This window comes from Myiozetetes cayanensis, unplaced genomic scaffold (assembly GCF_022539395.1).
Source record: "Myiozetetes cayanensis isolate MyiCay16 unplaced genomic scaffold, myiCay2020 scf3, whole genome shotgun sequence".
Classification (NCBI taxonomy): Eukaryota; Metazoa; Chordata; class Aves; order Passeriformes; family Tyrannidae; genus Myiozetetes; species Myiozetetes cayanensis.
This window is the reverse complement of record NW_026087521.1, coordinates 22,670,230-22,914,022: the sequence shown is the minus strand read 5'-3', so window position 1 is coordinate 22,914,022 and position 243,793 is coordinate 22,670,230. Positions and strand designations below refer to the sequence as shown.

Here is a 243,793-nt window from a genome sequence, read left to right as displayed (position 1 = left end):
TTATACCAGAATTTTTGGTCTATAAAGATAACAGAGTTTGTCAACTGTTCCCATCTGTCTTGTCCCTGTCCTGTGTCAGCAGGGGGAAGTAGTAACTAAGACCTTCTGTGGCTTAGATACTAAGTGCTTTCACTGGAGTATTTTTGTCCGCCCTCCTTTCTTTCCCTCTTTGACATCAGTAAGAAGTTTTATTTATACACTGCAATGAGATATTATATCTACTACGGAAAATTACTGACAACTGCTTTGTCAGTGACACTTATGTCCAAGTAAATCTGCTTAGTTTACAACAGTTTTTGTTAGTCTGGATTAAAATTTTGCAGGTGCTGCTTCCTGCAAGATATTACTATTGTTTCAATTAGGCTAATCACTGTAACAGCAGTTTTCTAAAAATTGCAGTGATGGTGGCTTCAAGGCATGCAGCATGAGCAAGGACACCTCTTATTCCTCATCCAGACTTCAGACTGCGTCTCCAAGCCCTGTGCCTGCTCTTAGCACAGCCAGTTTAGCCCCGCCCACTGAGCAGTCCAGCCTTTGTTTATATGAAGTCTGTGGTCCAACTGGCTTCAGATGGCGTGTGTATGTGCGTTTGCCTGCCTCCTGAGTGTGTGAGACGAGCTGGGATCATGAGCCAGGATTGTTACAAGTGGTTTTAATCAGCAGTCCATTAGAGGAGAACGGAAAACTTCAAACAGATTAAGAACCAAGTAAGTAAACCTAACTTTGAACTTGAAATCTGGACAAAACAAATGCAAATGAAACCTTCATAGTCTGCCAGTTTTCAGATAAATTATCACTTTTAGAGAGAAAGCAGTGCATGCTGACAGGAAGGAGGAAATTTAAAAGGAATGGAATGAGGGAAACTGTAAAAACAAAATGGGAATTGAGAATGCAAGAGAGTAAAAACAGCAAATGAGTGTTCGCAAAGTTGGTACACTCCCTTACTTTTTTGAGCTGTGGACAGGACATGTTAAGCTTTAACCTCTTGCTTTCTTGGATACTATTGTCTGGCTGTGTAGTTCCTTTTGCAAAAGGGGTGAAGATTTCTGCTCTTCACCTGTCTGCTGGCAAGTCTATTCTCCCAAGAGCACAGTGTGGAAAAGCTTACTATGGCTCCTTGCAGGATGCCCCATGACATGCTGCTGTTTGCTGCTGCTTAGTTGTTGTTTTTTCACAGGTTGTTCCAGTAGCCCCATGGGAAGGTGCTCCCCAAGCCTCTGCTCCTCTGGAACCCGTGACTTCTTGCCTGGCACCAGGAAAACACTCAGCAGCAGAAATGGGAAAACTCATGCTAGATTTGGATAAAGTGTGCCTTTAACTTTTTTTACTGTGGCAAGACGTGGCTACTTGGACTGCATCTGGAATGTGGCAAAGATTGAAGTGAGGACGGCAAGAGGCCATGGTTTGTGGGCAAGTCCCCAGGTGCCGCAGGCTTTGTCGCCCTCGTCCTTTCCTTCTAGCCTTAGTGGTGGCCATCTGTCTGTTCTGCCAGACCCTGACTCCTCTCATGACCAGCAGCATCCTTTCGGCAGTCGTTAATGGGATTACATCCAACAAACTGACCAAAACACAGCAAGGAAGGTACAAGGAGGTCTCCCCAAGCACCACTCACTGCTTCCTCCCTGGCAGTAATTCACAGACATTGAAAAAGGTAAGTCAGCTGGAGCAGAGTGCTGAGCAATAATTAGCAAAGCAAGGGATAGCAAGTCTGGCAGGATCATCTGAGTCCAGCTAAAATTAGCCTAAGCTTGAAAGTCTGGGATCTGTATACAAACAAATGGGTGATCTAATGACAGCAGCATATGTGAAAGCACATTCCTATTACCAGCTCCTCAGAGTGCTGTTATTAACATAGGAATCCTAAAATCTTCAACTGAAACATGGCATTGCTCTGTGACTCCAGTGAGATTTCAGTTTGCTGCACAGACCATACTTTATTTTGGCTTTGGGAATTGGTTTAGAGGCTTTACAGTACAGGCACATAAATCAGGAGCCAGGAGGGTTTCATGAAAGTGGCTGAGGTTGTTAATTGGCACCGAGACTGCAGCTGCCCTGTGTTAAAGTTATCTGCTCGTCAGCTTTGAACTTTACTGGGATTCTGCTGAGAAGCTGAATTTAAATGCATTTGAGAAATAAAAGAAACAGTTTTCATATTTTCAAATCGCACTATATACTTTGGAATCTTTGTCTCACAAATTTTACTTTGTCCTTAGGTTACCTCATGTTTATTTTGTATAGGTTTCCTACAGATAGGTGTTTAAATCTACCAAATTCAAACACTGTTATTTTTGTTGGAAAACGTAGTTTGTTAAATGGTCCAGATTGGGGTAGTTATTTATCCTCTGGAATCTGTGATCAGCACTAGCACAAATGTTTCAGGTTTTCTTTAGTTGTATAGGAGAGCTGCTAATAGTGCAGCAGATATCACACTGAAATTATCATTATGCTGTCATTTTATATACAACTGTATCAGGACTATAAACAAATTTTTTACCTCACAGATTATGGACAGCATCCACATAAAGCAGTTCAAATTTAAAAAAAAAAAAAAAAGTACAAGGCTGCTTCTTTGATTAGACAGAGGTAACAGTCTAAAAGGTTGGCAATATTGATTTTAGGAGACCGGTTGTAAAGTACATCTTCTGCAACAATCAGAAACGGATATGTGAAATAACTCTGGCATGAACTCTTAAATTTTTTAACTTAACTCCTAATTTTTTTTTCTTAAGAAGGACAGAGTTTTATCTTATGAGTTGCAGAAATCTACTCCATTGTCATAATTTTATGTTTTAATGACCCTTTAGTACACTAGGTACCCAGGTTCAGATTTGTTCAGCAATAAGACATGAATAATTACAATTTAAAGGGAAATAAGCACAGCTGACATATGTGGGTTGCATTGTGTGGATTACATCTTTTGACACAGTCCATTCCTTTTTACCCATTGCTATCGTAATGGCAAAGAACATTTCATACCTTGCCTTTGGCTACTTAAAATCTGTAAGAACTGGTGAAATAATGGCAAAAATTTACTAGTATGCTGTTTGGCTGAAAATATCTGTAATACCTTCTTTCATAATATGCCGGAGAAAAAAATGGAGATTGACATAGAATTTGGCTTTCTGGCTGTTTGAAATGAGAAAGAAGCTTTTGTTTTTACAACATGCTGTACTTACTGCTCTCCAGTATACGTGGTTGGATGTGACTATCACACACATGCTGAAACTATAGTACAGATGTAAGTGTGTATGTTAACTCTTATAGGTATGTTTTCCAGGGCTGTGCTACCCTAACACATTCCTCTTCAAGTTCTAAAGACCACCCATAGCTGGCTCCCTATTTGTCTTGAATGTTTCCTCTAGAGCATGATGAACTAAATGTCTTGCACATGTTGGGATGTTACTCTAAGTTGCTCTCTGTTTCCAGAGAATACTCTGCTGGTTGTGTGGGCTGAATAATAATCTGAGAGAAAAGAAAAGACAAACATCTCCAAAAATCTCTACCACTTTGCTTTGAAAGTGTGTTCTTGAACTGTGTGTTTTCGTCCACTGCTTATTTAGACAACTGAACTGTTATCTTGTTTGATTTTATTGGATACTCAGTAACATCTAAGACAGATGTCATGGTTGAAACTTTACACTGTTTTATTTTACAGTCACGTGCCCACCGATGGTAGCTAGTTTGGAAACAACTTTTCATTAAAGCTCTGGTTAAAATCTTCATGTATGAATCTTGAAAATTACTTTATAATATAGTTATTTATATTTGTAATTAACTAGTCCCACAAGTATTCTTATTCTATAATTAGTCCAGCCACCAAATTTAAATTCAATAAAAATAATCTATCGTGCAGTTAAACAGTGACTTAAAGCAAACATTGCAACATGTTATGAAATCAGAGTTCATGAGTAAATTTTAGGAAAATAAGACACTGCTGAAGATAATATTCTTTAAGTAATACACAGTGTTTGTGGGTTTTGAGCCATTGTATGTGTCACACTGCAGATTGTCCTCTGACTGGGTAGGGGCAGGTTTCATTCCTACTTCCTTCAGAGAAAAAAAATAAGTATTGTGTTGAACTTGCTGTGAGAATTTGGCTCTGCTTGTTATTGCATGAGCAAAATCCCCTTTCAAAACTCTGATAATTTCTTCTTTCAGAATATGCATAACATTAAGTGTCTCTAAAGAAACATTCAACACAAACAAACAAACAAAACCCAAAAAAACCCTGCACCTTTCATGAGCCGCTTGTTGGAAGTGAAGGGAGAGATCTGAGGAAAAGTGCAGCTTGGCCAGTGCAGCTCTGATATCAACATTAACCTCATTTTGGAAGGGAGAGTTCTAGACAAGTCTGGAAGAAGCATGGGGACAGACACCGCCAATTTGGTCTGTAAATGTGTCTTTAACTACATCCAAGATGCTCTGGGATGGAGCCCTTCCTGTCGGGCACATAGTGCAAGGTGCCTTTTTTTAAAATGTAAAAATGCTAATTTCATTCATAGGCTGAAAAACCAGGCAGAGCTCATAGTACTCCTCTCTCGGGTATCACACATTACAGGAGTTTTAAAAGCAGCTGCGGATCATGTCCTGTAGCTTTAAATTCACAGGAACAGAAGTCAACATTTTCTAGTACAGCATTAAATGTTAATATCTCCAGCATGAAAAACACAAGGTTTATTTCTGAATCTCCAGCAATAAAGGCATTAGAGAGTGATATCACATTTAGCAGCAGGCTGTCTACACATTTAGCAGGGCACTCTTACCTCTCCTGCATTATGAAATATTTGCGAATCTATATAGTTGAGGAGAAGAGCTGGTGTTGCAGCACTGAAGCTGGAATAAGTATCAACAAAAAAAAAAGCCCATACAAACCCTATGTGTAGGTTTGCCTGGCATGGTATTGTGCCAGAAATAATTTTGGTACCAGCCAGATGTGAAATTGTCACACTCATCATAAGTAATTTAGCTCTGTTTCTCAGCCAGTTCTGAGAAAAGTTAATTAGCAGGTTAAGCTGTGTTTCCACTCTCTGAATTAATTCAGCCAGAGCCAATTTAGATGTCATTACACAGCAGAGCATTTTGCTCAGGTAGTACCTCTGCTGAGAGGAAGGAATATGGACTGTATTGCCTCGTAGGAGGGCAGATACCTGAGGTTCAGTTGCTTTCCCAGTCAGGAAAGATCCAAAAGCACTTTTCCTGCTTTCTTAAAAGACACAGTTCCCAAGCCATTAAGCTTTATATCCATGTTAGAACTGGAAGCCTGGTACACCATATTGGCAGTGGGAATTTCTGTTGGTCCTGAAAAGCAAAAGTCTCTCTTTTCTTTCTTTCTTTTTCCTTATTTAGGAAGGATGAGAAAAGGCTTTTTATGGCTTCATTTTAAACAGGTAGGGTAGGGTAGGCTAGGCTAGGCTAGGCTAGGATATCATTTAATAGGAGTGAACAGTATGAAAGATCCAAGATAGTGACAGCTTGATGTGGCTATATCTCCAAGATATTATGTAGAAAAAGAAAAGAAAAACAAAAGGAAAAAAAAAGAGAAACATCATGGTTTAGTCTTAACCATGAGTTAGAGGAAGATCCAGTTGAATGTCCTGCATAGGTTACTGGCCCAGAAATCTATATTTGAAAATTAGGAGTGAAATTACCAAAAAGCTGAGAAATTGTTACTATAACTGTAGAAATCTGGACACCCAGAATGGAATTATTCCTTCTTTATTTGTGTACTCCACTCTATCTTCTCAGAGGCAAAAAGCTGGACTTCACAGTCAATGCAAATGACTGCCTCCAGTGAAAAATTCATTATGAATTAATACAGACATGTAAAACAAATCTGATGAACTTCACACTCTAAAGGTATATGTCTTTTTTCTATTGATTTCTTTTGATAGAATATACATGCTTCAGTCAGAATAAGCAGAGAACAAAGGAGGTAGGAGAGGAGTGTGTCATGGAAGAAGGCATGGGGAAAGGAAGCAGGTGTAGGAGGAGAATAAGGTACTACAGCTGCAAAGAAATAGTATCCTCAGAAGGCACAGAAGGGATTGTGCACAGAGAGGACTGGATTGTGTTAGGGAAGAGAAAGGAAGATGGCAATGGAAATGGAAAGAAAAGAAGACAGAGTCAATGGAAACTTTTGAAATGTAAATATGTGAGAAAGAAGAACTGAAGCTGGATGATAGAATGATAGAATGAAAAGGGATGATTTTTGCTATTATGCAGAAATGGAGCATGGTGAGAGCTCTGGACAGAAAAGATTACATTATGCATAACAAGGTTTGATACATTTTTAAAATAAATTTAATCTTAAAAATTATTATATAGAATAAGTAGGGGCATAAGAACTCTTTTCCCCTCACAAAAGAACAAAGAACTTTGCTAGTATGAAACCTCAGCTACTAGAAAGCAGTCAATATAGGGTATGGTATCAGCATCTGGTTTTCTTGGAATGATACCACATTCACATTGCACCCTATGAAAGCAGGACATTTGCTTTGCTCTTTTCTATGTAAAATGCAAAAGATCTTGAGGAAACAGCTATTTTTACTGAGCAGATAGCTAGAGATATTTTGTTGATAAAGGGCAAAGCTATTGTGGTAGCAGTCAGGAAAGAGGGGCAGGGTGGAGACTTTGCAGGAAGGGAACTTGGAGAAGGATGCATCAGCAGCAAATGAGAAATGGAGGCAGACTTCACTGGTTGAAGTTTTTCTTCAAAGGGAGCTATTTTGATAAGATACGAGGATTGGCTCATTGTTCTTAAGACAGGGCAGTTGGTACTGTGAACTACATGCAAGCATAAAGCAAAGGCATTTTGATAAAATAACTCTATACTTACAGCTTAGAGTGCTGGTGGTGACTGTGCAAGTAACTCCTGTTTTGCTCTTGGATTTATGAAGTCATCAGAAAACAACCATCAAAGTCGTGCCAGTAATCTAATTGCTTGTTCTGTATTTATCTAACAAAAAATTGGAATCAGAATTACATTCCAGACATTTCATTTGACAACCCAGTCCTTTCTGATTAGGAAATCCAACAGAACATAAAGCCAACATATTTAAATATCCTCCAGAAAGTGAAACAGGAAATTAACTTCTCTCTTACTTCTTGATACAGGAGCTATGTGCACTTAAAATATAATGGTAGTATGAACAACTTGCTATTTCTATGAACTTTTATGCAAACACAAAAGGGAATTTAAAAGTCACATTTGGAGTTAATGAAGATCTGCATAGTCCTGTAAATGAATGACTTGGGGCATTAGAACCACATGCTAAGTTTTTATTATCATTCTTTTTATTGCTGCTGTTTAATATTAGTGTGGTAGTTTCTAGGAGTTTCACTCATGGATTTTTTTAATGTTGTTCAGCTAGGTGGTATTTAACAGCAAAGATGAAAACTTCCTTTGCTGGTTAAATGGGAATTTAGGCTGTTCACTGCCTATGAATAGTGCTAATAGTGCCAGTGTTGTTTTTATAAGGCTGGTTCTCTTTTGTGGTATTTTTGTTGCACTCCACTTTCATGCAAAGGCCTTTTGGTTTGCATAGTGGCTCATATATCCCTTTTGCAGCAGCTCAGTACCTGCAGAAAGCAATGGGGTTGAAGTAAGCTGCAGTCAGTTATCTGAAACTATTGGACCGAGACTCTGACAGTCTTGGCTAGCTTAGTGTGAAGTGTGGGTGCGAGTAATAAACACAGGGACTAATGCTCCCAGAACTGGGTAGATGAAAAGATGATTCAGTTTTTGAGTTCTTTCCTGAGAGAAGCTGAGGCAGACATGAGTGGGCCATTATATTAAGAAGAAGAATTTTGTTTCTGCAGTTGAAGTGATGGTCAGTGAAATTCTATGGCAACAGTTCAAACTATATATTTGCTTCTTTGCCAGGCATAGACAATGCATCAATATTTATGGAATTATGTAATCTTCTTGGAATCTGAAAAAACTGCCAAGGAACTGTTTTTCTCTCCTCAACTTGAAAGATCTTTGCTGTTTTCTTCTTGGCCAAAACAAAAACAGCAATTATATATCATAAGATTCAGTTACTGACCAAATTCTAGAGTTTTGGAACAACCCAGAAATTCTGTAAAATAGAGTAAAGCTTCAGAGACTAATAGAATCAATTTTATCAAATTTATTATAATATCCTTATACATTCATAAACTAGAATTGGATATGTTGGTTTCAAGGGAAGTGTCAAAACATTTTCTCTTTAACAGAGTACTTCACAGCTCTGTGGAACTTGCATATAGACAGAACTAAGAATTACAACTCAGATAATAGATGCCTATTTTCAGCTGTGCGAGGATGGTTATGTAATTCTTGAGCTTTCATATTATATAAACTGGGCCATTTATCTTGTTTGTTAAGACATCAAAGGAATATACATTTGATGTGATAGGTTTTTTTTTAAAAAACATAATAAATTTTAATGGAGCTCGATTTGCTTTCTTTTGTGTTTTTCATGTAATTCTATAAACTGAAAAAAATTACAAAATTAACTTTTATACATTTTTATTCACTTTACAACCCATTGTGGCTTGTTTAAACCAGTTGTTAAGGCTGTGGATCATCTGTGTAACAGCCAATTGCACTAAAATGAGGTCAGTGACTCAGCTAAGTGCAGTGTTTTGTAGGCCATAAAAGCAGGTATATCATGTCAAAACTGACACGGGCCTCATCCTAAATCATATGGGAAATCTCAGCTTTGCTGTAAAGCCTCATTAATTTCTGTGGAGACAAACACACCATTCTCTAGGTAAGACATGGGCTGCAGATGTTCTTTAACAATCCCTTTCACATAAGGTATATTGAATCTGTGATAAATTGACTTGCTAACAAATAGCCTGAGTCTTCAAACTGAGGAAGAGCTAATAAACGGTTGGTACACTAAAACATTTGACCATTTACCAGTTATTGTCAAATTTTCAAAATGTTATGGATCAATTTTTTTTTTTCTGTCTAAACCGGCTGTACATTAAATTCATAGGAATGCCAAAAAACCAGGACCATAAAGTGTGGAAATACATGAACAGCTTATTTTCATCTATTGCACTCGACTTCTTTTATACCAACTCTCTCTTCAGGCTGAATTTTTATGATTGAGAAACATTTTATGAAAACCAGCAGATTCTTTAAATATATAAACATGACTGTTATTGCTATTATATTGGAAATCATGTCCAGTCATGGAAAGCATTTTATATAGAGCTTTGGAAAACGGTATGGAATCACTTGCTACAGGCATGCAGTTGGTCAGATGATTTTTTTTTTCCTAAATCCTATTTAGCTAACAACCCACCCTCCATTGTACTGGTTTGGCAAGAAAACAGAGGACACATTGCATCTTGTAACCTGGACTGCATATAGCTCTAAAACGAAAGGGCAGAGGTAATAAATTTAGCAACACTACACGTGCATCTCAAGAACAGTACCCTAAAAGGTGTGGAGATACTTCATATTATTTATTAGTACCAGATTAGATATTGGGTCAAGCTGTTAAATGTAGGATCGTGAATTGTCTCTTTGTCCCAGAGATCCCATCACAGCTCTTTGGGAAGCTGTTGGATAAAAGTGCCTCGTGCCCAGTGCCTGGGCGGTGGGAGGGGAAGCCGGGGACACAGATGAGTTTGTCCCCACTTGGTCCCTCCCAGCACTGTGTCAGGAGACTTTGGACACTGTCAATCTGAGGGACTTTTGTGTGTCTCTGGAGTGAATGCCCCAAGGAAAGCCCTCTGGAGCAGCAAGTGCTGTGCTCCATCTGCAAGGGCTGTCAGGAGCCCCCTGAGTACCCATGGGAGGTGCCTGGTGGGAACCAGCAGCTGTATGAGCTCCATGGAGCTGCTCAGGGCCATTTCCCTTTGTGTTTTGTGGAAATGACCCAGGCCACTGCTACTGCCTGAACTTACTAACTTACTTCTTTTTTTTTTTTTTATTTTAATGCTGCTAACAGTGTTCTGTTGCATATTTGTCACAGCCAAACTAAAGCATTGTAAACATTTCTGCTCTTCCCCAGGGAGCTGGGGAAGATGCCGTCTGCATCAATGGTGACGCAGAGGCGGGAGGGAGAGCCCCTTCCCTGGCAGATCCTGCCACAGGCAGGCTGGATGACCCCTGGGCTCCTCGGGACACCTCAGGGTGGGTTGATTCCTGTCCCTTGTGCCTCACCAGGCAGGACAGCTCGTGAGAGGTTGGCACCCAAGGCCTATTGGAGCAGGCGTGGGCTGTGAGGCGGTGGCCAAACCGAGGGAGCCCTGCAGGCACTGACCTTGGAGTTTTGACTGCAAGGGAAATAGAGTCACTGCTGGGTGCTTGAAGGACCTCTTAATATTTATGTGAAGCAAAATACTTCAGAGATGACACTGCAGGAGCCTTTGCTTTCATGAAGAAAGGTGTGTTTTCATAGCATAACAGAAGTGTGGTAACTGTTAGTGAGGAGGGGGCACACAAAGTGTTGCTACATCCAAGGCAGGCCACACTGGGAGGGATGGGAGAAGAAGAAGCCTTAATTGCCAGCAAAAATGGAATAGGGATGTGTCCTGGGCTGCAGGCCCTCTGTGTTCCTCTTGTGTCCTCAGTTCACCCCTGCAGCACATGTGGGATGGAAAATGGGATTTTCTTGCAAAATAAAGCAAGAGGTGTCTCTGTCTTCTGGGTTTCTTCCACTATGCAAGTGAAATGGAAAGTGGGAATTATCTGGCTGGAGTGCCTGGAAGAGGGAGAGGGAGCATAGGAGGGGGGTTAGGACAAGGGCTGGATTTAGGAACAGGGAGGGAGGGAGGGAAATGGAGAGAAAGGGCTGCCAGCAGCTGCTGGCAGTGCAGCAGAACAGGAAAGAAAGAAGATAAGAGGAGAGGAAGGAGGGGTGAAGGCAGAGGGGAACAAGAGTGACGGGTGCCGTGGTGGGGAAGGGTCATCTGAGACTCTCCAACGCTGTGCTTGGCACCTGATTAATGTGTTTTAAAAAAACTGGGATGCCAGGAACGCTATCTGACAGGTGACCTAATGCAATTCCTATGACTTCACCCTGTGCTATTTGTGCTTCTTCCGGCCAGCAAGTGATCAAACTTTTACTTGAATATCCCAGTGTCTAAACTAGTTTTGGGTTGAACATTTAGCAAATATATGTGGAAGACTCTGACAATGTTCTATGGAGACTTTTTCAGGGTCCTTTCATCGATGATGCTATGATGCTGCCTTTCCATGGAGCAAAAGCAGATGTGCTGTTAGAAGCTCAGGACTCTGAAATAGTTTGTGCTCCTCACTGCTGCAGAGAAACTTACAGTTCAGCCAAGCATAATGTAAAACTGCATCCCATACTCAGGAAATAGACTGCTAAGGAGAGTGACTTTATCACTACATTCCAGCCCTATAAGCAACTGAACACATCTTGAATGATATTTATTTATGTCAAAACATCTGTCTCTTTTCAATCTATTCTACTGTGCACAAAATGGTGGTGACTTGTTTGTGTAGCGCTTCTTATTTCCAGTGATAAACTTACTAAAATTAGAAGGTACAGAATAACTTAGTTTTTAAACTGCTAACTAATGCTAGGTTGAAATTCACAAGCTTGTGAAGAACTGATTTCATGTCCTGATTTTAATCCCTGATGGTATATTTCAATCCTAAAGACAAGTACTTTTCACCAAAAGAAAGTCTTGTTTGTGAATGGTGTTTTTACTACAAAAGAACAGCTAGACTGTTCTAGATAATAGTGTCCTAATTGCCACATGGAGCATCCTATTTTTATGCCTTATTGTATTTGGGTTTCAATGACAAGGTTTTAGTAGTGAGAGGGACTACCAAGGTGTCTTCGGTGAGAAGCTGCTAGGAACTTCCTCCATGTCTGACAAAACCAATTTTAGCTGGCTCCAACACAGACCTGCTGTTGGCCAAGGCCAAGCTTATCAGTGATGCTGGTAACGCCTCTAGGATAACAGATTTAAGAAGGGTAAAAAAACAACTGTGCAACTGCAGACAGAGAGAGAACTGAGAATATGTGAGAGGAACAACTCTGCAGACACCCAGGAGAGGCACATTGAAGAAGGAGGGGAAGGACCTGCTCTAGACACAAGAGCAGAGATTCCCCTGCAGAATGTGATGAAGATCATGGTGAGACAGGCAATCCCTCTGCAGTCCATGGAAGTCCACCTTCAGGTATCCACTTGCAGCCCATGGAGAACCCATGCTGGAATAGTCTGTTCCTGCGGGACTGCACCCTGCAGAAGGGACATACGCTGGAATAGTGTGTAAAGATCTGCAGTAGGAAGGAATCGCACTGGAGAAGTTCATGGAGGACTCACACTACTTCCGTGTGTTTGAGGTGTCTCTTTTCCATTTTTCCTTACAAGAAGCTCATACTCCAGGATATTACATAGAGGAAGGCTTTTCTCTAGATGCCATTGTCCCTAGACACTATATAGGAAGATAGTGATAGATAACCCAAGTGTTCCTTGGGATTCATTAGAGACATCAGACACCTTTCCAGTTGCTCCTACGTAAAAGTTTCTCTGCCAGTCCTCCTATGGGCTGGATCATGTTGGACTAATAAGGCAATAAGGTATGACAAGGTTATGTTTAATTTTCTAGAGCACAGTAATCTCTAGTACTGTTTAGGATTCTTAATTATACTAGAGCTATTTCCTGTCACATTAGGTTACTAGTTAATTTTTGTGAAAAATAACAATGGTACTTTATATTGCTGAGGAGTGTCCTATCTTACAACCATTGTATTTGCACTGTGTTTGCTGTAGATTGGTGATTCCATTCTCCAGTACTTTGGAAGCCGCACGAGAAGAGCAGTTCTATATGCACCTCCTGCTCACCGTGAAACCAATCGTCAGCTCTGTCAGCGCATCCTGGAAAAACATGGATATACAGTCACAGTCCTTGAAAACAGGAGACTGATGGAAAATCCCAGGCATGAGCGCCCTTATCACAGTAAGACTAACTGGACTTAGTTAATTCATTAATTACTAAATGTGTTCACTAAATACAGTATTTATTCAGCATTCTTCCACAAAAGTAAAGCTTATAAACTACAATACAAGTAAGAATAGAAGCCAAATTCTAACCCTTCTCAGTTGTGAAGCTAATTTTTCACAATTAGGTGATTCTTCCATTAGATATATCCTTCCTTAAAATAATGCAGCAAAGTAGTTTTTTATTCTTGACAACTAAATCACATCAACTTGGTTCCTGATGACTTCTCATACCAACTTCATCAATATAATGGAGTGATTTTCAATAGTGCATTTTATAACAAAACACATATCTGTTACATTTGGTTCTTTTTCATTTTCTCTCTTGAAGAAAAGTTGTATCCACGAAGGTACTTTTTTCCTCTGGTAATGTTTTGATTATCCTGTAAGCTTGTTAAAGAACATGATACAGAAGAAGCACATTTTACATTTGCTGAAGAATCTGGGGTGCATTACTGTTGGTTCTTAGTTCCTGTTAAAATTTGATCCACAGTTAAAACAGGCTACTGAAGAAGCCTAATCTCTTGCACAAGGGACTGTAGCTTTGTTGTGTACAGTTACACCGTGCTTGATAAAGGAACTTTGAGAGCAAGTTATATATATGCTCATCACGTTTAGGGGCTCTTGGACACCTTAGATAGATGAGCTGAAACTGCGTTCTCAGTTTGGTCTTCTGCTGCAAGTCAATGTGGGAGATGGAAGACTTTGAAAAAGTAAATAGATCACCACTCTGTCAGAGGGAAAATGGTGTGGCTGGATATTTCTCATGCTAAAGGGAGTGCTGTTTGCATCATTCAGGCTTGCAATACATTTCTGGGATTGCCAGAGAGCTCAGTTTTGCTTTGAGTTTGACCAAACCGAGTAGTTTCATAGATGAAAACTATAATTACTTAGCATGCTTGAGGCTGCCCAAAATTCCATCACTAATTTGAAGTTTCTCTAAGAAACTTTCTTGAAAATGAGGTTCATTCAGTTTTCTTTGGCAGGCTGTACCAAGAAATAGTAAATGGTCTTCACCTCATTCTTATTTTAGTCTGGTAACATAGGCACATTTTAGCCCCTCCTCTCCTTGAGTCATTTGCATTGCAGTGACAAGACACAGCATGTCTGCAGGCTTTGCTAATCTCAGATGGGCTGCAAAGAAAAGATGGCACCTCTGGGATCATGTGCACCATCTCTGTGAAATGCTTTTGTTTCAAATGGCCAAGGAAGTGGATATACCAAATTCAGCTGTGATCCATAAAAAAAGACGGTACTAGATTTTCCTACAATAATGAGTTCAGATTGAATTTCTCCAACACAGGTTTTTGCACTGCAAACATTTCCCCTGCAGAAATCAGCTTAACTGTGGGTATTTATTTATATTTTACAGGCTAGAACCAGTATTTCCCGTAGTATTTTTCCAGTAATAAAAAAAATAAAAACTGAAAAGATTTTAGGTATTTTCCAGGAACATCCTAAAGCTTCCAGCAGATGTTGGATTATGTAAAAAAAGTCAAATGCTTGCCAATTTAAGGCAAAGAGTAAGACTATTAATTCCATTTCATGGCGACACAACTCTGCCTTTAACTATTCCCTGTTATGTAAGTGCCTAGCTTTAAAGTTACGTTTTAAAAACAAGAAGTAAGTAAAAGAGCATGTCTGCATACCAAACCAATGATCTTTTCTTGCAGCTGAGCAAATTGCATTCAGAGGTAATTTTCCTTGCCAATAGATGATGGGGTTTACTGTTCTGGATGGGATACCACTTCTTAGTTTGGAGAAGGGTATTTTGAGCTGTGCTTTGGCATAATATTTTCCTAATAGGAGTGTTATAAGTTATTAAAAATATACTCCTTGAAGCCTCAGTTAAAAATATATAGGTAATGAACTGAGAAACATAGATTCTGAATGTTGTGAAAAATGTATAAAAGAATAATTCCTTCCTACTTGGTATTATTTAGCAGCTCTATCTGATGCTTTTAGTTTTGTTCAGTCTGTCTTACTCGTGTATCTTTCAAAGTACACTTTAAATTTGAAAGGATTTTTTGTTTTGAATGGCTGAGGGCCAAGACTCTAGCTGAAGTCATATATGGAAAAAAATTCACCACAAAACATTCCTAACTTTTTTTGTGCTGGCCCGCTAAGAATTTTGGGACCAGTTCTGCTCCTGTTTGAAACCCAAATGTGACAGCTCTGCACACTGATCTTCCAGAAATATCCTCCACACCTGGGCTGCAACACTGTGTTGAGTTCATTGCTGCCAGAGAGAAACGGAAGAATAGTTTTCTTCAGTGGAAATTTTTCACTTCTTACAGGCCAGCCAAAACATTTTGAGTTTTGGTAACTGGAAAACAGTTGGCTAAAAAGGAAAAGTATACTTTTTTCTTTTTTTTTTTTTTTTTTTTTTAGTCATAGCATAGTCTGTGATTTATGGGATTACTATGAAATATCCATACAGATGTGCTCTACAGTAAAACATAAATTACTGAATCTCCTAATTTTTCACTGAAAAATAGCTTTGTCAGTAAATTCTCAAACAGCTTTGCTTGAACAAAAAGAATTTGTGCTTTCACCATTCTTTAGCAAACAAACACACATGGAGGGAAAAGTCCATGGACTGATGGTATCTGTCCCTGCTCTGAGCTTTTTGAGACTTACTTTCGCAGCAGCCCTAAATGAGCTAGTTTTGCTGTAAGTTTAACATGTCTCTTTAGCAGTCTGCTGCTGGCATGGAAATAGAGAGGTGGTACTGTATTAGTATCAAATGGTGGGATAGTCAGATTTTGCAAAGAACTGTGATTGCCACCTTGGGCAATGCATTTTAGCATGGTCAGTATGTCCAGTAAGTATCTGTGGTAAGCCTGTTTTGAAGCAAGCAGTTCAAAAGAAGCTGCATAACAGCAGATGAGAAACATATAAGGTTGTATTGGCCAGCACATCTACAAGTGGTACAGTTGTTTTGTTTGCCAGCTAGGCAGAAGAAGGTGTGATTGGTGTGTAGCTACTTCCTTCCTTCCACCTCCTTTTTTAAAATGTGAACCTCTGCTCATAGAGGCGTAGCCTCTGAGACACATTCTGCCTTTGACGCAGCCTTAGAGGGTGTCGAAACCAGTGTCACAATCTCATGGAAAATGTTAAAAGGATCAGAAGGAGTGAGAAAGTCCCATGCCTTCAGACTTCCTCCTGGGAGCTTTGCCATGCAGAGCTGTACAAACTACAGAGTTTCCTTCCCTCAGCCCGGGACAGAGCTGCACTGCTCTGTCAGAATGAGATTAGCCACCTGGCTTCAGAGCACCCTTAGATTCTCCCAGAGGGGCAAATACTGGAGAAGAACTTGCCACATATTTTTCAGTGTCTTCTACCTCTTCTCTGTCCTTCCAGTCTGAGAAGCTCTCACCTATGTTACCACGGTAAAGATTAGCAGGATCTGTGGTTCCCTTCAGATCTATGATGCTCTGACCACATTTTCACAACATTTTTTAAAAGGAAGGTTTTATCTCAGAATTTTTTTTCACTAAAATGCATTTCTGCTCTCCAAAAATAATGTTCCCTAGTTACTGTCTTCTACCTGAACCTTTTCTGAATTCCGTACTTCCCCCAGATGATATCTTTAAAGATAAGTAAACTCCTTATATCTTTCATTCTGGAGCCATTAGTATTTCTGTCCTTTGCTCAATGTGCCTGCCTCATTAGTCATTGGCAACCCTCCCTTAATAGGCATTTCCTTAATTTCTCAATTCTTCACCTTTCCTAATAGTTAATCAAATCTCAGCACACTGTAGACTACAAAAAACGTGCAGTTGTATGTTACAAATCTAACCAACCAGTTTTAATTCATTCAGCAACAGTATGCAAAGTTCTGTTGTTACTGCTGCCTCTTGGAATGGAAAAGATTCTGCATAACCTCAATGATATCCAGTCAGTTTGGCCATGGAAAAAAACACATGTATTTAAGTTACTGGCAAACTGAGTGCAGTGTAACATTATATGCTCCCCGCTGCCTTAGAATGTTAGTAATTTGGTGGAAGTTTTTGCAATTGTATTGAGGGACTTTTAAAAAAGGAATCATAAAGCATTTTCATAGTATTGATTTTATACGATAATTTCCTATTTTTAGAATACCAAGTTAAGTATTTAAACTTAACTATAGCTTCTGTTTGAGTGACATCCATTGAAGATGAAATTTTAGCCATGCCATTAGAAAAATAGCTACAGCACATATATTGCTTTGGATTGGGGTTTTTTATGATTTATTGTTCCATAATATAAGTATTGAATCCAACTTAGCTTTGGCTGATATTTAGCTCTCCTGTTGATTTCCACTGTAGTCAATACCAGTTTCATCTCCTCTTCCTTCACTTGACATTGTTAAATGGAGATAGTATACTATATACATCCTTAAATTTACATGTATAGCAAAGAATATTAGATCTGAAGTTTTTTCCTATTTTTTTTTGCGTTATAAATATATGCATTTAATGCTGTTCTATTTTCTGTCATTTTAAGAGCTTGCTGTGTTTAAGTACTTGGCTGTATTAACTAAGCCCTCATTCCTAACTATGAGGACAAGCTGGCTTTTTGCAGATGTGGGAGTGGTGCTTGGGTGGAGCTGCACCAGGAACAGGAAGGGATGAGAGAGATGACACCCATGGGAGCAAATCTGACTAGATCTTGGCCCTTCTTTTTGCATGCTAGGGTCAAGAGATCTGTCTGGTATTTAAAGGAGCACTATTTAGGTATTACAGCAAGAAGTGAATAACTGTTCACTGATGAAGCAAACTACATATAGTCAGGCATAACTCATTTTGCTGTGAAATGGTGATTTGAGAATTGTATTGTTATGAAGATACCGCTTCTGCTGTCTCCCTCCTTGGCTCTGTTGCTTCTTTGTACCCAGTGGTCACTCCCTATAAAAGCTGCTGCTTGGGGAATGTCAGGGAGCGGGAGGCTGCAGGAGCAGGCACAGGTGTTCACAGATGTGGAGTGATGCTAGCTGCCAAGTTTTCTGCCTCTCTTTGTGGGCTACATGACTGAAGAAGCAGTTGGGGACAGATGAAAGAAAGCTCTCCTTTGATTCTCACAAAAAGCAATATTCCAAGTCAGCCTTTGTTAATTTTTCATTTTGGTTTGTTGGGTATCCTTTGGAAAAATTACTTTATAAAGAAAATCTACATTTTCCATGAGAAGAAAATGATTCTGTTCACTTTGATTCACAGTAGGAGTTAGGAGGCAGAGAAATGTTGTCACATCAGGGTTAGAGATGGAGGAACCTGGATAAAAACTGTACGAGTCACGGTCAGAACTAGGATGAAATGCGTGGTCTTTGCTGATTATCTTTATGTTATTCCTTTAGCATGTTGTATTACCTCTACTACTCTTCACTGTAGATACTTTTGACCAGAGGCTAAATAGCAAAGTATCAGCCTAATTGCTGACATCTGGGCCAGCAGCAAGGTAGGAACTTGCAGAAATGCTACTTCATAAGTGCAGCCAGTAACAGTTTCCTCAGGGCTGCTAATTAGTGTAGAGAATAAACTACAGCCGTGGGTTTCTGAGGCCCCCAGGGCCATGTCTGGTGACTGTCAGACATTCATTTTTCATTTTCCAATATACGCTATATCAGCAAAATAAGTGAAAATGAGAGAAGTTGGTAGATACAGGAGGACACAGTGATAACTCTTTCTTCAAGGAGTGTGAAGGCTAGTATGTTTGAGTGAACAGAGGTACCTTTTAACACAAAGTATTAACAAAGTCTGCTGCCAAGGGAAAAAAGAACAATCTGTTCATCATGCCTATAGTAAACAGTACTACAACAACAACAAAGTTGTTATTAGGAAAACTGTTTTGGGGATAAGGCTAGTGAAGTGATCAAATGGATCCCCTGGAGCTGTGGAGCATTCAATCTTAGACATCTTGAAATATTAGATAAAGAGGTTTTATTGGGTGTAGTGAGTCCCCTTGTGGGGTAACAAGATGGTCTCAAAGACTTCTTGAAGTCTATGACTAGCTTTGAGACAATGAGGCAGATGAGAAACTGATTTTTAGAAAAAAAGTGATTTCTGAGGCAAATGGAGCAATTTCAGGTATGAATCAGCTGTGGTGACTCGGGGCTTGGAGGACATGTGTCCTCCAAATACGTGTGTGTCTTCAATATGTAGTTTATAGCATCTTCTTAAAATGCTAAATAGTCTCAAAAAATCAAAATCTATGAGAGTGCATTCCTGACAGGAGGGGGGGGAAATGGAAGGGAGTGCAAAATCAGTGGGTTTTAGATAATAGCCAGCTGAAGTTTGAGAAGGTAGAAAGCAAATAATATATTTTGAAATAGAGATGGTTTTCATGGGATAAAATGTAAAAATCAGTACTAATACAACCAAATTTCCTTCCTTAGTGAGTGGTTTTCTATTGAGTTAGAAATACATTAACAGGAGTAGGTAACACTAGTTCTGACTTTCTTTGTTTTATTTTATTTTTAATTGCTCAGAATACAGTTAGGAAGAGCCCCTACTTGCTGATTGTTACAGCCTCAGACAAATTTCCATAAAATCCAACTAACTTTAGCAAACAATTATAAAGACTAAAGGCCTCAAGGAAAATTGCTTATGTGTTCTGTAAACATCTGGTTGCCATTTTAAATTACAAGGACCAACCCACTGAAGGAAGCAATTTAGTTTTTTTGGAACAGAAATGGGACACTGGGGTTTTTGTTCTTTTTCATAGTGGAGAGTAAAGGAAATGTCAGGAATAGAGAGGTCACTAGATGCCCAGCTTTTATAAATACAAAAGTCTCTGAGAAAATTAAAGTAAATTGAAATCAGGTTCTGAAAGTGTAAACAATCCTGTGGAGGTAAGGTTAAATAAGCAGGACTGGAGATCTTAGCATGCCAGCAAAAGCACAAGATCATTCTATCATAAGTAAGTAATTTAAAATATTGTGCAAAATAACAATGCTGAGGCTAGCCACAGAAGTATTTTGTGGGTTACCGTACAAATACACATGTATCTTCAAATCTAGCAGATGTAACTTCTCTTCCCAAAATCATTTTGATTAACTGTTGGTACAAATATATAACCAACAGTATACAAAACTAGTTGGCTTCGTAATGCAAACTGTGTGTCATGTGAGTCCTGAGCAAAGTCTTGACAAGTAAAATAGAAGCATTCTTTTTGTATGTTGTTAAGCAAGGACATTCCTAAATAAGCTAAATAGGTAGAAATGTGGTCCTCAGAACACAGCGTGTTACAAGCATGTGACAAACTCAATGTTTGCTAAATTCTGCTTCCATAAAATTCAAGTTCATTTAGTTTTAGGAAGAAAATGCATACCAGAAACATTCACTGTCTTGATCTCTTTTTAATTTTGCTTTTAGCAATTAATTTTATGCCACAGACATAATTTCAGTACAAGGCACTTCGGTTTCTGACATACAAAGATGAATGCTGGTCTCTAATGTGATGCTGTGGTTTCTTGTTAGAAAATCTAAATGCATCATATATTTTTCTGAACAATATGTATTCTTCTTCCTAATTATTAGCAGAACATAGTCATGCTTTCTAGAAGAAGAACACACAAACAATTTCTTTGTAGTACTAAAATAAACCCTCTGTGAGACTGTAGTAAATCCCCTCTTTCAAATGCACTCTTTTCCCTGAGAAAGACAAATTCTTTATTGTTCATAAAAAAGTGTAAGGACACAGAGCTCTGTAAGGTAAAACCAAAATATAGCATTTAGTCATAAATTTACCCAACATATCATTCTTTGAATGTTTGTTTTAGTCTTATGAACAGAACATACAGTCCAGTGGAGTTGTATTTATGGGGCTGACCTAGAAATTGCAACAATTAAAATACTACACACTGATTGCACAGTGAGCTAAAATTAAAACCTTACTGGAATAAATTATGTCATGTTAATAGAATCTGAAAAACACCAGTGTCCAGGCAGATCCACATGCTGGCCAAAGGAAAGCAGCAATGTGCAAGTCCACTGAAATTAAATAAATACAAGGGATTTGGGTGTCAGTATGCAAGCTTTATAACATGAAAATTATAACAAAAGTAACGTGGAAATCCCGTAGAAGAATTTGAGGCAACATTTCATAACTGTAGCCTGGGGGGTAAGAAGGTAACGGCACATAATTGCTTTTTCAAGTATTTTTAAATGCTTCTCTTTGAAAATGAATCCTGGCTCTGATAGGGTTCAAGCAGAGACTCTGGTTTATAAATACATGCGTCTGTTCCTAAATGTCAGATAATTTTCTGCTAATATAGGTGATGGGAGAATGACAGTAAGTTGAGCCAGAAGCCTGTCACAGTCCTGCCAGAGCACTCTCTCTAAGGGATTGTTGAGTAGGATTGCCCAGTGTTTTGGCTGCTGGAAGCTGTGCACCCTTTTTGATGCGCTCACTGGCTCTGAGCCCTGGTCAGCTGTGAGAAGTGTGCTGCTGCCTTTCATCACTGTGCTCCCATTTTAGGTAGAGGTATTATATACCACTGAAACAAAACCATTTTTTTTCTTTACTTTAGCTACCATCACTTTTATTGGTTCAGGCAGCAAAAAGCTTATATACTATGTGGGCCTTCATTGTAATTTGCAGCCAGCACACACCATTCCAAGGTTCAGATTCCAACTTTCTCCAGCTGCATCCACTTTCAGCTGACAGCTCTTTTGAATGCTGCATCCCAGAACCACCCCAGACATCAAAAGTGCAGTAGCCACCCACAGGTTAGAACATGCTTCTGAAAACTTCACACAACATATTGTTGTTATACAGGCTTATCTTACATCAAATAGGAATCTTTTTTTCATGAGGGGAGTGATTATTCTCCCCTTCTGATGTTCATTGTACTCCCTCAAAGTTGATTTTTCAATGTAATATTGAATATTCTTTTATTCAGCCCCTGAAGTTGTCCATTTGGAGGTAATCCTAGTTTGCACAGATGTCAAAAAGAATGGAAGCTTCTCTGACGTATTTAGAAATTGGAACTGTTTCTCAGTTTCAAGTTAGTAACAAGAGCTTTCAGATTTCTGGAAAAAATTACTTCATACAGAAAAATATTACTGAAAGTGACATCCACTCTTTGATTAGAAAGGAAAAAACCCACATATCATTAATTTCTATCTTTTTGACAGTCATGTTTCCTTACAAAACAATGTCCATTTTTCACAACAGAAGGTCAAAACATGGAGGGGATTTGGATTAAAAACTGACTAAGGAATAGGATTTGAGCAACCTTAATGGGTAGCAAGATTAAACAAGTATAGTATTGACATATTTCCTCAGTGATGTCTCATATAAATATATAAATATATATATATAAAATATAAATATATATATAAAAATATAAATCTATAATATATATAATATATAATATATATATATATAATATATAATAGATATATAAATATATATAAACATATAAATATAAATATATTCAGACTCTGATAAAGGGAAGGACAGAATAGCTTAGTGGTATGTGTTTTGGAAGGTTTGAACCAAATTGTTCAAGTCATAAAGTGTTTGCATAACAAGCTTATTGTTGTAATGACTTTGTTTCTGACATTTGTGGTAATGCTTTCCAAAATAAATATTTAGCTATAAAAAGGACTTTCAGTTTTAATTTATAGCAACCACTAAAAGTGTGTATGTATATAGAATACACTGAGTTTTCTACTGTGTTGTTTAAATGCAAGATGAATCTGGCACAACCACAGTTATTTTAGATCCGACAGCTCAGCTGATCAATTTATTGAAAAGGGACTTTTAGTATAAAATGGTAAAATTAGACAAGACCATTTTTTCTTTATTTGGAAGAAAACCACTGTTTGCTACAATTCATTATTTTTTTTACAAGAGCTAAAATAGAAAGCCTATCATCATACTAAAGCACGGTTAAACAGGCTGATAAACAAAATAAGAAAAAGATCAAGCTATTTTGGACCAAATCAAGACGTAATTTGCTGTGTTTGGAGATAGGCATTTAAATATTTCTTCCCCATCTGGCTTTAGTAAGTCTCTGAAAAAACCTCACTTGCTCCAGCTTTCACAGCCCCACTGAGGCCTGGTGTCACTGGAACCTGTCTAGAAGTCAGTCTTCAACAAAAAATAATTGTGGTCATTTTCTGTAAACAGTAGGCTTAAGACAAGGACTTTAAATACAGAATCAGGCACATGTTAACCCTATTTTTACTTGAAATGTAATGCTATGACTTTAGAAAAAGGGTTGGAGGGCTTTTGGAGAAAGCTCTAAGAATAGAGAGAATTAAGTATTCCAGGAAGTGCTAGCACAGAAGGTAATTGTAGGCTAGTTAGGTTGCCCTCTGTGTGAAGTAGGAGAAGGCATCAGGTTTTTTACTTCTCCACTCAGCTCCATGGCACATCTGATTTACAGCCCAGATGTTACAGTACACATTTTTGCAAACCTAATAATGTGAGGGTGTCTGTTGACAGTCAAAAGTGAGAGGTCTGATCCTAGGTTTCTTTGAAATGTTTGGAGACATAATTTTAAGGTTTACTTTAGAGGCCATGTTCCATGGATGCTCTACATGGTAGTCATAGTGATATCTGTGTCACTGACTTACGCTACTCCATGGCATGCCAGGTGAGTAGAGCTGAAAGGCAGCATAGGGTGCTGCATAGAAAACAGTATCTGTGGGGTACAGTAGGAAATCTCCCTTACATTAGCCACAACTTAATTATTGCATCACTATCTTCTGTGGTTTTATCTAACTCATAAATAAAATGGATCAATTCCCTAGAGCTGAGGACAAGCGATGCAGTATGGCTCATGTCCACATATCTGTGCTCTTTTCCTGTCATTGAGGGTGGCCTGGTTTTCCCTGAGTTTTAGGAACTGTCACTGGGCTAGGCTGTCTCCTGGGGCATTGCATGGCCACCCAGTAGAAGAAAACAAACACAGTGGATGATTACAGGCAAATAGTTGAGCCTTTGTCATGACACTGTTTTGTTTAGCTGTTGCCTTTATTCCCAAGCTTCTCTTTTTCAGTATTCTGATTGTTTCCTGTCTCTTGGGTATTATGGAATCTGATACAATAATGAGGAATGGCATAGGCTGTCTGCATACTGTAATTGCAGTGATTGAGGGTTGCCATTCAGACCTGAAAATAAGTGTCTTTTTTTTTGTGTATATGATCAATCATCATTCTTCTAACATTGTCATTTTTACCCTAATTCATTGTAATTAGAATGAAACAGGATATTAAGACAAACCCATCTACTTCTTATCCTGACCTCCTCTATAACCATAGAAGGGTAGAGGCTGTTTTCTCAGCTCTAGGACAGTTTAAAATCAATGATGAATTCTTGTTAGTGCTGTCATTCAGAGGGTGGCTCAACTCAGGTTCCTCATGTCCCATTGCAAAGAATGAGATGGTAGAAAGGTTGGGGTGTTGAGGTGAAATGCAGGATGGAAAGTATAACCAAGCTGGCAGTTTGGTTCCCTAGGGCAGAACTCCTCCTCCCCAAGCACTACTTTCCAATTGGATCTTCTTTCCAGCCTCCAGCTCTTTTGTTGCACACACCTTTCTAAAAGCCCAGATTCTTCCTTGTAAAAGTAGCAGAATCAGCAGGTTTGGCAATAGTTTAGTGGGGAAGGTGTTTCAGTACCTCTTGTTCTTGTTGTTAACTCCTGTGTACACACTCATCCAAGTTACGATGTGCTTCCAACCCATCCTCAGGTCCACAAGGTGCTTTGGGGCTCCCATTCACTCATCCTGATGGGCACTAGGATTTGATACTGATTGTCCCCTGGAACATCTTGGGGACACCAGGGCAGGAGCTTGTTATCTCTCTGACAGGGTTACTGGGGTTGCCCCACCCAGTATTGTGCCTCTGTGTTCCTTTGTGTGTGTGTGCATGTGCATAAGAGAGAAGAGTATTCTGTGGACAGATCCCCCTCCTGCGATGTCCCTGGGAGCAGTTGGAGCAGGGTGTTCTTTGGATTCCCCCACCTGCTTGGTTTCTCTGGGCTCACTTGGGCACGTCTGTAGATGAGTTTTTATCACAGAACTACTGATCACAGCACTCTTATTCAGCAACTAAGACATGGGTCTGAAAACTGTAACTCATGTTACTCTCACGGTAAAATAAGAAAGCTTCAGGCATAAATTTCCTGTTTTCTTCCCTTCCTTGAAAAAATAACTGGAGTTTTATTAAATGTTTCTGTAATAGAATTTTTGAATCTTGATGATTTTGCACTATTGACTCTCGTTGGTTTATATTTCTGTATCCAGCCTGTCCTCAGTGTGTTCTTCATTGCTGCATGTGTTTGTTTCCCTTCTTTTGTTACTCTACTCTGTGACAGGTGTCATGTTTTTGAACTGCTACTTTTTTCATGTTATCTGAAGTTCAAATAAAATAACTTTATAAAATCAGTGGGAGATCAGTGAATATTAGACCAGAGCAGGCATATATGCACACAACCAGCACACAGTTAGGTACTCAAATGCTGTGACATCCATTTTTTTCCAACTTTGATTTGACTCACTCCCTCATGATACATCCTTCCACTTCATGACTGTGTGCTGCTTTTTCATATGACTTTGCCTCAGGGTGCACAGGACAGGGATACAAAGTTCTTTGCTGGATATAGTCCCAAGAGTTGTTAGAATAACTTGGATCACTTAGCAGTGGGAGCTGCCCAAAGGCAATTGTGTCAAGCAGAGACTTCTTACTTGGCACTGAGCAGGGTGGAGATACTCTTCCTCTCTGCTGATGCTTGGAGATCTGAGTGCTGTCTCTCTCATCACGTGAAGCAGTGTGGTTTTCCTCCCTTAGTGGGATGCACATGTAAAAATTTGGTAATATTTGATTTATTTCTTTGATTCATGCATGGTGTACTATTACCCCTCATGCTTAGCCTCAAACCCTGCTACCAGGACAGGGAATCATTGCAAGTTTTTCAATGCCTATGGCAGATGAAGCATATGGACAATAACTTCCTTAATTATAGAGTTGCCCTCCCTATGATCTTCTCCCCAACCTTATCCCCATGTCTGAACAGCATGACTCTTCTCCTCCACACATCCACATTCTCTCTTTCCAGTTTTCACCTGGTTCTTCATACCAGTCCACTCTCAGTAGCCTCTCTTTTATGTCAGACAGTTTCCTTCTCCACATTCGTAGAAAGTAAGGAGACATCTTCACAGATGTATTAATTAGCTGAGCTTTGGCAGATCTGTGACATCTGTGCTTTAACGAGGTACCAAGTACTTCCATTCCAGAGAAAATTAGGTCTCAGTCCTACAATGTTTTTTGTGCAAGTGAGAGATATATCTAGCAACTTTGATTATGGTAACTTACCTGGTGTATTAAATACATATAAAGTAAGAATTCCAGCATCTGGGAGCACTTAGAGATGTAAATCATTTTAGCTTGCATACAAGAAGAGTAATATTGGATTACTAGGTGCTTTTGGTTTCACTGATGCTTGCTGTGCAAAAAACACCCATGTGTGGAGAACATACCAGAGTAATCTGAATGTTCATCCAAAGCATGGTGTGTAAGCACAGAAGTGGAATAACAGTCTTGAGTGTTTGAATTGCCCCAATGTGTTTGCCATTGAATCAGCACTGCATATTTTCCTTTTGTTTGCTTTGAACTCTACTGTAGTTCAGAAAGTATTTTGACAGCGTATTTTCATAGGTTGAGTTGACAGATTATGCCGTGATAAAACATATAGGTTGTTAGAGTTAGAATCTCTAATACAATTCCATGGAGAATTAGTTACTTTTATTTCCAGTATTCTGCTCATTCTTTGATTGCATAGAAAAATCTATGGATATAGTTTAATAATACTGCAATTTATTTTTCTACTACCTTTTGTTGTCTTATAGGTAGTTATCTGTAAATTGAAAAACACTTTAAAATATTTGCTACGGGTCTGAAAATTCTTTTGGTGTTTTCTCTTATAATATTGTAATTTGTTGATTGAAGAAAGGATTGTTAATATATTGCATGAGTCAATGTGATATAAATGGAGAAAGGATTGTCCTGTCAGTTATCCGTTCTTGTACTTATGCCTTTTGCTCCTTTTAGAGAAAGTCATTTGCCTTATATTATCAATTACTCCAATAGTGAAGACAATAACTTTTTGACTTGGTAGGCAGGTCTAAGGCAGTTTTAGAATTTGAGACCAGGTGAAAAAATGAAAACATCTGTCCATATTTGAGAACATTTCTGGGAGAAACAGGTAGCTCTTGGCTTGTTGCACTCATTTATTTTTTCACTTTTAAAATTCTCCTTTGGATTGACAAGAAAAGCATGCTTGCAACCTGGCCCTTCCTGATATCAAGAAACAGTAATAAAATAACTCTCTCTTTTTTTGAGACAAGAGTGGAAGCATTATGCATTCCCATTTGTAGTTAGACTGAACATGTGTTCACAGCATTTGCAGAAGAGATACAGAATAGTCAAGCATTATCCCATTTTTATGAGCAAGGCACTGTGATAGAACTTTAAATGGCTATTTCAGTCCCCAAATACTGAACTTAATTTGTGACTGTGCATTAATTCTTGAGCACAGGGCAGCCTGGTTCTACTTGGTTCATGCCAACCTCTCCTTCACAAAGAATGCTTCCCTTGGCACTTCACATCCCCTTAGCTAGGGGGCAGCTGAGCCAAAAGAAATAAAAAATCCTGATCATCCTCAAGGGGGGCGAATAGTGACTGTCCTCAAGATTCCATCAGCCTTTCCCTGCCAACCATACAGCAACTGTACAAAGTATTTTGTGAATGAATTGACTGCATCCAACAATCTCAGTTTCATACATACTGTGGGTTGGTTTTTTTTTTACACTTGTAATACTCCACTGCAATTAATGTGACAAAAGATTTCAGCCTAATTTGTCCAGCTAAGCAAGTGATTACTGGGCTGTGCGTTATGGCAGAGTACAGTCAGTCTCAACAAGTGGCATGGAGCACATTGTGTGAAACAGCAAAAGGTTTGCCTATGGACAGGTGTACAGCTGCTTTCCAGAATAGTTTAGAAAATATCAGAAACCTCACCATCTTGTCCTGTTCTGTCTTCACTCAACAGTGTGAATATTCCTTCATTGCTGCTGTAGTGAGTCCATATCAGTGATAGCTCATGACTATCAAGGGCCACGCCAAAAGAGAAATTAAAATGCTTCCATTAACTACTTCTTTAAAGGGAAAATTCCTGAACACGTAGATGTGAGACAGTCATTTAGGGAAAGCCTTACAAATGAAACAGTGATATCAAAAACTTGTAAAATGACATATCGTTAACAAAGAGAAAGTATTCAGTCCAACAAGCAGTATTCTGATCTTTGCACAAGTGAGACAGCCAAGCTGCTGTAACCAGAAATAGGCTTCAAAGGATGTTTTCCCCTAGGGCATTATCAGTGAAGCTCAGATCTTCAGAGGTGTAGAATTCTCACATCCCCAGACCCTGTCATACAACCTGCCTGATGTTGCTGCCCTCTGAGATGCTGAGGGGCATAAAATTCAGCCCAGGACCCAGACCCAGTCAGTGAGGCAGAAGTTCTGTCTTTCAGACATCCGTTAGTGCTTCCACTATCCTATTGACTCTTATTAATTGACTACATATCAGGGATGAATACTGCTTTGTAAAACATGTTTCTCTGTGTACTTTAAAGTTGGATTTGTTCACAAGCAGCTACTTCCATAAATATGTTCCTTCTCACCAAACTTCGTGCAATCTGTGCTCACTCTTGTTTTCTTCTTTTTTTTTAGTGCTCATAAAGGGATTAATTTTAGAGTATGGTTTGGGCAAGTGCAAAATTGCAAATTGATTAGAAGTTAAAATAAAAATAAAACCAAATGGCTTTTTAATTTCCCAGAATGAACAAAATACAGGAAGATAAGCATACAAGCTGAAAATTTTATTTGATTTTCAAATTTTTTTCCTTTCAAAATTCAGAATAGGAACCTTAGCACTACAAAATGAAATTTCAGTTTATGATATTGAGATGAAACTTATTTGATTAAATCATATAATATTTTTCTGTGTCTACACCTAGGAGAACTAAAAGGTCCATAGAGTTGCATGCTTTTGACAGTTTTCCTGCAAAATCCAGCCTCCAATGCCATAGCTCATGGGGAAAATGTGATAACTTCAGAGGTTGGAATAAGATCACTTTAGTTTAGAAATCACCTCCAGAAATTCTTGAAAATTATCTCTAAGTTTAATACCCCACAAAATCTTACAGTTCTCATTTGGTTTCTGTTAGCTTTGGTCTATGATATCAGAATACAAAAACCCTCCACAGAATATTTTTCTAGAAAAAATTAGTTGTTTTTATTGGTCCCTGCATTGCTATTTCCTCTGCTGCTAAAAAACATGTTTGTTTTGCTCCCTATTATCTGACTATTATATTTTGAATTATTTTTCCACATTAACTATGTTAATTATTTCAAATTATTCCAACTCGGGGAGCCCCTGGTGGTCTAGTGGTTAAGGGTGCGGCGCTGTCACTGCCGAGGCCCGGGTTCGATTCCCGGTCAGGGCCACTCCCGGGCAGGTGGAGCTCGTTAGCCCTTAAAGGCAACCCACCTACGTCCTAAGGACCTCACTGCCACCGTCCAAGCTCGCTTGGCCCCGGCAGATGAACCTTAGGATTAAAGGGTGGGCTCAGTTCCGCGCACACTGTGTCTCACCTAAAAAATCCAATGCGCAGGCTGGAAGGTGTAAAGACCTTCCCCGGATCTTCGCTCGCGAAGACTGGCCTTTATTATTTTTTTATTCCAACTCGGAGTCAAAGCCAATGAAAACGGTATTTTGTTGAAAATTATAATTTGTACATTATATCAATTTTAAGGTAAAACATTGATCTCTGAATTGAATAGCATGTACTTTGACTCAGAATAAAAGTAATTAAAGATGGTCACTTCAGGTTTGAATCAAAATGTTGTACTACTACTAGCTGAAATAGCAACTTGGTTTGATATTTTTATGTGAACATCAGGTATATGTCACAGGTACACAAACGCTTTTTAAGATGGGACTGGAAGACGGCTGCAATAACTGCAGGAGAGGAGGAAAGAGGTGGCAAAAGATGGGTGAATAAAAGCATCATGCTGCCAGCATGTATCCACATAAAGCTCACTTTGCCTGATTTCATTCTGCAGATGAGTATCCCTTGTGTAGGCAAGGCCTTAATTAACAGGCTGAACTAAACAATCTTAGTTTGAAAAGTTGCTCAGAGAGGGCATGAACATGCTCATCTTGTTACCACTCTTCTACTTGTCCAAATGCAAAGCAATACAAAGTAGTAGAGACTATCTCCATGACGTGATTTCATAATAACTGATCTATGCATGCTGAGCTCCACTGACTTGCTGAATAAAGCAAAAAGGATTTCCATAACTACAGACAAAGTCCGTCATATGGAAAAAGCTTCATGCAAGTTGCTAATAATTAAATTGTTCAGATATGAAGTATTCATTTTAACCTTCCCCTTCAAATGTCCTGTCAAAGACTGCTTCTGGTTTGAAGTCTGCAGGAAATCAGCAAAACACTGTGTATGTTGAAGATGGAATATTATGGATTTATTGATGCTTCTTTGTTAAAGTCTCTAAAAACATTTTGAAATTAGTCTTTCCATTCAGATGACCTTTATTAATACTGTGCATTTTGTTCTTCTTTTCTCTTTTATTTTAAAGTGTTTTAGCTCATGTGTCTTGCTTTTTATAAAAAAATAATTTCTGTGAAAGGGATCTTCTATGTTAAAACACGGTGCCTGATAGCTTGGGGTTCTTTGCATGGGCCACTGGTTTTATTACAATATTAATAATACTAGCAATTTTTTTATATGATATAGTTCTATAATTGTTGAATTTGCAGAAGGAAGACAGTCAGTTGGTGTCATGGTTATAAATGTTTGTTTTCCACAAAAAGTCAAGCTGTAGGAGGAGTGACATGGGCAATTTCTAGGTTATATCTATTCACAGAGGAGTCTGCTCTAGAATAAATAGCTGTTTTACCACATGCCTCTTTCATTTTTGTTTTCCAAGAATGTTTTTCCAGGCGTAGTTGATTAGGAATGTATCAGTATATTTAAATAGAAGTCATACTGCTCTGTCTGCCTGAATCTGAGAGACAGCACTAGGTGTACACTGTTTTTCTAATAGGAAGTCTCCTGATATCTATAAATAGATGTGTTTGAGTTCTGATTGTTCTGTACTGAAATAACTGGCTAGATGTTTAATTACTCTAAATAGAAAGCACAAATAATGGCACACATTCAAGCCCTCCTGAACTGCTCTACTTCCTGGGCACTGGCTCAGAAACACACCAGATCTGAGGCTCCTTTTTCCTCTTCTTCTCTTCAGTACATTCATATTGATCACTCTGATGTATCATAAAGGCAATTACACAGTGCAGCATATCCTTTGGTGTCAGGGATCAAATTCATCCCAGGACAGGATATGTCACAATAAACAAGGGAAGGAAATGAGCTGCTTCTGAGAAATGGAGTTCCTTCCAGCTCCCTTTCAATTTGCACACAACTAGGCATTGTGCTTTATATATAATTATAATGATTTATTCAAAGGTGTTTACTAGTCAGAGACATAACATCTTGCTTATCTGATAATTACATAGCTGGTGAGGTTATCGAGTAGGTTGTTAGCATTGCCAATCTTTTGCACTAAAATGAAGTATTTGCTTCTACATTTCTTTAATGCTTCATTTGTTTGCTATCTGTGACATTTTTATTTACCTGCAGAGGTTTTTTGTTGTTTCTTTCACAAAGAAGCATGTAAAGAATCTGTCTTGCCTAAATTTCATATACCTTAATTACTTTTATACCATAATACTGGTTCTCATAATGTGAAATTGAAGAACTCATTGCAATAATAAGTGTAGTGTAACTGAAAATTAATCTCTTCAGCTTTGTCACACTGCTTATAAACATAAAAAAGTGATAGTTACTTTCATAGTCCTGGATCCATTCTGTACAATCAGTTCATTACTGTACTTAACGTAAATTGAGTGTTAAATCTCCTTAAGTGAAATCTTTACCCTGCTTGACATTTGTAATCAAGATTGGGATAGGAAAAAAATACATTTCAAAGAAGGAAATAAAGGAAATAAATAAAATGAATGCCTCTGTGGGCCATTGGTAGAACCAAATTTAGGGGGTAATCAAATCAAAATAGGAAGGCATCACAGATGGATAGCACGAAATGGAATAAAATGCATACAATCTTCCCAACCTTGGGAAAAAGAACCAACCAGTCACTGAAATAGCTGTCCTGCAGGGAGCTTTGAGACCTGATGCTATACTCTGCCTTGGATGTTGTGCAGCTTGTCTGACTGGCCTTTTTGTTTGGAAGTTCGTTATTACTAATTGTCATCCTGTCAATTAAATGATTTACCCTTTATTGAACATATTCATTGTGACCTCAACAGATGTAATAATTCTGTTGTGAGATGTAATTACCTCTAACTCGTCCAGATAAACAAATAACCATGTGAGGGAGCTGACCAAGCTCATTTGAAGGAACACTGGCACTTCTACACTGCAGCACATGTTGAGGTCTGGGCAAACTTCAGAACTTATCTGTATCTTCTAATTCATAGTGATGTTTTAATTGGTGCAGTTTAGTTCTGTCTCTTCTTCAAGCAGCTATGTCTCATTCTGGTGTTGCTTGTTTTCTGGTAATAGAACCCTATGGTCTCACAGGTCAGTTTTGCCCCAGAAAGGAAACATCAGCACTAGCTCAGAAGCCAGGAACTTAATTCCCACTTGTACATCAGTTCTAGATCTGGCAGTTGGATGTCTAATATTTAGGAAGCCACTACACCAAAATTCAGGCTAGAAATTCCTGCTGTTTGCATGACCAGTATTAGTTCCTGTGAAATTTGCTTCCTAATAAAGACCTCAGAAGATCATACTGCATATACTGCATTATAAGTGTGTTATAAGTAAGCATGGTGAAGAGTTTAAAAAAAAAGGAAACAACTTAAAGCAGCATCATGTTAGTGAACTTTTTATGTTCCAAATACTAAACAGCAGGGTTTGGACATCAGCAGGCAGGGACAACAGGAAGTGCCAACTGTGAAACACCTAAATATAGTTCCAAATCTTGAACTTTGGTAGCAAATATGTCTTTTATCCTGCTGCCATCTGTAGCAATTCATGTACTTAGCATTCCAATAGTTTAGTGTTCTTTAGGATTTAGCTCTTAAGTATTTTTTGCGCAAATAGGAATTGCATGATATTTTCTTTCTCAATGTGCTTCTTTTTTTCTGGATAGGTGGTATAAACCCTTGGGATCTTTGGATCTGCTTATCTTCCAGAAAAAATGCTGGTACTGGCTGCATTCCAGCAGAAGACTTGCATAATCTAGAGTTGTTCCAGAAGGTATGAGATTATTGTGTTATGCTTTGTGGGAATGGATGGACAGGCTAGGTCAAATTTTCAGCCTGAATAAAAAGAAAATTATCTAATGCTTATTTTATACCACAACACCATGGTCCAGCAGCAATGAAAAAAGGTTTTTCATGTTTTCTATTTACTGGGAAATACTTTTCAGATACCAACATTTAATTCTTTATATCGCACCCAATGATCAAAAGCAATTCCTCATTTGGACATAGAAGGTTAGTTTGGATATAAGTGTTTCAGTGTAAATACTGAAAATTGTTACAATTGGGTGTCAGGTTTCCCTCTTCTCTTCTTGAGCTTGAACTTTTGTGTTCTTGGCCACCATTACCCAGCATGGCAGCAAAAGTGTCTACAGAAGTCAAGGGAAATTTAAGCAACTTATCCCATTGGAAAGCAGACTTTAGAAATGGGAAGAAACAACCAGAAAATGCACACAATATTTCAGAATAACAGCATAGGAAGAAGATAGATCTGGACAAATTTAGGCTTCACATCTTATGTCACTGCTGAATTTCAGCTATTGTAATTGCTCTTTTGTAAACATAATTTAGGCACCTCTCCAAACAGTGACGGTGCTCCAGCAATTGATAATGTGTTAGCTAGACCAGTGTTCTCCTCCAGGGCCTTCAATGAAGTGCCTTGGTCTGGCACTGCAAACTGTTTACTGAGGGTCCAAAGCATCAGTAGGGCCAATATTTCTTGGTATTTTCAGGATTGCTTTTTTTTTTTCCCCCCATTTGAGTGTGTTGTGGGCATTGTTTAAGTTAATTAGATATGTAATGTCTAAATAAACAACTACCCTGTTAATAAAAATATGTAAGTCTTTGAAAATATTTGACCAAGCTATAGTACAGTCGACTTGCATTTCAAGTAAAATGGCACAGATAATAATGTAAGGCCCTAATCATAGACTGCAACTTGAGATTTGGGGAGAAATGGAACTACTTTTAGAAGGTGCCTCAGGTATGAAGTTTGTGAAGATACAAGAAACAATTTGTGTCCACAGAAGTCAGAGCTAGGAGCATGTATGCTGAGATTCCCTGGGACAGGATGCCTTATCTAAGTGTATTCAAACTGAAATTTTTGTAGCAGTTCCAGTTTGCTAGAAATACACATACTTTGAATTATGGGCTCAGATCATAAAATATCCCAGGCTTCTGCAAACTGCGTTTTGCTCATTCTGCCTATATTATCATATTTGAGCCTCTAATTCTGTGCAATATAATAATCTTTACAGCATGCTTCAATGTCCAGAAGCTTCACACGTGAATAACTGAGACACAAGGTGATCAAAGGAATTGTCCAAGTTCTCTCAGGAAGTCTGCAGCAGAGCGGGGACTTAAACCAGATGGCGCAGACCTTCGGATAACTTTAAATATTGAGTAACATTACTCGCTGCTGGCGTGTCCCTACCACAGTGCAACACAGTTCTTTGTTGCCAACATAGTTCTTTGTTGCAGAGCCTGGATGTGGTTCAGCTACATTAGCTTTCTACTGATCCCAAGCACAGCTATTCAAGAGGTATAGGGTATTTCCATGCAGGGAGAGAAAGTGGTTGGTAATGGGCAGAGAATAAAGAACCTGCAGAAACTAAAAAGAGGACAGGAAACAGGTGAAAGGTCAGCAGCCAGGAGGAGAGATGTAGGTCTCTTTATTTTATGATGCCATGGAGGAAGAGTCCACACCTTAACTTCATTATCCCACACTGCAGGGATGGCAAAGTTGTAATTTCCTTTTGACACTGGCAGGAGTTTTGCTTGAAGTGTCTCTGATAAATTGAACACAGACCCATTGAAGGCTTTTTCCATTGAAGGAAAAAGAACACTTTTCTGAATAAAATCATTAAAACTTCTCTTCTTACGTACAGGTAAACCTACTTCCAGAAATCCAGCATTTCCTTTGCAGAAAAGAGGGATTATGCCAGATAACAAAAGCCTTTTCAGGTAATCTAATTTCTTCAAATTCAGTATGTGATGATGGTCTTTTAATAGTTGTCACAGGAAGTTTCTGACATAAGACTGTCAGGCTTAAAATTCTGTTTTATTTTTAGTAATGAATGCATAAGGGAAAAAAATGAAACAAGAATGGTAATCATTTCAGACGCCACTTAAATATAGAGTACAGTTATGCAGTGTCTTTTCAGGTAAAGATATTGCATTGTTTGGCTATTGCATATTGCAGAAATAATTTGGCTATAAGTTTCTTATTTTTGGACTGTTTTGTGTTAATGTAGTGTATTGGTGTTTACTCTTCAAAGCCCTGGGTTCAGTGTAGTATGTTTGTTCAGCTTTACAAAAATGTTGTGGCATGGAGATGGAGTAGGAGTCAGAGTTTGGTTCCCATCCAGACATAATTTACTGGTATAAAGCCTTTGTGTATTAAGATCATCAACCAGAAAAGTTTAAAGGTTATGGGCGAGTTTCCAGAGAATTCTAATTTACCATGGGTAAAATTCAGCTTTGAATAGAAAGTGGAAAAAACCCATTGTGCACTCTATTAGGGTTTTTTACACTACAGAGGGACACGTTATGATCTCAGTTACACTACTCAATATCCATCATCGATGCTATTTTCAATTTATGATCTACCTTCACAATATAAACTTTGCTAATACGAAATTTTGTCTTTTTCTTGGTTTGTTCTGTAATCAAATAACAACCAACTCCACATTGATTCCATTAGTATTTAGCCTTATTTGCAATTATATGTTTGATTCTTAATTTTTTCCCCTCCCTTCCTGTCCCCTTCTCTCCCCTCCCTCTCTCTCACCTTTTTTATATACATGTTAAAATCTAACACATAGGAAAGGATTCTTTACATCTCATTTAACCATTTAGAGTTAGGTATCTTCTGCAGCAGTATTCTAATCTTTCATTTAAGTCAGTGGAGAGAGAGACACACACCTACAAACACTGCTTCTTTTTATCCTAAAATATGTGTTTAAAATAGGTGTGTTGAATTACCCTCTGCAAGTACTTACTGCCCAATTACCTCTCATCACTGACTGTAAATGGGGCCTAGATAAGCAGCTTAGATTAAATAACTCACATTTGGATGCTTGACTAAATTTGAGGTTAGATGTTTCCTAACGAAAAAATACCATATTTTCCCTTCTAATTTTGGTGCTGTTTCATTTAAAGATGAATCAATATTTAAAAGCTGTGAAGTGTTTCCCTTAAAGAACTATACATTGAAGGTCAGTTTAAATTGGGCCTTTAGGTTTTCCTGGCACAGTACATTGTCAAAACTGATCATAAGGAACATACAGTGTAATAAACGTCTATCCAGGTCCCATGAGAGTCCTTTTTCGTGAAGTCATATTACACCAGGTAAATGACATTCTGTTTTGGCTGAATTTTAGCATTTCTTCAGTGATGCCTAGTGCCTTGGTTCCCTGGAAGTGAATTAGAAAGTATTCTGATACATACCTGTTTCAGAAAAAATTAAGCAGATTTCTAAAAAAGTCAAGGTCTTCAGAAATTGGTATGTCCTGCTCATATTGTAAGAGATTGCCTTTAAAAAACATTAGTTTGCCCTGCTACTTGGAGAAAGGCTAATTGCAGTGGTTTTATTCTTTTGCTACCAAAAACACCATAGGCACTAACCACACACAGGACTTTCCCCTTCAAATATGCACATTTCCACTGCTGTCCATAAACTGTGGTAAAACCACTTTGTGTATGCCACTTCTGATAAGCTGTTTGGTGTTTTCTCCTGTACTGGGTTTTTGTGGCAAGCTTTTGGTAGTGGGCGGTCACAGGGATGGCTTCTGTGAGAAGCTGCCAGAAGCTTCCCCCATGTCCAGCAGAGCCAATTCTAGCCAGCTCCAAGCTGGAGCTGCTGCTGGCTAAGGCTGAGCCCATCAAGAATGGTGGTAGCACCTGTGGGATGATGTATATAAGAAGGGGAAAAAAACAACTGCACAACAGCAGCTGGAGAGAGGAGTGAGAATATGTGAGAGGAACAACCCTGCAGACACCCAGGTCAGTGGAGAAAGAGGGGGAGGAGGTGCTCCAATTGCCAGAGCAGAGATTCCCCTGCAGCCTCTGGTGCAGACCATGGCGAGTCAGCTGTGCCACTGCAATCCATTAAGGTCCATGGTGGAACAAAGATCCATCTGCAGCCTGTTGGGTACCCCACACCAGGGGAGGTGAATGCCCGAAGAAATCTGTGACCCTGTGGGAAGCACATACTGGAACAGGCTCCTGGCAGGACCTGTGGAGAGAGGAACCTGTGCTCAAGCAGTCAGTTCCTGAGTTACTGCACCCCATGGGAGGAACCCATGTTAGAGCAGTTCATGAAGAACTGCAGTACAGGGGAAGAACTCACCTTGGAGAAGTTCATGGAGGACTGTCTGCTGTGGGAAGGGTCTCCATGTTGGAGCAGAGGAATATGAGTCCTCCCACTGAGGAGGAAGGATTGGCAGAGGCAATGTGTGATGAACTGACCACAGACTCCACTCCCCTCTCTCTGAAGGGAGGAGGTAGAGTATCAAGGGTGAAATTGAGTCTGGGAAGAAGGGAGGGATAGGGGAAAGGTGTTTTAAGAGATGGTTTTGTTTCTCATAATCCTATTCTGATTTGTCTGGTAATAAATTTTAGTTGAGTCTGTTTCACCCATGTCAGTAATTAATGAGTGATCTCTCCCTGTCTTTATCCTGATCCATGAGCATCTCATTGCAATTTCTCTCACCTCTCCAGCTGAGTGATAGAGAGGCTTTGGTAGGCATCTGGCATCTCACCAGGGTCAACCCACCACATTTTCTCTTTAGGGAAGGGCCATTTGTAAGCATCTTATATTTTTAGTACTTTCCTGGCAAAGAGAAAAGGCCATGTGACTGATATGGAGATCCCATTGAAATCAAGGTAACGTGAGTGCTTGAAAGAAGGGGTCTGAATTTTGCCCACCCAGCAACAGAGTATTATTCTAGCAGTATGCTGAGGGACTATCATATAGAAAAAGACCACCTATCACCTTTTTTTACGTTATTCTACCATTACCAATAAAAATGGTTTTGAACCTAAATTAGCTGAAGTGTTTTAAAGTAAAAATAAAAAAAAATCCATCTTTTAAATCTAGGTATCTCCACATCAGCATGTGGCCTAGGGGCCGAGGTAGTTTTTCAATACAAGATTCTTATGCCACTTGAGATGCCACAGAGAATACAACACACTCAGTTGGGTAGGCAGATTTGGCACAGGACGTTTTGGTCCTTTTGGTCCAGCAGCTGAAGGTTCAGAGGGATATCCTGTGGTGTCCTAGATGGCAATAGATTTTGTAGGTACCTGAATTTAACACTGGGTATTTAGAGTGAGCAAGCCGAAAAGAGCATTTACTTTCAGCATAATTTAGTGTTAGCTGAATTGCTCCACACTGACTGTATAGACTACACTGATGTCCACTGACAGGAATGGGAACTTAGACTGTGGTAAGTGGGGTAATTTTTGTGTAGACCAGACCTCAAAGTGTTTCAATGCAGAAATTAATCCCATTTAGTATCACTGGATATGTGAAATGTAATTTTATATGAGTGAAATTCATCCATAGAAGGTGAAATTAGAACCAGAAGGGTACATAACTTGATTTCAGGTTAAATGGACCAAAAGGCATTAGTAAAACAAATTTCTAGAGGCAAGACTTCAGATACTCCCCTTCCATTCAACTGATAAAGCCAGCTCTTTCCACTTTCTTTTGCTTGCATTCTCCAACAGATCTTTCTTCCCAACAACTGCTAAGTTGCCAATTAGTAGGATTTGTTTGATCCTCAATTTTTAAGTTTTTCACAGAAATAACAGTTTTCATCAGTATTTCCTCCACAGAACAGTTTGTTTCCTTTCAAATCAGTCATGTACTTTCACTCGTGTGTTTGAGTCAACAGGGTTTCTCTGCAATTCCTGTTGAAGAGGATCAGTGGGTTTGTTATTACTGTGTTTGTCATTTAGTTAGCCTCCAAGGAGCCAAGCAATTTCCTGTAAAAGTGAAAACAAAAAGAGTTATGTCATCTATTAAAGACATAGTAATCTATGTAACTAGTAGAAAGAAATATCAGGCAGCAAGGCTGAGAGGATGGGATTACTGGATTTACTGTGTGCTATGACAGTGTTGATATTGATAAGCAGTGGTAAAGACTTTTCTAAAAAAATGTTATTCTATTTCTTGTTGCACAACTCTTAAACTGCTAGGTTTTGTATTTAAGAGAGCATGCCCATTCTCATACCCCTGTTTTATAGGAAAGAAAATGGTTTGTAGACAGTCCTATGCCAGTGCTTGTTTCTTTGCTTTGTCTCTTTAATAGAAAATATTTTTGTCAGTCTGACACTTCATATTCCTTCTATCTCTGTGGGGGGAAAAATTATGCACATACCAGTGATGACTGCTTTTTAGGAGAGAAGCAAGGAGGTTAAGGAGGGATAAGAATAGTAACAGATCCTAACTTTTAACACTGACAAGTGCTTGCTGCTCAGTATGAGAAGATTGGTTTCTCTTCTGCTTTTGCAGGTCATTTGGCCCACTGTTTAATCAAGTGCCTGATGTCTGGTCACTATGTGGGACTTGGGCCATGAGGAGGTTCTGGTATGGCTAATGGATGAGAAGGAATTCTCCTGGCATTTATTGTGCAGATCAGCAAAAACTGCAGCAGTTGCAGTGATCTGGAAACTAAATCTTCCTGCAGACAACCCAAACCTAGAAGCTTTCTGAGGTTGGAAAATGACTGTCAGAGAGATTTTAGGTGTTCATACTTGGTATCACACCACAGGTGGGGTAAAAACTGTGCTTGGCTGCCTCCTGGAACTACACTCAGATGAGAGCTGTAGAGCACTAAGGTCCACAGTGTGAGCAGAGTTGCTCAGGTTCAGTTTAAGGCACAGGAAACAGGTACAGCAAAGAGTCTCTTTGACAGGTTTTGCCTGGGAAAATAGTAGAATTGCTTATAGCATTGCCTCCCTGATTTTTCTGTTCCCTAAGGATTCTAAACTAGTCTGTCTTCCCATATAAGAATTTGTCTTGCTGCATCACTTCCAGGGCCCACCCAGCCTGTGCCATGCATAGTTGTTTTATCTACTCACACAGATCACTGATCCTTTTTTTAAGAAATACTTTTGCTGCACGGCTTCTGTGTTTCTTTTTATTAGTGACACAAGTGCAGAGACTTTACAAGTGTTTAGCAGACTTATGTGCTCTTCTGATCACCTGCCAGACTGGCCAACAGCATTAATCACACGACAGGTCTTGGGATGGGCATAGTCCTAATGAAATTGTGTAGGAGGGAGAGCCAAGATGGTCCAGCTGTGTGACTGTGCTCTCACTGTGTGTTATGTTTATGGTCTGGTGCTAACCCCATGCCAGCTTTCCTCTCCTTCTGCCTGGCAAATCTCTCTTGCTTGTCCCCAGTGTCCCTGGGTTACTGTGGATTCAGTGGGAAGGGTTACAAGCTGAGAGTAGGAAGAAAGACTCAGTGGAGCCACCTATGGACAAGAGAAACCATAGATTAAATTTATTTTCTGTTGTAATAATTCAACAACTCTTTGACAGGAATATGAATTTTTTTTTTTTTTTAGTTATCATTTCTGCTGCCAGCTGGTCCCTGTAAATGTTTGTACACCAGCTCTGATTGGGTTTGTGCCTATTACCTTTCTGCTACTGAAGTTGCTAAGAGTCTCAAAAATGGCTAATGAAACCAATATCTGATTCTTTTCAGTTAATTTGATTATAAACTATGTGGGTTTCTTTGGTTTTACAACACTGGCAGACCTCTTCTGTAAGAACAACAAATATGAGTAGTCTAAAAGAAGTAAAAGCAGCCAAATTAATTTAATTACTTGGCCTACACTAATCTATATTCTACCCTGTTACTAGTACAGAATTGTGGCTCTAATCATGTAATCATGTAACAACCAGCATTTTCATTGACTTGCTTTTTCCAGAGTTTTGTAGCTTATTTGTATAATTAAGTTCTAGTATGAAAATGCATACAGAAGAAGTAGCCCTTGTGGAAAATATTGGAAAAAAAACCCAGACCTCTAATGCTTACCTGTGAGAATGCTTTAGGAATGAAAAAGCAAACACTGTATTCAATAAATACTGTAAATACTGTTTTTCATTCACCTGCCAAAACAGAGAGAAAATAAACATGGTAAATGATTAATCTAAACTGGAGCTGTATTTGGTGATGTTTTTAAAGAGGAAAATAAATAACGTCATACAAATGATCCTCATTTTATCTTTTTAACTCTGAAACTTCAAGGGTGCTTTTGGCATGAATTTCAGTGCATTTCAACCCACAGTTTAAATTAATTTCCCTCTGTATCTTCTTTACTATAAAATTATTTGGCTTTTAATACTAAACATATTAAGGATTGTTTAAATTTTCGGAAATCATAAGCAGTTTGACATTTCTTCATTCTAAATATTCAGAGTGGGTTGCTTTCAGATTAACTATGTTACAGAAGGCAGGATTACTGTGTTTTTTGAATATGAAAACCTTTTAAGGATAGCTGGATCAATATAGTCAGTAGTGGGTGGGATATTGTACCTGCAGCAATGTGCACATCACAAATGAAGCTTGAAACCCATGTCAAGACCATGCCAGGAGTTTTAAGTAACAAACAAGAAATGACATTACAGTGAAATCTATGGAAATTTTTCCAGGACTTCACTGGGGGCAAGGATTGCCCTAGTCTTCCTAATTTCCTTCAAATACTCATTATCTACTTTGAGTTTCACAGCCACCCTTTTCTAAATGCATAGGTTATAAAACTGAGTGTTAAAGGTTCTCTCTCTTTCTTTAGCATCCTCATAATGTATAATCCATAGGAGAGTCTTTTGTTTCAGAGTCGTTTCATCCAATAGGTCAAATAGTAACAGGAAGCAATTAAGTAGGATAGGTTTGCTTTCTGTGACAAGTCTCAAGGCACGTACTGGTGGTAGTTCAACTGAAGTCATCCATCCTCCAAAATCAACATTGAAAAATGGAAAAACCCCCAAACACTTTCAATGCTTATTACTTTCATAGTTATACAGCATGGAGAAAGTTGCTATACCTGACTGAGCCAGAGGTATGGAATACTAGGCTATATTTTGATCAAAATCTCTTAGTCCTGGAGGTGCTCAGAAGTCTGCTTAAGAATCTATGAAAGGTTTTTAAGCATCTCCTGATGTGGAGCAATCTTTGCAGCTGTTAAACACACCTTCCCAACCTACAAGGGCTGGATATTTGCCGAGCTGAAAATACCAGAAGACGACCAGGTTGTAGCAATGCAGCATGCCTGGTCTGTATCACAAATAAACTCTTTGTTTTCCAGCAGTCCACATCAGTTAGGAAGCTGGATGATCCTAGAACACGATGCAATGTGGAGTTCTTCTAATTCACTGAGATGCCCTGTCATAAAGCAAACCTGCAAGGCTGACAGAGAGGACCTGTTATCAGTACTTCCTAAATATTGTGCAGTAGAAACTGATGATAAAGGGCATGAAGTGACTATAATTCTCTTTTTTTTCATGTGTGAGAGAATTCAGGCTCCTGATAGAAACAGACTACCGCTATGAAAATCTAGGAAGAATTTCCCAAGGTGTCTATGCAGATGGAAAGACTCCTGTATACTTTCAGGATCAATGTACTTCCATGTTCTAAAGTAATGTCTTTCCTACTAAAAAGAAAAGCATTTGCATGAACACCCTACAAGTACAAATGTACTGAGCTTACAATATCACCTTATGAAAGAACATGTTCTGGGCTCAGAACAAAGCACAGCACTTCAGTTCAGTTGTATCCCATCTCTAACTTTGTACTTCTTTAAACAACCAGGAGCTCCCAAGGTGATTGAATCACTCTTGAAATGTTTGTAACAGATCTGACAGTTGACGGGCACTTTAGAAACGAAATGACCTTCTTCTCACAGACAATAGTCTTACTTTTTCCTTGTTTCATGTTTGAAGTGTATAAAATATGGTCTATTTGATCTTGAACAAAATAAAAAAAACCAAATAAAACTATATCATAACCCTCCTTGTAACACCAAAGGATACTATAAAAGGAAGGATAAAAGAGAACACATTGTCATTCATCTTCTATTTCCTTTTCTTTAACTGAGTGTTACTCACTTAGTTCAACCAGTAGGGTATTCTCCTGCTGAATTCCTCACCTTTACAGATCACCAGATGTTCACATTAGCCTAAGTGTTCCATTTACCGCCAGTTCAGGTGGCTGCAGCTTGGCTCTGATCCAGGAAGTATTTATTTGTCCAAATGTACTTCTAGCTATTGGTAAACCTTTTGCTTAGCCACATGTACTCATAAATCAGCTGTTCTTTATTGTGCATTTGTTAAATCTTCACTTCAGAACTCTGAGCCAAAGGCAAGAAAATATCTTAGGATCCAGAGATTGGAAGAGAGAGAACAAGAAGTCATAGCTGTGTAAAACACTAGAAAGGCCTCATTAGATGTCAGTGAGGCTGCTGCATTAGGTGTCAATTGTCACTGTTACTGATAGGTTTGTTGTACTTTGAGAGATTGCAGTTGACAGGGCAGTATCTACCACCAGTTTATGTGACAAAGAGGTGCTTAATTTTTTTGATCTGGATGTGTTGACTTGCTTTGGTGTGTCTTACACCTCCTTTTCAGATGTGCCCTGCAACCCTTCTTATGTCTCAGGTCTGTCTTTTACCTGTTGTTGTGGTTAGAGGGCTAATGTGGGAATTCAGTTCAGAACATGTAGTGGCTTCCTTACCCATCAACATGGCCTCATGGTGAACACCTTAGGCAGAGGTAAAGTGGTGCTGTTTGTTGGTTCATCAATGGTGCCATTCCAGAGATGTCAGCATAAGAAACTTTTTTCAAGCCAGAATTTCAAGGAAGGAAAGCTTTCTGGTTTTTTTTTTAAGTGAAAGCACATATCCAGCCTTAGGTCCTTTGCTTTACACTGCTTCATCACAAATGGCAGCAGCAAAAAGCACTTGTAGCAATGCCTGCAGCTGCTCCTCAGGAAAGACAGCAGTTTGTGCAGCATTTCAATTACTGCATAGCCACTTTAAAAGGAAAAATGTTCTTTTCTATTTTTCTTTTCTTTTGATCTTTAGAGTCTGCTACAGAAAATACTGGTGTTAAGATTTTGATATTTGAAAGCAGGGATGTAATCTGGACATGGATGTAATCTGGATGCTGGAACTGTAACTTGTTTTCCCAAGCTGCCTGACAAATATCAACTACTGAGCCTGCCTCACCTCTTCCATTATAAAATGTTGATGTTGTTTACATACTTCAAAAGGACTGGTTAATTAACAACAGCTTGTAGAGTGATTTCAAGATGGAAAAACATGGCAATTACTGCAAACAGTAAAGGCACTGCAGGCTAATTTTCATTGATGATAATGTTGATTAACAAATACACAGCTCTAATAAACACTGTTACTGCTTTTGAGTGCAGGAGCAGGTGAAGAGTTGCCATGAGAACTGATGTAGCTGAGTGCTCAGTTCAGCCCTTACTGATGTCTCTTCATTATAATGAAAATTGTGTTCATTGATTACTAGGAGTAGATTTACCAAAGTGGGGGACTGTCACCTCCTCTTAACTCTGCCTGATGATGTACATTCTCTGTGTCATCTCAAAGATGACCAGTAGTTTGAGAATTCAAGGACACTTCTGTTTTTCATCTGTCCCTACCCATTTTTGTACTTTGTTTTGTTATATCAAATCAATTAATGTTATATCAAATGAATTAGTCTTGTCTATTTCCCTGAAACAGCTAAAACTCTCATTTAGGAGGGGTAAATATAGGTATAAATCTCATCTCATTATTTTCAAACTCTGTCTTGTGAGTTAATATGATATTGCTTACTTGTTGCCTTAGCAACACAATTAAAAACATATTTTTAAAAGGAAAAGACACTTTACTTCCTCTTGAGTAATGAGCTGAACAGCCCTTTTTTGCCATGTTCTTATTTTCAGTGATATATTTACTTTCTTTTAAATAAGAAAATTATGTTTTGTGGATTTCCCTCTCTCAACATTATGGTTGTTTCACCTAAAGTAATTGTGAAAAATGTGCACCTTTGACATAATTTGGCTTTCAGATGATCAGATGAGAAGAGCTGTAATTGTGGTCCTTTGCATGGTTCTGTTAATGTAGACATGGAGCTACGGACTGATGTAAAAAGTGTATATGTTGTAGGGAGCTTGGTCTGGAAGCACAGTTCTGCCTCCTTTCAGCCATGTGCCAGATCAGTATCTTGCTGTTTGAAGGTCAAGGCTACTCGAGTTGAACTCCAGAGTCTGACGGTGCTGGTCTGTTCTGGTGGATGTGCTACAGTACCAAGATACAGGAGTACAGGGCTTGGCTCCGTAACTCCATAAATAATTGCAACAGCAGAAGGCTGTGTCTTGCCTTTTTACCCATGTGAGGATAAATCAGAAAAAGATCTCTGAAGTGTGTACTCTGTGCACTGTGGAGGGCCTTTATGTGTTTTAATAATTCTGGTTTTATCCAAACACCAAAGCTGTATGATCAAACTTTGCACTCTGGGAATTATTTGCAGCTGCAAGTAGGCAGCTTAGCTTTCTTGCATGGTCAGTGAAAAAGCCACTCTCTTTCAGAGAGCAGCTCAGAACCAGTATTTCTCTTAGTGCTCCAAGGGCTGGTTTCTGTCTCACTCTTTCTCTCACTCTCCATTGCTTAAATACAAAGCCTAGGAATACTACCTTGCTAATAGATATCTAAAGTGATGCATAGGAGTAGTTGCGTGGGGCCATTGCAAACTGCCACGATGAGATGCCATTGTCTATCTACAGGGTGGAAATTGTCCTTGTGTCTTTGCAAGTCAAGCATGGAAAAAATAACACTTGATTTCACAGATCTGGTTCCTGTGCATATTCAGAAGCAAACCTGCTAAATAAATGACTTAATGGGAGTTTACTGGCTTACTCCTATTATGACTGTACAGAAGCCGAGTAGGCAGGGTAGTTTGATTTTGTCACTGTACCATCAAAAACCAGGTAGTCACTTATGAAGTCCAAATCAGTTATAATGCATAACACAACAGAGAGATGCCAGTGTGAATATCATTTGAGTATGACGTGCTCTATTAAGAAACTGCGTGGTTTTGATTATTAAAGCCTTTTATCCTGGTGCATGTAAGGCAGAGGAGCAGATTAATTTTAGATCCCAGTTAAGATGGGAAGGCTGAACTGAGCTGATCTGATGAACAGACAATAAATATAGACAGTCAAAATGTCATTTTAACAGCATCTCTGTAAAAATGAATAGGTTTTTTCTTTAAATGGCTGCTCACAGCTCATCACCAGAAACACAACTCAGTTTTACTTTTTATTTCATGTGCCAAAGTTGGGAGTGCATGTTTAAAAAGAGAAGTTCTACAAATAAATTCATAACTTTAGCAAGATGCAGTATGTCATTAAAAATAAAGGTATTAAGGTTTGGGAATAATTGGACTCTTACTTAAGAGCTTGAAATATGAGGTGTATTAGAGTTAATGAAAACCACCCTACATGAAATAATGATATAACATAAGGGCTTTGTGCCTTTTTATCAAGCACAGTAAAACCAGAAAATATATGACACCCATTGACTGATCTCACATCACAATATTTTGATTACTATTAATGGTCACATGGCTCAGTAATCTGGAGGATTGTGGTACATCAGTCCTGCACCCCCTGTGTTTGGTGGCAGAACTAAGCTTCCTATAGGTTTCAGTAACTACAAATTGTGAACACAGAAATAGTAAACACAGAAACAAAGATATGTGGTTATTTACTGAGCTATCTATATTATTACAGTAGCAAAGTCCCGTGATTCTTAGTCAAATAAATTTTTTTATCCCCATTAATTGTAATTTTACTCTGTGAGAAACTAAGTTTTGGAATTCTATTTTTAGAAATAAAGGATTTCTGTATTGAAGAAGGGAGAAGGAGTTGCTTTTTGTATGCAGCATTACTGCACTCACCTGTAAAGTGGGAGTTGCAGCTAAGACTCTGAGTCTGCAGCTTGCAGCTGGAAGGGGGTGCTTGGTGGGTGTGAAACTCTCTGCTATCAGATTGAAAAGGGTTTATCATCTCAGTATTTGTTATTTTACGTTTCTGGCTGATGCTGGTAGCTCCTCTCTATTATGTTTTATACATTTTAACTTTAGTAGCAGGAGTCCACTGCTGCTTTCAATGCTCTGCTGACTTCCTTTCTCATCCCAATGGTACTTTTTCAGACCTGCAGCTCCCAGTTGTCGCCCCAGAGTGTTCTGGCCAGCCTGGACCATCAAGGGCCAGCACCACAAGCAACATGTCCCAGGGCAGCAAAACCACTGACAAGACACGTACCTCTCATCTGCAGCACCAGTGGAAGCAGCACACAAGTGCAGAGCTGTAAGCTTGAGTTACCCCGTTCTCAGAAATTGCCAGTGCTTCATCATGCAGTTAGCTGGGAGTCAGGGATGCAGAGTGCAGGATGCAAAAGAGGAGACCACAGCAGATGGAGCACTTGCATGTATTGCATCTCATACTTGCATAATGTTTGTTTCTGTACTAGCCAAGTGTGCACATGTTTGGAGTGTAAACATCTAAGACTTTATGTTGAGGGCATTGAAGAACCTAGAAAGATAAAAACAGACACAGAGACACCCATGAATGTTTAGGTCTCATGGTGGCTGAGCTGTTTCCTGCTCCCATCCCCACCTTGCCCCTTACCACAGACACACATATGTGGTCCTTTGCACAGAGATCCTCCCTTAAGTGAAGAACCAAGAAGTACCTGATAACTTGTCTGTTATCAAGTGCTATTTCCCATATTACAGTATTTCACAAATTTTATGCTCTGAGGACCTGCTATTCTGCAGAGGGAAGAAGTTCTCCTTCAGATAAATGTTGTTAGACTTCCTTAACAGATAGCAAAACTGAGATCTGGAAAGGCCATATATTGCCAAAAGTTGCACAAAAATGGGAGGAGAGCCCCTTTTCTTTTACCAGTAACCAGTCTTAGAGACCCATAATTTGAATAGTCATCTTCCCATTGCATTTGCTATGAGGTAAATTGATACTCAGAGATTTTAACAGACAGATTAATAACGACATTTGTGAATACGCCCAAATACAGCTCATATTTCCCCAAGTAATGAACTTTTAAATAACAGATTTTTTTCCTTAAGTTTGTTTTTTTTTCTGTCCTGCTTCTGTGGCTCATTCTTTTTGTGTGTACTATGGGAGCTGTAGGCCAGTTTTCAGAGAGCCATGTCACTTCCCAGATAAAGTTAGCTTGCATAATTCTTGGGTTAACTGAGATATTATGGTTTATTTATAGGTATCCTAGTCTTTCCTAATATTTGAAATTATTGTATATGGCTTTCATTACGGAAAGTATGCAGCACCACATGTTTCTGTCCTCTTATTACATTGAGGAAAGTGCTAACCATATTGCAGTCTTTCACAGGGTTTAGTGGGGTTTCTGTATTCACTACTAATCAGTGTTAAATCTGGGTGCCTTGACTATGCACTATCTTATTTAAGATGTTTGGATTTCTTTAACGTTTAAATTAATCTTAACATTTCACTCTGAATGTCTTGGGTTTGCAACAATTATAATATTCCAAAAATGCATTTACCCATATGTACTCTCAAAATTTACTCCCTCTTAATATAGTTGCTTTATGTTTCAAAATTAAGATTTAAAAATGCTGAAAGCAATGAAATGACTTCATGTAAGCTTTGTTCCAGGCTGCTTGATTTAATCTACTGTGTTGCTTACCTTCAGGGAAAAAAGGTTAATTTCCTATTTCCAACAATTTCACTATTTCACTATTTTCTTAGAACTCATTGTCAAAAGCACTGCATTAATGCTACATATTTTTATTACTTTCCAGGAGTCAAGTATCAGCTTCATCAGAGCACAAGGACATCCTTAAAGCTCAAGACCTTTCTGTCATCATCAAAGCATATGTGCTTGTGACATCCTTAACACCTCTGCGGGCATTCATTCATTCAACCACCAGTGTCTGGCATCCACCCAAGAAGAAGCATTTTACCATAAAGGTCAAACATTTTGTTTCCAAATTTTTCCATCTTTCAGGCAAAGTACACAGACAGAAAACAAGATATTATCTTTCTTCTCTTTTACCTCTTCTTTGTTAGCAGTCCACAGCCTACAATGAATGTTCTTGTAATGTACTGTTTTCATTTCTCAAAACAAACTGGGTTTGCTTCATGAAGCAGGGCAGCATTGCCCTGTGCACTGGGGGCATTTGCATGCCTCAGACCGCATTTTTATTGGTGACATTTGGCAGCAGTTGCAAGGTTGTTTTCTCTAAAGCACAGCAGTGTGGGCGCTGCCACACAGTAACAGCTTTTTTCTGGGATATTGACAGTGTTGTAAAACAGGAAAGTAAATATTTAAAACAGTTTGTTTAGATTCCTTTTTTAGGTGCAGTAAAACAGACTAGAGGAAGGTCAGGGCACTTCTAAATAAGGAGAAGGAAGTATATCATGGAGAGGATGGGATTCGAAAGGTGCAGAGGCAGCAATATGGGGGCCCTGCCATGATCCCCTTGACATGCATTTTCCAGCCCCATTGTCCATGGGGCTCTAGGCTCTTCCACTCTCTCAACCCTCATGCTAACCCTAAACCCCACTATGGTCTCGATTTTATGAAGAAGGGTGTGTCTTACCTGGATTAATTCTCTCCAAGTGCCTGGAGAGACCCCTCTCTCTACACATTTCGTTTGCTCAGCAGACCTATGAATTTGAAAATATGCCTTCACATTCCTTTCTTCCAGCAAGGAACTGTGCTTCCAACACATCAGCTCTTTGTGAAGAAGCTACAGTTGTGCAGCTTCTTGTTTCCCTTTAATGGTTTAAGATCACAAAGCAGCAGTTATTTCTTGAGGTCACATAGATCAGCTCCTGCAGCAGCCATCAGAGGATGGGTGCACTTTGCCCATTTAGTGTTCTTGGAGTAGGAGCAGGTCTTGGCTTTGGATCAGTCTGAGTGTTGTGGTGTCACTGTCTGGACTCTTAATGATGTCAACCATTTGGTATGTTCTACAGTTTTAGCTCTCTCAAAGTGAAGTGCCTAGTTCTAAGCTCTTTATCTAATTCTAGAGAATTCTATCTAATTGACCTCTAGAGAACAAATCATCCCATCCAGATTAGATACTAGTTTTGGAGTGAGATGAGTTTCCTGGTAAAAGTGTCTGCTTCCTTCTGTGGGCTATAACATTCTTAGAGAACATGCCAAATTCTGGATTACCAAAATTAGGTGAGTGAACCTACTTCTCTCTTTCCCCCCTCAGAAGCTATGGAAGCCAATGGAGAAATGTTACTTTGCCATCTATTTTCCTCTATTTACATTTATGAAGAGTAATGGTCACTCACTTTCAAACCTTGGGTTTCAGTTTTGGTTTATGTTTATTAAAATAGGACAATACCCAGCAGCATCACTATTGCAGCTGAAGCAGTCATTATTAATTGTGATATAGCTCTGTAAAACAATTCCCACTGAGGAAATTCTGCTGAACAGGGTGCCATCCACCATTTACAGAGCACTTTGGCAGCTGAAGAAATAATAAAAATGATAGCAGTGCATCTGCAGTAGTTCCAATCTGTTTACTGCTGCTGTGGTGTTACACCTTTAGACAAACTTGTCAAAATGGTGAGAAATAAACAAAAAATAGGCACCACAGAAAGCACATTTGTAGTGATGTAGAGTGTGCCCTATAAAGGGCAGGGATTTTCCAGGAGAAGTGAGACGCTGGGAATTCATAGAGTGGCGAGAAAGGACTACTGAGAAAATCATAAAGAGGGTTTGTACCTGATGCAGAGGCAACAGGCAGATCACCCATAAGAAAATAATGCTTGGGAGAAGGTATGAATTTAACCATTGATACCCTTTAGGATGAGGTTATGTCAAGTTTCTCATAAACTCCACGGAGCTGTCATTTGCCAGTGGGACATACAATGCCAGCAGAGTGAAGTGCTGCTTCTGATAATGCTGCACAATAATTTAGAGCTCTCCTCAGTGTACAGACCTCTGTTGAGGAATTTTTGTCTCATACCAGTATAATTAATAATAATACCAGTAATAATATCCATGAGAAATTCATCCATGTTTATGGTTAACTTGGTTAAAGCATTGCTATCACAAACTCAGTATGTAAAGTATGTTTAAAGTTTGATCTCCTGTGTACAGCAACACTTTGCAGTTGCTAGTAGTCACCAGAATATGGTATATATGGAGAGGTTTCTAAGAAAACTGGAGACGGGGTAGCAGATGATATCAAACGATTAAGAGAAACTGTGTAAAGAGAAAACAGGAGTTTAATGAATTAAATAATACTGCATTCTCCACTGCTTTGTTTTTTCTTAGTAAACTATTGTAAATGATTTTTGCAATGCATATTTACTTATCCTAGTCATAGTGGCATGGCTTCAGAATGATTACTTGAGTAAGCCTTGGTCAAATGGAAGTTCAGCAGGAGTTCAAGTATGTTTTGCTCACAGGCTGCCAGGTTCTCTCTGGATTATACGTATTTTAGCATCTCAGTTCAGAAAGCAAAAGTAGGTAAATCCTGAGCTGACATGATGATTTTGTGTGTATTCAATGGGTAAAAAAAGTGCTGCTCTAGGTTTGGGCCCAGCATGGGAACATGCAAGGGATGCAGGGGAGAGAATGGCTTTCTGCCACACAGATGTTTTGATATAAGGCTTGCGTAATAGCCCTATTTCCTTGAGGGAATTTGGAAACCCCTTATTTAGACCATCTGTGTGTTGAAAAATTAGTAATAAAAGAGAAGCTTTCTATTTTGCATATGGGACCAATTAAGGGAAGGGTCTCTGTCAATGTATGCAATAATTTCCTTTGTGTTAGTCGACATTATGCATGTGTATTGAGCAGAATGCTGACCCCTGAATAATTTTCTGTTTTGTAGAAGTTGGTGTGCAGAACAGTAATTTATGATTAATTATCTGAAGGCTTAACACACTGTGAAGTGCTTCCTTTGCCCTGCCATTAACCTTTCCCAACCTGATCCCAGTTCTTAATGAAGGGATGCACTTTTGTAGACTGTAATAGCACATCCTGCGTCATCAGGGAAGGCTCTTCTGTGCTGTTTGCAACCTCCTGTGGCCCCCTGGCTCACTATCCCTTTGCTCATCCAAAAGAGACAGGCGCCTCCTAGACTTGAATTGCTTGACTGGTGTTTTTGCATAACCCTTAATACGCTCAGATGAAACAGCTCTGATGTGATTTTCCAGTTGTGAACTGAAGTAAACAAACTTTATTAAAGCAGTTTGCTGTTAAGCTTGCTGTGGGGTAAGTCACTGTAACTGTTGCTGGAACTCTCTCTCTGTGTATAAAGCATTTGGAAACGTGAATAAAGAAAAACACCTTTTTTTTTTTTTTCCTACTTAACATATATGCAAATACAACTGGACCCTCACTTATGCAGGAAATCCATCTTTTGATATGACGTGGAGGTCTGGCTCAGAGCCGAGCACGGTAGAAATTAGGTTGCCGTATTGCCCTCAAGTGGCTGTTTTTGATACTACCTCAAGTATTAGCCACACATTTTTAGTGAGATAAAATGCAAACATACATGCAGATAAAGAGCAAAATGTTTACAAACAGCAGAAAGGCTCTGGATTTTTTTTTATTTATTTTTTATTTATTTTTTTTTTTTAAATTTAATAATCTTGCCCTGTTCCTTCCAGGAGCAAACACAAAAGAAAAATTACCATCTATTCTTAATCCATTAGATTGCAGGGTTATTTGGGACTAAAATTAATTTTATTCATTAGGTTCTGTAAGAGTGCTGTAATTCTTGTCTTTCTGAGACTGAACATAGTATAAATCCCATCTCTGTTTTCTGTCCTCATATCTAGAGCCCTATCATTTCTCTTTTCACTAATCTAGAAATGAAAGTCTATCTGGACTGGGGGAGATCAAAGACATGCTTAGTCGTACATGCTGTTTCTGGCAACAACCAGGGAAGTGGGCATCATAAAACTGTGTAACAGGAGAAGTATAAATTGGTTCTAGGTGCTAGCATGAATTGTTCCCTAGGCAGACTGTAGATATTTCTGGTAACCTGCAAGCTTAGAAACACAAAACTGCAAGTGGAATACATAACTTGATGTTCAATAAGTTCCAGTGAATTTTTATGCTATGCAATTCTCTTGATCTTCCCAATGGCTTCCAGGAGTGAGACTGTACAGATTGTTTATGTGTTGCTTGAGAAAAAGTATTTGTTTGCTTTAAAACTTCTGCTTAGTTACTTGATTTCATACCCCTAATTCTCATCTTGAAAGAATAAGTAATCCTTCCTTCTTTGTCTTCTTCATCTCTGTGTTCACCTGCCATGCAGTGTACAAATACAGTTAAAATTCCTTCTGGAATTCTTTTCTGCTCTTCTCATTATGAGCATCCCAGTTGAGCTAAGAGAGAGCTCTAGACTGATTGTTCTCTACAACATGTGAATATGTCACAAGTCTTTACCCTGTTACCCTGGCCCTTATATCTGCTTTTTTTCCTGGTTCACAGATCCTCTTGCTCTGGCTGTTCTGTAAGCTCTGTAAGCATGCTCCACTGTGGCTCCCAACTTTGCAGACCTGCCTTGCCTTCTCATTATCCTGATTCTTCTCATCTTTCCATTTTTTGATTTACAGCTTCCCTTAGTGAAGCTGATCCACTTTTGTTTCTCGCAGTGAACTGGGAAATGCTGTTAGTAAATCACCTTTGCTTTCCCACTAAGAAGTCAGTGATGGGTTGAAAAATCATTCTTTGTTCAATCTCAGTCAAAAGGCCTCATTTAGTGGTTGCTGAAGCTAGTGAGTGGCTCTTTGTTTCTAGAATTAGTCTTAAAACCAAGGAGCTTTAGAGGAAACCTTTCTCAGATGGCCTTTTCTCCTCCATGTAGATATGAAACTGTTAAGGGACAAGAGATTGGGGATTCTTTGTTAACAACTTTTTTAATGAACAATTAAATATCATACCTTTAAAAATCTCATGAAAAGAAAAATACATACATAAGTGGGAAATTTACTGTAGAAAACAGCTGAATACTACCGTGATTTCCCCTTCATCAAGTTCGATAAAACTGCAGAGAAATGGCACATCATAACAATAAATCAAGAGTGGAATAAACAGACCTACTTTAAGCTAGTGCTATAAACTTCTGATAAATTACTGCAGTGTTTTCTCTCTGATTTATTCTGGAACCATTGGCACATGGTTCATGGGTATATTTTTATCCCATTACACATCCTATGACTTTTTCCTATATACTGTGATCAGTGGAGAGGTCTACCTGTGCTAGCAGACAATACAGGAAGTAGCTTTATTGCTAAATATCCAGGCCTTCTAAGTGAATCAGTTTGTATTCTTGCAGATGTGTTAGAAACTTGGATAGTTCCATACATATAGTCAAAGAGATTCGTGTTTGTGTGTAAAAGAGTATTTTTGTGCCTATGAACAACTACATACACACAAAAGTATTCGGACCTGGTGAAGAAATTTCACCAAAGATAGAACCTGTAAGAAGAATGAATGTACAAAAGTGAAATGCGAGCACAGAGCCTATGCTGAAAGTTTTCAGAGGTTGATTGAATTTATTCAATCTTTTTTCAAGAAGAGGCAATTACTGTCATTGAGACCTTGCAGATCCAGCTGATCAGGAGTGTGAAAGCTCTGGTGCATAGCAGAACAATCTGGAGAGGATGCCCTTTGTTACTTCAAAAGGGTAATTTCTTGAAACCAAAGGTCACGCTTTGGCACATTAGATGTAAATCTTACTTTCAGCTCTTATCCTGATAACTCTGTCTGTCATGTGGTTTTGAAGACTGCAACTATGAACCAGCAAGGTCCTTTCAAAATCTATTCATACAAATACTGTAAATTGTGATGCACCAAATCCCAAAATGTAAACCTCAAAATTGTATTACTCAGTAGCCACAGTGGTCTATTTTCTTCTATCTCCTTGCCTCTTGGGTAGGTTCAGAAGTGTCTAATTGATGATATACATTTAACTGACAACCAGTAATAATAATATACCTTTTATCAATTTCAGTAACAGAAGAGGTAAACCGTGATACCAGACACTTCAAAAATTTTAATTAACATTGCACATTTGTAAACATCCTTCTTTAAATACTTTCTGAAGCTCTAGTCAACATCCACCCACTCACCCATGTTTATACAGCCCAAGCACACAGGCAACACCGGTTACAAACATGGTCCAACTCTCCTGGGGTGCAACTTCCCTTCTTTCATGCACCTCTCCTTGGAGAGGTGGGGGCCCCAAGCGTGTGCCCATTTCACATGTACTCACACAGGACTTGTGCCCATCCTTACACCCCAGTATTCCCTGCAGTCTGGGCAGAAGCTGTGATGCCAGCAAGTTGACATCTGACAGTTCCTAACCAGGTTTTGAGTGCTGCTGTGTCCACTAGGAAGTCTTTCCCCCACAAATTTTCATGCTGCTTTTCTATTATTTCCCAAACTGACTCCTTCTTTGTTTCAAAAGTCACTTTGTAGTTTCCTGGTTACTGTTTAACCTAGCTGATGGTCACCTTCCTCTTTATCATGGTAAGTTTGGTCAAACGTAATCCCAGACAGTTCTGCATATTCCAGGCACACAGGTGGTGTTGTCTGTGGGTGGGCTGTATGAGCACTCCAGTGATGTATCTCCTACCCAGCTTCAGTGTCTCGTTTAGGTTCCCCAGAGGAACTGAGCAATTTTAGATAGCAATTAATGTCACCAATTTGAGGCATCTATCTTAGGATGGCATAAATTATGCTCTTCAAGTATCTGTGTTCCACAGATACATAAAAGGTATTAAAGGAACCTAGGCATTTAACTCATACGTAGACATAAGCCATGTAGTCTTGTAGGGTGGGATTCCTCTACAGTACTGACACCTGAGTGAACTGAGTTCATGTGAGCTGTTCTCTGAACACTTGTTACAATCAACAGAAAGGTAATAAATGCAGTCAGTGAAGGGAAATGTTCTCAGTTTGCGTTTATTGTCATTCCTAATGTTAGTTAAGGAAAATCTTGTTTGTTTCATCAGGAGACAAGGTTGTGCTAGGGCTGAGTTAGAAGGCAATCTCAGACAGATCACTACAGGTTACTTTTATACCCTTTTTCAGAGCAATCCTCAGCTCACTATTCAGGTAGCTGCCACAGGCTGCTCTAGCATCTCTCCTGAGAAATTCATTTGCAGAAAAATTGCCAGAGGAAAATCCTCTTGAGGGAATTACAGTCATCATAACATCCAGCCCTGTGAGCACCACACTCTTCCACTCTTCTTCAGGCTCCATGAGTCTGTGCGTGAGGTCTGAAAATCAGAATTCTTTTGTAAATTAAATGGCATTTTTTTCAATGTGTCAGACCTTTAAGTAATGGTTAAGTGTATTTTGAGGAGCCAGAGGGATCTGTGTCACTGAGAGTATAAACCCGATTTTAATGACTGCAGATTTTAAAACCCATCAAAACAGTTAAAGGAAAAGCATCATAAAAGTAATATTGAGTTAGCCATTGTTTTTTCCCAGTGGCTATTCCTAAAGCAAAAGTAGTTATCAGGCAGTGAAAGGTCAATGAGTTTAAATTAAATTAAAGAGTATTTTTGGTTCATTCTGGTTTCACAGAAAATGTAATTTGACTGCATTTACACACTTCTGTAAGGCATTACATAAATACTTAGAACATCCTGTAAGCATCCAACATGTGAACATCTTCAAGCTCCTGAGAAGTCTTGCAATTCTGTCTATAGTAGTGTCATTGTATAAAATATATGTGCATGTCTGCATTAAGTTTTACAGCCTCCTAAAATTTAATCTCTCTTCCTCTGCTTAAAAATTTGCCAACCAGAGGTCAGCTTCCTCCCAGAGTAGATTCCTGTGATTGCCAGCAGTTTTTCTTACTCTGTCCTCTTTACACTATTCAGTGCTTGTTTTAATCATACTCCAGCAATGGTGAGGTTGAATTTTGCTGGACAGGTAGTCTGTTTCCTCTGTAGGTGAGATGACCAGCATCAGTGGTGATTACCTGAAGGAACCTTCAATTCAGTGACTTTAGGATTTTGCAGTTGAACACAGATATTTATGTAGTTTTTTCACTCAGAAGAACCTGAGGTTACTGCAGATATTCTCACTTTATCACTTTAAATTTTTCCAGCAGTTGCTGAAAATGCTGTGGAATCCAAGTAAAACCTAACCTGAACTTGTTTAAATAGGATTTTTTTTTTTTTTTTTAATGAACTGGAATTTAACTTGAAGTATTTGTCTCTTGTCTCCACTGGTCCCGAACCAGCCTGACTAAATATTTATTTTCAGCCATTTACTTAGAAAAACATTGGCATAAAATCTGATATCCTTCAATGAGAACCTGTTGAGCAATGTTTCTTTTCTAGGCTAGCTAAGGAAAGCAGTTTCCTGGAGAAGCCAGTTTTATTTTAATGCCTGTTCTGGTGGCAACAGTTGGCTATTATAGCCAACAGCATGCTCTGAGTGCCAGTAGGGAAGTAAGCCTGGCTTTCATCAATTGTTACTAGAAATATATGCATTATGTATCCTTTGTGTTGAAGTGCTTGGGAACTGATTGATGGCAAAGGGTGAAATGAGCTAATGGTGCTCTTGGCCTTCCTTCTGGTAATCCCTCGTCTCTCTTTGTAAAACTCCGCAACTTCTTATGTTCCTTTTGCAGCAAAATAACACAGCTTCTCACTTAATCCTTCAATACCTACTGGGGATTTAGGAAATTAGAGAAAATGTGCGAGCCCATGTAACAGGAATGTGAGTGGTGTGCCAGATCCAGCAGAGGTGCTGGAAATAATTGTCAAAGTTAGCTGAAGAACCACCTTGGTGAAATTAGCCTTCATTTTAATTTTTTATTATTATTATTATTTCAGAATAGCAGTTTAATTAATTGGTTTTGCCCTGAACAATGAACTGAAGTGGGACAATTTCACTCAGATATTAATCTGAATCAGAACTGATTTGAAAAACATGGAGTTTTTTGTTCTTAATCTTTGTACCACTCTGTGGGAGAAACAAAGCCTAGGTGGTCTTAGACTTTGGGAAACAAGGACTCCTTCTCAGCCTGTAATGAAATGGAGAGTGCTGTGAGGAGTTGCATAATCTCTAAATAGTACTTCCGGGGCTCTTTTGCCCCAGAGACCCATGGAACACAAGGAAAAATTTCTACAGCATAAAAATATAGTGTGATGTAATTCAAGATTTCAACATCATGCGAATATCCAAAGGATAGAGTTGAGGCTATATGTGAAACCTTTACTTCACAATTTCCTGGTAGTCAGAGGTTTAATTTTATAACTTCAGTCATATATACTGTGGTAATTTTTTTTCCTACTGGCATTTCAAATAGCTTTATTAGAAAGAGAGAAAAAGTCCCAGGCACTACAAAGCTTCAGTCCAGATCTGTACATGGGGGACATTTCTTTTAGTCAGTAAAATTTGGAAAGACAACCACTTGTTGAAATAAAATCAGAGGTGATAAGAACAGGAAGGCAGACAGACCAAATGCCTACCCACCAGTTATTTACCAACACAATTGGATGAAGTTACTGGAGCTGAAGAAAGCAAAAAGCAAAGGAGGATCAGTGCATGTTCAAGTATCTCCCATGGCTGGCAGTAGGCAGTGATACAGTATTTTTTAAAAAAAGGAAGTGAAAAGTGCTTATTACATTTAACTGTAGTATGCTGCCTGAAGAAACTGAAAGCCATTCATCTGTGCCAGTGCAGACCAATGTGCTGACAGTGTTCATGCTCACAAGGGGAGACTCCAACACTGTGTAGAAAATGCTGTGTACTAGAGTGCACAGAAGTATGCTTAGCATCTGGTGTGAGCACAGTGAATGCATCATAACACATCACCAGGAACCAGCAGTGTATCCCAGGGATCCTGACTGGATCCGTTCCTGTTCAGCATCTTCATTCAATGTCTGGATGACAGGGCAGAGTGTACTCTCACCACGTTTGCTGATGACACAAAACTAGGAGGAGTGGTTGATACACTAGGGGGTTGTGGTGCCACCCAGAGGGACCACTGCAGGCTGGAGGAATGGGCTGACAGGGACCTGCCTCATGCAGTTCATCAAGGGAAAGGACAAAACCCTGGGAAGGAACAGCTTCAGGCACTTGTACATGCTGAGGTCAGCAACTGGAAAGCAGCTTTGCAGTAAAGGGTCTAGGACACCTAGCTGACCATTAGCCAGCAGTGTGCCCTTGTGGCACACCTGGACTACTACGTCCAATTCTGGACTCTCCAGTATAAGAGGGATGTGGAGGGCCACTAGGATGATTAAGGGACTGTGGCATTCCTTATATGAGGAAATGCTCATAGAGAGAGCATACATAGAGAACTGGGGCTGTTTAGCCCGGAAGAGCTTTTCAGGGTCAGGGAGATCTCATCAGTGTATATGAATACCTGAAGGGAGGCTGGAGAGAAGGTGAAGCTGGGTCCTTTTCAGTGGTGCCTAGTGACAGAACAAGAGGCCACAGGCACAAATTGAAACACTGCAGGTTCCTTCTGAACATCAGGAAACACTTTTACTTTGAGTCTGACCAAGCACTTGCACAGACTGCCCAGAGAAGTTGTGGAGTATTTATCCTTGGAGGTATTCAAAAGCTGTCTGGACAACCAGCTGCTGTTCTGGGCAACCAGCTGCTGATTAACCCTGCTTGAGCAGGGGAGTTGGACCAGATGGCCTCCAGAGGTCACTTCCAACCTCAACCATTCTGTGATTCTGTGATTCTGTAATCATGCTTTGAAGCCACAAGATCACGTTAAACTTTTGCTGAAGTCCAAACTTGGTTAACCCATCTGCTGTGTATACTTGTTCATGGCTGTAGTAGTCAAAGGTAGTTCGGGATGAGAGATGCCAAGCACATCAGTCCTCAGTAGGGTTGTCTACAGAAGTCTGCATACTTCCATCATGTTACCCCAGAGGACATGTATAAGTGGGTGATAATAGAAAATATATACTGGCATTTCTAGGTAAATTTAGTAGAGAAATTCCTGTAAGTAATCAGAAATTTTTCCTTTCTGAATGGCAATTCAAAACATGTTCTACATGTACTTTTTGCATAATTTATCTCCAAAGATATCTTTGGTAGTACAATAGTTTTACATAGTTCAGACATTAGTTGGGTTCTTTGCCATGTGATAACTCTAATGGAAATAGGGTTTAAAGGCAGCCCTTTCTTAGCACAGATGACTCATGCAAAAAAACCCTGCCTGTGTCACACTCTTCACTGAGTTTCTACTGCTCCAGTTGTTTTCCTGAATCTCTGTCTGAAGTGATGAGATGGGTGAATTTGCATGATTGATGAAAGCAGCTGAGGACAGTGCTCCGCAGGCCATTGTGAGGATTCATGAGTCTGAAAATCACAGGGTAGGCAGAGTTCAGTCAGAACACAGGCTGGGGTGGTTGGTCTTTTTTTCAACATATTTCTTCTATATTCCCTTTAAAGTTTGTTGACTGGGGTAAGGATTTGTAGTCAAAGTCAAGTGGGATGGCCCTTGGCATAGTGTGTTAAACAGAGAGAAGGCTTTTACTTTAAGTGTGCTATTACCCACTGCTAAAGAAATAAGCATTTGTAGTTTCCTTTGCCTAGAACCAGTGCCAGCAAAAGGTTATACTGAAGAAAGCTTAGACTGTGACCAATATTTTCTAAAACCATTATTATGGATTTTCTGATATACTTGTTTGTAAACAAAATTGTGGAGCTTTTCATACCACTTCACTGTGAAAATGAATAAGATCTGAGGTTGATATTGCAAGGCAGTTTTTATTTCTACCAGCTTTTTAATTTATGATCGTAAGCACTGCTTTACTGTAAATGTTCAAAAGTATATTAATTCTCTTTCACAGCTGCAAAGATTTTTTGAGATATTCTTCAAAAACAGTTCTCCCCAACAAGCCTTCAACAACATGAAGGAGGCTATAAGCAAACTTCTACTTGTAACTGAGGTCTTCAGTGAATCATCTGCCTCAGGACCAAATTCTTTCAATCAGTAAGTGACTTGCAGTAGTCATTGTAATTCTAGTGTAATACAAGATAACTCCTTAGAACACAATAAAAATTGTAGAGGATATGCAACTCCTAAAATAAAAAATACCCCTCTATTTCATACTTCTGTGTAAAGTAAGGACATGCATTTAAAGAGTAAACTTCTTCAATATCCACAGTGTTTCCAGTTTGTGAAAAGGTTATGAATACGTAGGACCAGATGCTTTGTCCTGATGAAGTGTTTCAGGCAGCACAAATGAACAGAAATCACTCACAGTTTGGCTAGTCCTAACATGTATAAAGCTGTATTTCCTTTCAGTGAGCTTTCTGTCATATGTCAAATATTTAATGCTAGAATATCCCAGATGGTTTAGAGCTGGCAACCTGAACAAGAGACACTGTAGAATACCTTATGAAATGTACCTTATGAAATACACCTAGACACCAACAGTCATATTTCTGTGTAATCACTTCCTTTAGAGTTCTTACACATAAATCAATCTCTATTATGTAATATTTTTACTAATTAAAATTAATATTTGTTCTATTTATGTTATGTCCCATCCCTGACATTTTTATGATAAATACTAAATAAGTCACTATTTACTACATTTATGTGTTTTATAAAATTATTTTGAGAACCCAGGTGTTTTAGTGGCAGTAATGTAAAGCTCATTATTTGCCTTACACAGTTGAGAATAAAGCTTACATTGTGAGTGGAGAGGGTAGCAAGGAGGGGAGGAGTGTAATGGGAATGAAACTATTTTGACAGTGGGCCAAGCTCTCTTTTTTTGCCAATCGGATGGACTCTGTTGTTTGTGTAATACAAGACTTGCTTAGAGCTCCTGGTTCATGCCTTCAAACATCCCCATAGCTGCAGCAGAGCTCTTTAGCTTCAATGAGCCTGCAGAGTTTCACCATCAACTACCCTCCAAATGTCTTGAAACTTTTGGAGGACCTCATTCTCTTCAAAAGACATTTCCTCCTTTAGCGTAATTCACCTCCCTCACTGGTTTAACTGTCAACCATATAATAATACACTTTTATATAGCACTTTTATATCAGCTCACAATCTGACTCCATATATGGTTAATGCTGCTGGCTTTTGGAAATTTTATTTAGTCTGCGTTACATGCTGTCTTTTGACCTCTGTGTGCATGTTCTTGTGTGTGTTCTCTGGACCTGTGTGTCTATGGCATTTTACCATATGTATTGGGCATGGTTCAGTGGTCAGCTTGTCAGTGTTAGGTTTATGATTGAATTCAATGATCTTAAAAGTCTTTTGCAACATAAATGACTCTGTGATTCTGTATTTCACAGCAGTACCTAACCTCACTGAATCTGAATCCTGTTATACTGTATTTCAGATGCAGCCAGTGTTTTCAAATGCTAACCTTTGACATTGGATTCGGCGTGTCAATATACCCAGTAGTTCTTGAGGTGAGAAAATTACACCAATTATAGCGTGACCCCCAAAAAATACACCAAGAAGGACACAGCAGGAAACCCTCTTTGATAGGTACTCTCAAATCTCTGAGAAATATACAAATACTTTAACATTAATTTTACCTAAATATGGAGAGTTGCTATGGCACGAACCAGTTTTTAAGAGTTGGACTTTCTGTGATAAAGTTCACCATACCATGACATGTGCAAATGTTTTGCTTTAGCATTAGAGGACTATCTATCACCCAACTGAATATCAGTGAAACAAAGCCTTGCATGACAGTAGAGGTAGGTTTTAAACATGACAGAACAAACATGTAGGAATGAAGTTAAAGTACCACAGTTGGCCTTTAATACAAATTAAAGTTCTCCATAAGTTGTATTGTACTCCTGCAGTTCATGATCTCCTTTGACCTCCACTGTGCTGTCTTCTTTCTGGATGATCCTCAAGGCCCTCAAAAACAGGAAAGTGGGACCTATACCAGTTTTTGTACCACTCTTGCCTCAGAACATCCTGTCCTGAAACAAATACTGTTCCAATTTTCTAGCTGCTTCTCATTATCCCTGTATACACACACACGAATATGTATGTACTAGGTATATAAAATGTTTGTCCATATTTGTGATATGCAAATATTAAAAAAAAAAAAAAGTAAATATACCCTTACTTAAAATCTGTTCAAGTTTCTAGCAACAACAGTGCAGTCATTCTCTCCATCTTTCCAAAAAAAAAAAATCCTTTAAACACATAGGAAAAATGGAGACATGAAAGCAATTTTGCACAATTTAAAAAATCCACGAAGACAATATCCTTAAATAGTCTGAAAGGACTTTTTTAGCTAATATAAAAAATGTGGCATGTCATAAGAATTCAATAATTGTATACCAGGCTGTAAAAAATTCTGCCAGAAATGCTTAAAAAACTAAACATAAAACATAATGTTTACCTGCCTGTATAGGAGTTTCAACCGTTATCCACAAGCCATAAATGTACAGTAAATCAGTAGGATTTAATAGTTTCTTACGAAAATAAAAATTTTTGTAAAAATAACAGTCGACAATTAATGCGACATTTGACTTTGAATAGTATCCCTTGGAAACTGTAGCATGCACACATCCTATGCATCTTGAGATTATATTTGGGTCTATGCTAAAATAATGACTTAGTCATATTTTATAAATATTAATTTTTAAATGTTATTTATATTGTTTAAATTATCATTTTATCTGTAGTAACCCTAAATACCTGAGTTTTGCAAGAGTTATGTTAACATAAAATCTTTTGATTTTTAATAAACTTGTAAGTCAAACTTACGAGAAAGCTCACATGGCACTGCAACACTGCACTCTGTCCACTGGAGGGCAGAAAACATTGCGGTATAAAGTTGTGACAGAAAATGTGGCACACGTTTATTATTTTATAATCCCGTCAGTTGTGTTATAATTACATCTTTTAAATAAATCGTTCTAGTGTAGTATATATATAGTTATGAGGAGAATGGACTTGTTATTCAAACTATAAATTCTTATATTATTTTCCAACAGGTGCATGAAAACTTTGACTTTCAAGATGAGGATGAATCAACTATTCAGGACCAAACTTTCAAAGAACTTATTTTTGAAGATACTTTTAAATTTCTCTTATCTAATGAATCCTCAACATCCAGTTTCATTGAAGCTTTGCAAAAAATATATGGATCAACTGCAAGCAAGGTAGTTCATTACAGCTTTTTCTTATTATTGACTATTTGAAAACATTAAATTTTAAATTGTTTACTTCTCTGAAATTGCTGATGCCTTATAGAAATTATAGAAAGAAGGGTTTATTTCATCAAAAACTATCTATTATTGTATTCTTGGAAATAAAACTGCAATTATATTAAACAGTGGAAGTTCCTTATGTTAAAATTTGACTCTCAAAGTATGTAATTCCCCAAAATACTGTGCTTTAAACATATATTTAAAACTTTAATGAAGCAATTTTCCTGCCATTTTTTCAAATGTTGATGTACAGATTTGTGTATTTTCACAATTTCACCCTGAATTGATTAACTCACACAAGTAAGTTCATGAGCATCAGAATTAAATTTTGTGTCCTACAACTTTGTCTCTTATTCTGAATGCAATATACTTTTTTTTTTTTTTTTTTTTATAGGATTTGTATAAAGTTTGCATGACTAGTGAAAACTATCTCTGGCAAGCTGGAGTCTCTTCTAACCGTATTTCTCTCAGTCTAGGCACTTTTAAGGATGCATTTCTGAGGAGCATCCTGCTTGCAAGACTTACAGGGACTAATTTATCCATTGCTTTCCATGTGATTTCACCAGAACATGCTGCTCTTTTCTTCACAGGATGGAAAGTACCACAGAGATGAGCAGTGTTTCTCTTTAGAAGAGATAAATTCAATGATTACTTTCATAAAGGAGCTGAAGAGTCTTGGACAGTTTGAGCTGGTAAAATAAATAGGGTTTTGCTGTACTTGATGTATATTTTATGTAAATCTCCTAACATTTTTCCTTCATTATCCTTCATTACCACTCTTTGCTGTCTCTGGCACATGTATTAGGCTGAATGGGCAGGGAAGAAAGGAGATAGAGTTTACACTGATTTTATTTTGGAGGATCATTCGCATTTAATTTAAAAGTCATAAATAAATACAACAGAGAATCTGAGCTAAGGGTTCATTTAAAGGGACAGCTAAAGCAGAAACAGAAGGGAAGGGAAGGGGAAAGGGAAGGGGAAGGGGAAGGGGAAAGGAAGGGGAAAGGAGGAAAACTATGTAAATGATTAATGAGTTAGTAATAAAATAGAATGATAATAAAGCAAAGCAGGTGTGATTGGAAGAAGTGAAGACAGTGCAACATTCAGATCATGACCCAAGAGTAGATATTGATGAAGAAGTGGCAGCACTTCATGTTCATTTTTGGGGAAGAATACAGGTAGTGGAATAACATTCAGTGTCTGTGAATAGGCATGGTGGTTAATGAGGGAAAATACTGAGTATTTGGGAAATAAAAGATCTGAGACTGAATTTGTTGTTCAGAAAGTCTGCAGGATATCAGGATTTCTGTGAGACCTCCTGGATGAGTTTTCACGGATGGGGACTAGTAAGGCTTTCTGAAGAGGGATTGAGTTTAATAGATCCAGAAGTCAATACAGAGGCAAAGGAGTTCGACTTCCTTGTCAGTATTAGGAATTCTGATTTGCAAGGCTGGGCAAGACAGTAATTTTCTACACATGTGGGAAAGAACATTAATATATAATCATCCCTATGCTATATATACTGTCTTCTGATCATTTCTCACATCTTGGCACTCTTGAAATATTACACTGTGGGGTATCTAATCAGTGTCTCTCTTCTCAGCTTTTCCCTTCTGCTGCACCCAAGATTCAAACGTTCCTGCGTGACCTTTATGGCATGGTAGACCCAATGAGGCAGCTTGGATCAGTCCTGACTTTGCATTGGCTGCTTTCCAGTTTACTTGAACAATTCCAGTTCATGAATAAAGAGTCACATACAAATATTTCAGAATGGTAAGATAGCTGTTATATATATGAGGGTAGTTTCTCAAATTATATTAATTGCCGTATCTCCAGTGAGCATTATAAAACTTAACCCTTCAGTAAATGCAGGTGGACTTGCAAGTCTTGAGAGGAGGGTCCATCATGCCATCATGGAGCAGTGTCAGCCATTCTGCCATTAGAAATGGAGCTAGGTTTTTATAAAGGGCAATGTTGTCTTCTCTTTCTAATATGAAAGACTCTGGATTAAAATTTAATTGGAACTACATTAAATTTTTTTAGAAGAAAGATGAAGTAAATTAGGTAGGTTGGTTCTGAAAAAATGTAAAATCAGTATTAGGAACATTTATCAGGGTTAAGATTGTCTTAATTTATGCACCAATTAAAAGCAAAACTGTAAAGAAAATATAAAATTTCTGGTGAAGATTTTTCAAAAGGACAAGTAATTTTGAGTGGCTCTATATTTTCTGTCCAACAAGAGGACAGAAGAGGCAGGTCAAAGACCATAATACTCTGAGAACCTCATTTTAACTCTTTTTGAAGAGCTGAAAAAAATACTGCAATGACAAGGTTAGATCTGCTGAACTTCTGGCAGGAAATTTTAACTTTCATAAGGAGGGAAGCGGAAAAGGAAGGAGGGAAGGAGAGAGGGAGAGAATAAAAGAAAAGAGGGAGTAAAAAATTAAAGGAGGGAAGGGGAAAACTTGTGGTATACTGCATCTTTAGTAAAAAATTTGTCAAAATTTGTCAAAATGTGTTTTCTGTTTTCATCATCTCTTGGCTAATGATGTTTTATATACATATGTGCTACACTTAGCTGTCTAAAGACATTTATGATTTTACAAACAAGAGCTTGGGAACAGAGGCACATTAGACAATGTGTGTGCTCCATTCCACTGAGTCTCAGCTTGAAGGTTTGAATGACACTATTTTATACATTTTGCTTGGAGAATGCTGTCATGGCTGTATAGGACATCTGTAAGATTTCCTAAGTTTTAGTTTTGCTCCTCACTGAATTGGGTGGGGCTTTGAACAAGTCGATAGTTATCTGTATCTTTGTTTACTTAACTATAAAGGCGTTTATCCTTTCACACTGTGCTAGGTAACTGTTTATTAGTGTTTTGAAAATACACGGTTTCATAAATGTGCTAAGTTATTGTTGTTACTGCAACCAATCTATGAGAAGTAACTCAAAGATGCAGCTGCTTGCATTCATGTGTAAGCCCTTGCCCTTTTGCAGAAATATTTAGGTTTGCATATCAAAGCATACCAGCCTTTAGCAGCTTTCTGTTCTAATCTAAGCTGTGCCACTCACTCACTTTGAGTAAGCCCCTTGGCCTCATCTTTTCCTTCAAGCCAAACATTATTGTATGCATATAAATATGTAGAAGTACCGTGATATTTCTCCAGGACAAAGGCCAGTCTGCTTCTTTGCACTATATTTTCCTGTAATGGTTAAGCTAATAACATCGTTCTGTTCATTCACTGTATAAAAAGACATGTTCTTTGACATTGCTAAATCATAATCTTCCTAGCTACATGCATGTGATGGTGATGCATGTGTCAGATAGGCATGTAATTATATTTAATTGCGGGGAAGAACAAGCATTGTTGTACTTACTGACTCAGGTATGCATTCTCTTCGAGCTTTGATTAATCTTTTTTTTTTTTTTTTTTTTGCAATTCCCAGCTTTGATGAGTTTGTATATCAGAACACTTTTCCTAAATTTGTTCATAGGATTTATTTAACACTTGATGAGGTATCACAGAATATTCTGAGTTGGAAGGGACCCAAAGGGATCAAGTCCAGTTCTATAGTGAAAGGCCCATTCAGGGATTGATCTTGCAACCCTGGCATTATTAGCACCATGCTCTAACCAACTGAGCTAATCCTGTGGCACACAGTTCTTATTTCTCTGACTATGCAAAACTAGTATTTCCATTTATAAAATCCAGTGATTGCATACTGTCTGACCAGACAAGATACTTACACGAAAAGTAGTGACTTCTGGTTCAGGTCTTGTACAGTTACTCTCTTCATTGATCATGAATCCATAGGATGAAGACAGGATTTAAAGGTGTTGCCTCGTCTACGTTTTTTCACCTATTTCATCTATGTGAGTAGTTCTGAAACTAGGGAAGAAGAACTCCAGAAACTCATCTCAGACTATAATGAAATTATTACAGCCTAGATGAAATGACCACCTCTAATGTATTGGTATAAGATACTACAAAGTTCTTTGAAAGTGATGGAGCAGTACTACCTAACATGCACTGAAATAAATTTTCTGCATTGTTTTTACACTGTTTTTCAACTCTGCAGTTCCAACTTGTGATATGACTAGGATGTACATGGCTGCTGTCTTTTAAAATAGGTGCTATGAACTATCATGGCTAGTATGTTAGGCTATGTCACACAGCAGGGTATTTGCAAAAGACAAAAGCCTAAGCAGGTCAATAAAGTTGCAAATGTTTTTTGTGAAATCAACTGATATATTTGGAAAAGTGGTTCTAGCTTCCCATATACAAACCCTTTTTAGATCAAAATAGAAGCAGCAACCTTCAGACTGAATTTAGATTGAAAATAATTTCTTGGAGTTTAACTTGATCATGTCAATTACCTGGGCAGTTTGAGAAAGTAACATGGTTTGGTCTATGGGACAGAAAAAGGCAACAAGCAGAAAGTGTAGATAAGATCACTGACCTACAGTAGGAGGAAAGGAGGGAATAAAGGGAAGGAGGAAAGGAGAGAAACAGTTGGTATTGAGTGCCAGGAAAACATTCCCACTCTTGAGTCTGCAACTTTATATTTCTCTTCTGAAGATCAGCATAAGGTATTTCATTCAGGGAACCAAATGTCCTCATGGAAACTCTGTGACTGAAGCCAAGCAAACACTTTACAAAACAAAGAGCTCTCACTGCCAGTTAATCAAACATGAAAAAATTGTTAGTGATACAGTTTCACTGTGGTTCTTCATTTTGAAGAGATACCTATATAACATCAGCAAAAGAAATAAAATTCATAAATCTGCTAAATACTGAAATATGTTCTCAATTGTGAGTTTATGACCCATTACAAACTGTACGATCCACAACTAACATATCCATCAGAGGCACCAAAAGCAACTAGATTTTTTATTTTTTATATAAATGAAATATTCCATTTCTACACATCCTTTATTGCTTATGTCTCTGATTGCTTAGACCATCAGAGCTATATTACTACTGCTGCTGTCAATCCTTGGGCTTTCTCATTTGCTGAATCAAAGAGATTCCCAAAGGACAGGTTCACAGTCAATGGTTTGTGATATACACATCTGGGATCTTTCAAAAGGTACATTCATAAGCATGCACTCACCAAGGATACTGACATACAGTCATTAGTTTCATTAGAGCTAATTTCAAAGTATGTGGGCAAAGCACACATCTCTACTTGATAGCTCCTTTGAGATACTAAAGTACATAAGGGGCCACTCATACAGATAAAGGTCTCTTCTTGAATACCAGCATGTGAAGGAAAGGACTCTGCACTGTCCAGGGCCTCAGCTGGTGCCTGTATTTTGAAGAGCTTCATAACTGCATCTTACCTCAGTTTGCTGACTGCAAGGAGCTTGCACAAAGGAAAACCTAATGATATTAATGATTAAAAAGTCCAGGCTTCAGCAGAAATAAATCATGGAAACATAGACTCATTTAGGTTGGAAGATTCCTCTCGTCCTGTCACTTATTAACTGGGAGAAGAGAATGACCCCCAAGTGGCTACAGCCTCCTGTCAGATAGTCGTAGAGAGCAATAAGGTCTTCCCTGAGCATTCCTTTCTCCAGACTAAACAATCCCAGCTCCCTCAGCCGCTCCTCAGCAGACTTATGTTCCAGACCCTTCACCAGCTTCCTTGCCCTTCTCTGAACAGACCTGCACCTCAATGTCTTTCTTGTAGTGAGGGGCCCAAAAATGGACACAGGATTTGAGGTGCAGCCTCACCAGTGCTGAGTACAGTGGGATGATCACTGCCCCTGTTATTTTATAGAATTAAGACATCTTGTTTTCACCTTACAGTAGAGTTTGGGACTGGGCAAGCAAAAAGAAACAGTGGAGAGGAAAAATGTATTTGACAGGTGTTAGCTGTTACCTCTTTGCAAGGAGGAGGAGGGGTGAAAAATTACTTACAACTTGGAAAACAAACTCTCTAATAGTTTGTTAAGTGCCTCCTTTGAAGTAGGTCAAGAATGTGCATGAAATTAAGGTGGTGTCTAGACACTGCAAGCTCAGAACTACATTTTCATGCACACACAGAGACACATTGATCTACCAGTGACTTTTTTCATAGCTCATTGACATAATGCAGAAATACCTGTTTTATTATTGGACAGTTTACCTTTTACCATGATTGACCTCAACATTGCTTTCAGAAGCTCCTGTTGAAACATTAGTGATGGATGATTGCACAGAACAATATTGCTACCTCCCTTCCTTTGGCACAGACAGTGACTTCATGTCTTTCAAAATCCAAACTGCAGTATGAAGCTGCTTTATGAGAACTTCTATGGAAAAGACTGGGAGGAAAACACAGGAAAACTTCAAGAAATGGTAGTAGACCTCTGAAAAGGTGTTATTACCTAAAGGTCCAGTATACAGATTGAAAAGAAGCCTACTCCCTTTCTTCTGTTGTGCTACTCTCTTCTGTTATGCTCCCAAAATTCTATTTGAAAGAAGAAGTCTGCAGAGCTTTCATGGAGGATTTATTTATACATATCATCTGGATTTGTTTTGAATTGGCAAACAAAGCAAAACACATTAGGAGTTCCATTTTAGGAATTCATGCTAATGTCGGTAGAGATATTGCCCTTGACACAGGCCTTCATTTATATTTAATTCTTTTTGAAACCTCAAGTATATACAGAAAACCATCATACAAACAGTTAAGAGGTATAGTTTGGGTTATTTTATTCTTGGCTATATCCACTCTTCCTTTTCCCAGTAATACAACTTTGTTTTGGAATTTATTTCTTGTTTTCTATTTTGGTATGATATGCTGCCATTTGTTATGAAATATGTTCACTCAGGTAATATTGCTAATGCTGGGAACATGAATCCAGAAGGTTCATCTTTCTATGGAGAATATTAAAATACCATGTACCCTAGGATACCATGTAGAAATTATTGACAAATGTTTCATGGTTTCTATTCCTTCCATTCATGTAAAAATATGTCTGCTATTGAATTGACAGGCTATCTTCTCAAGAAAATAAGAGTCCTAAGCAGAATGTTCCTTCTGACTCCAGGAAGAGTCATAAAGGTAAGGGATGAGGTCTTTTATATAAAGTATGTTTTTCCTGTTTGCATTATTTCTGATAACATGCATGATTTATATTACATTGTTTTGCATTCCACCTGAAAACTCCTGGCTTACTGCATATAAAAGACCAATTTCTTCCTTATCTGTGTAAGTCATTATGCTGAGACCATGAACTGTGTTCATGGGTCTAAAACAAAGATCTCACACTGTAAAGAAAAGAGTACAATGTATCTTTTATAATTAAAAGATGTTTTCTTCTCCAATAGGATTGTAATTGGGCTTAGAGTAGAAAACTATTAGGTGTTTCTGTTTATCTTTCAGCATTGCATTATTCAAGTAAGACTAAAGAAAGACAGTGCAGTCATGGTAAGTCAAGGTCTTTCTAGACCACTAAGGGGTAAGAAGAGAGATTTCTTGAACAAATTTCTTGGGTTTTTCTTCATAACCTTTCAGTGAATAGAGTATCTGCAGGCTGTAAAAAAAGAAAAAAAAAGAAGGATTTTTAGGTAGCAAGAATGTTTATAAACAACTCTCAATAATTGGGCTATTATATTAAATAAGCCTCAAGCACAAAATTAAACATTGCTGTGTGTGCATATTAATGTGAGTATTCCAGGACTCACCGATCCCTTGTCACAGTTTAGTAGACTTTTGCCTCCTATTTCCATTAACTTCAACACATTTGTTCTTGTGAAAAAACCTTTAAATTTCTCTGGGCTTCAATAATGGGATATTAAATAGCTGCTCTAGAGATGAGTTTTTCTAAAATATATATGCTTGTTGGAATATTTAAAGTACATTTAAAGAACTGTAAAGATTTAAAATATATTTTCCTTTCGTCAGAGCAGTGCTTTCTGCTGCCTTCCTCACTGACGTTATCTGAGGGGTCACTTTGTAAATGTGAAGCCATTGCTCTGAGGTGGAAAGGCTTTGCTACTCACTGAGCCTTCTGTCCTCTCTGTTACTGACATGGTGCCTCCAGGAGCTACTCTATCAATCGAAGGCCAGAAATGCTCCAGGGCTAGCTGACTGGCATCACTATTCTGATTTTATGGCATTTTAGTTTGAAAATACCTCAGTTAATTTTATTTTTAAATTCCTCCTCATTCTTAAGCTAATAGTGAGACAACATTTCTAAGTAAGGCATACGGGATGTGGGGAAATGTTTGTACTCATCTGTAAGGGTTTTTTTTTAATACCTTCCATGTGTCAATGTGTAGGACTCTATTCCCCTACAAATCTAGCCCAAATTCTACTCTTCCACTGGAATAACTTCCTTTGTATTATCATCCATGAAAGAAGGTGCTAAAATTGCCCTGTTTTCTTTCTCTAGGCAGATATTTCAAGATAGAAAAGGTCCACATAGAACTGCTTACATCCTTTGTGACCCTTTTAGACCAGGTTTTAAGCTATAAGATTTTTCAGATATTAAAGAGTTTTCTATCTGAAATATTTTCTGAAGTACCCAGTTTTAAACATGTACTAATGAATGTATGTGGAAAGCAGTTTTGAATGTGTAATTATACTGTAAATCTGAATCCAATAGGTTGGATTAAAATATTTGTCATAAGTGGGTTGCCAGCAAATAATTATTCTCATGAATAATTGGGCAAAAACTACAAAATAAAGGATACATTTGAGCAAATAGGATCTGATTGTGGAGATTTCATGCAGAGGCAAGAAGCTGGAGTTTGATTTAGGAATTTTAATAAAACATTCTTTCAGCTGTACTGCAAATGACCCCAGGGGTCTAGACATCTCCATGTGACTTGTTCTTATGAAGAGTAAGAATATGTCTAACTTATTTTGATTTTTATTGGAAATTACATTTGTACATAAACCCTGTACACAGGCTGGTACCTAAGTAGGTTATGAATTTTGGCCTACCTCTTCTTTATGTTTCAGTAAACCAACTGGAGACAGATCTCCCAGACTTAATCCTTGCATTTTCAAAGGCTTACCCAGGCTTTGAGTTTTGTGACTAGGGCTAAAGTGATTGGGCACTGAATAATTAAAATCCCTCCAAGGTTTAAAAATTTCTCTCAAGTGCCATTAAAAACTCCATTAAGATTTTGCAGCAGGATTATCAGTCTCAGAGTGACTAGGCATTAAATATCTTGCCACTGTACATGTTATCAATCTACCAGAAGTTGCATGTTACTCAAAAATGTTCATACATTTCACAGTTTTTTCTTTGATGCCTTCTTGGAACAGATAAAGATACCCTATCTCATATCAGGCAGATCTTCACCAGTCCACAGCTGGACTTGAATCCTCAGTTTAACCCAAAGATCAAAGAATACTATGCAGAAGTCCCATTCGACATGGTGACAGTGAAGATAGGAGCAGAACCCTCTAACTGTCAATGCCAAGTACACCTTGATGACAAGAAAGGGCCAAGGTATGAGCAACAAATATGAGTGTAAAAGCTTAATTTTGGAGATATGTTAGAATATTCCAGAATAGTTTTGTGTTTCCAAATGCCCAGAACACAGATAGATTAGTCACAAGAAGGTCAGAGGGAGTTTAACACTGAGAAATTTGTATTTGTTTTCAATGTCCTAAAGTCAGTGGTAATATGTTCTCAAGCCATAACTAACCCTAGCCTTATGGAGGGTGCAGTTGCTAGCACCCCACCCAGCTTCTGCAATCTGACAGCATCAAAGCTGGGTAGGGACAGACCATCACTACACTGCACACAGTAGACAACAAAGAATCTGAGCTTTTGTATCCAGGTGTTAATTTTGCACTGTGCCCTAAGCTGCTGCAATTGGTCTGCTTATGTGGGTCAGAGTAGGACAGCTGGGGTCAAAAGAAGAAATAAGTTCAAGTTTCATAATTTAGAATGATCCATTTTCATCAGAGTTATATTACAAGGGATTGTCATATAATCATAGAATAATTTACATTGAAAAAGACCCTTGATATCATCAAGTCCAAATGTTAACCCAGCACTGCCAAGTGCACCACTAAACCACATCCTTAAGTGACCCATCTACACATCTTTTAAATACCTCCTGGGATGCTGACTCTCCCTGGGCTGCCTATTCCAATGCTTGACAACCCATTCAGTGAAGAAATTTCTGTAAAACTTCCCTGGTGTAACTTTAGGCCATTTTCTCTTGTCCCGTTGCTTGTTACTTGGGAGAAGAGACCAACCCCCACACAGCTACAACTTCCATTCAGGCAACCTCCTTCTCTCCAGGTTAAACAACCCCAGCTCCCTCAGTTGCTCCTCAGCAGACTTGTCTTCCAGATCCTTCACCATCTTTATTTCCCTTCTCTGGACATGCTCAAGCACCTTAATGTCTTTCTTACTGTGAGGGACCAGAGCTGAACACAGGATTCAAGGTGTCAAGGATTCATCAGTGCCCAATACAGGGGAACAATCATTGCCCTAGTCCTGCTGGCCACACTATTCTTAATATAGGCCAGGATGCCTTTGGCCTTCTTGGCCCCCTGGGCACACTGCTGGCTCATGTTCAGCTGATTGTCAATAGCACTCCCAGGTCCTTTTCCACCGGGCATCTTTCCAGCCTCTCTGCCCCAGTCCTGTAGCTCTGCGTAGCGTTGTTACAACCCAAGTGCTGGACATGGCGCTTCACCTTCTTGGACCTTGTACACTTGGCCTTGGCCCATCCATCCAGCCTGTCCAGATCCCTTTGCAGAGACTCCAGCAGATCAGCACTCCCACCTGATTTGATGTTTCCTGCAAACTGACTGAGGTTGCACTTGATCTCCTTGTCTCGATCATTGGCCTGGCTGTCCAACCAGAAAAGTGTATGCCCATCCAAGCTGTGAACAGCCAGTTTCTCCAGAAGAATGCTGTGGGAAACAATGCCAAAGGCACTAGGCAGACAACAACCACAACCTTTCTTTCATCCACTAAGTGGGTCATCTTGCCATCTGCAAGTTTCAGCTTATCTGATCTTTTAGAGAAGTATAAAGCTGGATGATAGAGAAGAGAGCAGAGTCATCACTAAACATTAGGTTTGATCACTGACACAATTATCCATGATATTTAATTGCTGCTATGATCCCTGGCACAGTTTTGTTTTTCCCAACTAGCTCTCTCTGAGACAACAGCATGTGCCAGGGACAATGCCAGTTTATTTATTTGGGTCAGGTACCTCAGAACCAGAGGACTGGCCTATTTACATACTAGCCATTAGCGAGTGGTTAAATAGGAGATCATGAACAATTAATTACTCTGGAAGAGAAATTCTTAACCATTATATAGCTATCTTTGCTTCATGATATGAAGTGCTTATGCAACACACCATCTTTTGAACTATGAAGCAGATGCTTTGACCTAGAATGTCTTCTAATAACTAGACAGTCTGTACAGTTCTTACTGATCTAATGCTCAGTGTGTTTCCTGTATTTTCAATAAGAAGTCAGTCTTGATATATAATTTCAAAAGAAACTGACAAAAAATTCTTCCACTCAACATTTTGGTACCTTAATGCTAAATCCCCTGGAAGTCAGTGTGGATACATGTGAAAAGCTTAGAGATTTCTTCCCTGTAAAAGGAAAACAGAACACCAATATGTCCTTTACATTGAAAAGTAAAAGCCTTTCATGTGCAGGTTCTGTCCTTCAGCATTTTTTGTTTCCCTTCCAAGGGAAGAAGAGCACAGCTCAGCTTTGGTCTTGTCTGTTACTCTGAGCAGTTTGTCTAGTCATCACATTTGGCTAGTGGACAATTTCAGAGGCTAGCTGACACCTCTGATCATATTTGTCTCTCTACTGACTTCATCCCAAACTTGGACCTGCCAGGAGTTATTGTCCCTAATGGTTTCATTCACAGATTTCATGTCAGAATATTTGCCATTGCCACTGAAACTGTTTTCTCTAAGTTTTGCTCTCATTATTTTGTCTTTCTGAAAGAACTATAAATTGTTAAAAATGTTATTTTACACTGTTTTTATTTAAAATCACATTTATTTTTTAAGAGAAAATGTTAGAAATAGCAGCCTCAAGGAGCAAGTAAAGCTTAGCAGCCATAGATAAAGCAGCATAAATATTTGTTTCTTTAGGGTTTATTCCATTTTTTTCCTATTTTGTTGTGCAGCAGTGCTAACTACCCCCTTGGCCTTGGATTGAACAAAGTCATCATTCTCGTGACAGATGATTCGCAGCCCAGCCCTCAGGTTGTGAGCAGCTACAAAATCACAGTTTATCGAGAGGACCGCCCCAGTCTGCCTTTGTTTGATGACTACATGATGTGTGGATTTGTGCAGGTATTGCCTCTACATTCTTTTCCTATTCAAATTAATAGTGATATTAGCTGGGTTCTGTTCATCCAGTGGTATAAATTAGGGCTCATGGGCCAAAACTGGTGTAGAGTCTGTTTTTGTTGAGATTAGAATCTGAGTCCTAAACAGTATAATTGTATGAAATTCAACATTTACAGAAATTTTTGGGTATAAAAGGTAAGTCCAGCATAAGTACCTATTGAGAGCTCTGTGTTAATTAATCTTTACCTTGGTCAGGCAAAACCTCCTCCATTAGAGAGGTGTTGTTTGCTTGTGATAAAACAGTCTCTCTGTAACACACAGTGGGCAGTTTTCATAACTATCTCTCTGTGACATTGGAGCCATGGAAATCCTTTTCCTGGGAAAGATATTTATGATGACAGTGTGTTTATCAGTATTCAAGAAAAATGCTCCCAGATAATTTATGAATGAAAACTGTTTATCCTAGACCAACAAACACAATGAAAAAAATCCACTGATAATTTTGAAGAGAGGGATGATTGTTGCTTACATCACATTTATCCAAATAAAAGTTTAGGAATGAACATAAATTACTGCTAACAAATAACAATCCTTAGGAAGCACTGGGTCTGTTGAGGGGAAAAAGGATGGGAAGGCTAAATTGGGGCTGGGAAAGAGGATATCAGGCTGAATTATGCAAAAAATTGGAAGAAAGGTAGTGAAAACAGGTAACAGTGAAGATTTCAGTTAGTGAAGCTATGGTGATAAAGATATTCTACATTAAGAGAGAACACCTGGGACACAGGCTGGATCAGAGCTGTTGTATTCCAGAGTTTGAGGACTAAATGTCCTTGATATGGTGGGCAAATATAAACCAACCAGTTCAAAGAGGGAAGTGATACTGTAAATGGTAATCTAGGGCAGTGCTTTTGTCCGTGGAATTTTAGGCAGATTAAAAGGATTGGTGCCTCCATTCTAATTATTAGAGCATCCAGGAGTAGTATATTTTGTCACAATTAATTCTGCAACCAGGAAGAGGGATTTTCAAAACTACTGTGTTGAAACTGTAGTCCGTGTTCATGTAAAATGTCTAATCCTATCTTTATTTGTCTATTTTCTTTATTAAGATCTTTATATTTTGATATATCCACTAGTAAAACTTCCTTCCCAGCTCTGGTTTCTTTCTATATACTGCAGAAGTGGTTGGCAGACCAGGATGGTAGAAGGCAGAGCATTTTATGTGATGGGGCAGATCAAGAGGGATTAAAAACTGGGACTTAAAACAGGAACCAGAGAGATTCTAAATGTGGATAGCAAATTGTACATTGACAATAATTATTTCAATCTGCAAATTAGAACTGTCAGAGAAAATGTATGTAATGTCATAGCCTACTGACTGCTGATCTGAATACTTATAGTGTTGTCTGGCCCTCTACCTATTCTTTGTCTCTTCTCTTAGACTTCTCATAGAAACTCAAAAGGTTAAGAACCATCTTTTTGCTCTTTTTACTGGCTCAACACTAGATCTAGTAGTTGCTACAATAAAATAAGAATAAACACATATAATACCTAAGATTTCAGTTTGGGTGTACAGCAACCTGACTAACACATTAAGTGTGAATTAATATGGAAAGGAGAGCAGCAATAAGCAATATTATGAGGGCAACACACTGGCTGAAAAGATGTGAGGAAAGCACTTCTTTTTTCCTTATCTGGGGCACATATCTCCGTATAGGAACAGGAATTCAACCTCATACACATCCTCCCACACTTGGAGTTTTCACTGTTGTTAATGTTTTATGATAGCATTCATGAGACTGAGTATGAATCTTTGAAGCACTGCAAAGGCAAAGAGATCTAGAATGATAAAAATTAGGAGTGTTTTAAAAGCTTCTTTTGATTAAGCTCGTTTTTCTTCTCCTCTGTGAATAACTACTCTCTAATTAATATAATTGTTCAGAGCTAGGGACAGCTTCAGGAGTTTAGAGTAAAAAAAAGATGAAAAGCATTCTTGTGGTATCTAAGGATTGCTGTGAAGATACAGTATGAGATTCTAAAACAACTTTTAGTTGTGTTAGAGGCAAACTTATCAGAGAGTGCATTTAAAAAACAAACAAAGACTGGAGCTGGAGATAGAAATGGCATTCTAAAACACTTAAAAGCCTGCATTTTTTACTGTTTTTCCTACTTACTAGAAGACTATTTATTGCCTTTTGATTAGAATGATGTTGTTTCATCAATACAGAACTCAGGTCTTAAATAACATCATTACATTCTGCTTTTCATACTAGAGAACATTATGAACTCTGGCAGAGTGGGTTAATACACCCTCATCAATGGCTTGAATGCTTGTTCTCTTAGTAACAAAGACACCTGTTTTAGGAGCAAAAGGATAAATAAGCGTGAACTGATGGAGTATCCTTTGGACACTTGACTAGGCACAACTGGGATCACACATGAGGAGAGGAAGGTCACTGACAGTGGTGTGGTCTTTCTCACAGAAGGCTTCACTTAAAATACTAATCCAGCAACTTTTTTCCTAACTTTCTTTTATGTTTAATCCCATTAGGATATTCAGATTTCACTGCAAGATGATACTATAAGGAAGGTTACAATAAAAAGACAGAGTGCAGGATGTTATTTGCAGTCTTCTAACAATTCTCATGCCGCTGAATAATCCTGGATTAATTTCAAGGCTATTGAATTCAGAGGTGTGTGGTTCCAAGCCTTGCAGCCCCTAAAAAGTGAAAAGATATTGTCCTCTTTACTTTTTTATAGCAGCTGTAATATCCTCATTAAAACCAAATTAGTAGAAAATAAACTGTTGCATCACCATAGCACCTTCAGCAGATTTGGTTGCCTTCCATTGTGTGTTCTGCATATTGACAGTATTGTTCAGACTGCAAATTGAAAGGTTGTTGATTTCTGCTTGGACTTGATTTTGTGCAATTAGTGACAATATTCAGATTAAGTACCCTGAAAGAAGTGATGCCATTTCATTATTATCTCTGAAGCTGTGATACCAACTCAGGATTCAAAGCAGGCAGCAGAAAAGTCAGTGAGCTCTTAAGATGGGGTTATCAGCATCTCTCTCAAGTAAAAGATCCCAGACTACATACAAACTGTCGTAAAGGAAAAAATATTTTATTCATTCTTGCAGTGCCCATTATCTTCAAAACACAAACAGATTTATCTATGCCTCACTTGAAATGTGTGGATGCTATGTCTTTGATTTTTAATCTTTGCCTAGTTGTAATCATGGCGAGTAGCTGGTGATGTGCTTAGGGAACCTTGTTTGACACTGTGAACTTTGTATCTAGAGTGTTTTGGAGTGGATAATTTATGGTTTGTTTGTTTGTTTTTGTTGCTGTGTTTTTTAGGTTTTTTGAGTTTGGGCATTTTTAGTAATACAGTTATTGATTTGATTTTGCATGTATATTGTGAGCAAGGGATAGCTAATATTATATTTTATAGCCTAGTGGGTTTTGTTCTCATCATCATTCTCTTTAGGCATTGGCACAAAATGTAAAAGAGTGCATTCCATAATCAATGCAGTGCAGAGGGCAATGTGGCTGTCCTACAGCTTTCTCAGGTCTGAGAGAATGGACTTACAGAATATCTTCTAAAACTTTCCTGATTTTTATAAAAAACCTTATTCTTAAGTACTATTATCTCTTGTATTTTTATAAATCCTTTTATAATATTTTTCCCTAGAGTCCAGATAGCATAAGAGGTCCAGCAGAACTGATAATGAGATACTGGCATAGCATTGCAAACTGGATAACACCAAATGGCTGCAATGCAGCATGCAATGTTGCATGCCAGCAACAACATGTTGATTTCTCTGTCTACTAAACTTCCATTGATGACAAAGCAATTAAGACCTAGGCCTAGTATAGTAAGTATATTTAACTTTACTATAGACTTTCAGGGGTAGAGAAGAAAAAGCTATTATTTTTGTGTTAAGGAAGATATGAGAATACTTATATTTTTTTCATCTCAAGTTATACATTTCCAAAGGAAAATAAAACAGTTTTACTTCATTTCAAACGGTGGGAAAATAAAATGGTTTTATTTAATTTTAAACTGTGTGTTATTACAGTTACAAAGCTTTTCATACCAGACAGTACAAGTAAAAATTATCAATTATAGAAACATGTATTAACTCTTTGCATAGTACTTCCACACAATGATTTCAAAGAACCTTTCAAGTATCACATGATGTCCATAAAAGAAAAACAAAAAGAAAGCTTAGGAGAGGAACAAAGAATTTGTCTTGTAGTAGGACACGCTGGAAGCACATTATTCACTTCTATATTTCCCATTAGCTGCATTAGATTCAGCATGACCACCATTACAAACCACCCATCTCTTCTGTCCTCAGGACAATGCAGATGCCATGTGCGGGCTCACAGGTTTTGCAGTGTTTGTTGCAGCAGCAGCTAACCCTTGGGGCACTTCTGGGTTTGAATGTCTTGAAAAGACATGGAGAGTGCATCTCCAGAATACACAGCCTAATTGTATCAACAACCAGACTGTATCTTGTTTGCAAAGTGAGCTTACTTCCCTTTCAGAGAAAAAACAATGTCCATTATAAGAGCAATCATGTGTTGTTTTCTTCTACCTTCTCAGGTATAGAGCTAGTGAGAATTTTTTTCAGTGGTTTTGAATTTTTCAGAACAACAACAGAAAATGCCCCAAACTTCAAAAAAATAGTTGGAATCCTTGTTTGTTTGTTTGTTTGTTTTCTGTTGTTCAAAAGAACATGTTCGATTCATTGAGGATTATTTGATTAAATGAGTATAAAATTTGGAATTTTTGTTGGTATAACTATTAAGTTAGATATTTTAGCTATTGTGCAGTCCAGAATGCTGTCTCTCTTTTCAAGGAGGGAGTGTCTGGGACAAGCAAAAAATCCCACTCATTATTAGATCTAAAACACTGACGCTTATACTCAAATTTTCTTCAGAAACACTAGTGAGAGCACAGTATAACAGTCATTCTTTCCAAGAGCAATGCCAACTTAAGAATCCCTTTTGCTACCTGCAGCTACTCATGAACTAGTTGGAAAAGCTTTTTTTTTTTTTTTTAAATGAACTGTTTTCTAGGATAAATTACCCAATCTCTCTATATGAACACAAGAGAAGGGCTAGATGCAGGGGCAGAAATGAGCAGCTGGGCACAGAAGGGTGGTTAGTGGGTGCTGGTTAAGGCAGATTTTTCTTTCTTCTTTAAAGAAATTCACATCAAGATTGGGTTTAAAGCTCTTGCTGGTTTTAAATGAGCAGGAGCTTCATGTTCAGAAATTGTAGAAGTGATTTAAGGGTGAAAACACACAAAACACTAGAAGTACATTTGCATTGCTATTAATCTATTAAATAAAGCATCCATTATTTTGGTACTGTGTGACTGCAACCCACTCCCCAGGCAAAATAGAGCAAGTTTCATGTAGCCTTAAGAAACAAATATGTATCAAATTGAATATATGTTACATTGTCAGTGCTTTAGGTGAAAGCCACAAAATAGAGAGCTAGTACAGAGAGACTACCATAGAAAGAATTCTGAGGGTTTATATCTTCAACTGCTCTATGTCAACATGGTTCAATTAATTTTAGGGGAGCAATTCCAAATTGGACTGGATGGAGTACCTGTCCTGACAAAAACATATGGCTGAATTCTCTTCGATTATGTATGCTAGGCAATATTCACTTGAATAAAACTGCTGAATTTGTTTAATTTTCTAATTAGATAGATATCCTATTAGATATCCTAAACAGAATTTTTTAAATTTCCTAAATATTTATGGTCGAACAACAGTTTAGGATAATCCAAAAAACTACTTGAAGAAGTTTTAAAGTATTTAAAGATCAAGGGATGTATAATCACCATTCAATGTAAGTATAAAGTGAAAAAGCACCTAAATTAAATAATACAACTTTGTGCTTCTAAAAACTGTGTTTATGAGGATAGATGGTACAGATGTAAATAATAAATATGCATAGCTAATTTGCAAGTAGAGGGTTAATTTGTGTGTGTATCTCAGAACAAAATTTTTTGTAGAGTCAGCATGTTCTGTCTTTGTCAGCATGTATACCACTGGGGAGAGAAGGCTTGCCACATTTCCTGAATTATGCCAAAGACTTTTGTGATGATTTAAAGCATTGTAGATGAGTCAGAGGAACAATTAACCATTTTGATGGGTATTCTTAACATTTGTGCTGTTCTGTACTGAACTCCTTTTGGATCCCAGAATCAGAATATGGCTGTTAAGCTGGCATCTTGATCAGTGGCTGTTATCCGCTGCCTTAAGGAAAGGTCTCAAAAACTCAGCAGAGCATAGATCCATTATTTGAAGGAATTAATGTAATGCTCTGTGTTTTCTGTAGAAGGCAAACATTCACTTCTTCCACCTGCACAGTTAACTTTACACAGAGTCTGCACTATCGTTTTAGTAGTAACAGGTTCCCAGAATCACTGTTCCCTGTCAGACATCTGCTGGGCTCTGAAGAGGCCATAAAGAGAAAATGAGCACAACTAGGGCATAAGATGGGAAAAAACAGAAGAAGAATGGGCACAATGTCTATGCTTCTATTTAGGCATCCCTTTCTCTAAGCATAGAAAGAAAATTTTTAGTTTCATCCTGTATTTCCAGTAGGCTGTGCCGGGGTAGGATCATCATCATACTCTCCAGCACGTTGGGGATGCCACATTACAGAGACCAAACTTTGAGGCTTAAGTCCATGTCGGGTCCAGCTGTCTTCCAGTTTACATTATTTTGCTTACACTCCTGGTTTTATATTAGTTGTGCTTAATCTTCTCTGTGTAGCTAAGTTTCCTGTTTAACATATGATCCAAGATGAATACCAGAAACCCTTCAGGAAATGCTTCCAGAAGTTTCAGGCAAAGACTGAAGAAAGTAGATGTGTCTATGCAGCAGCTACATTTGTCATTATTACGATGCATTGTACATGGGAAATGGTGTTACACAGATCACTAATGGAGAAATTGGCCACCAGTGCTTTGAGGCTACCCACAGGAATACTTATTCAATGATTCAACAATTTTAAACCAATAATGACTGAGATGACACCAATGAACTAATTTGGTTTATCATAGAATCATAGAATCAGATGGGTTGGAAAGGACCTCTGAGATCATCAAGTCCAACCCTTGATCCACTACCACCACAGTTGCTAGACTATGGCACTAAGTGCCACATCCAGTCTCATCTTAAATACCTCCAGAGATAGAGAATCCACCACCTCCCTGGGCATCCCATTCCAATGCCTGATTACCCTCTCTGTAAAAAATTTCTTCCTAATATACAACCTAAACCTCCTGCCCTGGCAGAGCTTGAGACCATGCCCTCTTGTCTTACTGATAACTGGCTGGGAGAAGAGCCCAGCCCCCACCTGGCTACAACCTCCTCTCAGGTAGTTGTAGAGAGTGATGAGGTCCCTGAGCCTCCTCTTCTCCAGGCTAAACAACCCCAGCTCCCTCAGCCTCTCCTCATAGGACCTCTGCACCAGACCCTTCACCAGCCTCGTTGCTTTTCTCTGGACCTGCTCCAGCACCTCAATATCCTTCCTGAACTGAGGGGCCCAGAACTGGACACAGCACTCCAGGTGTGGCCTCACCAGTGCTGAGCACAGGGGAAGAATCACTTTGCTGGTCCTGCTGTTCCTGATCCAGGCCAGGATGCCATTGGCCTTCTTGGCCACCTGGGCACACTGCTGGCTCATGTTCAGCCTCCTGTCAACCCAAACTCCCAGATCCCTTTCCACCTGGTTGCTCTCCAGACACTCTTACCCAGCCTGTAGCACTGCATGGGGTTGTTGTGGCCAAAGTACAGGACCCGGCACTTGGCCTTGTTGAACCCCTTGGAATCAGCCCAACACTCCAGTCTGTCCAGGTCCCTCTGCAGAGCCCTCCTGCCTTCCAGCTAATCAACGCTCCTTCCCAACTTGGTGTCATCAGCAAATTTACTAATGGTGGACTCAATCCCCTCAAATCGTCAAAACCAGAATATTACGATCATTAGTGAGAGGAAGTATTAGGTTGCTATAATAATTAGCCCCTGAAGAGAGACAACTTTATAGGGAGCTTTCAGCTTTAGTTTTTCCAATCCTCCCTTTCCTTGGTTGGCAGTCTTGTAGTTAAGAACTTCTTAAGTCAGGAATGATATCATTTGTCAGCACCACTGAATTTAGTGACACCAGCTAGAGATGTTTGTAGAACTTCCTACCTCAACAATGGAAAATTTAGTGTTTCCTACCATTCTTTCTGTGTTCTATGTGTTTGCAATTTAGCACAGTTTTACTAGGATCATTTCACCATCCTAGAGACTCTGTTAGACTCTTGACTTGAGTGGTTATTTTGCTGTTATGCTGCCACAGAAAAATGTCATAAGTGATGAACAAAATAAAAAGGATAAACTTCAATGACCTGAGAGATTAATTCCATTCTTTTGTGTGTTCAGGCTGTTCTCCCCTTTCATACAATTACTGATATCATCTCATGGGTGTGCATGACACATTAAACATACAGAAGATGAAGATCTGCCCGGAAACTCTCCAAGCAGAAACTCCTAATTGCATGACTAAAAATGTTAGGGAGTTAAATTATGACACATATGATTGCAACTGGTGAACAAGATCCCACTGGTGCTGGTGGGGTGTATGATTGGACATTTCAGCCTAACAGTTGCCTTGCAATATCTGCTCCCTAGGGTGCTGCAGGATGGGGAGATGCTGAGGCAGATACAATGCTGTGAATGCAGATTCTGTAGATAGAGTGCTATCTCTGAGACCACGAAGGACTGCTAGTACAGACTGGAATAGATCCAGTTTTTTTCTGACTCTTTGCCTTTAACCAAAGGATTGAAATGTCTTTTTAAATAATAACAGCAAACTATTGTGGGTGGCTGTGAAAGGAGACAGATGGATGTAAATGCTGGGTAGGCAATTCTGCTCCTGGGAGAACACTGTTCTCTGGAAAAGTTTATCAGAAAGCCTGTTTTAATATAATTCTTGTCAGCTATGAATTTTTTTGTTTGTGCTAAGTTATCAGGCAATCATCCCACATATGTAGAAACAGATTTTCACTTATAGTCCTTTGCTCTTATTTTGGGTGTTTTCAGTATAACACAGGCCCTGTGACACAGCTGGAATCAATTACATTTTGCTAGAGAACTGGTAGCAGTAACTTCTGCAGAAGACTCCTTGTAACACAGAATGTTTTTTGTGCTTACTCTTGCTTCCTCTCCCTACCCAGCACGGTGATCCCTCCATGCATTGCTGCACTGGCTCCAGTTTGGGCAGAGAGGTACAGCTTGATGAACTGATGGCCTTTTAGTGAAAAGAGGGGGCCATATGTTCAAATCACCTCAGCCAAGAGGCGTAGTTTGAGGGATCCTGACCCAGCCTGGCTAGCTGGGTTGCTTCCTTCCTGTCTTTGGAAGGGCACTGCTGGAGCCAGACCCTGGGCAGGCAGAGGCAGCTCCTACCATGCAGCCCTGAGCCAGGCACTCTTGAGTTATGTTCTGTGTACTGTACTGATGATAAAGCCTTGTGATGGCACCTGAGATCTCTGGAGAGAAATAGCTAATGTACTTGAGGACTCTCAGTTACCCTCTAATAGCTGTTGTTTTTCCTTGATTCCACAGGGAATCTAGCTTAGCTCTCTCAATCTCAGTGGTGGATCAGGCATTGCATTACCTACATTGACTGTGCTAAATTAGGAAGGTAGAATGAAGCCAATAATTTTTCAATACTTCCATTTCTAACTGTGCAATATCAAGATATAAGAATTAACTCCCCAGTAGAGTGGAAAGCCTTACAAGTCTTTGAATGAGCCACATAAGTACAAGAACTGCAAAATTTGAGCTAAGCAGTTTTTTACAAGCTCCTGGAAGTGCAATGACACGTTTAAAAGTAAAATAACTGAAGAGGGTGGGGAGGAAGAAAAGGTCATCCAGAGTTTCTGAAGCCTTACTGAAATATTTAGCTTATGTTTTGGGTAAATATTTGTGTCAGTGTTTACATTCTGTCAGTGTACCTGATCATAGAGAGAAAGTTCATTAATTAGAAATAACTTGCACTGTATGACAACACACAAAGTGTTACAGCTATGATCAGACTGCCAGTTCATAAGTCACAGACAGATCAGTACATGTATATGGGTGAAGTATTTGCAAAATATATGTTGCACATGCATCTGTGGGTTTCTGGTACTCAGGCTTACTCCGTCTGCAGGACTTTCTATCATACTCATACACATATCATGAGGGGTGTATGGTAAAACTGTCTAAAGCCAAGTTTTGGGGACACAAAAGTTGCACATTCTTTAGTATACAGTTGGACAACTCAGCTCTTTCAGTTCTGAGACTCTCAAAGCAGACTGTAATTTGGATTTAGTAACAGCTTCTGTGCCCACTTTTGCACTGTGTATAACAGTAAAAGAAGAGAAAAATATCCTTAATGCAAACTTTTTCAACAGGGAAACTGATTCCCATTGACTTCCATGTAATTTGGATCTGACTTAAGTAGACTTATTTTCTTATCATGTGGGGTCAAAAAATGAGTCTGCAGGAAAGAGTATGCTTACTATTGCCTCTCCAGAAATAATAACTGGGTTTTGATCATCTCAGCTGTTGATGCTAATGGAAATTATTGATGGCATTTTGGCATTGGAAAGCTGTAATGTGAAGTAGAGGGTATAGGTTGTTATCAAGATGATATAAGGGAAAGACTAATGAGTCATAGTAATGATATCATAACTCATAACAATTTGTCTCATCTTTTAATTACAATTTTATAATTCTGACTTGATAAAATAAAAGCAAAGAGGGTAATTCTGTACATCAGCCAAATGGTACAATAGAACAATGAAGAGTGAAGTGAATTAATGCTGCACTGCATAAAGACTGCCACCTCTTCCAGCTGTATGCTTACAGTGTATATATGAAATTCAGATTGTTTGCTCTGTGCACTGTTTTGGTAAAGAGGATGTGACATATCTGAAATCCTGCTGTGGGTTTCACGATGTGGCATTTTGGCCATTTTTGTTTTCCTTGAAAGAGGCATGGACACTGTGGCTCCATGGAGTGGGTAAGTTACGCAGGCTGCCATGCAAAAGCTGGGAAATAGGATAATCCCATGTCTCAGAGAATACCTGGAACAAAACTGAAACCTGAAGGTTTTATCACTATATGCGACAGTTCTTGAGTTCTGGGCTTGTCCCAGATAAAAGTGGAAAATTTTATCGTTGTTTAGAAGCTTGAGAAATGGCATGCTTCCTGGACTGGAAAATTATAGAAGTATTTAGCCTAATTCATGTCTGCCTCTACCATCAGTCAGAATTAGTTGCACCTAGGTCACAGAGACGTGGATGTTTCATAGTTTTGTCTACAAAAACGTGTGGAAAGTCAGAATCCTGCTTCCTTTCTCAAAGTTCAAGAGACAGATCAGGAAGTCGGTGTTCTAGATTATTGTACTTTGTTCCTCACTGGTTTCTTCTTGTAGAATGTTCTTAATTGAGACCAAAAATAGAATCTTAGCTGGCTTGTCAGGTTCTTTTCTGTACAGAGCTATAAATGTATGAAAAGGTTTTACTGTTTTAAAGAGTTCTGGAATGAGCCTGTGTTGCTCCTGAGTAAGTTTCTTGTGTGGATAATCATAGTTTAATTGGTCTGATTTTGTGTTTATTTAACAACTTGATAAAGAGATTAAAAAGTATTTACTATGCAAGATGAGCCAAACACTCAAAGGACAAACTTCTGCCAGAGTCAGGAAGCCAATCCTCCACTGCTCGTTTCTTTTGTAATCAAGGTAGATATAAAACACAACCACCAATATAAGACAAAGAAGAGGCTCAGATTTGATACGCTTTACTTTGCTGAGAAAATCAGGTTCACACTACAGATCCGTCCATTGCTATTTCTGTAGCCGTAAAATTGTCTGTATCCTACAGAGAACTGTTATTCTCTTTACCTAGCCATCTACAGTTTGTGTTTCAAAGCTGAAATCCAGGGCATTCATTATTGACAGTTCAATTGTTATATTCTTTTCAGTTCACCTCATACGCTGCTCTCAAATTAATCAGAAAATGTGAAATAGCCTGTTGAATTTTTCCCTTGATGATAGCACAATAGATGTGAAATAAGAGCCTTCAGCATAAGGCTTCCTAAGTGTTAACAGATCATGAAAATTGGCAACAACTGTTGTATGAGTATCATAATCTGCAAGAGGAGGGCCAGCAATTCCACAGTGATGAGAAGAGAGTGCTTGGTGTTTGAGCTGTGGTCACAATTGCCTTTCAAGTCATTTGGGCCTCCATGCCACACTTTTTGGGAGAAGAAAGCTAATGCAGCTGCCTTTGTTAATCAGTCAGTATGACCCAGGCCCTCGGGGAGGCAGGCAAAGGCAGATAAGTACTGAGACACACAATCCTTGCTGATTAACAGTGAAAGCTGGTAAAGTTACTCTCTAAGCCTGTCTGGCCCATCAGCTCCAGAAATGTAATTTAGATGATTATCTACATGCCCATTAAACCTTGTGACCAATCGCTAGTCTGTTTGAAGTTTGCCTGCTTAAACTTGCTAATAGGAAGAATAGAAGGATTAACTCAGAGGTCATGAAATAAGAGAGCAGCAAAGAAGATGACAAAAGAACAGAGGAAAACTTCCTACTGCATGTGTTTGGTAAGGAAAAAGAACTACAGTAGCACAATCATCTCAGCAGATACTGTTACTTTATGGAGTGAGCAAGCCATCTGGAATTCAGGCCATTTAATACTTGTATGTGTGCTTTCCACCTATTTTGTTTAGCTGCACAAATAAAATGGGCTACCTGTGTGATGACTGTTGTCAAGTGATGTGTTTACTGTACATAATGCAACATAAAAGAGTGTGGAATGCTGATGCATAATAAGTGTCCTGATTTTGCTCAGGGCTAGAATGTGTAGATATAAACAAGGAAACAATTTAAATCAGTCACAACAGAGTAGTTGCAGTCAGGTCAGCGTCAAGTCCAGCCTTGTTCCATTTAGGGTAAGAACTTCCAGCCATTACAGATACTTGTGAACTTAAGGATTATCAGTGAAAATCTCACCAGGTGAATCTATTTTTATTTGGTCAAATCAAAATAAATATAAACATGTATAATTATCTGCATAAATTATTCACAGGATGTTGCAATGAAAATGGTTAAAATTAAATTTTTAGGTAAAAGGTGGGATCCATTGCAGAAAATGAAATGCATAAGTACCTCAGTAAGGGTGTCCTGGGGGTTTGACTAGCTACTGGAAGAAAATGAGCTTGAATTGTAGATGGAGTCTGAAGATCGTTTACCTACTTTTGCATATACCACCACTCTTGAAGTGAATCCTTGCCCTTTTGCTAAAGACAATCAACCTACTTCGTGAAAAACATTGGTTGGGTGCATATTTCACTGCATTTCAAAGAAGATGAAACTATGGAATCTCTTGATGAAGAATTAGTGTGGTCTATTTCGCAATATTTTTGGTGCACTTATTTATTTAGATATTTTAAAAATATAGTTATGATTAAATATAGTTCTGTTTCTCATTTTATTGTGTGGAATTAAGCATATTTTCCAGCTGGAGTTTGTACATCTCAGACTCCTTTCATTTACATGCACAGCTCTGTATGAAAGACAGCAGTATGCTACTTGGGGAAAAAAAAAGAACAGTATTCAGTGCTGTGGCAATTCATTTTAGAATCTGATACTCTTTTTTTTTAGTGTTTTTTTAGTATTTTTGGGTTTTGTGGCTGGTACTGGAAACTCAAATACTTGTTGCTCTGAACCTGATTCCTGTACTTTGTATTAAAATGCATAAATTTTAAAATTCCACTTCTAAGAATCACCTGAAGATGCCTTACACCTTAATCTGGTTAAAAATATTTCAAATTAGTGTCAAAAAAAGTTGGTATTTTCTGTGTAAAACTGTTGGCCTTCATGTGTTGGCCACACTGGTAATGGTTCTCACCTTGAAAAATATAAAAGTTTTAGGAAGGAAACAAGCTTCTGTTGCTGATCCTGAGTCTTCCATTGCATGGTATGTGCTCAGCTGTTTGCTACCAGACTGCTTCAGAGGACAGAAGTTATTCATAAATCTCATTCCATTGCTGTTGTCTGAAAAATAAAGTAGATGCCAATATCTGCCGGGAAGCCTTGTAGAAAACAGATCAAAGGCTTCTGGAGTTTATTTAAGAAGGAGCAGTTGTGAGTGGCTTAAGGTCTGAGCATGGCATGAAAAGTGAAACAGGCATGACAATGAGCCACCATACACAGAAGTCTTCTGGGTTCCAGTAAAGAATTCGAGTAATATGTGGTACAGGTGGACTGCTGGCTCACCCTGTCATTCTGTTATTCCTTTGTCTCTAAATAAGCGTTGCCTCCTCTGCCTAACCCCATAAAAAGGGAAAAATTTCTACTGAAAGGCATTGCAGAAGAGAGCCACCATCATTCACACAGAGTGGGCAATAACTAATTTTTTTCTTCTTAACTCTGTTATCCCAGAGGCACTACCACCATCCCTAACTGCTTCAGTCTTGGCCAGGGGCAGGTCCATTTTTGGAGCTGACTGGCATTGGCTCTGTTGGACATGGGGGAAGCTTCTGGCAGCTCCTCACAGAAGCCGCCTCTGTAGTCCCCCCCCGCTAATAAAACCTTGCTGCACAAACCTACTACAGTCCTATAGGAAGCCTTGACCTACAAAGTACCTTGGAACAGCTGCAACATCTTCAGTTCTTACCAGTTCTATAGGTTGCAATAGAAATAATGCCTGTGCTTTCCTATGGATTCATTGCTCTTGTGTTTTAGGGATTTCTTTTCTATTCTTTTTTGTCCCATTATTTTCATCTTCCTTCAGACATCTCCCATGTTTTCATCATGGATGGCACATACAACAGCAAAAAAACACCAACCCAAAACCTTAGAAGAACCCCAAAAGGGGTTACAAATTTAAATAAACGGCTATCCCAATATCTCAAGATGGTCCCTGCCCCTTAGTCAGCTTTTGGGTTATTGACCTCAATTGAGTACAAAGGCACAAACCTTTCCCTGGTCATATCATGCTCTGCTGGGATCCCTGAGTCAGAGCTCCTCCAAGGAAAGGAAAAGCTTCAGCAGGGAAGTTCCCAATTTGAGTTTTTAACAATGAAATCACTTTAGGAAAGGATCAAATAACCTGCCATGTGAAAAGGATCCAAAGAGAAAGGGAAAAGGTATCAATTGCCTTGATATTCCCTTCTTATCACATCAGAAGCTCAGTATCACGTCTTCCTCCAAGCTGATGATCCCAGGCTGTGCATATCTGCCAGTTCTGTGTAAGTGGTTAGCATACTGAAAATCATTTTTACACTTTACTGCGTTCAAATGGCACTGGATACCTGTGTTCCATAGCTATACCAAACTCTGAGTGTTTCTGGCTGGTCACCTGATGGGTTAAGGTAATTCCCACAACCTCTAGTTCCTATATGAATTTTTTCTATGAAGTATATTGACACAACTCAAAAACCCTACTGATACTCCTGATACCTGTCCCATTGTGCTATACCTTTCCTGGTCCAACACCCTAGTGTTCTCCACAGTATCGGACTACAGACAAAAATTTAAAAAAAGACATTGGAAGAAAACTGCTTGAGGAATTGTCTTCTTTTAATCAAAATTAAAACATTCCTCAGTAAAATTATTGCGTAATTTGCCATAATATCTTTATTAAGAGATGCAATGCATGACAGAAAGGTTGCACAATTTTTGTTTATTAGTACTTTTTTTTTTTTGAGGCAGGCATTTGACACATAAGCATTTTACTTTGAGAGAGCAAGGATATGCTGGAAATTGGTTATGATGTTACCAAAAATCTCTAAGAGCTGCCAAGTAAATTCTAGACAAAAGGGAATACTAATAGAATGCAGGAACTGAAAAACAATATGATGACAGCAAAAAGACACAGAAAATACTTGAGGGGAGCTCTAATCCCTATGGCTTGATGAGGTTTCAGAGGGAAAATGTGGAGGTTTTAGTGCATTCTTCTGCAAAGGGATATGCATGCTTCACTTCACACGCTGGACATTTCCACCGAAGTCAGTGTGTTAACTTGTTCTGAATAATACCATATGTCTCCATCTTTGCAGGCCCAAAGTCTTAAGCAATATTATTAGGTCTGGGGTGTGTATAATTGTATCCATGTTCACATTTGTCCTATGCTAAAACTGGACAGTCAGTATTTATTTATTTCTCAAACAGAAACATATTTGTAGTGTCTATCAACTCCTGACTTCTGTGTTCTAATTCCTTTCGCTCTTTTTCATGATAACATACGTTGATATTTATGAAAAATAACCCTGTTCTTTAGATAGGAAAAGACAAATACTCTATTTAAATTTTTCTGTGAATTATTACATTATTAAGTCAGAGAAACAGAATTATTGATTACACAGAATCATTTATAAATATCAAGGAGTTACCTATACATATGGGCCTGAATACTCCCTTCTGAGCTAGTTTTTGCAGTGGGATTTCCTGAAGACTTTACAAAGTGCTGGAACATAATCTGCTGGAGTAATCAGAATGAACGAGATAATGTATCCTCTTATTCTTTCTTTTTGTCTTTCTGTCTTTCTTCCTATTTATATGTCCATCAGTAACATTTGATCCTTTTGTCTGGGCATGTTTGCGAAAAATATTTGTTAAATCCACGATTGATGCTCATTTCAAAATGAAAGAAACATGCTAGTCCTCATTGGCCTGTGAAGTAATAGAGCTTGATCAAATGTTTTGGGGAAAAATAGGTCAAAGACATGCAATTTTGGAAATCCTCTAGCGGATTTACAGTGTGTTTGTCCTTAATTCCTACTGTGACAGAGTCTTGGTAAATAGGACAAGTAATCAGAGGAGAAAGAGACAAAATTAAATGTTGTGTTTGGTGCTGGAATGGATGCTCTTTTATCTTATAAGCATCATACTTGGGTAACTCTTCACTCCTCAGGTTGTGAATATCTTTTCCACTCATTTATGAACAGAGTAACAAAGGACACCACTGGCTATAGTTACCTTGAAAATTTGGCCCTAAAAATATTTTATTGGGAGTATTAAATCAAATCTTTTCAAGTATTCTGTAGCTGGTTTTACTTGAGACAAAAAAACCAAACCAACAAAACAAAAACCAAAACAAACAAACAAACACGACACACAATGGAAGCTTTACCTAATCAAGTGATATTTGAAGCACTTTTTATTTTTAGGACTAAAATGCCTTCAAGTATTACACAGTGTGTAATAATACACATTATGTGTTTTGGCAAATATGATTTTATATTCTTCCTTTCTTAAATTTATTGGAACTAATTTTAATATCAAATCACCCAATTCTCTGTTTCTTTATGTTTGCAATTAAATACTTCGAGTTTTCCCTTTGTCAAATCTTTCTATTCTTTGTACTGCGTGAGCCCACAAACTAATCTAGGAGTAAACACACCACCCAGAATCCTCTAGCTGATTGTGCAATGACAGCAGAGGCTAAACTGAGGTCTTCTTGAAAATCTGGAAATCCCACAATAGAACTTCAGAAGAAAAAATGCAAGAAGGATTCTGTATTTGTTGTTGATCTTAGGAAAACATCAAGAAGGTGCAAACACATGATACAGGATTGTCTTTTAATCTTCTTGTTAAAATCTTGGAATGTGACTTTTACATTCTTAAAAGTGTGGAACAATTTAGAAGAGTTGTTTTGGGTTCGTTTTTGGGGGTTTTTTAGCTAAAATTCAAATCCTAGGACTGAGAACTTGAAATCTAAATGAAAGCTATAGGCACGGCTAGTCGTGAGCAGAGTCCTTGCCTGTGGCTGCAGTAGACAGCATACTGTATACCACTAAACAAATGGCAGGAACACATGACTAAAGAATTTTGTGTTTTAGTAGCCCTAAGATCAAAATAATATAGATGGGTTACAGTGACCAAAGAAAAGTACTACAGTTCTCTCTACAAGCCGTAAATCCACTGACTCAAACAGCCATGAGAGAACAGCATCTGCAATGCTACTCTCAGTCCCTGGCAGGTGCACTTACACTGGTATTTCAGTATTTAATTTCTGGTATGCAAAGTTTCTCGTCTGTAATAACCTCTGCCCCTGCTGCTCCCTACTCAGCTGTGTGTTTGATTTTCCACTACTATTTTGACTGCTAGAGAGGCTTAGAGAAACTTAAGCTCATGTTTAGAGCAAAAGTAACAAAATTAATAACACTACAAGATTATGGTACTTTGTTTCTCCCATCTGAAGGTTTATAGGTCCTAAATTTTCCTCTCTCTTCCTCCTTTTTCCTTTCAACTTTCTCACTTGTTTCCTTTGAGAATTCTGCTGAGGATGTATATAGGTTGAGGAGAATGAGGTTACAATTTGCTCTGAATGAGCTGATATTCTCAATCATCCACCTCCCCTCAGGGACCAAGTACAGCATTTGTCAGCTCAGTCACTGTGAAAGTTCACATACAGGTTCCACTCTCACAAACCTTCCAGTTCCCCAGTTGTAAGAGGAAAGTAGGTGTCAGTAAAATGTTCAAGCTTGAAAATAAATTGGGTATTTGTTTGCAGTAATCCAAGCAGATTGGACTGCAATCCAAGCAGAACTGCAAGATGAATATAAAAGACTGTAAGGTCACCTAGGTCGAGTGGTGAAACCCAGAACAGGCTGCAGCCTTGCTCTTTCCCCCCGCTTGTAAACGGGGTTAAGCACTCTTAAATATTGCAGCAAATCACTGAGCTCTTTAGGGGCTGTTGGTGAACCATGCACCAAGGACTTTGAGATCCAGGATATGAGTACATGGTCTGTGATTCCTTGGCAGGGCAGATACATTAGCTGTCTGGTTTGCTGGATGGTGTAGAAAGTACTCACACAGAGGGAGCCACTCTGGTTCCATTCACCTGAGCCCAGAGGAGGCTTCTCCCCAGTTTGGCAGGATGCTAAGACTCAGCAGCTTGTTCCAGGCCCACCATCTCCTGACAGAGAAAGTGCACTGGAAGCTTTTATAAATAGGCACTTCCCAGTATTGCTTATTCATACATGCAGATAGAGAGCAGCTGGTGTGATAAAAATGCTACCCAACAAAAAAACCTTTAAGAGGAAAATGTAAAAGACATCCCTATTGAAGGTATCAGATAAACAGCAAGAAAAACATTGTAGATCACTGTGGGAGAAATTTTCATTATGTTTCACTATGAGCAGTTCTTGCAATAGGAAGGATAAAATGCCTCTTTTTTTTTTTTTTTAAAAGAGTATGTGCTGAGGAATGAGAAGATGCCTGGCTCACAAAACCCAAACCTTCTTCACCAGTTTTGAAAAACACACTTTTGCACGTATTGATTTCAATTGCTTTGACCACACATTTCAAGGAGATTTGAGCATATGACTAGGATGCATTTTCGAAACCAGTATGTCTTTTGGAAATATGTGTGATGATTAGCACATATTACAAATGTTATGAAAGCAAATTCAGACTGTGAGACACAGGGCCTGCCTTGAAAAGTCCAGCAGAGCAGTTGACATTAAACTGTGTGAAATTCTTGTATGTCAAAGATGGGATATATTATTCTCTTTATATTACTTATGCATTTCTTTTCAGATAGATTGAATACTTTATGTGACAATATGAAACAGTTTAGTGTAATCCATAATAAACTTGATTTTTTTTTCTTAAGCTGTTCAATAGTTTTTATATTTTATTGTTGCCAGTGAGGACTGAGCTTGCATTCAGCTGTTGCTGTACCAGCCTGGCATAACCCCACCGAAGTAACTGAAGCTGTTGTAAATGAGTACAGACTGTAGGTTTATACATTTTGCAAAGCATCTGGAAACTACAGTGGATCAGAGCCAAACCCATAACTCATTGCTATTGCTTTGATTATGTGTTGATTTTATGACATATAATATCCCATTTTCTTAACAGCAGTCTTTTAAATGTAAACCCCTGGGAACTGATGTGTTTCTGTCCCAAACTTTTGTTTGTTGCTAGCTTGGTTAAGGGTGCTATATTGGAGACCAGGTAAAATGTACTTCCTTGACTTTGAGTGTGGTGCTTGAGTATGAAAGACTTTTAACACCTTACATAAGCAGTTTAGACATCCAAGTCAGCTTCCAAGGTAAGACTAAGAGCATCATAACACACCTGATGTTAAAACAGAAAATATCATAAAGGACTGAACTGTCTGAAAGACTGAGATAGCCCCGTTAATATAATTTGCCTGGCAACCTCAGAATTCCTGTTTGAAATGAGCATACCAGAAAAATAGAATTAAACAAGTTGAGTAACTCTTTTTAAACCTTTGGCTGTCTTTAGGAGTATGAAGAAATTTAACAGATATTTGCTGCTTTGAATATTCACTAGCCTGAGGTCTGAGACAGGATCATTTATATTCATTTGACAAGTAGGTTTTTGTTCTTGGATTTTCAGAAATCACAAAATTTCATATTTGAATATTGTCTATAACTAAATATTTTATTTTTTAAAATGTACTAAAGCAAAATAGGGGTACAATGGAAGGCACAAAATAGTTTTATTATCACTTTGGCAAGTTCTACAATAAAGCATGAATAATTCCTTTGCAAGTTAGTTGATGTATGTGATAAATAGTTTCAGAAATACTGATTCATTTTCTTTTCAGACTTTCAGTTTTCCTACCCCTACTTTGATTATTGATGTCCAAAGAGACTTCTTTGGGAGACTGATTCAGCATATTGGAAGTGAAGCGACTTGGTGGTTTTTTAATTAAAATGAACTTTCAACCCAAAACTTCTTTCTGCTTCTTCCAGTCTTACCCCCAAATAAAAAAGAATACTAGCTCCTAATTACTTAGTCTTGTGCCTCTGACCCAGTTGTTTCCCATTTCCCATCTTCCTCATTCCTAATGACCTTCTGCAGTTGCTCCCAATCTACTCCAGATTCTTCTGTTTCTATATCAAAATAGGTAGATCGTTCCTTAAAAAGCTCTTTTCTCTGACAGGAGAGAATTGGATTCCTGGCTGATGGTTCCATTGGTGTGAATGCATGATGACACTGCTGTGTCCTCATCCTGACTGACTTTGCTCTTCATGAGAAGTGTGACACCACCTTAAGTAATTGTAGTAACTCCTGCTGATGGCCTTAATGGTTCCTTCTGAATCATATTCCAGTGATCATCCTGGATCCAAATATGTGACTAGTCAGTTATCAGAGAAGCTTTCTGTTACTAGTTTATTCCCAGTCCCAACTAAGTATAGTTGTCCTAAGGCAACTGCATTTGTAATTTCATCTCTTACATAACTGGATGATGGATTGATGTATAAAAAGATGGTTCTGTCACTTAAATGTCATGCAAACCTAATTTTCCAGTCCAGAAAAATTCCACCCACTTGGGACTTTATCCAAGACAAAATATTTGAACCTGGAATGTTACATTTTGGTTTCTGCTATTAAAAAAAAAAAAAAAAAAAAAAAAAAAGCTGAGAGAGATTACTTTGTTCAAACCTTGGGAAAAGAAGACTTAGGGGAGACTTTAGCACCATGTTCCAGTATTTGAAGGGTAACTACAAAGAAGATGAAGACTCCCTTTTCACAAGGAGTCACATGGAAAAGATGAGGGGTAATGGTACAAATTACTCTGAGGGAGATTCTGACTGGACAGAAGGAAAATCTTTCACATTAAGAACAATCAGCCATTGGGATAAACTCTCCAGCAAAGTGGTGGATTCTCCAGTATTGGACACTTGAGATTCAGCTGTGCAGGATGACTGGGCCATCTTGCTTTTGACAGAAAGCTTAGACTATGATTCTTGATGCCCCTGCCAACCTGGTTTTCTACAATTTCATGGTTCTATGGCAACACAGATAGAGGCTCCAAGAAGGAAAATTGGGCAAAACTGAACTGAGAAGGTTCATTCCAGAATAGGTTCAAACCTTTGACTGGGACATCTTTGACTAGAGGTGTGTTAACCAAATGTAGGGATGCACCAGCTCTCTGCTGTATCGCTTTCAGTTGCTGTTTGGTACTGCCTCCTCGGCAAACAAGCAGTCACTTCTTGTACAAATTCTCATACACTGTTTCAAAATAAAATTAACCGGGTTTGCTAGACTGCAGTATCTGAAACTTAAAATACTTAGGAGCCCTCAAAAATGAGTTTTCACATTTCTGCCTGCTTTGAGCTGCCTAAATTCCTAAATTCAATCTAAATTCTTCTATAAGTCCACAAGTGTTGAGTCTATGAAAGTTAGTTGAGTGTGAAGGCTGTTGAGAATACCTCAGATACATGAATCCCTTCACAGTTCAGTTTTCAAGACAGAATCCATCCTGTAATACAATATTTTTCCCGTTATTCCTGTACACAGCTTTTCTCATCTCCTTTGTGTATTTGTCACATGGACTAGGGCAGGAAGTATTTCCACACGTTTAGCAAAATTTCACTTGACTTTGAAGGTTTGAGTTGACTGTAGCACTTCGAGTTTGCTAAATATCACAAACATGACTGTGTGCCTGCCAGCTGGCAATCAGACATTCAAGAGGATAGAACCAATTAGCAGGGACCTAGTCCTAGCTGGAGATTGGACTCACTGTGTATGTATCCCACACATAGCTGCAACTAGATTTTAACCTCTGGACCTTTGGCACTGCAAGGCAGGGGCGTCATCTGCCAAGTCAGAATGCAACTCCCCACTCAGTAAGCAAGAAACTGTGCCAAGTTTGCCTTAGTGTGAAACTAAGTACGAGTGAGACAAGTTATGTCCTAGTACTCTCATGCAGGTTAGTTCACATGAGAAAAGGGAACACATTCACTAATACTGTTTTTTCTATTCTTATACGTGTTATTCTTTAACAGTCTTATTTACTGTTTTGCAAACCACTGCTTATTTTCATCACATTCAAATAAAAAATTAATCTTGTTTCTTTACCATTACTTTGACGTTTTGAAGGAGTGAGTTCATTAAAGTCCAAAGACTACAGTGTACTTCTTCATATCACATTTAATCAAAAACGCAGAAGAATTTGATCTTGGTCATATTCATGTAAAAGTAAATGGGATCAGTAATTAGTATTTTAGATTAATTCATATTTTTAATCTTTTTAATTGAAATGAGCATAAATAACCTGGAGTTTTCTTTTCCAGTCTTTTGGTTAGATAACCTTTTTTGTTCAAAATTCCGGAAACCTCATTCATACCAGTGTCTCTTCTCTATTGCACTGCTTTAATTAACTTAATAGTTGCAAATCTCTAGAGAAATGCTTTTTCCCTGTGAATTAATTCCTTTTTACTAATGGTTAGTTATAGATTCATCTATGAAACAAAGGAAGGTCCTATAAAGAAGAAACAATAGATGTGAAACAGTTATTTGGCAAAGAACATTATTGCTCTTTCCTTTCACCCGTTGCTGTTTCTTAGCATTTCAGGAGTGGTAGTTTATGTGGCTTCTCCCAGATTGTTTTAGCCATGTTGTGGAATGCCCTTTACTGGAAGACTTTAAGTGAGATTAGTAAAATTGCTGGTACACTTGATCTTACCTCAGTATGTAGGATGAACTACGTGACCACGTGGGTTTCTTTGCTGTGGGTTTCTATGCTGCTTTGTGTGCCCACAATTCTCATGACTCAGATTCTTTTTGTAAAGAGCTGTGCCATGCTACATTTAGTTAGCCTAAACTGGAAATAAAATAGATCTGCTAATGATTTGCTCACATATTGGAGCTTAAGAACTTCTCTTTCTGTTCAGTTTTAAAGCAGTGAAATGAGAGAAGTATAATTTAGAGACTTTTATTGCCAGAAATCTTGTTCACAAATGCTTTGCTCTGTAAATTAAAGGTCAAGAGGGTTTTAAAGCAGGATGTTCCTTGCCAACAGAGCAATTTAGGAAGCAATTATTTGTAGCTAATATGGTTTGGGATGGATGCCATCATTAGAACAATGAGACTTTTCCCTTGTTTTTGATCCAGTAAACATTCTGTTATGGAACAATGTCAGCATACATATGGACATTAGGGAAATGAAGACAGAATTTGAAAAAAGAAGTCACTGAATTGAAGAAAAACTCACAATACAGATTTTAACTCAAAATGAAGCTGGGTTTTAGAATGAAGACTTCATTTATGATTGCTGAAGAATTATGAGGTTCTTGGAGGTCAGCAGAACTGTGGTGTTATGATTTACATAAAAGCGTAAAAAGAAAGAAAGCAATTATTTAAATCCATTGTTCAAAGCAAGCTATTATGTCTACCTGGTTTAAATTAATGAACTGTGACATAGTAGAAAACAAAGACATTTTCAGGCAACATATTTTATTTGCTAGAAAAGTAATCTCCAATTATATACTACTGCTCTACTGCTTTTCCAGAAATTCAGCCTAATCAATAAAATTTCCAGGAAAATTTTTGTAAATATTTGGTTCATAACACCAAACTGAGAAGATAGAGAAAAGTGTTTTGTTTACAATACTCTTTTTTATCTGAATATAGCTGCTTTGCACAAGTATGAGAAACGGTATATGGTCACAAGAGGTAACATTCTAATATAACTTAATTTTTGCAGCACTTGGAAAACATCTTACACTTTTTCTGCATTTCTGGTCAACTGTGCACAATGAAAGAAAATTATTATTTTTCCTGTTCTTTCCTATGATATTGGTGGTAAATCCAACTGAAAAGAAGATACGTTTGCTGAACAAACCATATTTTAGCCACACAGCTCCTATTGTATCTGAGTTAGAGTCTTGTGGAATGGCCTGTGTCCAAGGACAAAAAGAGGTAAAACATCTGCTCCAACACAAATATGGAAAACTACTTTAGGGGACATTTATGTCTATTAACATCAGCTGTGCTACACGTGTTAAACTTATACTAAGTTCTAGTGTTCTGAACAAAGCCATAATATCTAAAGCTCTGTTCTTCTGCAACAGCAGAACAGAAATAATACTGAAATAATGATATTTTTTGTTTTTAAATTTTAATGATGTTACACATAGAGCTGACCAGAAGAGCTGACCATATCTCATCAAAATCCTTCTTGATTTATTAGAAGCAGAATCTATCTGGTTGTTTCTGAAAATGAAATTTGAACTATGATTGCGTACACATCAAGCAGGAGTATGTTAGGCTGCATTTTTTCCTCTTGTAACACTGTGTTAAAGATTTTACCTAAACACACTCCACTCTACTGATGCTGTAATCCAATGAAGGAAGGCTCAAGGCTTCTATATTTGTAATAAGTAAAAGAACAAACAGTCTCAATTGTCAAGATTATGCTCGGCCTAGCCAGCAAAAATTGTAACTTAAATTACAAAAATTAGTGTGTATATTTAAACCTAGATAAGACTTCAAAAATAACTATAGAAATTTAAAATTGTCCACTTTGTCCTTCTGTATGGGAAGATCCTGCTGGCAAAAGCTATGGAAGGCCAAAATAGCAGTAGGCTTTATTGTGCAACTTTGGTGTTTGGTCCAGGTAGGTGAAATCATGATGTCCTTAGCCAAGGGACATATTCAGAGATCTATTCCAGGCACAAATCCAGAAAAGCAGAGTCAGTACATCACCCACACCTTCTTTATTAATTCTTTCCAACAGGGTTTAGGTTAGGAAAGAAACTATTCCCTATTCTGTAAGTTCGACAGAGTTTAAAGGCCTGATTGGCCAAATTAGGGTGAGGCATTGTAGACCAGTCTCTGTCTGAAAGGTTCATTAATAAATACGGAGGCCTCTGCTAGAAAAATAGTGTTTCAGAAAAGGAAAGTGGAGCAGTGTAGTTGTTTTGTTCTACTTCAATATTTCTGTGTTTTGTGGCTGGTTTCAGCAAAGAGCAGATAGAAAACTGAGTTATAAATCAAAGGTATATCAAACTCTATAGGACTTTGATTTTTCTTTTTACAATAAATTAAACTAATAATCAACTTTACACAGAAGCACAGAAAAATATGTAAATCTGCCAAAAAAGAAATATGAAAGTGTATCATCTCTTCAAAATACGTTTTATTGTTGCCTTTGAAAGCAAGATATTGAAAATAATACAGTTTTCAGTTTAACTTCAGAGCTGTGTTTTTCATTATTGTGGCTTATTGCCCACTATTAGCTTTTCCAAACCCATTTGAAGGTCGTGTAGGAGACTACTTCTCCTACAGATTGTGAAAGAAATTGCTGTGTATTGTGGACCGTTAAGTTTTATATTTGGGTTGCTATAGAAAAAATATTAACAGTATCTTCTGCTGCCTATTCTTCTTACAGAGGAAAGATGAAGACAGATGTGTAGCTTTCCTCTGTGCTTTGTAGCAGCCTTAAAATACATTTGTTTGACAGTGAGTTGTCCGAGAGCTGACACGGTACTTGAAGAGCTACAGTGTGCATTTTTGATGGGTGCTCTGGGAATTGACAGCTTACACTGACCCTTGGTACCAAATATTTTGCTTGGTCCCTACTCTCTGAAAAAATGGAAATATGTTGGGGGATGGAAGAGAAAGTCTTCTGTGACCCAAGTGTTTTCTCAGTCTGTACACTGTGCATGGGATCCTGCTTACCTGACTTCTGTTTTCAACAATGTGAGCTAGTTCCTTTGGATGCCTCTATAATCAACTGGGGAAAATCAGCGGTTTTAAGGCACAATTCAGCTGATCTCTTCTGAGTATATATTTTAGTTGTCTGACTGGCTTAGCTATAAAGGAGTAGTGTCTGTGCTACAGCTCTTAATATTTGACCAGATGAAACCTGTTCTCTGTAACTTACATCCTGAGCAATCTGGATAAAATATGATTGACAATAACAAGTAATTCATGCAAAGTTACATGAGCCTCATGTTTTCACAGGAGGTAGAAAATGGGGTGCAAACTCCTTTAGCAAGATGTTAGTTGTATTCGCTAGCACGTGAGATACGTGTAGTTCAAACTTAATGTCATAACTGTTGGTGTGACACTGTGAATTCTGGATATCTGATGATGTATATAATTTTCAGAGGTTGAGGACATGTGGGGTGCTGAATTCATATACTTCAGCAGAAAGAAAGCATGTTATTCTAGAGGATTGGACCTGTGTTGGATCAGACTCTTTAGCCACTGAAAATTCCTAAAACTTACAAACACAGGGTCAAGTCATCATAGAGGTAATATGATGCTTACACGAAGGTTTGTTTTGGAAAAGGAAGTGAAAGAAGAGAAAATGGAGCAGGAGTCAGGGGGAAGAAGACTGATGATGAAGGAAATTGAGCAGCAAACCCACTTTTCCCATAATAATTTTATTTGAAAGTATATATTTGTGAGGGTTTTTTTTACTTTTTCTTTATATGGCTTGTGGTTTTACACTTCATCCAGAGTTTCATCACCTGTTAGGAATGCAATGTATAATTTAAGTAAATGATAGAGAAATAAACCCATTAGTGATAAGACTGAAGGCTCTGTCTCTAGTCTCTATGAAATAAAAATTCAAAGTGTTCACTCCTCACCTTATAAAGTTATGAAGCTTTGCTCCAGTCACATACTTCTGTGACTGTTCCCTACCTTTAGGTGTGAACGTCCTTATTAGTTGTTCAAAAGCAGTTGAAATACAAAAGCTGATCTATAAATATTATTATTTTATTTTATTATTTTGTAATAGAATAATATGAATAGCACAGCAAGTTAATATACAGTATAGAAGTTCAAAAATACCCTTTTTATTCTTTTGAGTTTTTAAGTTCCAGCCTGCCAAAAAGGCTTTTTCAAAAGCGTCCTTTAATCTATAAATACCAAGTTTGAAAGGAAGTAAGGACCATCTGGAAAAGTCTCTTTCCTGGGAAGAAGAAAGAACTGTATGGTGTCTGAGTCTTACTTGTAGATATCTGTCAAGATGGAAAGAGCATATCATACACTTAATTTTGGATATGGTTTTGACCCTCTCACTTGTTGAGCAAATGCTGGACTTTAAGAATCTTGGAAACTTAATTTAGAGTGAAAAGGACCTAGATTAATTTAATTCCTCTTGATAAGGGCATTCTCTTTGCATCAGCTCTTCCTGGGAATATCTGTGTTAAGGGGATACTTAAAGTAAATTACCTCTGTGGCTATTGGGCACTCTCCTGGTTCCTCTAGAAGAATATTTATTTTTGCACAATCCAAATCAACTTCTAGAGTTGCTTCCGTCAGTTCTTTGACTAAAGGTGCCTGCAGTTGTTGTCATATAACTTAAGCAGGAATATGGGACAAAGCATCAATTCACACGCCAAAATATGAATGATACAATACTCTTGTGTCAATAGCTTATCTGTGTCATAAAATCTTACAGTTAAAAAATTTAAGACAATGTTAGATTTCATAGTCATCCTAAATATGTCCATATTTTTCTCAATTCCCTATATCTGCAGTGTGTTTGAAGATCCCCTGAACAAAATGGAGAGAGATATTCATCCCTTTCAAATCTGAGCATCTCTCTCAGATGCCTCAGCTAAAGCATTAGTCCTTCAGAGTCCTCAGTGAAGTGAATGGAGTAACATAACCCTCCAGGAAATGAGAATCTAACACATGCCACCATGACATTACAGAAAACAGCTTTTCTTGAAGTCAATAGCAAGCCTATTCTCCTTCTCAAAGATCAAAGATAAAGATCACTTAAATTATAGTTGAGGTGATGATGGGGAAAAAAGGCATTCACTGAGCTGGTACGCTGCCTTTCTATATTTTTGCAAATTGTCTTGAAGCTTCAGAAAAGACCAAGTGTTGTGGATACTCTGAAAAGGGGCTCTTACGGTAAAAACACTGCAGAAAGAAGGCTCTGTGCCTGTACCATCAGCAATTGCAGGAACTGAAGTGGTTGTTCTTAATCCAGCAAATTACCAATACAAGTGCTCAGCCTTAATCCTATGATCCTAAAGAAGGAAGATATGAATGGAAAGTACGTATGTGCTCAGTGAGAATAGGATGTTACCCTACCTGCTTGTTCCATCTCCTGACACTGAACAGAGAATTTTTGTCATATCTCATCTCTCCATCATGCTGAGGAATCACATCTACCATACTGTTAGCTACTCCTTGTAAAAAAGAGAGGATTGTCTGGAGGAAACATTTCTGGAGAGTAAATAGATAGCCAAGGAGCCTACCCCTCTGTTATCTGCACAGCTACCACATGTGGCTTTCCATGAACAGGCTGTTGATTAAATTACTGGGTCAAGTTTTTAGATGAAGAGACACATTTTTCTTTGAAACTCTTATTATTTAGGACACTTTGGTTGTAGTGACTCATTGCTAAGCCCTTTGCTGAAGATGCAGATATGTTTGCAGTAGGTTTTTCTTAATGTGTGTTTTTGTAAAGCTTGATGTTACTGCTAGTCTCTAACTAATAGCATTTGATGTCATGCTACACAACTCAGAAATATTTGTGAAGCGTGGACCTACCATGTCCATCCCCATAATGAAGCAAACAGAAGTTGATATAATTGAATACGTATTTTGAGTTCTATATTGCAAAAAATATATTGCCTTTATAGACCAGAACTGTGACTGATAACAAGTTCATTGTGAACTCCAAGTAAGTGCTAAATTACATCTCCTTGTTTAGTTGAAGCTGCGTATTAATCTAAAGAGTTTAAAAATAGTATTGACATCAAATAGAGGATTTGTCAGTCTTGCAGTCATTGCAGATTTTTATTGCTTTGTTGTTTTGTTTCTTTTTAAATCTATGAAATAGTTACCTAAAGTGGAGCAGAATCCCCATGACAGATGAACTCCTGCTTTAGAGTTAGTCACTCCTTATCCCACTGTAGATTTTTTACTTAAACCACTAACTGAACTCACATCAATCAGTAAATAAAAGATTTGAACTTGCATCTCCTACGACTTAGCACTTCTCATGAGAGTCATAGAATCATCAGTGTTTTCCACTGGGCTTAGTCTGGCATATCAATTCCCAAAATATTTACTAATCAACCTACAATGACAAAACTAGAGGAGTGCCTACTCCTAACTTGAATCTCAGCACCATCCAGGTCTCTGGTGGGTGTGTGCATGCCAAGCTGCAGTGCAGGAAGCCCTTAGAGCACATTTGGCCTGCAGCAGTTGCCTTCAGAGGAGAGGCTGAGGGAGATGGTCTTTTTTAACCCAACACGCAGAAGGTTTCCATGATAGTTAATAGCGTCTTCTTGTGTAAGAGGAGATGGACAAGAAGAGGAAGCCAGGCTCTTTACGAAAGAGATGCACAGCAGAATAAAAACTGATTAATTGAAACAGGGCAATTTCTGTCTGGGAACATGTAAGGGAACATTTCGGTCTTTGAGGAGTCAAGAGATGCAGTCTGCACAGGGAGGTTGTCCAGGTTCCCTTCTTGAAGGTTTTCAAGAATAGCAAAGCAATCTGAACAACCAGGTCTGATGTCATAGCTGAGTCTGCATGGAACAAGAGGTTAGATTAGCGACCTCCTGAGGTTCTTAGTAGAGGAATGATTTTGTGACTCTGTGCTTCTCTGAACTGTATGGAAGAAGATGCACGTTTTTAAGAGTTGTAAAACACATCAGATGTGCTCTTTGACTCTGGCAAATTGTTATGATGTGAAAGATTCAAAGCTATTTGTTTGTACTAATGATTAGAAGTGCCTTTCCATTTTTAACTTCTGTGATTTTACATATGAAGTGACTAATGTAATTTATAAAATATGAAGAGTGTTACAACTGTAACATATAAAACACAGATGAACATATCACAGCCCCAAAGTAACCCATTTCTTGCTTTATACATCAGAAATACTTGTGGCAGTATCGTAATGTTCCAGAGTGCAACACTGGCAAACAGATCTCTGGTCTTAGTTGACAGATGTGGAGCAAAAACATGTGGTTGACAACACTTAAACAGTGCACATGTGGATGTTGCAAGAGCAAGTTATTCCAGATAAAATCACGATAAAGTTGTGATCAGCATGCTTTCACTTAACTTATCCTTTTTCTGATAGTATGTCATAATTTGACATTGCATATTTTTTAAATACTATTACTGTCTTTGTGAAGAAAACTTCAGATAAGGAGCTTGTACTTCAGAAAAGACGGACAAGTAGATGTGAAGAGTTGCTCTGTTGGAAAAAAACTCCTTATATATGTGGGTTGTATCTGGTAATGTGCAAACATGAGTATTTGGGGAACTTAGACTTTGCATTAGCTCCTGGCATCTGAGGCATTCACTGTTAAGCATTGGGAAAGGATAGAAATTACTTTTGGAACTTGCTGCATCTGCTTTGGAGAGGTGCTCGTTAGTCCTACAGACCTTTGAGATAATTACACTCAACAGCTGCTTCCAAGGTCAATCAGAAGACAGGAAAAAATATCTTGGGAAATGTCCAACTTCTTGTAAAAACTGGTTATGAGTGGCACACTGCCAGGGGACCACTGGCACTCATAAATAATGATAGCACAGCCTTCATTTGGCTTTAACTCAGAACTTCAATCAGTTACTGGAGGGTGAGAACAGGCAAAACAGGACTGAGAGAGATTTTTTTGCTTTACATGAAATGCCTTACAGCACATCCAAGTCTCATTTAATCGTGGAGTCATTAAGACTGGAAAAGACCTACAAGATCATCAAGTCCTATGTTAATTTACATGAAGCTTTGCTTTTGCATTCTGATACAGTGAAGGGGTTTATGCTGTTTTACCAGGAGAAAGCAAGATCATCCCTAAGCCATTGAACTTGGCAATGTGAAGGCCATTTGGAGCCTCTGCATGTCTGGGATTTCATAGCTGCATTGAGGTCATTTGTTGGACATTCCTTTCCATTCCCCAGTATGCTAGATGCTGAAGTTCATCATCCTGGAAGGAGATTATTTAATTGCCATAATCTCTATGTAGGGTTCTATTAAGATCAGTCTTTGTATGGACATTTTTCAGTGCAAAATGGTAAGCTATATTTCATCTACTACATGTTCTTTTTTTAGTTCACTCTTTAGTATGAAGATAGTAATGCAGAACTTTCAGACTAGCAGTCAATTTTGAGCTGTTTTCTCCTATGTTATTCTTTCAACACAATAGAAGGTAGGTTTAATATTGCAAAATAGAGGCATTTCAAAGCATTTCCAAATATTTTTTAGCAAATGCAAGCAATTATTTAAGCAATTCTATTTAATTGCCATAACACGGCACATCTAGACCACCATGTGTCCAAAGAAAACAATTTGCTATTCGTTTGACCCATATCTTTGTCTTTTGCCTTTCCCCATTCTGACCTTTCCTCAACGATTCTTACTGTCTATCTCATGTTGATAATATGAAAAACTAATTGAAAAAACCCAAGAAGTTCTCAAACATGAATACTTTTCTGTAAGTATCCTCCCCTGATTCAGTCATGCAGAAGTGCAATTTTTATGAGAGAAAGGGTTATTAACAGCTGAGGGCTAGAATCAGCACAGCAAGAGATGACTCTATGTCTGTGTATTTCTATTTGAAAAAAAGACTGTAAGGTTTATACAACCTCTACTGTTGTCAAATGATAAAAAGACTGTAAAAAGGATGCAGAAGGAGGGTATTAAAATGAAGTAAAAGCAAGGTAACAACATCCTTGCACTATAATTAATTTAAGCTTTGTTAAATTAATGTATCTAATATAGATTACGGTATACAGTGCATAATGGTATCTAATATACGCTATAGTAATACACTGTAATCTAATATTTACTGGAATAGAGCCCTTCCATTATCTCAGTTCTTTTGTCTGTAGTACATCCTCTAAGTCTGATTCAAACTGGAAATATTTTAGTTTTCTGCAACAGCCCAGTCTGTTGAAAGACCAGGGTCTCACTGTCCACAATAAGTTCTGGCAGCCCTTTGTCATATGGAAAAGAGCTGGCACTGGAGGGAAGCTGGTCTGTGTGATCAGTTCAAGATTTGTGTGCCTTTTGCTGAGTTACTACTGGGCAGACACTGAGAAAAATTTCTGTTCAAGGTATCCAGCATCTTACTGAGGAAGAGTAGGAAAATTAAAAATGGCTGGTTAATGACTAGGAGTATGGGTGGGTGGAAGGCAATCCATCAACTAGATTGTTCATCTGTCTAAGGCAAAAATATTGAAATAATAAGATAATATTGAATCCATAATTTTAGAGCTGCTCAGGGAGCATTGCCTGTAATCGAATAGTCCTTTCAGTCAGAAAAACAGTGTAGTGATAATGTGGGAAGGTTTGCTATCTCTGCCTACTTTGCTGAAGGAAAACTTGTTCCATGTCTCCAGAAGCCTAAATTTACAGTAATTCATTTTATTAGTGGATGCAAGAAAGTTAAACACAAAACAGTTCACAGGCTGATTCAAAATACACATGAAAGGTGGAGGAGTCTCTAGCTCTACACAGAGTTATTTCTTTGAAGTGCTGAATCTTGGTGAGTGGGTTCCACCTGGGCCTGGAACATTGCCCAGATCCAAGTGTAGCCTCTGTCCTTGCAAGAAAAACAGTTGTTAACATGTTTCTGACATTTCAGTGAAAACAACCTGAGTCACTTTGATTCAATTATGTTTGTGGTGCTGCACTGGCTGCATTATCTGCCTTGTCATTGCTCTCCAGACCAAAAGTGAATCACAGAAATCTTCCAGACATCTGTCTATTAGGGAGAATGAATTAGTGTATAAAAATATTTGTGTAGGTCAGGGGAACTTCGGTGATTAATAAACTGTAATTCACTGCCTTAATACACTGTTGAGGGAGCCTAAATTTCAATTTTTAAGGTTTTTTTTTTCTATTTTCATTGTGCTCCATCTCTGGGATAATGTGATCTCAGTGTTGATCAAAGTAAGGCTTCAGCTTAGCATCACTTTTTGTGCCTTGTGCAGTAGAATAAATATCATCACTAAGCCCATTATTCAGGTTTCAGAAGTAATTAGATTTTTTTTTTTTGAGGGCAACCTTGTTCAAGTAGTGGCTGCTTGATTACTTTAGATGAATGAAAAGGATGTGTATTAGTAAATTACTGCAAGCAGGCTGTTGGAGAAAGCGGGGCGAATTCTAACTTCAGTCTGCTCATTTGGCACTAACTGCATGCAATCTGTTTCTGTCCATGTGTGAAAGCTACCTGCATACAGTCTGCTGCTCAATAAGCCATCAAGCTGTAAGGAGACTGCATTTTCAGTCTGCTGTGCACCAGAAGGCGAACCTTTGATCAGTATCTTTTGAAAAAGATCATGCTTAATAAAAATCCATGAAATTCACTTCTGTGATTATAGCAGCCAGTCTGCTGCACATTCATTAGAGTCAATTTTGACACCATTATAGTTTATAAAATAAATCATTACATGGCTAGATATGTAGGTGTTCTAGGAAAACAAATTTGCCTGTCTTACTCCTGTCTCTCAGCTGTGTATATTAAACAAGTATCTGGGGATATGTGAAATTTACTGCTGGACATAGCTATTAGACAGCAAGGAAAATATTCTAACTCAAAGGCTCTTTTCAATTAAATACATATTGATTTTCAAAGTCACATCAGTCCTCCAATTACTTCATTCTTTTTATGGTAAGCCACAGTGTGGTATAAGGGAAATATAAATGATAACCAGATTCTGCCTGTAAATACATTTATCTTTTCTGTTTTGATATAGTCTTCATTATGTCCATTGTCCAAGAAACTTTAATCTCAAATGACATTGACTGATTTCCTTTCAAGTATTTTTATTTTTACTGAAGCTTTAAACTGAAAAGGAAAAAAGGAGAAAAAACACCCCCACCACTTCTTAAATCTTCCCATTGTCTCACTCTCTTTCATACATATAGACAAAAGGAGTAGTCATCCTTTCTGCACTACATAGGCTTATACATCACCTTCTGAATGTGTGGCTTTGATGGGAGTTACAGACAGTGTGAAATGCAGACCTATCCATGCACTGCCCATGTGTTCTGGACATTTACTCGAATGCTTTCTCTAGTGTCATTTACACATTCTTAGTTTTAGCCCTCACGTTTTGTTGTGTATGCAAAAAGGCTCTAAACCTTACACCACTAATAGGTTTTTCAAAAAGTATTTCCTGGTTGCGGTTAGAAAGATTTGTCTAAGTGCTCTCTTTCTAAAAATATACTTTCTCAAGGTCTCTTAACTCATGTAAAAAAACAGCCTAATGTCTTAATAAGAGAAGGGTCTGATATTTGGCCAGAAAAGCCTAAGAGGTTGATTCTTCAAAATGGGACCTTTGTCAAAGGTCCCTTTAAAAACAGAGACAAAACAGAAGGGTCAGGCAGCTGCTTGCAAAACCGCCAGCCACTATGACTTGTCTCCCACTGAGCTGCTGGGAAAGCACAAGGTGTAGGGATCATCCTTACCCAGAGTGGGGGCATTGCAATGAGCGCACACCTATTTCAGATGTTTTTCCTCTTAGCACCATTCAGATGAGAAGCAGTAGTTGCTGAGATGGCCTTCTGCAGAAAAGACCTCTCCAGCTCAGGTCTGACCCAATGGCACTGCCCTATGTCCCTCTGACCTTCCATAGGTGGGTGATATTTTTCAGTGCACACTTGAGCAGAAACTCCATTTGGAACACTCTCACTTGAGGGTGAGTGTAGGTCCTTTCACCAGGGATATTGTTTTCTGAAGTGGAAGGTGTTTGGCTTTGGGGAGTTGACTGACTCGAGTGTTCAACACGACTGCTCTCAGGATCTGACCCTGCGTGTTCCCTGAGACACAGGGAGATTAAAGACAGCCAGCATCAAAGCCCATGGCTGCACGAAGCTGGCCATGTGCTCTGTCTCTTCAAACGTACATCAGTGCAATCTGTATGTATCCAAAGGGAAATACCTCCTGCTGTCCACCAGATACAAGTGTGCTTTCCATTAAAGTGAAGCCTCCACACATATGTAGACACTTACTTTTACATGAAAGACAGGAACTCGCTGGATTTTTTGCCATTGTCTAGGAAAACAGTTTCAGAAATCTCCTACTTGGTGTTTCCGAGCCTGTATTAGTGGCTTCCTCAATGTTCCTCAGACCATGCGTAGCTCTGATGTGTATTCCAAAATCTAGTGTGCGACAGAGAACAGAATTTCTGTATAAAACAGTGTGTGCAGTAATTCCTTGAACAAAAAACCATTTTAATTGCCCTGAAACCAACATGACATAAATAAATCAAGTAACAAACTGTTCTGTTTGTTGGGGGTTTTTTTATGAATATATTTAGTCCATGTATTTAATATTTCTTTAGCGTTGATTTTTCTACTTCCCCAAGGTAACAGACCTCCTGAAATCTTACCTTCAGTCCATCCATGGCTCACTAATACCTTTTCAGTCCTTTGAGCCAATTTAGAATAAGCAAGGAAATAGCAATGTTTCTTCTTCTTTTTTTTTTTTTTTCCCCCATCCTGTTTGGCAGTCACTACCTTGCTATTCATCATTAATATTTTGCTGAAAAAAATAGTGTTATGTTCCTTTTCTGATGTTCAGGGAATGTCCAGGAAAATGCAGAACAATCAGCTGGGGAGAGATGCATTTTAGCATCATAAGGCCTATGGAAATAGACCATGTCCAGGTCGTGTAACAAGGTTCCTTATGCACTGTGCAGTGAGTGTTAGTGAGGTAAAGCTTGCAGAGAAAGGTTTAATACGTTTTTTTAGTAGAGCATCTGATATAACTGAGGGGAAGAAAGCACATACCAAAAGAAGTGTTTGAGTACAATGCTTTTTAAAAATTGAAATATAAGAGTTCAGCTTGTAGAAACAAGATTCTCCGCATGCCAGCACAGTGATTAGGGAGTCAGATGTATTGTTCTGCAGAAAACAATACAGAAAGAAATATATGTTAGATTCAAGTTTCTATGGGAGTTATATATCCTGTCTTGGGTTACAGGAGAATCTGTCCTTCAGTGTGAATTGCCACATGCTCTCTCAGGGATCTAAGTACCTACTTCAGTCAGCCCTTTCTCATGTAGCAGTTAAGAGGGAGCCTGGTGCTGCTCTCTTCATCCAGTTTCACCCTCTTTACACACATCTAGTCTACAGGTGGAGCAGATTCAAGGCTTTTTACAAGTCAGTATTTAATTGTATGTACAAAGCAAATGCAAACAGCATCCTTGGGAGAGACTGAGACAACTGCCCAGAATAGCCTGTAGCCCTCTGACTGGAAGGAAAACATTGGGAGAGTGAACTGAAATCTCTGCTGCAAATCAGTTCAAAGTGGGACTTTAAACTGTGTTTGCTGTATCATAGGGAAATGTTCTCCCAGGGAAATACCAGTTAATACTTTATGTACTGCCCACTCCCAGTAACATCCTGAGAACACCTATAAAATCAAGTACTGTTAGCAAAGGGATTTTTAAACTCTGTTAGTGCTAAAGGGGGTGACTCAAATAGCTCTGTGAGCTATGTGGCTTTGCTTATGCCCACTGGAGGAAAGCAGGCACTTAGGAGGATTGTGGCAACTCAGACTTTTGAGATGATACAAGGGTGAGTAGTGTTGGATGAAGCTACAAGATACAGAAAATAAGAGGCAGAGTTGTGAATTGGACTTAAACATCCTAAATCTCTCCTTGGAATCCTAACCTCACTATACCCCAGGCCCTAAATAAAGTTAATAGATATTCTTTCAAGGTCTAAAGGATTTGGTACCAGAAGTGAGAAGGAAGTACTTCTGGTACAGTATACCCTAAACACTGAGTTCATCTCTGCAAGCCCTAATACTGCAAATAGCAGCTTTAACAGTAGTTTTGGCAGATACATAGCTCACTGGACTGAGCCCTTAGCTCATATATGTTTTTTCAATGCATTGCATTCATTGTCAGAGTATTTCATTTTCAGAATTCATGAAGGAATAGTAATGCTTTTCAACTCATTATTTCTTTCATCCCCTTTCATACTTCCTGAATGTAATTATAACTGTTCAGTCTGAGAAGTTCTGCTGTGTTTTTCATGGTTGTGATATAAAGGTCTTAGCCTAAAATCAAAGGGACAAGTTTAGAGCTCAAGCACTTCTTGCAAAAAGGAAGGGGTATAGATCTCTCTGCAATGTGAACTGTGAATGCCATATAACAAATAACTGTGACTACTCCTCAAAAAGAGCAACAAGGCTGTGGGATTTCCCAGCTAGTATAGTACATTTTTTACTTAATTAGCAGGGAAAACAAAATTTTCTCTTTATTGAGAAAAACCATAAATACCTAAAAATACCTTTGGTTATCACATAAAATATTTACTTCTTGCAAAGTCTAAACACATGGTTTTCTCAAGCTATTGCCCTCCTTCAGATAGTGGATGTGGCAAACTTCAAGTCAGTTCACATTCAAAGCTTGCACTGAGAAAAGAGAGAGATAAAGAAGAGGACTAAGTGAAAATCCAAAGCTGATGCAGCTCTTAAAGTCTTTAGGTCAGCAGTACCATATCACTTTTTAAACTAAAAACCACCAGTATGTAAACAGCAAAATACCTCTCTTTATCTGCTATTATTTGTCCCTATTTTATCTTCATTTTTAGGGAGGAAAAAATACTAAATTCTTTTAATTCCTTTTTTTTTCTTACTTTGTGTACTTTGTTTATGAAGCATACAAGCTGGAAATCATCACTGTTCTTGCTTGGGAAAAATAGCATTAACTGCATGAGGAAAACATGCATGCTAAGAAAGCACTTGAAAAATCAGAAAAAATGCTGGCAACCAATACTGGAAAAAAAGTCTCTAATTATATTTAGGTACAGTTTGAAACATTTTCAAAATTTAAGTTTATTTTATTCTATTCTTAATGGAGTTGGAGCTTACATTCAGTTGTCTTACTTCAACTAATTCTGATGGATCTCTGAGCAGTTCAGAATCACAATTCACCAGACTCTGCTAGATTAAGAGTTGTGGATTTTAGCTCACAAATGCAGAACTGGGAACTATTGACTGTTTGGAAGGAGGAAGGCAGAAAGGGTCTAACTGATATCATGTGCATGTAAAGTGAAATTGAATCAAAATCCTCCATAGATGAAAAGGATCCTATTATATTCCCCATACACATAAAAGATATTTAAAAAGTGGTATGAAATTTGTAATATTTTTTCTTAATAGGTATGCTTATTTCTCATAACAGTTTCTTAGCTTTCTGTGAGGTTGGCATTTTCAGTGCACAGGAAGCCACTGCATCTGCTTTAGTATCAAGATAAAATTTATTTGTCCATATAAACTATGAGTGCTTTGATTCAGTTGTCTTTGTAGAGAGGCACCTACTGGGATTTTCAAAAGTTCTTTAGCAATCAGTAAAGATACTGTGTAGTTACGGCATTCTTCTGTCACTGGTTAAAGCATGTGACATTATTCTCAAAGAAATTTTGTATGCAGAAGTCTGTGATTGAGAGAAAAATCACACAGTTTAGGGTATTCTTATATTCTTAAGACACAGTAATATTGATTATAGCAACAACATGAATAGTTCCATTAAGAACTTGAAAGCAATTTAGACTGATGGCTGTACTTTGTCCACATTTCAAACTGTTCTCTGATGTCTCTAGCATGCCTGACAATATGGTCAGTATCTCAACTTTTCATATCCTTCCTGAACTCCTGCTGATGTCTGTGCACTGCATGTTCCAAATTTGTGAGTGCCCAGACTTCTTCTCTAAAGTGTTTTTATGGTCCCTACCAAATCTATGTGGAACTGAGCATCTTGTAGTCTTTTAATGTGCTATTTGTGACAGTGTCTTTGGGGTCATTGGGGAGCTATTATCCCATTTTTGCAGATGGAACACATTTAGGTTCCTTAAAAAATACTGTGGTGACAGTTTCTTTCCTTTAAAACATAGTTGCAGCACATGGACACATTACTCCATCAGTTCATCCCATTAATCCTATATTCTCTGTTTTATGACTTTGTGTGTGTTTTGATGTAGGCAATGTCTTCATCCATGTCTTAGACAGTGCTTGATGGCTAACAATAGTCATTATTTCCCAGTTAAAAGCACTAGTGAACTGAAATTTCTTGTAAGAATACCTCTCCTTGTGAGAGATCTCGAAACCCATTTTGTACACCCATGAGTTTCAGTTCAGGCTGTCAGTTTGGGTGTTGAACTGAACCAGCCTGAAGCTCTGAATCTTTGGAGGTTCATCTATCACTGAATAATGCAGCCAGACAGAGGGAGACAGTTGAATAGAAGTCAATATGCCAACTGTTCCTTCATTTATTACTGCCATATTAAGAAAGTTGATAGAGTGGAACTAATCCATCTGCTCACAATTTATTCCCTAGCAATAAGATACAGTTTCACTATTTCATGAGCTCACTCTTTGACTAACTTTATTAGAATTCCTTCTGGAGTATCATTTTTAATCACTTTTCATCCAGTTTTAGTTATGGGTAAAATAGTAGAAAAAGTTCGACTAAAGAGACATGAAAGGATTTCATGAGAAACTCAGGTCAGCTTAAATAGGAACAGATCAAATAAATTTAAGTCAGTAAGCCTACAAAGGCCAACAGGAAAGCGTTCTAAATTACCTCTTTCACATGAAGTTTTGTTCTGTCATGTCGAAAATGCAAACAGTCAAAAGGAATAAGGCAGCCCTGGCAGCACCATGAGAGGAGGCAGGGCTGTGGTGCCCAAGGGGAGGCAGGGTGACCTGCTGGGCTGATGGGCAACACTGGCTGAGGCACTGCAGGGGCAAAACTGACAGGTGGAGAGGTCTCCTCCCTTCATTATCAAGAATACTCAATGAGGTTTATCTCATCCATTAGTTCCCAGACATGCATGGGCTCTGGATGTTAAAAAAAGGCAGGATTTTGGCTACATGTTTGTTGCATGCAATACTAAAACTAATTCCTGTGAATTTAGTTACATTTCTCTTGCTTGGTTTAAAGCATTCTGATACACTGATCCTTTATTAGACTGGTAGGGGTACTCTTCAGTGGTTTGGGCTGGGTGCAGTTTCAGAAATGCAGAAATCGCCTGATTTTCAAAATGTTGAGCTTACCACTCCTTTTGATTGCTTGGAGGTTTCATACAAATGTGCCAAGAACTATTACTGACCAAACTGTAGACTTTGCTCAGACTGTAGACTTTGCTCATCTACTGTACAACCTACATAGTCATCCTGTGTGGGAGTTTCCAAAGCATTCAGTTCATTAACATAAATCTACTTCCACCAAGAATTACTAGATTTAGCAACAGCTTTGAATGGACAGAGTTGGGTTATTCCAGAAAAATGTGGAAAATCCTACCTTCCTATTTAAAATGCCTTTGAGATGACAGGTAGCAGCAGCTACAGATGCTAAAAGTAATTTTATTTTTGTTGTGATGCTTTGTCACTGCTGGAGCACTGACTGTTCAGACTAACACAGACAGACCTTTCGTCCTTTAATTGATAAGACTTTTCCCAGGGAAGTTGCGGGTTGCTTACCTTTTCTCCTGGTGGTCTAGTGGTAAAGGCGCCGCTCTATCACCGCCGAGACCCGGGTTCGATTCCCGGTCAGGGCCACTCCCGGGCAGGTGGGGCTCGTTAACCCTTAAAGGCAACCCACCTACGTCCTAAGGACCTCGCTGCCACCGTCCAAGCTCGCTTGGCCCCGGCAGATGAACCTTAGGATTAAAGGGTGGGCTCAGTTCCGCGCACACTGTGTCTCACCTAAAAAATCCAATGCGCAGGCTGGAAGGTGGAAAGACCTTCCCCGGATCTTCGCTCGCGAAGACTGGCCATTAAAAAAAAAAAAAAAAAAAAACCTTTTCTCCTTTAACTGCTTCCAGTTTGGTGAAAGTTTATGGGGTTAGTCTGTAGGCAATTGCTGCAATTTCAGACTAATCACTCTGTCATTCTGATGGAGATGGTAAAAACGTTACAACAGTAATTAAAAATCTATTAATAGTTAATTTAGATTCCTTAATATAAACCATGACTGCATCTACAGTGGTATTAGCTATATGACATTGATGCCATACTAGCTGCATGAATGTGGGTCACCTTTGTAATGAATGCTTTGTTTACCTCTCTCTCTGTCTCCCCCATATGATTTTAAAACTGATTCTGGGTTTTGGGTTTTTTAATATTTATGTGCACCTGAGTGAAACTACATCTGCATTATGTTTATGTATATACATAAGTATATAATTGAGAGGAAATGTAGTGTGTGGTTATTGAAAGGTGATCTAAACAAACAAAATTCTTATTAAATCAGACACACAGACTATAAATAGATGAAATAATATGAATTAATAGCTCCAAATATTTTTGGAGCTAGTAATTTGAGAAAACTGTAAAGTAGCAGGCTCAGAAATCTGTGTGATCTCTCAAAGGCTAAAACTTTATGAAGAATCAGGTTCACTGTACTGTAGGCTGAAAAAGAAACAAATGTCATTTCATACAGCAGAAATATTCACTCTCTAAGTATCAACTGATGATGACTAAAAGCTACACAGATATAGAGGAGAAAGCTTTATTCTTTTATTTTCTAGTGGCCAGAAGATCTTCCATAAAGATAAAAGAAAGTTTACTAGTGAAATGCCAAATCAATTACCAAATCAATCTTATAAAGTGTCATTCTAAATATACACTAAAGTACGTAATGCAGGGGAATTTTTCCTTTGATTCTAGTGCAGACATTGCAAGGACCTTTTTATGTCTCCCATCTAAATATGAAGGTTTGCAGGGAGAACAGACGAAGAGCAGAACTATCGTTTATGTTTGCATGTCTTGCTCTCGTCTTTGCCATGAGTGATCTTTTGTAAACATACTTAAGATCACAAGATGTTTCATCTTAGGGCAAGGCAAGAAGAATTTCATGTCACTGCAGCACCTGCAAAAAACCAATAAAAAATCTGCACGCAGTTTGAAAAGCCCTTAATGTGCCATACATTGATGGAGCTGTGGTAAAATCTGTAGCTGCACATTATATTAAATATGTCAGTGATGGTAAAGGATTGGTCTCCTACAACGGTTAAGATGAAACAAATAAGCTTTGTTCAGGGATTCACAATCTCTCATGACCTGATAGTTTAGATGTGAATTACATATTAAACACAAACAGTGTCCTTTAAAATTCATGGTTCACATACTTCGAAAACACAACAAAGTCAAAAGTGACATAATTCCCTGAATATTGATTGTAATTAGTAGCTAACTAGCCACATGAAACTGCTGTTGATGGTAAAGAAATGTGATTAAAAAAATTTTTGTTTGTTTAAACGCATACCCTGGGCAGAGACATAAACAAGAAAATCCCTGTTATTTTATGGCACTATGTTGAGAGCAGTGGCAGTACATTCAGGAATTTTGGACTTTCTTGTGAAGTCCTGTGCAAATTGTTTTACTACAAAGTAGGAACTTTCTGATGTTAATGTTATTTGAAGTAATACTGTCAAATAGCTGTACAGTGTGTCCAGACCCAGAGGCTCCAATACAGTATCACATTTAACACTAGAAGATACTATTCATTTTGTCATAATAGCTACTGCTAGTTACAGAGATTAAGCAGAGAACAGGACAACCCACAAATACCTAATATTTCTCTACCTTTATATGAACAAAAATTACCTTAACCCCTTGAAGTCAGTGAGAAAACTTTTGTTTCTGCCAACGTGGAATTTAATGACATCAGAATAATTTTGAGATAACTATTTCACATCGGGTTTTTTGATAGCATAATCAAGAACTACCAGTATTTACTAAATTCCAGAATGTGTTCATATTGCCATCTGTGTCAGTGGCACATATTCTACTAACTGTCAGGATTCACCTAGATCCTATTAGGACTTAGTTGTAATTTTCTCACTGGTGCAATTTAGGCATAATATCCTAGATGTAGCATAATTTAATGGCAACAGTGAATGATATTATATGACAATTGTGAAATTAATTTTAATATCATTTTAGAAAATAGAAATTGGCATGCTTCAGTGAAGAAAATACTAATGAAATATTTTTGTTATTTTTGAAGAAATTGCATTTCAGTATTCTTTATGTTTCAAGAATAGTCCTTCCTGAAATGGACACACTCCAGTAAAAGTGTCTTTCAGTTTGTGTAGTTTGGAAATAACTAGTAGTGTTAAGCATATGCAATTCTTTAAAAAGGTAAATTTTGAATTACTGAATATTGTCATTGCATGTAGCCAGAAAGGTGCACTCCATTTTTCGTGCAGTTTGTACTATATATACTTATACACTGAAAGCAGAGAAAACATAATATTATGTGAACGTTATATATGTTTGCCTTAATAAATTTTCTTATGTCTTTAGCAAATGTAGTATCTTGTATGTTTACTGTGGACTGGGTTAATTTATGATAAAACCCTTGTCTGAATGGAAAAAGAATTCCAAATTTCGTATCATGCTATATATTGAAGAGCAAAGGATGAATGAAGTGCAGAAGTAACCCCAAATATGGTTTTTTTCCTCTTTAAATGTCCTTGAAGAGGATTTCAAAGTCATGTGGATGGGCACACTGCAGTCATTTTCACATATTTTATTTTGATTCAGGACTGTGGTTCCAAAATTCACCCAGAGGAGTCCTGTGGCTTGCAGCCTCTGTCTCACGAATACCTCTCGGCAATTTCACAGACGGTGTTTAAGATCTGTGAAGCTGGAGACGCAAAAGGTTTGTACTTTTTCCCCTTTCTTCTGAAAATTAACTCATGCACCTCATCAAACTAAAACTAGAAACAGTATTTACTCTCTGCTATAGACATGCACTAACCTATAAATTGAACTAATCACTTGTAACAGTTACTGATTTTTAAAATCAGGTAATTAGCTTATATGAGAATGTTTTGTTTAGTAAGTTTCTAATCAATGACCCACCATTGCTTGTGTTATTGTCAGGTAGCCTTTAAAATGCACTGAAATATTTCTATTGAAACCGATTCAAATAAAAATCACAGAATCACAGAACATTCTGAGTTGGAAAGGACCCACAAGGATCATTGAGTCCAGCTCTTAAGTGAATGGCCCATACAGGTATCTTGGCATACCTTGGCATTATTAGAACCCTGCTTTGACAAACTGAGACAATCTCAGATGTTTTATTCCAATTAGAAGGGATTTTCTACTCACAAATTGACTTTAGAAAAAGAATACAACATTTTGATCCGTTTGAATTTTATACATCCATTTATATATCAGAGGCACAAAACCAATTTTTAGTTTTTCTTATATTGATACCTTAAAAAACAAGATGGACAAGTCAAACATTCTACAATAAGCAATACAATCAAGACATGTCTTTGGTTTAGTGTGAACTCAGAGTACAATAGACTGTCAGGCATGTCTTCATGTTAAGGTCACAGTTGCATGAAGATTTATTCAGGTGTGCTTTAACTACTCAGGTATGTGGTCTTATTCATAGCTTAAATTGTTGCTGTATTAGACAGTAAGTAACTTTGTTCAATCCTTTATTAGAGAAATGAAAAATAGCCCAACACTCCTTCATGGTCTACTGCATTCTTTATCTTGCCATAGACAGAATCAGCTTCCCACAGCAGTAAATTTGCACAAACTCATGGAATCATCAATAAAAAGTTACAGGAATGTGGGAACTGCCTGAATGCATCATTTCATATGAAAAAGAGGCATATATTAAATTTGTGTTATACAGAGGGAAGGCACAAAAGAGACACTGTTGTACCTAGCAGTGTATTTTAATTACACAAGTTGTGAATCATCATATGACCAGTATATCAGGACATAATATTTGTGACTAGAAAGCCCAGACCAAATCCACTGAATCCTTCTGGGGCAGACAGTCTTTCTCCTGATGTAAAGCATATTCCTTTTGAATACTGCATCTAGCTAAATGAGGCTGAATATAAAATATCTTTTAAGACCTTATTGTGAATACTGTACACAAATAAATTTTAAGCAAACTTCAGGAGATGCAGTCTCAAAGGAAAAGTATATTAAAAGGGAAAGATAATTTGTGCTTATAAAGTGAAGACTGTCAAGTGTCTAATGAGCCTAGAACTGGGGTTTGCAGTATCTGGCAACAAGTGGCCATGTAGTTTTACTCTGCGTCACAACTTCCAACTGCAACTGGAAAGCATGTCTTTATATGGAAAACCATTCCAAATTTGTAACAACCGAATGGTATACCAGTCCTGGCAGTGAACATTTTCCTAACACATTGGAAGCAATGGCAAATTCCTTGCTAAAGCAGAAACAATTCTTTCACTTAAATAAGTTAAAGTTTCAGAGAAGCCAAGCAATGTCATTTCCTCTCAGAAGACAACTCAAAACTTCTGCAGAAGTAAGGCTGCACCATCCCCTGTTCTTATGCCAGGGAAGAACTTAGTTTTATAGGGATACTGAGGTACTACCACAGGAAAATCTATCTATGCTGATAAATGCTTGTGTTTGTGCATACATGGACAAACGCTGAGGTGGAGCAGCAGAGACAGAGATGAAACCTTCCCTCCTCTGACAATAATGGTAAAAATTAGAAGTCTACTTTGCAATTCCATACAACTTGGATTTCATGCCTAATTTCTAATCCTTTGATGTAGAGCAGGGACAGTAGTTCAGGGTCTAACCAAAGGCAGAAATTGCTTTCTCCTCTCCTAGTTACCATGGCACTATTATTTGGAGGAAGCTCAGCACCTTACAAAATATACAGCAACCATTAACAGTGTGTTTGGCTCCTCAGAGAGAGAGAGAGCTGAGAGACCATGAGAACCCCAAGTTGTCCTAAATTCCTGCTACTGCTCTCTGTGGAAATGTGGTTTGCAGACAATTACAAAAATCTTGTTGGTAAGAGATCACAGATTCACTTCTAATGTTCTGCCCTGCTTCTGTGACATGTATGTTTTAGCTATAGCTAAAGTGCTATTTTAGCACTTTCCACATTTCCTACAACTGTATCCAGTTTAACATAAATCTGTGTGAGCTCTCTCTGCATTACCTATCTGGCTTTGGGTCCAACAGAGACGTTAACTGATGTACAGCAAAATTAATGCCTCCTTTGTTTACAAGGAATAAATCTCCGTTCAGACGTAAGTCCATAGGCCTAAGGAAATAATGTCCTTTAAAAGTAATTTTTACTTTTGTTTTTCATAAATGGTTTTTCATAAAACCAAAATAAAAAATATTTCCATAGCCTTGTCACAGAGAAAATGTTTTTTAAAAGTCTTAGGGTGCCAAATAAACACCAAATGCAAAAGTAAACTAGTCATGAATCAACAAACTATCTTTTGCATCAGTGTAGGTTAAATATTTTGATTTTGAGTAATCAGGATAGAATACTTTTTTCTCTTTATATGGATGATTGATTGGCACTATAGAGAAAAAATTGATTTTAAATTTGAAAACATAATATATGCATATGTGACTATGAAAATGGAAAAGGGTGAATAAAAATAAAAGAGGCTAAAAGAAGAAACAAAACTATCAGATTAAATGTACATCCTACATTGGCTGAAAGTTTTAACTTTGGGGTAGTATTTTTAAAATAAAAAAATCAATAATCCTGATTAATTATTTTTAAACTATCTTTTCATGTTATTTTATGAGAACAGTTTTAGGGAGTACTGGCAATGTTTAATCTCATATCTCAAGCAGATTTTTGTCTGCAATTTATAACTGCTCTAATGTGCCAAAAATCCAGTTTACTTTCACTCTTCCTGTGGAAACCTCCTGCTTACAGGCTTGCATAAAACTTTGATTATTCCAGTTTTTAATTTGTGAAGAAACTAACAATCCCTCTCTCTTTCCCTCTCTCTTTCACTGAATTGTAGGTAAACTTGCCCTTGTCTGGTAGATGTAATGCTAACTCTTTTGACTGAAGCACCACAACATGCAGCCTGGTTGAAATGATGCTGAAAGCTGCAATGTGTGCTGCTAACTTGTATAAATGGGGGAAAAGCAACTTACAATTGCCCTAGCAAATAAGTTTAATTTCCAAACTAATATTGTTTGCAATTTTTTACTATTAATGGTCTTCATCTTTTTTATGTGAGATTCATTTTCTCCTTTAACACAATCCTACTCTTGAAGGTTGAGAATTCATTGACTAACTGTTGTGAAGTTGAAACAGGAAAAGCTCATCATACTTGGTTCCAAAATGCATAAATTTAGATGCATCCTTTGAAAAAGTTTTGTAAATATAAAACCTGCAAAGATTCTGTTACTATTAAATGTTAGTGCTTCCTATACACATCAGTTTGTCTCCATATATCCTTATTCTCAAATATTTTTCTATTTACTACTAATCTTTAGAATATGCCAAAAAATGATCTCTTTTTTCTTAATATACCTAGAGAGCTATTGAATATAAATCAAGCTATTTAAAAGAAACTTTTCAAGAGGTACTTATCACTTACAATTGCCAAGGTATAAACTTTTATTGTTCAGATATTTTGGCTCCTCAATATTCATTTTATATAGTTCTACTTTTCTAGTTTATTACCTAAAACCAGATCAGGTCATAAATGTATGTAATGTTAAAAAGAAAATTCCATAAAATAAGGGATCTCATATGTTGGAGACATTGCCAGGACTTTTTTGTATTTGGTGTGAAAGGAAAATTACAAAATCAGGAAAAAATACTCAGTTTTCATATAATTCTAAAATATAAAACACTGCCGAAAACAACTCTCAGATCATTTATGAAGAGCTCTACAATAGCTCTCTGAGTCCAGACTTCAAAACAACCAACCCTTCTGTCCCTGCTCTATTACTCAAAAAAGCACAAAGCAGTAAAAGGTGTTTGCATAGCAACTGTTGCTGGGTTATCTGAGACCTAGCACTTTTCAGTTTCTTCATACAGCTGCTATAAAGTTGAGAATGACTCTTTAGTCATGGATTGCAAAGTGGGTGCAGAGGGAGCTAAGGGTAAGATCCACAGCAGCAATAGAGGGCAGTTGGAGGGTCAAAGCGTTCCTGGCCCCAGTGGTGGCCAGTCGACCACAACCTGGAACAAAGGACCTCAAAGCCAAGGGATGGTCAGCATGAATAAGAGATTCACAACAGCTAGCACTGGGAGGCTACAAGCAATAGGAATTGTCTAAATTCAGCCTTTGGTTTCCCAGCTGAGCAGGACATTGATTTGGAACAGCACTCCGTGCTCCAGAACCTGGTTATCCACACTGTACCTTTAGATAAATATTCAATTTAACCCCTTGATAAAAAGTCTACATAGGATCTTGTCTAGAGGTCAAAGTTCAGGTCTCTGTTTTTACATAAAAATTACCATATTACAAGCATGTTATTTCCCTGTCCTAATGAATTTTTAACTTTAAAAATAAGATTTCCCACCCTGATAAGAGTGGGAAATGTTTTTCCTAATAGCTAGGGTATTAGGATGCAGAAAATGCAAGTTTGAAACTCCTCTGAGCAAGAAGCACAGAGCATCTCTATCTTCCTGCTTGTACTCTACCACCATGATCCTGAGTTTCCTTTCTTCCCTCCTTCCTCCATGCTGTGAGCTGGGCTACTTGCCCAGCACAGCCTTCATGAGGCACCCATGACCATGGGAACCGAGGGAGCCAGGTTGTCCTCACTGACCCACAGCATGGTAAAAGCTCAGTGTCCAGGCTTTTCTTTAGGTTCAGTCTGCCATAATTTGGTCCATATCATCTGCAAGTGCATCTGAGGCTGGGACGAGCGTGTTCTGCACAGGGCAGGGTACACAGTAACTAGCATTGCATGGTCATGGCACTGTGGGAGGTATTCTGCCCTTAGATGTACTTGTGTGAGCTCCCATACAAACAATTCTTGATGCTTTTGTCTGGAAGGACTTCTTTATCTGCTAAGACAACTCCCTCTGCTACTTTCCAAAGTACATTCACTTGGATTTTTGGCTAAGTTCAAGCACAGGCTGCCTCCCTGGAAATTCCCTTGCTCCTGAGGTAGCAGCTGACTCTCCCAAGGCCGCTGGCATCCTTCAGGGTAGCTTTGCTCAGCAGCCCCCTCAGTCCCTGACCTGATAAAAAAATGTCAGTGTTCAGCCTTGCAGTTTTTGCTGGGGCTTCTTGTGCAGCAGCAATCCATCACACCCAGCTGGCTGCTGAGCTGCTGCCTGATAGCAGCGCTGGTGACAAACTCTAAGGCCAGGTCTACTCTGCAAACATTTGCTTTTGGAGCTATTTTCTAGGCTCTGGTGAGAAACCTGTCTGTGCTAGCAAGGCCTGATAGTACTGACACAAGGATCTGGGGTCTCTGCACTCTTCCTTGTCTAATGCCTTTAATCAGAACAAAAGTAGGTTTTGCTAGCAGAGCTACATAGACCCTGGGAGGTGTCAGTACTGTGTACTTATATGGGCTAGAAAAAGTGTTTCTTTTGTTGATCTGAATATAAAGGCTACTCAGAAGTTTTCTGTCTTTCTTGAGAGATTAAATCCATCAGGCTTCCAATAGGATTTTGAAAAAGGCATAACTTTAGAAAACAAAATAATAAAACTGTTCAACCTTAGGTAAGGGATTGTTAACACCCACTGACTTTTGGTAATCCCACTTTATACTCCTGCAAAATAAGTTTTGAAAATAAGGATAATGCTCTAATAAATCACATACATTATTCATCTTGCCTTACTGTCATCTTCTGAAATGTGTATGTGCAGTCTGGGAAGTCCTATGAACTCTCACAAACTAAAGTTAGTTTTTTTGAGAGAAAGTCTTCATCCTGCTTCATTTTTCTATTGGGTACTCTCTCTATCTATATATATATATATGTACTCAACCAGACACCAGCCTTTAAATGTTTAGTTGTAGATGAGAATGAACCTTGTCTTTAGACGCTTCTGAATGTGAATATTTTCTTTTTGCATTAGGCCTCCTCACAACTTTTCCCTTTCTTGTATCCCTTCTCTTGAAAAAGGACAAGGTGCTACAAGAAGGCAACACGAACTAAGAAATGAACCCATGAAAAGCTGTCAGATTTGAGCATTCACAGCTCTTTCAGGGAAAGGAAAAACTCCCACCCTAGCTAAATGACATAACACAATGGAAGGAAATAGTCTTAAAGGGTTAGAGGGCATTTAATTTTGGAAAAACTCCCATGACAAAATACTCAAAAATATCTTGCTTCCTGCATAATAAAACCACTCACAAAAATACAGAGGAGGTGATGACTTCCCATTGCTGTTTTCCAGGGCAGTGGATTGTCCCTTGCCTCAGCTGCTCTGACAACAGGACCTGTGACTGGAGAGAAATAACGTGGCAGCCCCATGGCTGCCGATACTCTGTGCTAGCCAAGACCGAGCTCCAGCGCTGTGTGGAGGGCAGAAGGGTATGTAATAGGTTTTACATTTCAATTAATTTTATTTACCTGGATATTAGTCCTGAAGCTTTCAAAATATTTTTATGATTGATGTGTGAGAAAAATCGCTTTTTATTATAACTGGAAAAATATTCAGATGAAAAATCAACAGGGTCAAAAATCAACCATTATCCATAATTTAGCCTCATACACAGAGGTAGTTGTCTGCTGCCATTTCACATAGGATCTTAGGTCACACCAGTGGAATTTCAAGACCTATGGTTACCAGTCAGACCTGCAGTGAGTACACAAGGATGGCAAAATGGATTTGCATTGTTGTCACAATTTGTCTCACATTTGACATGCAAGTTGGTTTTCTTCTTCTGCATACCTAATGCATGGCATTGCTTGTGCACACTAATCTTACCAAGTCTTCTTGCACATTCTTTTCTTTTAGTGAAGCTTCTAAGGTGATTGCTTGGAAATACAAGGTCTCCTTAATAAGCATGCTATGACTGTAAAACTGTTGAGAGAGAGCTCTGATCTGAGGCTCAGGTACCTTACTGAGGATACAAGTATCCAGAAAGTAAGTAATTAATTGTTATAAAGATGTTAAAGTTTATTGCCTAGTTAAGAAAACAGTAACTAAAAGTGGCATTTTGATAAAATCGAAGAGCATTTCTATATAGGCAAATACAAAAATAATAGTTTTTCAATTAACATTTTCTTCTTCATTTCTGGTAATTTCTTGCCCTGCAAAAGTACTTTATTGCCATTTGGCTTTATTTCTGCATGTGGTTTTCTCAATTACTATAGAGCTGTGCATTTCTCTTAACATATTTTTCTAAAATAATATTGGTTTATATGACAGAGTAGAGGCTTGATTTGCACCTCATGTACAAAACAAGCACTTCTGGGTTGACCACAGCAAAAATAGACAAGAAGTTGATAGCTTTGCTTTGGTCTTTAATTTCCATGGACATCAGGCTGCTTCAATAAGCAAACACCCTTTGGTCAGGCAGTTGAAGGACAACGATGGAACAATATGCTACTATGGATGTGGATTGCCAGGGTATTGCTGGGAGGATTTGCTGATGTTCCCACCTCCTGAATGTGACCACTCACATTCACCAGCATCAAAAACATTTGCTAAGAGTCCATTAAAACCAAGTATATGAAATGACTCTGAGCTTAATTTCTTAATTCAACTTCTGTGATGTTCTGACTCTCTGAGGTCACTGATCTATTCTAGTGTCAGATGAGACTCAGATCCTACATGATTAACACCTTGTAAGAAAAATCCCTGTAAAACTAATTGCACTTGTTTCCCATTCTGTGTCTTTTACATAAGTCACCTGACTGATAACCTTTTCTGCTCTGTAGAAATCTGCTGAATCACTCCTGTTATCTTTGCACAGATGTCCATTTAACTGGTTTATTCTTTTAAAGTCATTACTCTAAAGTATGTTCCCCTTTTGGTACATTTTCCCTATATCTTTCCCTATATTTTCCCTTTTTGTCATCAGTTTGTAGTGATTTTAGCTTTGTGTGATGTTTTGCAATAGCATTTTTTCTTCTTTCACCGAATGAATAAAGGCAGAGTACAGGTTAACTCCCTTGTTTCAGTAGAACTTAAGAACTAAGAGAGAATTTCTTCATACTAAACGTAGATGAATAAAAATGGCTCCCTGTTTGGCTGATAAGATCCTGATGCTGCCTGTTGTAAGTCAAACCTTAGAATTCCTTTGCATAGTCTAAGCAATGTAGTAGAAGAAAAAAATTTCAGGGGATCACTGCAAAAGACTTTTGCCTGTCTTATATGTTTAAGAAACTTGGATCTTTTATGGACGAGCTACTGAGAAGCTCAGTGTCCGAGTGGAGAGCAGTGAAAAACGATGGGCCTCAGGGGTTGGTACTGGGACCAGTGCTGTTTAACATGGAAAGTGGGATCAAGTGCATCCTCAGTAAGTTTACCACCCAGCTGTGTGGCACAATCAACTTGCAGGAGGGAAGGAATGCCATCCAGAGGAACCCTGACAGGCTTGAGAGGTGGGCTTCTGTGCCTCATGGACTTCAACAAGGCCAAGTGCAAGGTCCTTCACCTGTGTCAGGGTAATCCCAAGCACAAGTGCAGTCTGGGGTGATGAATAAGATGTAAAGTGAATGTTCTTTTTGTTTGAAATGCAGCACATTGAATATCAACTGTATCTTTAAGTGCAATTCTTCTGTTTGTCTCATGTTTCATAGAACATTGATAAAATGCAGCACACAGATATCTCTTGCTCATTAGTTTCTTTTATTCATTTGCCAATATTTCTGAAATATATTAATGATCACACAAGCAGACCACTTCTTTCCTATCTGCATCATAATTAAGCCTTCAAAAATGCTTTCTAATTTGTTTTCCAACTCCAAGCTGCTTTCATGTCTTATGTTAGAATTTATTTATTTTCCAAAGCTCATCTGTAAAATTGTCATCTCCTTTCTCTATAAGAGAAATTAACTTTCCTTGGCTGTGACTTCCTGTTGATTTCACATCATCACTAACTGCTATTTTAGTTTGTATGCTTATAAAACTGTGCTTGAGCTAAGTTGTTTCTGCGTGTTGTGGTTTAACCTGGCAGGCAGCTAAACACCCCACAGCCATTCACTCACTGCCCCACAGTGGGATGAGGGACAGAATCAGAAAAAAAGTAAAACTTGTGGGTTGAAAAAAAGACAGTTTAGCAGAACAGAAGAAGAAGGGAAAATAATAATGATAAAAAATATACAAAGGAAGTGATACGCAATGCGATTTCACACCACCCACTGACCAGCGGCCAGCCAGTTCCTGAGCAGAGGTTGTCAACCCCCAGCCAGTTCCTCTCAGTTTCATTGTTCAACATGATGCCATATGGTTTGGAATACCCCACTGGCCAGCTGGGATCAGTTATCCAGGGTGTCCCCTCCTAGCTTCTTGTGCTGCCCACCCTCCTCGCTGGCAGGGCAGAAGAAGAATCTGAAGAGTCCTTGACTTAGTGTAAGCAATGCTCAGCAACAACTAAAACATCAGTGTATTATCAACGTTATTCTCATTCTGAATCCAAACCACAGGACTGTAATAGCTACTAGGTAGAAAATTAGCTCTACCCCAGCCAAAACCAGGACACTTTGTTTCATAAAAATGTAAAAGACCACCTGTAGTGAAACAATAACCCTCAGGCTAATGGAGACATAAGAAAGGATGTATATGCACAAAAACAGTTTTATGAGGTCTTATTTTGCTTTATGATTTGTTAGCAAGAGTAGTAAGTGATATGTTTGCATTTCAAACACAGTAAACATGAAAATTTTGAAGTGCTGTGGTTAAGGTTGTTCTGGCTGAATAGATTTTCCTTCAGTCCATTTTTCATATCTACAGTCTTTTTTCTCCTCCATTTTAAACTCTAAGGGTAATGAGATGCAGACTATGTCATTCTTAGGGAACTCCACGTGTATATTCTAATTGAATCAAAGAAATTGGTAGCCATAATAAAATATTATATCTGTATTATATTGGCTCAACAAAATTCTCTCTAACTGTGGTTAATGACTTCTTACTGTAAGACATATACAATTGTATTAAGATGATGCTTTGAATTTTGTACAATAAATTTTAAAAATGGGTGGAGGAAAATGGGTTCTAACAGGTTATTATTTACCCAATTAGCAGCATATAGAAAGTTGGCCTCAACAGCAGGAGGGATACATATTTTGCTTATCACTGAGAAATACTACCCAGAGTTTAGTCCTATAATTAAGTACCATTGAACCATGTGTAATTAAGAACAGGAAATATGAAAAGACAATATTTGCTGAAGTGCTTAAAATTCAGCTGTTAAAACAAGAATTTTAGCTTATAATTTCTTTATAATATTTTAGAGTTAAGTGGTGTTTTGAATTTACAGGTGTTTAAATTTCCTAAGTGTGGTTAATTTATAATGATAGGTCTGGTTAAGAATTGAATTCCACTATGCTTACACAATCTTTCAAAGCCTTTAAGCCATAATGGAATTTTTCACACAAAATGTCTGCAAGAGAAGACACTGAAAACATCTGTCTGTGTAAAAGTGTTGTTCTTTGTCTGGTGAAATTATAACCTTATATATGCCTGATCATTTAGTCATCCTGCAAACAAATCCTCATCAACTTGAACAGTACATAACTAAGCCTTGTACCAGACGTGTAAAAAAAAAAAAAAAAGAGATATGATGTATTCTACACACCTGAGCCATCATATTCCTCATTATTGTCCTAGTCATCCCTAGAGCCTTTGGTAGAAATCATATTAAATACCACATGGTACATGCAGCTACAGTGAGTTCATGCAACTGTATAGAAATAAACAGGGCTACAGTTGCCACGCATTCAATTACATTGAATGATTAATTCATCAAAGCTCTTGGGTTAGCTGAAGGACATAGGTTTTCTTCCTCGAGCTAAACACCACTTATTTTAACTTTTGAGGCTCCCAAGCATTTGCTGAAAATGAAGCTGACTTGTAGAACATGAATTTTGAATGATGCATTCTGATGGTTTGCATACCACAACAAAATGTGCTTGATCAGCTCTGCACAAGGGCAATTTGAAAAGCAGGTAGGATTACCTATGGATGTCCTCTTCTTCCACCTAATTTATTTTGGTTTTAGGGAGAAGAATTTGTTTATTTTTCCAGGATTTACACATCTCACAGCATGGTTGAACCAATAGTTAGAAGCAGATTGTTGGATGCAGACAAAGTCTTAATGAATGAATGCAGTATGTATGCAGATTTGCTAGTGATTTGCTATTCATCCACCAGCCTGAGGTGCATTGGATTAGAAAGAATGCACACCTACCTTTCTGTCTGACATCTTCTCTGGACTTATGGCAGAACATTCCCTTCCATATCCCAGCACACATCGTCTCCAGAGGATGACTGCTGATACCCTCCTGTGATGACTGCAAAGAGACTTTAGAGCTAGAGAGCAGGGACCATAGGTTTCAGATACTGCAGTCCTAATGTTAATGACATATCTCTCAACAATGCTGTAATTTCACTGTGAAAGATGTAGCTGGAGTTAAACAAATTTGCTTGATTCCAGTGATACAATGATGTAGCTCTTATCTACTTGAACAACCAGACTTCTTCACTGAAAGCTCCTATGGTTCTGTAATTGACTGACATCTTTGAGGATCTCCTACGCTTTTCATCTGCCTTTCTGTAAATCCACAAGTCCACTTTGGCTCATTTCTTTCTTCCCCACTTATATCAAGTCTCAAGTATTCTCTTAGTTGACCTGTTTCTGAGAGTCTGTGTTAATTTACAAGTGAAACAACTTGTATTCCTCACCAGTGTGATGTTGCCATCTGTCTCAATCCTGACTCATCATGTTCAGCCGCAACTTCTCCTAGAAATGAGTATATGTTCCCAGATGGACACTCAGTCACTCAACAGCATTAGCTGTCTGATATAATTTCCTGCCCTCCTGCTTCACCATCTCATAACAAGCTCACTTAAGAGTGAAATGGAGACGTTCTGAGACTCACAACATCCTTTGGAGATAGGCTGTGTGCAGTCTCATCAATCTTGTGATGATATTTCAAGTATGTCAGGGCTGTAACAGTTACCTATTTCATCCTGTTATACTGACTATCTAAAGGAATCTGCTCTGGCTCCTGTCAGCTCCATCACACTCTCAGAACATCAGGACAACAACTATGCTAAAGCCCACCTGATATTTTCATATGGCATTTATGGACTAGAACTGCAACTTTAAGACATAATTGTACCTAACTTGTCTCTCCTGATACTGATTCACTAAATGACTGCACACAGTGCCCTTGCATCTGCAAACCTGGCCACCTAGCTACCACAGGGAAGGCTTGAAAATTCATTCATGGATCCATGGTTTATGTGTGTATGCTTGTTTAGGTATAGAAATTGTAAAGCCCTACAAGGCTAAATTATTTGGTAGTGGAAATTGGGATGTGTGTGTGTATTTTGCTCTAATTTTGACACATCAAAAGAATAGGAAAGAGACCTATGAGCTGATCTTAGTCTTTGATGCTCTGCAATGTTTGAGACTTTGGAAATCTTTAGCATGACACTTCACACTTAAGTTGATAGTAAATGCACAGTGTTGGCAAAAAAGATATCTGTGCATCATTTTTATTGGCCTTAGCCATAGTTCCTCTCTCCTTTTTGTCATGAAGGTTTTTGTCCTGCTATTTGAAAGGAGTGGTAGATAAGACCAAATACAGTTAGGAGAAAGTGTCCATGAGAATCCTTATCACAGTAGAATGAAGAATGAGATAAAAATGCCACATCTGCCAATTTAATATTATAGCTGAATATGCTCCTTTGCAATTCCCATGTGCTGTGATAAGAAAATAGTGTTGTATGTTACTAGAAGTAGAAGAGAAACAATCTTGTATGTTCTACCAATTGCTGTATGTGTGTAACTTGCTAGTGCCTGTTTGTTATTCTGCTAATGATGTGTTGTGTTTTCACAGAAATGTTCTCACCCACATTACAAGCTAATGATATCCTTGCCTGCTATTATCTGAGAACTACTTTTTAAATAGATATGCATCTAGATACTACAGTGATGGAAATGGAGATTAAAGAGACATGGATATAGGCAGACTGAAGAAATTAGTAGATTTTGCAAGCTAAAAGAATTGTTGTTTAAAACCTCAAGTTAATCTACTGTAGCATTAGGACATACTCTAAGCATGAACTGTCTTCCTAATTGTAAATAATTGTGTGCATGTTTGTGTCTGTCAGAGAGGGAAAGAAAGAATATCCAACTGGTCCTTTCAGGGATTCAAGGATCCTTGACTTCTGTGTGTCATATTATACTTGGTTTAAAGGGTTTTCTTCCGACACAATGTGAAAAGCTGGAAACCCCCTTGCATGTGAGAGAAGTTCTTGTTTACTACAAGCATGAAGAGCAGCTGTTTAAGAATTTGCTCTATGGAGCAGCTTTGAGAGGTCCAGGACAGGAGGTAGAAGAGCCTCTATGCACTTGGTGCTAGTTTTAATTTGTTTGTTACCAAACGTAATCTGTCAAGGGCTGCTCCGCAGCCCACAATGGGCAGGGCATGGGAAGCTGAAGGCATTGCTGTGCCCATTCCTGGCCCCAACATCAGATTAGGGTATGTTCATCTGAAACTGCTTCTGTTCTGTGGAAAGTGTCATTGGTACACTGTTGTGACTTATTTTTAATCACAATAGGTTAATAGTGGGAAGTGGAATCAGTTTCCGAAACTGTAACATTCCTCAAGGGAATAGATAAATAGATATGTATTAGATGAGTGAAGTCCAAGATGCTTCCACCACATAGAGTCTCTAAAAAAAACTTTTGGAAATGTATTCTTAAACATGTAATCTTGTGCAGTCTTAATTTTATTTGCATAATCAAATATTCAATCTGGAAGTGGTGAAACATCAAACTCTAAACCAAATTAAGAAATGAAATGACAAAACACCAGATTACAGGGTGCCAGCTACCCTGAGTGCCAGAGGAGGTAGGAGAAGCTGCATACTGTTGTGCAGAGCAGAGGGCTGTTACTATGTTATGGCTCTATGGGGTTTCTGATTCCCAGTTTTACATTTTTGCTCCTCAGTGTGGACTTCTGGCTGAGGTGGCTGTGGTAACTGATTATGCACACAGTTTCATTGGCAAACCACAGTGAAGCTGGGTTCTCATACTATTTTATCGTTGTTTACCTGCTTCAGCAGAAGGAACTGCTAGTCCTATCCACTAAAAATAGAGCAATTGCGTAAAAAAACCCACAAAACCACTCTAAGTTCTGTGGTCTCCAAATACAGAGATGTTTGATTTGTCAGAGGAGTGTAAGAATGAACAGGAACAAGCCCAAATTTGAATTCCTTCATTTGCAAGTTCAGAGTAGCCCAGCAAAGACTGCTATACTTAAAGTACTTCTGTCATCCTGACAGTGTTTCTAACTCGCTTTACAGAAGGCAGGCATTAATCAAGACATGCTGTGTAGGGACATGAAAAACTGAAGGAAAAAAAGCAGGAAGCTGTGAACAATTATGAGAGCAGTTGTGCAGTAGCAATTTAGCAATTGGAAGGAAATATACAGATAAACAAAAAATTTATCACCAAGGATGAAAAATATGGGGCTAACTTTGCAGCTATAGCCATCTGTAACCTGCACTTTTTGTCTTTGAAACATAATATAGCTTTTTATTGATCAAATCACACAGATTTTCTAAAGGAGAACTTTAGTATTGAGATGTTAGGTCTGGAGAACAGGCAGCTCACAGAGGTATTACTTGAACATTATGAGAAGAGTTTAAAGACCTCCTGAGTAGCTGTATTCTTTTCTAAGCTTTTGGTTTCTGGATTGTACAATTTCAAAGTCATCTTTTTTTTCCCTCTAAAGATTCTTTTTATAGGTGACTCAACTAACAGAGGGATGATGTACTATCTAATAGAAAGAGTGAATAAGACTCTTCAGGAATGGCAAAAGACTCATGATGTTAAATGTTATCATAATATCAATGAGGGGAAAACATTTATCAGTTACTCCTACTACCCCCAGTTCTGGATGAATGCAAACCGGAGACCGACTTTTGAAAAAGCACTGGAGCAGCTGCTGCAGAGGTATTGTACGAACTCTACTGTACCCTTGTTTGTGTTGTTCTAGTCACACAAATGTGTTTAACACATTTCACAATTAAAGACAGTAAACAATTAAGCATAACATGTGCAGACCGTGTTGTGTGATTAAAAAATAGTAGAAAATTACATCAGGCCTCTGATCAGGGTGCCAGATACAGTTCAGTGAAATGCAATGCAATGCAGTTAAAATGTTTGCCATCTGTTTTAAAGCAAGATGTGTTGTTTTTCTTTTCTGGGTTTCAGATCACGTCCCCTGGAGAACACAGACCAGACTGTATTAATTGTAGGTGGTGTTCAGTGGCTTAATTCCAATCACCTGCAAATTATCCAAAAGGTGTTGAGCAGGTAATGCTATGTACTTGGTGTTATTCCAAGTTTTGATATGATAAATTATGAGAAACAACAACAATTTTAAAAAAAAACTTCATTTATTTTCTCATGAGTGTGCACTTAAGTGGCTTTGAAAAAAATAAATATACATTGTCTTTTGATGTTTCTGTTAAGTAAATATTCAAGGTGAAGCCACAGTAGTGTCCTGCTCTACTCTGCAATTGAACATTGTGTTCAGTTTGGGGCATCACAATATAAGTAAGATATTAAGCTATTGGAGAGTGTCCAAAGAAGGGCAATGAAGATGGTGAAGGGCTTTTAGGGGAAGCCATATGAGGAGCGGCTGAGGTCACTTGGTCTCTTCAGCCTGGAGGAGACTGAGGGGAGACCTCATTGCAATTACAACTTCCTTATGAGGGGAGGAGGAGAGACAGGCACTGATCTCTTCTCTGTGGTGTCCAGTGACAGAGGTGTCCAGAGGGAATGGCCTGAAGTTGTGCCAGGGGAGGCTTAGGTTGGATATTAGAAAAAGGTTCTTCACCCAGAGGGTGGTTGGGCAATGGAACAGGATCGTCACAGCACCAAGCCTGCCAGAGTTAAAGAAGTGTTTGGACAATACACTCAGGCACATGGTCTGACTCTTGGGGATGGTCCTGTGCAAGCCTAAGAGTTGGACTTGATGGACCTTGTGGGTCCCTTCCAACTCAGCATATTCTATGATTCTGTGATTAAAATGTTTGTCCTTTTTTTTTCTTTTTAATTTGCCAAACAGGGAAAATCTATCAAATATCCTGGTAATTATCAAATCCATAGGGATGGGCTTTCACCTCCCAGTGGATGGAATACATTCTCTATCACAGGTAAGCTATAGTACATTTTGAATGTATTTTCATGGAAAACTTGTAATTTCAGCATTAATTTTGCTATTTGGTCAAAATATGTTGCAACCTCTGCTGAGCAAGCTTTAAGTGGACCAAAGAAAAATTCATGTTTGTATTTGCTCATACTGCTTATTAATACAGATTCAAATCAATTTGCCTTATTTTAAGGATTACATTGCAATCAGAGAGCCATTGGAGATGCTGTGCTTGGTCAGCCATCCCAAGAACCGGAAGAAGTTCCAATATTAATCCTGTTGTCCAAATTGAGAAATCGTGCTAGGGATAAGCAGATTGCTCCTTGTACCATGTTGAGCATAGGCCCTTCCCAGGTTTCCTCCATGTTTACTGCTGGATCAGATTTACTGGTCTGGCTGCATTGCATAACTCTCATAAATCTAACTGAACTCACCTGTGAAACCAGAACATTACAGAGCAGCTGGAATGCACCAGTGAATCCAGCCTGTTATTTGTATGTTAATTATATGTTACAGTTAGTTTAAATCATATCCAAGACCCTCAGAGTAACAAATGGGCTGATTTCAATGAGCTTTTGTAACTCATTCAATTCAATATTTTTATTTACAATTTGGACATTGATTCTCTGTTCCCTACACATAAAATGCATGGATGAGAAGCACTGGAGGGCAGAACTGAGTGAATGATGCCTGCCAGCACTGTGTGTCATGCTCCAGCTATTCACAGGTGTCGAAAAGAGAAAATTATTAGCTTTCATAGATTACGTACAGCACTCCTTTCACACTGGGGACTGGTGCCCACGTCTTTTTGCAACCATAACACACTGCTGTATTCAGTGTGTGACTTACTGCTACTCTCACCCTTCTTTCTGCTGCAGGGACTATCCTGTCTGATTTTGCCCATTCTTTCTGCCTAACTATTTATCTACCTTTTCTCTACCAAATGTCTTCTTACTGATTCAAACCATTTTCTTAATTTATCTGGATGACCACAATAGAATATAATAGGGAAATTGTTGTCATCAGCATGAAGAAACATTTTCATAGCTCCTACCATAGGTTTCAGCAGAGTTCAGTCCTAGGAGGAAGAAGAATTTTGCTGCAGGGTAGGTGAGGCAAGGATGGAAAGAGTATTAAAGGCTTCTGAGGAGTACCTTTTTCTTTTTTTTTTTTAATTCAGAAAGTTGGCAAAACTCCAGAAATCAACTATAGTGAATAACTGACATTATTTTCTCTTTCTTATGCCAAATTACCCATGTGGTTTGGGAGCTCTAGGCCTCAGGACTATCCCAGCTACTCTCAAAGCTCTTCTATCTGCAGTGTCAAATCCACTGCCTTGCCACCTTTATGGCTAAATTTGTTTCTATTCTTGGCCTTCCTACAGTATCTTCAGAAATAATAATCTGTTCTTCAGTATAACCATTTTTTAAGATACCCATGTCCTTTACTCCCTTTTAAGCAACAGCCTCAATGAATTTTATTTGAAGCTGAATTTTATTTTACAGGAACAATTTCACCATTTTTTAAACAGACAACTTTATAATTGGATTTTTTTTTCTGAATTATACCTCACATTGGCTAAGTATATGTTAAAAAACCATTGCCCAGTAATTATACTTTAAACAAACTTGAAATCTTCCTATAAAGGAAGCTGCACAACTAATTGTAATTTCTGCAAAAATCTACAACAGTCTTGGAGGAGTAGCCATTTCCAAGAGTGAATTTATAGTAATTCATGCCTGGAGTATAACATCATTTCTTATTCAAAATGCAGTTTTGCTATTCATTTCCATGACACAATACCCCTTAAACAGCCTTTCTGACAAGACATTGCAATATTTTATCTGGAATGCAGGCACAAATACAAAACCTGTGGAATGAAAACTTGATTATTCTGGATACAGCAAAAAAATTGGGCTATGAAGTGGTAGACACCTTTGTCATCACCATGGGACGTTACAAGGAATTCCTGCAAGGGAAGTGTGGTTGCCATTTCCATGAGGTAATAATTTACACTTATACAATTTCCAGGTATTTAAGATATTTTACCTGTCAGGTGCTTAGAAACAAAAGGGTATTCAGTGAGGTTAGTATTTGTGACTCAGAGTTAGGCCTGAATACAAATCGTGGGTGTAGCAGTTTGTACAGGGCACTTGTCCCTCACTGCTCGGAGTATAAGGTGATGCAGGGACAGGCTAAACTACTGTAGTGATGATTCCTCAACATAAGAATAAATACGTTCTTCTGCAAAGGTAATTCGTATAAAAGGATGCTGCACAGTTTCCAGGTTCTTATATTATTTGTTATGTGTTATATAACCCTGCTGCTTCTTCATGGACTGTTTGTCTTTTTACTGTACCTCAGTCTCACAGGTTTTTGTCTAACGGCTTCCCAACTGAGCAGCTCAGTACACTCACATCAAACCATAAATACAATTAAAATGGAGCTTAAAATTGAAGGGCCAGTCTTACTGTTATGTATCTGTTTTCCTTTGTCTGAGAAAAAAATTTTCTGGGATAGTTACAGTAACCAACTGTACAAAGAGAAGTGTAAGTGAGAAATTGCCTGTAATGCTACAGGGTTCTTTATTCTTATGAAATGAATCTGGATTGTTTAACAAAAGATTAGGAAACTACCACAGGTTATTTAGCTAAAATCTGTTTAGAACCATAAGACTGTGGTTGTCATATCTTTCAGAAAGATTGCATTTTCTCTGAGCGAGCAAAAGAGAGGTGGAAGTTTTGATAGAATGAGATACAGAATGAGAGCAAACTGTTACCCAAAAGTTAAAACTGGAGGGGGAAAAAGAATGCGAAGAAAGATAGCTCTCTGAAATCAAGAGTTAATAAATTTACAATGTTTCATAGTCAGTTGGGGACTTTTAGCCAGTAAGAAGCTACCAGTTGGAAGAAATTTGGTTACTCACTAGAATAATGACACAAGTAATTTGATATACCATTTAGAATACAAAAACTTAATTCTCACGGAGAAAATCCTTGGATTTATTTTTTATTAGAGTTATCAAAAGTGCATAAATGTTAAAATGTTAAAAAAGACTAGCACCTCACAAGTTAAATGCCAGTAGTTTTTCAGCATGATTTTAATAATTAGTTTTCTGTCAAAATAAAGTACTTTAGGTAAGAGAGACCACCAAATGTTTTCCAAACCTCTCAATGATAAACCCCCTTTGCTTATTTTGCCAAGTCATGCCAATTTTTCTGTAAGCCTCACTCTTGGCCAAACTTGTTCCCAGGACCTGAATGTGTTCAGGGTTAGCAGAGAAGCTCTGTAGAGTTTTGCAGGTACAAAGGTGGGCCATGGCACCAGGAATGAAGTGGAGGTACTAACTTTTGCTGTAAAAAATTTCAGGACAGTTATGATACATTTTCCTTAAAGATCCTAAAAAAGCAACAACCTAAAAATAAAGTTACCTTCATCAGACACACACAGTATGCACTGGAAACCAAATATCCTGTGGCTAATTAAACCTAGGAGTAGTTTAAACTAAACAAACTGAAATTCAGTGGTGATGATTGTAAAATTTAAGCACAGGCTCCGGAATGTCCTTGTGGTGTCTGCGTATGTGTAGCAAGTCTATTTTCTTGTAGCCCATGGATTATATTTAACTCTCTCAGCCACAGCAGAAGAAAACAATTAATAACTATAAAGCTTTGATTTTTCTCCTTAAAAGCACAGGTAGAAATTTTATCTCAGACACAGTCTACCAGACAGCAAATGCATTTCCAAAAGAGTCTGGGGAGCTAATTGGCTGGAAATGGTTGGGACTCTGCTCCAATATGAGGTTCCCTGGGACAGAGCACAAGTTTGGGAGTGTTATCAGACCCATCTGATCTCTAGTGCCATGTGTTAGCCTCACAGCTGGTTTCCACTCCAACTCCCCAGCAGCTCACATGTTTTCAGGCCATTGCCGTGGCCTCTGTAGTGCTTTGGGACCAAAATCAGCAGGTGTGGCTAGTTAACCAGTCCTTTAATCTGCTCTGCTCAGAACTTGAGAGGTACAAACACAGCTCAGTACAAATGGAGCTGGAAAAGCGGGAGTAAGTCACAGAGCAGATATTTATGTGATGGATAAATCATCCCATGGAGTAAATACCTCCCTCCATTTTACCCAGAAAGTTTTGACCTTTCTTTGTCTAGAGCACAGATGTTGGTGTCTTTGTGGGTCACTGCTGATGCTTGCCATTTCCACAGATCTTACAAGCAAAAAGAAGAGCTTCAAAGTGAAATGTTTCAGATGTTTTGTATGGAACTGGGTCGAAAACAGCAGGGTGTGATCGACTATCAGCATTTTTCATGCACTCCTCCATAATTTTGTATGAGCTCATGTTCAGATTTGGTCTTGTTTCTCTGCTGGAAGAATCTCAACAGAAAGTATGTGTTTCTGGGGAGGATCAGTGCAGAATTTGGCCCACAAAGCTGTTGCTAATGAGGCTTGAGAGGTCATTGTGCCTGAAAGAGGCACAGATATGCCCAGGAGAATCCATCAACCACTAAAACCCAGACTTGATCCTTGAGGAAAGCAAACAGAAAATCCTTGAATGCTTTCGATACCTTGTTAGTTTTAACAGTTTTGTCATCAGCTTATTTCTGCATCCTGGCAAGTGGAGTTTCATCAGGTGCTGAAGCAGTTTGGACTAGGAAAAATGGCATTTTGCCTCTGAGGACAGAGCCAAGAACACTGTCTAAAACTCCAGGACTTTTCATGTTTTCTGAAACCAGACGAGATAGATTAAATCTATTCCTTTGTACTTTCACTTTCTTTCTCTTAAAAAAATGACATTCCTAAATGCCCAGAAGATGACTCCCCCCTATAATTGCCATCTAAGCTAAAGCATGGCTGTGTGGGAAGGAGGGACTTGCCATTCTGTGCAGTCAAAAAACAAGAACTGAAATGCCCTCAGCGGTTCTCATTTAGTTCTCATTATCTGGCTGAAGAGAAAGCTGTTTCCCCTGATTGTCCTCAAAAATTATTGGAGTTCCCACCAACCCACTTCAGAGGATCTTCAGGGTGAGCCTAATAGCATAGAAATCTGCACCTCTGTAGACCCTACAATCTTTGCTCAGATTGCCAAGGGATCTGGGCTTTCAAAGGGATTATGTTGAGCTGAGACAAACTATCTTGCATAACCCTGGTACTTGCTGCCCAAACATACTTCTAGTTCTGTGCACATGTGCAAACTTGATTTATTATTTACCTCATTCTTTTAAAGTGCTTAAGGAGAAGTAGATTGGGCAGCACTTATAAAGACCGTTATAGAAGCTATTTTTAAATTAGATTTATTTCCTATTTTAATGGCAATGAAATCATGGTCACAACATAGAAACTAGCAATCTTGGGATTTTGATATCTTAATCAGTGGCTGGATGACTGCTGGATGAACATTAGATTGCATTCCTGGGAGATTATGCCTAACAGGAATGCAGTTTGGGTGATTGGTTCAAGGTGGCATCATTTTTAAATAGTTGTAAGATCTAAGGCACTGATTTAGAAAAATGAACCTGCAATAATTAAATAAAAAGAAATAATAGCCCTTCACTTAGCTGTATCAAATTGATCAGAGGATATATTAATTTTCTACATGGGTAGTTCCTGGTCTTTTTTCAGTTCACCTAGCGTCCTCACAGCCTCTCTGCTCATTTTTTCAAGCCTTTGCACATGTTACTCCTTCACTCACACTTAATTTTGTATGATTTGTCTCATTTATTATGAGATTCACTACATATGAACATTTATGCTGATTGTTCAGTGGCAGTAAATATACCTTATATTTTTTAAAAGCTAACATGCTTCTGAATAAATATGTGCATTAATAAATGAATTCTGCATTTTCAAGTGTCTGCTGTGATTGATATAGCAGGAAAACTGATGGGCATCAGAGCTATCAAGTCAGCATATATTTACTATTTTAAAAATAAGTTAACCACTTGTCTCCTTTTCTCCTTTCTCTGGATTTGCCACTGCTGAGGCTGAGGTCTTCTGTCCTGCATATGCACAAGGTTCTGGAGTTTGGCCTCTCTTGAAGCTGCTTCATTATTCATCAGTAACTGAGCGTTCACTGAGACAAGACCTTCAGCATTTCACAGGAGACCACCCTCCCCAGTCATTAGGCTCCTGACAACCATACCTTTCACTTTCTCTCTTATGAGTCCCATGGGCACTTGTTTATTCCATACAAATTGAACCTGATAATCCCAGAGCTTTATACATATTTGAGGGGCCAAGGTGGAGCATTCTTTGACACTAGTTACTGAATCATGTTGTGGTTATCTCAGTGTGAGGCCCTGGGCACAGGGATGTTAAATTGCACCATACCTCCCTTCTTGGAGAAATATGACACAGAAGTGCTTTCATCTCAACATAGGGATGGGCCAGGTTTGCATCAAGACCTTAGAGTGAGACATTCTCATAGTTGAGACAAGGCTCTTAGCTGAGTCACACCATTTGTTCCTCAAGTGCTTAATATCAGAGCAGGATTTAAACCTTTCTGCAATTTGGGGCTGTCTTTTGTTTTTTCACATGCTGAATATACAGACAAGCTGTTGAGTATGAATTTTACTGTTTTCTGTAAACTGTCCCTAATGAAGTAAGCAGAATCTAATATACATTAGAAATAGCATTACAGAATCAACTGAGTATAATGGACCTATGCATTTAGATTTCTAGACTTAAGATCTTGCACTTTCCTTTGTATGTAACAACAAGCTGGCCATTAAAATACTGTTTGTGAGCAAGTTGCAGCTCAAGGTAAGAGTATCAGGATCTGCTTTGTGCACAACTACCTCAGCATTTCTGTGCATGCAGCTGTGTATCTATCTTTCTAGGTGCAGGCAGAAAGCACTCACATATGTCACTTCTTTTGCAGGTGGTGAAATCCAATCCCTCTGAAGAACGGCCACACATAACAATGACCTTATCAAGACACTATACACGGGGAAGTATTTCAGCAGTCAAAGCAAACCATCACAACTGCAGGACTATGCAACAAATTCTCAGTCCCCATATCATGTCCGAGGTCCAATAAATCAAGTATATTCTGAAATCCTTCTCAGCAGGCTCTGTGCAAGTAAGAGGGAGCTTGTCAGCACATAGCCTCTCTTGGATGTAGTGCTGGCACTAGAGAAGTACCACTACATGAGTGACAATCATGGAGAATTTTGACATGCTTCCTTGATTGACTGAACAAACACAAACAGTTTGGGATGTGATATTTTTTCAAAAACATTATGAAACTAAGATATGCCCTAGTGACTCTGTTGTGTCAAAATTGAAGGTGGAGAAAAGAGAAGAAGTTACTTGAACTGTTGTCAAAGACTAGAACAGCTGTAGCTCAAGCAACTGTGTATTAATGATAGTAAAGAGAGAGAAATATATTTACTTGAACATTTGGAAAGGACTGCTTCAGTTCTTCAGCACTATATAGTTTTCTATTTATAGAGACACTGTAATATTTGAATGTATTTGGAAACTGATAACATTCCATGTTAAAGAGTTTTATTTTATGTGGATAGATTTCCCTTGAATATCAAACATTTTCTATTTAGACACTTGGTTTATACAATTCAAAATGTCTGTTAGCATTTTACTGATGATGCCAAGTTTGAACTCTAGTGGTTTTAGTGAAAACACACCTCTTCTCTATATCTTAGATGGAAGAGATATCTACTCTATTTTTTTGCATGTTCTAAAGCTAATAGAGAGATAGATTATTTACACTTGAGAATGATTGTATCTGTTTCAATGTAACATGTAAGTATAGTGAATTTGTTAACATAACTTTATTTATGGTTCCAGTTTAGGAGAGTACCCATATGCAAGAAGAACACTTAGATAGTGCTTCAGTGTCTACCTTGGCCTGTGAGCCAAGCAAGTATTCTTCCCACATGGAAGTGCCGTTTCCTTCATGATTTTCATAAAATACTTGCCACTGTGTGAAGCCAATACCACAAACATAAGGAAAATCCCCTTTGCAAGCACACATAAAAACTTCAGGATCTGGTTATTAATCTGTCATGAGGAGCGTGTGATGCAATGGCAGCAGGAGATTTACTGCCAGCATCCCATGCTTGGCAGGGACAAGACCTTTTCTGAATGCTAGTTTCAGTTCAGACCTTCTCGGAACTGTAGCTTCATGCTGGAGCCCAGCTACATCAGCAATGTTTGCAGACCTTCTGTGAGTGAAGCCCCAGGGAGAGGCTGTCTGCTGGTCCCCTGTCACAGTGTTGGCAACCCACTCATTCACAGTTGTGGTGCCGTGATGGGAAACCAAGTACAGTCCAGGTTTGACAGCTGGGTGACAGGTAACCTATAAGACTGTTGTCCCTACTAATTATCCAGTTATGGATTTTTATTAATCCAGTCATGCAGCAGGCAATCAAGGCACTGCTTTCTCCCACTATCACTAGAGAAGGAAGTCTGAACCAGGTAAGTGCAGCTCTAACAAAAGACCTCCTGAGCTCCTGTCGTACTTTCCCTCCATTAGCTTCTAATTTGGGAAAGGAAGCCTCAAAGCATGTCACAGAATAAAAAAATTATAGCAAGGAATCATCATCTCATTTACCTTAGTAGTGCTAGTAGAAGTAGGGCTAACAGTTCATGACACAACCTTTGGGATTTGTCAAAGATCCTTGAACTCAACGGTCTGTATGCCCAGCTACAGTTTTGTAAATTCATACTCCTTAAGGTGAGATATGTAGGGATACAATGGGAAATTGTTATGCAGTATGGAGTTTGGCTTCCCAGGTGATAGGAGTATCTTCAAAAAGAGGATCTGGCACATCTAGTTTAGGAGACCGTCCACTATGCTGAAAAAGTTCCTAATTTAGACAATTACTCACATTTAGTGAGATGGTGTGATTATCTCTGTTTCTGTATAATATGCTGCTGATTGCTTACAGTAAATGTCCCCAAATTTCTGTGTAAGGTTTTCCCTGGTGTGGAGCTTTGCTTGAAAGGTGGGTCAGAAGCTGTGCATAAATATGGAAAAAACAGCATTTGTTTTTGAGCAATATTATTATCTAAAGAATATAATTGTATGCAAATGATATAATATATTCTCTTGGGTTTGGAATTCCAGGGCTGCACAGCCTTAAAGCTGAAAGATATAATATCATATCATTATTATTAGTAGATGCAAAATACAGCCAGATGTCTTCAGTATTAAGATGATCAATAATAGATGTATTACAATTCTGCTTCTGTTAAGATGGTTTTTTATAGTAGCTCATATAAATCCACATGCTGTTACTGCTATTGTTCTGTACACAAATTTTCTTAAGGCATGAAATGGGTTTTTATGTTTGGAGTTTTTTAACCAAAGCCTGTTGATGAAAAGGAAAGAGCTGACTTTGTTATAGTGTAGCTGATATCACTGAATGTGCAATTCATCAGTTCTGGTTTCACCACAAAATGGTTTACATGTGCTGTACACCCAGATGTCTTAATGTTTTCCAAATCCTAATATTTTTCAAATGTTTTAAGTGGATATTTTCCTGTGTTTTCTATTTTTTACATGTGTATGTACATATATGTGTGTCTGTGCAAAGTCATTGGTACAATTTGCAAATTGATCTTTATTTAAATGAGTTCTTTGAATAAGCTTTTTTGAATACTATATATGATTCTTGTAGTCTTAGGAATAAACAAAGGAAAGGCAGACTAAAACAGGTACCAAGCTACATTTTCATTATTTAACTTGAAAATGTATCTAGCATCTCTAGGTATGTGAAAGATGAGAGTTGAGACTGACATGCAAGGGTTGCTTGCTCATACACATTACATTTTATGGATTAAGACAATAAAAGAATCACTGTGTGATTCCAGTGAAATCACGTGTTGCTATCAATAGTTTACTCTAGAATTATCAAATCTGCTGTGATGCTTTGCCTAAATAAACATTAAAGTGTTCCTATATTCCATATATTTACCTCAGTCCCATTATTTACCATTAAGTAGCAAAGGACCTAATTGTCAAGGTGAGTTCCACCTCCTAACACAGAACATAAGTGGCCTTGAAACTGGTGGTAGAATTGGAATATTCAGGCTGGGGAGCAAGTAAACTGAAAAGTAAATTTTCCTGCTCAAACACTCCCAGCAGCACATGGAGTTTAGAATACAACCAGGGTATACTTTAAGCTACAGGTAGAGAGAGACTGGAACTATGCTGCAAAATAAATACTCTCAGATACAGAGCAGTAATCTCAGCTCTTATTGCATCCCTTTAAACTCTAGCTGAAGCTGGAGAATGATTTACCAGTGTCCAATGACACTGCACTGCAGCCCCTCATCTCTCATTAAATATTACATAGATGTTGAACTGTGATTTGGGTTTGAGCCTTGCAGGGGAGATGGCCACCATGATCAAGTCCATCCTAGTGAGTATCTTTGGAATAACTGGCTATAATAAAAAAAGATTTCTCTATTTGTAGGGAAATGCCTTGAGAAGTCACCTCTGTCATTGGAGATGCTAGACTTCAAATACAGCAAGGAGACTAAAGAATAGAGTACGAATATAATATTTAATCTTAGTATTCATTTTAAATTATGATCTTTAGAATAATCTCTTTCACAGTGTTAAATACAAGGCCTTTATTTTTCTCCTGTGTGACATATTAAAGGGACATCAAAGTCAGTTTATTTGCTTAGTGGGTGGGGTAGCAGGCCATCAAATTACCTCAAGGTTGAAATAACCACTAATAGTTATGCTTCTGTTGCTATGTTGAGCCAAAGAGAATGCTTTGAAGATGCAGATATGTGTGATATTAAGTTGACTGCAGTCCAGGGATCTTTCAGATTACTCTAAAAGAGTAAAGCAATTTTTAGAGGTGCAGTGAACTATTTGGCATAGAGTCAAACTGCTAAACAAGTCCCTGTAGGCTTACATGAAAAATATGGTCTTACCTTCTTGTTTGCTTGCTAGCCTTGCATCTGGCTTGTTTTACCTCACTGTTATGACTATCTGTACTGGCTCTACTCCACATTAGTCTTTTTTTCAGATGACCTTAGAAGTTTGTGTTTTGTCAGACTAGCAACTTCTGGAAATCTAAAATATGATTGTTGCAAATTCATGCACTTTTCACAGTTCTTCATAGTATCAATGTTATTAATTTAATTTTTTTGCCAATTCCAACAGCAAAAGATCTAATGAGTGCTACAGAGGTAGAACAAGCCTCTTATCTGGGGCAGTGATTTTCTCTGATGAATTTAAAACAGCTGTGTTGTGTTAAGTAGTTTGTTTGCATTAGCACTGAGCTCTTCATGAAGCTTGCCCTTACTAAGGAAAAATCCATCTTTCAAACTCCACTGCCATCTTACACATGTAAATCTTCAAAACACCAGAACAGTCAGTGTATAATGCAGTGTATTGGTGCTGCAGTATTTACTGATACTTCACACTATCCATTGAACAGAAAAGCTCTGATTACACAGTAAAAATATGCATTTTAGACTTACTTGCCTGTGGTTTGATTGTACTAAAAACAGTGCTACATGACAGTTGGGGGCAGTACCTACTCAAGTCATTAACCTGAATGGTCAAGATGAACCTGTAGAGTCCCAACAAGTTCTCCTGCAGCACAAGTTTCTATTGCAATGGACTTCTCCCTTTTCTAGGCTCTTTCATCTGGTTGGCCAGCTCCTTGCACCTGTGGGCAGCCCTTCCTGCCATCCCTCAAGCACATTGAACGGCCTTGGCAACATGTTAAGGAGCCCTGAACTGAAGATGAAGCATATGTTCAAATGAAATCTGAACCGAGGTCTTTATGAAACACGGCATCTATTCAGCATCCCTTTGATTTCCTCTAGAACTGAACTTCCCTAATGAGGAGCAGGATTCAGTCCCTTTCAGCTGAAACTCAAATAACAAGGTCTTTTCCCAGCTCTTGACAAACTGGTTCCCCGCTGCTTGCTTGCATGGAATGAAGGGAGGGAACTGCTTGGCATGCTCCCACCTAACAGAGTGATGTGAGCTGTGTTCACACACAGTCAGTGCAGTTGGCATTTCCCTCATATACCACAGTATGAGGACAAAATCCTCCCAACAGATGGTTTTCAATACTGTGACTTTTTTTCTCTCTCTTGAGCAATGCAGTTAAAGCAGACAGTGTCTGCCAGTAATGTTTGCCCTGCTGCTCTAAGGATGCTGGGGAGCTTCTGGGTGAAGGCAAGTCTGCAGAATTAAAATCCTTGAGTGAGGAATCAAAATTACTCAGACACTTTGACAAAGTCAGGGCAGTTAAGAAGATCTCCCTGCAGATCAAGTAGGTGAAGTTAAAGTTGTCAGGAGCCCTTTAAAGTCAGTAACTTCTGTGGATTATTGTCAGGGTTTGAAGACCAGTTTTGTACTTGGCAGAGTTTCTCACTTGTCATGTTCCAAAACCATATTTTATATTTTCTTTTATTCTTATCATTATCAACTTTTTTGTTATGATTCACTCCGACTGAGGAGTTTGAAGCAGTACTTCTACTCTGCCTGATAATGATTATGTAGCCTCCCCAGATGGTAGTCAAGTCATCTCATAGATCAGAGGAATTTTATTATTTCTGAAGGGTTTTGTTCCTTTAAGTCCATATGCCAGCTCCAAAGTTTCTTTATATTTACAGAAATTTTTAGTTATTATAGCTTTAATGCCTCCAATGTATTCAAAGAAACCTGCCAATCCCCATTTATCCGAAGAAGATGGACTTTAAGCCTTGACAACCTCACCTTGCAAGCCATTAAATAATGCAGCACCCAGCACGATGTGGCCCACAACTGGCTTCCTTTAAAATAGAGAATGACAGTCACATCTTCATTTATAATAAAGTGATGATGTCTTCTACTAAAGTTTTTACTGGAGTGATTACAATTTGTGGTTTGATAGGTGTGGTTTTTTTCAGCTCAGGGCCTTTGTCAAACTTTCTTTACAGCAAATGGTATCTATTAGCTACTGTAAAATCATGTTGCAACATCCTTTGAGCACTGTATCCTGCCCAGTTATTATAAAACACAGACATACAAGGTGGTAAAAGGTTAAATCATAACAGTTCCACCCATTACCATTCCCTAAATTCTACACTGTATCATTTCTGTGCAGTAACAAGGAGTCAGGGTGTAGTAACCTCTTAATGCTGGCTGTCTGCACAGCTCTTCAGTCTCTAGAACGGTTCAACTCTGAAGCCCTAATAGAGTTATCAAAATAGCACACCTTCAGCTGTGAAATGCATACAATAGAGCTTGCAGACATATTCAAATCTCGCCTGTTAGGTCAAGGTCAGCCTGGAAATCAAGGACAACAGCTTCTAGAGATTGTTTTCAGGCACCAAAACCTGGTTTCCTCCTTAACTCTAGACACTTAACTGAGGCATTGTAATTATGATTGTGGTCACACTAGGCTTCTTTGTAATCATCACAGGAAGACTGAAATCTGAATTATTCTCTAGAGGTATCTATTGTTTCTGCAATATTGTTTACTGTGAAGAGACCCTAAAGTAATGCTTGGATTTTTCTGATTGGTACCTAAAGTTTTGAGAGAAGGATATCAGTTCAACAGAGGAGTGGTTGTGGGATTCCTTGTGTAGGTAGAAGATGCTTTTACATCCCCCATCTGCTCCTTGAGACCACGATCATAAGCCCACTACCACCACCACCACCAGGACATGCTCTCCAGCATGGAGAACATGGAACATTCTCAACATCTGCTCTTGGAGCTGCTTGACTGTTTAACAGTGCGCTGGGTTAGAGGGAAGCCAGCCCTGCAGGTAGTTTGGTGAGCTCAATATTTGATGGTAGCATGGATATACAGGTTCAAGACCTTTCATTTGGGTAAATGAAGAACAAATCTCCATCTACTGCCTTACAAGAGGGTTAGATGAATACCTCTATGTGAGAAAACGGAGCTGACAGGCACTTAACTCCTGAAAATAGCAGAGATTCTTTTTCATGTTTGAGGCCATATCACAGATAGTATTTGAGAGCTCCAGGTTCTAGCACTCATGTCTGTACCAGAAGTGCAGGGTGAACCCAAGAAACTTAGGGACTGCTGACCACTGTGCAGTAAAAATGTCTAATAGGTGTTAAAAAATGAGACTGACACACTGATCACATCCCCCATTCTGGCTCTGTGCAGAGTTTATTGCCCTGAACATCTCTCCACACCTCACACATGCAAATAAACCCAAACATAACTGCCCTGTGTGTGGCTTGTAGCTATTTATGTAATTGCTCTCTAACTCAATTAAAAACAATACGGTATATAAGAGACCTCTGTGAATTAAAGTGTGTAAACTAACCTGGGCAATTTCAGATGGTTTGAGTTGGGCAGCTGTTAGATAGCAGCTATGACAGTGGGTGGATGGTAGCATCCCTGAAGACAAGAGGGGAAAAGCAAATGCTGAGCTGGAGGCAGGAGGGAGCTGACAATCTCTCCACAAATTTGATGCAGACAAACTGCATCCTTCCCCACCGAACTCCTGTTGGTGGGCTTTTCTTGCAGCTTCTGGAGTTTAAATACCTGGCTTTAAAGCAATATCCTTAAATTAATGTGAATAAATACCTGCTACAAGTACAAGTTTGCAAATGAGACAAAAAGGGTCAAAATCAGGATCTTGTAAATGTTTGGTAACTATATCTAACTGTGTCTAGGGAGCCCAGGAACTATAATGAATCTATAAAACAAGTTAACACCTGCTCCTCACAGTTCTGTTAATTAACATTCAGTAGAGATGCAAGTCATTTTAATGAGTGATCTGTCGCTCCACAGGAGCCAGTCTGGACTGAAGTGTCTGTCTAGACAAGGCTGCAATTACCACATTTTGTATCCAGCAAACTGTCTTCTGTTCTCCTCCAGCCGGGGCAGTTGGGTTGTTTCCTAGGGTCTGAAGGACAGAATATCAACCATTTAGTCATTATTTGTCCCTCAAGTTCATGGTAGTTTCTAGTTTTGATTAGACAAACTCCAGACAATCTATGTTTTGATGGTGGAAAGGTCAATACAGGTGCACTGACCTGCCTGTAAGCTATCAATCCCCAAATAACAGCACCATGGTCTCAACACTACAGAATATGATCTGACTGGAAAAGAACCAGTGCAGTGGCACAGTCCCATCTTTCTCAAGTAAAGTCACTACCATACACCAGTCAAGGGCGGCACTTGCACATCTAACAAGATTTTTCTTGTCCTAAAGAGTTACTCCCTGACATGGATTTGCTTCAATTTATTCCATTTGGGAACATTAAGACCTAGATTTGCTCTGTCCACCATAACCAGCTCTCTGCCTCCTTCCTGGGCTTGGGGAAGCTGGGATGGTTCTGCCGCTTCCCATCATCCTGGGCACACATTTTCTGGGATGTTTATAAGTGAAAACACCACACTGACTGTTTGTTGCCTGGTTCAAGGTTGTCATTGCCACTGCTGAGCACAGGCTTCCTACACAGAGTGTAGAAGATCTGAGGAGAAAAGTCCTTTGGCACATTTAACTGTTTGACAGTAATTCAGCCACAGACAAGTTGCTGAAGTGAAAAGTATGGCTAATGTCCAAGTGTCAGCAAACTGCAATATAAAATGAAAGAAAAGTCAAGGTTTGATTTACAAGGGCTCTGGTAAAAATGCTATGACACAACACTGGTAGATTTTAAATAGGGATTTGTGTCTTCAAATCTTTCACCAAGTAATATTGATGGGACCTAGTCTTGTTTTTTTGTTTCAGATGGAAACTGAAACACAGGTTTTTTCTCACCACATAACAATATTGATGGCAGTGCAAGCTGACGTTCATTCCTGGCTTGTTCATGCATGATATCATTACTTTTGAAGAAAATGTACATAGCCAGCAGAAGTTTTCAGTATCTTTCCAGGTTATTATTGGCAGATTTAGAGAAAGCTACTATGAAAGCGTCTACTATGAAATGCTTTGTTACAGTCACATATTCAACTGCTATCAATAGATGTGCTTCCCGGATCTGTAAATATTTTGTGACCCTCTAGTCAAAAATGCAGATAATTCTGCTTTGTATTAATGTCTTGCACATAGTTATAACATGTGGACCAACTACCTGTTCATGTCTAGACTTCTTTCTCCTACTGTTCACATTTTTATTTGAAAAGATCCCCAAAAAGGGCTTCCAGATGGCCATAAAATGACAAACCTCTGAAGCCCAAAGTTCTTCAGATTTTCTCATGCTTTACTTAGATGCATGTACTTTAGAACATGACTGCATGCAGGGAACTCATGGGTTCTCCTGGTATATCTAGGCGAGTCCTGCAAACACATAATTCTCATCATCTTGCAAAAGTATTCCCAGTCTTTTCCCTTTCCTGCCTTTCATTGAATATTCCTTGCTAAAATCTTTTGGCCTTTCTTTTGCACTTCCATAATTTTGCCTTACTTCTTGTGGGGTTCCACCCTTTCCATTTCCCCTTCCCCTTCACCTGACTGTGGACAAGTGGCCAACCTAATTTTTCCAATCTCCACACAGCACCTTAGCCTGCCAACCAGTGTTCAGTTCTCAGCTGGTGAAGCTGTGGTATCCATCAGCTTTATTCTGGACAAGTAGTAAAGGCTTTGTGAGCAAGACAGTGTTGCCTCCATGCTGCAACTGATTATGGACTATCTTGCCAGCAAACAGTTGCGCAGTTTTCCAGGGGCAAGTTGCACAGTTCATTTCTTCAGAAGGTCAGAGAGAGCTGTATAGCCAGGTACAATGACCTTCACATCACAGCAAGCCTGTGGGCTCAACATGCCTAGCCAAATTGAGACTCCTTGTGTTTACGGCTGGGACTCACTGCTTGACTAAAATCTGTTAGAAGTAAAAGTTGTGAGGAGTCAAAAATTAAGACTAGGTAAAAATGCATTTTCATTTTTCATCTTCTCTTACAAGAGCCATCTCTTTCTTCATCTCCCTCCTTTTTGTTCTCCAGGAAATGAATTTCATCAAATCCCTGTTTTCACAGATACGTGTCCTACCTATCCATTTATCTTTCATGTGCCTGTGTAGGTGAAATTACATGATGTATTTACACAGCAATTGTCCTTCTTTTTAGCTGGTTCTCATACAGGGACAGTGTACTAAAGGAAAGAAGGTTTTGTGTTGTTGAAGTGGAGACTTCTGTTTTAAATAGGTGGAACTGTAACATAGCAGATTCAGGATTCTGGTGAGTAAATCTCACCAACTCTCACACTCACACGTGCATAAGTGGTCTCAGGAGTCGTATTGTAAAGCAGTCTACCTTGTAACACATCACCTCAGCATACAGCTTTGAGTGTCTTAAAGCTTACTTCTACAAAAAAGTTGTTTCCATAGCTCCTGGCCACTTTCTGAAAGTCACAGATTCTGCAGCTAGGGAGTAGTTTTACATCTGATTATATTTTTTTTTAAATCAGTTTGCTTATTTTTGTAAGGCAGGTAAATTTAAAGTTAATATACATTCCCTCTATAGCTACAAATAGTACAATGAAACTTTGTCCTCCAATATTGCTGCAAGGATTTGATCCAGTAAACACTTACTGTTAAGTTTATATGACGTAAATATAGTCTGATATAATTTGATTCAGCAGACATTTATTTGTCTGCTTTATTTATACTGTACAGATAGTGCCATTTATTCCTTGAAAGTAGCAACAGGCATAAAATATAGACCATATGGAATATTTGCAGATTCTGGATGTTTTTATAATCAGATCTGAGAATGTGTTCCTTTCCCTTTTGAATACTTAAGATTCACTTAACACTTTGTATTTAGGCTTCCCTTCAATCTATGCTGCATTAGTTTTTGCCATTGCCAGTTTCTGTAACAGTCGTTTTTATTGGTAAAAATAAGTGACCAGTAATTACTCTTTGTACTTAAATTCAGTTTATATTTTTGTTTTGGCTCTGTCAGTATATTCTTAACTCTCAATTTCTACATTTACCGTAAGGAAAACATTATTGGAGACATTAGTGTTGTTTATTGCTAACAATAGCATCTTCAATCTGAAATGAAAAAATAGAAATAATACATCAGTTCTTCAAAGCCACGATAATAAAAAATTTGTTACAGCTACAATAAAACAAAACATATTGAGTTCTCTTTCATGTATTTCTGTGCTTGAATCACACGCTCAGACTTCCTCTACAATCATGAAAGCAATTAACCTCATGTGCCCGTTAAGTTGTATTTCAAAGCACAAGTATCACTAAGTCAGTCTCAAAATCTTTCCTGTTGAATTACCTATATTATTGGCCAGCATGCAACAATATCCCATATAGCCGGAGGATAAGATAAACAAGAAGTACACAGAGATACTGGATTTGCATGCTAACGAAGTCAGCCTTCTGGTAATAAAAATAGAAAACCCCTATCACTTTCCTCCCCTTTGCTCCAACAGATATTGAATTGTAACAAGCCTTGGAAAACAGAAGATGATAGATATCACAGATATCACAGAATATGTAAAGATATCGATAGTCATTTCTGGAAAACAGGTTCATTTTCCCTTCCTTTTTTTGGTGTTGGACTAGGCCTGTTGTATATCATCATGATGTTTGTCCATAAATGAGTGGGTTCTCTTGGATTCTTACAGACAACACCCCGAGGGTGCAGCTGAAGAGGATGTATGTTCCATTAAAACACAGATAATGGGATGCCTAGCACTGGAAAACAGTTCTGAGGAATAACATACAGCTTATGCTCAAACTTTGTTATACAGACATATTTCTTAATCACTTCTGTAGAAATAGCCATAGATAAAAAAAAAAAAAAAAAAAATCACTGATAGTAATGAAGCACCTGTCAGTCTCCCATACACAAAAGTGCCAAACACAGCTGGAGCAGAGCGATGAGCTGGAGTAAATTCTAATGCAACTGCTGAGGATAATCAGGAAATAAAATAGATTATATTTACGCAAATGAGAAATTAAAGGACTTGATGGTCCTGCCTGTTGTCCTTCACTACCTAAAGGGCAGGAAAATTCTGAATCAAAAAATAGTTAAATTTTCTGAGCATTAAAAAGGTTGAAAGCATTTGCTGTGAAGGTTGAAAGCATTAGTGAAACTACAGAAATATGCCTAATTCTAGACAAAAGAAGTCATTAACTTGGTTCTGAGGCTGTAAATAAATTGTTCATTCAAGAGGGAAATTTAATACTGTGTGCACTATTAAAAACAGATACTTACGGCACCACAGCACTTAATCTTACAGCTGTGTTTGTGAGCTCCTTTACATTTCATATGGGGAATCTTTCACATACCCTAGGAATTGCAATGAGCAAGAGATCCTAGGCCTCTGGGCAACAGCCCTGTCTCTGTGGGATGGTGAGGAAAGGCAGAGGGAGTGACAAATTGCCCAGCTACACTCTCAAAGTCAGGATTAACCACTGCACTTGAAGGGACTGACACTCTTCAATCAGAGGTGCTGGTGTTTGTGGAGTTGTATATCACCTGGATCTTCCAGGGCAGTGTTGGGCCACATACCTCCTCCTTGCCTCTCCTAGCAAAGACTACCTGGCTGTACTAGCTCCTGAAAAGGGTTGAGGTGGAGGATGCCTTGTCCTACTCTCCAGGATGAATCCCAAGGCATGTTTACTACTGACCTTGCTGTGTTAAGGGATACTACCCTCTGCTCACAGGAGTAGGGGAAATTTTAGATGTTCAAGCTCCACACTAACCCCATTTTCACTGATGGTCACATTTTTGCAGCTGCTGAACTGCTCAAACATCTCAAAACATAAGAGACAAAGATAGTTTTCAAATAAATAATTATTACCACAATAGGAAACTACCACTGGGAAGGACAGAAAAATACAGAAAACATCCCTGATAACTTAAACTATTCCCTTTTATCCCTATGGCCTTAACTTTTGCATGATTTAGGTCAATGCTATTACAAGGTTGCTGAGATGTCAAATCCCAGCTACTTTGATAACTTGCCAGTTTAGCAGAGTTCAATTAGTTGGGGACAGCCTAAACCCTGTAGACTTTGGCATTTTGCCTGTGGCTACACACATTTTAAACCACAACCACCCTGCCTTATGCAACAGTGGATAAATATCACAGCTGCAGGGATATAATAAGGGTAAGGTTTCCAAAGCTGAAAGACTTTCTGTGACAACAGTGTTAAAAGGTTTAAGTGGGTTCAAATACTACAGTGCCAGACCCAGCCAAAAGAAAAAAAAAGTGTTAGAAAGAGAGAAGGAGGGGATCACCTAGGAGAGGAAATAAGAAGGTAGCTTAGGAAACAGTGAACATGTAACCCTGACTTAGAAAGATTTAGAAAGATTCTAAGAAGGATTTGATGTTTATCATCTAACCCAGTAAAAATTTTTGAAAATCTTATAAAACCTGCTTGTGCAAGGCATCCTATAATAATTTGATATTAAAATGGACATTTAAGAAGGGACAGATTGCCTTCTTAATAGGGAGTTTTTTGCACCTTGATTTTTAAGATTTGCTGTGCTCATTATCAGTGAAGATATATAAGTTTACATGAGCCTTGGATTACCCAAAATGTAACTGTATGAGGTTTTAATTTTTTATTTACTTTCTATTTTTATCACTCAAAAAGTGGTAAGTGTGAATGGGGCAAGATGTGAAGCAAGGATTATTGAGGCTCTAAAGAAAAAATGCTGAGGTGGAAAAGACAAAATTAATACACTGAAGTGGGCAAGATCATTGAAATAGTAGGAAAAGTTGGGCAATGAATTATTTGAATTTGGAATTTTTTTAATGTTGTCATATATCAAAAGTAGGCCACTCAATTTTTACCATCACCAACACATTACAGGCAGAAAGTGACTACTTCTGTCATTGTTGACAGAATACCAATCCCTCACTTCTTCCTAAGCTTCTTACTTTCAAAACTGACCCTGTAGGTAAATTCAATTGTATGATGCAAGTAATCTGATGACTGGACCAAGTGCTTTGTGAATTAGGTACACAGCCATACCTCAAGGAATGAGAAAATAATAAACAGAGTGCCAGATTTGTGTTATGACAGTTACAGAGTAGATTCTTCTTTTTCTATCATTATCCTCACACAAAGGATAAGTAACTCATTAGAAGTTGAACTAGCAATGAGAAACCAAGGACCTAATCATGGTTTTGATGATGATGTACCATCTGATAACAGAAAATTAAACAGTCCTCTTGTCGTGGTTTTGCCCTGGCTCAATTTACTTTTATACCCCCACATACAATTACTATCAGTTGAGAGAAGGTTTATGCAGACAAAAAGAGACTGAATTAAAAAAAGTATGAGTATTTATTATTAACAAACTAAAACTAAAGAATTATATTTACAACAATTCTACTTGAGTAAAAGGTACTATGTATTTACAAAAGATACTTCTCCCCCCACTTCCCTTTATATCAGTCCAAGGAGGAGAAGCAGTCCTTTTCTGTTCTCAGAATTCCAGCTCTCTCTCTCTCCAGTAACTCTGCAGCACTTTCGTCGCAGTTGGAACTTCTTTATCTCTCTCTCTCTTATTCTGTGTTGGCCTCCAGGGCTGGGTCTACCCCCCTCCTGGATTAAAACTGAAGGCTGAGGGTTACCCAGGTCCTGAAGGGTCTCCTTCCATAGGCTTGCAAGGGGACACTTGCTTACTATGGATCTTCTTCCACAGGGTTACAGGGGATAATGGTTTAAGAGTTCACCCCTGTTTCCCTATGGAGGTCCCTCCCCATGGGAGAACAGTCCTTGATTGACTTCTCGACATGGGTCTAGTCTGGATCCTTTACTCGGATCCCAATATCCCACCTGAGCCATTTTCTGCTCCAGCGTAGGTTCTCTCTAGCACCAGCAGCACGGATCCCACACATGGATCCCAACATCCCTACCTGAACCGTTTTGTGTTCCAGCGTAGGTTCTAATACCCGTCAGGGTCATAAATCTTCAACAGCAGCAGCATGGATCTCTCACTGAGATCCCAAGCTTATCTGAGCCATCTCGCTCCAGCATAAGCATCAATCCCTTCGAGGGTCACAAAGTCTTTAACAGGACTCTGCCTCATCTGAGCCGCTTTTACTCCAGCATAAGGCTTTCTCTGTTAAAATCACAAATCTCTGGTGCATCCACAAGCTCCTCTGTGAGCCGCATGGGGGTCTCTTCACCCCAACAAACTTCTACAGGTGGCAGGGTTTTGTTTTTCAGTCTTTACCCTGCTGAAGGGAGGGAGAGTGAAAGGGAGGAAAAAGCAGCTCTCCCCCCTTCGAACTTTTCTTCTCTCTCCTGCGACTGCAGCTTTGACCTTGAAAGTCTTGTTATCTCATGGCTGGAATTCTTCTGCAGCGGTTTCTCGTCTAAGCAGTTCGTCTTTTAAACCTTTTTTTTCTTCACTCTCTCACAAGAGAGAAGGGAGGCTTCAGTGCTACACCTACACCCCCCCCCCCGGCCCAAGCCGGGGAGGAGGGGGCCTTGGCCCTCCTTGGGCCCGCTACCCTTCTACATGGCTGCTGCTCCTAATTTCAACTGCGCCACAACCTTCTCTTCCGTTTTCTTAAAGATGTAATTAGCAAAGGCGTCACTGAACTTTTTGATTGGTTTTTTGTCCGGAAATCACCTGGACAAAACCATCCTCAGCCCCAGGGATGGGCTGATGGGCAAAACCACGACACCTCTGAATCTCAGTTCTGTCATCACAGGATGGCAACAGTTCTGTACACATGAATCATGTCACTTTTATGAGATGTAGCAAAATCATTGCTATGAAAGAGTTGTGTAGGAAGTGTTAACACAAATTAGCAGTTGGGGCAGGAACATGAATTTTTTTGTAGACAGCACTGCTCCCAGAGGAGCAGTTCCCCCTCCTTCCTCTACCTGTTTTATACCTAAAATTCAGTGACCTCCTTGGGAGCGAGCATGCTGCTTCTGGGCACACACACACAGAGTATCTTATCCTGCTTACCTCAGGAACTTCTGTATGAAGCTTCCACATACAGCAACAAACTAGTGGTGTTACATCCTCAAGGGAGTCTAATTTAAAACTAAATAAGGAGTACCACCAGAAATCCCCACTCCACCAAAGTCATTTAGATTCTTCCACACACTTGGGCTACTCTTTTCACCAAACTCCACAATTACCCCATAGAAGTTCTGCAACACCAGCCAGCAACACCAACTCTAATTTCATACACTTCATCTATAAAGTAAAAAAATTAAATTTTTAAATAATTTTTCTTTAAAGTTTGAAAGAAAACATTATGAAAATTTTATGTCAGTAAAAAATTCCTTTTTTATTATCTCCTGTCTCCAAGAGCATTTCTCATTGTTATCAAAACAACCAGGGAAATTAACTAATGGCATAAAGGTTCACTGTTATCAGATACAATTTTACTACTAATTTTAGGTTTTAGTAGTAAGTAGTAAGGTCTGGTGCAATCATAATTAATAAGGGGATCTTTTTCCCACAACTTTCACATGAAGATTTGAAGCCTTTACAGCATTCCCTAGATGCATTTTACTTTGGTTTGCCCAAAAAATCCCCCAGGAGTAACTCCAGAAAATACCTACATTTAGACAGTCCGTACCAGAGAACAGAATTTGCCAGCAGCACTTCAGAATAAATTCATACCTATTTCCAGGATCCCCCAGAATATGAGTAATTCTCAAGCACTCATGTAAATACCGGTAAGTTTAGGATGCTACCTCTAGATTTTTGAGCACAGGGAACAGCAGATTTATAGTCAGTCTGAGTCCTCTCTTCCTAAGCCCCAGCTTTTTGGCAACACATCGTCATACATACAGTCAATGTAGATTGCCAGGAGACCTGCTCAGCAATTGCTTCAGCAACTGCCTAGAATTATAGGCTACAGAAAGCTTAGTTTTCTTCTGGATTTGTTGGCAAGGGATTTTAAGAAGCGTACTCTTTCCTACCTTCCAGGTCCTACTTCTCCATTTTTTATATATCCATTCACATAGAAAATGTGATTCTGTATACCGTGTTGTGTAGCTATTACAAAGATAATATTAAGGGATAACTCTGAAATCATTACATGTCTGAGAGCTCTGTTTGTGAAGTCTCTATCTGCCATCGTGTCATTACTAGATGCACTTTAATTGCTGTCCCAGTCATTTCTGAACTCAGCATGCTGAGTCTGAATTAACAACAGTGTGCCCTTTCAGTCTACAAATACTAAAATGAAAAATACACTGGTAACAGAAATAATGTTAAACCTTCATACAAGAGACGAAGGAATCTCAGTGGGCTATATAATGGGAGAAGGGCATCTCTTTTGCCCTCTTAACTTCCCTTCTACTTCCAGCCTGACTTTATCAAGCACCCGAGATTTGCCTGTACAGACATCACTTCAGAGAGCGATGCTGCACTGTGAGGGAGCACTGTACCAAGAACACAAGGACCCATGGCCTGAAGCCCAGGGTCTCAGTCCATATGTCCCTTCTCACTGAGGGTACAGTGCTCTCACAACTCCCATCCTGCAATGGCTCTGCTTGGGTACCACCATTTTGCCAACAAAGTTCCATTCCTTCAATGCAAAGACTTGCCATGTCCACAGTTCCCAGGGGGTGGGTACCATTGTGCAGCCAAGCACTGAGGGGGGGAAGCACATCTCAAATCTTAGAATTTGAGCTTGGTCACCAAACACAATAAATGTCATAGCTGAAGGGATAACCTGATATAGAGAATATGGGAGATTTTCTTCTGTTTGGATGGCAGGTTTACCTCTTCTCAGTTTTATAAGATAAGGGGATAATGGCCCAATTGTATGTACAGGTGGAATAATGCAGTTTGCTCTGTCATATTCATGTCTCTGTTTGCCTTCAGAAGTTCCAGGAGAAGGAAAATGATCTTAACAAAACTTTTAAGAGGGGTGACTTGTTTAGCTGAAGTTAATTTTGTAAGAGGAGTTAACTTTGTATGTACTTGCATCTAATAAGATGGCAGATTAGATGCATCTAATCAAGGTACACCTTGTTTGTAGTGAAAACACTAGCCAGTATCTTTTTAAAGAGATAATTTGTCTATCTTTGAAGCATGTTATACGTCATGTGATGTGCTTATTCACACAGATTCTGCACAACAGAGTATTTCTTTATTTCACAGTGAATTATATATATATATGTATGTATGTAATTGACTCTGTCAAGATCACATTCATCTACATTAAATGGTAAAGCACTAAATGTCCAGTCAGGAAATACCAACCTGATTAAACAGTTGATTGTCTTCTTTTTAAAATAAAAAAATGTGGGCATTTTAGTATGAATAGCCACAGATAGTCCCACCTTGGCAAGAGAAAGTAAGATAAGCAGTAAGTCTGGTTTATCTTCCCTGATTTATAGTAAATTTTGTTCAGAGGCTTGGTACTTGACCTTGGCTAGGATTCTGCTTCTCTGTCTCTACATCCCACTCATGTTGTTGTCTGTATGTAGTGAATGATCTTCAGGCACAGAGGGCTCTGAAGCACAAGTGTATTATAATTAAGGACTTCAGAAACATTTGGCAGCTTTCAAAAAATTTTGGTAGATCAACAAGTTATTTCCAAATTGTGTCCTTTCGCAGGTGTGCAAAGCACATAACATGCAAAATAATGTGCTTACCCTTCCCTTCTTAGTAGCAAACTGACCTACACACAGACACACAGCTCCATGTTAACAGAAACAGTCCCGTGTGTGCTGCCTTTGCCTGGGGAGGAGAGTACTGTTGGGAGGAATAAAGGAGAGAGACGATTCAACTAGCAGGCAGGAAGATAAGAGGCAGGAGAAGGGAGGAGGGCAGAGGAGGTGGATCTTGTGGGGAACCAGGGTGTGACAGCTAGAGAGGAAGGTGCAAGGGCTGTGGGAAAGGGGGAAGTGGTTCTAAAGGAAACAGATGGGAAGAGAGGTAGATGGGAGATTAGGACTCAAATACATAGTAATCCAAACTTCTTTAAATCAGATGGTCATGCAAAAATGTAGTTTGCTTCCAGTCACAGCTAGAGATTGAACTGGACGATCTCAAGGAGTTCCTTATAATTTATATTATTTTTTCTTTAGCATCAGCCCTCCAAACTGAAAATGTTTCACTTTACAGAAGTGTATTTAATCAGAGGGTTTTCTTAACCAGATAAAGATGATTGTACCAAAAAAAGTACACAAAATCAGATCCAAACACATGGGAACCCAGTAGAGGGATAATTTATTTATGTTGCCATATACAAAATGCTACAAATAAGAGTGGAATTTTTGAAATCAATATTTTTCAAATTTAAATCTTACATTGCTATTAGCATATAAGGTTCTGTAGTTAGTGCAGAAAAATTCACATGTAAGAATTTGAGACCAAGAGTTGCATATTAACTTAAAAAAATATAAAAGCAAACAAACAACAACAACCAAACCAATCAAAGAAAAAGTCCAAAGAGAATAACACTGTTAAAAGGAAAAATAATTTCAGAGTGGATGATAAATGCATAGAACATAAGAAATACTTGTCTGCTAGACTAGGGCTTTGAATGAACTTTAGAAGATGGAGCCAGGAAGCAGTAATGAGGATAAAATAAGCCATGTGTCCTGGAATAATTAGATAATTCTCTGACACAGCCCACACATTTTGGCTGGTTCAGGCCTGTTTCATGGCTGGTTCCCTGTGTTCCAATGTCCTTCATCCATTTCCCTCACTCTGGACTAAGTTCCTTTGCAACCACAAGCAGATGTTCTCCAGACTAAAATTCAGAACAGAGAAAACAAGTTATACTGGAAGGTTTAAATAGTTTGTGGGGTCATTAGTATATCTGTCCAGAGCTGGTGATGCTTTGGAGACCCTTTAAGAACAGACAACTGAGCACCAAGTAGGAAGGAGACATAATTTTATAGATCTAAATGTACCACAGCCTGTGCTCTTAAAACATTTCATCACATCCATGGGGCAAGGAGACAGGGGGAACAGCATATTTACGCGATTGTTTCTCAACACATTGTGCTCTTAAAAATGTACATTTGTCATTGAGATGATTTACTGTGCTCTTTTCTTGGAGCTATTGTAAGTCAACAAGAGCTATTTTGCTCATTTACAACTGAATCAAACCAAAGTCTTTACAGACCTACCATTTATATACCAGATTACTTTTTAGTGCAGGTGTTTTGCTTACACAGAAGGAAGCAGCAATATACTGTGATCAAAGAGGACTTGAAAGTCCAGAGTGCCAACACCAGCTCTCCATCAGGTGCTAGCTGACTCATTGGCTTTTAATGTGTAACTAACGACTAACAATTGAGGTAGCAGTTGATAAGACTGTCTCACTGAAGTTAATAGAAGTGAACAAATGTTATCCTAATGAATACTGATGCTGACTCGGTCAGTTAATACTGCTAAAGCATTAGAAAATTTGAATAAAAGGTGTAGGGAATGTTATGACCTATTAACATCATCTCTCTCCTTCCTATGGATTAAACCACTGCAGACCTAGAGGTTCCTTTGCCTGTAGTTCCTCTCTGCAGCACCTGGACCCCCGCTACACCCCTCGCAGCCCGAGAGGCGCGTCTGGGCACGGCGGAGTGGCGCGGGGCTGTGCGGAGCCCAGCGGTGCGGGGCTGTGCGGTGCGGTGCGGTGCGGTGCGGAGCCCCCGCCCCGGCCCGCCCCGGGCCCAGGGCGGCCAATGCACGGCCGGGGAGGCAGAGCCGAGGAAGGAGCCGGGGAAAACATCAGTCCTAACTTTCTCACCTTGAAAGGAACCAGGCGCTCCCGATGCGTCCCCTCCAGCCTCCCTCCCTGCCAGCACAACCTCCTCGGGAGCACCGTCCGACTGCTCGTGCTTGCCCCGCCAGCCGCCCCCTGCCCCACGAGGGGGAGAGACTCGAGTAGGGGGGCGCCTCTGGGGACCGTCCCCCTCGGTCCCTGCTGCCCGGGGGCCGCGGGCAGCGGCGGCGGTGCGGCGGGGCTCGATGCGGCTGCCATGGGGCGCGGGGCTCCCCTCGGACCCTGCCTGCTGCGGGCAGTGCTGCTGCTGCTCGCCCTCTGCCCCGCCGCTGGCAGCACCTGGATGTGAGTAGCCGGGCGGGGGTTGGAGGGCTGCGCGGTGCCCGTCCCGCCGTGTCCGCCGGGGCCCGGCACTGATGGGGGGCTGCTCCTGCAGGTGGCTGGGCATCGCCGCCGCCGGCGGGCCGGAGAAGCCGGGCTGCGCCAGCCCTCCGCTGAGCCGCCGGCAGCTGGACCTGTGCGAGCAGAAGCCGGAGCTGGTGCCCGCCATCCGGGAGGGAGCGCGTCTGGGCCTCCAGGAGTGCCGCAGCCAGTTCCGACACGAGCGCTGGGACTGCCGCTCGCCGCCCGCCTTCGACCAGCAGCTCAGCAGCGGTGAGTGCCCGCCGGGGGGGCCGCCGGTGCGCCCGCTGCCGGCACAGCGGGGCTGCCCCGATGTGTTGGGTTTGGGTTTGGGTTTGCGTGGCGAGGAGTCCCGCGGGGCGGCGCTGGGGACCGTCCGTCCGTCCGTCCCGACGGCAGAACTGGGCACAGTCGGGGCGGCGGGGCGGGCGGTCACCGCAGCCGTAGCGGAAGGCTACCTCACACTCACGAAACGCACCCGATAGACGAAACCTGCCCTTGCCTTTCCAGCGTTGTTGTTGTGTTTTTGTAGTTTTTGCTTAGTACGCCCGTGGACGACATTGCCCGTATGTAGATCCACTTAAATATGTTGAAATGTTGTTATTCTTAAACTTATGTTGGGTTGATTCCCTTATGTCGTAATTACTAAATGAGTGGGGTGATGACACATAGTATTTCAAAAAGGTCACTTGTTTGCAGGTAAAAAATCTGCTCAAGGCACCACTTACAGTGTGAATTGCTTTAAAATGTATCATATGCGCACAGTGACATGGTATTGATCAGCACAGCAAGACCAAAGCTCTTTTTGTTGCATTACCTAATTATGGAACTGCTGAAATTTCCACTGAAATAAGGAGAAGCCTTTGGTGCTTACATTTGATGCAAATTATGCTTGAATCAGATGTCAGCACCAAAGGTGTCCTGCAAACTGATTTTTAGCACTCTGATCACTGATTGTGTGATTGATGTGAATTTATGTATTGTGGCATTTCCTTTTATGTTTGTGCAATCTTCACTTTGTACTAAAAGAGTGTAAAAATCCCAAGCATTAACCATGAAAACATAAAATGAGAGATAAAAAGTGGTTCCAAAACCAAAAAAAGAAAATGGGAGAAGTTTGCCCCACTATATGTAGCCGTATGTATTGTATGCTAGTCCCTCTGTCCAACAGGAAGAACTGTTCCTGAAGACCCATAGATGAGTGCCACTGCTCACCACTGCTCAGTGCCACAAAGCTTCACTAGTGTGTCCCGTGGAAGCCTTTTATGATGGTACCAGCACCATAGGCCACCATGAACAAGGGAAACAAACAGGAACTTTCCTGCCTGTGAGCAGGAACCCAGGAGACTGTTTCACAATAGTGGAAATTAGCGCAGTGATATTTTAGCTACAGTTATTCACCACCCTTGGATTTTCAGTTTGCTTAGGATATACCTTGCTTAACATGGTTTAAAGCTGTGTGCCACATTATGCTGGAAGTCTCAGAGAATGGAATCAGCTTTAGAAGCCCAGGCAGGTCACTCCATGATTCTTCTGAGATATAGTCCAACAATTAAAGGCCTTTTATGCTACTGTCTTTCCCATGGCCACCTTATTCTAGGAAAAGCACACGGCCTAAATATTCTTGTGCCATCCTGATTTCTATCTGGTTTAAGATTTCTGGGGCTCTTTGCAACCTTTGTGAATTAGAATAACATCAATGTTTGCTGAATCTAGCATGAGGTAAGTTCTGGCCCTACACCAAAGTAACCTGGGATTGTGACAGCTTCTCTGAGATTTAAACTAACCTTTTCTTATTCTTCAAATCAATATGAATTGTGAAAAGCAGAGTGGAGAGTAAGGGGTTTGGAATGTGGTTAGTTTGGGGTTTGATTTTTTATTTTTATTTTTTATTATTAAAATTTAATTGGCTTGAAAATTTCTGTGGCAAATAAAGTTCCCAATCAGATTTAGAAAGAAGTTACCAAAAAATGCATGATACAAGCATCAAGAAACAGCACCATTAGTAGCATGGTTCTACAAAGGGACCATGAAGTCACTTTTGGATACGAACATCCACTACTTTAAACAGGTTAACACTACAGGCCAAGCTGTGATGACTTTCAACTTTTAACTGTTCACTTTTAATAATAGTCTGGCTTGTAAAATTGCTTTCTACAGCCCAGCCAGGAAGGTAATCAGAGGGATTTATGAAGTAATATTTTCATACCTTGCTTTGCAGGCACGAAGGAGACCGCATTCATCTACGCGGTGACATCAGCGGGACTGGTGCATTCGGTGACGCGATCGTGCAGCGCGGGGAATGTGACCGAGTGCTCCTGCGACCTGAGCCTGAGGCACGGTGGCTCTGCCAGCGAGGGCTGGCACTGGGGCGGCTGCTCTGACGATATCCACTATGGAATGTCATTCAGCAGAAAGTTCCTGGACGTGCCTCTGAAGAACATAACGGGCAAGAGTGGGAGCGGACTGGTGCTGATGAACCTGCACAACAATGAGGCTGGGAGGCAGGTATGTGTCATTCAGATGTGGGCAGCAACTGCTTCTTCTCCTTCTTTGGCAAAATGGTATCAACCAAAGGAGGCCGGCCCTTGACTGCAGGTGTATGTGGTAAGAAGAGCACTAACATTCACCAAAGCTCAAGAATCAGAGCTAGTTTTAACTAACTAATCCCCATGGATTAAAATAAAAGCCACAAACTAAGAAATAAATCTGCCATGCTTAAATAATGAACTTATCCTAAAGAGATGTTTGATATTCTGAAGCAAATTTGAAAATCATCCTGTTATCAGCATAATACAATTTTTTCGCTGACTGTTCTGTTATCATCGTGACCTGCTTTTTTTATTATCTCTAATACTGAAGGAGAAGGCCAACTGGATGAAAGGCCTCATTGCTCATCCACAGTCCAGTGTGCACACCTGAGACCACAAGTCTAGCATCATTCAGAGAGGAAATCAAGAGTTAATATTGTCATTTAAAACATGGGATAGAAACGACATCTCTATTTTAAAATAGCTCATTGGTTAAGACATGAATCAAAGAGGTGAGAGGAGACTGGCTTTGGATAGCTTTTCATCAGCCCAAAGAATTTCAAACCCATGTTTGCAGAGGAAATGTGTGTGTGCAGGTGTGTACATTGGGTTCTCCTGTCCTGTCCTGTAAAGGGTGAAAAATGGGGTCCAAAACAACCCACAGAGGGAGATGTGAGCCTATGAGTGCTTGGAGCTTACATCTGGAATGACAGAGACTTGGATTCTGGTTCTTGCTTTAAAATTACTTTCTCTGCTTTATCTTGGAGTTTTGAACTTTGTCTTTAATGGTTCTCTCTGGGTCCATAATACTTTAGGTCTGTTCTTTTCAGATATAACTAAAGATATAACTAAAGAAGAAGAAAAAAAGGAGAACCTTTAGTTTTAACTACACATCTTGATGGACTTCATTGTAATTCAGTAATTTCTTGTAGTCAGAAGCAGGATCAGTGGGTTTTACTGAACCCAGCTTCCCTATCTGCCACAGACAAGGAATAACTATAGTTAACCATCATAAGGACCATGGTGGTATAACTGAAAACTATTTTAATTTAAACTAATTTTTACAGGTAATATGTTCTCTCATTTAAACTATATAGCTGGAAAACCAGAAAATCTTTCAGGTCCCTTTCAATCCAAACCATTCTATGATTCTGTGGTTCTATGTTACAAAACAAGTACTGGCAGTCCTTGTCTCAGAGCTGAGAACAGTGCCTGCAAACAAAAAGCTTAGCGTGGAGATATTAAGCATTAATTGGCATGAGGGAGTATGCAAACTGATTCCATTGACACTGTCCTTTGCTGCAGACCCATCTCTGTTTTCTGCCCATCAGCCTGTTCTAGCCACAGATTCCCACCTCATGCCACTCCCTCTGTTAATTGCATTGGATCAGTGAAAGGAAGTCAGTTTAAAATTATCTTTCTCTCAGGTTAATTTTTAACACAAACCAGTGTTCAGCCATGTTCATCACTTAACCCTGCACTCTTATTGTATTCATACCACCAAGGCTGAGGCAGTGAATGGCAATAGGGGCAAGAGGAACTGCTCAGGTGGGCTTGTGGCTGACCACAACACTTGTGGACACAGTTCTGTTCCACACAGATCATTTCTCAGAAGCTACCAGACAGTTTCATGACCAGCCTAAGAAAACCTGTCCCAGCTTACTGAGAACAACGCATCTATCCACTACGTTTTTGTAACAGTGCTCCTCTGAAGTTCTCTACACAACTTTGTTTCTTAGGGAGATTTCTCTCATAATTCATTGAATAACTGAACAGATTCATGATATGAAACTAAAGCGTGAAACCAAACACTGGTCATGGAGTCAGTCTGGAAGGCATGCTCCTGGTAACTCTGTGCTCTGCTGAGATGCAGGTGTGTGCTCCCGATACAGAGGTGTGTGCTGAAGCTGTGTCACACCAGAGGGCTGTGTTGGCTCTGTAGGCAGCATCTTAGGTTTACTTTCAAGAAAATGTCAGATGAAGATGCCTAGACCCTAAATTTTGCCAGATGTTCAACTATGTTCAACTTTGTTCAAGATGTTCAACTTTAATGAACATATGTTCATTAAAGTTGAACATCTTGAACAAAGTTGAACATAGTTGAACTATGTTCATTATAATGATACTATGTTCATTATGAACTATGTTCATTAAAGTTCACAGGGCAGACTGAGATTCAGAGGCATGTTCTGTGATCAGATAAAGCAAGATGTCACTTTCCTGTGCTGGCAGTAGAGGCAACCCAAAATACTTTGAAGTCCGACTGAAAACTTGCCCATCCTAGCATCCTAGATTGATTGCTGAGTATTTGAGTTGTAGTCTCAGATAAAGAAAGTTACTTCTTGTTTACAGATTGAAGTTCTTTGAGACTTGGTCTCCTACAAACTGAACAAAAAATCTTGTGTGTTACAAAAACTCAACACAGGCTTCAGATTCCCGTTGTTCACCAGAGAGTTATCGTTCAGCCCAGCCCTTGCTTCTGCAGGGGCATGGAAAAGTAACTCACCTAAGAGTATTTTAGTGTTGGTAATAACTGTGGAATCTTTACTAAAACACTGAAAATCATAAAAGTAATATGAATGCAACTATCTAATTGTGTTAAATAGAGCCATTTTGAAACTGGAAACACTAGAAACCCATTCTAGTACTAGTATGCATAAATTGCAAGAACCAGGCTTGATCCTAAAAGTGAGAAGCACTTGAGATTTACTCCAGAATACCTGAGTTTAAGACACCTCTGCTGAGCCGTGGTGGCTTCTTTGACAGACTGTCTGTGAAGCTCAGAAAGGTGGGCATCCTCCTGCTCCTGCAGCAGAAGTCTGCCCTGAGGTGCCTGCAGGCTGCACACTGCACTGCTTTGGGTGCTGAGCCATGCCATGCCCAGGGGCTGTTGTGTGACTTCAGCCATTCTCGGGGCGTTAGATGGAGACTGGGGTTGTGAATGTTTAGTGATCTTTGTGGTAGCTGCAAGGTATCCTTAAAAAGCAACATAACTGGGCACTTACGTGCCCAGTAAGTGTCTTACAGCACAGGAAGGTGCTTTGACCTGCCCTATCACTGCTTTCTCTTTCTGCTATTCCCCATGAGAGCTGTTTGCATTCCAGTGGTGGGAGGAGTGACACAGGACATGCAATTTCAGGTATTTAGGATCCTCCAGAATGAAAAGCGATCCAGAAATCACAGCTTTCATTGTTGTGATTTGATATTGCTATATTATGGCCATTGCAAAGTCCAAATGCAGAGCACTTCTGAAGATGGGGCTTCTCATAGTGAGGGTCTGTGGTTCCTGACATGTTCTCTGACTTCTCTGTCACTGAAATGGCAATGGCAACTGTAATATTAAATACCTTGAGACCTCCATGTTACTGATGTCAGGCAGTGTTCCTAATGAATGAAAGATCACATCCAAATGTTCTTCTCCCTTTGCTTTCAGGCTGTAGCAAAGCTGATGTCTGTGGATTGTCGTTGTCATGGTGTTTCTGGGTCCTGTGCTGTGAAAACTTGTTGGAAAACAATGTCATCCTTTGAAAAGATTGGCCGGTTTTTAAAGGATAAGTATGAAAACAGCATACAAATATCAGACAGATTGAAAAAAAAGCTACGCAGGAAAGAGAAAAGCCAGAGAAAAGTACCAATCGGGAAAGAGGACCTGCTCTATGTGAACAAATCACCCAATTACTGTGTTGAAGATCAAAAATTGGGGATCCCTGGGACTCAGGGAAGAGAATGTAACCGCACCTCGCAGGGACCCGACGGCTGTAACCTGCTGTGCTGCGGGCGTGGGTACAACACCCATGTTGTCAGGCACGTGGAAAGGTGCGAGTGCAAGTTTGTCTGGTGCTGCTACGTGCGCTGCAGGAGGTGTGAGACCATGACCGATGTACACACCTGCAAGTAAGATGAAGTACAGGAAACACAGCCAAAACATCCTGCCCGTCTGGTGACCAGCTACCACACAGGCAGCAATTCCTATTACTGTGTGGGATTGCAGGGGGATCAACCTTGGAAAGAATGGGTACTGCCAAACAACAGGTACTCTAAGCATGTGGCGACTGAAATAATGAGTGAGTGAACACCAGACTGCACTCAGGAACTGCTTAAACAGCAAAAAAGGATTTCTGATGACACATTTGAACATATTACTCTTTGAGCAGGGACAGATGCTAAACTTTTCAAGTCTTTAAGATCCTCAACATCCTGAAGATTCGTGTGGTGGGTAGGTACAGTGGAGAAAACTCAAGATCTCATTAGCCAGAGACTGAAGAGTTAAGAAGGCTTGTAAGATCCATTAGATATAACCTTATGTCTGTGTTTTTAAAAGTGGGACAAGATGAATCCACTAGATGTTTCATTTCTGCACTTCAGAAAAAATCACAAGGGTAGGGGAGGTGTTCTGCTGTTGACCACTAAGTGTTTGCTGTGCAGCTGTTTGGAAAGCTGTCTTCTGTGTAATATGCAGAAAAGCATCTGGTACTGAGAAACGTGCATGACTGCAGAGAGCTCAGCACTGCCTGGTTGGGAGAGAAGGGTCTGTTGGTGTGGAGCAAGCTGTGCCCAGAGTAGAGAGGCGAGAGCACAGCTTGATGAATGTGAACAGTGTACCAAATAGTAACCTCAGGATTTTTTTACAGCTTGCCCTTCAAATGCATAAGGGACAGGTCTGAGGAAGGATTAAAATACAGTTTAAAATTTGAAGGAAATAAAAACCCTTGCAGGCATTTACTCAATATCTGAGCACACATTTTGTGAGTCAGCTGGTCATCACCTCACTGTTGAACTCTATGCAATAACCTGCCATGTTGAATCATCTCACTGGTGTTTTACAATCATATTCAAAATTAACCATATGAAACTCAGCCCAAAGAAATCTGCCAAAAAGCAAAACATTTTTTAAAACATTTTCTTTATAGAAGCAGCATCTAAAATTTTTCATTAGGTTGCATCCTCATTAAATTCAATGCACAATGTAATTTATGGATTGGCTCACACCACTAAAATATTTAACTGTTAATGATAACATTTTCTCCCCCTTCATTTGTTGGCTTAATTTTATTTTACATCTGTGAAAGGTTGTTTATTTTCATGCAATGATTTAATGCCTAGCTTAAAAAGCAGTATGTGAAAGGATTACTGTTGTTTAATTGTGAAAATACTTATTTTTGATAAGACAAGAAAGTTTATATTTTGTAAATATTTAAATTATGCAAGTTATGTAAAAGTTTTCTAAAACTAATGCGATAAGACTGCAGCCTTTGATATTTGTTGGTTAGATATTTGTGAATATTGTAGTAGCCTTTAATTGATTTTTATTTGCATGTGCTGAGGGAAAATAGAGAATTACATAAATGTTCTTTTTTCTTACCATCAGGGTGCTCGTAATTATTGCAGTTAATACACACTGATGAGAAACACTATGATTTTCTAAATGATCAGTTAATTAGTATTCTGAATATTTTCTTTTTTATTATTGTTCTTTTAAATGCATTTTACAAACACTGAAATCCTAGCTGCAACACCAAGTGCAGAACTCCCTCTGATATCAAGGGGACTTGCAAGGGTTTGCAATCCCTTAACTTCTTCCACACTAACAGTTTTTAGAAAGAAATCATCTTGGACAGTTTGGTTGAGGCTTTCAAAGTTACTTTGAAGAATTCATTTCCTAGCTGTCAATTATTTTTCCATGAAAGATGGTGACCAGATTCCCTGTCACTCTTTATTGGATGCGTAGGTCAGGAAGAAGGGAACAAAATCTTCTATGTTGTGGTATTTCACTGCCTTATGTGGATTATCTTAGGAACATCAGTTCAGAAAAAATTAAGTCCTTAATCTGCTGGTTCTTTTTGGACCTTTACTCCACATTTGGCCCATCTGTCCCTATTGACCTAAATAGATTATTATCCTGAGGCCACAAAATCTGCTGCCCGTGAGAAGGGTGCTCAGCATGCCAGTCACTACCAGAGGTTTCAACATCCTCTCTGTGAAAATTCAGATAGGGAGTACACATGCTGTTGAAAGACCTTGAAGAGAGGGGTGGGAGCCCCAGGTTGTTTCCATCTTCGAGCAATGGAAGGAAACCCAGTGGCTCCTCAAGCTGTGCCAGAGCACCTATTAGCATGGATGGGAGATGATACTGGTCTTGATATGAAGGTGTGGTAGAGGTTGCCTCTCTCTCTTTTTTATTCTGCCCCACATCAAGTTCCTGTCAGAGGCAAGTGCCTTGGCACCCTACCTGAGCCTTCTCCTAGAGGTACTGAGTTCACTGTTGAGATCATCACTGTTTTTCTATACAGGACTCCAGCTCATAGGAATTCTGTGTGAAGACCAGAGTCCTTACTGCAGCAGCCTTGACCATTCTTTCAAAACCGCCTAGCTCTTATTGGACCTAAAGGTTCTTCCACGCCTGATCTGTAAAATACAGAACATTGCCAATATACTTCTCAGTCTCGCCTTAACTTCTGGCAGGGCCAGAAATGGGGAGGAAATGATCCTGGGCTTCCAGGCCTGAAGTCAACTTCAGGGATTTTCCCAGGAGGGGCAAACCTCAGAAGGATGTTTCTGTAGGTTTGAAGGAGAAGGGCACTGATATTGGCATTGCATAGAGACGAGGGGCAGCCAGAATGCAGCTACCACAGTCAGGGTGTCTCTTGCCTGCTTGGCTATTTATTCAGCATTTGATGCTGTGTTATTTTTAACAGTCATCTAGTTTCCAAAAAAAAAAACCAAAAAAACACACAAAAAACAAAAACAAACAAACAAACACAAACAAACCAAAAACCAAGCAAACCCTTTTTGTTCATAAGTGTTTTTAATAAAAGATTTTTTTCCTGGTTTTCTTGGGCGGAAGAATTTATTTCGTCAAAGAATGACAAAAGACAATAAAGAGCACTCAGTTGAATACGGTGGGTTTTTTTCCTTGTGCTGCGACTGCAGGATCAAGGCTGTTGACTTTGAAATTACAGCCTTATAATACTCTTGTACAGCTTTGCAATAATACATATTTTGTGTTTCAAAGTAGCTGCATGTGTGCTTATCTGAGCAGGTGAGATTAGAAACAAAAAATGGAAGGAAATTTGAGTGGGGAAAAGGTCTTCTCTCAGTCCTGTTCCAACACAGTGCCCTTTTATGTATGGAGTAGCAGTTTGAGAATAGAAAATGCCACAAATATATTTTTGAAGAAAGAATAATTGTAACCTCTTCGGAAAGTGAAAATTATGTTTGCTGTTTTGGACACAGAAATGCATGTGCACTGGCTGCTCGTTTTAAGAGCAAAGTTGTGTTGATGACTGAAGTGTTGACATGCTCTGAGGAGTTACTGCAGGAACACAGCTGGTCATTCTACCAACATGTCAACGAAAGAACACCATCTCGTCTTTCCCTATTGGAGATTCCTTGTCAAAGGATGTGTAGTAAATGAATATTGTTTCCATTGCTGTCAAAATATCTCTGTGCTGCGCTGCACTTTTCAGTACATTGCAAGTATGTGTAAAGTAAACAGCAACAACCATTGGTCATTCAAAGGAATTTTTTTGCCAGGTTCCTTGTATTAAGGGTAGGTTATGGTCTTACAGCCATAAAACTGAAGAGGATTTCACCAAGAAGTCCTTTGCTTGGTATCCACCTTAGCCATGTCCCAAGTCAATTAGTGAAGTACAGCAGCCCTTCCCACCCTTACACAGGTACGTCAGTCAACACTTACTTGTAGTGTTGACTTGGAATATAATTTCCCCTTCTGAAATTATCCACCTGGCCTCTTATTTTATTAATACACATATTCTTGAACAACTCTCAGACTGCAGAAAATCCAAACAGTTTAGGAGACATTACATACACATCAAGCATTTAGTAGTCACGTCAATGTTTGAGGAAACTAAGTGCCACAGTAAGACATCTGGAAAGCAAAACATGCTGAGCAAAATGAAGTTTTTTCCAAACTACTCAGGAAACTGAGGCTGTAAAAGGGTCTGCTGTTTCCAGAGGAAAGAGAAAAAAAAAAGTTGGATCATAAAAAGTAAGAAAGGTCCAGAGGGTACATCATGGTAGAGACCCCTCTTCAGGTTCTTTCTTAAAACTCTTGTTAATCCATATAAAGCGCCACTAGTACAACAATTGAGAGCTGTGGTTTACAATGAAGTCAGCTTCAGGTGACCTGAATCCCAACTGGGTGTTCCTTTGTGAAAATTAAGTTACAACCTTCTTGTGTCCCTCCCTCTCTTTCCTTGCAACTCTTGTTTTGAGGTGGACATCCCCCACAACCTTTCTCTTCCCTCACTGCTCTGTTATCAAGTCTGCAAGATGCTGTAAATGTTCCCATCATCTTGTGTAGGAAAATGCACATCCTGGAGCTCTCTCACACACAGGTACAAAACGCCCTTCATCTTTGCAACAGACTACTTCCTACCTTCAGCTGTCCTAGACCAGAGAGGCCAGAACAGTAATCTTTGTGCTTGGCAACTCAAATGAAATGTAGGTAGATTGTCAGAAAGTCTCACTGCTTAACATTCAGAAAGTTCCCCTCAACAGCAGGATGCTGTAACTTGATCACTAAAGTCAGAGATGGTATGACCAGATCCTGCAATAAGTCAACAGACCATGACAGTGGACAAGAGCAAGGAGACCACATTTGTGTGGCCACTCCAGTTAAAACTTCCATATATGTGACAGAAGTCTTATTAAATATGATACCATACAGCCGTGAGGACATGGGTTTGAGAATCAATTATTTCAGAAGATACAAGAATAATCCTACCATTTTATTGCTTTAAAATCCATTGTTTAAAACATTTGTTGCAGGTACAACTTTAAGAGGTTAAGAGAATCATTAATATATTTACTCAATTTGCATTGCTAAAAAAGGCACAAATTTAAAAGATGCAAGGGCTAAAAGAGAGCTGCCTTTAGTCTAATTTCCTCTCCATTTAATTTTGTAGAGGAAATTTGAACTTTTTAATTTGATAAAACATGACATACTCATTGATGTTAAGAGCCAAAAAAAAAATGAAGACAAAAGCAGTCCAGGAAAACTATTAATGCAGCCAATTTTTTTTTTCTCTTAAGTCCCTACCAAGTCACTTCAAAATTATTTTGATATTATACTGGATAGTAGTCAATAGTGGCGTATACACCAACAAAACTGTATTTCTGTAAAAATTCCAGGACTTACACAACTTGTTTTCCACAACAGCCTAATGTTATGAAATAAAATTTCACATTCATTAGTACAGGGGGGTTTACACTGATGAAAAAACATATAAATTTCACTATGTCCTCCTATACAGGAAAGTCTGAATGATTTAACAAAAACACTTACTGTGTCAGGTGTGCTGTTCTACACTAAAATTGATGGAAACCCATGTTATCTAACAGGCTAGTTAAACATAGAGAACAACTCAGAATCCAGTCTTACTCTGGTATCAGAAGTTATTTATTTGTCTTACAAGGTAATTCTCAATATTGCTTGAAATTTTTAGTGCACAGAATTTGTCTCAGAAAACATCAACAATAACAGTATTTCTAATGCCTCTGTGTTAAACTCAGTGTGGGTTCCTGAAAAATCCTCTGTGATTTTTGCCCCATGGTACTAGCTTGAAGTTTATGTAGAATATACCAAAACTCATGACACAAAGCCCCAAGAGATTACAGCCAATTCTGTGTCAGCCCTTAATTTGTGAATACAGACACCGTCAGTTATACCTTACTTAGTTTCAGGAAAAGTTCAAGCTGGCCCTACTTGAACAGAAATTTACAGAGAAAGCAAGGTCTTCTCACAGCTCTGATATAAGCTACAGAATAAGGCCACTTAAACTTGGTTCATTTTTTTTCCATTAAAAAAAAAAAAAAGGATGAAGGAAGCATTGTCAGTTAAGTTTACAAGCAACACTTTGCATAACCCAAGACACAATCCTCTTAATATTTCACTGGAAGAACAGATTGCCTCAGCTCACATTAGAAGTAACACGGGTGGTAAAGGATCACAACTGTGTACCCCGAAACAACTCTCACTAGAAAGCAGACTGCTTTCCAACAGGCTGTTTGGGATGTGAAATCTAATTCTGATGTTAGAACTGAAAGAGGAAGATATTCCAGTGCGCATATTTACTGTGTGACCAGCCACTATGGCTGAATAGCCATAGAGAGAATCAATGGTTAAGCAGCACTACCAGAATTGCAATAAAAACTGAACAAATTAGTCACAGTACTGCTGTTTAACATGCCAAGTCTCTTCCATAAAGTAAACACTTTCAAGTTAAGTACAAATCGCTCCAAGCCTGTTTTAAATATCACACACACTATTTATATAGTTACTTTTGTTCATCCCCTAAAGATAAAAAAAATAATTTCTATTGTGCTTTTCATGGAATACCTGTGTTACACAATCATGTATTCTTCCTTTGCTGATTATTCAGTTTTCATGGGGGACTAGAAAAATTTTTGGAGTGTGTAGAATCAGAGTAACCAAATAGCTTTAATAAAAAGTGATGCTGCCATTAAAAAGGCAGAGGATAAAAAAACTTCAAGCTCCTTATTAATTTATCACTAAAATCTACAATATTCCATTAAGTTTACATAGTCACAGCAACACTGCACTGTTAAGAAGACAGTACATTTGTCAGGATCGATTTACTGTCCACATATGTAATTTATTAGCCAGTTATCTATAAGATATTATTTACCACAGGCAAAACTAAATACTGTGCTTTTAAGAAACCTGCATAGAAATGATTTGATGTTTCTTTATTTTGGACATATTTACAAAGAGAATTTCTATGTGTGTTAGCAATAAATAATCCCAATATTCAAAATGTCAGTGCTCATGCACACACTGACAAGATGGCTGCATGCTTTAAAAATACTATTTACAGTGCAGTCTCCTTCATAGCCCTCTCTCTAATAATAGCAGAAAGTGCATTTTCTTCCATATTCTTTATCCTCTCCTTTTGTTTTCATTTATTCTTGCTTCTGAGGGATACAGCCTTCCATCTCGACAACTTCTGGCCAGCCTTCATACTTGTTTGTGTCCTTGTTATTCTTTATATGCTATAAATGGAAAATACAAATCTGCTGTTAATTGAAGTCATTTATCCTTTTGCTTTAACTCACAGCTTTAAGACATTTACTTATTTTCAGGTTATGAACAAAGAGGAAACATCACAATTAACCTCTTATCCTTTGTATCAAATATAACGATCTCTCAGTATTTACCACTTAAAGTAACTTGCTCAGACAAGTGTATGCTAAAAACAGTTAAGCCACACTAGGAAAAGATTTTTAAATTTTATTATGGATGTTTATTTAGGAAGAGAGATAACCAAGGAAAGACCAACTGCATTAAAGCATGAACCACCACAAAGCAACAATCTGCAGTCAGGTAAGACACTACTGCCTCCAAGAGTTTGCCACTGCTTCTGCACTGGTTTCCACTCCCTTGCAAAGCTGGTAGATGAAAATATATCTTCCTTCCTCTCCTAGTTCAAAGCTGCTTTTACCAGTAATTAAAGGCAACATTGACACATACTGAATTTTAACAGCTAAAGCATGGGAAAATACTCTATTTCACAAGTTTTGCTGTAAAAGCAATAGTTTTTGACAGAAGAGCAAAGCTAACAGCTGGGAACACCAACACCCTAACTACCACTTATCTGTTGGAAGTTCACCATTGTTAGTGCATCTAAAATACAAGCATTAGGCAGTAAGTTTTGAATTGTTCAGTTTAATTTGATTCATTAAAAAGATAAATGATCTAGTTATTGGCATATTAAGATCTACCCCATGTAAGATTTTTTCTTATGTATGTGTCACCAAAGAATCTTTTTGTTATGTTTAAAAGGAGGAGGCTACTCAAGGAAAAAATTTGAAAATAACACTGTGTGCCACTACTGCAATAGATAGTTCTCTTGAATAAATGCATGGCATTTACAAAACATGCTACTCCTTTATTAATGCAAGCTGTTAAATTCCAGTAAGTTAAAGAATCACAGACCTGTTCAAATGGACTTTTAGTCTTAATTCCTTTTCCACCGCAGAAGACCCAGTTGTCTCTGAAGCCAAGGTTGGTAATTGATGTGCTTCCCAGTTCAGCAATCAGTTTCCGTGCTTCCTCGTTAAGCCTTGAACAAAACAGAAATTCAGTATGTGAATAAAACATATGCCCTTAGAGCTTTCATTGCTCAGTGCACCAGTCAGCTTTAGTCTGATTAAATATAGTTTAAGTCAGTAAATATTGGGCAAGATCTATCTTTCAAAATCAGATAAGACTAGTTCTAATATCACCTGATGCAATTGAGTGCTGCTCTTTCATACTGTAATCTCAAGGAACCAGGATACAAACCTATTAGTACACCAACAAAACCAAGAACCCTCTCCTGTGAGAATTTATACATATATCTCAAGTCATGTTAGCAATTCTCCAAGCAAATAAAACAGTCAACCTTTAAAGTAAATATAGTTTGCAGTCTCAAGCTGAAGTCTAGATAAAGTGAAAGCTATTTTAGATTAGAAGAATGACCTGAATATATGAAAAAAGTTCTTGTCTGCTTGGATCAGTTAACTCAAAATTCAAACTGCTGCCCTAAAGCACAGTTCAGTGCCTGTAGGTCCAAATAGGATAATTTTAGTATGGAAGGGAAAACAATTCTGTAGGATAAGTTATCATTGCAAAATCTCCAAATAGCAGCTCTTCATCTCTTCCTTTAAGTTACCTACAGGGTCTTCAGAAACAAACACTCGTGTATTTCTGCTAAGGGTCTAATTTAATATCTAATTCACTTTTGTTTCTCACAAAAGTATACACCTAACAGCCCTCTAAGTAAATACGTACATACATCTGCTTAGTTTCAATTTGATCTTTGTTGTTCCCAAATCACGTCAGCATTATAAAACTAATGAACTGAAAGTATAGTTTCAAGTCTGTCATCTTGGTAAAATAAATCCTTATCAAAAATGATTACATGAAAAGGAATGTATTTTTTTCAGTATAAACCAGCATTGAAAAGTTTAAAGCAAAATTTCCTATTTAAAATCAATTACATACTTTGTTGCACCATCATCATATGTTGCCATTAACACTATCGTTCCATCCTGGATGGACTTCAGAAATTCAATAAATGGTGCCACATCTGAAAAGAAAGAGAACACAAAACTGTTTAATAACAAGTCACAGTTTTATACTTAAAATATCTGCAATGTCTTTCTGGGAAGATATTACTTTTAAGAATATTTTTACATGTACTTAGCATTTATAAAAAGATGCTGAGTGAGACAAAGCTAAAATGCATCAGGGAACTCTTATTTATAGAAGGAGTTTAATATATATTGTATAAAAACATAACCAGAGAACTACTCTGGAGAACAAGTCTGTTTGATTAACCATAGCATTTCCTTCCACTTCAGCTATTTGTGTAAGTTGCACTCTCCTCACAATTACAAAGGTAGAGGTGAAGCACTCACTTAACTATCCTGTTAAACTTCCACAGTAAATGGAGTCTGGAGAAGGAGAAGGGAAAAAAAGCACATTTATTGTTTTTCTATGACCAATATAACTGTACCTACCTCCTCCCCACATGTCAAAGAACTTAGTATCTAATGGTTCTCCTGTTTTACCTGGAGGGAAAGAGAGAAAGAAATATTTGGTGTCACCGAAAATAACCAAAATTATCTTATAGAAAACATGCCCAACACTCCTGTTACTGACTCTTTCAGAAAAAGTGCTGCAGAAGACCTATATAAATGGTAACTCTTAACTTTTATAAAAATTGTTCCTAAACAGTAGTTTGTGAAAAGGTGCAGGAAAAAGTAAGAGGAAAAAAAGTGAGACGGTCCATAAAGTGTTGAAGGCTGGGTTGGATGGGGCTTTGAGCAACCTGGTCTAGTGCAAAGTATCCCTATCCATGGCAGGGTGGTTGGAACTGGGTGATCTTTAAGACCCCTTCCAGCCCTGACCATTCTATGACTCTTTGCAAATCATTCTTTGCAAATCATTCTTTGATTCTTCACTTCAAGTGGAATATAAAATAAAATATCCACATCCTCTAAAACAAATACAGAGTATTCAGTACATGTATTTGCCTTTTTTAAAGTTGATTTTGCAAAAAGAGACAGTACAGCTATAGACTGCCTTTAGTGCCACATGCAAAGTAAGAAAAATTAAAATTACACTGCATGTTTCGCTATAGACTGGAAATTGACAGTAGATTTAAACATCCAGAATAGATAGAAAAAAAGTGGACAATATAGTATATCTCATTACCTTTATTATTTTATGCTGTCTACAAAGGCAGTATTTGATGGAAGGTAGACTTTTTTAATATATATATTCATTTAAAGATTGGAAGACAAGAGAGAAAGACTGGAGCTATAAAATACAAAGATAGGTATTTTGGTTTTGAACAGATTAAGACAATTTAGGAAAGCAGCATAGGTTTAGGGAAGTATTGTTCAAGTCATGCTTTAGATGACATAAACGTAAGTACAATCCAAAAATAACGTGAATTTATATTACAGTGTATTGATGAAGTACTATCTCAGTGCTACAAGGAATTGCTTCCTACACCTTACGGACAAATTCGTCAGTACTGACATTCAATTCAGCTTTCAAGATAACACACAGTTAAATTTCTTCAGTTTTAACGAAAATTAAGAACCCTGAACAAAATTATATAACGTGATGTATTTAGGGACAAGATCTATAGACAAAATATACAGATTCAAGCTAGGAAATAATAAGCTAGTCTTTCCATATAGTAACAAAATTGTTAAAGAAGTTTCACTGAAAAAAGAGCAAAAGAATAATTTAGGCTACAGTTTTATTAGTGGTGGCAACACACAAGGCCAAAAGAAGTAGGATGCATCTCATGTCTTTTTCCACCCTGCTGTGCATTAGGAATTTATCTGATGCCACTACAGCACTCTACTGTTGCTATCTTTTTAGTAGCTCATTTTTAGAAACAAAAATGCACTGAGTTTTTCTACTTTGTAACAAAAAGGTGTCAGTGCCAAGATCTGACATTATCTCAGTATAAATAAGCTGAATGCTTCCTTTTCTCATACTGCTTGCCTTTCCTCATGCCTTATTTTTTCACCTTAAATTTTGGAAACAATTTGAAAATGAAGACAATTTGCTGACTTAAAATGTCACTTACCATTGACCAAGGCCACATTTATTCCTCTGCCAACATTATTTTTAACTCCACTCATTAAACTGAAATAAAATAAATATTTTTGATTTTAATAGGAAAACTTTCTGATGTGAAATATTTGTTTTTTAAATAGGATCAAACTCTAGAAGTTACATAATTAAAAGACCACATGTTCATGAGTACTAAAATGAAGCAAAATCTCCTTGAACACTGATGCTCTTATGGTACCAGTGAATTGAGAATAACACAATTATCTCCAGTTGTATTGATTTAATTTGATTGCTTGATCATCTCCATTTCAAAGTATGTCTGTATATCAGAAATCATCACAAAAATAGTGTTATTAATTTATTTTAAAAAATACCTTGCAACTAAAGAGCCTGAACCAATTTGAGCAGCTTGGCACACTCACATAGTCAACATTTCAAGGTTTTTTTTTGTTGTAAACACATGATAAACAAAAATGTGTTAATGAGTTTAAAAGCTAACTGAACAGAGGCATTTAAACTCATATTACAGCATCACATCAAGAAATAAGATTTTCATGTCATGTCTGAGCATCCACTCTAAACAAGAAAAACATATGGTAAATAAAGACTGGAACATAAATGCAAGAAGGCAGTGAAGTTCTGAACACACTCCTTTCCTCATACAAAATTTAGTGGACATTTAATTTATAAAAAATAATAAGAACTTCCTTTCATTGTAATCAAAAATTCTCTGTAAATAAACAACAGTCAAAAATATCTAATACTGAGGTGACTAGACACTGAAATTTCACACATCCATAAAGTTACAATGGATTCAGACAACAAAAAATCCTGCAACTATGAATACAAAAATTACTAGTTATTAAAGAATTTAGGGCAACATTCTGTTATCAGGTTACTGTAGCACAATCATGCAACTGGTTGCTTAATAGAGGAAGTAAAACTGCATGGAGAAGTTGCTGGTAAAGAAGTAAATATCACCCCTTCTAAAAATCCCATGAAGTAGCAACTACAATAACATTTTGATGATGAATCCAGTATTTTTTTTTCTGATTCGGATTATGTCCTCCCAATATAGAACAAGGCTACAACTGAACTTCTATACAGCAAAATTCCTGTTTCACATTAAAATATCTACATAATTAAAGATTGAGAAATTACATGCATTCTGAATTGTATCAACACCTTTAGTGCTTTCATAAACCGAGTTACATCCTTACATTTAATGTATAGGGAAAAACCTACTCTGTAAATATCGTTTACAAATTGCAAAAACTTGTCCCTGCTTTTTTGTAGTGGAAGTATGAAGGAGAGTACAAAGTAATCAGAAAAAAAACTTTGCAGGAGCGAATTCACAAAATATCTCTAATAAAACAGCTACTGAAGAGGAAATAAGTTTTTTTCAGAGTTCTGATATACTACTTTATACACTTGAGACAGCTTGTGCACCATCACAAACATAACAGGCTGCAGTGCAACAGCTTCTCACAGGAGGGCAGCCCTTCATCAGTTTTAGAATTCTTCCAGGAATCTACAATCAACAAGCTATGAGAGTTTTTGAAAGAGAAATAAAACCTCTTATGACCAAAGCAGGAAATGATCTAAAATCAATCAAATTTTCTGATGGACATTTAAACAGACATGACAAATCCTCCTCTGAAGCAAACCAGAAAGATTTTTGTCAAGGGAAACTGAACTTTAAAATCCAATAGCTATGCACTGAAGTCTACACTAGTACTAACAGAATAGGGAACTTTTGCCAACAACTACTTTCTTTTCATCACTTTCTTCAGTAAAATATCCAGTAGAAGACTTTTTACTTTTTTTTATACAGGAATAACAATCTCTTCTTAGTAACCAGTAAGCGATACATTAAAAAAAAAAAAAGTCAAAAAACCCAAACAAAATAACCCTACAATCCCAAAATAAAAGTATTACTTACACTCCCACAACTTTTAATTACTGAATCAGCTTAAGTCATCACAGATATTAAGCTTCCTATATTAAGCAATCAAAATGAGATGGTAACAAGTTTTGTAACACCAACAAAAATACCTCGCCAAGAGATGAGATAAACCTGTCCAAGGTCACAAAATAAGTCACTGATAAGAATGGAAAACAAAGCCTAGCAGCCTGTAGTTAGTATGTGCCAAGGTGAGCTCATGCTTTCTTTGCATGTGCTCCCCAAATACACCGTGATGCTCCGCTGCAAACTGACTCCTACTCAAGAGAGCAAGCTTGAGCTAAGTCAGCCTCACAGTGAAATGCCAGAGTTAGTGCTAAAAAGAGTCTTCTCTTTAATATCATTTGAGACTAGTCTTGCAGTTACTTTAGAGAGTAAAGTGATGGAAAATGTTAACCAATATGTTTTACTGTCTTATAGATTAATTATCCTATTTACTCTATTACGTAGGGTTCTTTTGTTCGCAGTGTTGACATTTGCTTATTCATTAGCACCAACTGCTGTATATGTTTCTCTGTGCTAACACAATGTGGGCTGATAAACAGCTAAACTGAAGTAGTTTAAATGCAAATGGAAGGCAAAGGCTTTAAGTGTGACTGATATTAAAAAAATCTGACAACAGTAACATCACGTCTTTTCTGACGTGTCACCTGCAATATCGAGTAGATAGATTATGTTAGTAGAAAGCTGCACACTCTGGGTGACAATGAGGAGGAATAACTGAAGAGCAAAAAACAGTCTAAAAATAAATATTATTCTCATTATAGGCATTACTGAAAGGTATATAGTTAAATGCTCTAGATGCAGTATTATTGATAATACTATCAAAAATATCATTATGAAAAATAGAGGACTTAAAACCAAACTGTGCCTCAAGCAGTTCTTTTCCTCATTCCACAATTATTTTAAGTTTATTAACTTTAGTTACTATCAGCACAGTTACATACCAGTTGTTAAAATACTGTTTTCCCTTTTCAAATCAACCTTTAAAGAGAAGTGGAAAATGTGTTCTGACATTGGCACTAAGGAAACACAGTTTAAAAGATGACTTGAAAAAGACAATACAATAATTCACTGAATTACTGTTAGAGGCATAAGGACAAGTTACTCAGAAGCAATGTGCATCTGATTTGACAAAGTTTAACTGACCCTTCAGTCTGTAAACCTGAAACAAAGTGCAAACTGTCTTGCATGTATTAAAATAACATACATTTCTGCATTTACTGCAGAGCTTTAAGTATGCTTCAGAGATAAAGTTATAATGTAATGTAATTTCTTTATATGTTCAGACTGTTGGCAAAACAATCTAATTTAAGCTATTGATTTTATGTGCAAAGTGATCTAAGACAGTATTGGAAAGAGATACTTTGAGACAACAGATAAAAATACTTACACATTATCCTCTACACAAATTTTAGGTCCAACTACATTTGCTGCTCCACTTGACATTTTGAATGCAAAATGCTTTTCAGGACAAGCTTTGGAGATCCCACATTTGTATCTTGGAGGTTTTGTAGCTTTCAAAGGGAAATAAAGCAAGATTTTAGAGACAACACCATAGGTAGGCTAACAGAAAAATAACGTCAGTTACTTTTCTGAAGGAATTCAAGTAAAAGAGCAAAGGCAAAAGGTATCACATCTGTAGTTGCACAGCAGTTTAAAATAATCTAGGTTTCTGAAGTACCTCATTATTCTAACTTCTTGTCACCCTGCTGCTTGCTCTGGCACTGTCATCAAAAGCCACAAGCCAAAACTACAAAATAGACTTTACCAGAAATTAGGAAAAATCATGAAAAGAGGAAAATTAGTTTCTGATTGCATTTAAAGTCTAATTAAGACTTCCTTAACTATGAAAATTCAACAGTCTTTCTGTTACTAGTAAAAGCAAGTCACAGCAGTAACACATGCATATGAATACTCACAGCGTGCAGCTGCATCCAATGCTGATCTAGCTAAAATGAAAAAGAAAAATTTTACAAAATGTTATTAATAAAGTCCTCTGCTATAAGATATCCCATAAATGTAAAATCTTTCTGTACCCCTATAAAAACAGGTTGGTTGAAATGAAGTATCAAATACACCTGAATACTATGCTCCAATAAAAAACAACTTTTAACAGTAGAAGAATGATAGTGATCAGGAAACCCATTCAGAGCACTGCTTAATTTCTTACTCTCTGATTAAAACAAAGATCCATGGAGACACAAAACCTCCAAGGATTTATGGAGGTGTGGGCACTAAAGTGAAATGAATTCCCATTTTACAGCTTCTCAAGGATGAGGTTCCTTCCACCTCACACTGGAAGCCTGCAGCTGAGGTGTATTTCAACCCAGCCATGTGTGACTCCCTTCTTGGATAGGTAGAGACACAAGTAACCTCATCAGGCACATACTTAATGAGACCTCTGTCTCTTCAATGGTTATTAGATATCTCTGCTGACTAGTTCAGATGTTGGTTCCCACTGCAGTAATCCAGAGTTAATGAATGTGAACTCTACCCATGCACCTAAAATTCTTTGGTGTTCTTTTGGTAATAGAAAGCACCTTTAAAGATAATGTTGGCTCAAAACAGACTCTGAATTTTATGACACCGCAACTGCTAATCCTTCTTTGTGTAGAACCTGGGCACATCTGAAATGTGTTGATTACTGCACATTCAACTTAACATGGTAGTGCAAGCAAAAAAGCCCACCCAAAACAAATTCTGAATTTCTTTAGCAGTAGTAAGGCAAAGCACAGATTTCCAGAAACATCATTCAGGTCACCTAGTTTGCAACTCTACACTAAGAATGCAAGTACCAGTAAACAAAAAAAGCTGGTAAAATTATGTATACTTGGCAAGCAAAAGCATTAAACTGATGCACTTAATGTAACAGAGTATGTTAAGTATTTCAAATAGAAAATAATTTAATACACATATTATATATATAAAATAACAATTATACACATTAAAAATAAACAGAATTCTTAAGTGTAAGAGCCTAAGTCAAGCTTAAAGCAAAATGAATATGATATTCTTCATTATGGCTCAAGTAAATATTAATAGATGTACAGAGAAAACAAAGTCACCACTTACCAAATATGTGTCCTAAGTTAGCATCCATTTTTATTTCAAACACTTGAGATATGACATAAAACGTCAATAAAAATATTGCTATGACAACGACCAACTTTGCAGCACCTGTTAGGAAACAGAGAAAAGTTTCAAAAAATTACATGCATATGGTAACATTAGTTCACCAAAACTGACAACATGAGAATTGTGTATCAGATTACATTATGGGGAACTCAGAAACAGTATGATCATTTGGGGACTCACTAAATAGAATTAATCTACAAAAAATGGGCATTATAATGTAGAACGTAACTGCACCAGTCCACCAGGTTACTATACCAAATACAAACTCTGCTCTTAGCTTTCTCCTGCTTCATGCTTGCCTGACACCAAAGTCCACCAACTCAGCTCAGAAGCCAGGAGAAACCAAAGACTTTTCCACGAAAATTCAATTTGACAAGATGAACTAAGCTGATCTACCTGACTGTTGTCCAAACGTGAAATTCTCACCTCTCTCATCCCACTTCCTTGTTCTTAGCCACAAGTACCTGGTTCCTCCCTGTTCACAAATACTGTGCTTCCCACCCACCCCCTCTATTTTAATGTATGGTCAAGACTGAGACTGATTAGGGATCTGTTAATATATTGTAGCTTGGCTGCTACGGTCAGTCAGCTCTGAGTATTATATTAAAAAAACAAAACCACCACAAAAACAGCAGCCAACCAGAAAAAAGCATCCTTACCTACTTTTCAACAAACTTAAATTAATTACCTTCAAAAGCAAGTCTGATGGCTCAAAAGAGCTATTTTAAAAAGTAAGAAAAAGCAGTACCTCTCTCCTCCCCCTATTACTATATTGAAGCCCTGGGTATCTCCCAAGTTTTAAAGCCAAACTTTCTCCAGCACTGAGCAGCCAGTCTGTCTCCTGGGAGAAGAGCTGGAAGCACACAACCACAACAACTTGCATCTGAAATGGAAACCTGAATGTATGGGGCACTGCCATGAACCTCGCCATTTTTAGCATAATTGGAAATACATTTTTACATCCATTTATCTTATTGTAAAATACTGCCTGAGAGTAGAAGTTAGGTGAGAAGGCATTTGATCAACATCTTGCCTTCCAATCTCTCTGCAGGATGTCATACTGGTTGGAAGAAGCAACCTTAACACATGCTTCTGTTTCTCAGACTGCCAGCCAAATAAATCCTTCAGAAAAAAAACGAACTTATGTATTCCTGCACATCTGAGACTGCTGATGTGATGGGCTGTTCAGAAAACCTTAAAATAGACAGATTACTCAGCCTTCAGAAGCATGAGAGAGGCTAATCAATCCTTCCAAAAGGCTAAAAAAAGATAAGTAGATAAAAACAGAAAAGAAAGACGAAGAGATACAAGAGGTTTTTGCCTGTAGTTGGTCTTTTTGTGTGTGTGAGCACATATATACTACGTTGTAAGAAAACACAGATGCAAACTTAATTTAAAAATATTTTTGCTGGAACTCCAAAGCTCACTGCACTTGAAGGGAAGAGAACCACACAAGCACTGGAGAAAACAGATGATTTCAACATAACATTAAAAAACGGGGAAAAAGGTTTCCAAAGCAACACTGCCTAAAAAGAACAAGATGGTACTAGATTTTGGAATGTGTCATCTAGCAAGTGGCACTTGGAGAGTATGTTGTTTCAGTATAGAGTATGTGAGATGAACGAGAACTCAGTCTGACGACTAACCATCGCCCCCACTCTATATCCCGAGCCTTTCAACTGAACTGCAAGCACTCCCTCCTTTCTCCAAGAAGGTTCTTTTAGCATTTGAACCAAAACTACCCTGTTTGCTACAGATTAAACATTCTATATGAACTGCCATATCTTCTTTGCCTGTGGTTTTTAGCAAAAAAGTAGTTAGATGGAAGGAAAATATATTAAAAAAAAAAAAGTTTGGAAAGTAATTTTCCGGCTGAATTAGCCATCTAAAAATTGCAGCATTTTCCAGTTATCAGCTTTACTTTAGCAGGTTGCTCCCAGTCCTACATATTGTAGGTAATAAAATAAATTCAGGAGTAGTGACAAAAAACAGAACAAATTTAAAACATTAAGGTGGTCTTGGAAAAGATAGCGTCTATTTCTCCTGGAAGAGGTAAGAGTTGCTCCTTCTGCAAAATAACACTACAACCACTGATAAGAGTACAAAACAGTAGAAACTCAAAACTATTTCATTGCAACACAGGCTATTCCACTGCAACAAAATGTCTAAAATAATGTTTTCTTGTAACATTATATTGGTAAAGATCTTATTTTCATAACCATTATACCTTCTGTCAAATAAAATTAGTTTCTCAAACCCTGTACTATAGTAACTCACCTTTATGAAAAGGTTTTTATAACTTACAAAGTCCCAGTAACCATTCAGGAAGTTTTAGACACCTATAACAGCACACAGCACTTCTGGCTGGGGTGTGAGGTAGAGAAGAAATGGTTTTAAAACAACCATTGGCCATTTCTTTATTCCTTCATCATCTTACAGAAATAGCAGCCTAAATACATCAAGTCATGGCACCTTGACTAGTCACTGCAATTCAGCTGCTCTTTGCACTTTAACCAGTTGTTTGCTCTTTGACCATCACAAATTACAAAATTAGTTTCATTAAACAATAAAATAGATCAGCAATGCCTGCTATGCCAGCTAAGTGAAGTGAACCTTGACAAAGATTGATGAGGATACCAAACCAAGTGAGGAAGTGGGCACTTCAAGAGGGAGAGATACTTTGAGGGAGGACCTGGATAGGCTGGAAGAGTGGACTAACAAGAACCAACAAGGACAAGCGCAAGGTCTTCCACCTCAGAAAACATAATCTAGGACTGAAGAAGAGGTTGGGATCTACCCAGCTGGAGAACAGTTCTGTGAAAAGGGAGCTGGGAATCCTGGTGGACAACAAGCTCAATATGAGCAGTGTGCTGCTGCTGCGGCAAAGAAGCCAACAGGATGCAGGGTTGGGTTAACAAGGGCATCACCAGCAAAGAGAGATAAAGAAGTCATTATCCCACTCTGCTCAGCACTTGTCAGACCACGCCTGTAATACTGTCTTCAGTTTTGGTCCTCATTATTAAAAAAAAAAAAAAGAAAGACATGGACAATCTGGAGAGAGTCCAACACAGAGATGATCAAAGGACTGGGAAGCCTGCCAGATGAGGCAAGTCTGAGACTGCTGGGTTTATTCAGCCTTGAGAAAAGAAGACTTAGGGGAGACCTTAGTATCATGTTTGAGTATTTCAAGGGTTGCTATAAAGAAGACGGAGACTCCCTTTTCACCAGGAGTCACATGGAAAACAAGTTACTCTGGGGGAGATTCCAATTGGACACAGAAGAAAAATTTTTCACAATGCAAACAAATGGCCATTGGAATAATCTCCCCATGGAAGTGGTGGATTCCCCAGTGTTAGACATTTTTAAGATTTGGTTGGAAAGGGTGTTGGGTCATTGTAGAAAGTTGGGTGCAGGTCAAATTAGAGGAAGTTATAATGGCCAGTCTTCGTGAGCGAAGATCCGGGGAAGGTCTTTACACCTTCCAGCCTGCGCATTGGCTTTTTTTAGGTGATATTCACTATCAAACAGATACATATATACAGTTTCCATACAATGGTATGGAGCAGCAGCTGCATTTTACCCTACAGTTTCCATACAATGGTATACATATGGTATGTATACTATAGGTTAAAATGCAGCTGCTGCTCCCTGGATGGAATGCCATAAGCATGCTCAACAACCTATCCCACAATGATTCCCCTGCCACACACAATCTACAACCTTAAGCCCTTGCTAAGGGGAATGAAATGGCAGGTGGAGCAGAGTGGAAACACCACGGCCAGGCTGTTGAAATCCCTGCAGGGAGCGAACCTCAGTGGCACTTTGCAGCTGATAAACTGCATAGCACCTGTCAACCAAGGGAGACAGAAGATGTCCTGCTGCTGAGCCAACAACTGTGGTGAAATCTCTCTCCTCAGATCAACTTTGTTCATTAAAGCTTAACAGTAATATTAACACACACATCCATCCTAAAGTTGCCCACCTCCAAGATATGACCACCCCCCAATGGTGTTCTATATTTTTTATGATCATCCCCTACTGGTGCTCTGTATTTTATTGACTGTCTCTTTAGAGCAAAGCGAGAGAATTTTACACTAATCAGTAACAAAAGCGTGTATGACTTAAGTCACTCAAGCTCCACCTAAACAAAAATGAAGTTCAGTTAAGGGTGCCCATAACAGGACACTGACAGACTGGGCAGGCACAATGATCTTGGATTTCCTGGGGTGCTGACAGACTAATCAAACACTGAGTGTTTGAGAAAATCCCCCCTTTTCATAGGACAATCATCTTGTCTAGACTGGGCTTTTGCCAAGAAAGGTCAGACCAGATGATTCTTGAGGTCTCTACCAACAAGGCATTCTATGATTCTATGACTTTAACACCTTATTGTCATAACTTGTTCATATTGTCCACAGCAGTTGTTACACAAGTGACCAAAGTCTGATTTTACCGAGTGTGCTTATGTGCTTACCTGCTATTCTCATGTTTAGTCTTCAGCCAGCTAATGACACTATTGCATTAAAAATAGCCACCTACAGGAAAAAAAAATAACACCACATCATTGTAATTACAGACAAATAAGCACTTTTGTGATGAGTTAACAGGGAAAAGCCCACAGATTTTCTAGTCAATAAAATTAATGATAATTGTTCTGAATCCCTATTTCTTAATGCTCACAGTAAAGGGAAGATTTAAGATGGATTTCTGATGTCTTGCTTTCACTTGTTACTCCAAGAAACAAGTGTTATGAAAAAACATTAATGTCATCAAACCCTCTACAAATTCTGTTTAACTTTCAGTCCTTCAATTTGTGACATAAGTATTTACCAGTGCTCTATCTAAGCAGTATTTAATTTCCAAAAGCTATGAAATAAAAGTCAACAATTCCATTTGTGCTGCTTCAAAGTCCTACCAACTTCTGGATGCAAGTTGTTATTTGGCAACAACATAGCAAACTATGCTTTAGAGAGAAAAGATTTAAGCATTTTGGCCTTCAGGATATTGCATAAACTGTACTCAGTAGAACCAAAAGAAAGTAATTTCAGTACTTTAATCTATGCTTTACAGAAATGTAACAACACATCTGTCACTCAAAGCTACATCCAGAAGACTAACATGATGGTCAATGATGACAGAAGCACCAAACTTGAACTATTTTAGAATAAACAGAAAATCACTGTCTATGAGCAAACACCATGTAAGTATCCAAAAGCTTTTTCTTGAGAAGAGTTTGCCACCACACAGAGTCAAAATGGGCCCCAAACTCCACAAGCTCTGCTCAAAGACTATGACCTCCTCCTCAAGTGATGGTGTGCCCCTGGGCTGTACCAAATCTGCACTCTGGTCATGCTTAGCCTTGGTGGGACCATGCTGCACTGAGCCTGGACATCTGGCTCAAGTTTCCCCATCTACACTACGACACATTTGAACACATGTAATCAGTTATCACTCTAATCCAAGTAGCTGACCCAGACCCCCCACCACAAAAGCTACAGCATCCCTAATGGTCTGCAGTCCTATGCCATGATTTTGAAAAACATCAAAAACATTAAAATTGTTGGAAAAAATACTATTATTAGAAATGCAAAAACTCCCACATAGTTTTCCTGGTTTATGTTAGGAAGAAAAAAAAAAATCAGTATTATGCAGACAAAATTTTGCCTTCACTTAGTTCAGTAAATTCAAGTTCAGTGATTTGTGTCCTCTTTGACAAACTCATTGTGCTCTATTGCTTCAAGTTTCCAAAAAAGTGGCCAGCAGAGAAATAAAGGGATAAAACCAGATGCAAATATAGAAATGTTTATTTCTACTATGTAGGAATTCAAAAATATGTATCAACAAAGTTTGAAAAGCAAACATGTTTTTGAGTGCTAATGTTGTACTATAAGGGAAATCTCATAGCATATTATGGACATCATGTATCCATTATATTTACAGCCACATATTACATCCACATATAACACCTTCTTTCAGTGAAAGGTTAGTATTAATCTGTCTTGTAAAAAGGCAAAGAATCTGTCAGGGCATATAAACTCATTTTATTTCAAAGTCTGTGAACAGAACTATTCTAGACTCCTTCCTCTCCCAACCCCTAGAAATGTATCAGTGTTAAAATAAACACTGTCTGTAGTTTGAACAACTACAAGCTTGTTTTAAGGCTGCACTCAAAAAACCCTAAAGTTCCCTATTTTGTTTTACTCTAAACAAATACACATCATTAATTCAAAGCATGAAAGCAAAAATGCGAACAAAACCAGAAAGCAGAATCTAAGTGAGACAATCATGATCCAATCTTGATTGCCTTTAATCCAACAATTCCTTCCACCCATTTCAACAATTGTTATTTCTCGCCATCAAAAAATATACAACAGAGAATATGGTTTGGGATTTTTTTTAAGGAGTGGAATGTTTTTAATTTAGGAAAAGGAAAAATGAGTATGCCATGTGTCATCTTGAAAGGAATTTCAAAAGTGATTTAGAGATTCTTTTTCTAAATTACAGTATATCAAAATATTGTGGGGCTTGATCTACAGGATAAATACAGTAATGCTACAGCACAGATAAGCATTGCACAGCACTTTCCAGCTGCAGGAGAATAATTTATGGATGCCACGTCCTTTCCCTGCACTGTATTACCTTAGAGGGGTTTTTTTATTATTTCAAGACAGAACAGGAATAAAACAGGACAGCTCTTATGAATGCTAAAGACCATTACTCTACATCTTTGATAGTAGATCTCAAATTAGAGAACTGATTAAAAAATTGCTTTGGAATTTCTAACAGTGCACATCTTAGGATAATTTAAAAACAAAGAACAAAGGACCACAACTGAGCTTGATGCAGATTCAGGTGCACAAAACCAATACCAATAACATTCCTTTGACTGCTTTAGAAATGGGCCAAAATAACCCAAACACTATTTTTCTTTTCTTCAGCATAAGATTCCATCAAAAAGGGGCAGCAGAATTAGAACCTAAATATCTTTTGGACTTATCAATGTTGAGTAATACAAATAATCCCTTTATTACTACATAATTATTCTCTGTCAGACAGCACAACAAGGCTGACATTTATCACTTATTAGTCAGAGACTGAGGCAGGAGATGCAGCAGGGTTGACAGGCAGTACTCCAATGAGTACAGCAGGACCTTATACAGATGCAAAAGCCAAAGAGAGCACCACAAAACAGGCAACAGGAGCAATCAACATCTCAAAGTTGCAAAGTAAAATGGATGGTTTTGAGAAGCATTATACTGCATGACTCAAACACAGATCTTTTCCTTCAGGTTGTTTTCTTAGCATAAAACTTAGGAGGCTTATCAGTCAAGGTCTAAAACTTAGGCAGTGCCAAAAAACCAAAAAATCCCTCAAATGCATCAGAAAGTGCCTTGAAATGAGAAGCTGTCCTCAAAAGAACCTGAATGAGAGAAAACAAGTTAAAGGTTCTTGAATTTGTCCAGTTCCCTGCATGGAATTACATGTCTATCCATGCAGAAAAAGGTTATTTATTCTAGACGCAAACTGCTGTAGAGTGGAAATGTGGAAAGACAGTTGGGAGCTAAGGTTTTTGATTGCTTTTTTTCTACTTCATCCATCCTTATGCATTGTATTTTGTTCCAAGGCAGAGGCATTATCCAGATGTTGCAATTTCCAGTGCAAAAGCCACTCCAGACAACCCCCAACATGCTAGGCATTGGGCACAGAAAAAAGTTTACAATAAAATTTAAAAACAAAACAAAAACAAAGGGCTTTCCCCCCACTCTGCCCCACTTGTTCATTAACTTGTGTGGGATGACATACTCAACACAAATACAACAAATCTGTCAGATAAGTCCATAGAGCTACTCCACATATTTTTATCCATACCTTCAATCAGTGGAGCAGTAGATACTTGTTTTCAAAAGCAACCTGTGTCTCTTGAGGGAAACCTGCTAGGTACTTCACAGAGGAAGCTTATAAAATAACTTCATTCAGGAAAATCACGAGCCTATAATCATGTTTCATTAGATAATAAAAAGGTTGAGTTCTTTCCACATTCATGTGTTAGATAGGACCATCATCAAGCAAGTTTACCTCTTAGAATCATGTTGCAAGAGGAAACTGCATTGAGGTAATTGACAAAATACACACAAACAGTACTTATTAATACTGCCACAGTGATGCGCTACTGAATGAAATCCAGATTTCGGTCCCAAGCTGAATTAAATTCAATTTGGTCAATTCTTTATCAGGCTTTCTTGACACTCTTGTCCAGAGATGGTGCTTTGGGACACATGTCACTTGGGCACAGCCTCTGCCCTACTTACTGTGCAGAAAGCTGTGGCCACTTGCAATGTACTTACGTTTAAAAGGGTTTTTCAAATACGATCGTAATTAATATTTTTAAGAATAATAATGAAATGTGCAGATTAGCCTATTTCATTCTCAGACAACAGCATTTCCATTAGCAATATCATAACATGCAGAGATTACACTTACAAAATAGGCACATAAAAACAAGCAAAGATGAGAGGTAAGAATTTAGAAGGTCAAGATAATTTTGAATTCTGACCTAACTGATTAGAAAGAGGTCCCAAAATCAACAACAATATTTAATAAAACAGAAAGTAATACACTTCAAAACGGATATCGAGTGCTGCAGGACAGGCAGCAGAAATGAAGAACAAGATTCAAGAGATTATAGCAGCTCTCTAATATGGGGGTCAACAACGTCATATTGCCACAAAAGTGTAACTGCTCATTGTGAGCTGTACCATCAGGACTGCTGTGTATGGAAAAAAAAAAAAAAAAGGTAGCTACTCTGCTTTGCCTAAACAAATAAAAAATACTTTGCTCTGTGTGCTGTCTTGACTTTACCTGAGACCCATGTGCAGTTTTTTCCTATCTATCTTAATGCATAATCCCCAAATAGAAGAATCTAGGTAAGAATTACATGACCTAAATAAACCAAATAAGGGATAAAAGAATCAAGTCCGCTTTGCAAGAAACTGTGAAAGTGAGGGAAGTAAGGATCAGACACCTTTGCCTCTTCTCTTTAAGGTGTCATTTTAAAATATATTTAATTTTTTAAAAATAATATTTATTCATAGTATAATTTGAAATATACATTTTAAATAAGTATATAACTTTACATATCTATTTTATAATATACACTTCGTAACAAAATATGTTGAGATCAACTGTTGTCAGTATTCCCTGGTTGCAGCTTACTTGTTTGTATTTATAATATTGAAGAAAAACAACCTTCCACCTATAAAGATAAACACAAAATATAAAGTGAGGCTGTAAATCACCACAACAATCTGAAAAAATATCAGAGACAGTTTTTCTTAACACAGGGAGTCTACAAGGTGTGAGTTAATGCCCCCTTCAATATTAACCCCATATTCCTACACCATTATATGAAAATCTGTACCCAGATTATGTAATACTAAATCTGTATCAGCCTGAGATGCTTTGCATTAAATACTTTCAAACAAGTTCAAATAATGTTACACTTGTTTTTGTGTGCATTTACTATTGGTACTATTTGTTAATATGAACAGCGTACACCATACTAGAATTAGACAAGCATTCAAAATTACTTAGTAACAAAAAAAACCCACCAAACAAAAAACCCACAAAAAACAACAACAACAAAAAAGGCTTGAGCTTTTATTTTTATTTCCAAAACATTAGTAGATTAGGACATTGGTTGGGTTTTTTGTTTGTTGTTTTTTTTTCCAGTACAAACTGCCTTCTTCAATGATTAGCAGATGCATTTTATTCCTGTCAGAGAATAGCAAAAAAACCAACAAACCAACCAACCAAAAAATTTAGCTTTTCATATCTGCAATCAATGAAACAACATTTTGAATGATCCAGCCTCCGTTGGTAAGATATTTCAGTCTGCTATGTTCAAGCAGTTCAGAGTAGTGGTGGTTTTTTTACTCAAAATTACACAATGAATTAGATGCATCAAGGACAGCATTAGTTATTCTTATGTGAATTCTGGTTTTAAACCAATGGTGGTGTCAACCTGAATTATATGCCATGGACCAAACAGCTGAGACATTCAAAATCATTTTAAGACTAAATCTGATGGGTATCTAGGCTTCTAATATGACAATTTTATTCAAACACAGGATGTATTTTCTTATCCAGACTGTTTACTCTTCTGGTAGGCTACGAACAGGTTTTCCACCAAGTCTACAAAATTCATTAATTTGAAGCTAGTGAAGGACACACACAGAAAAGCACTACATCTTTAAAAATTAAATAGTGCAGTTCAATTTTATTGTATAATCATGCACTGTTTGTGTCTTCTGGTAACACAGGCTGTGACCCAAGTAGTTGTTTCCTACAGGCAGCACTCCTACATCCATATGAAATCTTTGTGGTTAAGGTAGAACTCCACACAGGCAAAAGGTTGGTCCACACATAACAATTTTGAGACTCACGAGTATGTATTTTCTCCTTTGCAACACATGCAACCATGAAGTATAATAATTAATTTCTTACAAAAATGATACCACCTGAATTGTATTATTCTATATACACATTAATATTCAGCTTGATATTCTAGACAACTGAATTAGATCCAAAGTGTTTGCTTGTTAAAATGAGATTTTATTTTACTTCTATCAAATTATATCTACTCCAAATGAATGAAGATAAATTTAGGAAATTAAATCCAAGCTTGTTTCAAAATTAAAAATAGGTAATTCAGCTACTGTTGCATCTCCTATGTTGCAAATATTGCTACATGGTTTCACTTCTAGGACAACAAATACAAGAAGTAGCATTGTGCCAGAATGTTTTCATACCTGATGTGCAAAACAAACGTTTCCCAAATGGCACATCAGATCATTGACCATGCCAGCTTTTGCTAATGGCATCAAGCCAGTACTTTCACACAACACATAAACTAGTCAGTCTCAAACACTGAAAAATTCTTCTGAATTCTGGGAAGCCCGAGATAAAAGTACTAAGGCATTCTTCCCACATGAAACTTAATCCATATTCCTTTTGCAATTAAAACAACAGAACCAAACCAATCCAAGAAAAGAAACCAACAATCCACCCAAACAAAAACCAATCACACAACCTTATAAGCACCCAATCTATACTCTGAAGACTCCTCTCAAATATTACAAAAAATTTACTTGTTCGTATAGTTAAAAAAGGGATTTATGGTCCCTAAAAAACATATGATTTATATGTGATAAAGTAAACCATACCATTGCTGCTGACATACGTATAAAAGAGAATCTTAGCTCTGTATTTCATAGAGTTGGATAATATCGCATTTTGGAGTTCAGGTAGATAAAATCCTCAAGAACAATTTGCTGAACCTCATACACAAACTTACTTCCCAATTTCATCACTGAGAAGTACACAAATCTCACCATAAAGATTTAGGAAAATCAGGTTTAATATTTTCTTCTGCCAAATGATGAACAAACTATTTTGTGATTGAAGCACTGCTGTAAATACTACCTGTTCAAAACTACCAATTTGTTTTCTGTCATGTTTTTTAAGAAAAAAATTTACCACCTTGATTTTATAAGACGGCAAAGTCTGTTCAGTTTTTCCTCAACAGGAAGGAGTAAATAAAGCTTTGCAACACATTGATCTGTAGAATCATCAGGTCTCACCTGAAACAAAGTGTTGCCAGAATCTAGTAAATGTTTCAAATGTTCAACAGCTTTCACATCTTTGTATCAATAAAAAATACCAAGCTTGTTAGTAGAATAACACATCACTACCACACATCTTATCCTGCTCCATACAGCAAATCTCAACAGAACTACCACACCAAAAGGTATGTGCCTCAATAACAATAATCATACACATAATTACTATGACTTCAAAGATCTCAGAATGAGGAACGTTGGAAGGGACCACAGTGGGTCACCTGGTCTGACCTCCCTGCTCAAGGAGGGTCTCCTACAGCACATGGCACAGGATTATATCCAGACAGTTCTTGAATATCTCCAGAGAGGGAGACTGCACAACCTCCCTGAGCAATCTGTTGTTTAGCCTGAAGAACAAGAGGCTCAGGGGAGATCTCATCACTCTCTACAACTACTTGAAAGGAGGTTGTAGCTAGGTGGGGATCGGTCTCTTCTCCCAGGTAACCAGCAACAGGATAAGAGGGCAGAGTCTTAAGCTGCACCAGGAGAGGAGGTTTAGGTTGGATATTAGAAAGAAGTTCTTCACAGAAAGAGCAGTTAGGCATTGGGATGGGTTCCCCAGGGAGGTGGTGAAGTTATCATCCCTGGAGGTGTTTAAGAAGACTGGATGTGGCACTTAGTGCCATGGTCTATTTGACGTGGCAGTCAGAGGTCACAGGTTGGACTCAATGATCTCAGAGGTCTTTTCCAACCTACCTGATTCTGTGATTCCAGTGCTTGGTCACCCACACAATAAAGAAATTCTGCAACATATTCAGGTGGAACTTTCTGTGCATCAGTTTCTGACTGTTGCCCCTTGTCCTATTGCTCAGCACCACCAAGAAGAGCCTGGCTCCATCCCCTTGTCCCCTTGCCTTCAGGTACTTATAGACATTGATTCGGTCCTGTCTCAGTCATCTCTTCTCAAGGCTGAAGAGGCCCAATTCTCTCAACCGATTCTCTATCCAGATACTCCAGTTCCTTGACTACCTTTGGTGCCCACCCCTGGACCCAATCCAGGAGTTCCATCTCTCTCATGTACTGGAGACTTGATAGAACTACACATGACCACTACATAAATAGCTATGGTTACAGCACATCCCTTTACACTGAGACCCATTTTAAATAAATTTATCAAGGAAGTAAAAAATCAGAAGAGGAAAGGAGCATTACAAATACTTCCTCTATAGTTCCAGATTTACTGCAGGAAAACTGAACAGCTCCTCTGAGCTATTCTTCTCCCCAAGCACAATAAGACTCTAGATAGTAGCTTTCAGATGTAAGCACAAGATGATCACATTTTTTAATAAGATTCATTTAATGCAAAGACCACCACAGAGCTGCACACTGAGACTGCAGACATGGTGAAGCACAGAGGTTCTATATACTTTGCAAGGCAGGGAGGATTAAGCCTACTAATAGTAACAAGGGACATCTTCACACACTGAAGAAAAAAACCACAACAAATCTACGTTACCAAGCATTTAAGCTTCTTTAACAAAAGCTCAGCATGATCTGAGGCTGAATATTGGAAAGGAGTTTTAACCTTTGCTCAGTAGCAAGCTGATCTCACTAGGAAGCTGGGTACGACTCAGGGGAAAATACTCCCTGTTGACAGCCACTGCTCACAGCACTGTTGGTACCTCTCCCTCTTGCTCTAAGGGATACAGAAACCCATGCTCCATCACAGAACCCCTTCTCATCCACTCATCTACCATGTGAGGCAGCATTTGGCAGGGCTTTGGCCCTTTGTAGGATTTAAAGAGCAAGTCACTGGCCAAGCAGTGCATCCAGAAGAGAAAGCATCGCACATCAGCTCTGGGGAGACGGGGTAGCAGCAGCACAGAAGGCTCAACGCACAGAAGAACCATGCTATGCCAACAGGGCACTGCATAGGGGGATCACACTGCACATATGAGATTGCTGCTGGTGATTGATAACCTCCATGCTATGTGAGGCACTCAGAACCACAGAGCTCCTGTGGTACAGCCAAGTCATTACTACTGGTCCATATTAGCACTGGTGAGGCCATCATTTGTGAGTAACGAGGTAGAAGATGCTTGGAAACAGAGAGGAAATCAGTCAGTGACACAATCCTTAACAGCTCAAGTGACTCACTTCCTCCTACTGAAGAAGTACAAGACAGCCCCAAAATCTGCAGTTTCTAGACTGGTTTCTAAGCATGAAGATATTAAAATAAAGATCCATAACCTACATCTTGGTTGGGTACAGTATCAAAACCAGTATCAAAAACATAAGCCATATCCAAGAAGAACTAATTTGAGAAATGGCATCCCTCAGTAAATGCAGTTCCAAAACCATATCACTGATGTTCAGCTCACCAGCAAGGACACAGCCTGCCATGGTAGTTCCCTCAACCAGCTCACCTAGCAAAATCAAGAGAATCCAGGCTGATCTAAAAGCATAATTAATGCCTGGGAGCAAGTCAACAGTTTTCTAGCAGCAGCAATACTAGCTTATACCAGCTTAAATGTTTGTGAAATAATGACTCAACTAACTGATGATACCAAAACAGATCAAGAAAAAACAAAAAAAATCTTTGCTACTAGGAGATGGTTACGTTGTCCACAGAGAAAAGACAAGGGAGAAAGGGTAGGAGAAGTGAAGGAAGTCAGCCATTCACAAGAAAGCAAGTCATGTAATTAGAGGGGAGACTGTGTCACATATTTCAACGTTAACTAGATTATAACTGGACTGTCATGAGAACTAGCATGTGTTTGTACATATAAACACATTGTGCAACTTTCTGCCATTAAAACTGACACAACAGCGGTGCACACCGAATGCAGGGTAGAGTTTACTCCAGCAGTTCTGTCTGTCCTGATAAGTCTCCCAAAGTTTCTCCTCTCTTCCACAAAGTCTGTTCCATATCCTCTTGGCACTGAGGATGTATGAGGCCAACAAGAGTTATAAAATGCTAAATTACAGCTTAGTCTGCAAACGAAGATACAAACTATTTTTGTATCACAAAAATATGGTACTGCATATGGGGAGCAAAAATAGTTGAATAATTCCAAAAGAGTATCTATTGTTAATGCTCTGTGAAAAGTTTAGTGTGACTGAACTTCAAGAAGCCTGGGTAAAATACCATTTAATAAGTCACCAATGACTTGTGCTACTGAAGAAGGATAAGGTTTTTAAATTTGTGGAGAATACCAAAATGCAGGTAGATGGAAACAAATTACAGGGTGGATTTAGAAGGACAAATTATCCAGAAACATATTCCTTTTAAGAAAAAAAAAATCCTAAAGTCTTCTTGGAACACATATATCCATAGCAAATGCATAAGGAAGCTATGCTTGGATTCATGGTTAAACACAGAATTTTAGATGATGAAGCAGGAAGCTAGGACCACCTATTTATAATTTGCAGATGCTTAAGCTAAGAAATACTAAGAAATGAGGTTTCAAGCAGCAATACGAGTTTAAATTTACTTCTTTATCAAGATTCTGCTGTGTTCTAACCTCACTGAACTTTAGGCCTAGATAGTATCAGGAACCATGAAAATTTACGAGACAGGTGAGCTCACCTGCCAGACTGCTCCAGCCCACTCACCATTTCTCCAGTCCAGGCCATGTGATTTTGCTCACTAGGGAAACCTAATGCAATGAAAGAGAATATAACTTATGATAGATTAGCGGACAACTTTCAAGAGTATTGAGAGGCAAAGGGTAGCAGCATCAGGCTGCTAGCTTTCCTCACCCATCTCATGGTCTCACTGCAGGACTCTCAGATTTCTGACACTAATGTAAATGATATTTTTCCTGAGAATTTAGGTATAATCTTGGTTTGAGATCAGTGTGTGACTTCTCAGAGGGATCCTTCTAAACTGCAAAACAATCAGCATAATTCCAGTACTGTTGACAGCAAACAGGTTGTCACAGGGTTGTGCAGCTGGCCCCTGGCAAATAAAACATGGAGATTTACAATTATTATGCCTTAGATCCTATACATTCTCAGTAGATTTTAGTGAAAAACTTAGAACTCAACATATACATCTCTTATATTATGGCTCGTGGAGATACTAATTGCCAAGTAGAAAGACTTGCAGCCACAGCACTCACATGTCAATCCCCTCACTTCACTGGGACTGCTGGTTTAAAAACCAGAATCTAAGTTCTATTTGAATAACAAATTCTCTTTGAACAATTCAAACCTTAAAGAACATGTTCGCTGTGTCTGCTGTGGATTCATCTAATGGACACCTAATCTTTAGGCTACAAAATAATCTATATGCAGACAGGTATTTTTGCATAGTACCAATTCAATTTACGATCTTATCAAAAAAAAAAAAAAAAAGAAAAGAAAGGAAACAACTTCCTTTCCTGTATGTTAGTATTTCCCCAAAAACTGAACATGCCGGAATTATTTTGTAAATATTAGCTTCCCCAAGTTCCACTAAAATCTAAAACTCTACATTATCGCTCTCTTCTTAAAACACTGGGAGTTCTCATTAAACGTGGGTGGTCACTGGATGGTTGTGGTCAGCGGTTCAGTGTCCAAGTGACTAGAACAGTGATGAGTGGCGCGTCTCAGGGGTTTGTATTGGGAGAGTGGTGAGACATTGGCATAGCTTTGCCAGAGAGGCGGTCGATATTCCATCGCTGGAAGCATTCAAAGACAGGTTGAAGGGGGCTTTGAGCAACCTGGTCTACTGAAAGGTATCCCTGCCCACAGCAGAAGGGTTGGAACTACATGCTCTGTAGGACCACTTCCAACCCAAACCATTCTATAATTCATTGTAGAGCACGTATGCCCTGAAGCACTCAGGCCGCACTTAGGAGAGGCTAGGCAGTAACTTGTGGTTCTGAGAAGCAACTTTTATTAACTATTTACTCTTTCTGGGTGAAACGGTCAGGACTTTTGCAAAGAGTTGGAAGCAATGGCTTGCAACAAATCCGGCACTTCCTCCACCCCGAAGTGATTAGATGTTATTGCATTACAATAGCAAGCTATTAGCTTGTGAAGAACCTACCCGCAGGCTTAAAGCAAGTCAAAAAACTTGATTTTGCCACACAAACTACACAAACCAACAGACGAAAAACATTTCTTCATACTTAAAAGAATCCCTGGGGGAGAGTATGTGCTAATGAAGACACTCATACCTTGAGTAGTTTCGAAAGCTTAAAAAAAAACCAAACCAAAAACAACACGACTCTTGTACAGTCATTAACCAGCTGTTTCTGGTGTGGGTTTGTTGTTTTGAAATATTTTTTTTACTAAATAATTCCCCTATAAGTATCAATTAAATACCACGCTAAAAGAGGAGCAGTCAGACAGGTTCACCAGCAAAGAGCCAACGACGGTCTCTAAGCCTGTGGAGCATTACAGGGCACACAGAACATTACAAAAAATACCTGGTATAAATAAAGATCTTCACATAAGTCTGGAGTTATTACGTTATCATTTAACCTCCTAAATGTGAGAAAATGGGCAGACAAACGAGTCAGGTGAGTTACACATCCCTCCCAGTGGCTCAGCCAAAAACGTGGCTTAACATATGGTAGCACTTACCTACCAGAAAAAAAGTATATAAATTTCTATATTTTTCCTACTTCAGTAACTCAGAGGACAGTAACCAAAGACATATACGCTGCTTCGATAAGTATCTCTCTGCAAACAGGACATTCAAATTCCTTATGCGTTCACTGCTGCTCTCCGTACCGGTGTATTCAGTGTTTCAGTCAAACATGAGCCGAGCCCTACGATCCATCTGCCAACAGCGCCCGCGATCCGGTACTCCACAGAGAAAGTGGTCGGAACACCACCACCGAGAAGCAGTACCACTTCTTTTCACCGCGCCGTCTTTGTTTCAGCAGCGAAGGGTGTTCCAACAACGCCAACACTTCACTTGTTTAACTGGACCGGGGTGTCCTGCCCGGCCGCCGCCGCCCGGTGCCTCCTCCTGCTCCTGCTCTCCCGCCTCCGCCGGCGGCACCGGGCACTCGCCCCGGCCGGGAGCAACGGAGATCAGCTGCCGTCGCCCCACCGCCGCCTCCAGCCTGGCCCTGAGCCCCTTCGCTGGGCCGGGCCGGGCCGGCGGAGGAGAGGAAGAGGACGGCGAGGAGAGGAAGCGCGGGGAGACTCCAGCCCGACGCGCCGCCCGGCTAGGGCCCCGGGAACGGGGATGCCGCCCAGCTCTGACCCGCAGTCCCGACCGGCCTCACCCCACCCGGGCGGGAGGGAACAGGGGAAGGGCCAGGCGGCTCGGGGTAGGGGCAGTGGCGGGGGAAGGAGCACTGCCGGGGGAGCCGGCGGCGGGGGCAGGGCCGGCGGCCAGCGCCAGCGCGGCTGCCCCGCGCACAGAGAGCGATGGGCGCCCGGGCGGCGGAGCCGGCGGCGGGGCGCCCCGCGGGGAGCTGTGCCGCCCTCGGCCCCCGAGAACGGAGAACGCGAGCACCCACCTGGGCTGTAGGGCGCGGGTACGGCGCGCTGCGTCCCCTCGGCGGCCGCGCCGCGCAGGCTGCCCCCGCCTGCCCCGCAGGAACCGAGCGGAGCCCTCGCCGCCGCACAGCCGGAGGGAGCGCGGGCCGCCGCACCCGCCCCCTGCCGGTGGCGGACCGGGGCAGCGGCGGCTCCGCCCCAGCCGCGCCCCGCCCGCCCATGCCAGCCGAGCCCGGGGGCCGTCCCGGGGAGGGGGTGCTGGGCGGGCGGTGGTTACGCGGTCCTGCGGGTGCGAGCATCCACAGGCACGCATCCGCACCGGGGGTGCCACGTGTGCCCCAGGGCCAGCCTGGTGCTCGGTCCGGGAGGGGCTGGGAGACCAAGATGTTTCTGCTTGTTTTCTGTAATATTCTGCATACTCTCTTTTTTTTTTTTCCCCCCAAGCCCACCAGAAGTTATGTGCTCTTACTGAACAGAAAAAGCACTTTCGGCTTTAAAACAAATACACAAAAAAAACAACTTTCCTTTTAAAAACATAGTGGTGAGTAGGACAGAGCTAGTCTGTGTTATTGTGTAAGAAGTTCTTTATCCTTTTTTTTTTTTTCTTTTTTTCTTTGGCACTGATGTTTCTCTAATCCCACCGTGAGCTGGGGTAGTTGGGTGGGTAGGGAGGTAGGGCTAGTTGGAGTAGGTAGGGAAGTAAGCAGGAAGAACAGCATTTTATTGTGAGGAAGATTTCTGATAGCCTAACTCCCTCAGCTGGACTATTGCTGGGGTGGCTATGGAGAGTGCTAGGACAGCAGAGAGCCAGGCTCTTGTCAGTTCCACTGTTGTCAAACCAGCAAGAGAGCATTTTTACAAAATCAGACTGGCACTTCTTTTAGCAGAGAACAAAGCCACAGCCAAAATGTAGGGCATATCGTACATCATAAGTGTCAGGTAGACAAAAGGAAGTTCCCATGTATTATTTTAATGACTTCTGGTCAATAGATCTTTCTTTTATCCGTTTTAAAATAACAATGTTTGATACCAACTGCTCCTGTGGTATGGGATGGTTATTTGAACATCAGTCAAGCAGTTTCTTTAGTAAATTTTCACAATGCATTGAAGTTTCAGGCATACTATATTCTCAAAGAAATGTCCAGTGGGAGCACTGCTAAATCAGGTGTTTATAACTTTTAATTCTAAATGATGATATAAATATATCTTAGTTTGACAGTTATTTCAGTGCTTAATATATGAAATTTCACCATGTTCCCCTGATTACTTATTAGGTAACACTCTGTATAGTAAGAGATTAGTTCAGTCATTATGATAATGGAGGCTGACTCCTTTGATAAGCTAATGTTTGCAATAGAAACAAACATTTTAAAAACAATACATACGTAGCAGTATCAAACTATTAAAAGAAGATATAATATTATCTGCACAATAACCAGCACCCCAGAATACATTTCTATCAAAGTCAAAGAAATAAATAAGACTTGAGAATGGCTTGAACTAAATTCTGTTGATTATTTACGTGGTTGAAAGGGTGACACAAGGCATGGAGAGTGGAGAGTCGCAGTTGCCTGGAAATGTGGCAGCTGACAGACCAAAAGATGAAGGGGTATGGCAGCCTCCATACTGTCTCAAAAAGGCTCCAAGTTCCTCTTTCGCCCTTTTTTTTCTAGTTTACCTTTTAATTTTCCTTTTTTTTTTTTTTGGTGCATTACCCTATAATGGCTATTAAGTATGGGTCTTCCATAAGAAATACAAATAATATCTGTACCTACAGGTATATTATTATTGTCTGTGATGTTCTGTAGATTAAGAAGTTCAGTATGAAACATAATGTGTTTCATAGCTACATGCATTCTAAATGTTTCATCATGACCTAATGTGTTCTAAATTTGAATTTCTTGAAATGCTTATATTTATTTAAAAAATAAAACAACAAAATAACTTGTTTTTAAGAGTATACTGTGTAGGAAAAACACATCCTGTAACTATTTATTTTGTAAACATCAGAAACCAAAATGTCTTAAGAACTTGAGTACACTGGGCCTGAACAAAGACGACCTTGTTGCCTTACTCCCATCTTTGACAAGTTTCTTTGCTAGCGTCTCTTGCATTTGACCTGAACTTTCTTGTCTCTCTCATAACTATGTCTTTTTCCTAAGTAAAATTTGTAACACAGCACTATGTTTTTTGTTTTTATTGAAAATTAAAACATTTCCTCCATGCAGTTACAGGAAAACTAAATGTACTGCATGCCTCATTTAGCATCCCAAGGCTAACAGGGATAAATGAAAATAAAGTGAAATACAGAAGCAAACCCTTTCAGGTGCTTTACCTTTAGGCTGTTGATTATTGCCTCTGGCAATAGATGTTCTACCGATCACTCATCAGCCTTGACTCTCAGTTCTGGTATCTGGTGACTTTTAAGAGTACTATTCCCCTGCAAGCCTAAACTTCATTTTTAAACTTCATACTATAAAGTAATACTTCTTCCCTACCAGATCTTTCCATGGTGCTTTCAATGAGCCAGCCTCAGATTACTGGCAGAGACCCACCTCTCCAAAACTTAGAATATCTGTGGCATAAAAGTTATTTTTCTCAACACAGTAGCACAATCATAGGAAATACTTGTCTTTGCATTAGGAAGCATCAGTATTACAGTGCTGTGATAAATAAGATGCAAATGCTAGACCATCTTTTAAATATTACAGAGGAAAAAAAAGAAAATTCCTTCGAGAACACTGCAGGCAGTTTGCCTTGAAGCAATTGGAAAATGTGATTTTCAGCAAGTAGTGAGTCATTTAACTATAAATAGAAACTAAAATGTAAAAGCACAACAAGAAACCCTCTCCGCTCTTCTCTTCTGCCTCTCCAAACATGTGAGAACATGTATGAAAAACTCTTCCCTAAAATGACATTTTGTTACCTTTCTGGCTGGTGTTATCAGTTTTATATAGACAGTAAGGGTGTGTGTCTGAAAGAGGAAGTCTTATTTAGTCATTTGCCTTATGATGGGGTAGGATTTAAAATATATACCTTCTCATTTTTATGACTTCTCACCTTGTTGCTATCAGAAGTTAATTTGCAAGCAGCCAAAATTGCAGGTCTCTGATATAAGATGTTTGAATAGCAATGGATAGAAAGGATGGGTATGGAAGTAATCAAAAAATATAGTCTAGACGATGGATTTGAACACCTCCAAACCTTTCTTGTCACTGGTGCACCTATCCTGATCAATACTTCACAGATACCTCCTTTGTCTAATGTCAAAATAAACTCCAGTTCCAAGCATTCCCAAACTTTCAGGTTTGGGTGGGAGGTTTTAGGGGGTGTTCTGGTGGGTTTTGTTGGGGTTTTTTGTTGTTGTTTTTTTTGGTTTTGTTTTTGGGTTTTTGTTTGTTTGTTTTTTGTTTGCTTTGTTTTTGTTTTTTGGGTTTTTTTGTTGTTGTTTGGTTGGTTTTTTCCCTTAATTTAGGTCTATTTTTATTTCAAGTTAAATGTATGTTGTTATAAAAGGAAATCTGCATTTAAATGAGCAACATTCCACTGGAGTCAGTGTAGTTGCAATTGCTAAAGTATTGTTCAATTTTTATGGACTGATGACACTAGAGTCCAAAGTCTTCTGTAAATTACATATGCAGGATAGGTTAGAGAGAGCTTTCTCATCTGATTTGCTAAAGTACTTTAAATGTTACAAGGGCTATTCCTTTTATATGACATCTATTAATTCCATAGGAAATGTAATGTTCTTAGTGAAATCAGGCCATTTGGTGCCAGTGGGAACAGGATATTCTGTCATTTAGACATAAGTGGGAGGTGGTAACTTTCTTTTGCCATATGAGACTCATAAAGATTTGTCTTAACATCTGGTACATAGGTGTTAGCACAAATGCAGTGGTCTGAGGACTTATGAGCAAAGTGTAAAGAGCTGGAGACCCACACAAAATCATTGTGCAGTGATAAAGAGCAGAAAGCTGATCTTTTGCAAAACCTTCCTTCTTGGATGTGGATATCTTATGGTTCCCACGTATGACGTTACTGAGTCTAAACGTCTCCCAAAAAGTTTGAAAGTCCTAAAAATCAGTTGTCCAGTTTTAGATGAGGAGCATACGGGGAACATTTCCAACTGAGATTGTACTCATTGAGATCAAGAACGAGCATCACCAGCTGGAAATTGGAGATGCCCCGAGACAGACAGACAGACGGTATTGTTCATGAGCTGCCCTGTGAAAGGTCATGAGCACTGCTCTGAACATCTTGTGGCAGTGTGAGAATTCTTCTGCACAATGAAGCTACTCCAATTATAACTCCCTGTTATAGAAGCGTATGGAGCTTCTTTCCAAGTTTATTAATCCTTTATTTCAGCCAGATATTGTTTCTGACCCATAAACTCTCAAGCAGATCCTACCTTTCCCAAGGCAGAGCTCCATGTATCCCTCCTACTCTCTCACAAAAGATAAATTCCTCCTCTCCCTCCCAGTCCTCACTAAACTGCCTGTAACCATTAATTGCACCACCCCATGACATCACTGATCCCAATGAGATACTGTAGCCCTGCTTTTACATACAGACCTCTAATTGCCCCTGTTGCTTCTAACCATGCTGCATGCATTCATGTATGAACATGTTAGATAAGGCACCCAGTTGAGCCAATGTCCCAGGAAAAGGTCAGGACTTTTCTCATAATGCCATACTGTTGGCACCTCTTCATTGAGGTGCATTTGCTTAAGGTGACCTCTTTCACTTTGTTCAATTTATTACACATTATCCCACACCACTTCCTTCTTGATTATAGGCCATCATCTCCCTCCCTTTTAACTCCTACTTTAAAACTCTGCTTACCACATTGGCCAGCTGTGTGGCAGAGCTGCTTTTGCTCCCCTTTGTCAGGAGGACCCTATTTGTTCCTAGGCGTTCCTACCCTGAGATAAAATCTTACAAGCATAAAAACCAAATGCCTATTATTGATGCCAGCTGGTGATCTGCAGTATCTGCCAACTCCTCCTCGAGCCCCTCCTTTCTTTTCTCTGGCAGGATCAACAAGAAAACCACCTGGGCCCCTATGTCCTTGAGCCTCTCCACAGGAGCCATATAGTTGTGCTTAATATTTTCACAGCTTACCCTGGAAATATCTTTGCTGCCCATGTGGAAGACCAGAAGAGGATAATAGCCTAAGGCCTCACAAGTCTTTCTTTAGTATCTGAGATATAAACTCAAGCAAGAGGGAAATTCCCTTTGCTAGCAGGTGAAATCAGTGTGTGGGGACCTCCTTCCCCATAGCAGGAATTCTACCACTGCCATCATTTGCAGGTTCTACCTGGTGCTGTTGCAGGGTGAGGCTTAGCTGGTGCATCTGCTTTGCTGGACCGAGCTCCTGGCCCCTCAGCTGCTGCCAGGGCACTCAGTATTTTGTAGGTGCAGATCTGCAGATGGGAGTGGGAGCCTTTCTCCTATTGATAGAAGTCAACAAGCTCCAGCTGTCATCATCGTTTCTTTCCTCCTACCTATATGAATGTGTGAGGAATGTGCTCTGTTTTTCACAATAAATCACAAATGATGAGAGAGGAATTGATGGACAGTCTCTTCATGTCCACCTACACTTTAGTGCTTAAGAAAGATAACCACTCTTCCTGTCTTACCAACATATAAACCACTGTCAGCAGTTGTCATGTCTGTGTTTTTCCAGTGGAAAGGAAAGAATTCCATCTTCTGAGAAAACTCCCAGGGTGATGGGACAAAAAGATAGCTCAGGAAATATCTGCAGGGTAGAGACTGTACTCAGTTGGGCCCTTAGGTGCTACTATAATAAAAATGATTAAATCCTATATATCCAGAAACAGAAAGCAGCCTGTATAATTAAGGATTCTGCCAGCTCACGCAGTAGTCACCAGCATGAAATGACCAGATCCCATCCATTTAAACCTCAAGTGATACGTAAGATAAAAAGTGCAGGAACATTGGTGATCATCCCTACTGTCATTCTTGGCTAGACCACAGAAAAGAAATTGCATCCTGAGCTGTAGATTGATAGGCACAACCTTGAACAATGGATTCTAGCTCTAACCACAGACTTACAGAACTGGTAACAGAGGCATCTGACTGACCTGGAAAGCGAAAAAGAGAACTTGGACAGCAAGTACACTTTAGGTGCAGCAGACCTAAATGCAGATGGGTTTAGGTCAAAGAGATTTATTTAGAGATCAGACTAGGCTCCAGCTAGTACAAGCAACTCAACTCTAATGAAAGGATCTGTGGCAACTGTGGAAACTCCAGGAGCAGACACCTGGTGATATAGCAGAGCTCACTAGTCATAAGACCACACTGAAAAAATTATTTCTTCAAGAGCCAGAAGATACAGTACTCTGAGATTAAAATACTGAAGCTGTGGCAGTTTGGATGGTGAGGTTAGAAAACATTGCTTTGCAGTTGTGGGGAAAGGAACCAGAAACATAAGAACTTCTGGAATGACTTGGAAGGTTTAAGGTCCTCAGTTAACCCATACACCCTCTGATCCTGTTCTCTTGCCACCTTCACATTGGTGTTATACCTCTATGGATCTCACTGCTATTACTGAGCATCTCAAAGTAGCACAGTAACATTCACAGTGAAAGGATAGCAGACTCTAGTTTTGCCTGCAGTTAATCAACTCTTGTCTCAAAAGCTCTTCACAGTCCAGCTGGGACAGAAGTTCAGCCTTGCTGAACAGTAAAACAAGTGCAGTGGACACTTTCTATTCACCACAGACGTGGTGGTTTTCTGAGTTATGCAGTTTAGGAGGAAAAAGTATTTCTCATTGATTACTTCCTTCTACCACAGAATTGGTATGGTCACTGAAACTCAGATGTCTTTGAAGGAGGCTTATCTCAATAACCACAATGATATGGTATGAGAATCAACCAGTTTTAACAACAGTCTCATTAAGTATGATACCTTGTCAGAACCGATACCTCCTTTTTGCAGCTGGACACTCCCTCCCTGTACATCAGCACTTTTAATTGTTTCTCATGCTGCTAGGTACAAGCCTAATATCACAGATTTTCTGACAAAAAAATAGTATGACTTAGTAAATTTTAAAAACATGTATTCCATATGATACATTTACAGATAACTTAAAATTTAGTTCAAATAATGACACTGGAAGAATGTTTGCTTTGATTTGTAGCAATGTGCTGTACGAACAACTCTTACTATTCTTTTGTCTTTTGCTGTGTCTATTCACCCAGTTTGTTAAACTTGTGTACAAGTCTCAACTTAAATACTAGTTTGTAGGATGTCCAGACAGTAAAAGCTCCTAGGTCTACCCCCTTACCTCCCTGCAAAAAAAAAAAAAAAAAAAAAAAAAAAAGCAGAGGTGCCCAACTTCCCAAGGAAAGCAAACTTCTTCAAAGAAACATGCATGTGTTTCTCCATCAGGTCTGCACAACAGGCCATGGCCTGTCTTTCGAGCCTCTGTGTGTGTAGGAAATGTCACTAGTTCAAAAGGATGTGAGATTGTACATGTGACTGCCTGTGTATATGCACAAAATGGCTTGCACATCTTAAAGTAAAATACTAACAACAGCCCTTTCTAGCAGCACTTCCAAAACAAAACAGACAGCAATTTTGGTTTTTATCATTTGTATTTGCCTGAATGTGTTTTTCCTTTTTCTTGGTTGTTTTTTGGTTTGTGGGATTGGTTGGTTGGTTGGTTGGTTTTTCTTCTATTTTTTTTTTTTTTTTTTTTTTTTAATTTTTAGCAATATATCTTGTGTAAAAAAAATCTACATATTTAAAAAAATTATGTAGGCAAGACTTGATTTCTAAACTTTTATTACTTGCAACCAGTCTTTTACTCCGCAAATGGAAACAGAATGAAGGAAGAGGAAAGGAAAATACTGGAGGCGTGAGAGTCTGTTATGCTATCACACAGTTAGTTTCTAGACAGGACATACTGGAGTTAAAGTCACTTGACTTTGACAGGATAGAAGTGTTACTGTAACAGATTTGTGTTACAAAGGATCCTTTTGATGTATTTTTCTTCTTGAAGTGCTGTATTTCTGTTAAAAATTCACTAAATATGTTTCCCCCAGTACAGTGGTTTAAATTATCCCTAAATCCATTACTTTTAGAATTTACCAGAACTGACTGGTTTATCAGATAAAGTCGCACATTGTTTTCACAGAGTATAGGAAGAAGCTAAAAGGGGGCTTTATTGGTCTCCTAATCCATCTTTCTATTTCCCATCAGAATCATGAACCTTTCCTTCAAACTCCATCTGGTGAGAGAGAGTCTGGTTTCTGTAAGTCATCCATACCATTACCTATCTATGCTTATGATCCTAACGTCTATCCTGAACCTCCCTTGTAGTGCAGGTTCATTTCTTCCTCTCATCTAAAGTGATGACATGTATTTGCTTTGCCTGTGCTATTAGCCTGTTCTTGTTTGAAGAATTTTTTTCTGTTATCTCTCAGCTTTCCCTAAACAAAACAGTCACCCTTCCTCTAATCCTTACTCACAAATCTTATTTACCAGACTTTCAGTCTCCTCTGGATTACAATTTCTTTGAAACATTGTGGCCAAACTTCAACACATTTCTCCTGTTTAGGCATCACCAGCATAAAATTATCTATGGCATACAGTGCTCTTACATTATGTTTTCTTCCATTTTTGCCACAGCAGTCTCCCTGGCTGATGTTCGACTGTGGCTGTGTATGATCCCTACATACTCGTCTCTGGATCTGCCACCCTGATGAGAGTTTCCAGTCCTATATTTATGAGCTGATTTTTTTGTCCTCTAAACTGTAGCCTTTTTTATACTATTTCTTCTCTGCGTCAAGATCTTGAAGTTACTCCTGTTCTTTGAAGTCCTCACAGGTTTTTACAGATTGGTTCTAGCTGCTTATTTGATAATTCAATACTCCATCATCTGGAGTGCCAATGGGAACAGTGTTCTGTAGAGCCTAGACAGGTCAGAACACTTGAGAATAGCACAGGGATTTTGGCATTATACAGCTGAGTGCATTTTTCTTCCAGCAGTGTTGCACCCATGTCATAGAGGTTTTCTCTAAATCTTGTATGCCAAGATTGCACATGAAAATCTCATGAAAGGCAGAATTCATAACGCCACCACTACCAAAATATATTAGTTACTGCATTTTTGCTATCTACATGGTCTGTTAACTTGCTTAGGTCACTCATCAAAATAAGTTTATTTTTCTATAGCATGGTAGGGCCTCTGATGATAACCTGAGGAAAGATATTTGGTCTTTGTGGTATTTGAAGTAACATTTCTTCTTCCTTGTAGAATTTTCAGCACATTTCACAGCAATTAATGACATGAATCTGACATCTGCCCACCTACCCCTAGACGTGTTTATAGTCACAGAGTGATTGCTCTTTACTTACTACCATTTTAAAATGTAAATAACCCGAAAATCCTACACTTTTTGAACCTACTTTTGGTGCTACAGGATTTTATTTCTTGTAGCACTATTAGAAGCTGTTTAAGTGAACAGAAACTGCTTACAGAAAGATATACGAGGATTTCTGTAGGAAATATCCCCTTCCTGTATTTAGGACTAATCTGGTATTAATGTCTATCCTTAATCAGAGGGAGGCCTCTAGTTCAATTAATTGTTCTGAATTTAAGAGCATTTATGGGCATATAAGACATGTGTCAGTAGAGAGCAATTAATTATCTTTTGGTATCAACTTCACTTGATAACAATTTCTCTATGTGGGGCTTGAATGATAGAGCTAGAACTTAGATTTCAGCCAGAGGGAGGGGTTCCTGGAGCAAAACCTCAAAATCAAATGCCACTGAATATTTAGAGTGCTTTGCTCATTAATCTGATCCTACAAAAAACCATGTGGAAGTGCAAAAAAAAAACTATAAAAAAATAGCTTTATCTACTTCCAACTGAGAATAATCTGTCTATAAAATTTCTGATGAAACATTTTCTCATCAGGATATGCCATTCATTGAAATCAGAGTGTTCCACAAAAGAATTTATATTCTTGACCAATTTCCAGTGGAATCTAGGCAGGTTTCCAAGACAAATGAGCCTGCTATTTCTCTTCTTAACAGCCCTTCTGGCTGGTTCTAAGGGATCTTGGGTTTACAGACTGCTTTGCTTTGGGGCTGACAGAGTGCTGAGAACTGGGAAGGAAGGGCCCTCCAGTTTGTGGCTTCTTGGCAATCCCAATTGCCCAGACATGTGGGGGATGGTGAGGCTGACAGGCTTTCCCAGAGCTGAGGCATCATACCATGAAAAAACTCAACACTCCTTGATTTCATTCCAAATTTTTAAATATTAAAATCTTCTACTGGAAAAAAAAAATTGCATTTCTTCATGCTGCTCTAATGAGCCTGTATTCTATATCAGAGCCTAATGCTGCCTGAACATAAGGCAGTAGTGCCCATGTTAATGTGGCCATATAGCACTACTGTTGGTAATGCTTTTCTTCACAGTACTTAGTAACTGATCATGTCTATCAATATATCTTTGAAGTACTAATAAGTGATATTGCATTTTAGAGGCAAAAAACCTGCTATTCGTAACCACAAAGCATATCAATATCATTAGGTTTACTGTTTCACAATCCAGCATATTCTGCTAAGAGTCTTAGTTAAAATAAAATACCTTCTATTTGTCTTAGATGATCATCCAGTTCTGTCTTCAGCCAATAAAAACAACACCTTCCCTGCCTGTTCTTTTCAATCTTCACTTCTCTCACGTTAGCCTTACAGTTAAAGAACTTACAGTCCTTACAGCTCAGCTCACAGAGGGAGTATGTGACTGTTTCTTTTCCACTTCTTTGTGATGGCATTGCCCTGTCTCAAGCTTAGCCTAACACAGCAACACGACCTGTGTATAGATGCTGCTTTTGCTTGGTGATCTGTGCAAGAAGGACAGTAGGAAACAGCTATGGAGATGGTAGTGACTTAAAAGCTACACCAGAATTTTCCAAAAAAGGCTACTTGCTATTCATCTTTTTCGTTGTTGTTTGGCATTCACACACTTAAATGTTTTGAGAAAACCTCCAGTATCTCTTTCATAAGCACAATGTCACATATAGAAAAATATACTATTAGAATTACTAAATGTAGCAAAAACTGCTAACAATATACTAAATTGTGGTAATGAGTGGCCTGCCAAACAGTAGACCCTCAGCCCAGAATGACTTTTGGAAACCTGATGGTTGGGCCAACAGAAATGTCATATAGTTGTAAGGGGGAGGTGCAAAGTTCTGCACCTGAAGCAGGATAACTCAATGCATTGAGAATTAACTGGCTGACTAGGAGCACTGATGGGAGTCACAGTGGATGCAAAGTTGAATATGATCCACTAACACGGTGATGGGGTAGGAGCATGTAATGTACAAAGCCTGAGGGAGTTTGTTCAGCCTGAAGAGATAGCCAAGAGAATAATACAATTGCTGTCTTAAACTGTCTAGTGAGGGAGGGAGGATTTAAAGATAAGACATCTATAGTTCTGTGTGGAGTGGGAGGATGGACCAATCAACCTCTGTAAGTCCTTTCTAGTCAACTATTCTGTGATTCTGTTAAAATTATATTTTCTAAAATTTTATTTGATTGGCATTAAACACAATTGTCTAGCTGAAACCGAGACCTCTGGAAGTTTCTGTATTGCAAGTGAACAGGACATCATGGTGGAACATAACATTAAAAAAAAAAAAAAGTTATGTTATATTCATGATTTTTCCTAACATCTTTTCTGCAAGTATACAGTACTAGCCACAGTCAAATACAGAGCTAAGGTGACTATTGACCTATCTATTAAGGAAAAAACTAGTTCTAGATTCCTAAAGGAAATTATAATGGGTTTTCTGCATCCATAGAATGTAAATATTTGTTGAAGGTAATAAAAATTCTGACTGTCTTCCAGTCAACAGTCACAACAAATAGACACAGTATGTTCAGATACTGTCTCTGAGGCAGCATGAAATCCTGGCACTATGCAACATCTACCGAAGTTTTCGTATTGGAGCAGGATTTCAAGCAGATAGTTTTAATCTGCCCACTTGCCTATGAGTAAATTACCACTGTTTTACAGTCTGGTAAGTGGGCAGATTAAAACTTGCCTAAAATTGAGAAGCATGTGTATTTTAGAAAGTAAACTAAGCCAAAGAGTGTGCCTTTTTAAGGATAAATATGTGTTGGCAAAGATGAGACATTGAATGGATTCATCTTTGACTACTTACCTAATACTCCTTGCACATATTAAATGAGTTTTAAAATATCCTAACTTTTGCTGTCATGCTGAATATACTGTGATGAATATGGGAGAAACCCTGGCTCCTTTGAAGCCATGGCAAACTTCCTGTTGCCTTTATTGGCCAACACTTTGTATGGGCACAACTATATGAAGCATGTGAAGCAAAATTTTGACAAATGTGAGCAAGAGCTCGTGGCAGAGTGGCATCTAATACCAAATTATCTGTTATGTGGTAATTCAGTTTTATTTTACGCTTAGTCAAACATACAGTCATGTATGGGATAACAACTACTATGCCATAGATGGAAAACACAGTGACTGGGCAGTAGATGAAAGGCTGGTGTCTGAGTCTGTCTCAAAGCTCAAGGCTTTTCTTTCTGTCTGTTACAGCATTCTTAGGCTAACCCACACTTCAGTTTTTTGCTTTAAGGATTATCTTATTCCTTGATTTTCTTTCCAAAATACTGGGGCCCCAATTTTACTCTCATTTACTTCAAAGTAAGATTCACTTTCTCTGTGGATACACTTTCATTTACTGTATTGCAGTATTTTGTATTTAATGGGCTATTTTAAAATAAAATTCAAAAATTTTTGTTAAACAAAACCTCTGTGTGGTTTTGACTCAATCTGAAATTTATGTAACTTTAGGCTCCTTCTACTATATGTCTTGGCATGCTTTGACAGTTCTAATTCCTCTTTATATTGCAGTGCTTGGGAACTCTACTGGTGACTATTCTTCCTCTTGGATGGGATTTTTCAGTCTTATAACCTAACACTTATCCAGAAGACTGAAAGGAAATATTAGGTGTAAGAGCAAGAGAAGGAGTTCTTTTTGTGTAGTCAGTTGCTTTGCTCAATTGTCTAGCCAGTCAACTTATAAAGTTAAGTGCACGTCAATTTGGCACAGAGTGGAGAACCCCTCCCAGAGAGGTCAGAGATATCAGTAGAAGATTAGTTACACTATGTTCATAATTTCTGACATGGATTTCCAGTCCAATATAACCCCTCAGACTTTCTATTCACAGTTTAGTTTGTATACTATCTAAATAGTTTCTGAGCTCTCTGAAATAATCAAAGAACCTAAATTTATTTGTAAAGTGAATGGTCATCACACCCCAGTTATACTGCAGTCTGGCTGAACTGACTGAACTGGTATTGTGACCACAATGGAAAACTAGTCTGCAGCTCAGCTCTGCCAGGTGTGCACACTCTTGCTTTACCAATTTTAGCAGTAGGTGGCTGCTTTTATGAATAGCCTTCTGAACTACTGGGGGATTTTGCCACTTTTCAAGGATTCCTAAGTATCTCACTGTCTGCACGTCAACAAATCCAGAACACACAACCTCTTCTCAAGTGTAGTGTATAGGCACAGCATGAAAGTTTTTTAGCATATGGAACCCCCTGTGCAACTGATTTGCATATGAACTATGTATAGTTCATATATAAGACTCATGTTGAACACTGATTTTGCAGTACATGCATTGAAGTTCCATCTGTACACACATAACAGCTCTAATGAGTCTGGGATACATCAGGTACATATGCAAACACGTATGAGCTGTGTTAGTCTGAAAGAAGATTGCAGGAGTAGTATGTGGAGCTGAAAGTATAATGGTCTTACTCTGACTTCACTGAGCTCACCAGCTGAATGAGATGCTGTCCTCATGCCTGCAGCATCACTGGTTTCAGACAATGTAAATTGTTCCCCAGAGGCTGCAAGATAGTTTGAAATAAGAGGGCCAGGGTGGTCATTACTAAGGAAGAAAACAAATATTCTCATCTCAGCCTCATGCCCTGGTAAACCCTATGTAAAACTTCACAATTACAGATTTAGAATTAATGGCTATGCATGAATTGTTACTTCATTAAATTCAGAGCATGACCTTCCCCTCAGCCTGTCTGACCAAGACTTACATCTGCCACATGATCAGAATAGAAAATGTGGTGTATGAGGAGGCACCACTGTGTCTATCTGCCTTACATGCTTGATGGCCAGTGTATGGGAAACTTTCTCACTAGTAGAAAACTGCTTCCTATAATGACATGGTGCTATCCTTTTATCCCTGTGCTTTGAGAGCTCTCTCATGCAGCACAAAGCCAGGAACAAAATGTGAATCTGTATATCAGGTACCAACTCAACAAACAAAACCAAAACATTAGGCTTCAGTGCTGATAGAAGAGAGACTAGCATTGCAGTAGCTGCTAAAAACTAAAACTAATTTTGTTTTCTTTATATGCAAGCAAACCACCAAACCTGCCCATAGAGCTTCCTGAGTTTGATCAGGCTGCACACATATGAGCCTGGTGCAGTATATTTCTACTGTAACAATTCCCATTGTGTAGAAAGGCTAGTTTTAAGTAAGCTGAGCAATAGTACAATCATAGAATGGTTTGGAGTGGAAGGGACCTTTAAAACTCTTTGAGTTCCAACCTTCCTGCCTTGGGCAGGGACACCTCCCATTAAACCAAGTTACTCAAAACCCCATCCACTTGGCCTTGAGCACTTTCAGGAGTGGGACATCCAAGACTTCTCTGTGCAACCTGTTCCAGTGGCTCACCACCCTCACAGTAAAAAGATTCTTCCTAATATCTATTCTAAACCTACTCTCTTTCAGTATAAAACCACTTCCCCTTGTCCTGTCACTACATGTCCTTGTAAAAAGTCCATCAGAGGGTCTTATTCACTAATTAATGTATTAACTGCTTCTTACTTCTCCCTTTTTACTGACACACACCTGCACTTGGAGATAACTTCTTGTATTGCAAGACATAGCTGTTGCAACATAGGTAAATACCATATTATTTTTCCCATTAGACTGATAAAGGAAACCATGAAGCAATATCAATTCAACCCGAACTGCAATGACTGGAGATATTAATGTCTGTAGAGGTACAGGTTTTTCCACTTTGTCCTGCCAAAGTATTTCAGCCAAGATGTAGAGCTTGCAAGCTGTTCTGATCCCCAGCCTGGGCCAAACAGAAACTGTCAGTTGATGATCATTTTTGTGATGTAAAGACAGACCTGTGTGAGGTAACTGTCTCAATTTTCACTTTAAACTCCAGATTAAAAAATAAATTAATTCAAATGCTGGTGTGCCTTTTAGACCTTCAGGTTAAGGCTTTGAGGGAAAAAAGGTATCTAATTAATTTTTTAAAGTTGTTGCTTGGTGAGAGGAATATTAATATGGTGGTAGCAGGTTACAGCATTTAACACTGTAGCCTTGACATTTCTTATTAAATATTTAACTGCTGGAAACTGTGTACTTCAGAAGGACCTGTGAAAAATGAAACCTGGTTTTGGGAGCACAAGGTTGATGCTGTAAAAATAAAGACAAGGATATGGATAAAAGAAACATTATAAAGTTGTCACATTATTTTTTATCTCCATGGGGTTTGGGGTTTTTTTATATTTATTTGAATGCATAATATTTTTCTGTGGGGACAAAGCTCTGTAGACTCACTAGAATAATTGCATTTAATTCACAAACTGGTTTTGTTTTGGGTTTGGGTTTTTTTCTGGATTGTATGTAAAACACTTCCTGTGTTTTAAAGCCAACTGTTTTCAAAACATGATGGTCAAAATAAGGCAAACAGGCAAAAGATACCAACACTGTGCTCCTTTGTACACGACCTCAATAGTATAATTTCTTTTGCAATGATACACTAGGAAACATCTCAGTCATTTTGCTTTTGAGAGCTAAAAGATGGTGTTGATCTAAGTCTCTGTAGGAATTTTACCATGACAAATAAATGAAACATGGAAAATTAAGAATTATTTATCTATTTCTTGTGTTAAAGAGCTATTTTTTCCCAGAAATAATATAATAAAACAAGCAAATTGCCTAAGCATGTACAGATCTTTTTTATTATGTATTTATTATAGACTGCACTTCACTATCCATATTTTGCTACATCATATAAGATCATTTTAAATTTTTATTTTAGGAAGGCCTAATAACACCTAGTTTGAGAAATGAATGCTCTAAGCTGCTAAGGAGTAACCCTGGCAAAGACTGCTTTTCAGAAACAGCCTGCACAAGTCCATCTCTAGTTGTTCCTGAGGACAGCAGTTCTGTTATTTTATCTTCAGTGTATTCGATCACTTGAATTAGTGATCACTTGAATTTGCCTGGTCAGGGCAGAAATACCAGTTTAATGGAAGATTAAATGGACTGTAGTTATCTTAAATCTCAAAAGAACAAGAAGTGGATGAACAAAACAGTGATCACAAATAATGACAGTATTGCGTACTTGGTACCATCACATGTAAATAGTAGAATAAGATTCCTGTCTACATATTTGGAATATATTAAGCAGTTTATATTACGTCTTATTCTTTCTTAAAAAAACCATACATGCAGAATATCAAATCTATACAACACATCACATCAACAGGCCTGGAATTTGAAGGCCTCTATTTACCCCAGCTGAAAGTCAACCATTCCTGAAACAAGTCTCAGGAAACTGGCTTTGCACCTAGTGACAGTGGAAGAGAGAACAACTTCTTTCATACGTGCTGGTAAGTCATTTAGCATGGTCACCTCATCTTTTTATCCATTTGAAAGAAAACATGAAGGAATGCTTTGGTACTTCACAAAGCATGAGGCAAACACACATATACACTGCTCAAGTAATTGAGTGACGAAAGCTGTGTAAGGACAGATAAGTGGTCGTGAGATGGAGTTAGTGGGGAACTGTGGGCTCTCAGGCAGTACATGCAGATGCTCCCTGCTCCCTGCTACTGCATGTGTCTCATGCCTGTCCCAAACAAGAACCAAATGAGCAGTAAAGGTTTCAGTCTCTGTTCACTGGCAGTGCCGTCAGCTCTTCTGCTGAAAATGCCAGCACAGATGCTGGCTAGTGGCAGGAGCAGTGATGATTTATTTTGTGAGGAAGATGTGTCTCCTTGGGAGCTAGATGAAATCCACCTAACTTATTTTGCAGGACTAATTTCAGCAGACTGTATTACAATGTCTTTCATTCATTATGAGCCTTACTCTATTCAGATGAGCAACAGATTCAGAAAACAAAGAAGAGTTCAACAGCAGTTTGGAATTGGCATTGCCATTTCTATTCATGTTTCTATATGTATATTTCTGCATCTTCTTAGCACTGTTTCTGAGCCATGGTTATTTCTGACAGCTTGTTGCCTAATTTAATTCCCCAAGAAGAGGCACAAAATTGGATGGCAGATGAGATGCTTTTATTAGACACATCTATGCCCATCAATGTACTGGGAAGGATCAGGCAATCAATTCTGCCTTGCTCTTGACCTTCCAGTGTGTTCATTGATAATGGCCACAGTCACAAAGCAACCGTATCTGAGTCACTAGCTAATCTGCCCATCTCTCCATTGCTCTTTGGATGAGTCTGGATTGATTTTGGATGAGTGTGTTCTCTTTGTGTTCCTCCATATACAGACACGACAGAAAGTTTTGGGTTGTGTCTTGCCCTTCTTCTTTCACAGTAAGGTTGTTGTGAAATTCTGTGTACATGCATTGATTTACTGTAACAACAGTGTTGCCTCTTATTTCTTATTATTTTCTTAGTTACCAGAGTGGTTAAGGCTGTCGGCTTGCCCAGAGAACTATGGTGAACAACAAGCAAATCTCCAGGTGTCCATAGGGTTTCTATGTCACACAGTCCATAGGAGGAATATAACACAAAGTTCAGAGTAAAGAAGAACCCATTTGCACAGGAAATACTTCTTTGTTTCCGTTTCTCCCTTAAAATAAAAGAAGATATTGTGTTATCCGTGATGATACTGAGCAGCAATTACAAAGAAAGACTTTTTAGGGGCACCTTTTATGCACATATTATGGAGTGTCATGAATGTATTACAGAAAATATTCAAATTTTCATATGTGATAGGTATATGAGATAATGCATTCATATTCTGCTCTACTAGTGGTCCCAACCTTTTGAAATTCCTTGACTATATTTAGTATTTTGCAGACAATGAATGGAATGCTTGTGAAATGGAGTTGAACCTTCTTGTATCAGTGGGGCATTTGGCCCTATAGAGATGGTCAGAAAGTATCAAGCCACTTTCTAAATGTTCAGTACAATGCATGATGCTGGAGTACAGTTTAGATAACTAATCTTACAGAGAAGTTTCTGTCTTTAGTTTAAAGCAAAATGTCAGTATTCTATGTGTATCTGTAATTTCAGCGTATATGACTTGTTTTGCAAAATAACTGTAGCACACAGAGTTGTATATTCTAAAAGAATAAGGCTTCATACCATGAGACTGAATGAAATACCACAGAGTAGCATAGTTATAGTTAATACTTTTTACAAATTATGAACATAATATAATAATCTTTGTTTGTAATATTGCTTCAGGACCAAGAATAGGCTGTTCTATATTTCCAGAAAAGTACTGCTATGCAAAATAGTAACAAGCAGAAGTGTGGTCTGATGTCTGTGGGCTGACTGTACTTACAAGGCACTCATCTGTGTGAGCAGTATGAAGTTCCATCAGCCCTATGACATCTCTGGAAATATTAAACATGCTCCAAAAAAAGCTTTGGAGACTTAACTGAAATGTCCAACAAACCTTCTCTAATCAATAAATAGAGATAGGCACCTGCAATTGGCTTGGCTGAGCACTCTTTAAAGATATCTCTCCCACTTACTGTAAAACAATACCCTAAGCAATAAATTAGGCACTCTCAATTAGGAGCCTAAAATAACTGAGATGAAATGTGTGAGTAGCTGCCCAAATTTTGTAACATCCAAGAAAATGTTTGCACTGCTATACTCGAAAAGAGTAATTTCGGTATTTTCTTCTTCTTTTTTTTTTTTTTTTTTTGTATCCTTCTGTTGTTGCAGAAGGAGCACTAGCAGGGAGGCTCAACTCTGCCCTGCTAGAATGGAGCTGACCACTTTCTCAACAGATGACAAATACCAAAACTGTAATCATTTCAGAAGCAGAGTATAAGAGGATGTCTTCTGACACCATTTCACCTTCTCAGATACCTACAGGAAAAAAAAATATCTTGCTTTTTATTACTGCTTCTTAATTGGTCTCAAAAACAAGCAGCACTGCAGGCAGAGAATTTCTAAAGGCCACTTCCATGTCTCTAGCAGCCAGTCACTTAGCAAGCAGCATCATGGTTTACAACATTCACTACCTGAAGTGTGATAATAATTACTCAGAAAAAGATTTGTTTGTTTGCCTGAAAGCAAGCCTTTACTCCTGAAGTTATCTTGATAGGAATGTCAGCTAAAGCCACAGGTTTCCAAGGCTGGACTGAATCCTTCTGGATTTTTGGGTTTTGGTGTTGTGGGTTTTTCCATATCAGTATAAACAAGCTCTGTATAATTCAATTTCTAATTGAATCACTCATCTCAGACATAGCTGGCTGGCTAATTACTCTGGAATTTTTTTTTTTTTTACTTGACTTGCTTTTAAAAATGACTACTGTGATACTGCAACTTAAAAGTAATAAGTTATTTGGGAACTAAGGTGTCTTTGTGATCCAATGACTAGAGAAAAGCAATATCTTCATGCTAGTAAAGCTTATTTTTAGTTCATTGATTTCTACATTTACTGTAAGATAAATGCAAGCTTGTCATTTTGAAACTTTTTAGATAGCTTATGCTAATTTATGTGGTGTGCTGGATTAATCTCTGTCAACTCTCAGTCAAAATCAGGATGTCTGTCATCGGTTTTATTTGCTGGAATGCAAAAATCTGACTGCATAAAGCAGAAGGATTTCATCTCGGTGCTATTAAGAGAAGACAGATTGGTGGTGCTGAGATTGTTCTAGAGAAGGAGCATGGTGGAACAGTGAAGTTGACAGAGACCAAAGGTTGACCCTGGCTCTAGGGCATGATCACAGCTTGAAAGAAATGAATTGGCTTTTAGGGGTGTGCTTAGACTGAAGAAAAACTCAAAATGAATGAATAATCTGTTTTTATTTCTTTCTCCTTTCTCAGTGCAGAGATATGGAGCTTGGTACATGTTTAAAAATAAAGAGAACAGTAACAAAGACACACGCTGCCAGCTACTTTTGCTCCTACATAAGTAGCCAACAACTCCATTTTTGGCTAGCTGCTCAGGATGAGGGGAGTAGCAGCATTACATAAAAATGCTTCTTTGTCAAGAATATTTTTACTCCAATTATGTTGGAACAACATTATGGTTTCACGAGTTAGCAGTCCCAAAGGAAGACGAAAGCAAAGGTTTCTTGTATAAAATTTCACTACCTGTCTCCTACAGAGTGAAACTAAAAGATGCTTTTAGTGCAGCATGATGGTGGCGAAGATAGGTGCAAGCCTATCAGCAGGTCAGTAATTGTGCAGATACAGGTAGGGATTCTTCCTTGCAGCATGTTGTGGGGACAGAAGCTTAGCAGGACCCTGCGTTCTCTACTACTATGGATCCTAACAGGCACAGCTCCTTCAGCCTCTTGTGCCATCCCTCATGTCTTCATGCATGGCTGCTGGTATTGGCTGTTTAGATTATACAGCACTTTTAGTGGTCATACTGCTTTTTCAGTATTTTTTTTCTAAATTTTAGTGCTCAGGGCCCCTTATGTTTGAATTTATTGAGAAACATGGCTAAAAGAGGGAAGAATCTGACACAGAAGTTAATTAGAATTGGGAAAGCACCATTTGCTGTGCTTGCCAAAGCTTGAATGCATTATGCTCAACTTTGGAAGTGAAGCATAATTTTTTCTGTAATGCAGCAATAATTTTTTGATTTCTGTAATGCAGCAATAATGAAGCATAATTTTTTCTGTATTGCAGCAAAAGAAAATACTGTAAGTTGATTGAGAGACTTTGGAAGTGAGGAAGGAATTAGGGCGGTAGAAGATTAACATTGGGAATGGCAGAAAAGCATTGGAAGGATGTCAAAAGAAATTAGAAGGAGAGACACTGTGGTAACTAACATGTATATCTTGATAATAGCAACTTCCAAACTTGTGACTCTTCCTAGCATAGCATCTTATTATTACTATTTGCTTTTCCAGAAGTTCAAGTGATTAAATGAGCACTAGGAATGAAATTTAAGATTTAAATTCAGAATAGGGGCATTAAAATAGAGAAAAGATTTCAAATTCAAATGTTTAGAACCTATAGGATGACAGAATTCATGATCTCTGTGCAATTTTAATTTGCTCCTTCAATACACAGACACTGTGATCGTCTTTAATAATATGAAACTGTATTTCCATTTTTCAGTACTTTCCCACCTCAGCCCCTGTTGGATTAAAAAAGAAATCTCATTTTCTTTACAGAACTTTCGGGATTGCTGCTAATAGAAAAAGCTAAGTAATTCAAAATCATTATTACAGTTATCTCCACAATGCAACTGTTACATTATGTAAGCAGAGGCAGAGAAATGAAAAACCAAATTATCCATAAGAAATACATGCCAATTTCTATTACAAAAATAAATAAATAAATAAACAAATAAATAAATAAATAAAGCAGGGCCCTAAATTTTCAAAGCATGAGGCTCACTTATTGGCCAAGACAAAAGATTAAGTGTAAAAAAAAGTCTAGAATCACAGAAGTAGTCTGTGTCTGAGGAAGGTTCTGTCCCCCAGAAAAGCACTCAACTATGTACTCTTAAGGTCATCACTTGACATCTTGCATTTCCCTGGCTTACCCAATGCATGTCTACTTATGTCACTAAATGAAGCAGCTTACAATCTCTACCCTCACAGGTACCAGATTTGTCCCAGAACATCACCCATTCCTTTTGTGAATCTGGAATATCTTGTAGTTAACTTAAAATTAAATATAATATTGTAACACTTACACACAAGGAAGAACAAGCTGAGATTGCATGAAGAGCCCTAACTAGGACGTCTTACAGGCTTGTGAATGCTTGGCTTTACTATCTCATCTTTTTCAATGGTTGTGTTAAAAGGTTGGAACATAACTTGAAACAAGTTTCCAGAGAGAGCATGATCATCAGAACAGAGGAGTTGTACTGGTTCTTCAATGTTAGTAATAAAGTAATAAAATAATCCTACAGTAGCTGTTGTGTACTCAGCTGCTCAAATGAGTAAAAAAGAAGGAATAATTACAAATTTCAAAACATAGTGCATTTTTTTTATTAAATGGTACAAGACAGTATACTGCAAATTCATTCTTTTGCATGGTGTGTTAATTACCTATTATATTTGAGATGGCTGAGTCTAATCCAGCTCATTCTGAAATGTGTGAGAATCTTTTCACCATCTTGAGCAAGTGCAATGGTATCTCTGGATGGCTCTAAGGTTTGTTGGCATTTCACCTGAACAATGCAGATTCAGCACCTGCAGTTTTGTATTACTGTTGTTAACTCTTTTCTCCTAAAACCAATTATTTCACAGACCTAAATCATTCTTCCATTTGTCTGAAATTTGTTTGAAATTATGCTTTGCAGTCATTGTAACATCATGTATTTTTAAGCCTATACCCTGTAGTAGCTGAACCAAAGAATAAACTCTGCAGAATTGCGAAGAGAATGTCCCTACCTAACTGCAGCTTTTCAAGGAGCTTGTTATTGTTCTCATTACAGCTGCACAAACATAAAACTAGAAAGAGAGGGAAACAGCAAAGACTTATAACTAGCAAGCTTTTACCATACCCATGACTACAATGAAAGTACAACCACAACAACAATCCCTCTGGTTGGAAAAATGCCAAGTGTAATTTGGACAGAGTCCAACATTTCTGTAAACTCTGTAATAATAAAAGCTATCACTATTGCTTGAATGAAGAACTCTGTAAGGTCTAAAAAAAACACCTCTTTCTCAAACAATCCTATTCCATGCTATCAGGGCACGTGTTCTCTCCCTGAACACTTGCTGAGGGACCCTTGCATCAGCGTGCAGGGACAGGGGTATCCTGCATCCCAGGGCTCCCATGTCCAACCACAACACTCTAACCCCTAAGTTTGCCAGCCCATTCTTGGTTCTCCCCAGGGAAACCTGTCCATCAGTGCTGCAGGGTGAGTGCCCTAGCAGATGAGTCTGACTGCAACTGTGAAAGTAAGGAGGGGGAAGAGAGAGGAAGTGCACAGTGCTGGTGGTTCCCATGTCCATGACTGGGGATGATACTTCACATCACCTTCTTTTCTAAATCAAATTTTATGTTTTCTTGTTTATTATTTGGTACAGACTGGCCAACTCTTACATTTCTTGCAATAATTTGCTGTGTTTTTCTGTGATTTTTATACTACCACCATATTTTTCTCAGGATTGCCAGATTTCTAACAATGTGACTAGATCTTACTGCTCTGATTGAGTTTCCCAGACACTAGGCAGCTCCAAGAAATAACAGAATCACAGAATGTTTCCAACTGGAGGGATCTTTAAAGATCATTTAGTTTCAAACCCTCTCTTTTGGCAAATCTTCCACTAGACCAGGTTGCTCAGAGCCCTAGCCAATCTGGCCTTGAACACTGCCGGTAATGGAGTATCCACCACCCTCACAGGGAAGAATTTCTTCCTAATATCTAGTCTACACCTACTCTCTTTCATTTTAAAGCCATTGCCCTTGTCCTATCACTACATGCCCTTGCAAAAAGTCCCTCTCCAGATCTCTTGTGGACCCCCTTTAGGTACTGGAAGGCTGCTCTAAGGTCTTCCGGAGCCTTCTCTTCTCCAAGCTGAACAACCACAACTGTCTCACCTGTCTTCACAGGAAAAGTGCTCCAGTCCTCTGATCATCTTCAGGGCCCTTCTCTGAACTCATTCCATCAGGGCCATATCCGTCCTGCGCTGGGGACCCCAGAGCTGTATGAATTATGAATTACTCCAGGTGGGGTCTCACAAGAGTGAACTAGGGTGGGAGAATCGCCTCCCTCAACCTGCTGGCCATGCAGCCCGGGATACGATTGGTGTTCTGGGCTGCAAGTGCTCCTTGCCTGCTCGTACACTGAGCTTCTCATCAACAAAATGAGTACTCTCTACTGCTTTGCATGTGAAATGAGTTGCAGAATATGGTTTCTGTAATACATGGAATATCACAACTGCAGCTGACTCATTGACCTTGGCTTGGCTGCCAGACACTCACCCAGCTGCTCTCCCTCCTCAATATCACACAAGGAGAACATAAGGTGAAAAAATTCATGGTTAGAGATAAAGACAGGGAGATCACTTGACAGTCATTGTCACAGGCAAAGTAGTCTTGACTTGGAGAAGATTAATTTAATTTAATATCCATTAAAAAAAAAAAAAAAAGAAAAGTAAGATAGTGAGAAAGAAAGACAAAACCAAAACACCTTCCCCTCCACTCCAGGCCTTCTTCCCAGGCTCAACTTCAATCCTTTTTTCCCAAGTCCTCTAACTGTTCTACCTTCTCCTACCCCAGGTGGGACAGGTGTGTGGAGAATGGGAGGTTGCAGTCAGTCCATTACTTCTCCTCTCTGCTCCTACTTCCTCCTCACACTTTCCTGCTGCTCCAGTGAGAGTCCTTCCCATAGGGCCCAGCCCTTCAAAACCAGACCATTCCAGCTCCTTCCAGGACACCTGCTCCTACATGGACTCTCCATGAGCTGTATGTTCCTTCAAGGCTGTGGCATGGGGAACTCCATGGCCTTCAATGTGAATAATTGCTGCATCATATTCCATGGACTGCAGGGAAATCTGCACTTTCTTCCTCTCCTTTTCTGATCTTGATGTATTCAGGGCTGTTTCTTTCACATTTTCTAACTCCTCTCTCTCTCTCTGCTCCTCTGCAAGTTTCTAACCCCTTCTTAAATAGGTTTTTGCAGAGGTGCCACAACCTGGCTGACAGATTCAGCTGTGTGTCATGTGGTGGCTCAGTTTTGGATCCATCTAGAACTGCCTAATGCAGTGGCAGATTCTGATTTCTTCTCACAAAGACCACCCTTGCAGCCCCCTGCTGCCAACACCAGGGCATGGACGCCCAATACAGCTGCTGTAAACCCAACAGTAAACCCAACTTATCCAAAGAGTACCAGGTTGCAGCACATATCCAGCTCAGCTCTGCAACTGATCTGTGACTGCATCTGTCCCACCCATAGTGAGTCAGTGTGCAGGTTGGGTATAGCTGGCCATTCTCATGGCTCATTGCTTCCCAGAAGACTGCACCTGCCCTTTCTTCCTGTGCTTGCAGCTGCATAACTCTCTTGCTCTAGCACGCCTCACAGCATAATATGCTGATTCAATTTGTTAACCCAGTGAAAAACTGCTCCCTTTTCACTTAGAGTTAGCTTTCTGAGAAGTTTGTTTCCTAACAGATGGTGACCATCCAACTTAGTTCAGCCATAAGGTTTAACTGTGTGTGTGAATAACCGTGATGGGCACTGTACAGATTTTTTATTCCCAGAAAACCCAGATGAAAATATGGTATGCTTTTTGACTGTGGAGTGGGGAGAGGTATACATGATTTAAGAGTTGCAAATCCCGTGGTAGATTCCGTTACAAACTTGGAGCTCTGGGGAAGAAAATGAACAGTTTTGCAGGATGACCTACTTTACAATTTATACTCCAGACAAAATTATCGCAAATTGCACAAAACCAGGCAAAAAATAATAGGCAAAGAAACAAAAAATCTCCAGCTGAAAGCCCAGAGAAGGATAAGAGTGCTCTAATGTATGAAAAAAAAAAAGAATTTGCTTTACAGACAAGGCTATTTAGCCAGAAGCATCCCCTGAGGTACAATATGATAGATGCCTATAAAATCATGAGTGTCATAGTGAAAATGAATAGGGTATAAAATGAGAGTTATCTTGGACCCCAGCCAAGGTGATACCATCAATGTTTTCCACAACTTGAACGTTTGCATGGGAGGAGAGAGTATCTAGAAGGTGCTGCATGTTTCTTACTCCTGGATGTCAAGCAGCCTTATCCAGACAACCAGGAATCCTAGGCTGAAAATTGTGGAACTGCCTGAGGACTGGAAATAAGGAGCAATTTCAGGCAGAAGAGCCACAAGAGAGAAACTCAGTAGATTCTTTGCTTCAGTCTTGGTAAGACTCCCATAACCTATAAAACCTTTACAGCAGAGAACTCAGATGATATAGTTTGATTTGGAGTAGGTATAGGAAAAGTATTTAGACTAATCAGAAGTATTAAATGTTAACAAACCACTAGCCACTAGGACCAGATGGCATCCACCCAAGAGTTCAGAAGGAAATGAGACATAAAGTTGCAAAACTATTGGCTTTCTACAGCAAGTGGTGGAAGGGGAACCCAGGAGCTACTGAGTAGTGAGTCTGACTCAAGGGAAAGTGGAAGAGAAGGTCTTTAGTAAAGAAAGGGATTGTCAAATACATGAATAAAGTGTCTATTGAAAAAGGTCAGCATGGCTGGGGTGAAGGAGTGTCCTGCCTCCCTGGCCTGCTGGAGTTCTACAGCATGGACAAAGGGGATAGTGTATTTGAATTTCCAAAAAGTGTTTGACCACAATACATGCCAAAGGCTACAAAAATCCAACCTCACACAGCCATAGGATTGCAGGAAATGACCTTTTATTTACTGGAGGAAGGATAAAGGATGAGAAATAAAGACTGATGCTGTCCATGGTGGAAAAATATCAACAATGAAGTTCAGCAGGGACTGGTGTGGGGACCAGATTTATTCATCTTCTTCACCAGTAATCTTAAAGGGAAATGCAGCAAAATGCTCAAGTTCAAAGATGATACTGACCTCTTATTGTAGGCAGTGAGGAACTCCAGAAGAAATTCACAAAACTGAATGGGCAAAAAGATATTTAATTAGTTTCACTCTATCTAAATGAGAAGAAGTGCATCTAGAGAAAAAGAATCTGAAGTGCATCTACATGCAGAATTCAGGACTGGCAGTTCCAGCTCAGGAAAGTGATCTTGGAAAGATTATGGTCAGTTTGCAGAAATCATTGACCTGATGTTCAGTACCAGCCCCCTAAAAAGCCAGCAAAACCTTGATCATTGACAGGAAAGGTGTTGAAAATAACACAAGGAACATCATTTTGCCACTATGTAAACCCCTCATCTTGCAAAATTAAAATTTCTGGGTCCTCAGAAAAAACCAGAGGAGTTAGACAAGGTACAGAGAAAGGCAAGTAAAATGATGATGGGGATGTCACAGCAGCCTTATAAGAAAAGATTAAAAAGGCTGAAGCAGTTTAAAAGGGAAATGAGAAGTCTGAAAGGAAAAAGGACTAAGATTTACAAAAATTATGAGAGTGGTGGAAAAGGTCAATGCAGAAGTGAAATTTACTACATCTTGCAATGCTAGGACTAGAAAGCACTTGGTGAAACTAATTTAAAATAGACAAAATGGAGGTACTACCACAGCCTTAAAAGGGAGTAGACAAATTCCTTAAAGTGATATATGTTACCTTCTGACATGTTTTAACCAAGATTTGTGAATACTACGAAACTATAAGAAAATGGATTTCAGTTAACGGATTTCTCTCTTTTCTCCCAGCAGCATCTTGTAGTGCCATTGTAAAAGATATTACAGGCACTGATTGTTTGTCTCACTGACCTTAACAATAGGATGTTTCATGTACTCTTACCCCCAGTCTAAATGGGCTGGACCAAAGGAGACATATTAAGTAACTTACTTCCTCACAAGTAACACATACAAAAGCCACTGCTTTAATTTCTTCAAACCTCTTAAAAAAACAAAAACAAAAACAAAAACCAGGAGAAAAGAAAAAAGGAATGTCACTACTTTCTTCATCCTCTTCATAAAAATATCCTACTTTTGGTTCTTCCTTTAGAATGACTTTAATAAGCATTAACCACAATACAAGTTGTGCAGTATACTCGTATTGAATACTAATACAAAAATACAGGAAGTACAATAAACACAAGGACATAACAACATTAATAAATATTAAATACTGTATTTATCTCTGAAAGCCCCTCATCCAATAAAATGGAAGATTTTAGTTTTATTCTGTACCCCACACACTAATGATCAAATGAAGTGAGACTAAATTTTGAATTTTCACAGCTCTCTTCATCTCAGAAACCTACAAACTGTCCTCCCACTCTGCTTACCGGTCCTTCAGCTGACATGCAAATAAAATCTTCTCTGCTCCCTTACCAGCTCCTTTCCTCCCACCAGAACTAATAAAGAACAAAACTAGAGTTGCTTTCTGTTGCTGAGCAGGCTTGAAACTTATCTTCTCACTTCCCTCTCCCATTCACAACCATATAGAAAAGAAAGGAATACTGCGTTATTTCCTTCTGCTACCCATAAAACAAAATAAGTCAAAGCTTTTCTGTCTTCCCACACTCTCCTCTCTCCCTTTTCCTGGTTTACTTCCTGTCCTCCTAATAACCCCAGCAAGATGGCACAGGTATCTTTAGTTGTTTCATTATGTTTAAGTGTCTTTATCCTTTTCTAATCCTCACCTATTCAGGGTTCATTCATCCTCTTACCTTAGTTGAATGGTTAGTTATGGCCTCCCACGTGTATCCCCCACTTGCACCTAAGGCCTGATTGTTCTGTTCACTTTAAGTTGCCCTTAAAGCTGTGATAACTGCCTGGTGTTGCCTATCATCCACATCACCAATCCTGAATGGTGTCATGGCAATAGGTTCCACAAGCACTGCCCAGGAACACGCCAGCCCTGCCTCTCAGACAGCGCAAGGGAGACACAAGACCCTTTGTCCCCAGTGAATATTCAGTGTTATTCATGTTGAACTGAAATGAGTAAGGGCAACTGGAAAATCAGTTCCACCATTTTTGAGCACAGAAAATTTAGAGCTGGATGTTGTTGGTTCAGCTGTCCTGAAGCAGAATGGCTCTTGGAACTCAGACTATGCTCAGCCACAGGAAGTGTCCTAATCAAAGGTACCTGCCAAGTGGAAGCTGATCCATCCTTGATTTCCTTGGCCCCAGCAGAATGCAGCTTCTTCTATTAGGCATTACATTTACTCTAAAACTACTCATTTATCCATCTGAATTTAAAAAAAAATACAAACAAAGTAGTATTTTAGATTAGTTAAATAGCTTTTTTTTTTTTGAAAGTTTCTATTCTGCCACTGAATTAAATGAGCTATTAGTCATAGAGGCTTCACATAATGGATCACATAAACATTTAAGAGAGTCATATCAGAATATGTCTCATCTAGAGGGACCCCATTGTTTTAGAAAGACAACATAATTGTGAAGTATTTTTGTAAATTAGTGTTCAACTTTTTATAACAATCAGAGATATTTGTTCCTAATTCTTATCATTTATTATCCTCTATATTTACTAAAAAGTGTAAATGCATATGTGGCATGCGAGAAGATGTGACCTTTTTATTTTAAAGACTGAAGCATTCCAAGCTTTAAGATAAAGTAGTAAGTCAGCTTAGAAGGGTGTGATGTGCCCCTTCCTTTACTATTGAGCATTGCACTGTGTATTTTAAAAAGAATCAATGCTCAGTAACTCATGGTAATATGGTCACATTCCTCAAATAATTTCTGGGTTGCTGGGGCAGAAGTCTGAACAACTTTCAACACATCAGAGATAAAGCTGGCAAGTCTGAAATCATTCTGTAACACCTCTGAATGATACTGAAGACAATTCAAACAGTGTGCAGATCTTGTCCAGTAGAATTCAGAAAAGCAACTTCCTGTGTGTCTATGAACAAAATTGCATCAATTGAAATGGCTACAGCAAATTTCAGCTAGTTTTGGTAATACATCGGGATGCACAACAATGTTACGAGCACAAAATCATAATAGACTTAAATAATGAATTTTGCTCTCTACCTCCTAATTTTTGAGAGGAGTCTTCAAAACTCATTTAATTTCTTCCTTTTTGAGTTGAAAAAACACATCTTCTGGTTTCTCCCAGTTCCAGTACTATATCACAGAACCACAAAATATTCTGAGGATGGTAAAAATAAGTAGAATGCTGCTTCAAAAAACTGCACCCTTAAAATAGCTCTGAAACTTAGGTCTTCTCTTATAATTATGCAGTGTACACCTAAAGAATGCAATGGTTTATGTATGCAAATTGAACCCCTGTGGGAGCAGAAATACAGGTGATATATAGTGGCGGTCTTAGGAAATTGAAAAACTACAGTAGAAGGCTCTTGGTCAGGGAGACTGTCCAATGGACTGAACTGGTAGTATTCTAGAGACAAGAGACTTATATTAATGCTACCAAAGTTAAAAACATAGCTGAGATTTTGGTTGTCTGGGCATACAAGCATTTGACAAGAATTTATCATGTATGTTGAACAAAATATCTTCTGTGCATTAGTCAGAAAGAGAAGAAATTACATGAAAGAGGGCAATAACAATTAAAAAACCCAACAACCAAGTCCTAGGTGTTATCATTACAGTCATGGAATACTTTCTCAGATAATCTTTGCCTGCTTTTGGTTATCCAGTGCAACAAGGTGTGGAACAGTGACTGCAAATACAAGAGTACAGAGAACTACTGTTCAAAGGAAAAAAAACCCAATACTTCAAGTTTTAGCCAAGTTATAAAAGAGTTGTTATAAGAGTTGAGCTAGATAAAGAATTTAGAGTGTGAGATTTTTGTCTAACAATTTGCTTCATAGTATGCAGTTACTATATACATGTTCATTATTATATTGCATTAATACACATGTTTAAAATAAGAATTGGGGAGATGATTAAAAACTCAGCTGATTTCCTATAAGTCTGACAATACTCACAGTTCTCTATTAAGTCTGTCTAGCCAAGAGTGAAACACAAAAATTAGACAGATAAATATAAAAGGATTTCTCACTCTGAGACAGAATTTATAATGAATGCATCAAACACTGTTAAGCAACTGAAGAAGCCTTGGGTTATAACAGAGGCCCCCTAAAATGTACAAGTTCTTATAGGAGCTTGGCACCTTGAAGTGGTGCTTACCACCTCCAGGTGTTAGGCAAGCTGTTCAGCCCCTTGAAGAATGAGATTTTACATAGCTGCACAAAACCCTCCAATTAACGCACATTAGATTTGCAGGCTTGGCAAAGAAACAGATTAATTATCATCTGCCTATTTAGATATTCTTACAGTGCAGAAGAGCTCCTATCTTTTGAAAAGGAAAATTTGTGGGTTTAAGTAAAATAGATTAAATGTATGTTTTGTAATTCATAAAATCTAGAGGGAATACAGAATTGCCTATGAATTATATTTTAAATAAAAACTGAAGCAACAGAATAAAACACTTATTCATTTAATATGAATAATCTCCGTAGGAGAAAAGATGTTTGTCAAGGTGTGCAAGCCAAAGCTAAGTACAAAGTATAATCAGTTGACAAAATACATTCGATTTTTCTTATCTGTTCCCTGAAGCCACAGTATTAATATCCATTTTCATTCAAATTTGTCCCAGGCCTATTTTCTCAGACTACTTTATTTTAGATTAATTTTATGGAGCAGTTTAAAAATCTGGAAGATCCTTATACTGGAGGAGGAGATGCATTATCCATGCCTCTGAAAGTCCATTTCTGGGAACCCTGTGCAGTCATTTTTGCAATAAAGGGTTATGTTCAAGACTGCTGGTAAGGGAGAAGATCTGGAAGACAGAAAAGAATAAAGCCTGTTTGTTGGCAGTATTCATTTCAAGAGAGAGACTAAGCCTTATCTAGGAAGCCCATAAAGGAGCTGTAACCAGCATCACTAAGGTTCTGCTAAATTTTGTGTTGGTACCTTCTGTCTAAATTAAGAAACAAACTATAATCTCTTCCTAAGATATACACCATGATATGCATATCTGGCTGAGAGAGAGAATGTGGAGTTTAGGCAGAGTTGATTTCATTTGACTTGTTAACAGGGTTATAAGTCTTTTTGGGCTGGATTCACCATCGCTGTGCTCTATACACTGATTATTTTTCTCAGGTCTGAAATGAATGTAAATTGACTTACCAGTAGCTAACCTCATTGGTATCAATGGCTGCCTAAGCTGCAGTAAAAGGGTGATTCAGATGTGCTGCATGCATGAGCTGCCTTCCTCTTGCTCTTGTCAGAGGGATCTCTTTGGCAGTCCGTCACACTGCACTGCACAAAGCTGTTTCATTCTTTCCCAACCTCAGTGAGCAAGGTCGGCTCAGTGATCTCAGTAAAACAGGCAAATATGTTTTTTTTCCCCATGGCTGAAAATTAAATGTACTAATTTGTCCTCATACTGGGCTATAAAAAAACCAATTTTTTTGTCAGCAACAAAACTGCTCACTGAAGTGTCGTCTTCCGTGACCACCTGGGAGCCCTGAGGCTGAGCAAATTCCCCTCTCTGCAGGAATATCTCATGTATTTACTCCCTCCATGCTTGGACCCAGAAAGTGCCTGCCCCTCTTTTCCCTCTCGTCTCCTGTGCCAAACTCTATTCAGGTGACACCATCCTGCTGACCGAGGAAAGGAGCGACAAGGTAGTGCTGCCCACCACTGGGTTTCCTCTTTGCTCTCATCTCTGTGCTTGGGAAGCACCTTCTGCTAGTGTGGCTGCTGTCCAAAAGATACAGAGGTAGATAGGAAGCAAAGGCAGGCAGTAGCAGATAGCTGTCTACTACAAGGGCTGTGGAGTTTGCTTGTTTTCTACCCTCTGAACCATCAGAGCAAATGGGGCCATGTAAGAGACACTTTGCCACTGTTGCTGAGACAGTGTGGATTTTTCTGCAGTCATCCACTTCACCTCTCCTCAAAGCCAGTCCTACTTGTGAAAGACCTGGTGTTTATTTAGGTCCTTGTTGTCAAAATGTGAGCTATGGGGGCTGATCATCTTCCTGGGACATCAATGGAATTTCTTCAGTCTGTTTTCAGTGAGAGTATGTACAGAGTCCAGATGTGAAAAAGAAGCTGAGTTCTATATCTAATGAACCAAAAGTAGCATTTGGAAAATTTCTGAGGCTCATAATTTATTTTCCTTCCCACAATATTTTTCCAAAGTAGACTGCATAAAAATATTCTTCACTAAACTATTTTTATCATTGTGATTGCTAGAGCGAGAACTGACAGGGAACAGAGGCACTGGATATTGATAATGAAAGTGGCTTGCTGAGAACTGTAAATATTGTTAAAGTTAGAATACACTGCTTAGATTCCATGTGATCTGTAAACTTACAGCAAATTGATCTGTTAATATTAAACTCACAGACACTATTGCAAACAATGGACATTCCATTTCAGGTCAGCACTAACTCCACGGGGAGATGAAGATGTGTCACACACCTACCAGGCTAAATCGCAGACAAGTTAACATTGTATATCAGTGGTGCCAAGCCAACTCTTGAGAATTTAGCTGTAGTGTATTAATAAAAACAGAGGACACTTTTGTGTAGTATCTATTTTTCCTATGTTTAAAGTGCTCCATAAGTCAGTTCTGTAAGCTAATGGGACAGTAATGGATCAATAGCAATAGCATGAGAAAATGTTGCTCTAGCACACAGAACCCAGTAGATAAGCTGGTTAATGCTCCATCAGTCATCTGCTACAAGAGAAATACTCATTATGAAAGAATTCCAGTGTGTGATCCCTTTGGAAAATAAACACTTGAATCTGGCTTTTGGGTTTTTTGCCATGAATGTTGGAATGTTCCCTAGAAGTATTTAGGAAGAGGCCAGATGCATTGACCACACAATGCTAGAAAAAATCAATTCTCCAGCCATAACTGTTCTTCAGCCATAATCCTGAGAAACACAGAAAGTGGTTCTTTTGTGTTTCCCATGTCCCTTTGCTGACAATAAGACAAAAGAAACATCCTCATAGGAATTACCCTGAGAGGGATTGGTTCAATTTGATTGATTGGATTGATTTGGGAGTGTATGAATGGGGCCATTCTGTCTCCCACTTTATGACCCAGGAATGTGGAGAAGAACACAAGGGCATAAGGATATGAGTAATGCAATTATTTATGCTATTCTTAAGCAACCTTAGAATCTGGAATCTAAAACTGAGGGCAGGATTCAAAATCTCAGTAAACATATAAATCAAAACTGAGTGAAGCTTCACCCTGAAAGCCAAATGCTCTCCCAACCAATTTTGACAGAAAACACATTATCACTGATAAGCAATGAGTGCTTTCCTAGTGGGACAGGAAAACCTTCATTACCTGAGGAAAGTTTAGGAAGAGTTGAACAGGTATCATATGTGAATAGTGAATAGTCATACCAGCAAGGGTTCCTTCCACCCTTGAGTTTTTCTGCCTTTTGCCCTCAGATGGCTGTCAGTAGTTCGTAAAGTTTTTTGGGGCCAAGGGCTGTCTTCAGGCAGACCCATTTCCATCTGCCTGCTTTCTGTAAAAGAGCCTTGAAGATACTCCTGGCATCTCCTTCTGGTACAGTACCCTGCAGCTGAAGTATTGCCAGTGGCATCACAGTGTTTCTGCCTTATTGTTTACCTGTCCATGTCATACTTTCTTTGTGCTCAGTTTGTTCAGTATCAAGACTCTTAGCTACCCCAGGAGCTCTGGGGTGATGCTATCTCTGTTTCTGTTGTCTGTTTCTCCAGGCAATACCTGGCTGAGACAGGATGGTGCTCCACAGCCAAGATGGTTTCTGGGCACTGAGTCCAGACAAAGACAAAGAATAGCGCAAATCCTCAGTCCAAAGCCTGGGTTTCAGCTCTGTGAAGACACTTGAAAATGGTCTGAGTGCCAGGGATATCCTTCTGCTTCAGAATACATCTCAGACCTTGCCCTGACCTGTGTCCCTGAACTGAGAGTTTGGATTAGGCAACCTGTTCACCCATGTGTTTTAAAGACTCACCTTTTCCTAGCATCCTTCTTTTCTTTTTCCACTGATCACTCTCACTTCTGGAAACTGTTGCTGCCTCAATTTCTTACCATCAAGAGCAGTACCAGCTACACCCCATGCCTGTCTTGGGGAGATCAGCTGTTGCTGTAGACAGTGATGGAAAATTGGGAGAAGGAAGTGATGGCTAGAAAGTCTTTCTCTGTCTCCTGCCCTCACCTGCAGTGCTGCATCAGCTCATTTATAGCCTCTGGAAGAGGCATCTGTCTCTTCAAGTGTCATTCATACTTGAATGACTATTGCATCTCCTTCAGGGAAGAGAACAGATGGAAGTGTTCTGTATGCCAGATTTGACTACAAGTTGTCAGCCGGACCACACTGAGTCAGACATGGGGACTCACTAGTTTATAGGAGAAATTCGAAGGATTTCTAGCCAAACCTCACTCTGCTTGGCCTGAAATCATGCAAAAGATGCCTATTCCATTCCCTCCTGTGTGTCCTCTATCGATGGCATCAGAGCTCTCTCCATCTGTGAGCTGTAGCCTTCAGGACTAATGATGCTTTTGTCATTTTCAGTCTTAGGTAATTCTGATGTGTGGCATTTTTACAATTACCACAAACCTGCTCTTTGCTCCAATGGAACCAGTTGATTAACACAGCAATAAACACTGGTCATCAGGATGCCCTTGCAGAGTCTAGATGCTGCAATGAAGACCTGTGGCATGAGGCACATTATCTGCTGTGAAAAACCAAAGTTAATCACACAGGTAATGCCTACAAAAATATAAAATGTAAGAAGATGCTGTGAATTAATTTAGGCTTAAGCATGATGTAAAATTATACTCTCAGAATCAAAATCAGTGTGCCTTTGGGTGTTCTCACTGCAGAAAAACATGACAGATTAGTATCTTATTAACTCATTCTTAGTTTTATAAAAGTTATTTCCCCTTTAAAATATCCTTCAAGAACATGACCTACCAAACCACATTCTCTTATGCAGCCTGAAGTATTATCTGTATAACGATTCTGTCACTGGAATGCAAGACACCACGTTATTTTTAGCAGCTTAGTATCCAAAATCATTTGACCACAAGACAAAGGATCCCTTCCAAGAAAACTCATGAGCCTGATCATCCATTTATTACCTGCTAAAATGTTCTCATTTGCCTTCCCTGTGCAAAATTTGTCTCTCACTACTCAAATTCAATTTCAGAAAATATATTTTCACAGTAATAAATATCTGCATTGTGTTAAAGGGGGTGAGTTGGAGTGGAATATGGGGCTGTACACAGAGAAATCTGGCTCTAGGACAGACTGACAGGCTTGATTACTTGTCTGATCAAGGTAAGATTGTGGCAAAAACAGAGCAAAATGAGCCCACTGTTTTAATGTGTTGCAAACTCATTTAACCAGCTAATACTGACCAGATGCCTCAGTCAGCCTTTCCTGGGCAGAGAGCAAAGGGACCTATGTGAAGTGTCCAGCTAGAAAGACCTTTTGGAGGTCTGAACAATTGCCCTCTCAGTGCATTTATGTGAGGTCTGTGTGAAGGCAATGAAGGCAAGGAGGCATCTTTCAAAATACATTTTTCTAAGATGGAATGAACATTAATTTCTATCAGCTGCCATGAGACTAGGGGTGGTAAAATTGTGAGCTAATCTATTTGGCTTTTTATGGTGACACTCCCCAGACAAAGCATCTCTGTGTCTTGTAGGCAGAGACCTGGGAAACCTGGGAATGTCACTGCCTTGCAGGGAGGAAGAGCTGAGTGTGGCATCATCTTTTTGTCTCTTCCCAGGGAAGAATGCTGGCTCATGCATTTTCCAGAAGGAACACACTGGCTGCTCCAAACATTGCTTAGGGCAAAGCCATGTCCTGATGATGCAAATCAGGCCAGATTTGTTTTGGAAACCTGCTTTTCCAGAGTGGTCTGGCTGCCGTACTAATTATTCCCTACACTTGGCAATTTCTTGCTGTGACTGAATGTCCTTTGGAAAGCTGTTGACAAGATCTACACATCACCCAGCAGAGCCTGGCCTGCACACAAAGTATTCTTTGCTGAAGTTCACAGTGTGCAAGTGGGTGCTGGACAAAAAAACTGGCTGTAAAGATAGATAAGGAATAATTGTGGCTGGCACCACTGCAGGTACCAGGGTGAAATTGATATCACAGATCATCCACAGAGAAGCAAACTCCCCAAACCCTCAGGTATTTTATTTGCAGAGATTACCCTGACATTCTGTCATTTTAGTACAACCTTAGTGAACTCTCTTGGTTATTGTCAAGAGAATTTGTTCTCTGGATTTGTAAAGTCAAATGTTGTAGTACTTGATGTCTTCCTCTTTTCATTAGAAAACATTCTTGGGCT

General features: G+C 38.7%; 3 protein-coding genes across 3 annotated transcripts; 2 read left to right on the top strand and 1 right to left on the bottom strand.

Annotated features, from left to right (window-relative positions):
- The first annotated feature begins 574 nt into the window (after positions 1-574).
- On the top strand, positions 575-149,096 carry CPED1 (cadherin like and PC-esterase domain containing 1). The gene is given in 24 exon segments (XM_050324204.1): positions 575-707; positions 1,178-1,651; positions 12,751-12,937; positions 33,226-33,332; positions 35,224-35,299; positions 47,571-47,727; positions 49,218-49,386; positions 61,240-61,382; positions 62,746-62,818; positions 64,370-64,537; positions 65,176-65,277; positions 66,189-66,358; positions 71,575-71,642; positions 71,964-72,008; positions 73,857-74,043; positions 76,717-76,885; positions 121,227-121,344; positions 127,826-127,962; positions 136,348-136,568; positions 136,830-136,931; positions 137,689-137,776; positions 139,628-139,774; positions 144,657-144,717; positions 144,720-149,096. Coding segments are annotated over 23 exon segments (3,111 nt in total). The 5' UTR covers positions 575-707; positions 1,178-1,399; the 3' UTR covers positions 144,884-149,096.
- A 16,536-nt stretch (positions 149,097-165,632) lies between these two features.
- On the top strand, positions 165,633-173,597 carry WNT16 (Wnt family member 16). Its single transcript, XM_050324351.1, has 4 exons — positions 165,633-165,723; positions 165,815-166,032; positions 168,002-168,288; positions 171,745-173,597. Exons 1-4 carry the CDS (start codon positions 165,635-165,637, stop codon positions 172,207-172,209), a joined length of 1,059 nt encoding a protein of 352 aa, XP_050180308.1. The 5' UTR covers positions 165,633-165,634; the 3' UTR covers positions 172,210-173,597.
- Positions 173,598-177,710: 4,113 nt separating this feature from the next.
- FAM3C (FAM3 metabolism regulating signaling molecule C) lies at positions 177,711-206,712 on the bottom strand. Its single transcript, XM_050324913.1, has 10 exons — positions 206,616-206,712; positions 193,008-193,068; positions 188,471-188,575; positions 187,318-187,347; positions 186,789-186,912; positions 183,446-183,504; positions 181,857-181,907; positions 181,339-181,423; positions 180,289-180,415; positions 177,711-179,345 (listed from the first exon to the last, which is right to left on the bottom strand). Exons 2-10 carry the CDS (start codon positions 193,018-193,020, stop codon positions 179,256-179,258), a joined length of 684 nt encoding a protein of 227 aa, XP_050180870.1. The 5' UTR covers positions 193,021-193,068; positions 206,616-206,712; the 3' UTR covers positions 177,711-179,255.
- Positions 206,713-243,793: the final 37,081 nt, after the last annotated feature.

Bases quoted from the DNA above. Each gene is read 5' to 3' on its own strand.
- WNT16 (XM_050324351.1), top strand. From the start codon at position 165,635: ATGGGGCGCGGGGCTCCCCTCGGACCCTGCCTGCTGCGGGCAGTGCTG. The intron at 165,724-165,814 runs GTGAGTAGCCGG...CTGCTCCTGCAG, and splicing joins GCCGCTGGCAGCACCTGGAT to GTGGCTGGGCATCGCCGCCG. The intron at 168,289-171,744 runs GTATGTGTCATT...CTTTGCTTTCAG, and splicing joins ACAATGAGGCTGGGAGGCAG to GCTGTAGCAAAGCTGATGTC.
- FAM3C (XM_050324913.1), bottom strand. The intron at 186,913-187,317 runs GTGAGTATTCAT...TCCCTTTGAAAG, and splicing joins ATTGGATGCAGCTGCACGCT to CTACAAAACCTCCAAGATAC. The intron at 183,505-186,788 runs GTAAGTATTTTT...ATTTTATTTCAG, and splicing joins ATTTGTGTAGAGGATAATGT to TTTAATGAGTGGAGTTAAAA.